The sequence below is a fragment of the Mobula birostris genome, chromosome 5 (assembly GCF_030028105.1).
Source record: "Mobula birostris isolate sMobBir1 chromosome 5, sMobBir1.hap1, whole genome shotgun sequence".
Taxonomy (NCBI): domain Eukaryota; kingdom Metazoa; phylum Chordata; class Chondrichthyes; order Myliobatiformes; family Myliobatidae; genus Mobula; species Mobula birostris.
The window spans coordinates 90,864,443-91,152,800 of NC_092374.1; the positions used below are offsets into that span (position 1 = coordinate 90,864,443).

General features: G+C 46.6%; 3 protein-coding genes across 4 annotated transcripts in view; 2 read left to right on the forward strand and 1 right to left on the reverse strand.

Moving 5' to 3' along the window:
- Positions 1-64,133, forward strand: part of LOC140198376 (uncharacterized) — a 141,538-nt gene extending 77,405 nt beyond the window's left edge. The window contains exons 8-20 of the mRNA XM_072259471.1: positions 2,310-2,384; positions 9,451-10,218; positions 21,332-21,469; positions 31,387-31,508; positions 36,066-36,284; positions 36,376-36,599; positions 43,692-43,820; positions 49,755-49,959; positions 51,173-51,350; positions 54,611-54,742; positions 56,309-56,446; positions 59,811-59,885; positions 62,353-64,133. Coding sequence (XP_072115572.1) covers positions 2,310-2,384; positions 9,451-10,218; positions 21,332-21,469; positions 31,387-31,508; positions 36,066-36,284; positions 36,376-36,599; positions 43,692-43,820; positions 49,755-49,959; positions 51,173-51,350; positions 54,611-54,742; positions 56,309-56,446; positions 59,811-59,885; positions 62,353-63,056 — 3,107 coding nt within the window. The 3' untranslated portion in view covers positions 63,057-64,133. The remainder of the gene's footprint in view (positions 1-2,309; positions 2,385-9,450; positions 10,219-21,331; positions 21,470-31,386; positions 31,509-36,065; positions 36,285-36,375; positions 36,600-43,691; positions 43,821-49,754; positions 49,960-51,172; positions 51,351-54,610; positions 54,743-56,308; positions 56,447-59,810; positions 59,886-62,352) is intronic.
- A 19,470-nt stretch (positions 64,134-83,603) lies between these two features.
- Positions 83,604-208,147, reverse strand: LOC140197867 (arrestin red cell). Of its 2 annotated transcripts, none has more exons than XM_072258410.1 (15): positions 207,879-208,147; positions 113,250-113,280; positions 107,119-107,179; positions 104,378-104,422; positions 102,900-103,096; positions 99,333-99,392; positions 98,752-98,819; positions 98,385-98,520; positions 97,862-97,946; positions 94,866-94,938; positions 91,490-91,627; positions 91,010-91,093; positions 88,007-88,083; positions 87,633-87,687; positions 83,604-86,821 (listed from the first exon to the last, which is right to left on the reverse strand). In XM_072258410.1, exons 1-15 carry the CDS (start codon positions 207,899-207,901, stop codon positions 86,725-86,727), a joined length of 1,230 nt encoding a protein of 409 aa, XP_072114511.1. In that variant the 5' UTR covers positions 207,902-208,147; the 3' UTR covers positions 83,604-86,724. The 2 variants fall into 2 exon arrangements, with proteins under 2 accessions (XP_072114511.1, XP_072114510.1); XM_072258409.1 differs by lacking the exon at positions 207,879-208,147 and adding an exon at positions 171,768-171,899.
- Positions 208,148-233,101: 24,954 nt separating this feature from the next.
- med11 (mediator complex subunit 11) lies at positions 233,102-247,623 on the forward strand. Its single transcript, XM_072258411.1, has 3 exons — positions 233,102-233,267; positions 246,274-246,404; positions 246,897-247,623. Exons 1-3 carry the CDS (start codon positions 233,183-233,185, stop codon positions 247,035-247,037), a joined length of 357 nt encoding a protein of 118 aa, XP_072114512.1. The 5' UTR covers positions 233,102-233,182; the 3' UTR covers positions 247,038-247,623.
- Positions 247,624-288,358: the final 40,735 nt, after the last annotated feature.

Genomic DNA, 288,358 nt, shown 5'->3' on the forward strand with positions numbered 1-288,358 from the left:
ATTCTGTCTTCTTCTGCCTTCTGTTCCAGTCCTGATGAAGGGTCTTGGCTCGAAACATCAGCCATTTATTCCTTTCCATATATTCTGCTCAACTTGCTGTGTCCCTCCAACATTGTGTGTGTGTTACTACTGAGAGATAAATCCCAGGTTTCATTCTTGTTATTGAATGGGGTTTCCTTTTCAAGACAACCCCCTCCCCCCAAAGCACTTGTATGTTCTTCAGCTTCAAATCTGCAAATCATAAGGCAAATCAACTTGTGCAAATCGATATCCCACCAGGACTAGCTCCAACCCTTTGTCATCAGATTTCTGAATGGTCATTGAACCCATGAATACGACCTCACTACTTTTTTTTCTCTTTTTGCACTATTTATTAAATGTATCTTTTTTTTAAATGTAGGAAAGATACTAGCATGGATAAAGTTGTGGCTGACTGCCATGGGCAAAGAGTGGTAATAAAAGGAGCCTTTTGTGGTTGGCTGCCTGTGACTCGTGGTGTTCCATGGGGTCTGTGTCAGGACTGATTCCTTTTACGTTATATGTCAATGATTTGGACGATGGAATTGGTGGCTCTGTTGCAAAGTTTATAGATGATACTATCACCTACCAGTAGGTGGAGGGTTAGGTAGCTTTGAGGAAGTAGAGAGGCTACAGAAGAGAAGGACTTAGACAGATTAGGAGAATGGGCAAAGGCATAGCAGATGAAATACAGTGTTGGGCATTATATGCCCATGCACTTTGGTGGAAGAAATAAAAGAGGAAACTATTTTTGAAATGGAGTGAAAATTCAAAACTCTGAGATGCAAAGGGACTTAGGAGTCCTTGTGCAGGATTCCCTAGAGGATAATTTGCAGGTTGAGTCGGTGGTGAAAAAGCCAAATGCGATATTAACATGCATTTCAAGAGGATGAGAATATAAAAGCAGGAATGTAATGTTGAGACTTTCTAAAGCACTGGTGAGGCCTCACTTGGAGTACTGTGAACAGTTTTGGGCCCCTTATCTTAGAAAGGATGTGCTGAAACTGGAGAGGGTTCAAAGGAGGTTCACAAAAATGATTGCAGTACTGAAGAGCTTCTCACATGAAGAGAGTTTGATGGATCTGGGTATCTGCTCACTGCAATTCAGAAGAAATATGGGTGACCTAATTAAAACCTATTGAATGCTGCAAGGCCTCACTAGAGTGGATGCTTCCAATGGTGGGGGAGTCTAGGACCAGAGGATATAATCTCTGAAAAGAAGCGCATCCTTTTAGAGCAGAGATGAGGAGGAATTTCTTTACCCAGACAGTGGTGGATAGGTAGAATTTGTTGTCAGAGGTGGCTGTGGAGGTCAAGTCTTTACAGATATTTAAGACACAGGTTGATAGATTCTTCATATGAAGGGAAATGGGGAGAAGGCAGCAGATTGGGACTGAGAGGGAAAATGGAATAGCCATGATGAAATGGTGGAGCAGACTTGATGGGCCAAATGGCCTAATTCTGCTCCTCTGACTTATGGTCTCATACGTACCTGAATCTTTGAGTGTGTGCCTGCAGGCTCCTGTACCTCTTCCCTGATGGTAACAATGAGAAGAGGGCATGTCCTGGGTGATGGGGGTCTTTAGTGATGGATGCTGTCTCCTTGCAAATGTCCTGGATACTGCTGAGGCTAGAGCTCCTGATGGAGCTCCCCGAGTTCACATTGTGAGCGGTGCCCGTACGATTGGCATTCCTGGCTGAGATTGCAACTTTCTGCAGCTTTTTCTGATCCTGTGCAGTGGCCCCATACCAGATGGTCATGCAACCAGTTAGAATACTCTTCACAGTACAAATTTGCTAGTCTTTGCTGACGTACCTCATCTCCTCAAACAGCTGATGAAATACAGCGACAGGTGCACCTGCTTTGTAACCGCATCAGTATGTTAGGCACAGGACAAATCCTCAGAAATGCTGACTTCCGGGTACTTGAAACTGCTCACCCTTTCCACTGCTGACCCCCTCGATGAAGACTAGTGTGCCTTCCCTCAACTTCCCCTTCCTGATGTCCACAATCAATTCCTCAGTCTTATTGATACAAGGTTGTTGTTGCAACACCCCTCAACAAGATGATCTATCTTATTAATTTGCCCCCCCCGAGATGAATTTTGTAGGACAGATATCAGAACACAGCAGATGTGAGAATGTTTAAATCCCCATGGGAAGACAGAGGAGACCATGCTGTACGTTGGGCTCAGTGGGAGGGCTGTTTCCCACCAGGAACTTCCAAATGTTTCCTGGCTGACTCTGTTGTAGATGCTGCTGCTTAACACTTTGTGAACTTCTATTGACAGGGGACTTCACCTGTACAGAAGTTGGGATGTGGAAAAATAACAAGACAGGACAAGTCCTCCCGCACTGCTCTGCAGGTAAGAGTTGGGACGGTCAGTGAAAGCTGAGGAAACAAAGCTTATAATCGATCTTACTTGCATGTAGTGGAATGGAGTAGTTTGGTGTTGTGTTAAGGCTGATTTATACTTGTGTGTACGGGCTATGCTGTAGGCCTGATTTATACCTTTGCGTAGTCCTACGCCATAGCGAGCATGCGTAGTTGTGTCTGCGTCACTCTGCAATTCACCACCAAAGCGCTAGTTGGCAGTGGGGTTTCTATGCCACTGTGTTGAGTTTCTTCGTGGGAGACGTGGATGAGGAAATGCATTTCAAATGTTTTCGGATGTCGGCAGGTAGATTTGACGATTTGGTTTCGCATCAGTGTACAGACATGGCGGAGAAAAGCAACCGGAAATGCGTAGGAGGAAATGCGATGCTACCAAGTGGACCAATCACAGTTGTTGCGGTCTGTGTCACCGCGACACGTGAGTTACATTTTTGGGGAGGTGCACGTTACCCTACGGGGTAGGGTACACGATACCTACGGCACATATTTGACGCACAAGCATAAATCAGCCATTAGGAGGAAGTACTGGACTTTCAATGACTAGCGTCAGTGAGTCATAGAGAGAAAGAGAGAGTGCAAAATCAGGTTCTTCGGCCCATCAAGTCCATGCTGACCATCAGCCACTGGTTTACACTCATCTCGTTTGGCACTGGAGAAAGTGCAGAGAAGATTGACCAAAATGGTGGCCACACAAGAAACCGTAGGTGCGGGAGTCTAGAGCAAAACACAAAGGCACACCAGAGGAACTTGGCGAGTCAAGCAGCGTGGAGCAATGGAACAGGGGAACAGGACCTTCCACACAAAACATTTTCACATTGAGCGAGCGAGGGCTTTCCTCTTTGGAGTGAAGGAGGATGAGGAGTGACTTGACCGAGGTGTGCAACACAATAAGAGGCATATATCAAGTGGACAACCAGTCTTTTTTTTTAACCCAGGGCAGAAATGGCTAATACAAGGGGGCTTAACTTTAATGTAATTGGAGAAAAGTATAGGAGCGATGTCAGAGTAAGTTTTTACACACAGTGCGGCGGGTGCATGGAATGCCCTGGTCGTAGAGGCAGATACATTCGAGGCATTTAATAAGCTCTAAGATATGCACATGAATGATAGAAAAATGGAGGGCTACGTAGGAGAGAAGGGCTAGATTGATCTTAGAGTAGGCTAAAAGGACAGCACTGCTGTACTGTGCAAAAGTCTTAGAAATATATACAGTATTGCACTGTGCTGCTGCACAAAAAAAAACAAATTTCATAACATCTCTGAGTGATGATAAACCTGATTCTGATATGTGTCTCTGAAAGTGGGAATGGGATAGGGAGAGGGGAATCATGGTTGGGAAAGGGAGAAAGGAGTGGGGAGGGAGTGGGAAGCACCAGAAAGACAATCTGAAATGATCAATAGACCAATTATTCCGAATCAAGTGACTTGCCTGGTGTCTCAGAGCTGGATGTGTCTGCACACACTCCAGCAAACCACCCCTCCCCACTCCACCCGCCCCGTCACTCCTCCTCTGCCACCTGTCCCACACCCGCGGTGCTCCACCCACACCATTCGCAACATCCTTTGCTCCCGCCTGATTTACAGACTGGATCTTCACTCTGTTGACAATACAGTACTATGCAAAAGACCTGGGCACCTTAGCTATATATATCTGCACAGTACTGTAGAGTACATCGTGGTCTCAAGGGCCTGTACTGTTCAATGTAAGCTGTGCCAAACTATTTCAGCTAATGACACCTAAGCCCTTCTGCCCGTGCAATGTCCATACCCCTCCATTTCCTGTATAGTTATGAACCTACATATCTAGCAGCCTCTAAAATGCCTCCTCCACCACCCATTTGACCAGGGGTTCCCCCTTTTCTATGCCATGGACCCTTACCATTAACTGAGGGGTCCATGGACCTTAGGTTGGGAACCCCTGCATTAGACCATAAGACACAGCAGCAAAATTAAGTCATACGGGCCATTAAGTCTGCTGCACCATTCCATCATGGCTGGTTTTTGTATTCTTCTCAACCCATTCTCCTACCACCTGCTATTAACTTCTGGTACCTTTATTAATCAAGAACCTTTCAACCTCCACTTTACATATACCCAATGACCTGATCTCTACAGCTGTTTCTGGCAATAAGTTCTGCAGATTCATTATCCTCTGGCAGGGCATGCTACAAACTTCTATAATCAATAATATACTGCAACTCAGATAACTTCTTTTCGCTGTGCAGCCATTTCTGCTCTCAGACATCCACCCGAAATGCTGACTCTGCTTTTCCCTTCCTTTGCCTGACACATTGTCCATTTCCATATTCCACAAACTTTTATGCTCAGTTATACTCTCTAACTGCCTCTCATTGTCAGGGTTGCTAACAATGTTGGGGAACAAAGAGACAGAGCCATAGATAGAAAACTACAACACAGGAGCAGGTCCTTCGGCCCATCAAATTCATGCCAAATGATTGGAACCCTCGTCTCATCGACCTACACCCAGACCATTGCCCTCCTGTAATGTTGAATCAGGTTTGCAGGTCTAGCAAGTGAGACAGAAAGCACTGTCTTCGAATAAATATCACAATCATTTATTTAGTAAGCAGTAAAAATTCAACCAAACGTTCATGTTCCCCAAGTTACAGACACTATAAAGCTGAATATTCAATAAACATCTTGGATAAATGCATGAACAGAACATTCTTTCCCATTGGCCATGTACGCCATTTAACTTAAACAGAGGGAGAGAGACAAAGAACCTTCCACTTGAACTCTTTATATACCGGATATTTGAAACTAGACACCAGGCAGCTAACTACTGGAAAACACAAAATAATCTGCAGATGCTGTGATCAAAGCAACACTCACAATATGCTGGAAAAACTCAGCAGGTCGGGCAGCATCAGTGGACACGATGAGCCGACATTCCGGCCCGAAACGTCGACTCATCGTTTCCACTGATGCTGCCCGACCTGCTGAGTTTTTCCAGCATATTGTGAGTGCTAACTAATGGAAAGCAGCTGTAGTTTCCAAGCTAACCAATCATGATGGTAGTGACTCTCAACAGTCAGAATAACATGATCCCACAGGACACCTCCCATCCAACCTTCTCTTAAACATTGAAATTGAGCTTGTATGCACCACTTACACCGGCAGCTCGTTCCACAGTCTCATGACCCTCCTGAGTGAAGAACTTTCACCTTAAACATTTAACCTTTCAACCCATGACATTTAGTAGTCTCAGTGGAAATAGCCTGTTTGCATTTACCCTATCTGTAGCTCTCAATAATTTTGTATACTGTACCTTTATCAAATCTTCCCGCAATCTTCTACATTCCAGGGAATAAATTTCTAACCTATTCAATCTTTCCTTATAACCCAGTTAACCACATTATTATTCAGATTGTTGATATAGATGACATACAACAAAGGATCCAGCTGAAAGCCAATTCTTGCGGCACACCACTAGTCAAAGGCCTCCAGTCTGAGAGGCAACCATCTACTACCACTCTCTGGCTTCTCCCACAAAGCCAACGTCTAATCCAATTTCCTCTCTCAGCTTGAATGCCGAGCAACTGAACCACCTTGACCAATCGTCCTTTCGGGACCTTGTCAAATGCATTGCTAAAGTCCACGGACAGTATCCACTGCCTTGCTTTCATCAACTTTCCTGGCAACTTCCTCAAAAAATTCTAAGCCTAATTAGACATGATCTACCATACACAAAGTCATGCTGACGATCCCTAATTGGTCCAAATCTAACCAAATGCTCATATATTCGATCCTTTCAAATTCCATCTAACAACTTTCCCACTACTGATGTCAGGCTCACCAGCTTATAATTTGCTGGTTTAAAATTAGAGCCTTTCTTAAACAGCAGAACATCAGCTATCCTCCAATCCCCTAGCACCTCTCATGTTGCTAAGGATGATTTAAGTATCTCTGCTAAGGCCCCAGCAGTCTGTGAACTTGCCTCCCACAATATCCAAAAGAGCATCTTATCAGGCCCTAATTTGCCTCAAGACAGCAAACACCTCCTCCTCTGTAACCTGTACATGGTCCATGACCTCGCTGCTGCTTTGCCTTACTTCTATAGACTCTGTGTCTGTTTCCCAAGTAATTTAGATTAGAATAGATTATGAGGACAGAATAAACAAATCCATTTAAGATCTCCCCAACTCTTTTGTCTCCACACATAGTGCTATTCTGATCTTCAAGAGGACCAATTTTGTCCCTTATAATCCATCACCTTGTTTACTAGAGCAACCTCGTGCCTTCTTTTAGCCCTCCTGGTTTCTTTCTGAAGTGTTCTATTGCATTTCCTATACTGCTCAAGTACCTCATTTGTTCCTACCTGCCTATACTTGCTATGCATCTCCTTTTTTTCTTAACCAGGGCCTCAATATCTATTTAAAATCAAGGTTCCCTAAAACTGTTATCCTTGCGTTTTCTTCTCACAGGTACATATAAACATGATCTTGGAGTTCACTCACATACGTCCCTCATTGTTAACGTGCAAGTAGGTAGGGTTGTTAAAAAGGCGTATGGTGTGTTGGCCTTCATTAGTTGGGAGATTGAGTTCAAAAGCTCCAACACAATGTTGCAGGTCTAAAAAAACTCTGGTCGGACCACATTTGGGAGGATTTTGTTCCGTTCTGGTCGCCTCGCTATAGGAAAAACGTGGAAGCTTTAGTGAAAATGTAGAGGAGATTTATCTGGATGCTAGATTAGAAAGTGACACTCATGAGGATAGGTTGAGTGAACTAAGACTTTTTTCTTTGGAGAGAAGAAAGATGAGAGGTGACTTAACAGAGGTGTACACGATGAACTAGAGTGGACAGCTAGATTTCTCCCCCAGGCCGGAAAAGGTTAATATGAGGGGGCATACATTTAAGGTGATTGGAGGAAAGTCTGGGGGAGGAATGTCAAAGGCAGGTTTTCTACACGGAGAGTGCTGGGTGTGTGGAACGTGCTGCTGGGGTGGTGGTAGAGGCTGATGTGTTAGGGCATTTCAGAGGCACATGAATGAAAGGAGAATGTAGGGTTATATGGGAGTGAAGAGTTAGATTAATCTTGGAGTAGGCTAAAGGGTTGGCACAACATTGTGGGCTGAATGGCCTGTAGTATGCTGTACTGTTCTTTGTTCTGTTTTGTATTTCACAGCTTTTGTTCATTTTTTTCTGTTCCTAACATCCTCCACTGCTCCATTGACCAAATAATCTCTGCAATGGAAAAATGCTACTCTCAACCAATCAAATGCTTCCTTTATAGACGTGTCAGGTCAGCACCCTTTATCTAGACCAGGAGTTCCCAACCATGGACCTCTATCATTAACTACATGGCCAAGTGGTTAAGGCATTGGACTAGCGATCTGAAGGTCATGGGTTCCAGCCTCAGCCAAGGCAGCGTGTGTGCCCTTGGGCAAGGCACTTAACCACACAATGCTCCAGTCTACCCAGCTGAGAATGGGTGCCGGCAAAAATGCTGGGGGTTAACCTCGCGATAGACTGGCATCCTATCCGGGGAGGTGGGAGTCTCATACTCGCAGTCGCTTCACGCCACAGAAACCTGTTGGGCCACAAGGCATGTGACAGACTTTAATTTAATCTACCATTAACCAAGGCGTCCGCACGGGTACTCAACGATTGCCCGTTTCCCTCCACAGATGCTGCTCAACTCACTGAGCTCCTCCAGCGTCTTTGTGTGTTGTTCCAAGTTGCCCAGAATGTTTCAGTTCTGAGGGGGAGACTGAAGAGACTGGGTCTGTTCTCCCTGGAGCAGAGAAGGGACCAGATACCAGTGTACAAAGTTATGAGCAGCGCAGGGTAGGTAGTAGGAATCTTATCATCAGAACAGAGGTGTCTCAAACCCGAGGGCAAGAGGGAAGAGGGGATTAGGTTAGAATCTTTTTCACCCAAAGGGGGATTGGGATCTAAGATCTGACTGAGGAAGAGACTGCCATGAGATTTAACAAGTATCTAGATGAGCAGTTGAATGACGAAGGCAAACACAGTGCTGGGAAAGGGATCAGTACAGATGGGGGTTTGTGGGCTGTGGACAGCTGGTATAGAGAGGAGTTGAGGGCAGTATGGATCAGACTCAACAGAAGAGTCAGGCTTGATGGGCCGAGTGGCCTATGCCTGCTCCCAGTTGGTCTGTGCTTGAGTCCCATGGTGTTAATTGAGTAACAGAGAGGCTGAATATTTTACTGCCAACTCAGGAGCTTTGCTGATCTTACTGCTTAGAGGTGCGATGAAGCGAGAACAAGAAAGAAGAGAGGGATAGAGAGAGAAAGAAATAAAGACGGAAAGAAAAAAGAGAGGGCGAGGGAGAAAGAGTCACAGAGAGAGAGAGAGAATGAGAGGCAAGGTGAGGGAGAATAAAGGGAGTGTGTGAGAGAAAGATGGAGGCCCACAGGGAGGAGACAGAGAGACAGCCAGAAAGAATTTGAGAGAAATGGAGAGTGACAGAGAAACAGCCAGAGACAGACGTATAGCAAGAGAGGGGAGAGAGATAAAGAGAGGGAGAAATAGAGAGAAAGAAGAGAAGGAGAGAAGAGAAACAGAGAGAGCAAGCTATGGAGAGAAAAATGAACGAGAGAGGGAAAACAGAGAGTGAGAGAATGAAAGGGGGGTGAGAAAGAGAGAAACGGGCCGAGAGAGGGGGGGAAAGGTGAATGAGAGGGAGAGGAAGAGAAATCTGCGAGGGGCAGGGCTGGAGAAACAGGAAGGGAGAGAGGAATGGTGTGTGACGAAGAGAGAGAAAGAGGGCCACGGAGAGAGAAAGAGAAACGGCTGGAGAGAGGGGCGGCGCGTTTGAAGGAATTAAGAGTGAGAAAGGGGAAGTGAGAGGAAATGTATTTCGGCCCATTAAACCTGTATGGAAATCCTACCGAAACGAGGGAGGGCACGTAAACTCGCAACAGGAGCTCTGTGGGCTGTAGTCCCGGCGCCGGCGCCGCGCCCGAACTGGTGCCTGGGCCAATCTCTCACCGACTGATCTGACCCCTCTCTTCTCCTTTCATCCCCACCACCTTCCCCGCTCTCCTGCAGTGTGCGGTAGACCGAGCAACCCCGTCACGTTCCGGGAGCGGGTGCTGCGGGGCTCCGTGGCGAAGAGGGGCAACTTCCCGTGGCTGGTGCGCTTCGGCGGGGTGCAGGGCGCGGGGGCGCTGCTCTCAGAGCGCTGGGTGCTGACGGCCGCCCATGTCGTGCATGACCTGCGGGAGCACAGTCTATTCGCCGGCTTCACTGACTTGCGGCGGCGGGACCAAGCCCAACGCCTCTCGGCCGACCGGATCTTCATACACCAGGGCTACCAGCAGTCCCTGCTCGATGGCGTCCACAACTACGATAACGACATCGCCTTGGTGCGGCTCCGCTCGCCGGTGACCCTGGGGCCTGACGTCTCCCCCATCTGTCTCCCCGAGAGAGCGCAGTCGGGGCCGCTGCTGAGGCAGATGGGGCTGGTGGCCGGCTGGGGAGTGACGGAAAACAATACGCTGCCTGCCGAGCTGATGTACACCCGGCTCCCGGTGCTGGATCTGGATAGGTGTCGGCAAACAGTGGCCCAGGACCCGGTCACGGTCACCAACAACATGATCTGTGCCGGCGAAGTAGCGGTGGAAGAGGGTGGTGTTGGCTCAGATACATGCCAGGGAGATAGCGGGGGGGCTTTTGTCTTCCCCTTCCCCAAGCCCAGGAACGACCGCTTCTACGTCGGGGGTATTGTGTCTTGGGGTGTCAAGTGCGGCACGGTGGGATTTTACACCAAGGTGGTCAATTACCTGGACTGGATAGAGCAGATTATGGAGAAGAACTAACATCCCGGAAAGGGCTTCAGCCCGATCAAATCAGACAACTGCCCTCTTTGCCCCAGAACAGGCCCTCTTGGAGCTACATATCTAAACCATCAATCGAACCCTTCCCTCATACACAGCAAAACACATCAAAGTTGCTGGTGAACGCAGCAGGCCAGGCAGCATCTCTAGGAAAAGGTACAATCGACGTTTCGGGCCGACACCCTTCGTCAGGACGTAGAAGCGGTCCTGACGAAGGGTCTTGGCCCGAAACGTTGACTGTACCTCTTCCTAGAGATGCTGCCTGGCCTGCTGCGTTCACCAGCAACTTTGATGTGTGTTGCTTGAATTTCCAGCATCTGCAGAATTCCTCGTATCTGCAGATTTCCTCGTGTTTGCCTTATACACAGCTTCCATTTTCTCTTACCCACCAATGTATCTTAACTGCCCCTACCACCAACCTCAACAGTGTGTTCTGCGAACCGACCACTCTCTGAATCAGAATCGAGTTTATTATCACTAAGAAATGTCGTGAAATTTGTTTTGTGGCTGCAGTGTTTCACAGTAGTGTGGTGGTTAGCACCATGCTTTACAGGGCAGGCGACCCAGGTTCAAACCCACATGGCCTGTGAGAGTTTGTACATCCTTCCTGTTTCCCACGGTTCAAAGACCTGTAAGGAGTTTGTGCTCCTGTTTCCTCCCACAGTGATTAAACAGGATTAAATTGGGGGATTGCTGGGCAGAGAACGTCGCACTGTATCCCAATAAATAAATAAATACTGTACAAACAAGCAATAAATAAATCAGTGAGTTCAAATGGTTCGATTTTAATATTAGAGTTCCACCCGTCACCCTGCCTTGGATAGGGTTTCACATGTCTTCACCTACCACCCCACCAGCCTCCACGTCCAGCACATAATTCTCCGAAACTTCCGCCACCTCCAACTGGATCCCACCACCAATCACATCTTTCCCTCCGTCCCTCACCCCCCGACACTCACACTTTCTGCTTTCCGCGACTCCCTTGTCCATTCGTCCCTCCCCATTGATCTCCCTCCTGGCTCTTATCCTTGCAAGTGAAACAGGTGCTACATCTGCCCCTTACATCTCCTCCCCTCACTACCATTCAGGGCCCCAAACAGTCCCTCCAGGGGAGGCGACATTTCACCTGTGAGTCTGTTGGGGTCACATAGTGTGTTCGGTGCTCCCGGTGTGGGCTCCTGTATATCGGTGAGACCCGATGCAGATTCGCCGAGCACCGTACTCCGCCAAAAAAAAAGTGGGATCTCCCAGGGGCCACTCATTTTAATGCCACTTCCCATTCCGATATGTCCGTCTATGGCCTCCTCCACTGTCGTGATGAGGCAACACTTAAGTTGGAGAAACAACACCTGATATTCTGTTTGGGTTGCCTCCAACCTGATAGCATGAATATCGATGTATCAGATTTAGGATAAGGCCACCCCCTCCCTTTCACCATTTCCCATCCCCCTTTCCCTCTCTCACCTTATCTACCTGCCTGCCCATCGCCTCCCTCTGGTGCTCCTCCCTCCTTTTTCTTTCTTCCACGGCCTTCTGTTTCACAATGGGGTGCTGGGAACGGACCCAAACGCAAGACACAGACACCGAAGTACAAGGAACAGAACTTGACAGGGTAGGGACGTGACAGGATTCGGACCAGGAGCAGAGACAAGAATGCAGACTTGGGCTAGGGAAAGCGGGACCAGGACTAGGAACCATAGGCTAGGAGACGAGGCTTTGACTCCAAGCCCGAGACAGGACAAGGACCCAGAACCTGGGTCTTGCCTCGGGCTTGGACCCCAGAACCAGGCAAGAACATGACATGGCTTCAGGACAGGACATGGCGGGGTCTAGAGGCCTCAGCTTGGAGACAGGCTGGGGCCTTTGCTCTTGAGGCTGAGGTCTTGGGTTTTGAGCTTGGCTGCAGGCTGGGGTCTTGGGTCTTGAGCCTGGCTGCAGGCTGGGGTCTTGGGTCTTGAGCCTGGCTGCAGGCTGGGGTCTTGGGTCTTGAGCCTGGCTGCAGGCTGGGGTCTTGGGTCTTGAGCCTGGCTGCAGGCTGGGGTCTTCAGCCTAGTGTTCTTGGAGCTTGGCTTGGGATCCTCGAGGCTAGTGTTCTTGGGAGCTTGGCTTAGGATCCTCGAGGCTTGGGTTCCTGGAGCTTGGCTGCGGGATCCTTGAAGCTTGGGTTCTTGGGGCTTGGCTATGGGATCCTCGAGGCTTGGGTACTTGGAGCTTGGCTGCGGGATCTTTGAGGCTGGCTTGGGTTCTTGGAGCTTGGCTGTGGGATCTTTGAGGCTTGGGTTCTTGGAGCTTGGCTGTGGGATCTTTGAAGCTTGGGTTCTTGGAGCTTGGCTGCGGGATCCTCAAGGCTTGGGTTCTTGGAGCTTGGCTGCGGGATCTTCGTCTTGAAATGCAGAGGCTGGAGCTGAGAGACCGACTGGGAACTGAACATCAACATAGAACCAGGACTTGTCCTTCGAAAAGCAAGAACTCATCGTTAACACAACACCAACATGAGACCGGACAGTACATAGACATAGAGCCAGGACTTATACTAAGGCAAGCCGGGACTCAACTTCTCCACACCAAGGTGGGACAGGACCATCCATTGGGTAACGGCAGAATGGCCAGACAGGGCAACGGCAAAACGGCCTGACTTACCCCATACAGGCAAGGACAAGAAGAGACAAACACCAAAGAATGACAGACAGTTTCATCTCTGCTCGGTGGAAGCTCCGAGTCGCAGTTACAGCCAGCAACCTCCACTGGCTACGGAAACAGCCGGATCCCTACCTAGCTCGGAGTGGCTGGCACCCACTCAGCTGGCCCAGGAAACAGCCAAATCCATACCACAAAGACCACTCCAACAAGTGGCAACAAGGCTCCATGAAGCAGTGGTCCTCCAACCAGGCCTAGAGATCACAAATGGTTTCACTAGCCTTCCAGCAGCAGGTTGCTCTAAGGAAGACTGACAAGACAAACCAGCAGACCACACCCAAACCCAAGGCTACTTAAATTCCAAGCCCAAAGATGGGAATCAAATGCCTATGATTAATTCAACCAAACAAGGGACAGCTGGAAGACCCGGAGTCCTGAGTCCACGGACCGGACCGTGAACCGGAATGCAGACTTCACGGACTGGACCATGACATTCTGTCTCTTTCACCGATCAACTTTCCAGCTCTTAACTTCATCCCTACCCCTCCAGGTTTTACCTATCTTCTGGTGTTTCTCTCTCCCCTCCCACCACCTTTCCTCCAGTCCCGCGGGAGGAACAACCGAAACATCGACTGTACTCTTTTCCACAGATGTTGCCTGGCCTGCTGAGTTCCTCCAGCACTTTGTGTGTGCTGCAGGCTAAGCCTACTGACCATGTTGTCTGGATGCAAGAGTAACAAACCAAAGACCTGAAGGATACCTCAAATGAATCGTCGGGATACAATATGCTTATTTTCAATTACCCACAGAGTCACAGCTGACCAGGAGCCTTGCAGTATGGTACGCGCTTTCATGCTTTTGATTTTTCTGCCCGTTGGGAGAGTGTGAACAGAAAGAATGTCTCAGGTGAGAGGGGTCTTTTCTATATACTCGCTGCTTTACGAAGGCAGTGCGAAGTACAGAGTCCAAGGAGGGGAGACTGTCTTCTGGGACATGAACTCACAGAGACACCAACCGGCCTAGACGGGTCAAATGGCCTTTGGTTCATGAATCCGTGACTCCCCTTCCGACAGGTTGATAGTCATGTGTTCTGGTGAATAACGGACTCCGTGCGGAGATCCTGACTCCAGTTGAGCATTAAAGAGCTGTCACTCTAGCCAGTCCTTTCAGGGTCCAATGCTGTTGGTGATCCAGGTTACTCGGACATCATGGGACTGAGGTTAGTGGCGTTCAGGTGAGTAGTCTAGAGAGGAACCTTTTCCCCATCTCCCCAACTACCCTCAGTGAAGCAGCCAACACAATCAAGGAGCCCCCTCACATGGGACAACACAAATCCCGGTTCCCATCGGGCAGAAGGTTTAAAGGTCTGAAAGCACGACCCGCCAGTTTTTATCCCGCTGTTATAAAACTATTGAATGGTTCTGTTGTGTGATGAGCAACACAGACACTCTCTCACACGCTCCCACCTCCCTCACTCACTCCCCTTCTCTCACTCTCTCACTCAATGTTGCCCCTGATAAAGGATATCTACCTGATACGTCATCTATTCTTTTCACTCCACAGATGCAGCATAACTTGATGAGTTCCTCCAGCATTTTGCGTGTGCTGCTCCCGATTTCCAGCGTCCGCAGTCTCTCTTGCACCTTACAGTCTGCCTGCACCGCACTTTCTCTGCAACTGTTATTCTTTTCCAATGCAATGATGTGATGACGTTTGGCATATTTGATAGGATATTTATTAGTAGGAGTCATAGGATTTGAAGAGAAGGCAAGAAGGTTAGGTTGAGAGGGATAAAATATCAGTATGATGGATCGGCAGAGCAGTCTAACCTTATTCTGCTCCTATGCGGACATGATGTGTGTGGATGGCATGCAAAACATTTTTCTGTACATATGACAACAATGAACCAATTTACCAATTACATTAAATCTCTCACTCCACCTTACCTTCGCCCACACTCATTCATTCCTGTTCTATGACATGAGCGAACATGGTCTTTCCATGACCATGACTGTTTTTGGTAAATTTTTCTACAGAAGTGGTTTGCCATTGTCTTCATTTGGGCAGTGTCTTTCCAAGACTGGTGACCCCAGCCATTATCAATCTTAAGAGATTGTCTGCCTGGCGTCAGTGGTCACATAACCAGGATTGTGGTCTGCACCGGCTGCTCGTACCGGCTCCCATGGCTTCAGATGACCCTGATCCAGGGTGGGGGGGGGCAGGGTGCTGAACTACTGCTACCTCTACTTCTTATTCTTTGCAGCTTGCCAGGTTTCTCTTTCCAGGGGCAGTTTTTCAAGTTGTCCCCAGGTGTGGGCCATCTTGGAGATCCTCCCTCTCTCAGGGATGAGCTCTTTGGAAGTTCTGTTGCATTTCTGTAGCTCTGGGTTTTTATGAGACGGGTATGCCAGGCCCATGCCCAACCCTCCTTTCACAGCCGGGCTTGGGACCAACCATTTACTCTACCCACACCCTTCATATTCCATACACCTCAGTGAAGACATTGGTTCCCACACCACCAGGTTCAGGAACAATTTTTACCCTATAATGATCAGGCTCCTGAACCAGTGTGGATATCTTGACTCACTCCAATACTGAACTGATTCCTATGGACTCACTTTCAAGGACTTTACAACTCATATTCTCTGTATTATTTTTTTCCTTGGATGTGTGCAGTTTGTCTTCTTTTCCACATTGGTTGTTTGTCCATTTCTGTGTGTTATATGATGACATGTACATACTTCAATAATAAATTTACTTCAAAATTTGAACTTAACTTTGAAGTCTCCCCTTGCTTTGTGCTTCAGGGAAAACTACCCACTCTTTCTAATCTTCCTTGAAGCTACAACCTTTCATTCCTGGTAATGATACCTAAATCTCCCCTACACACACTCCAGCCTAATCAAGTCTGTCTTATAATATGTGTACTACAACTGTACACAGGGTCTAACTAGAGCCAAACATAGTTCCATAAAGCCTCTCTGCTCTTGTATTCTGCCAGGCTCAGAACGCGAATTACAAATAGACTCAGAAACAGAATTAGAATCAGAATCCAGATCAGGAACTACCTGAATCACAATCATGTTTGCTATTATTGACAAACCGTATGTCTTGAGATTTGTTGTTTTGTGTCAGCAGTCAAGTGCAATCTATTAAAATGTTGCTCTAAGTTACAGTAAGAAATATATTTTTAAAAGTAGTGCAAAAAGGGAGCAAAATAGTGAGATAGTATTCATGGTTCATTGTCTGCTCAGAAATTGGTGGCGGAGGGGAAGAAGCTGTTCCTAAAACATTGAGAATGGGTCTTCTGGTTCCTGTACCTTCTCCGTGATGGTAATAATGCAAAGAAGGCGAGTCCTGGGTGGTGAGGGTCCTTAACAATGCATGCCGCCTTCTTGAGCAACACACACAAAATGCTGGTGGAACACAGCAGGCCAGGCAGCATCTATATCTTTATCTATATGAAGGGTCTCAATCCAAAACGTTGACTGTACTTCTTCCTATAGATGCTGCCTGGCCTGCTGCATTCCACCAGCATTTCGTGTGTGTGTTGCTTGAATTTCCAGCATCTGCAGATTTTCTCGTGTTTGCGCCTTCTTGAGAATGCCTTTTTGAAGATGTCTTCATTGGTGGAGAGGATAGTGCCCATGATGTAGATGGCTGAGTTTAGAACTCCCTGCAGATTTTTCCAGTACTATGTGGTGGCCCCTCCATACCAGGTGGTGATGTAATTAGCCACAATGCTCACCGTGGTGCATCTGTAGAAAGTTTCTAGAGTCGTTGGTGTCATACCAAGAAATGCATCAAGTTTATCTTTCTTGCCACACTAATGACCTGCCCTTCTTCTTTTAAGGATCTCAGATTTTCACTTCTATGTCCATGTCTTTCTCAGTGCCTTCACTTGGCTGTCAGAGGCTGTTTGAGGCACACTCGATTGGGAGCTCGTCCCCATTACCACCCCTAGTTATAACAACCTTTTCACTTGTAGGTCCACCTCTTCCTCAGTGACTTTATTGTCTTCCCACTTACTAACTCCTTGTGATGAGAGGAAGAAAATCAGAGTTGCAGCTTTATACATGTTTGGTTAGGCCACATGTGGACTACCGTGTGCAGTTCTGGTCATCCAATTATAGGAAGAAAGTGGAGGCTTTGGAGATTTAGGCACAGTGCGTATGCCAATTATGAATTCGCCAACTGTTGTCGGCAGAATTTCAGATGGTGGCGAGGAGGCATACGGAATTGAGATAGATCAAAAACCTTGTCGCAACAACAACCTTGCACTCAACGTCAGTAAGACCAAGGAATTTATTGTGGACCAGGAAGGGCAAATCGAGGGATCATACACCGGTCCTTATCGATGAGCCAGCAGTGGAAAGAGTGAACAGGTTCACTTTCTGGGATGTCAACATCTCTGCAGATCTATCCTGGTCCCAGCATACTGTTGTAATTATAAAGAAGGCCAGCCAGTGGGTATATTTCATTAGGAGATTCGGTATCTCACCAAGGACTCCGGCAGATTTTTACAGATGTCCATTTGGGAGCATTTGGTTGGTTATATCACAGTCTGGTGTGGAGCGGCCAGTGCACAGGATCAGAACTAGCTTCTAAGGGTTGTAAACTTAGCCAGCCTGATCATGGGCGCTAGTCTCCCACCACCATGAACATCTTCAAAAGGCAAAGACCCAAAAATGCGGCATCCATGATCAAGAGTCCTCACCATCTAGGACATACTGTCTTCTCATTACTGCCACCGGAGACCGAAGAAGCACAGTCAATGGTTTAGGATCAGCTCCTTCTCCACTGACTGTGCTTCTTCAGGCTCTGGTGGCTGACAAGAGCAGTCAAATCCAGCATATAAGCCAAAGGGAGAGCATACAATAGAGCAAAAGTTAATGGAAAGCTAGAGGATTGGGAAGCCTTTAAAAACCAACAGAAGGCAAATAAGTCATAAAGCGGGAAAAGATGGAATACAAAAGTAAGCCTGCCAATAGTATTAAAGAGAATACCGAAAGATTCTTCAGATACATAACATGTGAAAGAGAGGCAAGAGTAGATATCCGACCATTGGAAAACAATGCAGGAGAGGTAGTAATGGGGTCAAGGAAATGACGGGTGAACTGAATAAGTATTTTGCACCAATTTTTACCATAGAAGATACTTGCAGTATGCCAGAAGTTCAAGAGTGTCAGGGGACAGAAGTGTGTGTGGAAATTGCCATTACTAGGGAGAAGGTTTTTGGGAACCTGAAAGGTATGAACTAGTTGGTATGCACCACACAGTACTGAAGCAGGTGGCTGAAGAGATTGTGGAGGCATTAGTAATGATATGTCAAATTATTCTGGCATGGTTCTAGGGGAATGGAAAATTGCAAGTGTCGCTCCACTCTTCAAGACAGGAGAGAGGCAGAAGTAACAAAATTATAGGCCAGTTAGTCTGACCTCAGTGGTTGGAGTCAATTGTTGAGGATGTTGTTTTGAGTTATTTGGAGGCACATGACAAAGTACGTTGTAGTCAGTATGGTTTCCTTAAGGGAAAATCTTGCCTGACAAACCTGTTGGAATTCTTTGAAGAAATAGCTAGAGAAAAGAGAATTGTCGGATGTTGTGCACTTGGAATTTTAGAAGGTCTTTGACAAGATGCCACATATGAGGCTGTTTAACACATTAAGAGCCCATACTTTTACAGGAAATGCTAGCATGGGTAGAGCAGTGGCTGATTGTCAGGAGACAAAGAGTGGGAATGAAGGGAAGCTTTTCTGATTGGCTGCCAGTGACTAGTGGTGTTGCACAGAGGTTGGAGCTGGGACCGCTTCTTTTTGCGTTATATATGTCAATGATTTGGATGACAAAATTGGTGGCTTTTTGTCTAGTTTTGCAGATGATACAAAGATAGGTGGAGGGGCAGGTAGTTTTGAGGAAGTAGAGAGGGTACTGGCAGACTTGCGCAGTTTAGGGTAATGGACAAAGAAGTAGCAGATGGAAAACTGTCAGGAAGTGTATGGTCATGCACTTTGGTAGAGGAAATAAAAGCATGGACTGTTTTCTAAATGGAGAGAAAATTCAAAAATATGAGATGCAAAGGAACTTGAGAGTGCTCGTGCAGGATTCGCTGAAGCTGAACTTTTAGTTTGAGTCAGTGGTAAGCAAGGCAAATGAGTTGTTAGCATTCATTTCCAGAGGACTGGAATTGTAATTGTGCAACGGAATAAGGGGAAGCAGTCCAGTTTCAGGGTCCTGGGTGTCAAAGTCTCTTTGATTTGTAATTCATAGTAATTCTATGTCTTTGTACTCTACTGCTGCTGCAAAACAACAAATTTCATGATGAACCTCAATTTCCCAAGTTTAGGAAGGGAAACACTGTTAATTTTCATCCAGCACTGTTCTTGGAAGTAACTGAGTGAAGGTTGAATCTGAGTAAGTTTTAAACTCTGCCCTTGATCAAAATTAAGCATCCCTTCTCAGACAGTTGACACTTGAGTATAGTTACATTTTGTTGCAGCAAAGACTTCAGATGACTGTGCCCATTGCCAGTTAACAATTTGAAAGTTTCACATAGTGGGGAGAGTCACAGACCAGAGAGCTCAACCTCAGAGTACAAGGACACTCCCTTAGAACAGAGATGAGGAGGAATTTAATTAGCCAGCGGGTAGAGAATCCGTGGGAGTTCATTGCCACAGACGGTTGGGGAGGCCATGTCATTGGATAAATGTAAGGCAGTGGTTGATAGGTTCTTGATGATTAAGGGCGTCAAAGGTTACGGGGAAAAGGCAGAAGAATAGGGTTGAGAGGAAAAATAAATCAGCCATGACGGAATGGCAGAGCAAACTTGATATGCTGAATGGCCTAATTCTGTTTTTATGTCTCATGGTCTTTTCAGTCGTGACATGACAAATCTGATTCTGACTCAGAATGTTGCTAAATACAGGCATGGATTGTTTCATCTGCTGTGAAGTGAAGTATTCTGCAGTTGTTGTGAGCTTCCTTAGGATAGAAGGACAGACACTGATAAAGATGACTGGGCCCTGAGCAACTCCTGCGACCGGGACAATTACCTCCAAAAAACCACTAGTGTCTTCCTTTGTGAGAATCAGAATCACTGACATACGTTGTGAAATTTGCTGATTGTGGCAGCAGCATGACATAAAAATTACTATGTTACATTCAGTCATCGAAACAATCAATAAATACATACACATGTACATATGCATGCATTACTAAATGACAATAAAAGAGGGCTGCGTGTCCTCAAAATCTAAAAAAATAGATAAATAAATAAGAAAATGGATCAATAGATGGAGTATAGTATTGGGAAGTAAATAGTCATGCACTTTGGTGGAAGAAATAGAAGTGCAGACTATTTTCCAAATGGAGAGAAATTTCAAAAATTGGAGGTGCAAAGGGATTTGTGAGTCCTTGTGCAGGATTTCCTAAAGGTTAATTTGCAGATTGAGTTGGTGGTAAGGAAGGCAAATGCATTGATTTCAAGAGAATTAGAATATATAAGAAAGAATGTAATGTTGAAGCTTTATAAAGCACAGGTGACGCGTCACTTGTAGTACCGTGAGCAGTTTTGGACCCTTTATCAAAGAAGGAATGTGCTAACATCGGAGAGGGTTCAAACGAGGTTCATGAAAATGAGTCCGGGATTGAGTGGCTTGTCATATGAGGACTGTTTGATGGCTTTGGGCTTGTATTCACTGGAATTCAGAAGAATGAGGGGGGAATCTCATTGAAACCCATCGAATGTTGTAAGGCCTCAGTAGAGTGTATGTAGAGGGAATGTTTCCTGTGGTGAGACAGTCTAAGGCCAGAGGACACAGCCTCAGGATGGAGGGGTGTCTTTAGAACAGAGACAAGGAAGAATTTATTTAGCCAGAGAGTGATGAATCTGTGGAATTCATGGCCACAGGCAACTGTGGAGGTCAAGTCATTGAGTATACTTAAAGCAGAGCTGTGATATATTCTTGATTAGTCAGGGCATGATGGTTACAGGGAGAAAACAGGAGAATGGGGCTGAGAGAGATTAGGAATAGTCATAATGAAATGGCAGAGCAGATTCATGGGCCAAATGGCCTAATTCTATTCCTATATCTCATGGTCTAACAAACAGACAGACATAGATAGATAGATGGACAGTGTGGAAGAGGGATAGTGGGGTAGTGTTCGTGGGTTAATGGACCATTCAGGAATATGTGGAGAGGAAAAAACTGTTGTTAAAAAAACTGAGTGTGGCTCTTCAGGCTCCTGCACCTCTGCCATCTGGAACAACAGAGTGTGATGACGGGAGAAATCAATGGGTCAGGCAGCATCTGCGGAGGGAGATTGATTATCGACATTGAGTATATAGTTAAAGGTCTAAAGACGTGATGGCAAGGGGTGAAGCAAGAGCTGAAATAGGCTGATTGACCTCCAACAACCATTAGCTGATGTTTTGCCTCTCGTTCCTTCTCTCTTCAGCGGTGGATTGCGGCTCTCCACCTGCCATTGAGAACGGACAGTTCACGTACCTCAGTGGGAGTGGTGTCACCTCCTACCAGTCTCTGATACAATACCAGTGCAATGAACCATACTGTGAAATGGACCCAGACAGCCAGCGTAAGTAGCCACTGCATTCCACTCCACGCAAAGCAAACAAGCGTTGAGAATGATCTTTTTCTTTGTAAAGATGAAAGACGGCATATTGATGCAGTGGGTTGAGCTGCTGGCACGCAGCACCGGAGAATAGGGTTTGACCCCAACCTATTTATGCTTGTACATGTGTGTGGAGTTTGCATGCACGCACCCATGTGACAATGTAAGTCCCCCCCCCACCCCCCCAGGTGCTCTGGTTCCCTTCCAATTTCCAATGGCATGCAGGGTCAGTGTGCAAATTAATACCCTCTAGTGTGTGTGGATGAGGGGTAGCAACTGGCCGGGAAGGGGTTGGTGGAGGTTGGAGTTGATGAGAATGTGGGGAGAATCCAATGGGTTTGAGTAAGTGTAAAAGTGGACTTGATAGGGTTTTGTGTTCCACGGTAATGGGTATTGGTTTATTATAAGAACACAAGATTAGAAATAGGAGCTGGAATAGGCTATCTGGCCCATCAAGCCTGCTCCGCCATTCAATAAGATCATGGCTGATCTGGCCACGGACTCATCTCCACCTACCTGCCTTTTCCCCATAACCCTTAATTCCCCTACTATGCAAAAGCCCACCCAACCTTGACTTAGGTATATTTACTGAGGTAGCCTCCACTGCTTCATTGGGCAGAGAATTCCACAGATTCACCACTCTTTAGGAAAAGCAGTTTCTCCTCATCTCCATCCTACGTTTACTCCCCCGAATCTTGAGGCTATGTCCACTAGTTCTAGTCTCACCTACCAGTGGAAAAATTGATCTTGATCTTGAAAAACTGATCGGCCTCTATCTTGTCTATCCCTTCCATAATTTTATATGTTTCTATAAGACCTCCTCTCATCCTTCTGAATTTCAGTGAGTACAGTCCCGGGCGACCCAATCTTTCCTCATAGTCTAACCCCCTCATCTCTGGAATCAACCCAGTAAACATCCTCTGTGCCATCTCCAAAGCCAGTATATCCTTGCTCAAGTAAGCAGAACAGAACTGCACGCAATACTCCAGATGCAGCCTCACCAGTACCCTGTACAGTTGCAGCATAACCTCTCTGCTCTTAAATTCAATCCCTTTAGCAATGAAGGCCAACATCCCATTTGCCTCCTTGATAGCCTGCTGCACCTGCAAACCAACCTTTTATGATCCATGCACAATTACCACACGTGCCAGCTGTGGCATCAGCGCTGGACTTCGGGGCTCCCTTGCACGCTCTCCATCCGTGCCTGGGCTAAGTGTCGTGCTAACAACTCCAACTCGTAAAAAAAAACCTGGAGAGGGATGGGCTCTGCCAGGTTTCAGATGTCCAAGACACGCTATATGATGAGCATACCAAAAAGATCGGTGCAAAATGCTTGTCATGACAGTGCCCCGAGGACTCCACCAGGAGTTAAGGGCACACACACACACACACACACACACACACAACACCAAGATAGAAACATAGAAAACCTATAACACAATACAGGCCCTTCAGCCCACGAAGCTGTGCCAAATGTTCTTACCTTAGAAATTACCTAGGGTTACCCATAGCCCTCTATTTTTCTGAGCTCCATGTACCTGTCCAGGAGTCTCTTAAATGACCCTATCATATCCGCCTCCACCACTGTCGTCAGCAGCCCATCCCACGCACTCACCACTCTCTGCGTAAAAAAACTTACCCCTGACATCTCCTCTGTATCTATTCCCCAGCACCTTAAACCTGTGCCCTCTCATGCTAGCCATTTCAGCCCTGGGGAAAAGCCTCTGACTGTCTGCACGATCAATGCCTCTCATCATCTTATACACCTCAGTCAGGTCATCTCTCACCCTCTGTTGCTCCAAGGAGAAAAGGCCGAGTTCACTCAACCTATTCTCATAAGGCATGCTCCCCAATCCAGGCAACATCCTTGTAAATCTCCTCTGCACCTTTTCTATAGTTTCCACTTCCTTTCTGCAGTGAGGCGACCAGAGCTGGACACAGCACTCCAAGTGTGGCCTAACCAGAGTTTTATAGAGCTGCATCATTACATCGCGACTCTTAAACTCTATCCCTCAACTTATGAAAGCTAACACTCCATAAGCTTTCTTAACTACCCTATCTACCTGTGAGGCAACTTTCAGGGATCTGTGGACATGTACCCCCAGATCCCTCTGCTCCTCCACACTACCAAGTATCCTGCCATTTACTCTGTACTCTGCCTTGGAGTTTGTCCTTCCAAAGTGTGCCACCTCACATTTCTCCGGGTTGAACTCCACCTGCCACTTCTCAGCCCACTCCTGCATCCTATCAATGTCTCTCTGCAATCTTCGACAATCCTCCACACTATCTACAACACCACCAACCTTTGTGTCGTCTGCAAAATTGCCAACCCACCCTTCTACCCTCACATCCAGGTCGTTAATAAAAATCACGAAAAGTAGAGGTCCCAGAACAGATCCCTGTGGGACACCACTAGTCACAACCCTCCAATCCGAATGGACTCCCTCCACCACGACCCTCTCCCTTCTGCAGGCAAGCCAATACTGAATCCACCTAGCCAAACTTCCCTGGATCCCATGCCTTCTGACTTTTTGAATAAGCCTACCATGTGGAACCTTGTCAAATGCCTTACTAAAATCCATATAGATCACATTCACTGCACTACCCTCATCTATATGCCTGGTCATCTCCTCAAAAAACTCTATCAGGCTTGTTAGACATGATCTGCCCTTCACAAAGCCATGCTGACTGTCCCTGATCAGACCATGATTCTCTAAATGCCTATAGATCCTATCTCTAAGAATCTTTTCCAACAGCTTTCCCTCCACAGACGTAGGGCTCACTGGTCTATTATTACCCGGACTATCCCAACTACCTTTTCTGAACAAGGGGACAACATTCGCCACCCTCCAATCCTCCGGTACCATTCCCGTGGACAACTAGGACATAAAGATCCTAGCCAGATGCTCAGAAATCTCTTCCCTCGCCTCGTGGAGCAGCCTGGGGAATATTCCATCAGGCCCCGGGGACTTATCCATCCTAATGTATTTTAACAACTCCAACACCTCCTCTCCCTTAATATCAACATGCTCCAGAACATCAACCTCACTCAGATTGGCCTCACCATCATCAAGTTCCTTCTCATTGGTGAATACCAAAGAGAAGTATTCATTGAGGACCTCGCTCACTTCCACAGCCTCCAGGCACATCTTCCCACCTTTATCTCTAATCGGTCCTACCTTCACTCCTGTCATGCTTTTGTTCTTCACATAATTGAAGAATGCCTTGGGGTTTTCATTTACTCTACTCACCAAGGCCTTCTCATGCCCCCTTCTTGCTCTTCTCAACCCCTTCTTAAATTCATTTCTTGCTACCCTATATTCCTCAATAGGTCCATCTGATCCTTGCATCCTAAACCTCATGTATGCTGCCTTCTTCCACCTGACTAGATTTTCCACCTCACTTGTCACCTACAGTTCCTTCACTCTACCATTCTTTATCTTCCTCACCGGGACAAATTTATCCCTAACATCCTGCAAGAGATCCCTAAATATCGACCACATGTCCATAGTTCATTTCCCTGCAAAAACATCGTCCCAATTCACACCCGCAAATTCTAGCCTTATAGCCTCATAACTTGCCCTTCCCCAATTAAAAATTTTCTTGTCCTTTCTGATTCTATCCTTTTTCATGCTAAAGGCCAGGGAGCGGTGGTCACTGTCCCCCAGATGCTCACCCACTGAGAGATCTATGACCTGACCTGGTTCATTACCTAGTACTAGATCTAGTATGGCATTCCCCCTAGTCGGCCTGACAGCATACTGTAACAGGAATCCGTCCTGGACACACTGAACAATTTCAATTGATTGTAGTAAAAATACACCTGTATCTGGAAGGTCCAACTGCTGGTGAGTCAGTATCCTACCAAAAACTACATCATGAAGACAAAAGAACACTCCAAGCAACTCCACGAAAAGATTATTGAAAAGCTCATCAGGAGATGGATACAAGAAAATTTCCAAGTCACTGAATATCCCCTGGAATACAGTTAAGTCAAACATCCAGAAATGGAAAGAATATGGCATAGCTGTAAATCTGCCTTGAGCAGGCCATCCTCAAAAATTGAGTGGCTGTGCAAGAAGGGGACTAGTGAGGGAGGCCACCAAGAGACCTGTGACAACTCTGGAGGAGTTACAAGCTTCAGTGGCTGAGATGGGAGAGAGTGTGCACACAACAACTGTTGCCCGGCTGCTTCACCAGTTGCAACTTTATGGGAGAGTGGCAAAGAGAAAGCCACTGTTGAAAAAAAGCTCACTTGATACCTCGGCCAGAAGAGTTTGCTAGAAGGCACGTGGGAGATTCTGAAGTCAGCTGAAAGAAGGTTCTAAGGTTTGATGAAACCAAAATTAAGTTTTTTGGCCATCAGTCATCATCCTTACTGTGAAGCATGGTGGTGGCTGCATCATGCTGCGGGGATGTTTCACTGCAGCAGGACCTGGAAGGCTTCTGAAAGTAGAGGGTAAAATGAATGCAGCAAAATACAAGGGAATCCTGGAGGTGGAGGAAATACTGAAGAGAATCATAACTTGGGAGAATTTGTTTTGCAGCAAGACAATGACTCCAAGCATAAAGCCAAAGCTACACAGGAATGGCTTAAAAACAACAAAGTTAATGTCCTGGAGTGGTCAAGTCAAGCTTGCAGACCTCAATCCAATTGAGAATCTGTGACTGGGCATGAAAAGGGCTGTTCACTCATGATCCCCATGCAATCTGACAGACTATCCTTCTTGTAACTTCTACAAATAATTCCAACAGATTCGCCAAGCAAGGGGAAAATCTTACATCCTATTTTATCATGTGCCTCCAAGTACTCTGAAACTTCTTACTTAATAATCGACTCCAACATCTTTCTGACCACTAAGGTCAGACTAACTGGATTCCCTTCTTCTGCCTTTCTCCCCTCATGAAGAATGGAGTAACATTTTCAATGTTCCAGTTCTATGGAACCATGCCAGAATCTATTAATTCTTAAAAGATCACTATTAATGTTCTCACAATATCTTCAGCCACCACTTTCAGAACTCTGGGTTGTAGAACACCTCGTCCAGGTGACTTATCTGCATTCAGAACTTTCAGTTTCCCAAGAACCTTCTCCTGATAGTGACAACTTTGCACACTTCTGCCACCTGACACTCTCGAACTTCCAGCATACTGCTAGTGTCTTCCACAGTGAAGACTGATGCTAAATACCTATTCTATTCTTCCACTGTTTTCTTGTTTCTCCATTACTACATCTCCAACATCATTTTACAGCAAACCAATATCTACTCTTGTCTCTCTTTTACATTTTATATATCTGGAGAAACATTTGGTATCCTCTTTAATATTATTCACCTGCATATCTTCGTGTTCCATCTTTTCCTTTATGACTTTTTAGTTGTCTTCTGCTAGTTTTTTTGAAAGTTTCCCAAGCCTCATACTTTCCACTAATTTTTGTCGTATTATTTGCCTCTCTTTATGTTAGGTTTGACTTCTCTTGTCAACCATTGTCACGTCATCCTGCCTTTAGAAAACTTCTTCTTTGCATCATCCTGTGCCTTCCAAATTTGCTTCCTGAAACTTCACACAATGTTCTCTGCCTTCATCCCTTCCAGTATTCTTTTCCAAACAATTCTGGTCAGCTCCTCTCTCATGGCACTGTACTTCCCTTTACTCCACTGTATTACTGAAGTACCTTACTTTAGCTTCTCCTTCTCAAATTGCAGGGTGACTTCTATCATATTATGATCACTTGTCTCTAAGGGCACTTTCACCTTAAACCTCTAATCAAGTCCATTTCATTGCACAACACCCAGTCCAGAATAGCTGACCCCTAGTGGGCTCAACCATGAGCTGCTCTTAAAAAGCCATCTCATGGGCACTCTAGAATTTCCCTTTTGGGATCCAGCACCAAACTAATTTTCCCACTCTACCTGCATATTGCAATCCCCCATGACTATCTTGTCATTGCCCTTTTTTATGTGCATTTTCTATCCCCTGCTATAATTTGTAGACCACATCTTTACTACTGTTTGGAGGTCTGTATATAACTCCCATCAGGATCATTTTCTCCTTGCAGTTCCTTAGCTCTACCCACAATAATTCTATACCTTCCGATCCTATGTCATCTTTTTCTAATGATTGGATTTCATTTTTTACCAACGGAGCCACCCCATCCCCTCCACCTACCTGCCTATCCTTTCGATACAATGTGCATCCTTGGACGTTAATCTCCCAGCAATAATCTTCTTTTAGCTTCAATTCATTGATGCCCGCAACATCATACCTGCTGATCTGTAACTGTACTACAACTTCATCTACTTGGTTCAGCACCCGGTCCTGAGTTAATTTCACTTGGAGAGAGATACAAACATGGAATTCACTCCAGCGTTCTACCACCAAGTGCACCACTTAATTGCAGGTAATTTGTTCTGAATTCCCAGGGTTGACTGGTAGGCACAAGTAGGCAAAACGCCAGGAGCTCTCAGCAATATCGGTGACATTGAGATCAATTTCCTCTTCGGTTGTTCGCTAATACTCCGTAAGCAAGCTTCTTGTCTCCCTTGCAACAGAGAAGATTTCCTTATTGCCAACAATTTTAATTCCACTATCCATTCCCATTCTGACATGTTGGTTCAAGGGCTCCTCTAATGCCATGAATGTCCTATATTTTCTCCTTTTTCCATTCTCCATCTGGATCTCCTCTTACACCTTCTCTTCTCTTCACCTGGTCATCACATCCCTCTGGTTCCCACCTGCTTCCCTTTCACCCATGATCTACTCTCCTCTCCTATCAGATTCCTTCTCCTTCAGCGATTGAACTCTTCCAGCTTCTCACCTCATCTCCCACCCACCCGACACCTGGCCTCACCTATCACCTGCCCACCTATGCTCCTTACCCCCGCCCCATCTTCTTATTCTCTTGTCTTCTCTCTTCCTTTACAGCCCTGATGAAGGGTATGTGCCTGAAACCTCGGCTGTTTGTTTCTTTCCTCAGACCTGACTTGCTGAGTTCCTCCAACCTTCTGTGTGTGTTTGTAGTGAGAGATAAATTCCAGGTTCCACTCTTGTTATCCAGGTTTCCCTTTAGAGTCATCGCGCAAAGTACCTGTCCAGTGGTGTGTTCCTCAATTACAAATCACAAGGAAAGTCAACTTGTACAAATCAATTCCCATCATTCCCCTCTGCCATCAGATTTGTGAATGGACATTGAACTCATGAGCACTACCTCACTTTTTTTTTCATTTTACACAATTCGTTTAATTTAACTCTACATCCTGCCTGATGGTAGCGATCAGAAGAGGGCATGTCCTGAGTAATGGAATTCCTTAATGATGGATGTTGCTTGTTGAGGCATCACTCCTTGCAAATGTCGTGGGTACTGGTGAGGCCAGTGCTCCTGATGGAGCCGTCTGAGTTCGCATTGTGAGTATGTAGCGGTGCCTGTATCATTAGTGTTCTTGGTTGGGTTTGCAACTTTCTGAAGCCTTTTCTGATCCTGTGCAGTGACCCCTCCTTACCAGATAGTCATGCAACCAGTTAGAATGCTCTTCACGGTACAAATTTGTTAGTCTTTGCTGACGTACCTAATCTCATCAAACTCCTGATGAAATACAGCTACTGCTGTGCCTTACTTATAATTGTTTTAATACGATCCATTAAATCCCCCTGAGAAGACAGAGGAGACTATGGAGTTAAATGATCCTTGGCTGACTACATTGCAAATGCTGCCGCTAACCTCTTTGTCAACTTCTATTGACAGGGGACATCACCTGTACAGAAGTTGGAACATGGAGAAACAACAGGACTGGACAAGTCCTCCCACACTGCTCTCCAGTTGGGAGTTGAGACAATCAGTGTAAACCGGGAAAGCGAAGCTCATGTTTGGTGTTAAATGGGTGTTGAAGAATGGAGCAGTTTGTGGTTGCCTTAGGAGGAATAACTGAGCTTTTAATCACTTGTCAGAGTCAAAGACACATAAAGCACAGAAATAGGCCCTTTGGCCTTTTGAGTCCATTCCAACCATCAGCCATTGGTTTAGACTCGTGTTATTTTGCACTGGCGAAGGTGCAGAGGAGATTCACCAGGGTGGTGGGCAAGCACAAAAAAAACTGCAGATGCAGGAGTCTGGAGCACTGGAGCAACTCAATGAGTCAAACAGCATAGGACCGTACAACATAGGAAGCTTGATTATGTAACTTTCCTTCCACTCTTGTGGAATCTTTTCTTTGTCCTTGATGTCGCAGAACAAGTGTATGTGATATCTACCGGAAGTTTGGGGTTTGCCTTCAAACTCTCTGGTTGTATGCTGTTTGGGTCAGCTGCTTTTCCTTACTTTAGCCTCTTGATTGCCGGAATGGTTTCCTTCTTTGATGACTCAGCACAGAAGACTTCTAAGTCTGATGGTGCTTCTGGAATGAAAGAAGATTCCGCAGGAGGCTCATTGAAATAATGTGCCCAATGTTAGAACAGTTTGTCTTCTTTCGTTAGGACATTTCCGTCTTTATCCGTCACTTGAGTGTTGATCTGGTTGAATTTGCCAGCTAGTTTCATGGTAGCGTCATATAGTTCGTCCATATTCCCATTTGCCAAGGCTTCTTCTGCTAAAGACGCAAGAGCAGTGATATACTCTCTCGAGTCCCTCTTGTTGTTTCTACATACTTTGCTGTGCACATGTCATATTTCCTCTGTGCCTCCGTTTCCTTGTTCCTAGTTCTGCTTCTATTGCATTTTTCCTTTAATGTCTCCCCTTGCTGACTGTTTCCACCACTCCAATCCTTATGCTCTGTAATTGGATCCTCGACTTCCCACTGTAATTGGATCCTCGACTTCCTAACCGGAAGACCACAGTCTGTGCAGATTAGTGATAACATATCCTCTTCACTGACGATCAACACTGGCGCATGTCAGGGGTGTGTGCTTAGTCCACTGCTCTACTCTCTGTATATACATGACTGTGTGGCTAGGCATACAAATTTGCTGACTATACAACCATTGTTGGTAGAATCTCAGGTGGAGATGAGAGGGTGTGAGGGAGAGAGATATGCCAACTAGTGGAATGGTGCTGCAGCAACAACCTGGCACCCAATGTCTGTAAGATGAAAGAGCTGATTGTGGACTTCAGGAAGGGTAAGATGAACATGTACCAATCCTCATAGAGGGATCAGAAGTGGAGAGAGCGAGCAGCTTCAAGTTCCTTGGTGTCAAGATCTCTGAGGATCTAACCTGGTCCCAACATATTGATGTAGTCATAAAGAAGGCAAGACAGTGGCTGTACTTTATTAGGAGTTTGAAGAGATTTGGCACGACAACAAACATGCTCATAAACTTCTATAGTTGTACCGTGGAGAGCATCCTGACAGGCTGCATCACTGTCTGGTATGGAGGGGCTACTGCACAGGACCGAAAGAAGCTGCAGAAGTTTGTAAATCTAGTCAGCTCCATCTTGGGCACTAGCCTACAAAGTACCCAGAACATCTTTAGGAAGCGGTGTCTCAGAAAGGCAGCGTCCATTATTAAAGATCTCCAGCACCCAGGGCATGAACTTTCCTACTGTTACCATCAGGTAGGAGATACAGAAGCCTGAAGGCACACACTCAGCGATTCAGGAACAGCTTCTTCCCCTTTGCCATCTGATTCCTAAATGGACTTTGAAGCTTTGGACACTACCTCATTTTTTTAATATACAGTATTTCTGGTTTTGTACATTTTTTTAATAATCTGTTCAATATATGTAATTGATTTACTTGCTAATTTATTATGTTTTATTTTATTTATTATTTTTTTCCTCTCTCTGCAGGATTATGAATTGCGTTGAACTGCTGCTGCTAAGTTAACAAATTTCACGTCACATGCCGGTGATAATAGACCTGATTCTGATTCTGAAATGTCCTTTTTCCCAGCACTTCATCACAAGTTCCATTTTGACAGCAGTCCATTTGTCTTTGCTATCAAGGTCCTCAAGTGCCTGGAACCTGTTGGAAAGTGTGAAGGCAAATCTCTGAGCTGTTTCTTTATCTTTCAGGTAGCTCACATTGTACTCCAGTCACTGATTGGACAATGTGTAGCTTCTTTTTAAATTCCTTGGTGCTTTGCCGATCAGAAGATGGCAGTCTGACCCTACATCTGCATGACATTTCAGTCTTACATCATGGAGTGATCTTAGGTGGTTGATTGGGTTCTCTGTTACCTTGTTTGGTGATATCCATGTTGCCTTGCATATTTGCAGATGTGGGAATAAGCTTCCTCAAATAACTAGCCTGAAGTTACCACAAGTTTCAACAAATCATTCCCCATTTTCATTCATTTCTAAGACCATGGTTCCCCATCACCTGTTCGTATCCTGCATTGTCCCTGCCTATTTTGGCATTAAAATCTCCCATGACATTGCTCATGTCTTTCTCCTTCCCTCTACTGATGATTCCACTCAGTGCTTAGTAAAACTCATCTTGATCTTCATTAGTGTCTTTTGTTGGCACATAACTCGAGCTGTTATCTTCTAGTGCTTGGTTTTAGAGCAAGCGGTGATGATTTTGGAACTGATGGCTTTCCAAGCGATCATGGCGCTATGTGTTTCTGGTGTCACCATGAAGGTCACATCATCTGAGTGGAGCGTGTTACGTACCCGGTAACTGGGTTGCCAAACCAGCAGAAATGGATCACTCAGCTGGAGTCTGGATTACTAGAACTAAGAAAGTTTTATTAAAGAAACAAGCAACACAGTAATCGAAAGGATAATAAATGCAACAGTTCAGCAATGATAAACACACATGTGCACAGAATTAAGATAACAGCATCAATCAAGCTCTATCGTTGTCTAGGGGTAAATGACCAATTTCAAAGTGACACAAAGTTCAGTCCAATTTAGTAGAGCAGTTCGCAGTAATCGTTGCCATGGCGATGGACAACGTGGGGGGGGGGGAGAGAGAGAGAGAGAACGGGAACGACTGATCATTCAGAAACGGCTTCCACTCACAGACCGGCGATAATTGCTCACAAGCAGCTTTCGGGCGGGTCCTTGGTGATGTCACCTGAGGTCACCAACTGTGACCCCTCCTCCAGATGCGGTCGATCCTCTGCAGTGAACCCGGCACCCAAGCAAGGGCGGACACACACCGAGTTCCCGCTGATCGTACCTTTCCATCCTGTGCGTTGTCCGGTACTTCCCACCGACTCGTGAGAGGCGCACCGCTTCCAGGGTCTCGTTACCTCGGGTGTCGTGTGTGTCCTGCCTTAGCGAACCTGTCCCTTTTTATCCCCCTGCTGGGGTATCACCTGTCCATCACTTCAAACAGTTCAGGGTTCAAAGGGGGAGCCGCTCCAGACAGCTCTCTCTCCCCCGTCCCTTCATTACACATCTCCAAATGCTGTTTCATTGTGTTCCTTATCTCTCTCTTGAAGACAGGTGGCAGACCAACTGCTGATCACACAGGACAGCTAACATCTTATCTATGTGTATTCTCGTCACAAGCGTCATTGCTCTGATGGCCTGAGTAGAGGATGGTTATCCTGTCTGTCAGTCCAGCCTCTCCAGATGATGTCCATCTTGTCTCATTCAGTGCGAGAATTGAGAGTTTGTATCTTCCCATCCCATTTGCTATGGTGATGGATTTTCCTGCTGGTATGTGGTTCTCACATCCCAGGTACCCAAGGTAGATATGGACTTTGGTGACAAAGGAGCTGTCAGCTGTGCAGGATCCTGATGACTTTCCCTGCACTGTCTCATGTTGTCACTCAATGATGAGACTCTTCTCATAATGTCGATGGCATTGTTCATTGTATCCACTGTACAGGCGATTGGCCTATATAGTTTCACCAGAGCTCTGTTGGCCGGCCTTACCCATTTCCACCTCTCACAACGGAGATGTTTGGTTGAACTTTGAGAGGTCCACCATCATGGCTGATTTACTGTGCCTCTCAAAAACATTATTCAGCCTTCTACTCATAACTTCTAATACTCTAATTAAACAAGAACCTATGAACCTCCATTTTAAATATACCCAATGACTTGCCCTCCACAGGTGTCTGTGACAATGAATTCCACAGATTCAGTACCCTTTGGCGGTGCATGCTGCAAACTTGTTATTAATAATAAACACTCCAATTTTAGATAACTTCTCTTTGCTATCCAGCCATTTCTACTATGGGACATTCATCTGTGATACTGATTCTGCTATCCTCCTTTGCCTGACACATTCTCCAATTTCACATTCCACACCCCTTTATGTTCCCTTGTTCACTCTTTAACTGCCGTCTAATTGGCAGAGTTGTTAATAACATGGGGGAACAGAGAGATCTTGGGTCCATGCCCATAGATCCCTCATAGTTACTGTGCAAGTTGATAGGCTTGTTAAGAAGGCATATAGTGTGTTGGCCTTCATTAGTGGGGGCATTGAGTTCAAAAGTCTTAGGGTAATGTTGCAGATCGATAAAACCCAGGTTGGACCATAGTTGGAGAATGTTGTTCATTTCTAGTCACCGTGCTGTAGGAAAGATGTGAAAGCTTCAGTGTAACTGTAGAGGAGATTTATCAGGGTGCTGCTTTGGGTGCCGAGGTGGTGATATGTCTCTTATAAAAGAGGCGTAAGGCTCTCTTTGCCCCTGCTAGCCTGTAGGTCATCCTTCAGCACTGCGTAGCACCTGCTTAGCTCCATGATCTGGATCATGTGAACCCATGGGAGCAGGTGGTGGACGGTCATATGAGCAGCCGGTGTAGATCACAAGTCCTGGTTATGCAACCACTGACACCAGGCAGACCATCTCTAAAGAGTATGATAATGGCTGGGGTCACCCATCTTCTAAAGGCACTGACCAAAAGAAGGCAATGGCAAACCAATTCTGCGGAAAAATTTGCCAAGAACACTCATAGTCATGGAAAGACCATGATGGCCCATGTCATACAATGTGGCGCATAAAGATGATGAAGATAAATTAGAAAGTGTATCTTATGAGGATAGGTTGAGTGAGCTAGGCTTTTGTCTTTGGAGAGAATGAAGGAGGACTTGAAAGAGGAGGGCAAGATGATAAAACATATAGCTAGAACGTTTCAGGTCAGAACTCTTCATCTAGACCAGGAGTTCCCAACCTTGTTTATTCATGGACCCCTATCATTAACCGAGGGGTCTGCAGACCCCAGGTTGGGAACCCCTGATCTAGACTGATGAAGGGTCTTGTCGATTGCCCATTTCCCTCCACAAATGCTGCTTGACCCCCGAGCTCTCCCAGTGTCTTTGTGTGTTGCTCCAGGTTTCCCAGAACATTGACTGGGGTGGAGCGTTTCAGTTCTGAGGGGAGACCAGCGAGGCTGGGTCTGTTCTCCCTGGAGCAGAGAGGGGACCAGGTACCAGTGTACAAAGTTATGAGTGGTATAAGGAAATGAGTGTCATGAGTGGTAGTAGGAAACATCCTGAGACAGAGGTGTCTCAAACCCGAGGGCAAGAGGGCAGAAGGGATTAGATTAGCATTTTTTTCACTCAAAGGGGGATTGGAATCTAGGATCTGTCTGAGGGGCTGGTGGAGGAAGAGACTGCCATAAGATTTAACAAGTATCTGGATGAGCAGTTGAATGACAAAGGCAAACACAGTGCTGGGAAAGGGATCAGTACAGATGGGGGTTTGTGGGCTGTGGACAGCTGGTATAGAGAGGAGTTGAGGACAGTGTGGATCAGACTCAACAGCTTGATGGGCCGAGTGGCCTACGTCTGCTCCCAATTTGATCTGTGCTTGAGTTTGGTGGTGTTAATTGAGTAACAGAGAGTCTGAATATTTCACTGCCAACTCAGGAGCTTTGCTGGTTACTGCGGGGAGGTGGAATGAAGAGAGAACAAGAAAGAAGAGAGAGGAAGAGAGAGAAAGAAAAAGAGAGAGTGACGGAGAAACTGTGTCAAAGAGAGGGAGAGAGAAACTGAGTGTGTGAGGAAGAAAGAGGCTCATGGGAGGTGATAGAGAAACAGCCAGAGAGAGGGAGCGAGTGAAGAAATGGAGAGAGTGAGAGAGGAAGCTGAAAGAGTGAGAGAATGAAAGAGGGGGTGAGAAAGAGAGAGAGAGAGAGAGTGAATGTGAGGAGAGAGAGTTGGGGTGGGGGGGCTTTGCAGAAACGGCGAGAGAAAACATTGTGTGAAGGAAAAAGAGAGAGAGAGAGGACCACAAGGAGGAGACGGTGACAGAGAAACAGCCAGAGACGGGTGTGGAGAGAAAATATTGAAAGAGTTAAGACGGAAAGGAGGAAGTGAGAAGGAAACAGAGAAAAAAACGAAGAGTAGACAGGCCATTCGGCCCTTCAGGCCTGTACCACATCAACTGAAAGAGGGGTGAGGCTGCGGAAGGGCATATGAACTTGCAACAGGAGGTTCGTGATGCAGGCCCAGTGTCGTCACCGGTGTCTGACAATGCGCTGAACGAAGTGGGGCGGAACGCAATGGGTGGGCCGATCACTTACCGACTTCTTTCTCACCCCACTCCTCCTCACCCCCTCCTGCTCAACCCCCTCCCCCAATCACCCCCTCCTCCTCCTCTCCTCCTTCTCCTACCCCTCCCCGCCTCACCCGCTCTCCCCCCCCCCTCCCCCGTCATGTTCCTGCAGCAGGTGCTACGGAGCTCAGTGGCGAGGAGGAACAACTTCCCGTGGCTAGTGCGTTTCCACCAAGTGCACGCCGCGGGGTCGCTGCTTTCGGAGCGCTGGGTGCTGACAGCCGCCAGGGCCGTGCTCAATCTGCGGGAGCTCGGTTTGTCTCAACTGCGGTGGCTAGGCCGGGCCCGACTCCTCTCGGCCGACCGTATCTTTGTGCACCCGGGCTACCAGGCGCGATCGCCGGCAACCAGAACTGCGACAACGACATCGCCTTAGTGCGGCTTAGCTCGCTGGTGACCTTCGGGGGTGACGTCTCCCCGAGAGAGCACAATCGGGGCCAAGGCCGAGGCAGTCGGGGCTGGTGGCCGGCTGGGGAGCGACAGAAAACAATACGCTGCCTGCCGAGCTGATGTACACCCGGCTCCCGGTGCTGGATCTGGAAAAATGCCGGCGATTAGTGGCCCAGCTCCCGGTGACGGTCAGCGACAACTTGACATGCGCCGGCAGTGCCGAAGGGCTGGAGGGGGACGGCGTTGGCTCGGAAACGTGCCAGGGAGCCCGGGGGGGGGGGGGCTTTGGTCTTCCCCTTCCCCAAGCCCAGGAACGACCGCTTCTACGTCGGGGGGTATTGTGTCTTGGGGTGTCAAGTGCGGCACGGTGGGATTTTACACCAAGGTGGTCAATTAAAACACCATACAGAATTGTGTGAGGAATGTCAGGAAGAGGAGTCAGTAGAACATGTAGTTTTGTGTTGCAGGAAGTATGGGATACAGAGAGAGATGATGAGAAATAAGTTAAGGGAGCTGGGGATGCAGGAATTCACATTAAAAGGGTTGCTGGGCATGGGTGAGAGAGCACAAGTCCAGGTTTTTTAGCGTTTTTAAGGGGTACAGGGGTTTTTTATAGAATATGACGAATAAACAGGAATAGGATACTAGGATGGTCAAAGATGGGAGGGTGAAGTGTAGGTTTGTATATATGTGTGTGTGTGTGTGTGTGTGAAAGAGAGAGAGAGAGAGAGATTGGGTGAAGGGATTTAGAATGTATGTCTAGTGCACATTCTGGAGCAGAGGGTGGCGATAATGCACCATTAAGCTGGATGCCAACCCCGTAAAACAAGATACAGACAGACAGATTATGGAGAGGAACTAACATCCCGGAAAGGGCTTCAGCCCGATCAAATCAGACAGCCGCCCTCTCTGCTCCAGAACAGACAACAATACAGCTCCAATGGACCTTTCTTGATGGATGGGTGGGAAAAATAAAGGGCTGGAGAGGAAGGAATCTGATAGGAGAGGAGAGTGGACCATAGGAGAAACGGAACCTGCAAATGACCCGGGAGGGAGGTGATAGGTGGGTGAGATGAGGTAAAAGGCCGGAATGGGAAATAGAAGGTGGGGGAGAAGGATTTTTAACTGGAGGAAGTCGATATTCATGCCATCAGGTTGGAGGCTACCCTGACGATACCTTAGGTTGTGCTGGTTGTTAACGCAAACGACACATTTCACCGTATGTTTCGACATACTTGGGATAAGTAAATTAATACGAATTCTGAAGATAACCTCGGCAGAGGTTACAGAATTGCAGTTCTGTAACAGAGCTGTAATCCTCTTCAGCTTGTTTTTTTCGACCCTCTGTACCTGGCCGTGATGCGATCCGTCAGAACGTACATCTGTAGAAAATCACTAGAGCCTTTGGTGACGCACCAAAAACCTACCTCCGGCATTTCGCACGAATTTTGCTCCATTCACGGCAAAGCGGGATCGGTGCAGTTGGGACAATAACACCTTTAATGTCCCTCGTTCCACTGAATATACCCCTCGCCCACACAATAGGGAGCGTCACTTCGTCACATGCATATGCTGCGCTGCGCCTGTACCTATCAAAACGGAGCCTTTCCCTCCGAAGATATATGAGCAGAAACAGGCTACTTACCGCTGTGGCCACTTTATTAGGTATCCCGAACACCCGCTCGCTAAAGCAAATATCTAATCAGCAAGTCAATGCATGAAAGCGCTGAGATATAGTCAAGAAGTTGAGTTGTTCTTCAGACCAAACAAGTGACTTCGGCCGACGAATAATTGGTTGGTTACAGACGGAGTGGTTTGAGTATCTCAGAAACTACCGATCTGGGACCTTCACGCACAACAGTCTTTAGAATTTACAGAGAATGGTGCGAATAAAGAAAAATCCAGCGAGCGACATTTCTGTGGGTGAAAAGGCCTTGTTAACCATAAGATATAGGAGCAGAAGTAGGCCATTCGGCCCATCGAGTCGTCTCCGCCATTCAATCATGGGCTGATCCAATTCTTCCAGTCATCCCCACTCCCCTGCCTTCTCCCCATACCCTTTGATGCCTTGGCTAATCAAGAACCTATCTATCTCTGCCTTAAATACGCCCAATGATTTGGCCTCCACAGCCGCTCGTGGCAACAAATTCTACAGATTTACCACCCTCTGACTAAAGTAATTTCTCCGCATCTCTGTTCTAAATGGACGTCCTTCAATCCTGAAGTCGTGTCCTCTTGACCTAGACTTCCCTACCATGGGAAATAACTTTGCCATATCTAATCTGTTCAGCCCTTTTAGCATTCGGAATGTTTCTATGAGATTCCCCCCACCCCCCCTTCAATCTCCTCATATGGTAACCCTTTCATTCCTGGAACCATTCTCATGACTCTTCTCTGAACCCTTTCCCACTGTCAGTAAATCCTTTCTAAAATAAGGAGCCCCAAACTGCACACAATACTCCAAGTGTGGTCTCACGAGTGCCTTATAGGATCTCAACACACATCCCTGCTCTTATATTCTATACCTCTAGAAATGAATGCCAACATTGCATTCGCCTTCTTCACAACCAACTCAACCTGGAGGTTAACCTTTAGGGTATCCTGCACAAGGACTCCCAAGTCCCTTTGCATCTCTGTATTTTGAATTCTTTCCCCATCTAAATAATCGTCTGCCCGTTTATTTCTTCCACCAAAGTGCATAACCATACACTTTTTAACATTGTATTTCATTTGCCACTTCTTTGCCCATTCCCCTAAACGATTTAAGTCTCTCTGCAGGCTCTCTGTTTCCTCAATACTACCCGCTCCTCCACCTATCTTTGTATCATTGGTTAATTTAGCCACAAATCTACTAATCCCATAGACCAAATCATTGACATACATCATAAAAAGCAGCGGTCCCAACACTGAGCCCTGTGGAACTCCACTGGTAACTGGCAGCTAGCCAGAATAGGATCCCTTTAGTCCTACTCTGTTTTCTGCCGATCAGCCAATGCTCCACCCGTGCTAGTAACTTCCCTGTGATTCCATGGGCTCTTGTCTTGCTAAGCAGTCTCATGTGTGGCACCTTGTCAAAGGCCTTCTGAAAATCCAAGTACACCACATCCACTGCATCTCCTTTGTCTACCCCGCTTGTAACTTCCTCAAAAATTTGCAGTAGGTTTGTCAGACAGGAGTTTCCATTTAGGAAATGAGAGAGATCCGATGAGGATGGCCAGACTGGTTCAAGATAACAAGGTGACAGTGAATCAAATAACCACGTGTTAAAACAATGTTGTGCAGAAGAGACTCTCTGAATGCACAACACGTTGAACGGTGAAGTGGATGGGCTACAGCAGCAGAAGACCACGAACATACACTGAGTGGCCACTTTATCAGGTAAGGAGGTATATAAGGTACCTAATAAAGTGGCCATGAGGGTACTTGCTCATCCAGATCATGCCTGCACTGACTCCAGACTCTCCAGTCCCTAAATATCCTGGGGCAGATACTCAGTGACCGAGTCTCTATGGAGAATTCCGAGGATTGACCCCCCCTTCCCACCACCACCACCCTTAACTTTGATTGAAGAAAATTGTTCTCATCTCCGTCCCGAGCAGCCCTTTATTTTGAGAATGCGACTCACGATACCAGACATTGTCAGGACCTGTCATAATCTGGATACTCCTCAAATTCTCCTCATATCTGGGGAATACAGTCCCAGTCTCCCCAGCCTTTCCTGAGAGCAAGCCCTCCGTCCCTGAAACACATGAAACGATGCAGCAGCCCCATCGTAACAAGTACTGCACACTGCAGGGTAATTATATCGTAACTCGATATTTCAGCTCTGATCTGTATAAAAGTAATAAGATTTCCTGTTCAAGCAAACGTTCTTGTAATGAAGGCAACGAGATCTAAAAATGGTGCCGTAAATACTTCCCAGGATTAAAGGAGACAGAGAAGTAAATAAAAATAGTGGAAGTCATACTCAGGCAGGGGTTCCCAACTTTTTTATGCCATGGACGAATGCTATTAAGCAAAGTGTGTCAGGGTCCGGTCTGTGAAGTCCGTATTCTGGTTCACGGTCCGGTCCATCGACCCTTGCTCCAAGTTTTCCTGTCTACCCTGTTTCTGTTCTTGTTGAGCTCTAATTGAGGCAACTGATGCTCGTTGGGGCTGGCTGCATAAATACCTTCAGAGACCAGGACGTGGCTGCTGGATTGTTCTTGTCCTTACTCCTTGTATCCCTTCCCCTGCCTTCTGTTTCCTCACCTGAAGCCCTGCCTTGTCTTGCCGGTAACTCTCGCCTTGCCTGAAGTTCTCGTTTCGCCTTGCAATGCCTGAAGCCCTGCCTTGTGTTGTTGGTAACTCTCGCCTCGCCTGAAGTTCTGTCTTGCCTTGCTTTGTCTGAAGCCTTGCCTTGTCCTGCTGTCTTGTCCTGGAGCCACCCTGTACCTAGCTCCCTTCTTGTCCCTTGCCTCCGCCCAGGTAAGCCAGGCCATCTTGCCGTTACCTGTGGTTGATTCTGTCCCTTCCTAACCCTTGCCTCCGTTGGGTAAGCCAGACCGTCTTGCCGTTATCTGGGGTTGGTTCTGTCCCTTCCTGTACCTTGCCTCCGTCGGGTGGTGATTCGCGCCCTGCCCAGGAGGAGCCAAGCCTCGCCTCAAGTCTCCTGCCTCCAGCCTCCAGCCTCCTGCCTCCAGCCTCGCCTCGCCTCCTGCCTCCCGCCTCCTGCCTCCAGCCTCCAGCCTCGCCTCGCCTCAAGTCTCCTGCCTCCAGCCTCGCCTCGCCTCAAGTCTCCTGCCTGCAGCCTCCAGCCTCGCCTCGCCTCGTCTCCTGCCTCCAGCCTCCAGCCTCGCCTCGCCTCCAGCCTCCAGCCTCCTGCCTCCAGCCTCGCCTCGCCTCCTGCCTCCCGCTTCCTGCCTCCAGCCTCCAGCCTCCAGCCTCGCCTCGCCTCAAGTCTCTAGTCTCTAGTCTCCTGCCAAGACTCGCCTCGTCTCTTGCCTAGCCTCAAGCCTGAAGACTCTAGCCTCCTGCCTAGCCTCTAGCCTGAAGACTCCAGCCTCCTGCCTAGCCTCTAGCCTGAAGACTCCAGCCTCCTGCCCAGCCTCTAGCCTGAAGACTCCAGCCTCCTGCCTAGCCTCTAGCCTCTTGTCAAGCCAAGCCAAGTCTCCAGCCTCCTGCCAAGCCTTGCCTCTAATCTCTAGCCTCAAGCCTGAAGACTCCAGCCTCGTCCTGCCTGCCTGCCTGCCAAGCTTCGTCCTTGCCTAGTTCTGGGGTCCGAGCCAGAGGCAAGACCCAGGTATTGGGTCCTTGTCCAGTCTCTGGCTCGGAGTCCAAGCCCGGGCTCCTAGCTCTCTTGTTGAGTCCTGTTCCAGGTTGCTGGTTTTCCTGTCCATGTCCTTGCCATCGCCCTGTATCCTAGTCCTGTCCCTAGTACTTCAGTGTCTGTGTCTTGCACTTGGGTCCGTTCCCAGCCACCTCTGTATGACAAAGTGACAGTGTGGCCCAGGTTGGGAACCCCTGTAAGGCGTTTAAAGACAGTAGTGGAAGCAGAACAAGAATGGCGTGCAAAAGCAGGTCCCCAGAGTGTTAAAGGGAGCAAACAACAAAGGGAGATTTGGGAACTAAGACTCCGGTGGGTTTAATTGGAGAGTGGGGAATGGAGTCCCGGTGAGTTTCAACGGAGTGGTGGACGGGGTTCCGGTAGTTTTAAAGGGAAAATGGGAAACGAAGTCCCGTAAAGGAAGAGTATGAAACGGGGTCCCGGTGGGTTTAAATGTATTGGAAATTGGGGATCCCGATGAGTTTAAAGGCAGTGTGGAAAGCGGAGACTCAGTGACTTCCAAGTGAGGATGAGAAACGGTGAGTTTAAAGAAAGAGTAGGAAACAGGGTCCTGGCGAGTTTAAACGGAGTGTGGGGAAGTTGATCCCGGTGGGTTTAAGGGGAGTGTGGGAAACGGTATCCTGGCGTGTTCAAGGGGAGTGTGCGAATCGGGATCCCGTTGGTTTTAACGGGAACGTGACAAACGGCGTCCCGGAGGGTTTAAAGGGAGAGTAGGAAACGGGGTGCCGCTAAGTTTAAAGGGACAGAGAAAAACGGAGTTCGGGTGAATTTAAAAGGAGAGTGGGAAACGGGGTCCCGGTGGGTTTAAAGGGAGAGTGGGAGACGGGGTTTCAATAGGTTTAAAAGGAGAGTGGGAAACGGGGTCTCTGTAGATTTAAAGGGAGAGTGGGAAACGGGGTCCCGGTGGGTTTAAAGGGAGAGTGGGAAACGAGATCTCGGTGGGTTTAGAGGGAGAGTGGGAAACGGTGTCCCTGTGAGTTTAAAGGAAGAATGGGAAACAGGGTTCCGGTGGGTGGAAAGGAATGTGGGAAACGGAATCTTGCTGTATGGAAAGGGAGTGTGGGAAACGTGGTCCAGTCCCTCGCTGGACCCCCTGCCGTTCGCGTATCGTCCCAACCGCGCAACAGACAACGCCATCGCCACCACCCTCCACCTGGCCCTCTCCCACCTGGACAAAAAAGACACATACGTTCGAATGCTGTTCATAGACTTCACTTCAGCATTCAACACAATCATTCCTCAGCACCTGACTGGAAAGCTGAGCCTACTGGGCCTGAACACCTCCCTCTGCAACTGGATCCTGGACTTCCTGGCGGGGAGACCTCAGTCAGTCCGAATCGGGAGCAGCATCTCCAACACCATCACACTGAGCACGGGAGCCCCCCAGGGCTGTGTGCTCAGTCCACTGCTGTTCACTCTGCTGACCCACGACTGTGCAGTAATACACAGCTCGAGCCACATAGTCAATTTCGCCGATGACACGATCGTGGTGGGTCTCATCAGCAAGAACAATGAGTCAGCATACAGAGAGGAGGTGCAGCGGCTAACGGACTGGTGCAGAGCCAACAACCTGTCTCTGAATGTGAACAAAACAAAAGAGATGCCTGCGGTGTCTAGGCCCAAGAGTATCGGACCAAAGACCACAAGGATGTCCAAGTTGGATCGTTAGGATACAACACGCTCTTTTCCAATTGCCCACAGTATCATGGTTAATCTTGGTTGGGCCTGGTGGCACATGCTTTCAAACTTTGCGTCTTCTGCCCGATGGGAGAGTGGAAACGGAGAGAACGTCTCGGGTGATTTGGGTCTCAGATTATGCTCTCTGCTTTACCGAGGCAGCCGGAAGTATAGACAAGTCCACAGGGGAGACTAGGTTCCGTGACCCGAGGTCTCTGGTGCGCCAGGAACTTGTAGAAAGACAGACCAGCCGAGAAGGGCCAAGTTCTTGAATCCGTCTCTGCCCGCTCTGACAGTCTTCCCTTCCGATAGGTTGGATAGTCACGTGCTCTGGTGAATAAACAGACTGTGCCAAGGTCACGGAATCCGGTTGAACATTAAACAGCCGTCACTCTCGCCAGTCCTTTCAGTGCCCAATGCCGCTGGTGATCTTGGTTACTCGGACATCATGGGACGGAGATTAGTGGCTTTCAGGTGAGTAGTCTCGAGCAGAGCCGTTTCCCATCTCCGGCCCCCCACCCTCATTCTCCCCAACTGTCCTCTGTAAAGCAGCCAACACGATCAAAGAGCCCACCAAACCAGGACCTCGTCTTCCCTCTCCCATCGAACAGAAGGTACAAAGGTCTGAAAGCTTTAATCCCGCTGGTATAGCACTATTGAACTGTTCCGTTGTGTGATAAGGTCTCCTAAACTCATTATGGCGTTGTGCAAAATTCTCTCTCACACACACGTACATTCTCTCTCTCTCTCACACACACACACACACACACACACAGTTCTCTCTCTCTCTTTCTCTCTCGCTCTCTCTCTCTCTCACACACACACAGTTCTCTCTCTCTCTTTCTTTCTCTCTCGCTCTCTCTCTCTCACACACACACACACACAGTTCTCTCTCTCTCTTTCTTTCTCTCTCTCGCTCTCTCTCTCACACACACACACACACACAGTTCTCTCTCTCTCTCTCTCTCTCTCTCTCACACACACACACACACACAGTTCTCTCTCTCTCTTTCTTTCTCTCTCTCTCTCTCTCTATCTCTCTCTCTCTCACACACACACACAAACAAGCAATGTTGCCCCTGATACAGGATCTCGCCCCGATATGTCGTCTATTCTTTTCACTCCACAGACGCACCATAACTTGCTGAGTTCCTCCAGGATTTTGTGTGCGCTGCTCCCGATTTTCAGCATCCACGGTCTCTCTTATGTCTTTATGGTGGTCCTTGCATCTTCCTGTCTGCCTGAACAACACTTGCTCGGTAACCGTAACATTCTGTTGTTTTTTTCCCCTTGTACTGCCTCAATGCACTGATGTAACGACATTGGGTGGCTTTAAAGGGGAGGATTGAATAGGTTCTTGATTAGTAAGGATGTCACCGGTTACGGGGAGAAGGCAGGAGAATGAGGCTGAGAGGGATAATGAATCAGCCATGATGCAATGGCAGAGCAGACAGGCCTAATTCTGCTCCTGTGCCTTATGGTCCGATGGTCATGATCTGTATAGATGGTCTGTAAAACATTGTTTTTTGCTGTACTCCTCCGACCTTGTCTTTGACCACTCTCCCCGTTGGTTATGTACCTTGCCGAACGACGTGGGCGATCATAGTCTTTATGACCATGTTTGCTCTTGGCACTTTTTTCCCCCACAGAAGTGGTTTGCCATTGTCTTCTTCTGGGCAGCATCCAAAATTAAGGATCCGCACAATCCAGGACATGCCCTCTTCTCATTACTACCACCAGGGAGGAGGTACCGGAGCCTGATGAAACACAATCAATATTTCAGTACACATGATTTTTTTTAAAATGTTCTATCGCTGAGCAGCAGTGAACCATCTGATTGGCCCATCAGAGTTCCTTTTTGAGAACTAGTTGACTTGATCAGCATTTCTGATCTGGCTATTGTTCACGATTGCAGTTAATAAAAAATAACAGGTTTTTCCCCTCCGCTATCAGATTTCTGAAAGGCTCACGAACCCATCAAAAATACCTCGATGCTTTCGTTCTCTTTTTGCACTGCTGATATTAAAGTTGAAAGTTCAAACTAAATTTATTATCAAAGTTCATTTATGTCACAGCCTACAATGCTGAGATTCATCTTCTTGTGGGCATACGCATTAAATACATAAGAGAATAATAACCGTAATGCAATAAAGAGAGACTGTGGCAACTTGGGTGTTCAACCAGTGTGTAAAATACAACCATCTGTGCAAATAAAACACGAAATAAATAAATAAATAGATAGATAGATAGATAGATAGATAGATAGATAGATAAATAACTAAATCGATAAACAAGCAATCAATATCGAAAACCTGAGGTGAAGAATCCTTGAAAGTGGGTCTATAGGCTGTGAGAACATTTCTGTGATGGGGCGAGTGAAGTTATCCCCGTCATGTATGTTATTAGAACAATACATTCCATGGCCTATGTCAGTATGTCAGTGAAAATAAACCTGACTGGGATTCTGATTCTGATTTTGAGGGTGTGGAAGAGGTTCGGCAGGATGCTGTCTAGAATAGAGTGTTAGCTATAAAGGGAACTTGGACAACCTCGGTTTGTTTTCTCTGGAATGTCGGAGGCTGAGATGAGACCATAGAGAAGTTTCTAAGACTATGTGAGGCAGAGATTGGGTAGACAGTCAGAATATTTTCCCAATAGTAGAAATCACAAATATTGGAAGAAATGAAAGTTTGGATGGGCACAGTAGCTGAGTGGTTAGCACAACGCTTTACGGTTCCATGGACCCGGGTTCCGTACCCACTGCTGCATGTACGTTCTCCCATGACAGCCTGGCTTCCCCTCAGGTGCTCCGATTTCCCCCCACAATACAAAGTTGATAAGTTAATTGGTCATTGTAAATTGCCCGACGCCGGCCCCCTAGACCTGAGTCGTCGTCGTCGTCGTCGTAGTAGTAGTAGTAGTAAATTGCCCCGTGATTAGGCAAGGGTTAAATTGGGGGGTTGCCAAGCGGCGTGGCTCGTAGCGTCGGAGGGGCCTATTCCGTGCTGTATCTCAATAAAAAAAATAAAATTGAGAGGGAAAACCGCAAGTTTTTTTTTTACACAGAGTGTTGGGCGCCTGGAAGAGGCTAGCAGGGATGATGGTGGAAGCAGATAGAATAGTGGGGTTTAGAGGCTGTTAAACAAGGACGTAAACATGCAGGGAATGGAGGGATATGGGGCATGTACCGGCAGAAGAGATTGCGTTTAATTCAGGATCACGGTCAGCACAGGCATTGAGGGCCTGTTTATGCGATTGATCGTTCTGTGTTGTAAGTTCTAACAAGGGAAGCTGGTTTCCTTGATGGACTGAACAGTGTCCACAATTCTCTTGCAGTCCCGTGCAGAGCAGTTGGCATACCAGGCTCTGATACATTCGGACAGGATGGTTCATCTGTAAAAATTAGCATACATAAAAATCTGTTAAAAGGGTGAGCAATTTCAAGTTGCTGGGCGTTAACATCTCTGGGGATCTACCCTGGGCCCATCATATTGATCCAGTTACAAATAAAGCACAACAGCGGTTTTATTTCATTAGGAGTTTGAGGAAGATTTGGTTATGTCACCAAAGACTGGCAGATTTCTGCAGTTGTATCACAGAGAGCATTCTAACTGGCTGCTTCACCGTCTGGTATGGGGTGACACTGCACAGGATGGTAAGAAGCTTCTGAGAGTTGTGAAATCAATCAGCTCCATCATTAGAAGTAGCCTTCCCAGCATCCAGGACATCTTCAATGAGCGATGCCTCAAACGTCCTAAGACATGGGGTGTAGAATTAAGTGGGAGACCCTCTGGGACTGCGGCAGAGATACACAACTCTAATCGACTGTTCACTCTTTTCCATAAATGCTGTCTGACCTGCTGAGTTCCTCCAGCATTTTGTGTGTGCAGCTCTGGATTTCCAGCATCTGCAGACTTTCTCGTGTTTGTAACACTACCACACTATTTTGTCTCTCTTGTTGCATTATTTATTTAATCTCTCTCTCTCTCTCTGGGGATCTATGGGGATCTACATATATATATATGTGTGGGGGGAATAGGAAGATATATATATATACACGTACTGCACTATAATTTACAGCTTTTATTATTATGTCTTGCAAAGTACTACTGCCGCATAACAACAAATTTCATGACATATGCCAGTGACATGCCTGATTCTCATTCTGATTCTGATTGGTGAGTGTCGTTAAAGACTTGCTGAATTTCCTTACACTCTGGAGGCGATAGAGACATTAGTATGTTTTTGTGTATTCATTCCTACTGGGTTAAATTCGGTTTTCCATATCAGCCCAGTGACAAAGTGGGTAGAGCAGATACCACACAGTTCCAGCCAGTTCAATCCCAAACGTGTGTGTGTGTGTGTGTGTGTGTAATTTGTACGTTCTCTTTGTGACCATGTGGGTTTCCCCTAGATACTCCTCAAAGTTCAAAGTAAAATTTATTATCAGAGTACATACATGTCACTAGAAACAACCCTGAGATTGTTTTTCTGCGGGCTTACTTAGCAAATCTATAGAAGGGTAACTGTAAACAGGATGAATGGACGATGAACTGTGCAACTGCGAAGATAAATAAATAGCAATAAATAACGAGCATGAAAAAACAAGATAAAGAGCCCCTGAAGTGAGACCATCGGTTGCGTGAACACAAGAAGTAGGATGTTCAACAGCCTGACGGTTGAGGGGTAGTACAGTAACCGTTCTTGGTCACGAAGCACGTGTACCTGCTACGCGATGGGAGAAGCGAGAATGTAACACGACCTGGGTGGTGGGGATCTTTGATGACGGATGCTGTTTTCCTGCGGCTGCGTTTCGTGTAGATGCGCTCAACGGCTGGGAGGGTTTTAACCGTGACGGACTGGGCCGAATCCACTACCTTTTGCAGGATTTTCCACTCAAAGACATTGGTGTTCCCGTACCAGACCGTAATGCAGCCAGTCAGCTCACTTTCCACCACACAGCTGTAGAAGTTCGCCAAGGTTTTTGATGACACGCCGAATCTCCGCAGACTCCTGAGGAAGTAGAGTCGCCGTCGTGCTTTTTTTTCGGCAAAATTATATTTAATTGATGGGTCCAGGACAGTATCATGCAGGTATTTAAAGTTACTGACTCTCTCCACCTCTCCACTTCTGCTCCTCCGATGTTTACTGGCTTAAGGAGTTCTCCCTCCTGACATCTACGATCAGTTCCTTGGTCTTATTGACAGGAGTGAGAGGTTGTTATTAGTACACCACTCAGTCAATTTTTCTAATTTCTTTCCTGTATGCTGATTCATCGCTACCTTTGATACGGCCCACAGCAGTGGTGTCATCAGCAAACCTGTATCTGGTGTTGGAGCTGAACTCAGCCACACAGTCATAGGTGTAAAGCGAGTAGAGCAGGGGGCTAAGCACCCATCCCTGTGGTGGTCCCGTGCTGGTGGAGATTGTGGAGGAGATATTCTGTTTTACCAATCCGAACTGACTGGGCTCTACAAGTGAGGAAATCCAGGAGGCGATTGTCTTGTGAGTTTACTGATTAGCTTTGAAGGGATGGTGGCATGGCATGCTGAGCTGTAATCGATAGAATAGCCTGATGCATGCATCTTTGCTGTCAGAATCACAACCAGGTTTATAATCACAGGCATGGTCCAGATGTTCCAGGGTTGTATGAAGAGCCAATGAGATGGCATCTGTCGTAGACCTGGTGCTTCGGATCCAAGTCGCCACTCACACAGGAGCTAATATGCTCCAACCTCTCAAAGTAGCTCATCACTGTGGATAGCCATTGAGGCCGGTTACTATGTTCTTCTTGGGCAACGGTTTGGTTGAAGCCTGTTTGAAGCTGGTGGGTTTCACACCCTGCAGGAACGGGAGGTTGAAGATATCCGTGAATACACCAGCCAGTTGGTGAGCACTGGGCTTCAGTACTCGGCCAGATACTCTGTCCAAACCAGATGCTTTCCTCTGATTCACTCTCTTGACGGCAACCCGCACGTCTTCTTCGGATACTGAGACTAAAGGATTGTTAGGTTGACATGGGGGTGCGCTAAGTTTTCTCCCTGTTCTGGTGGTCAAGACGAGCGTAGAAGGCATTGCGCTCATCTGGAAGCGAAGCTCTGCTATCCCCTATATCGCAAGATCTAACTTTGTAGGAGGTTATGGCATTCAGCCCCTGCCACAGTTGTCGAGCATCCCTCGTTGATTCCAGTCTAGTCCGGAATCTCCACTTCGCCCGCGAGATGGCTTTCCGCATCCCAACAACATACGGGGTCGGTGGATTAATCGACCGCTGTGAAATCTTGGGGGGTGCGGGTGGGAATGCAGTGGAAATGGGATGATGGTCATTACGGCCGGAGGGCCTGTTTCCGCGCTGTATTTCTCTGCACTTGACCACACAGCGGCTCACTCTCCGTCCTCTCCTCCCAGGAACTTCCTGGTGCTGATCGCTCTCTCTCCCGCTGTGTCAGGGTCTGACGACCCGGGGCTGTTTGGTGAGATCCGCCTGCCCAACTACCATCCGGGGGAACGGCTGAGCTGGGAGGTGGCGGTGTCCCCAGGCTTTGGCCTCAGACTCCAGCTGCAACATTACGACTCCGAGCGATCGTCCCCCTGTCGAAAAAACTACGTGGAGGTACTTCCTGGTTCGTTACTTGAGTCTCGGTGGTGGTGGGGTGTCGGAGATTTGAGGGGGAAAATTACACTGAGAGTTTCTGCCTCACCTTCTTCCTCATCGTCCTCTCCTACTCTTCTGCCTCCTCTTCCTCACCATTCCTCGCTCCTCCTATCCTGCCTCAGTTTCCCGACCTTCTCTCAAACTACTGCATCCCATCATCCATTACCCCACCCTCCCTCACCATGCCCCACCCTGCCTCACCCTCCCTACACTACCTCACATTCTCCTAGGCCTCCCCCACCATACATTACTTTCTCCCTCGCTCTCCATTACACCTTCCCCAAGGCCTATCTCACCCTACTTCACCCTCCCTCAGGCTACCTCGCTCACCCCACGCCTCCCCTCCACACCTCCCCCTCCCCCACCCTGCCTCATCCTTCTCCAAGCCTCCCCCTCTCCCAGGCCTCCCTCATCCTACCTCACACTCTCCCACGCCTCCCCCTCACCCAGAACTCCTCCAACCTACATGACCCACCCCCATTCTCCCTTTACCTCTCACCCCTTACCCTCCGCCCTCCGTCTAAACCCTACCCTACTTCTCCGCTCATTCTCAGACTTGGTTGGTTGGCGAATACATGGAAGGAGCTGTCAGTGTGGGTAAATACCAACGCTGGGTATATTGGGTATAGACTGAAAATTACTGGATATACTTACAGCAGAGGTTGATAGATTATCATTCAGGGCGTCAAAGGATACGGGGAGAATGGGGTTGAAAGGGATAGCATAGCGGAACAGACTCGATGGGCTGAAATGGCTAATTCTGCCCCCGTCTTAAAGTCTCAATGGGAATTTATTCAGGTACATGGATGAGAAAGTGGAAGAAGTTGAGGCAGGTACGTTAACAACATTTAAAAGATACCCGGTATCTTACGTATCTTTAAAAAGGCAGGTGGATGGAGAGGAAAGGTTTAGAGCAGGTGTTCCCGACCTTTTTCATGCCATGGACCGGTACTACAGAGTGGTTTACAGAGATATGGGGCAATGTAGGCAAATCCGACTGAGCCTATCTAGGGATCTTGAACGACACGGACGAAAGGGACTGTTCCTGAGACAAATTACACCGCTCCAGACGGAGGCAGGTGGCTTCAGCACGGCAGGTTAGCCTAGGGAAAGCGGGGAATGGGTTGGGTGCTCTGGAAGTCACTGCCCATGTTCCACTCTCCTTCGGCAGGTATATGCAGACAGGGAGCGCTTGGGCAGGTTCTGCGGGAACACGACGTCGAGCCGCTTCCACCGGCCATTCCCGAGCGCGTCCACCGCCGACCAGCACACCGTTTGTCTCCGAGTACGCAGCCACTCCGCCAATCGGGAGAGCCGGCGCGGATTCTCCGTCTCTTACGAAGCCGTGGGTAAGTGCCGACGGGAGCGGGAGAGTGATATATCTCCCTCGCCGTGGCCGTGAACAAGTCACACGGAGGCCGGAGACTGGGCGACCGTGCACCAGTCTACGCTGGAGGTTCGGTGCTGGAGAGAGTTAAATTTCTGTGTGTCAACAGATCGAATGACCTGTTCTGCCCCCAGCACATACTCTCAGTGGCCATTTTATTAGGTACACCCCTACTTCCGCTCAGGGATGAAAATATCTTATCAGCCACCCCCTGTACCTAATAAAGTGGCCACTGTGTGTACGTTCGTGGGCTTCTGCAATTGTAGCCCACCCACTTCAAGGTTCGATGTGTTGTACATATAGAGATGCTCTTCTGCACTCCACTGTTGTAACGTGTGGTTTTCTGAGTTATTGGCATCTTCCTGTCAGCTTGAACTATTCTGACCATTCTCCGCTGACCTCTCATTAACAAGTCATTTTCATCCACAGGACTGCCACTCACTGGATGATTATTGTTTGTCGTACCTTTTTCTGTAAACTCTAGAGACTGTTGTGCGTGAAAATCCTTGAAGAGCAGCAGTTCCCATGGTAGTCAAACCACCCCATGTCATAGTCCAGTCCGTGAAATCCGCATTCCGGTTCACAGTCCGGTCCATGGATCCGTATTCCAGGTTTTCCTGTTTTCCCTTGTCCTGTTGTGTGCCTTAATTGAGGCGCATGATTCTGTTTTTGGGCTGGCTACATAAATAGCTCCTGGGTTCAGCTTCATTTGCTGGACTGTTCCTTTCACCTTCCTCCTGAAGCCCTGCCTGCAACCTCTGCCTGAAGCCTTGCCTGCAACTTCTGCCTGAAGCCTTGGCCTGAAGACTTGCCTGCAATCTCGCCAGCGTCCTGGCCTGTATCACTGTCAGGTTCTACCACCGGAGCAAGACCTGAGCCTTGCTGCGTCTAGATAAGGAACTGTCTACGGTTGTTTTGAACGGTCTCTGTGTCCACACCTTCGCTAGGTAGGTCCGGCCGTTTGCCGCTACCTGGTGTTGGGAACTGTGTCGTCATGTTCAGCATTCGGTGAAGAGCCCTGGCCCCAAGTCCTGTTCCAAAGGAGGGGTCCCGGCTCTGAGCTCCATGTCCCTGTCTTCCTGTATCTCAAGTCCAAGGCTCAGTGTTCCTGTGCTCTACACCAAAGCACTGTGTTCCTGTCCTCCCCAAGATCAAGGTTCTGTGTTCTGCATTCCTGTCGTCCTAAGTCCAAGGTTCCGAGGTTCCTGTCGTCCCAAATCCAAGGCTCGGCTGTTCCTAAGAACCAAGTCAAGGCTTCGTGTTCTCGTCCTGTCCATGTGCCTCTTTCTGTCCATGTGCTTCGTACTGTGCTGGAGTTCCCTCGTCCTGTACTGGAGTTCCCTCGTCTTGCCCAGCAGTCTCTCGTTCTGTCCTGTAGCCTCGCCTAGTCCTGTCTCCCACAACGACGTCATGTCTTCGCCTAGTTCCGGAGTCCAAGCCCGAGTCAACACCCAAATCTTGGTCCTTGTCCAGTCTCTGGCTTGGAGTTCGAACCCAAGCCTCGTCATGTCCTCGCCTCGAAGTACCCAAGCCTCGTCATGTCCTCGCCTCGAAGTACCCAAACCATGAAGAACCTAAGCCATGTCCAGTCCTGAAGCCACGTCATGTCTTCGCCTAGTTCCGGGGTCCAAGCCCGAGTCAGGACCCAGGTTTTGGGTCCTTCTCCAGTCTCCGGCTCGGAGTCCAAGCCCAGGCTCCTAGTTTCCAGTTCCTAGTCCTGGTCCTGCTTGCCTAGCCAATGTCCTAGCCCAAGTCTGTGTTCTTGCCATGATGCTCTAGTCAAATCCTGTTCCTAGTACTTCAGTGTTCGGGTCTACTCCCAGTCGCACCCCACGTATGACACCCCGTCTGGCACCAACAATCATTCCACAGCCCAAATCACTTCAATCGTGTTTCTTCCCATTCTGATGTTTGGTCTGAACAACAACAGTGTGGCCATACTCCTCTGACCCCTCTCATTAACAAGTTGCTTCCTCCCACAGAACTGACGCTCACTGGATGTTTTTTTGTGTGTTCTTCACACCATTATTTGTCACTGAACGCCCAAACGTCAACCCTTGAAATGGATGGGCTACTGAAACGGAAGATAGGAGGTACCCAATAAAGTGGTCATTGGGTGTAATTTGCTTTTAGAAGCTCCCATTGTTTGCCAAGAAAGCAACTTTTTATGTTATTTTTTCTGTCAAACAATCCACATAAGAAGAATACTTCATCATCTTCCCATGATTTCAAGAAATGGGATGAGATCTCACTGGAATGTGTAAAATTCTCCAAGAGCACAGAATGGTGGATTCTAAGAGGTGGTTTCTTCTAGCCTGAAAGACTATAACTTAGGAGTTGCCATGCGAGCTGAGATGAGGTCAATTTCTTCAGAGAAGTTCACGTGGGGTAGATACAGGGTGAATGCATACATCAAAAACCGAGAGTATATGTTTAAGGTGAGGGAAGATAGACAGGAATGAGAGGGGCAACGGTTTCATTCAGAGGATAATCAGCATATGACTTCAATTTTAGTATGTCCCTATCACTAGTAAAACCAGCATCTATTGTTGATCCTCAACTGATCTTGCGAAGGTGGTGCAGAAACATCTTCTTGAATTTAAGACAAAAGGATCACCTGCCACCTCCATCTTGTACCACTATCAATACTTGTTCCCTCCATTTTGTCCCACATCAATACTTGGCCTCTAAATCTCGTCCCACCAACAATATTTGAACCTTCCATGTTGAGGCACGGTAGTGTAGTGGTTAGCACAACGCGTTACAGTGCAGCCGACCCGGGTTCAATTCCCGCCGCTGCCTGTAAGGACTTCCTATATTCTCCCCGTTAACACCTGGGTTTCTTCCAGTTTCCTCACTGTAAATTATCCCGTGATTAGACCAAGGTTAAATCAGGGGATTGCTAGGCAGCGCGCCTTGAAGGGCGGGAAGGACCTGTTTTCCACGCTGTAACTCAATAAATAGATAAATAAAATCAATACTTGTCACCTTCATTTTAATCCACTAAAAATATTTGGCCATCCATCTTGTCTCACCATCAATACTTGACCCCTTCATGTTGTCTCACCATTAATGCCAGAGGTCATCTCTTCTCGGCTGGCTCCCTGTTGCCGTCAGCTTTCTGTGCTTCCTCCGTGATCCTCGATGGATGGAATCGAGGGTCAGTGTCTGTCCCGAATGTGCAGCTTCTGTGTCTCACATCCCAGTGCCTCCTGTTCTCAGATATCGATGAGTGCGGTGACCGCTGGGAAGGACAGGCTGCCTGTCAGCACTTCTGCCACAATTACATCGGAGGCTACCGCTGTTATTGCCGCCAAGGATATAGTCTCCACGGTGACGGGAAAACCTGCCAAGGTGATAAGCCCTGAGTTCTGGGGTGGGGTGCGGGGGTGGTGAGAATGTGGGTCTCAGTGAAGGATAATGGGAATTTCGTGATGATTGGACAGCGATGTCCCTTATTACTGGGATGGGCCATTCCGACAATCCTCTGCTTACTACAAGAGTCCTCACTGTAACAGGAGTTCCCGACTCCCGTCGCGAGGCCGCATTTAACGTTGAAGGGAAAGTGTTGCTACAGCACGTCTAGGGAGATTTCCAGAGTTTAGACCACGTTCACGTGCACTCTAACGCACACGCACACACGCACTCTCTCTCTCTCTCTCTCTCACACTCACACACTCACACACACACACACACACACACGCACGCGCGCACGCAGACACAGTGACACACTGATATACGCACAAAATCACACGCAGACAGATACACGAACATACACTTGCGCATACACACAGTGATACACTATGTACCGGCACAGAATCAATCTCTCAAACAGATACACTCATACACTCTGATGCGCGCACAAGACACAGGCATGCTCATACACACACGCAGAGCGCTGGAGGAACTCAGCAAGCCAGGCAGCATCTGTGGAAAAGAGTACGCAGTCGACGTTTCGGGCCGAGACCCTCCTTCAGGACTGGAAAAAAGGAGAATTCGGAGCAAGAAGGTGAGGGGAGGGAAGGAAGAAGTACAAGGTGGTAGGTGATAGGTGAAATCAGGAGAGAAGGAGGGTTGAAATAAAGTGCTGGGAAGCTGTTTGGTGAAAAGGAGCTGGCAAAGGGGGGAATGTGATAGGAGAGGATAGAAGACCATGGATGAAAGGGAAGGGTGAGGAGCACCAGAGGAGGTGAAGAGCAGATAAGGAGTTAAGGTGATAGAGGGAAATAGGAATGGGGAATGGTGAAGGAGAGGGGGAGCAATTACGGGAAGATCGAGAAATCAATGTTGAGCACTCATACATACACTCACAATCACAGACACACACACACACACACACACACACACACACACAGACACACACAGACACACACACACACACACACACACACACACACACACACACACACACACTCACAATCACAGACACACAGACACACACACACACACACAGAGACACACACACACACACACACACACACAGACACACACAGACACACACACACACACACACAGACACACACACACACACACACACAATCACAGACACACAGACACACACACACACACAGACACACACACACTCACAATCACAGACACACAGACACACAGACACACACACACACACACACACACACACACACACACACACACACATACACACACACACAGACACACACACACGCACGTACACACATTCACACACACACTCACACACACACACACACACACACACACACACACACACACACGTACACACATTCACACACACACACACACACACACACACACACACACATGAAACCATACATCCAGTAGAACTAAAACACACGCACACATACGGTCACCAGGAGGACTTTGCTCAGTTTGTAAAACGCCGTCCCTTCGCCGAACTGATATCACTCATTGCTTCCCCTGCAGTCACACAATGTGGAGTCCCCGAGGACATTGAGAACGGCAGCTATGAATACCTGGACGATGAAGCTGGGACCCGGACTGGCTCCGTCATCAGCTACAGATGCCGCCAAACCTATTATACAATGGTGGGCGGTGCCGATGGTGAGACACTGGACGTCGAGAGGAACATGCGGACGCTGTTCATTTGTGGTGCACTAGGGGGAGGGGGTGGTCAGTGGACGGAGGACAGATGGTGGTGGGGGGGTGTACGAGGAGCTGAAGGGGCTGGACTGCGCTCAGCAAAAACGTGGGAACTCATAGAATAAACACAGGCTCAAGAACACATACACAAACGTAAGGAACACACAAACACAGAATCACGGGCCACAAGCACATGGGTACAAGAATGCATGCAGACACTGACAGGAACACACGAACACAGGAACATACATACATACATGAACGCATACAGACATAGGAACACGTACGTACTCAGTGGAGACACTGAGGGAAAGACACACACAAAAGACACTCAGAGGAACACACGTGAAGAGACAGGAGAGTGTAGAAGCACAGACACATACACAATGTAGACTTCCAGATATGTGCACCGGTATACGCACACTTGAACTCATCGTGCAGAACACATGTACACACACACACACATCCGCAGGAGTGTGTATCCCAGTATATGCCTGCAAGTCTACAGGTTGTGTCTCTGTATGTGTGTACTCTGCGATACAGATAAATGCACACGCACACACAAAACATAAGATTGCTGGAATACACAGACACTGTGAAAGCTTACAGACAGAGTACATCTGGAAACACCAGTACACATATACGATAGCTCATAAATGAAAATTTGTGCCTTCAGGAATGTGTTGCACGCCCCCTCTCTGAGATACCGACATGCACACGCACACACACGCACCCTCGCAGTCTTTCATACACATACACAATCCTAAATTTCCTCACCCAAGCACTCCAGCACTCAAACTGTCCATAGTCACATTTCCCGCACAATTCGTCATACTCTCCCACATACAAATACCCTCAAGCTCGCGTACACACACACACACACACACACACAAATAATAAACCTCCTCATACGAACACTCCGTCACATAACCCCACCACACACATTCTCGGACACACAACTTCGAGGAAGTAACAAGCAGAGTGGGCAAAGGAGAGGCAGTTGACGTCATTTACTTGGATTTTCAGAAGGCGTTTGATAAGGTGCCACACATGAGGCTGTTTAACAAGATAAAATCCTGTGGTGTTACATGAAAGATACCGGCATGGGTAGCGGAACGGCTGACAGGCAGGAAGCAGGGAGTACGAATAAAGGGGGCCATATTTGGTTGGCTGCCAGAGACTACTGCTGTTCCTCAGGGGTCAGTATAAGGACCACTGCTTTTCACATTGTTTTTCAATTATTTAGATAATAGAATTGATGGTTTTGTGGCAAAGTTTTCGGATGATACGAAGATAAGTGGAAGGGTAGGTAGTGCTGAGGAAGCAATGAGATTGCAGCAGGACTTAGACAGATTGGAAGAATAGGCAAAAAAACGTGGCAGACGGAATACGGAGTTGTGAAATATATGATAACGCATTTTTGTAAAAGGAATAATAGTGTGGTCTATTATCTAAATGGGGAAAAGGTTCAAACATCAGAGCTGCAGAGGGACTTAGGAGTCCTCGTGCAAGACTCCCTGAAAGTTAATTTACAGGTTAAGTCTGTAGGAAAGAAGGCAAATCTTAAGTTGGCATTAATTTCAAGGGGAATAGAATATAAAAGCAAGGAAATAATGCTGACCCTTAATAAGACACTAGTCAGGCCGCACTTGCAGTATTGTCGACAGTTTTGGGCTCCATATCTTAGAAAGGATGTGTTGTCATTGGAGTCAGTCCAGAGGAGGTTCGTGAGGATGATTCCAGGAATGAAGGGGTTAATATATGAGGAGCGTTTGGCAGCTTTCAGCCTGTACTCATTGGGATTTAGCAGAATGCGTGGGGATCTCGTTGAAATCTACCGAATGTTGAAAGCACTAGATAGGGCAGATATGGAGAGGATGTTTCTTATGCAAACACGAGGAAACCTGCAGATGCGGGAATTTCAAGCAACACACATAAAAGTTACTGGTGAACGCAGCAGGCCAGGCAGCATCTCTACGAAGAGGTACAGTCGACGTTTCGGGCCGAGACCCTTCGTCAGGACTAATTGAAGGAAAAGCTAGTAAGAGGTTTGAAAGTGGGAGGGGGAGGGGGAGATCCAAAATGATAGGAGAAGACAGGAGGGTGAGGGATGGAGCCAAGAGCTGGACAGTTGATTGGCAAAAGGGATATGAGAGGATCATGGGACAGGAGGCTCAGGGAGAAGAAAAAGCCTCTCTCACTATACTTTTTCTCCCTGTCCCTTTCACTATACATTCCTTTTCTCTCTCTCTCCTTTTTCTCCCTCTGTCCCTCTCACTATACCCCTTGCCCATCCTTTGGGCTTTTCCCCCCTCCCCCTATTTCTTCCTAGGCCTCCTGTCCCATGATCCTCTCATATCCCTTTTGCCAATCACCTGTCCAGCTCTTGGCTCTAGCCCTCCCCCTCCTGTCTTCTCCTATCATTTCGGATCTCCCCCTCCCTCTCCCACTTTCAAATCTCTTACTATCTTTTCTTCCAGTTTGTCCTGACGAAGGGTCTCGCCCCGAAACGTCGACTGTACCTCTTCCTAGAGATACTGCCTGGCCTGCTGCGTTCACCAGCAACTTTTATGTGTGTTGGATGTTTTTTATGGTAGGGGAATGGTAGAAGGAACACCATCAAAATTGAGGGGCAACCCTTTAGAACAGAGGTAGGAAGGATTTTGTTTTTAGCCAAAGAGTAGTAAATCTGTGGAATGCTCTGCCACAGACTGCGGTGGATTTCAAGTCTGTGCATATATTTAAGGCGGATGCTGATAGTTTCCTGATCGGTCGGGGCATCAAAAGATACGGCGCGAAAGCAGGTGTATGGGGTTGAGTGGAATCCGGGATCAGCCATGATGGAATGGCGGAGCAGACTCGATGGGGTGAGTGGCCTAATTCTGCTACTAAGCCTTATGGTCTGATGGTCTAACTCCTCACACTCACACACACTGACTCACATACACTCACGCGCACTCGCGCGCGCACACACGCACAGACACAATCATAAATTTCCTCACTCAAACTATCCATAGCCACGCTCCCACTCAATCCCTCACACTCTCCCACACACAAGAATCATAAACTTCCTCACACGTCCCGTCACACAATCGCTCCATACACACATTGGCACACAACCACGAACTCTCCCTCACACCATACAGTACCGCCACGTGCACACAAAAAAAATCACAAAACCTCCACCGCACGCACGCACAAAATTATAAACACGCCTGAGATCGCGCAAAACCGCCACGTGTGTGCTTTCACACACACGCGCACCCGCGCCACTTTAGATGGTTTTGACTCTTTCTTTCCCTGATTTAACCTCCTTGTTGCACAGGGACATACTCCTGCCGAGACAATGGGAAGTGGGAGAATAGTGTGGTGGGAGAAACCCTCCCAAGTTGTAAACCAGGTGAGTGAACATCGCGTCCACATTCTTGGGATGACTAGTGTGGTTTAGGAGACCCTCCCAAGATGCAAATTAGTGGAATGAGCAACTACTCCACAACTGTAGCAAATCACTGGCATCTACCCACATTCCCAGACGGCCACTCTCAAAGTTCAAAGTACATTTATTATCAAATTATGTATGCAGTATACAACCCTGAGATTCGTCTTCCCGCAGACAGCTATGAAACAAAGAAACACCATGGAATCCGTTCAAAGAAAGCACCAAACACCCAACGCGAGAAAGAACGAATCCACAATCGGCAAAAAAACAAGCGAAAAACACTGAATATAAAACGCCAAACCCGCATCCCACTGCTGTATTCCTGACAATTCTCAGTCATTAACCACTGAGAATTAAGCCAGGAACTTGTAGCTGACGCTATAGTCTCAGGCCAGCTAGAAAACCATTAGCCTGTTCTGACCCAGGTAAGAAACACGTGGTTACGGTGAGCTACATGTTCATAAGTTAACTGCGTATGCCATGGTATTTTTAATCCTTTGATGTGGATTTCGTGGTTGTAATTAGTTTGTAATAGTATTAATTTTTCTAAAGATTTTCGTTTCACTTTTTAAAAAATTGGGGTGGTTATCAGGAATATTCAGAACCCCTAGAACAATTGACAGATGGCTAAGCTGTAGCTCGCGTTTAATGGTTTCCTCTGTGGTTATACGAATAAAGAAGCTTAGACTGCCAGTGTGACCTGGATTTTCTGAGAGACCTTTAGGGTGTGCAGAGTCATGGGTCAGAATGGGGGGTTAGACCCAGTGCCCAACTGATGCAGCTCTACAGTGGGATCCCTGAGCGATGAGGCTGAGCAGTACAGCACCCAGTCTGGGACAAAGTCCGACTAATTGGGAGATGGAGGAGACTGCGTCAGTCAAGGGATATGAATGGGAAGAGTTATATATCAGGCATCCAACTCTCACTGAGGGCGGGAAACAATTGGTGAATGAACAACTTAAGGAATTGGTAACATCAGCATCAATCCTCATATTGATTCAGATTCAGGTCCATTTATCTATCACATGTACATCTAACATACTGTTGACCAATCACCAACTAATCTAAGTTAGGAAACTCACTACACAACTCTTAATTGATCAAAACTCGCACTTCATTGTCTATGCACAAACAACAACGTAAATAAGTTGATCATGGAGCAACAGTTTAAAACATGAATTCTTCTGTTCCCTCTGTACCAATACTCACTCAGACTACTTCTCCAATTTCTAGCACTGCTACAGAGTATCTCACGTTGGCCAAACATTTGATCCTTTTTTTCTCCCAACCCCTGGCATAGGATTCTTCCTTGTGATAGTTAGTCTCTGGCGTTCTCGCCGTTTCACGTTCAAACCCCCCTGCTCCTTCCTTATCAGTTCAAATGCTGTGTTTCACCAGTCATCTGACTGACCGGTGTCAGATTCCCATTGGATGTAGTCCAAGGGCTACACAACTTCATACCTTAGGTGGCTTCTTTTGTTCTATTCAACTGTGGTTCAAACCAGTCAAACTAGGCTGCGTTACTGAGAATACTCAGTAACTTGCCAAACTTGCCATTGTACACAGTAAACAGCTTATCTAAGAGTGATCTCAGGTTTATCAGATCAATAGCAGAAACTCCTTGTGCCCAAGTTCAATTGCTCTGATTAGATTATCCCAGAGCAGGAATCAGTTCATCAAGTAATTCACAAAATGGGGGACTGCAAAGACAGTCTCACACAAAATGGCCGCCTCCATCTCCTATACATGGCAAGCACAAAGACATCTGTTTCTTTCTACTTCCACTGTCCTTGACCAATCTGAGTTCAATATTCCAAATGCACCACCGCCAATGTCTTATACAACTGCAACAGAGCCCCTGGAGGGGAGGCTGTGATTTGCTGAGCTGTGTCCACAACTCTCTGTAGTTTCCTGTGGTCACGGGCAGAGCAATTGCCGTACCGAACCATTATGTGGTGAAGCCCATCGGGGACATCTCAGCGTTCCTCGGCCTTCTGAGGAAGTAGAGGAGCTGGTGGGTTTTCTTCGCTGTGGTGTCAATGTAGATGGAGCCGGACACACTGCTGTTAACCTCCGTCAGTCTGCGCACTAAGTGTGGAAGGTGCGATGTTACTTTGCAATTCTACAAGACATTGGTGAGGGTGCATTTGGAATATTGTGTTCTGTAATAGTCACCCTGCTATAAGAGAGACGATTTCAGAGGATGTTGCGAGGAACTATTACCGAGAGAGGTTGAATGAGTTTGGAGCTTATTCAATCGATTCTAGGAGAATGGGGGTGACCTTATTCAGGTGCATAGAATCATGAGGAGCACGCGAATACTGGAAAGGACTCGATGTGCTAAATGGCCTAATCCTGCTGCTATGTCTTATGCTCTTAATCTGCCTTTACTTCTTCTCTGACTGTTGTTTTCCTTCTTGGCCCCAAGTCTGCGGAAAACCACAACAACCGCCGGTGTTGATACAGCGGATCTTCGGTGGGGCTCCTGCCCGGGACGGGAACTTCCCCTGGCAAGTGTACTTCGAGAACCGGGTGTGCGGCGGGGCGCTTCTGTCCGATGCCTGGGTACTAACCAGCGCCTCCTGTGTGGAAGGCGAGCTCAGGCCGCAGATGTTCGCCGGGGCAACGGACCGGAACTCGGCGGCCGGCTGGACGGCACTGGAAGGGATGGAGGTCCACGTCCACCCCGGCTACGCTCAATCGCCTGTCGGCCACGACATCGCACTGGTGAGGCTGCAGGAGACGGCGAGAATGGGCCCGACCATGTCTCCTATCTGCCTACCCCGGGACGAGGTGGAGGTTGGAACTGTGGGCCTGGTCTCCGGCTTCGGGGAGACGGAGCACTTCTCTCAGAGCGAGGTGCTGATGTTCGCCCCGGTGCCGGTGGTGGAGCGGAATAATTGCCAGGCGCCCATCCCACTCACCCCAACCGTGATTTGCGCCGGGACCGGGGGAGGAGCAGATGCGTGCACGGGTGACGGAGGAGGATCCCTCGTCTTCAAGGACCCCTTGCACCACGACACCTACTTCACCGCGGGCGTCGTCTCCTGGGGTCAGAAGTGCGGGGAGTACGGGGTCTACACTAGCGTCAGGAATCACCTGGAGTGGATCGAGAATATTATGGGACCCTAGTATTACTAGGAGCCACTACATCTCCAGCATTGTTTTCCCGCGCTGCAATATCTAGTCTCGCCTCTCTTTGACAGTTTAGGTATCGAGAAGAAACTTCTCGGATTTTGTCAACTATTATTGGCTAGCTTACTTTAGTATTCCAGTTGCCTTCTTAATGTCTTTTTTAGTTTTCCAATCAATTCTGGCCAGCTACTCTCTCATGCCTCTGTAATTCCCATAGCTCCATTGTAATACTGATACATGTGACTTTAGCTTCTCCTTCTCAAATTTCAGGGTGAATTAAATCATATCATAGAAACATAGAAACATAGAAAATAGGTGCAGGAGTAGGCCATTCGGCCCTTCGAGCCTGCACCGCCATTTATTATGATCATGGCTGATCATCCAACTCAGAACCCGGCCCCAGCCTTCCCTCCATACCCCCTGATCCCCGTAGCCACAAGGGCCATATCTAACTCCCTCTTAAATATAGCCAATGAACTGGCCTCAACTGCTTCCTGTAGTAGAGAATTCCACAGATTCACCACTCTCTGTGTGAAGAAGTTTTTCCTAATCTCGGTCCTAAAAGGCTTCCCCTTTATCCTCAAACTGTGACCCCTCATTCTGGACTTCCCCAACATCGGGAACAATCTTCCTGCATCTAGCCTGTCCAATCCCTTTAGGATTTTATATGGTTCAATCAGATCCCCCCTCAATCTTCAAAATTCCAACGAGTACAAGCCCAGTTCATCCAGTCTTTCTTCATATGAAAGTCCTGCCATCCCAGGAATCAATCTGGTGAACCTTCTTTGTACTCCCTCTATGGCAAGGATGTCTTTCCTCAGATTAGGGGACCAAAACTGCACACAATACTCCAGGTGTGGTCTCACCAAGGCCTTGTACAACTGCAGAAGTACCTCCCTGCTCCTGTACTCGAATCCTCTTGCTATAAATGTCAGCATACCATTCGCCTTTTTCACTGCTTGCTGTACCTGCATGCCCACTTTCAATGACTGGTGTATAATGACACCCAGGTCTCGTTGCACCTCCCCTTTTCCTAATCGGCCACCATTCAGATAATAATCTGTTTTCCTATTTTTGCCACCAAAGTGGATAACTTCACATTTATCCACATTAAATTGCATCTGCCATGAATTTGCCCACTCACCCAACCTATCCAAGTCACTCTGCATCCTCTTAGCATCCTCCTCACAGCTAACACTGCCACCCAGCTTCGTGTCATCCGCAAACTTGGAGATGCTGCATTTAATTCCCTCATCCAAGTCATTAATATATATTGTAAACAACTGGGGTCCCAGCACTGAGCCTTGCGGTACCCCACTAGTCACCGCCTGCCATTCTGAAAAGGTCTCGTTTATTCCCACTCTTTGCTTCCTGTCTGCTAACCAATTCTCTATCCACATCAATACCTTACCCCCAATACCGTGTGCTTTAAGTTTGCACACTAATCTCCTGTGTGGGACCTTGTCAAAAGCCTTTTGAAAATCCAAATATACCACATCCACTGGTTCTCCCCTATCCACTCTACTAGTTACATCCTCAAAAAATTCTATGAGATTCGTCAGACATGATTTTCCTTTCACAAATCCATGCTGACTTTGTCCGATGATTTCACCGCTTTCCAAGTGTGCTGTTATCACATCTTTGATAACTGACTCCAGCAGTTTCCCCACCACCGACGTTAGGCTAACCGGTCTATAATTCCCCGGTTTTTCTCTCCCTCCTTTTTTAAAAAGTGGAGTTACATTAGCCACCCTCCAATCCTCAGGAACTAGTCCAGAATCTAACGAGTTTTGAAAAATTATCACTAATGCATCCACCATTTCTTGGGCTACTTCCTTAAGCACTCTGGGATGCAGACCATCTGGCCCTGGGGATTTATCTGCCTTCAATCCCTTCAATTTACCTAACACCACTTCCCTACTAACATGTATTTCGCTCAGTTCCTCCATCTCACTGGACCCTCTGTCCCCTACTATTTCTGGAAGATTATTCATGTCCTCCTTAGTGAAGACAGAACCAAAGTAATTATTCAATTGGTCTGCCATGTCCTTGCTCCCCATAATCAATTCACCTATTTCTGTCTGTAGGGGACCTACATTTGTCTTTACCAGTCTTTTCCTTTTTACATATCTATAAAAGCTTTTACAGTCAATTTTTATGTTCCCTGCCAGTTTTCTCTCATAATCTTTTTTCCCCTTCCTAATTAAGCCCTTTGTCCTCCTCTGCTGAACTCTGAATTTCTCCCCGTCCTCAGGTGAGCCACTTTTTCTGGCCAATTTGTATGCTTCTTCTTTGGAATTGATACTATCCTTAATTTCTCTTGTCAGCCACGGGTGCACTACCTTCCTTGATTTATTCTTTTGCCAAACTGGGATGAACAATTGTTGTAGTTCATCCATGCAATCTTTAAATGCTTTCCTTTGCATATCCACCGTCAATCCTTTAAGTGTCATTTGCCAGTCTATCTTAGCTAATTCACGTCTCATACCTTCAAAGTTACCCCTCTTTAAGTTCAGAACCTTTGTTTCTGAATTAACTATGTCACTCTCCATTTTAATGAAGAATTCCACCATATTATGGTCACTCTTACCCAAGGGGCCTCTCACGACAAGATTGCTAATTAACCCTTCCTCATTGCTCAAAACCCAGTCCAGAATAGCCTGCTCTCTAGTTGGTTCCTCGACATGTGGGTTCAAAAAACCATCCCGCATACATTCCAAGAAATCCTCTTCCTCAGCACCTTTACCAATTTGGTTCACCCAATCTACATGTAGATTGAAGTCACCCATTATAACTGCTGTTCCTTTATTGCACACATTTCTAATTTCCTGTTTAATACCATCTCCGACCTCACTACTACTGTTAGGTGGCCTGTACACAACTCCCACCAGCGTTTTCTGCCCCTTAGTGTTATGCAGCTCTACCCATATCGATTCCACATCTTCCCGGCTTATGTCCTTCCTTTCTATTGCATTAATCTCCTCTTTAACCAGCAACACCACCCCACCTCCTTTTCTTTCATGTCTATCCCTCCTGAATATTGAATATCCCTGAACGTTGAGCTCCCATCCTTGGTCACCCTGGAGCCATGTCTCTGTGATCCCAACTATATCATAATCATTAATAACAATCTGCACTTTCAATTCATCCACCTTGTTACGAATGCTCCTTGCATTGACACACAAAGCCTTCAGGCGCTCTTTTACAACTCTCTTAGCCCTTATACAATTATGTTGAAAAGTGGCCCTTTTTGATGCTTGCCCTGGATTTGTCGGCCTGCCACTTTTACTTTTCTCCTTACTACTTTTTGCTTCTACCCTCACTTTACACCCCTCTGTCTCTCTGCACTGGTTTCCATCCCCCTGTTGTGAACTAACCTCCTCTCGTCTAGCCTCTTTAATTTGATTCCCACCCCCCAACCATTCTAGTTTAAAGTCACCTCAGTAGCCCTCGCTAATCTCCCTGCCAGGATATTGGTCCCCCTAGGATTCAAGTGCAACCCGTCCTTTTTGTACAGGTCACGCCTGCGCCAAAAGAGGTCCCAATGATCCAAAAACTTGAATCCCTGCCCCCTGCTCCAATCCCTCAGCCACGCATTTATCCTCCACCTCATCGCATTCCTACTCTCACTGTCGCGTGGCACAGGCAGTAATCCCGAGATTACTACCTTTGCGGTCCTTTTTCTCAACTCCCTTCCTAGCTCCCTGTATTCTCCTTTCAGGACCTCATCCCTTTTCCTACCTATGTCATTGGTACCTATATGTACCACGACCTCTGGCTCCTCACCTTCCCATTTCAGGATATCTTGAACACGATCAGAAATATCCCGGACCCTGGCACCAGGGAGGCAAACTACCATCCGGGTCTCTGGACTGCGTCCACAGAATCGCCTATCTGACCCCCTTACTATCGAGTCCCCTATCACAACTGCCCTCCTCTTCTTTGCCCTACCCTTCTGAGCTACAGGGCCAGACTCTGTGCCGGAGGCACGGCCACTGTCGCTTCCCCCGGGTAAGCTGTCCCCCCCCCAACAGTACTCAAACAGGAGTACCTATTGTTAAGGGGCACAGCCACCGGGGTACTCTCTATTACCTGACTCTTCCCCTTCCCCCTCCTAACCGTGACCCACTTGTCTGCCTCCTGTGGCCCCGGTGTGACCACCTGCCTGTAACTCCTCTCTATCACCTCCTCACTCTCTCTGACCAGATGAAGGTCATCGAGCTTATGATCACTATTATGATCACTTCCCCCAGGGTTCTTTTACCTTAAACTCTCCAATCGATTGAATTGAATTGACTTTATTACTTATATCCTTCACATACACAAGGAGTAAAAATCTTTATGTGACATCTGCGTCTACACGTGCAATTTGTAGTAATTTGTAATAAATAGTATGTACAACAGGAAGCCAATATAGCACAGAAATACAATTGTATCAGCGTGAATTAATCAGTCTGATGGCTTGGTGGAAGAAGCTGTCCCAGAGCTTGTTGTCCTGGCTTTTATGCTGCGATACCTTTTTCCCGGATGGCAGCAGCTGGAGCAGTTTGTGGTTGGGGTGACTTGGGTCCCCAATGATCCTTCGGGCCCTTTTGACACACCTTTCTTGGTAAATGTCCTGAATCATGGGAAGTTCATATCCACAGATGTACTGGGCTGTCTGCACCACTCTCTGCAGAGTCCTGCGATTAAGGGAGGTACAGTTCCCATACCAGGCAGTGATACAGCCAGGGAGGATGCTCTCAACTGTGCCCCTGTAGAAAGTCCTTAGGGTTTGGGTTCTCACATCAAAATTCTTCAAGCATCTGAGGTGAAAGAGGTGCTGTTTTGCCTTTTTCACTACACACCCAGTATGTACAGACCACGTGAGATCCTTGGTGATGTTTATGCCGAGGAACTTAAAGCTCTTCACCCTCTCAACCCCAGATCCACTGATGTCAATAGGGGTTAGCCCGTCTCCATTCCTCCTGTAGCCCACAACCAGCTCCTTTGTTTTTGCGACATTGAGGGAGAGGTTCTTTTCTTGACACCACTGTGGCAGGGTGATGACTTCTTCTCTGTAGGCCGTCTCGTTATTACTTGAGATTAGGCCAATCAGTGTAGCGTCGTCAGCACATTTAATTAGCAGATTGGAGCTGTGGGTGACGACACAGTCGAGGGTATACAGAGAGTGAAGAAAGGGGTCAGATGGGCAGGGGTGAGGGAGCCTACTCTTACCACTGAATTCTAGTTCATTGCAAAACACCCAGTCCAGAATAGCAGATCCTCCACTAGACTCAACCACGAGCTGCTCTAAAAAGCCACCTCACAGGCAGTCTAGAATCTTCCCCTCCTGTAATTCAGCAAAAACATGATTTTCCCTAATCTACCTGCGTATTGAATCTCTAATGTCTATTGCAACATCGCCCCTTTGGAATGCATTTTCTATCTCACGTAGTAATTTGTCGCCCACGTCCTTACTACTGTTTGGGGGTTCTGTATACAACTCCCATCAGGGTCTTTCTATCCTTGCAGTTCCTTAGTTCTATCCACAATGATTCAATCCCTATGTCACCTCTGTCATAAGGGGGTGTTGGTGGCAGACCCAAACGCAAGACAGAGACACTGCAGTTCCAGCAACAGGACTAGGTTTGGCAAGAAAGCAAGGGGCGTGGGGAAGAAAGGACGCTGGACATTGACACCGGCCTTGGACGAGACTACGATGCAGGGCCTGGGCTAGGATATGGACAAGAAATACGGAACCCGGACCAGGAACTAGGACCAAGGAGCCTGGACTATGGACACGGGACTCCAGAACTAGAGCCTGGACAAGGACCCGGAACCTGGGTCTTGGTTGGGACTAGGAACCTAGGTCCTGACTCGGAACTGGAATCTGGGTTTAGGCTAGGACAAGACGTGGCTACAGGACAGGATGTGAGACTCCTGGACAGGACGAGGGATCTCCAGCACAAGGCTGGGCGAGGTACTCCCGGGCTGGGCAAGGCACGTGGACAGGACGAGACACATGGACAAGACAAGAACACGAAGCCTTGACTTGGTCTTGGCAGACAGGAACCTCAGAGCCTTGGACTTGGAACTCAGGAACCGCGGAGCCTTGGTCTTGAGCACAGGAAACGCGGAGCCTTGGACCTGAGCATGTGTTGATGGCGGACCCAAATGCAGGACACAGACACTGAAGTACTAGGAACAGGACTAGGTTTGTCAAGAAAGCAAGGGAAGAAACGACGCTGGACATTGACACAGGCCCTGGACGAGACTAGGATTCAGGACTTGGGCAAGAAACACGGGACCCAGATGAGGAACCCGGAACAAGGAACTTGGACTAGAAACTCTGAACTCTCGAACCAGAGCCTGGGCAAGGACTCAGAACCTGGGTCTTGGAACCTGGGTCTTCACTCGGAACCGGAACCAGGATCTAGGCAAGGACTTGGGACTAGGATCTTGGCAAGGACAGGATGACGTACTCCAGCACAGGACGAGGCATCTCCAGCACCGGGCTGGATGAAGCACCCCTGGGCTGGGCCAGGACACGAAGTTCAGATTTGAATAGGGCTTTGACATGGAGCCTGGACTTGGTCTTGGAACACAGGAACTCAGAGCCTTGGACGTGGACGCGGACTGGACACTCAGAGCCTTGGACGTGGATGTTGGCTGGACGCTCAGAGCCTTGGAAGTGGAATGGATGCTCAGAGCCTTAGACTTGAGCACAGGAACACAGATCACAGAGCCGGGACCCCTCCTTGGGGACAGGAAATGGTGCCGGGACGCATACACGGAACACAGAGCCAGGACCCCTCCTTGGGAACAGGACCGAGGGCCGGGACTCTTCTTTGACACGGACACTAAACACAGGGATACAAAATGACAGTTCCAAACTCAACGATAGGTAGTTCCTTATCTTGGTGTGGCAAGGCTCCGGTCTCACTCCGATGGTTGAACTAGACGGCGATACAGGTGAGAACGCAGATGAGGTTGCAGACGAAGGTAGCAGGCGAAACTAGCAGGCGAAGGTAACAGACGAAGGTTAGTGCGGAAGTAACTGTTGAGATAAACTGCCAAAGTAACTGCCAGGGATTCAGATGGGGAGGGGAAGGGAACAGTCCAGAAGGGAGTCCTTGGTTTGAGAGGTAGTTATGTGCCAGCCCAAAACGAGAATCAGATGCCTCAATTAAGGCATCCAATGGAACAAGGGAAAACAGGAAAACCCGGAACAAGGATGATGGACCAGACCGTGAACCAGAATGTGGATTTTACGGACCGGATCATGACATGATGAAATGAATGGCGGAGCAAGCTCGATGGGCCAAATGGCCTAATTTGAGGAGGAAAGGAAGGGGAGAGGGACAGTGAGAGAGAGAGGGGACGGGGAGAGGGAGGGGGAAATTTTCCAAAATCAGAGGGATCTAAAACTAGCGTTACAGGAGACTGCAGGTGCTGAATTTGAAGCACCGCCCAGTCTGCAGGAGGGAGGCAGAGAGACCTGAAATTCCATGCCACCAGGGTCAAGAACAGCTATTTCCCTTCAATCCTTTGGGGCTTGCTCCAAGCGGCAGAACCCTAATCACCACAGTTTAAGGCCAGCTGGATCACTTTGAACTAACGTAGATATTCTAATTGCTCTCTTTTGTAAGATTTCTGTGCAATTTATGTTTTTCGCGAGAGTGCCCGTGATGCCGCTGCCGTTTTACATCGTACATGTACTTGTGCACCTGAAAATAAACTCGAGTTTTATCTTTGAACTCAGCATTGCCTACATCTTGGAGTCACAGCCACGAGAAAATGCGTAGATGTTGGAAATCCAAAGCAACACATACAAAATGCTGGAGGATCTCAGCGGGCCAGGTGGCATCTGTGGAGAGGAATGAACAGTCAATGCTTAGGGCCGAGATCCGTCATCAGGACTGGGGAGGCGGGGGGTGGAGATGAGAAGTCAGAGCAAGAAGGCGGAGGAAGAAGTACAAGTGATAGGTGAAACCGGGAGAGGAGGAGGGGGAGGTAAAGAGGTGAAAGATTTAAAGGGAGAGGGGGAATGTGATAGGAGAATACAGAAGACCATGGAAGGAAGGGAAGAAGGTAGAGCACCAGAGGGAGGTGACGGGTAGATAAGGAGATAAGGCGAAAGGGGAAAACAAGAAAGGGGAATGAAGTGGGGGGGGGGGCAATTGCCAGAAGTTAGAGAAACCGACGTTCATGCCATGAGGAACCCAAACTGAATATAAGGCGTTGCTCCTCCAGTCTGAGTGTGGCCTCATCGCGACAGTACAGGGAGCCATGGAATGACACGTCGGAATGGGAATGCGAATCGGACGTACAATTGAAATGGGTGGCCACTAAGCGATCACGCTTTTTTTTCTGGCGAAGCTGTCTCCCAATCTACGTCGGGTCTCACCGACGTACAGGAGGCCACAGGGGAGCAGCAGATACAGGAGATGACCATAGCAGACTCACGAGTGACGTGTCGCCTCACCTGGAAGGACTGTTTAGGGCCCTGGATGGCAGTGAGGGAGGAGGTGTGGCATTTGTTCAGCTTGTAAGGATAAGCGCCAGCAGGCAGATCAGTGGGGAAGGAGGAGTGGACGAGGGAGTCGCATAGGGAACGATCCCTGCGCAAAGTAGAAAGTGTGCGTGGGGGAGGGGGTGTTCTGGGTGGTGGGATCCCGCTAGAGATGGCGGAGTTTTCGGGGAATTATACGGTGGGCGCGGAGGCTGGCGGGGTGAGGATAAGAAGAATCCTATCCCCGGAGTGGCGGTGGGAGGATGGGGGAGGGCAGACATGCACAAAATGGAAGAGGTGCGGGTGGGGGCAAAGTTGATGGTGGAGGAAAGAAAGAAAGCCCCTTTTTTGAAAGAGGACATCTCATTAGTTCTGGAATGAAAAGATTCATCCTGAGAGCGGTTGTGGTGGAGACGGAGAAACTGAGATTGATAAGCTTTCGGTTTCAAAGTCAAGTGCCAGGTCAACCAAAGTTGATTTTCTTTCATGCTCTGAGTGAGAAAGTCTTGCGTTTGGTGTCACACAGCTCTTGTCGCGTCCATGGAGGTTGTCTCATCCCATGTTGCACCTCAATAGAAAAAAGCCTCTATCTCTCACATAGGAAAGGCCTGTGACATTTTGCGCATGATCGCCCGTAACGGCTGCGACGTCACCAATTCCGGAAGTGAGCTCCCAGCTTCACAGCTGGTTAATGGGAGTCTTTCTGTTCCGCGTTGGATGAGAGAAAGTTTGGGCTGCCTAGGCTGGAGAGCGGGGAAGAGAGGGGGAGGGGCGAGTGGGGAGGGTGAGAGGGAGGAAGGAGGATGGGGAGAACGTAGAGGGAGGGGCAGCGTGGAGGAGAGCGGGAAGGGCGGAAGGGAAGGAGAGGGGTGGGAGGAGGAGAGAGTGGGGAGGGAGGGTAGAAGAGAGGGTGGAAAGTGGGAGAGAGTGGGGTAGCTGTGAGAAGGGGGAGAAAGGGGAGGGGATGGAGGCGGTGAGTTGGTGAGGAAACGGGTGGGTAGGTTGAGTGGTGGTGGAGGGGAAGGGGAGGAGGGCGAAGTGATGGGGAGAGAGGGAGATTGAGGAAAGAGGGAGAGAGGGTGAGATGGGGAGGGGAGGGGGGAAGAAAGAGGGGAAGGGGCGAGAGAGGGGGCGAGTGCAGAGGGCGGGAGAGAAGAGGAGGGGATGGAGAGGGGACGGAGGAACAGATGGAGAGCGGGAAGAGGTAGAGGAGGATGGATGCTGAGAGGGGAAAAGTGGAGAGAGTGGGAAAGGGAGGAGGATATTGGGAAGAGGGGTGAGGGGGCGAGGGGAAGGGAGAGGAGAGAGAAAGGGGAGGAAGAGGGGGAAGAAAACGAGTGTGTGTGAAAGACAGAGACAGAGAGGTCGATATACAGGAGACCACACTGGGAGCATCGAAGACAGTAGATGACCCCAACAGATTCACAGGTGAAATCTCGCCTCACCTGGACGGACTGTTTGCGATGCAAAATGGTGTTGAGGGAGGAGGTGTACGGCAGGTGTGGCACTTGTAAGGATAGGTACCAGGAGAGAGAACAGTGGGGTGGGACGAGTGTGTGCGATCCCTGCGGAAAGCAGAAAGTGCGGGGGGCGGTGCTGGGGGAGAGGGAGAGAGTCGGAGATAGTGCTCTGTGTTGGGATCCCGTTGGAGATGGTGGAAGTTACGGGAAATTATATGCTGGACGCGGAGTGAGAGAGAGAGGGGAAACATAGAAACATAGAAAACCTACAGCACAGTACAGGCCCTTCGGCCCACAAAGCTGTGCCGAATATGTCCTTACCTTAGAACTACCTAGGTTTACCCATAGCTCTCTATTTCTCTAAGCTCCATGTATCCATCCAGGAGTCTCTTAAAAGACCCGATCGTTTCCGCCTCCACCACCGTTGCCGGCAGCCCATTCCACGCACTCACCATTCTCTCCGTCAAAAACTTACCCCTGACATCTCCCCTGTACTAACTTCCAAGAACCTTAAAACTTTGCCCTCTCGTGCTAGCCATTTCAGCCCGGAAGAAAATTCTCTGACTATACACACGATTAATGCCTCATTATCCTCTACAACTCTATCAAGTCACCTCTCATCCTCCGTCGCTCCAAGAATAAAAAGCCGAGTTCACTCAACCTATTCTCGTAAGGGATGCTCCCTAATCCAGGCAACATCCTTGTAAATCTCCTTGCACCCTTACTATGGTTTCCACGTCCTTCCTGTAGTGAGGCAACCAGAACTGTGCAGAGTACTCCAAGTGGGGTCTGACCAGGGTCCTATATAGCTGCAACATTACCTCTCAGCTCCTAAACTCAATCCCACAGTTGATGAAGGCCAATGCACCATATGCTTTCTTAACAACAGAGTCAACCTGCACTGCAGCTTTGAGTATCCTATGGACTCGGACACCAAGATGCTTCTGATCCTCCACACTGCCAAGAGTCTTACCATTAATGCTATATTCTGCCATCATATTTGACCTACCAAAATGAACCACCTCACACTTTATCTGGGTTGAACTCCATCTGCCACTTCTCAGCCCAGTTTTGCATCCTATCGACGTCCCGCTGTAACCTCTGACAACCCTCCACACTATTCACAACACCCTCAATCTTTCTGTCATCAGCAGATTTACTAACCCATTCCTCCACTTCCTCATCCAGGTCATTTATAAAAATCACAAAGAGTTGGGGTCCCAGAACAGATCCCTGAGGCTCACCACTGGTCACCAACCTCCATGCAGAACATGACCCGTCTACAACCACTCTTTGCCTTCTGTGGGCAAGCCAGTTCTGGATCCACAAGAATGTCCTCTTGGATCCCATGCCTCCTTACTTTCTCAATAAGCCTTGCATGGAGTACCTTGTCAAATGCCTTGCTGAAATCCATATACACTACATCTACGGGCTCTGCCTTCATCAATGTGTTTAGTCAAATCCTGAAAAAATTCAATCAGGCTCTTAAGGCACGACCCACCTTTGACAAAGCCATGCTGACTATTCCTAATCATATTATGCCTCTCCAAATGTTCATAAATCCTGCCTCTCAGGATCTTCTCCATCAACTTACTAACCACTGAAGTAAGACTCACTGGCCTATAATTTCGTGGGCTATCCCTACTCCCTTTCTTGAATAAGGGAACAACATCTGCAACCCTCCAATCCTCTGGAACCTCTCTCGTCCTCATTGATAATGCAAAGATCATCGCCAGAGGCTCAGCAATCTCCTCCCTTGCTTCCCACAGTAGCCTAGAGTATATCTCGTCCGGTCCTGGTGAATTATCCAACTTGATGCTTTCCAAAAGCTCCAGCACATCCTCTTGCTTAATATCTACATGCTCAAGCTTTTCAGTCCGCTGCAATTCATCCCTACAATCGACAAGATCATTTTCCATAGTGAATACTGAAGCAAAGTATTCATTAAGTACCTCTGCTATCTCCTCCGGTTCCATACACACTTTTCCACTGTCACACCTGATTGGTCCTATTCTCTCACGTCTTATCCTCTCGCTCCTCACATACTTGTAGAATGCCTTGGGGTTTTCCTTAATCCTGTCCACAAAGGCCTTCTCATGGCCCCTTCTGCCTCTCCTAATTTCATTCTTAAACTCCTTCCTGCAAGCCTTATAATCTTCTAGATCTCTGTCATTACCTAGTTTTTTGAACCTTTCGTAAGCTCCTCTTTTCTTCTTAACTAGATTTACAACAGCCTTTGTACACCACGGTTCCTGAACCCTACCCTGTCTCATTGGAACGTGCCTAGGCAGAACTCCACGCAAATATCCCCTGAACATTTGCCACATTTCTTCCGTACGTTTCCCTGAGAACATCTGTTTCCAATTTATGCTTCCAAGTTCCTACCTGAAAGCCTCATACTTCCCCTTACTCCAATTAAACACTTCCTAACTTGTCTGTTCCTATCCCCTCCAATGCTATGGTAAAAGAGATAGAATTGTGATCACTGTCACTGACACCTGACCAGGTTCATTTCCCAATACCAGATCAAGTACAGCCTCTCCTCTTGTTGGCTTATCTACATATTGTGTCAAGAAACCTTCCTGAACATACCTAACAAACTCCACCCCATCTAAACCCCTCATTCTTGGACGATGCCCATCAATATTCGGGAAATTAAAATCTCCCACCACAACAACCCTGTTATTATTACTCCTTTCCAGAATCTGTCTCCCTATCTGCTCCTCGATGTCCCTGTTACTATTGGATGGTCTATAAAAAACACCCAGTAGAGTTATTGACTCCTTCCTGTTCCTAACTTCCACCCACCACCTATTCCGAAGACAACCCCTCCATGACTTCCTCCTTTTCTACAGCCGTGACACTATCCCTGATCAACAGTGTCACGCCCCCATCTCTTTCGCCTCCCTCCCTGTCCATTCTGAAACATCTAAACCTGGCTCTCTAAGTAACCATTCCTGCCCCTGCGCCGTCCAAGTCTCTGTAATGGCCACAACATCATAGCTCCAAGTGCTGATCCACGCTCTAAGCTCATCGGTTTTATTCATAATACTCCTCGCATACACATAGACACATCTCAAACCATTGGTCTGAGTGCGTCCCTTCTCTATCACCTGCCTATCCTGCCTTTCGCACTGTCTCCAGGAAAGGGAGAGGGTGGAGGAAGAAGAGGAGGGGAGAGGCAGCGAGAGGCGAGAGTGCGTGTGCTTGGTGTTGCGACCCCGTTGGAGATGGCGGTAGCTACGGAGAATTATGTGCTGGACACGAAGGCTCGTAGGTGAGGACAAGAGGAGTCCTATCCCTGGTGGAGCGGCGGGAGAATAGTGTGAAGAGTGCTCTGCGTGAGAAAGTCTTGCGTTTGGTGTCACTCAGCTCTTGTCGCGTCCGTGGAGGCTGTCGCATCCCACGTTGCACCTCGATAGAAAAAAGCCTCTATCTCTCACAAAGGAAAGGCGGGACCTGTGACATTTCGTACTTGCTCCTCCGTAATGGCTGCATGTGAATGGGACACCTTCTGCCCCAAATTGGATTATTGGACTACCATGGGGAGAGCGAGAGAGCGGAGAGGGGGCAAGGGGGAACAGGAGGTAGAGGTAGGGGGAGAGCGGGGAGGGGTGAACGAGAGGGGGATGAGGAGGTGGATGAGATGGGAAACGAAGGGATGGACGAGAGGGAGGGGAGGGAGAGGGTGGAGAGGAAGAGGCGGGAGGGGAGGGGGGAGAGGAGGGAGGAGGAGAGGGGGATGAGAGGTAGAGGAGGGGAAGAGGGGGAAGGCGAAGTGGGAAAGAGGGGGAGTGAAGGGAATGGGAGGGGAGAGCAGGGAAAGAGTGGGCGGGAGGGGGGAAGGGAGAGAGCGGGGAGGAGGAAGGAGGGGGAGAGGTGAGGAAGGGAGAGGGTTTGAAGAGGGGTAAGGAGTTAGAGGGGGGAAGAGAGGATCGGTGTGTATGTGTGTGTGTGTGTGGGTGAGAGTGATAGAGAGAGACTGATAGAATAAGAATGAGAATCAGCTTTATTATCACCGGCATGTTGGGACCAGGTTGGGTCCTCAGAGCTCTTGACACCCATGAACTTGAAACTAACTGCTTACTCTCTCCACTTCTGATCCCTCTATGAGGATTGGTATGTGTTCCTTCATCTTACCCTTCGTGAAGTCTGCAATCAGCTCTTTCGTCTTACTGACATTGAGTGCCAGGTTGTTGCTATGGCACCATTCCACTAGTTGGTGTATCTCACTCCTGTACGCCCTCTCGTCACCACCTGAGATTCTACCAAAAATGGCTGTATCGTCAACAAATTTATAGATGGTATTTGAGCTACGCCTAAACACAGAGTCATGGGTATAGAGAGAGTAGAGCAGTGGGCTAAGCACACACCTCTGAGGTGCGCCAGTGTTGATCGTCAGCGAGGAGGAGATGTTATCAGCAATCCGCACAGATTGTGGTTAGGAATTGCAGAGGGAGATACAGAGGCCCAGGTTCTGTAACTTCTGTGGGGATGACGGTGTTAAGTGCTGAGCTCTAGTTCATGAGCAGCATCCTGACATCGGTGTCTGTGTTGTCCAGCTGGTCTGAGGCCATTGAATTTGTGTCTGCCGTTGACCTGTTGTGGCGATAGACAAATCACCGGGAGAGGGGTGGGGAGAGATAGGGAGGGAGAGAGAGCGGGGAAGGGGAGAGAGGGAGTGGGAGAGTGTAGAGAGAGCGGGGAGGGGTGAGGAGGGGAAGAGGGGGAGGAAGGGGGAGACGGGGCAGAAGAGAGTGAGAGAGTAGAAGAAAGATAGGGGGAAGAGAGAGGGAGAGAGTGGGAGAAGGAGGGGAGATGATGTGCGTGTGTGTGTGTGTGAGAGAGAGAGAGAGAGAGACCGAGACCGATATACAGGAGACCTCAGCGGGAGCACCAGATACCGATACGCGGGTGCAATGTTGGCTCGCCTGGAAGGACGGTTTGGGTCTCAGGGTGGGAGGGAGGGAGGAGGTGTGGGGGCAGGTGTGGCATTTGTTCCGCATGTAACGATAAATACCAGGAGAGAGGTTTGTGGGGAAGGACGAGTGGACAAGGGAGCTATCCATGCGGAAAGCAGAAATTGTGGGTGGGGGAGGAAAAGATGTGCTTGGTCCTGGGATCCTGTTGGAGATGGTGGAAGTTACGGAAAATTAAATGCTTGGCGGGTGGTAGGTGAGGATAAGAGGAATCCTATCCCTGGGGTGGCGGCGGGAGGATGGGGGAGGGCAGACATGCACGAAATGCAAGAGATGCGGGTGAGGGCAACGTTGATGGTGGAGGGAAAGAAAGAAAGCCCCCTTTTTGAAAGAGGACATCTCATTCGTTCTGGAATGAAAAGATGCATTCTGAAAGCGGTTGTGGTGGAGACGGAGGAACTGACAGATTGATAAGCTTTCGGTTTCAAAGTCAAGTGCCAGGTCAACCAAAATTGATTTTCTTTCTTGTTCTGCGTGAGGAAGTCTTGCGTTTGTTGTCACACAGCTCTTGTCGTGTCCATGGAAGTTGTCTCATCCCATATTGCACCTCGATAGAAAAAAGCCTCTATTTCTCACTTAGGAAAGGCGGGGCCTGTGACATTTTGTACATGATCGCCCGTAACGGCTGCAAGGCAAAGATTTGTAGACGGGTCATATTCTGCATGGAAGTCGGTGACCGGTGCTGTGTCTCGGGGATCTGTTCTGGGACCCCTACTCTTCGTGATCTTTATAAATGATCTGGATGAGGTTGTGGAGGGATAGATTAGTAAATTTGCTGAAGACACAAAGGTTAGGAGTGTTGTGGATAGTGCGGAGGGCTGTCAGAGGTAACAGCGGGACATTGATAGGATGCAAAACTGGGCTGAGAAGTGGCAGATGGAGTTCAACCCAGATAAGTGTGAGGTGGTTCATTTTGGTAGGTCAAATATGATGGCAGAATATAGTATTAATGGTAAGACTCTTGGCAATGTGGAGTATCAGAGGGATCTTAGGGTCCGAGTCCATAGGACACTCAAAGCTGCTGCGCAGGTTGACTCTGTTGTTAAGAAAGCATATGGTGCATTGGCCTTCATCAACTGTGGGATTGAGTTTAAGAGCCAAGAGGTAATGTTACAGCTTTATAGGACCCTGGCAGACCCCACTTGGAGTACTGTGCTCAGTTCTGGTCACCTCACTACAGGAAGGATGGAAACTATAGAAAGGGTGCAGAGGAGATTTACAAGGATGTTGCCTGGATTGGGGAGCATGCCTTATGAGAATAGGTTGAGTGAACTCGGCCTTTTCTCCTCGGAGCGGCGGAGGATGAGAGGTGACTTGATAGAGGTGATGATGAGAAGCATTGATTGTGTGGATAGTCAGACGCTCTTTCCCAGGGCTGAAATGGCTAACACGAAAGGACACAGGTTTAAGGTGCTTGGAAGTAAGTACAGAGATGTCAGGGGTAAGTTGTTCACGCAGAGTGGTGAGCGCATGGAATGGGCTGCCGGCAGTGGAGGCGGAGGCGTTTACCGTAGGGTCTTTTAAGAGACTCCTGGATAGGTACATGGAGCTGAGAAAAATAGAGGGGTATGGGTAACCCTAGAAAATGTCAATGTCACCAATCCCAGAAGTGACCTCAAAGCAGCCGACATATTCACAGTTTGTTATGGGGCACTTCCTGTCCCACGTTGGATTATGGAAAGTTTGGGCTGCCATTGTGGGGGGCGGGGAGGAGGAGAGGGGAGAGGAGAGGGGGAGAGAAAAAATACAGTAGATGACGACGCCAACAGGTTCAGAGGTGAAGTATCGCATCACCTGGAAGGACTGTTTGCGGTCCTGAATGGTAGCGAGGGAGGAGGTGTGGCACTTGTTCAGCACATAAGGATAAGTACTAGAAGGGAGATCAGTGGGTAGGAAGGAGCGGAGAATGGAACAAAGCAGAAAGTGTTTGTAGCGGAGGCTTGTGGGGTGGTAGGTGAGGATAAGAGAAATACTATCCCTAGTGTGGCGGCAGGAAGATGGGGTGATGCAGACAGGCACGAAATGGAAGAGATGCAGGTGAGGGCAACATTGATGGTGGCGGAAGGAAATTCCCCCCCCCCTTTTTTTTGGAAGAAGGACATCTTATTATCTCATTAGTTATTAATTCTGGAGTGAAAAGATTCATCCTGACAGCGGATATGGTGGAGACGGAGGAATTGAGAGATTGATAAGTTCTCGGCTTCAAAGCCAAGTGGCCTGCCAACTAAAGTCGATTTTCTTTCTTGCTCTGCATGAGAAAGTCTAGCAATTGGTGCCGCTTAGCTCTCGTCACATCCATGGTGGTTGTCTCATCCCATGTTGCACCTCGGTGAAAAAAAGGCCTCTATCTCTCACATAGGAAAGGCGGGGCCTGTGATATTTTGTTCATGCTGCTCCGTATTGGCTGCGGCACCTATCCCGGAAGTGACCTCAGAGCAGCCGCCAGCTTCAGACTTTTTGTCCCGCGTTGATGATGGAAAGTTTGGTCTGCCGTGGCTGGAGCAAAGAGGGAGGGGAGGGGAGGGGAGGGAGGGGGGAGGAGGGGAGGGGAGGGAGGGGGGAGGAGGGGAGGGGAGGGAGGGGGGAGGAGGGGAGGGGAGGGAGGGGGGAGGAGGGGAGGGGAGGGGAGGGAGGAGGGGAGGGGAGGGGAGGGAGGAGGGGAGGGGAGGGAGGGGGGAGGAGGGGAGGGGAGGGAGGGGGGAGGAGGGGAGGGGAGGGAGGAGGGGGGAGGAGGGGAGGGGAGGGAGGAGGGGGGAGGAGGGGAGTGGAGGGAGGAGGGGAGGGGAGGGAGGGGGGAGGAGGGGAGGGGGGAGGAGGGGGGAGGGGGAGGGGAGAGGAGGGGGGAGGGGAGGGGAGGGGGGGAGGGGAGGGAGAAAGGGGGCGCGAGAGGGGCAAGGGTAGAGTAGAGAGATGCGGAGGGAGGGAGGGAGGGAGGGAGGGGGGAGAGAGGACAGGAGTGATGGGAAAAGAGGGAGAGACACGAAGGGGGAGATGGGGGAAGCGGGATGGAGGAGGCAAGAGAGGAGTGTGTGCGAGAGGTGGGGAGATGAAGCTGGGACAAGAGAGTGAGTGTGTGTGCCAGAGAAAGAATTGAATTGACTATTTCTAACATCCTTCACGTACACGAGGATTAAAATTTTTGTTATGTCTCCGTCTGAACGTGCAAATTATTCATTTGTAATAAATAGTATATACAGTAAGAAATAACAGGAGTCAATATAGCTCAGAAGTATAATTGTGTAGGCGTGAATTAATCACGCAGGTGGCCTGGTGGAAGAAGCTGTCCCGGAGCCTGTAGGCCCTGGCTTTTATGCTGCTATACCGTTTCCCGGATGGCAGCAGCTGGAACAGTTGGTGGTTAGGGTGACTCGGGGCACCAATGATCCTACCTTCCTTTTTTACATACCTTTCTCACATACCTTTCTCTGTAAATGTCTTGAATAGTGGGAAGTTCGTATCCACAGATGCGCTGGGCTGTCCGCACCACTCTCTGCAGAGTCCTGCGATTGAGGGAAGTACAGTTCCCTTAGCAGGCAGTGATGCAGCCAGTCAGGATGCTGTTGTGCCTTTTTCACCACCCAGCTGGTATGTACAGACCACGTGAGATCCTCGGTGATGTGGATGCCGAGGAAGTTAAAGTTGTTGATCCTCTCAAGCCCAGATCCATTAATGTCAATAGGGGTTGTTAGCCTGTCTCCATTCCTCTTGTAGTCAACAACCAGCTCCTTTGTTTTCGCGACATTGAGGGGGAGTTTTTTTGGACACCACTGCCGTCAGTCAGGGTGATGACGTCATCTCTGTAGATTGTCTTGTTATTATTTAAGGCCTATCAATGTAGCATTATCTGCAAATTTAATTAGCAGATTGGAGCTGTGGGTGGCGACACAGTCATTGGTTTACCAAGATTAAAGGAGAGGGTTTAGGACACAGCCCTGGGTGGGGCTCCTGTGTTGAGGGTCAGAGGTGAAGGAGCCCACTCTTAATACGTATGGGTGATCTGACAGGAAGTCCAAGATCCAGCTGCACAAGGCAGGGAGAAGGCTGAGGTCTCCGAGCTTCTTGTCAGATCATGTCTAACAAGCCCGATAGAATTCTTTGAGGAAGTAACCAGGCATAAAGATGAGGGTAGTGCAGTGGATGTGATCTACATGGATTTTAGTAAGGCATTTGACAAGGTTCCACACAGTAGGCTTATTCAGAAGGTCAGAAGGCATGGGATCCAGGGAAGTTTGGCCAGGTGGATTCAGAATTGGCTTGTCTGCAGAAGGCAGAGGGTGGTGGTGGAGGGAGTCCATTCAGATTGGAGGATTGTAACTAGTGGTGTCCCATAAGGATCTGTTCTGGGACCTCTACTTTTTGTGATTTTTATTAACGACCTGGATGTGGAGGTAGAAGGGTGAGTTGGCAAGTGTGCAGACGACACAAAGGTTGGTGGTGTTGTAGATAGTGTAGAGGATTGTCAAAGATTGCAGAGAGACATTGATAGGATGCAGAAGTGGGCTGAGAAGTGGCAGATGGAGTTCAACCCAGAGAAGTGTGAGGTGGTACACTTTGGAAGGACAAACTCCAAGGCAGAGTACAAAGTAAATGGCTGGATACTTGGAAGTGTGGAGGAGCAGAGGGATCTCGGGGTACATGTCCACAGATCCCTGAAAGTTGCCTCACAGGTGGATAGGGTATTTAAGAAAGCTTATGGGGTGTTAGCTTCCATAAGTCGAGGGATAGAGTTTAAGAGTCGTGATGTAATAATGCAGCTCCATAAAACTCTGGTTAGGCCACACTTGGAGTACTGTGTCCAGTTCTGGTCACCTCACTATAGGAAGGATGTGGAAGCATTGGAAAGGGTACAGAGGAGATTTACCAGGATGCTGCCTGGTTTAGAAAGTGTGCATTATGATCAGAGATTAAGGAAGCTAGGGCTTTACTCTTTGGAGAGGAGGAGGATGAGAGGAGACATGATAGAGGTGTACAAGATGATAAGAGGAATAGATAGAGTGGATAGCCAGCGCCTCTTCCCCAGGGTACCACTGCTTAACACAGGAGGACATGGCTTTAAGGTAAGGGGGATATTAGAGGAAAGTTTTTTACTCAGAGTGGTTGGTGTGTGGAATGCACTGCCTGAGTCAGTGGTGGAGGCAGATACACTAGTGAAATTTAAGAGACTGCTAGACAGGTATATGGAAGAATTTAAGGTGGGGGGATTATATGTGTGGCAGGGTTTAAGGGTCGGCACAACATTGTGGGCCAAAAGGCCTGTACTGTGCTGTACTGTTCTATGTTTTAGTCGAGCCTGGAGGGAATTATGGTGTTGAATGCTGAACTGTAGTTCAAGAACAGCATTCTCACATAAGTGTCCCTCCTCTCCCCATATGTGCAAGGACGGTGTGTAGAGCTGTGGCTATTGTGAGACAGTGAAGTGGGCAGAGACCCAGACACACACGTGGGGAAAAGTAGACATGGATAATTCAATATGTAAATATCTCACTGCGGGGGTATTTACTTACTCAGCAACTATGTTTGACAGGCTTTTCAGGAGGGCCTATGGTTGTAAAACGAGACAAATAGATGCAATTGTCTTGACAATGGAAATAAATCGAAGTGGTCTAACATCTGCAGTAATGCACCAGTTTAATAATAAATGGATTGGAGTTTCAAACAATTTTTCTGTCGGACACATTAAACATGGATAGGAATGCAACACATCTTGCCCTGATTGTAATGCCCACAACAACCCTGAAGATACAATATAGATGTTGGCAAAGAACAACAGGCAGACAATTCATTTATATTTAAGCTCAAAGTATACAAAGAAATAAGAGTTCAGCAAACAAGCTCATTTTCTGGATCTCTGTCCTCTTGCAGTAAGTTTGAATTCTTCACCTGTGAGTAGTCTTTGTTTTATGACGTGGTTAAGTCACAGGACACAGTATTTGCAGGTCACATTCTCCTTCACCCTCTCTGCTTCCATTCTCATGGGAGAGGGCGCAGGAAGTGGTGGAGGTTGCGTTGAGTGACGGGGCAATTACAATGTGCACTTCAGCAGAAGCCAGAGAAGTGAATGATTTGGATAAAAACCAGGCACTTTTAATCCATGGCTTTATCTAGTCCACAATTTAACTCTCTCGCTGTCCAGCTCACTCATCCCGGCTCCCTCCAGTACTCTGCCAGTCTTTTGCACAGACTGAGACACCCGTACCTCTTGTTCCTCTCAAACAGCCAGCAGAGCTCCCCCCCTCCTCCCATCTCCCTCGCACGGGGCGTCCGCCTGCTCTTTGGGTTCGACGCTCGTGCTGGTGACCAGCCAGGTGCAGGTGGACTCCTGATGGAGCGACACTCACACTCCGTGGCGAAGGGGCAGCTTCCTCCTCCAATCCCACTCTCCGAACCGCTGCCCCAACTGGCTCGAACCCCCTCAAGACTCGAAGATCAAGCCCGGAATGACAGAGTGTAGTGCAGGGGTGGTGCCCCACCGTCAGGGGCTAAACTGTCATTGACTATCCTACAGCATATGGGGGGGGGGGGAGAGAAGGGGGGGATGTTTATGGGATCTTGCAATGGCAAAAGCCCAGCATTGGCAGTGATGGCATCAAGCAAGGACTCACTGTTGGGTAGACCTGCAGCCTCGTAGGTCCCAATTGTGTGAGTGAGTGAGAGTGTGTGTGTGTGTGTGTGTGTGTGTGTGTGTGTGTGTGTGTGTGTGTGTGTGTGTGTGTGTGTGTGTGCGCGCGCGCGCGCGAGAGAGAGAGAGAGAGAGAGAGAGAAAGAAAAAAAAAAAAGAGAATATCTCTCTGTGTGGGTGTTTATGGTTTACACATTCTCCCTGTGACCATGTGGGTCGCCCCAGGCACTCCAGTTCCCTCCCACATCACCACAACATACCGGGTAGGTGGGTTAATTGGCGAGTTAGCCCTGGGTGTGTTGGTAAAATGGTTGGTGGTGCGACATGGATGGGAATATGCTAGTTTACAGGGAGTTAAATGGGGGAAAGGGATTGATGGGAGAGCTGGAACAGACCATGCCAATGAAGAGTCTCGACCTGAAACTTTCCCAGTCCATTTCCCTCCATGGCCCCTGCCTGACCCACTGAGTTCCTCCAGCAATCTGCCTTTTGGCTTTTGCACTAGAATAGTCACAATGGACTGAATGGCCTGCTAGACGAGGAGTAATATTAAACACTGTTTCCCAATAACGTACTGAACAATGTTCTCTCCTGAGCAGGAAGGTGCGAACTCCCACTGTTCTCTCCCAGTGGAGGAATCCTCTTCCCGGAACCCTAGCACAGGGCTCTGATACTACACTGGAGATTTGAAATCAATGGAGGCAACTCAAGAGAGCACCACGCTGTACGAGGGGTTGTGAGGAGGGAGCAGTGCCACTGTGGGAGGGGTTGTGAGGGAGAAGAGGGTGAGGGTTGGTGAGGAGGAGGATGGGGAGGGAGAGGAGGGGGTGGAGGAGAGAGCAGAGGAGGGGGAGTGAGAGAAGGGAGGGTGGGTCAGAGAGGAGAGGGGAGAAGGATGGGGTTGATGGGAGATGGGAGGGATGGAGGCGAGCAAGGAGGGAGGGCCACTCTCAGCCTAAATACCAGCACTGCCACCAGGGTGCAGGAGCGAGCTGCCCTCAGCAACCCCGGCAGGGAAGGCCTGCAAAACTGACCTCACACATCCCATATCTTCCCAAACCTCCCCCACTGGTTGACAATGCCCACCATCACCAGCCTCAAGCAGACTATGTTCCTCGGAGCCCCCAAAGCAACCCACCACCTAGTCCAATAGCCACATGAGCACCATGTGCATCCGTGACCAGTGACAGATGTGCGGGGGCTCGATTGATTCAGTGCTGTCTGTTGTGAGTGGGGAGGGGCAGTGTGTTAACTGGAAAGGGGGGCATTACATCATTACCTCAGGATCCAGATTGCACATCTCCATCTGCAAACTGCGGGAAAACGTGCTTCCCCCACCCCCAAAACAACAAAAAATATACTCAGCGCAAGGCAAAATATTTGGCTGCTTTCTCTCCTGTCCTTTCTCTGGGAGCACGAAGGGGTTACGTAAAGAATCCCACAAGTACAAAACATACACACACACTCACACCCCCACACCCAGTGCACAGTCTTCATACAGTGGACATCTATCCAAATATTCCACAGAACAGATGCACAATATTTGGTTCTCGTTTGAGCAAAAAATTAGTAAGACAGCAATAGTAATGTGGCACACGCTGTTAAAACATCAGAATCTTGCCCGATCAGGGCTTGGGGGTGGGGTGGCAGGTAGGAGAGAGTGTGAGTGTGTGTGCGCGAGATTGAGAGTGTGTGTGCACGCGTGAGTGTATGCATAAGAATGCGAATGTGCACAACTGTGCACACTTTTCAACATGTGCGTGCATGGGGTGCACCTGTGTGAACGGGAGCGTGCATGTGTTGTGTGTGTGAGTGCGCAGGTGTGCACCTGAGTGTGAGTACGTGAGTGCGTGCGCAAGTGCTTGGTACAGTGTAAAGTCTACAAACATTCTAAGAACAAACACCTCCCCCACAGACGCACAAACAATGAAGGATTTCAGCGACACGGCGCCTGGCAAAGACGAGCTCGCTCGCGCCGAAGCGGGAGGTTTTGGTGGGGCGGGAGGAGAGGGGCACAGAGGGGGGTATTTAGGGGTTGCCTTTCACCCCTCTTCCACACCCTCTTACCACCCACCTCTCTCTTTCCCACCACCCTACCCCTCGGTTTCCCGCTTTAGCAGAAATGATCGTCATCATCCTTGTCATCTTTCAGTCCTTTCAGGCGCAGGCGGGCAAAGTCCTCGAACACAATGTCATCGTCTTGGTTAAAGCTGCAAAGGCAGAGGGAGCGAGTTAGGTGTGTCCTGTCTCCAGGCAACCAGGAAATTAATCAATCACATCGCCTATGCTTTGGCCGCAGTTTTGAGTACAGTTTTGGTCGCACCGCTACAGGACAGATGTGGAGGCTTTGGAGAGGAGGCAGAAGGTGCCGCTCATATGATAATCCTTTCAATCCCAGAATCATTTTCATGAATCTCCTCTGAAGTCTCTGCAATGTCAGCACATCTCATCTTAGATAAGGGCCGAAAACTGCTCACAGTACTCCAAGTGAGGGCTCACCAGTGCTTTATAAAGCCTCAGCATTACATTCTTGCTTTTATACTTAGACACACGAACAAGCTGGGAATGGAGGAAAATGGACCTTATGCAGGTAGTAAGGATCGAGTTTTAACTTGGCGTTGTGGTCAGCAGCAATACTGTGGGCTGAAGGGCCTGTTCCTGTGCTGTACTGTGTTCCATGATCAGCGGGGAAGAGACTGGTTTGTGTGATGGTCCGTATTCTACGTCCTAATGTGAGAGACAAAATTCCGAGGGAGAGCCAGCTGTCATTTCCCCAGGGCAGAAATGGCTCATACGAGAGGGGATAATTTTACGGTGGTTGCAGGAAAGTCAGAGGTGCGTTCTTTTTGTTTTGTTTACGCAGAGAGTGGTGGGTGTGTGGAACACCCTGTCAGGGGTGGTGAAAGATCTAGATACATTAGGGGCATTTAAGAAACTCTTAGATGGGCACATGGATGCTGGAAAAATAGGGGAGGGGGAGGGGTCGCTACTGGGACGCACAGAAATAAGTTGTTGACTTACTTGGTTTCGAACTCGATGAGGTTTGTGTCAACAGGGGGTTCAATCTCAGGTTGAACTGGAAAAGATACAGTTAATCAGTCCAGCACAGCATTCCCTTCCTGCCGCCAGACCCTTCCCACCGCCCCTCCCGCAGCGTGGTGCTCCCTTCCTCACCAACCTTTGTGTTTCATAGTGTTTGTGTTTGTTCCCGCAAACACTTGCATGGACTGCGTGTGCACGCCCAGGAGTGGGCTTCCATCCAGTATCTACCCCGCCACCGCGCCCAGCCTCTCCAACCCCGGCTGGATTCACCCTTTTGCCTGAGGAAGCTGAGGGAGGAGGGGCCCGTGTTTGTGCAGGTTTAGGGGTGGGAGGGAGTGTTGCTGACCCCTTACCTGACTGTGGCTTGGCGACAGGCTGTTCGATGGGTTTGGGGTGCATCAACACGAATGGCAACTCCACTGACACGTCCCTGGAACGGCAGCGACGGGAAGACAGATCAGCGCAGAATCTCGCCATGGCTCTCCCCTGATATCCACCCCTCCCTCCAGCTCCCCTGGGACTTACCAGGCAGAACCTTTCGATGGATTTCCCCTCTCTAACTTCCCTTTGGTTCACTTGTTATGTGCATGATGTGGTTTCCCATGACCATGATTGTTCTGGGCAAATTTCCTTTCTACAGAAGTGGTTTGCCATTGGTTTCTTCTGGGCAGTGTCTTTACAAGATCTCAGCCATTATCAACACTCTTCAGAGTTGGTCTGCCTGGTGTCAGTGGTCGCATAACCAGGATGGTGATATACACCGGTTGCTCGTGCGACCATCCACCACCTGCTCCCATGGATTCACGTGACCCTGATCGGGGACTGGGGAGGTGCTACACCTCGCCCAAGCGTGAGCTGCAGGCTAGCAGAGGGAGGGAGCGGCTTACACCTCCTTTGGTAGAGACGTATCTCCACCCCACCATCCCTTGGGCAGTCTTCTTGCTTGCCAAGTCTAAGGGGATGTTGATAGATCCCTTAGCCTAGCAGGGGTGGGCTATTCCCGGTCCGAATCAGAGGTGTTGGGGTAGAGATGGTCGAGGGTTACCGACAATCCATCCTGCTCACTGTCCTACGACCAAGCTCAACAGTGCCTCAGGAGGCTGAGGGAGTTCAGTGTGACCCCGACTACCGTGGGGGCGACCCACTAGCGCAGCGGTTAACACAACGCTTTACCACAAGGGCAAGCCAGCTTCAATTCCCGACGCTGCCTGTAAGGAGTTTGTACGTTCTCCCCGTGGCTGCATGGGTTTCCTCCGGGTGCTCCGGTTTCCTCCCGCAGTCCGAAGACATGCCGGCTGGTCATAGTAAACTGGGCTAGGATTAAATAGACGGGTTGCTGGGTGGCCTACTCTGTGCTGGATGGTAATCATAAATAAATAACCCTCACCAATGTTCATCGATGCACCACAGAGTACATCCAACCTGCTCTGCACGTCACCGCCAGAAGGTGCAGAGTTGTGGGCATACCTCAACACAATAGGGAAACCAGCATCCTCCCATGGACTCTGGCCACTTGTCCGGCTGCCTCGGTGAAAGCAGGCAACATAATCATTCTCCCTCCTTCCCTCTTCCATCAGGCAGAAGATAGAGAAGCTAGAGCATGTGTACCACCAGGCTCAGAGATAAATTCTCACCCACTATTATTAGACTTTCAAAAGGAGCTTTTGTACAATAAAGATTAACCACTGATGTCCAAATCTATCTCCTCATAGCCTTGTACCCCTGGTCAGCCTGCAGTGCACCCTCTCTGCAACTCAGTAGTCCCCAACCACCGGGCCGCAAAGCAAGCGCCACCGGGCCACGAGGAAACGATACGAGTCAGCTGCACCTTTCCTCATTCCTGGACTTATTTCCTGGCATAATTTACATATTACTATTTAATTATTTATGGTGTAACTGTAACGAACACCAATTTCCCCTGGGATCAATAAAGTATGACTATGACAATCCCTGTCACGCCCACTGTGGAGTTTGAATGCATGCAAGGTCATTACCCGCGCATCATCCATGTCAGCGCAGGAAGGAAATCGACTCCTTGAGCTTGCGAATGACGACGGGCTGAAAAGTATGTTTGACATAAGATCTCTGCCAGCATTCTGGATCAAAGTCAAGCTAAATATCCTGAGATAGCCACGAAAGCACTGAAAACATTGCTTACATTTCCAACATATCTCTGCGATGAACACAACGAAAACTAAATTGCGGAATACACTGGACATAAGGAACCTCCTTCGAGTATCGCTGTCTCCCATCACCCCTCGATAGGACCGTCTTGTTGCAGGGAAACAAGCCCAGGGCTCCCACTGATTCAGCGATACTGGTGTATTGCAATGATTTTATATTTTCATACGAGGAAAATGTGCGCTGTGTGTTTAAGTAACGTTTGGATATTAAAATGTTATGATCCTATTGACTTATATAACCATATAACAATTACAGCACGGAAACAGGTGATCTCTGCCCTTCTAGTCTGTGACGAACGCTACTCTCACCTAGTCCCACCGACCTGCACTCAGGCCATAACCCTCCATTCCTTTCCTGTCCATATAGCTGTCCAATTTTTCTTTAAATGGTAATATCGAACCTGCCTCTACCAGTCCCACTGGAAGTTCGTTCAACACTTCAAGCGCCCCTGTCCTCCCCTGATAATTGACTTATCACTATATTCATGCGAGGAAAATATGCGCTGTGTGTTTAATATTAAATTCGTCAGATAAACCCTTTTAGAAACGAAATTGAGTGTATTAGCCACTTATCACCTATATTGCGTTGGTGATTAACATCCCCCCCACCCCCCAGGCAGACTCGCCAAAAACGATTTGTAGAAAAAAAATCAGCACGTACACGCATGTGCACTGGTGCCCGCGCAAGGCTTCATGGTCACTGTAGTCTTTCTCGGGGTAAACAACGTATTTGACTGCTACTCTTGTCCATTGGCAACCCTACCACCACCACCACCCACCCCCCCCCACCTCAGTCGGCTGGTCCGCAAGAATATTGTCAATATGAAACCGGTCCACAATGCGAGAAAAGTTGGGGACCCCTGCTGTAACTGTAAAACTTTATCCTGCTTTCTGTTGTGCAACCTCGATGTCTCAACAAATGGAATTATCTGTCTCACAAATCAAACTTCTCGTCCACGGGACGATAAGAAACCAATGATCAACTCTACGAGGAGTACTAAGCACCACAGCTTCTCCGGCTCTGTGTGCAGACAGGGGGCTGGGAGAGGGCAAACAGGTCCGAGGGGGGGTAGGGGGTCAGAGGTCAGAGGGCAAAGGAACTCTGGAAGTGGTGCGGGGGCAGAGGAGAGCGTGGCCGGGAAGCAAGGCGCGCAGGCAGTGGGGGCAGCTTACCCGCCACGGGACACCACCAGCTTCACCTTCACCCGGTACGAGACGAGGATTCCCAAGACTTCTTTGTTGGCTCCTTCCTTCACTCTGGAGGGGAGGGAAAGACAGAGAGGGTCAGAGATGAGGTGGTGGGAGCGGGGGAGAAAGAGGGCGAGTGACAGAAAGGGAGGAGGAGGGTGAAGGGTGTGGAAGAGGAGGTGAGAGGAGGACGGGGGCATGGAAGGAGGGGGTGAGGGGGAAGTGGAAGCAGGAATGAATAAGGGGGAACAGGATGAGGAAAGGAAAAAAGGGGGATGGGAGTAGGGCACATGTGGTGAGGAGGGAAGGAAGTTGGGTGGAGAGGGGGTTAAGGTGCTGGGGAGGGAGGAGTAAGTGTGGATGGAGTGGGAGGGCAAGGTGTGAATGGGGGAGGGGGAGAGAGAGGATGGGGAAGGAGGAAGGGGACCTCAGGCTCCCTGGCTGGGGCCCCACCCCATTTCTCACATGGTGCTGGAGGCCAGATTTGTGTCCTCGTGCTTGAGCTTGCCATCCAGCGCGAGGCCACGCTTCTCACGGTTGTGGTCGAGGAGGGGCACCAACGTGTAGACCTTGCAGAAGGTGGAGCTCGCTGACACCTGGTCCCTGTAGGGGGAGAGAAAACGGCACTCTACTAACAGCGGGTTGGGGGCTGGTCGCTGAACCTCACAGGAGACCAACAAACAGCAGCAACCATGTAGAATGACCGTGCACTATAATAAAACCAGCACAGGCGGGGACACAAGGCTTGACCTGGGAGGTGATGTAGAGCCGATAAATTGGAAATCCCACTAATAGATCTGTAGTTTGCCTCCCCGAATCCCATTATCTTTTGTACATCGGTTGCTTGTCTGTCTTTGTGTGTAGTTTTTCATTGATTCTATTGTATTTCTTTGTTCTACTATGAATGCCTGCAAGAAAATGAATATCGGTATGGTGATATATACAGTACTGTGCAAAAATAGTAGGAAATATAGTCAGTGTGCCTAAGGCCTAATGGCAGAGTGCAAACCCACGATCGGCTCCATTCTCGACCAACTTGCCGATTAAAGTGTTGAGCAAGATTGAAATCAACGAGGTCACGACAGGAAGGTGAGCGAGTGTTCAGCGCTGTCTCCCTTTGTTTGACCGGTCTCTCTCTCCCTCTCTCACTGTTGCTGCAGCCTTGGGTCTCGGGTAAGATTTGATTGTTGTGGTCTCTGGATTGGACTCATTCTTGGAGGACCCTACAGTTCATGTTGTGATATGTTTCTGACTATTTCTTTTATTGCTGTTTTGTGGGATTTTGATTGGGACGGACTGGTTCTGCGGCTGCAGTCAAGAAAAACGAAACTGAGCATTATTAGATTGCTTCAAGGACTGTGGTTTGATGTTTCATATTGTGTGCGCTACTCACTCAGTTTGTTTTTTGTCTGTGTTGGGTATTTGATGCTTCATTTTCTTTGATCGGGTTCCATGGTGTCTCTTTGTTTTGCGGCTGCCTATGGGAGGAGGAATCTCACGGTTGTTATATCCCGCCACTGCCTGTACGAATCTGTACGCTCTTCCCATGACTGCGGGGGTTTCCTCCGGGTGCTCCGGTTTCCTCCTACAGTCCAAGGACCTACCGGTTGGTAGGTTAATTAAGTCATTGTAAATTGTCCCTTGATTAGACTAGGATTAAATCTGACAATAAATTTACTTTGAACTTTAATTAAGCTGGAAGCAGCGATTCGCCAAGACGCTGGCAAGAACACACTTGGGGTACTGTGTTCATTTTTGATCGGCCTACTTTAGGAAAGATGCCATTAAGCTGGAAAGAGGGAAGAGGAGATTCACAAGAATGTTGCTGGGCGTCCTGTCCCTAATAAAGTGGCCACAGAGTGTATACGGCCCATGGTACAAACACTACGGTTTATAGATGCTCCGCAGTCTCTGCCCTTGCACATGAAGGTTACTCCATATGCCTTGTGTACCTAATACAGTGGCCACTGAGTGTCGATTTACCATAGGATTCCAAGCACATCTACTCAGAACAGGAACCCTCGTGTGATCTACACAGTGCTTATAAAAAGTATTCTCCCATCCTTGGAAGTTTTCATGTTTTATTGTTTTATAACATTGGATTACAATGGATTTAATTTGGCTTTTTTTTTGACACGGATCAGCAGAAAAAGAACTCTTCCATGTCAAAGTGAAAACAGATCTGTACAAAGTGATCGAAATTAATTACAAATCTAAAACACAAAATAATTGATTGCATAATTAATTATTTTCACATCATCACCTTCAAGTCAGTATTTAGTAGATGCACCTTTGGCAGCACTTACAGCCTTGATTCTGTGTGGATAGGTCTTTATCAGCTTTGCACATCTGGACACTGCAATTTTTCCCCATTCTTCTTTACAAAACTGCTCAAGCTCTGTCAGATTGCATGGGGATCATGAGTGAACAGCCCTTTTCAAGTCCAGAAATAAATTTTCAATTGGATGTGGGTCTGGACTCTGACTTGGCCACTCCAGGACATTAACTTTGCTGTTTTTAAGCTATTTCTGTGTATCTTTGGCTTTACGCTTGGGGTCATTGCCTTGCTAGAAAATCTTCTCCCAAGTCGCAGTTCTCTTGCAGACTGCATCAGGTTTTCCTCTGGGATTTCCCTGCATGTCGCTGCATTCATTTTATCCTCTACCTTCACAAGCCTTCCAGGGCCAGCTGCAGTGAAGCATCCCCACAGCATGATGCAGCCACCACCATGCTTCACGGTAGGGATGGTGTGCTTTTGATGATGTGTGCTGTTGGCTTATGCCAAACGTAGCATTTAGTCTGATGGTTAAAAAGCTCAATTTTGGTTTCATCAGACCATTGAACCTTCTTCCAGCTGACTTCAAAGTCTCCCACGTGCCTTCTGGCAAACTCTAGCTGAGATACCATGTGAGTTTTTTTCCTCAACAGTGGCTTTCTCTTTGCCACTCTCCCATAACCCGGGCAACTGTTATTGTATGCACAGTCTCTCCCATCTCAGCCACTGAAGCTTGTAACTCCTCCAGAGTTGTTAGAGGTCTCTTGGTGGCCTCCGTCACTAGTCCCCTTCTTGCACAGTTACTCAGTTTTTGAGGATGACCTGCACTAGGCTGATTTACAGCTGTGCCATATTCTTTCCATTTCTTGACGATTGACCTAACTGTACTCCAAGGGATATTCAGTGACTTGGAAATTTTCTTGTATCCATCTCCTGACACGTGATTTTCAAAAACATTTTTCACAGAGTTGCTTGGACTGTTCTTTTGTCTTCATGGTGTAGTTTTTGGTAGGATACTGACTCACCAGCAGTTGGACCTTCCAGATACAGGTTTATTTTTACAACAGTCAATTGAAACACCTTAACTGCACACAGGTGTACAAAAACAGATCTCGATGCAACTAATAATGTGACTTCAAAAACCAATTGGCTGCACCAGTGATGATTTGATGTGTCATTTTAAGGGGGGGGGGGAGTTGAATACTTATGCAATCAATTATTTTGTGCTTTATATTTATAATTAATTTAGATAAATTTATACAGATCTGTTTTCAGTTTGACATGAAAGAGTCTTTCTGTTGATCAGTGTCAAAAAAGCCAAATTAAATCCACTGTGATTCAAGGTTGTAAATATAGGCAGTGTATGTTACTGTCCATCTTGGAAGTGGACCTCTTAACTCTGAAGCAGGAGGGAGAACTTGGCGATAACTTCACGCACTGCATTCACAAGGATGGCTGGGGTCATCCCTGGCAATGGAGGGGGTGGAAGGGGAGGTGAGAACGAGTGAGGAGGGGAGGATGGGTTGAAAACCAACAGCGAGGGAGGGAGCTTTGCTCGATACTCACTCAGCCTCCAGCTGGGCCACCGGACACTTGTACTGGGCTGTGCTGAACAAACAGATGTCTGCATACTGCCGCACTGTTGGGAGAGAAGTTCCAAAGAGTTAAACCAGGGCCGCATCATAGGGATCTCGTCTGAGCGAGATATGGTCTGTACAAAAGGGATGGGTCGCACCTGAACCTGAGGGGGAGCAACATTCTTGCAGGCAGGTTTGTTAGAGCTGTTGGGGAGGGTTTAAACTAATTTGGCGGGGGGTGGAAATCAATGTGAAGGAACTCAGGATAGGACAGATGGTGAAAGAGCAAAGATAGCAAGCAGTAGGCTGTCAGGAAGGGCAGGCAGATGACAGGAGAAAATTGCAGTGGGTATCAGCGCATTCGGGATGCAAAAGCAAAAAGGGTAGCAAATACAGTACTCAAAGTGTTATATCTCAGTTCACGGAGTATAAGAAATAAGGTGGATGATATTATTGTGCTTTTACAGATTGTCAGGTATGATGTTGTGGCCATCACTGAATCATGGCTGAAGGATGGTTGTAGTTGGGAGCTGAACGTCCAAGGTTACACATTGTATCAGAGGGATAGGAAGGTCGGCAGAGGGGGTGACGTGGCTCTACTGGTAAAGAATGGCATCAAATCAGTAGAAAGATGTGACATAGGATTGGAAGATGTTGAATCCTTGAGGGTTGAGTGAAGAAACTGCAAAAGTAAAAGGACCTTATATATAGGGCTCCAAATAGTATCCGGGATGTGAATTACAGAATATAATGGGAATTAGAAAAGACATTTCAAAAGGGCAATGTTATGGTAGTCATGGGAGATTTCAACATGCAGATAGACTGGGAGACTCAAGTTGGCAATGGATCTCAAGAGAGTGAGTTTGTTGAGTGCCTAAGAGATGGCTTTTTAGAGCAGTTTGTTGTTGAGCCTACTAGATCAGCTATACTGTATTGGGTGTTATGTAATGAACTGCAGGCGATTAGGGAGCTGAAGGTACAAGAACCCTTAGGAACCAGTGATCACAATATGATTGAGTTCAACTTGAAATTTGATAGGGAGAAAGTAAAGTCTGATGTAGCAGTATTTCAGTGGAGTAAGGGAGATTACAGTGGTATGAGAGAGGAGTTAGCCAAAAGTAAATTGGAAGGAGGTGCTGGCAGGGATGACAGCAGAGCAGCAATGGCGTGTGTTTCTGGGGAAAAATGAGGAAGGTGCAGGACGCATGTATTCTAAAAACAAAGAAATACTCAAATGGGAAAACAGTACAACTGTGGCTGACAAGGGAAGTGAAAGCTAATGTAAAAGCAAAAAAGAGAGGGCACACAACAAAAAATTAGTGGGAAGACAGAGGTTTGAGAAGCTTTTAAAACCCTACAGAGAACAACTAAAAGAATCATTAGGAAGGAAAAGATGAAATATGAAAGCAAGCTAGCAAACAATATCAAAGTGGATAGTAAAAGCTTTTTCAAGTATGTAAAAAATAAAAAAGATGAGAGTGGATATAGAACCACTAGAAAATGAGGCCAGAGAAATAATAACGGCAACAAGGAGATGGTAGATGAACTAAATGAGTATTTTGCATCAGTCTTCACTGTGGAAGACACTAGCAGTGTGCCAGATGTTGAAGGGTGTGAGGGAAGAGAAGTGAGTCCAGTTATGATTACAAAGGAGAAGGTGCTCAAAAAGCTGAAAGTTACCCAAGGGGACATAAGTTACCAGACCAGATGAACTACACCCTAGGGTTCTGAAAGAGGTAGCATTTAGAGATTTTGCTCCATAATCTCTATTGTCGGTACAACTACTCTGCCCAACCACAAGAAACTGCCGAGAGTTGTGGACACAGCTCAGCACATCACAGGTACCAGTCTCCTGTCCATGGACTCTGCCACACTTCTCACTGTCCCACTACAATGGCCAGCAGAATCAAAGGCCCACCCTGGTCACTCCCTCTTTGTTCTGTAGAAGAGTATCGGCAGGTACCCAATAAGATGCAAGATCATGAAAAGATAGTGTGGTGTCATGGGTCCACTTTGTCCTACTAGTAAACTGTTTAACTATTACAGCAGGGTAGAAGTGGTACATGCTTTCAGGGTTTTGTAAATTCTGCCTGAAGAAAGGGGGAGAAGAGAGTAGGTCAGGGTGATTGGGGTCGTTGATCATGACTACTTTACTGAGACAGCAGGAAGTGCAGACAGTCTGTGGAGGAGAGGTTGGTTCCTATGATGTTCTGAACTGTGTCTACAACTCTGTGTGTGGTTGCTTGAACTGGGAAACTCAGTGTTGGTACTCCCCTTGTTTACTCCCCTCCACCAATGCTGCCCGACTTGCCGAGTTCCTCCAGAACTTTGTCTGTGTAGCTCAACACCTTCCACGTTACGATCCACCGTACCAACACTGAGTCTCCCAGTTCAAGCAACCACACACAGAGTTGTGGACACTTTATTCTACATTGCGATTGTTTTACCTTGTCCTAGCTCAGTGCACTGTGTAATGATCTGATCTGAATGAACACTATGCAAGACAAGATTTTCACTCTACCTCAGATGTGTCAAAAATACACCTATTCTAATTTCAGTAGCCCACAACTACCTCCAAAACCTAATGAAGTGGCCACCGAGTGCATGTTTGTCATCTTCTAGTCCATCCCTTAACCAGAGTTGTATAAAGCTGTAACATAACTTAGTCTCCTGAACACAATGCAATACTGAACACCTTCTTTACCACCCATCAACCTGCTTGGCCACTTCCTCAGAGCTGTGGACTTGGACCCCAAGTTTTATTTGCATGTCCCAATCCTTAATATCCCGAAATCTCTTCAACCTGCATTTCGATTGAACCCAGTGATCGAGCCTCCAGTGAAGAGAATTCCAATAATTCCCCATCCCTGAGTAAAGGAACTTCTCTCCACCTTAGTCCAGAACACCCAACATCAGGAATGAGGCATCAGAACGCAAAGAGGGCTGTTCATCCCTCAGGAGGGAGCTGCTCAAGGAGGTACTCACCCGAGATCTTGATCTTCTTCACCGTTTTAGTGGAGTTGTTGGTTACGTGGACGTTGACGCTGATTGGCTCCCCGTGGTAGTACAACTGCAGGGGAGGGTGCAACACGGGTAAAGAAACAGTCATCACAGACCATGTTATCGGAGCAGAATTAGACTATTTGGCCCATCAGCACCTCCCTCCTCTCCCCCCACTTCCCCCATCCCTGCTTCCCTCTCTCCCTCTCTCCCCCTCCTCCATTTCTGGCATTTTCACACCCTCAATTTCTTTTTCTCTCTCACTCTCCCCATCTCTGCCTCTCTTTCTACTTCACTTCCCATCTCTTGTTCTTTCCTCTCTGCCTCGCTCTACCCCTTTCTCTGCATTCCTTCATCTCCCTTCCTGTTTCTCTCCCCACCTCTCCCTCCCCCCCTTCATTTGCCCCACTCCCTCCCTCTCAGTCTCCATTTGTCCCCTCATTCCACCCCATCTGTGCTTCTTTCTTTATCACTGCCCCCCTCCCTCTCTCCCTCACCCCGGACCGACCTCTTTATCCAGCGAAGCCTCCAGGTGGAGGGACCTGTCAGACATCAAGAAGTTCCTGGTAGTCTCTGCCATGGGCTGGGGTCCGGGCTTCTCCGGGGCGTACTGCACCTTCCGGATCACCAGCCGCACGGAATTCCTGTACAGATATAAGCAGATACATTATCAGGTTGCTGAGGGAGGAAGCTCCTTCCCCACTCCCCTGCCGCAGTGCAGCCCCCCCCCCCCACCGCGGCGGGGCGAGACACACGCACGCGTGCAGACACACACACACACACACACACACGCACAACCAGGGATCAGGATCAAATGCACTGCATCGCCGTGCTGCCTAATCTCCCAAAAGATTATTTTTGACAAACGAGTCTACCTCTTGTGAATCTTCTCCTCCATGGTTTTCGAGCAGAAGGCCCGGATTTCAAAATCTACACCACAGGCCTGGGGTAGAAAGGGAGAGGGGGCAAGGAGGGAGGAAAGGAAGGGGGACGTTATGTTTTGAAACTGCAAAATATTAAACGAATTCAAAGGAAAACACGGAGTTTGAAACGTGGACTAACTTGAGGTGCGCACGTATCACATGGTAATGTCATGACACGAGCAATTTACATATTTTAGAAAATAAACTAAACTAGAATGCTTAATCAATTATATTTACAAGATTACTTAAATAATATAGAAATATTAAATACACAACATGGGGGAGGGAGGAAAGAAGAGGGGAAGGGAAGCGTAAGCTTAAGTGTGGGGAAAATTGTAGAGGGAGGGAGGGAGGGAGGGAGAGAGGAATGGAGGCCCAAAGAGAGTGGGAGACAAAGAGAAGGGAAGAGAAAGCCGGGTGGGGGTCACGGAGGGAGGATGGGGGAAGGTGAGGGCAGGTTAAGGGGAGACACGTGCATTACTCGATGTTTTAGCATCTGAATCTGTGCTAGGGGATGGTGAGGGTGTTCCTACCTTGCCAGTGTCTTCCGGCCCTGGCTGTAGTGTAACTGAGCATGGCAGGTTCTGTGGCAGCTGTGGAGACACGAGGGGCGTTGAAAAGGGGAGCAGAGGTGTTTACACTCAGTTTCTAGCATCCCCCCTCCCGCTGCCCACTTCACCATGTGCTTCGCCCCACCAACGTCCCCGCAGAGACCCCCTTGCCCTCCCTACAACCACCCACACACATACACATGTATGCCTCAACCTGGCCCCTACCACCTGCCCTACTTCTCTCGGCAAATAAAAAACACAGCACACCCACTCTTCCCTAACCAGAGCACTCCGTCGCTCTGCATTCACCTGCTGCCCCTCCGCCACAAACTCCCCCTCAGACCCGACCCCATCTACAGCAGCCTTCACTCTCTTAACCCCTCATCTTCCCCATCTAATTCCCCCTCAATAAAAGCCCCACGACACATGACATAATACAGCACAGAAACAGGCCATTCAGCCCAACTTCTCCATGCAGACCGAGATCCCATCTGAGCTGGCCCCATTTGCCCAATATCCCCCAACCAGTGGTTCCCAAACAGGTTTCATGGACCCCTTGCTTAATGGCATTGGTCCATGGAATAAGAAAAGGTTGTGATCCCTTGATCTAAACCTTTCCCAACCATGTACCCATCTGAACGTCTTTGAAATGTTAATGAACCTTCCTCAGTCACTTCCTCTGGCATACCTCCTTGCAGATACGCATCATCCTCTGGCTGAAAAAGTTACCCCCTCAGGACCTCTATAAATCTTTCCCCTCCCACCTAAATTCTCTGGTGGTGTTCAGGGTTTCCTTCATCATGTCAGTAGCTTCCTCCCGGTTTTCACTACGGTCAGTCATGCAAGTCCAGGGTGGAGACTCAGGAATACTGTCACACTCAGACGTTGGAGGATTCTTCATTGCTGTTTCTGTAAAAGTTTTGTTTGACCAGTCAGGGTTGTTAACCCTGAGCTGAACCCCTGAACTTGGGAGGACCGGTGGACCACTCAGTCTGGCCTCTACCCTTTGACCTGTTCACATGGGTGACCCTACCAAGAGCCAAAGCATAAAGCCCTGACTCCAGCAAACATCGCTCTCTAGGTCATTGAGGCACGCAAGCCTCCAAACCCTACAAGGCTGTGGTCCTCATGTTGTGTGCAAATTATCTTCCCCCAAAAATCTATTTTTTTTATTTGAAGATTTTTAATCCTTTTAACAAAGTTTTAAAAATAGGTTTCTTTAAAATATTCGTGATATTTCAATGCTACCCCTAACCAAACGCATACATTCTAAGTTAGAGCTCTATATACATTTAATTTGTTACAAACCATGCTTTACCCTTTCATATGAAAATACATGCTCGTCTGTAGAGAGTTGAGTGCACCAAATTCCTGCGAGGTCAGATCACAGGTGACCTCACCTGGTCCCTTAATATCACCTCCCTGAACAAGGCGGCACAGCAGCGCCTCCACTTCCTGAGGAGACTGAGGAAAGGGAGCCACCCTCAACCATCTTAACCACCATTGAAAACATCCCAACAAGATGCATCTCCATCTGGTATGGGAGCAGTCGATTATCAGACCTGAAGTCCCTATAAAGGACTGTAAGAATGACCAAGAGGATCACAGGGGTCTGCCTACCATCCATCGGGGACATTTATAAGGACCACTGTGAACACAGGGTCACTAGTTTTATTAAGGATCCCACCCATCCAACCAGCATCCTCTTTGACTTTCTACCATCAGGCTGGAGACTCTGATGCATAAAAACAGCAACGGTCAAGATGAAAAACACCTCGGGCCATTAGGCTTCTGAACTCCCTGTTGCATCGTGTTCAAAGTGTTACCAGATAGTCTGTTCTGTGTCTTGCAATATTTAATTTATCCACTTTATGTATGCGTACTTCATTTGTACATTTTATCCTTACTTTCCCAAGTCATTATGTGTTTATGTGTGCTCTGAATACTGCTGAGCTTTACACTGTCGTCTGGAGAATCACTGTCTCGTTTGACGGTATACATGTATTATAGTTAAATGATAACGGACCCCTTGCTTAATGGCATTCGTTCATGGCTTTAAAAAAAAGTTTCCCATCCAAGTATCTTTTAAATGTTGTTAATGTATCTGCCTCAAACACTTCCATTGGGAGTTTGTTTCATATATGGACCATCCTCTGGGTGAAATTACCCCTCAGGTTCCTGTTAAATCTCTAATCCCCTTTCCCCTTAAACCTATGCCCTGTAGTTCTCGATTCCCCAACCCTGGGAAAAAGACTGAGAGCATTCTTTCTAGTCCTGAGGAAGGGTCCCGGCCTGAAACGCCAACTGCTTATTCACTTCCACAGATGCTGCCTGACCTGCTGAGTTCCTCCAGCATTTTGTGAGCATTGTTCTGGATTTCCAACATCTGCAGAACCCGTGTTTATGAGGGAATTCTTTCTATCTATGGTTCTATAACATCTACCTATGTCCTGGGGACGTTCTTCCCACAGTCCAAAGATGAACAGTTTATAGGTTAATTGGTCATTGTAAATTGTCCCACAATTTAAGCTCGGGTTAAATCAAGGGTTGCTGGGCGGTGCAGCTTGAAAGATCAGAAAGGCTGTAGCTCAATAAATAAACACGAGTTACTCACACAGAATACTGGAGGAACTCAGCAGGGCAGGCAGCATCCATGGAGGAGAATGAATGTATGATAAGATGGACTCTTGGCCTCACAATCTACCTCGTTATAATCTTGCACTTTATCGTTTACCTGCACTGCACTTTCCCTGTAGCTTTTACACTTTATTCTGCATTCTGTTTTTGATTTACCTGGTTCTGTCTCGATGCACCGCGTAATGACAGCGTAATAACACTATCGGAGAAGTGCTGCCAGGATAATCAAGGACACGACCCACCCAGCCAACACACTTTTCATCCCTCTTCCCTCTGGGAGAAGGCTCAGGAGCTTGAAGACTCATACGGCCAGATTTGGGAACAGCTTTTTTCCAACTGTGGTGAGACTGCTGAATGGATCCTGACCCGGATCTGGGCCGTACCCTCCAAATATCCGGACCTGCCTTTCGGTTTTTTTTGCATTACCTTACTTTCCATTTTCTATTTATGATTTATAATTTAAATTTTTAATATTTACTATTTTTACTATTTTTAATATTTAATATTTGTACTCCAGGGAGCGGGAAGCACAGAATCAAATATCGCTGTGATGATTGTACGTTCTAGAATCAATTGTTTGGCGACAATAAAGTACAAGCATGAAGTATATATAAAGTATGATTTCATTGGTATGAACAGTATGCAAGACAATATGTGACAAAAACAAAACTATTTCAATTCATTATTTTGTATACCCCTATAAGGTGACCCTACATTCTCCCACATCCCAAGGAATAAAGTCCTAGCTTGCCAAACCATTCCCTATAACTCACTCTCGAATGCAGGCAACCTCCTTATAAACCGTCAGTAGCTCCCCACCCCAGCAGATCCTTGCCCTACACACAAAGCCCCCATTTAAGCTCTGGTCCAGAGGTACCTCTCTCCCTCCCTTACCACCGGCCCTGGACTCACCGTGAAGAAGAAGGGGAATGCGTTCTCGCCCAGTTTCTTCACCAGCCGCTCCTGGAGGCGGGTCAGGGGCTTTTTCTCCTCGGGCAGGGGTGGAAAGGCCTGGAACGTGGCAATGAATAGGTCCTTCCTGAAGGAGAGGCCAAGCACGTCCAGGTCCTCGCGTCCATAGCGGAAGGCGCAGGTCAGCGTGACGAAGACTGCGGCGAAACAGTGCAGGTGTCGGTTACCGGGAACCAGCATAGTGTTACTGATCACTAATGTGGCAAGACAGCATGGGTACTGCTTACCAGTAACTAGTATGGGAAAACAACACAGATTACCAGTCACTGGTAACTAGCAAGGCAAATCAGCATGAGTGCTGGTTATTGGTAACTAGCATAGTTACAAGTTACCAGCATGGTAAAATAGCATGGGTATTTGTTACCCATAATCAGCACAAGCTCTGGTTACCTGGAACCAGCACAGGTGACTGGTAACCAGCATGGTGAAAGAACATGGGCATTGGGTATTAGATACTGGTAACTAGCTAGCACTGGCCAGGTCAAGTAAACAATGCTATTGATTGTTGGTAACCAAAACAAACCCTTTAAATCACTAATTAGTACAAATCAGAGACAAATGGGATGGGAATCCATTGTTGATAACCAGCACCAGTTACCAGTAACCAAGCACTATCCAATAGTAATGCCATCAGTTGTGGTTACTGGGAACCAGCGGGGCAGACAGAATGGGCTTTGTTATTGGTAACTAGCATGGGCTACCAGTAACTGGCCCTGGTCCCTAACAACATGGATAGGTTACTGGTAACCAACAACCAGTTAAGAGGGACCAGAACTGGCAATCATAAGGGGAATTGGTTATTAATATCTGGCCCGCATAGGGTTACTAATACCTGGCCAGCATTGGTTACTGGTAATAGGTATTGGTTGCCAGTAACCAGCCCATAGGATGCAGGGATTAGCAGAGGGCAGCCTCACAGAGATGGTGGAGGTGGCCAGTGCAAAGGGAGTTTGGGGTGCGTTGTTTCAGGGTGAAAGGATCACCCACTGGACAGAGACGAGCAGGAATTTCTTCCTAAGTGGTTGGGAATACCTAGGATTCTCTTCAGCTTAAATCTATGGAGATGGAGATTGAGAGAGGATCCAAGATTGGCCAATCCATTTTTTTTTTGTCAAATGGGGAGGTAAAACGCAGAGGTTAAGGGCCAAAGGGAAACAAGCAGGAAGTTGTGACTGAGTCTATAGATCAGGGGCAGCAGGCTTTGAGGGCCAGAGCTCACCATCCCACCTTCACAGTGCAACAGTGCAGTGGGGGGGGGGTGGACCGCGCATGGGGGGGGGGGGAGCGGACTGTGCTGGGGTGGGGGCGGGGCGGTGGCTGGGAGACTGGACCGTGCATTGGGGGGGGGGGGGGGGGTGGACCATGCACATGAGCCAGATTCCCCACAACCTACGGACGACCCCAATGCCTGTACTCACCTCGCCTCTCCTTCAGGTATTCAGGGTCAACCAGGACAACTCCATCTGGAAGAGGGAATAGGAGCAGAGGTTAGCGTGTGTGGAGGGGATTAAAATAAACGTCAGTCTTGATCCTTGTTGAATCTGAGGCCATGCTGGCCATTGAATCTCTGCTAGCTCACCTCCACTTTTCCGTATAACCACTCTCTATAACCACTTTTCCCTATAACCAACCATTGCTCCAAGTAGAAAATTTCACAAGGCCTGAACACTACGTGGCAATTTAAACGTGTTTTTTTGTAATATGCATACTATGGATATTTAAAATGAAAAATTACATACCTTTGATTTTATTTATTAATTGTAGGGTTTCATAGAATACAGTACAACACAGAAAACCTTTCACCTTTCATAAACATTTTCTTCTCTGCCTTTATTCCAGCTGCAAGGCAATGAAGGCTATGTGCGTGGGGGCATTTCAGTTACTGCATAGCTGTGTACCTGCACAGCTCAGAAGGAACAGTGCCTGTAACCCATTTGTGAAGATTCCACCCCTCACGCTCACCCCAGGCTAATAATTAACCCACCGACCCCACAAGCTATTGGGATATGGGGCAGAAACCTAATGCGGTCACAGGGAGAGCTCCAAATGCACAAAATGCTGGAGGTTGGGATTGAACCCAGGTCTCTGTGAACTTGAAGGTAGAAGCGCTACCTGCTTTGCTAATGCGCCACTGTTTGACTGCCTCCCGATTAAGTTCCCTAGTTCTTGACTCTTTCCCCCATCTGGGAAAGTCCCTCTTCCCAGTTTATCCCAATTACAACTTCAAATCCAGTGAATTCTGGTAGTTGAGGCTAGAACTAGAGGACATAGCCTCAAGTTTTAAGGGATGGAGAAGAGAAACTGCTTTTTCTCTGAGAGCAGTGAATCCATGGAAGACTCCAGAGAATGGAATGTGGCCTTAAATGCTGGAGGGATTGAATTTAAGAGCAACTGTACAGGATTTGGAATTTGTTGCCACAGGTGGCTGTGGAGGCCCAATCTTTGGGCATACTTAAGGTAGAGGTTGGTAGATTCTTCATTGCTCAGGGCATGAAGGGACAGGGAGAAGGCAGGAGATTGGGGCTGAGGGGGAAAAGGATCAGCCATGATGAAATGGCGGTGCAAACTCCATGGCCCAAATGGCCTATATTCTGCTCCCATATCTGTGAGGCCACACACAGTTCTGGTCTCATTATTTGTAGGAAGATGCACTTGGCTTTGGAGTTGGTGCTGAGGAGGTTCACCAGGCTGATTCCTGAGATGAAGGGTTAGTCAATGAGGGGAGATTGAGTCATCTGAAACTGTACTTGCTGGAATTCAGAAGAATGATCTTATGAACACATATAAAAGTATGAGCTGGAAAGTTGTTTCCACCAGTAGGTGAGACTAGAACTTGGGAGCATATCCTCAATATTGATGGAGTAGATTTAGGACAGAAATGAGGAGAAAACGTTTCTCCCAGAGAATACTGGATCTGTGGAAATCTCTGCTCAGGCTACCTCAACAGTTATAGTTAAGGCACAGTTAGATAGGCATTACAAGGGAATGAAGGGTTCTGGGGAAAAGGCAAAGTTGCCTCCATAGCCACATCAACCGTGATCTTATTGATAGGTGGAGCAGGATCAATGGGCTGGATGGTCTCCTGCTCCTATTTCTTATGTTTATATTGATCCCTTTCAATGTCTCCCAAGGAAGTAGGTACAGAGGAGATGTCAGGGGCAAGTTTTTCTGTTTTTTTTTTTACGTAGAGAGTGGCGAGTGCGTGGAATGGGCTGCTGGCGATGGTGGTGGAGGCGGATACGATAGGGTCTTTTAAGAGACTCCTGGATAGGTACATGGAGCTTAGGAAAATAGAGGGCTATGAGAAAGCCTAGGTAAAGTAAGTACAAGTTCAGCACAGCATTGTGGGCTGAAGGAACTGTATTATGCTGCAGGTTTTCTATGTTTCTATGAAAATAATCCCAGCTTCTTCAACTGGTTCAAACATTCCTCAAAGTTACACGGCAGAGGAACAGACCCTTCTGCCCACTAAATCTGTTAGAGCATATTCTGGAGTTTAGCAAATATTAATTTCAACAGCAACCAGTCTTCAGATCTGAAGGTGGATTGCAGAGTGAATTTGAAATGCAGCTCTGAACAATGGTGTTCTTCGAGCTGCAGACTGGAGTTGGTTGGAAACCCTTTCACCTGAGATGTCTATATATGCATGAATGCAACCAGAGAGGCAATGATGATTAACATTCAATCTGGAGTGTCTGGAGTGTTGATGTGAAGATTTAGCTTTTTGAAAAAGATATACAACTTAAATGAAGCATTGTCAAACCAAAGTATTGAAGTAAACAATATCATTGTAACTATTGAAACTTTATAACTATTGATCCTAAGGGTATAACAATGTGACATACTTTCTCAAACATGGTGCCCATTCATTTTGCTCAATAAAGACTTCTATATCCACCAGCTCAGTGTCTCTCCAGTGACTTTGTTCACAGTCTCAGTAATGTCTATACTAGCCATGAAGTACCAATAATAAACCCCATTGACTGGCCATAGTCTGCAGAATCAGCAGAACCATGGTAAAAAATCTTTCATGCACCCCCTCCCAAACACTTCCTATTTTCCCACAGCTGTTGTCTGCCTTCAACAAGCAAACCCAACCCACCCAGACCCCCCACCCCCCTGGAACAGAACGAGAACCTGGAGACTCGCTGACACTCACCTACGGGATCCACGTGCTCAAGGTGGTCGATGAAATCTCGCTTCCCGAGGTAAACCGTTAACTGGAGGGTTAAGAAGATGGAGGACAGGTAAAGCCAGATGGTTCATGTTGTTCCTTACTCTGGTATGCTTGCCTCACTCCCCAGTCGCACACAGTGTACCAGAGTGAGATAATAACACACCTGCCCTCTTGCCTCTTCCCTTCCCCACCACCAACATCCCAAGGGTCACCACAGAGCAGAAACTCACTGGTTAGGCTCTGGATTCAAGATATTCCCCCCCCACACCCCCGTCAGGTTGTGTGAGGCTAGAGCTAGGGGTCATAGGTTCAGGGTGAAAGGTGAATACTCAAGGGGAACCCAAGGGGAAATTCCTTCAGTGTGGAATGAGATGCCAGTGGAAGTGGTAGGTGCAAGTTCAATTAAAGGTGAAGATCATCGAAACACACATTGAAATGCATCGTTTGCATCAAATCAAATGTGCTGGGGGCAGTCTGCAAGTGTCGCCACATTCCTCATGCTAACAGAGCATGCCCGCAAGTTGTTAACCCTAAACATACGTCTTTGGAATGTGGGAGGAAACTGGAGCACCTGGAAGAAACCCACATGATCACGGGAGAATGTACAAACTCCTCACAGACAGAAGTGGGAATCGCACCCAGAGCTGGCATTGGAATAGCGTTACACTAAGCACTACACCTAATTGTAGTGTTTAAGATAGGTTTGGATAGAGACATGGACAGGAGGGGTTTGGAGAGTTATAGTCTGAATGCAGGTAGGTGAGACCAGGCAGAAGATCGGGTCAGCACAGACTAGATGGGCCTCAAGGCCTGCTCCTGTACTGCAGCACTACATGACTCAAAGTTACCTCAAGAGGTCTTTTAGTCCACACTGATCATCAACTACCCACTCTTGTGGAGGGAGATTACCTACAGGGGATATCAGTGGGGTAACGGGAGCCAGGAAGGATTCAGTAGGCCAAATGGTCTCTTTTTCTGTTGTACGGAGACATCTAGTAGTTCCATTGAGGTGTCACCCTTTTCTACCAGGCTTTTGTTTAAAAAAAAGTCTAAATTGTCACATTTTACAAAGCATTTAAACAAATACTTAAATAGGCGAGCAGAGCAGGGTATGGTTCTAACGCAGGAAACTGGGATGAGTATTGGCAGGCTAAGAGGACCAGGATGGGCACAATGGGCCAAAAGGTCAGTATCAATAGTGGACGCCTTCATTAGTTCAATTCCCCAGTTGTTAGTGTAGAGTCTATCCCATGTCTGTGGTGGGGGAGAAATTGACTCGGGATGCACCTCCCAGTCTCTGTAACCCCCTCCGGCCCCCACACTCCTTCCTCTGTAACACCCTCTGGCCCCTACACACCTCCCTGTCTCTGTAACCCCCTCCAATCCCTACACCCCTCCCTGTCTCTGTAACCCCTCCATCTCCTACACCCCTCCCTGTCTCTGTAACCCCCTCCATCCCCTACACCCCTCCCTGTCTCTGTAACCCCTCCATCCCCTCCCTGCCTCTGTAACCCCCTCCATCCCCTACATCCCTCCCTGTCTCTGTACCCCCTCCATCCCCTACACCTCTCCCTGTCTCTGTAAACCCCTCCATCCCCTACACCCCTCCCGGTCTCTGTAACCCCTCCATCCCCTACACCCCTCCCTGCCTCTGTAACCCCCTCCATCCCCTACATCCCTCCCTGCCTCTGTAACCCCCTCCATCCCCTACACCCCTCCCTGTCTCTGTAACCCCTCCATCCCCTACACCCCTCCCTGTCTCTGTAACCCCCTCCAATCCCTACACCCCTCCCTGTCTCTGTAACTCCCTCCATCCCCTACACCCCTCCCTGTCTCTGTAACACTCTCCATCCCCTACACCACTCCGTCTCTGTAACCCCCTCCATCCCCTACACCCCTCCCTGTCTCTGTAACCCCTCCAATCCCTACACTCATCTGTCTCTGGAAACCCCTCTCACTCCTACACTCATCTCCATCTTATCCTCTTTTATCCTCTTCCCTGATTCTGGAACCATCTCCACCAGCCACAAATATTTTAATTTGACTTCCTGGACCCATTTTATTGAGGGAAACATTCCACACTATACCCTCCCCTGTAGAGCTTTGCCATACGACTCAGCCCCCTGCTCTAGACTCCCTGGATTCCCAGCATCTGCAGAACTCTGTGTTTATGATCTCCCTCTGCTCATGGTCAGACAGACAGCTGAACTGTCAGGCTGGGATATCACACCTCAGCACATCAGGAAGTAGCTGAGTGATAACAGCCTCGCTGATAAAGGGGCTGATTGCAAAGTGTTAGCAAGTAAGAGCCCAGCGCTTTGGTTTTACTGAAGGGTTCAGGATGTTGAAGTGACTGATTATTTGAGGAGAACGAGCCCACAGATAACTGCTGCCAAAATCCACACTGATACCAAAAAGTAAACAATCAGGTTGCAGCCAGGATCAACTCTTGACAGAGGAAACACAACCAAAGCTAAAAGCAAATGAGTCCACACACACTGGAGATCTAGCAATGGAAATTCCTCTGTTAATGCCAAGACACCGACACGTGCACACAAGCATGTAAACACACACAGTAAGAAATGCACGAGTGGACAGATATGCACGTGCACACACACAAAACCAAACACATGCACGTGCGCACATACACACATACCTAAACTAGACACACACAAACACCCACTCACACGCAAATGAGGCAGGAGATGTATCCTGGAGTTGGAGGACAGTGTGTGCGCGTGGGGGGTGGGGGTGTCTGGGGGGTTGTTGTTTTGTTGTTTGCTGTGTCCTGTGTTGTTATACTGAACACTGTGGGCATGCCATGTTGGCATCAGAATGTGTGGCAACTCTTGCCGGCTGCCCCCTGCACACCCTCGGCTATGTTGGTTGTTAACACGACCGACGCACTTCACTGCATGTTTCAATATACACGTGACAAATAAATCTGAAGCTGATTTCAGATACTTAGAATCAAAAACCAGCCCACAGGATCTCACACACACATGCAGAATTGCGCGCGCACGCGCACACACACACACAAAGCCAAACCTGTCCACCTGTCTCCCGCTCTAAACCCCCTTTAGAGAGCCAGCCTTTTGAACACCCCTTTCCTATTTCTACCCCAGACGCTGCTCATCCCGCTGAGCTCCACCGGCAGACCACTTGTCACCCTGCTGAGCGAGTTTCCTCCAGTCTCCTTGTGTATCCAGTTGTGAGAAATCCCTCTGGTCTTCGCAGTCGGAGGCACTGGGCATTTCATCTCCAGGGGGAGATGAACCTTTTGAATTCTCTTCCCAGCGGGCTCCATCGCTGAGGATATTCCAGTATTTATTTCTGGATATTGCCCAGAAAGGATATGGGGACAGTGCAGGAGAACAGCATTAAGAATATAGGGCACAGAAGCAGAATTAGGCCATTCGGCCCATCTTGGCTGATTTATTACCCCCCTCGTTCTCCGGCCTTCTCCCCGTAATCTTTGACATCCTGACTAATCAAGGACTTACCAACCTCTGCTTTAAGCGTACCCAATGATGGCCTCCACAGCCGTTTGTGGCAGAGATTCACCAATCTCTGTCCTAAAGGGCTATCCTTTTAACCTGATCCTAAACTCCCCCATTATAAGAAACATCTTCTCCACATCAACTTTACATCATTCATTACATGCTGTGTCGCATGATGTGAACGATCATGACCACAATTGTTCTTGGCAAATGGTTTGCCATTGCCTTCTGGGCAGTGTCTTTGCCAGACAGGTGACCCCAGCCATTATCAATACTCTTCAGGGATCGTCTGCCTGGTGTTAGTGGTCACATAACCAGGACTTGTGATATGCACCGGCTTCTCATATGACCATCCACCACCTGCTCCCATGGTCACATGACCCTGATCGCATAGGTTGGGGCGGGGGGGCACAGGGAAGGTTAAGCAGGTGCTACACCTTACCCAAGGGTAACCTGCAGGCTAGCGGAGGGAACAAGTGCCTTCCACCTCCTTTGGTAGAGGGAAATACTGCATGTATTAATAATAAACAAATTTAATCATATACTGTGACACACATCCTGGTGTCCAAGAGAGAGAGAGACAGAGAGAGAGACTGAGAAAGAGAGACAGAGAGAGAGACAGAGACAGAGAGAGAGAGAGAGAGAGAGAGACACACACACACACCCCCTACCTTCCTCTCTGCCCATCTGGATCCACCTCTCACCTATCGGACCCTACCTCACCCGTCCCTCATTCTGCATTGCTTCCTCTCCCCTCTCAGTCCTGATGCAGGAACCCAGCCAGAAACAGCAACATCCCTCCAGAGTCACTGTGTGACCCGCTGAGCTCTCCCAGCAGTCGGCTTTCTCTCCGCGCCTGGTGCATTACATCCCTAAACCATCCAATCATCAAACTCCTAGCTGTTGGTGGGATCTTGCTGTGCAACAACGGGCTGCCGTATTAACTACAACAACTTCATCCTTTTGGGGACGTGAAAGTGGATAAATTAATTTACAGTAAACAACACACACAAAATGCTGGTGGAAAGGGTGACACAACACTTCACAGTACCAGTGACCTGGGTTCAATTCCCACCACAGCCCATAAGGAGTTTGTATGTTCTCCCTGTGACCGCGTGAGTTTCCTCCTGGTGCTCCCGTTTCCTCCCACAGTCCGAAGACGTACCAGTTGGTAAATTGCTCTGTGGTTAGGGTTGGATTAAGTTGGGGGTTGTTGGGCAGTGGGGCTCGAAGGGATGGAAGGCCCTACCCCCTGCAGTATCTCAATAAATACATTAAACTCAGCAGGTCGGGCAGCATCCGTAGGGGGAGATGAACAATCAACATTCAGTCTGAGACCCTTCGTCGGGGTGGGGAGGGGGGGGCAGGGTACAAGACCAGGTGAGGGGGAAGGTGCATAGGTGAGGGAGGGGAGATGAGGTGAGAAGGTGGGATCTAACAGATGGAAGAGGCAGAGGGAGGATTTTTCCCCCATGGACCATGGGGGAAAAGGGAAGGAGAGGGCGCACCAAAGGGAGGTGACAGACAAGTCATGAGGGTGGGGTGAGGAGGAGGGGTGAGAGGGTGACCAGAATACGAAATGGAAGAAGAGTGAAGAAATGGGGAGTGACTTACTGGTGATTAAAGGAATCAATTCATGCCACCAGGTTGGAGGCTACGCAGACAGAATATGAGGTAGTGTTCCTTCAACCTGATTGTGCCTCATTGTGGCAGTAGGAGGCCATGGACCGACATTTTGGTGTGCGAAGGGGAAGTTGACCTGAAATGGGCCTTTTGCGTCAGAGTGAAGATACTCACAATCTGCCTTGGAACTCACCAACGTAGAGGAGACCAGCAGGCTCACAGGTCAGAGTCGATCAGAACTTGAATCAGGTTTAATATCACTGGCATGTGTCATGCGTCATGCTATTGGACTTTATGGCAGCAGTACGTAATACGTAATGATAGGAGAAAACTGTGAATTAATGTATACACATTGTGTAAAATAGAAATAAAAAAGTAGTGAGGTAGTGTTCGTGGGTTCAATGACCATTCAGAAATCTAATGGCAGAGAGGAAGAAGCTGTTCCTGAATCGCTGAGTGTGTGCCTTCAGGCTCCTGTACCTCCTCCCTGATGGTAACAATGAGAACAAGGCATGGCCTGGGAGGTGGGGGTCCTTGATAGTGGATTCCGCCTTATTAAGGCACCGCTCCTTGAAGATGGCCTGGATGCTGGGCAGGCTAGTGCCCATGATGGATATGACTAGATCACAACTTTCTGCAGCTTATTTCGGTTGGGTGCAGTAGACCCCCACACACAGCACCCCCCATATCAGTCAGTGATGCAGCTAATCAGAAGCTTTATCTGACCTGGGGCCCCGAGTGGTGGTGAGGGAGGGGCAGTGGTAGCACTTGCCCCAGTCACTGGGATAGGTGCTAGGAGGGAAGAGACGAGTGGACAAGGGAGTCATGGACACAGTGATCCCTTTGGAAAGTGGCGGAGGTGGGAGCGGAGGGAAGCGTGCCTGGTGGTGAGATCCCACCGTGGAAGTTCCGGAGAACGATGTGCTGGCGACATTATACGAATATTATCTGTGTTCTGATGCAGATGGATATGAAACAAAAATCTCTCACCTTACAGTTCGGACTGGACTTCTTAAATACCCTGAAAGAGAGAAAGGGACGTGTTAGTGTGCATAAATTTTACAGTCACAACATACAACTGTGTGATACCAATCTGCAGCTTGGAGATTCTCATTTAATCCTCCTCCCCAAAGCCCCCACCCCCCCCGTCCACCGATCATAAACTGCAGAGAGTTTGGATACAGCTCAGGATATCACAAAAACAAGCCTCACCTCCATTAAATCTTGTCTACACTTCCCGCTGGCTCAGTGAAGCAGCCACAAAGACCCCTCCCTCTGTACAAAAACCTGAAAGCATGTACCATCAGGTTCAAAGACATCTTCTACCCTGCTTTTGTAGGACTACTGGAAGGTCCCCTAGTATCAGGGCTGGATTTAGTGGGGCCAGGGCCCCTGGGCTGGAGGCCCTGATGGGCCCCTGCCGACACCGTAAAATGCCGCTGTACCAAGCAAAAGAAGGCAAGAACAAGAGCAAAGGTCGTACTGGTCTAAATATCAAAGCTGTGGACCAAGACACTGGTTTAGTACAATTCGTAGGCTATAAACTTACAGGCCTTAAGAGGAAGGACAGAAAGTAATGCAGATTCTTAGTTTGAAGGACAGCATCTAAAGCACTCAAAAATTGACCGAGGCTTAGTTGGCTTAGTAAAGTTATGAAAGAGACGAAGTATGATGTACCCAGTCTTAAATCTTTATTTAGCTGTTGCTGCACATACCCTAGGCCTTATTTCTCAAACTATGCCAAAGCATTTTTATCTAGGTATTTTTCTCAACCGTGTGTTCTGAGAAAGTAAAATGGAAATGGGAGACAAAAAGGCCAAGGGAGATGGCACTATGACAAACTAGGAAACTTGACAATACTCCAATAATCTAGCACATACTAACCTATTGCTGCACTGTGTGGCTTGCAGAGTAAAGACCACTTATTACTTACCAAGTTTGTAAACAGACAACTATTAGCCTATTGCCACAAAAACAGGAACAGCACTGACACACAAGCCTAGATATTTACAAAGTCAGATGCTTGTTTTTCAGAACTAAAGCCTAGTTATTCTGGATTTCTTCACACCAAAGTCCTTGATCAGATCACTAAAATCCAGTTTCCGAACAAGTTCATTTTCGAGTGACATCAGAGTAAGACGACTCAGCCTGTCCTGTCCCATTGTAGATCTGAGCCTATGTAGTTGCCGTTATCAGGCCTACTAAATATGTCACTGGAGCCTCGGATAGCCAGTCCCCTCTCGACCAAAAACTTGACAACCACCAACACTGTTCTCAATACGTCGGTCCAGTAGACACTCTGACTCGAACTGTTTTTGCAGTTCTGTATCTATCCTTCCGCTGTCAAACGCTAGTGTAACATAGGTCAGTATCGTTTTCCTGTGGTGTTCGCTATTTTCATGCTCTACGTGCTCAGCGGCATGTTTCCAGTCGCTAAAGCCAGTTTCGAAGATGGGCTGGCAGGTACCATCACTGAAGATGCGGCATGGAAAACAAAACACACAGCTGGTGGAAGGGGAATATAAGAGCCATTGCCTTGATATGTACTCACCTTTTACGAGCTTGCGTTTAAAGTGAAATTTGGAGAAAAAAAGTCTCTGCTCTTTGTATACTCGTTCCAAAGCTTTGATATCCACATCCTTATTCTGGCAGGACTCTGGCCCATTCCTAGCCCAGTACACTCAGACTGAATCATCTAACGTTTCCTTTCCCCAGCGAGCAGGATCAGTGCTGTAAGGATCCTCAGTAGCGGTAACGTTAACAGTAATGGCGGCCCGACTTGGTTGTTCGGAGGCCTCTGTGGTCGGGAATCCCAAGGTCATGCTCTCTGCCTCTTCAGTGTTAGCTGCTGACTGTGGCAAGGACGGTGGTCCTGTGCTAACGCTGGTGCTAGCTGTTGAACAAGTCTCCATTTGTCCACCGGTCTCAGACTGCGACAAGAGCCATGGTACTGCTGCATCATCGAGAACAGGTTTACTAAATTCTGTCAATTTCAGTGTCTTTTTTTAATGCTTCTTTCTCACGGTCCTCTTTTCCTTGTTTCTTTTTTCTTTTCTGTGCTCCACCCTCGTATTTTTTTTGTCCGCCATGATGATAGCTACCTATTTTGGGCCCCTCTGCAGCTCTGGCCCCTGGGCTGCAGCCCAGCCTAGTCCTGCCTAAAGTCCGGCCCTGCCTAGTATGATGAAATGGTCCCTTGTGCTCACAATCTACCTCGTTATAAACTTGCATCTGAAGACTAATTTATACTTGTGCGCCAAATGTATGCCATAGGTACCGCGTACCCTACCCCCTAGGGTGACGTGCACCTCCCCAAAAATGTAACTCACGCGTCGTGGCGACGCAGACCGCAACAACTGTGATTGGTCCGCTTGGTAGCATCGCATTTCCTCCTACGCATTTACGGTTGCTTTTCTCCGCCATGTCTGTACACTGATGTGAAATAAATGGTTGGAGACGATGAACCAAATCGTCAAATCTACCTGCCGACATCTGAAAATATTTGAAATGCATTTCCTCATCCACGTCTCCCACAAAGAAACTCAACAGTGGCATAGAAACCCCACTGCCAACTAGCGTTTTGGCGGTGAATTGCAGAGCGACACAGACACAACCACGCATGCTCGCTACGGCGTAGAGCTACAGAAGGTATAAATCAGGCCTACGGCGTAGCCCGTACACACAAGTATAAATCAGCCTTTACTGTCTGCCTGCACCTCACTTTCTCTGTAGCAGTAACATGACACTCAGTGGCCACTTTATTACTCTTGAGTGTACGTCTGTCGTCTTCCGCTGCTGTCCATACACTTCCAGGTCCGATGTGTTGTGCATTCAGGACTGCTCTCCTGCACACCACCGCTGTAATGCATGGTTGTTTGAGTTACCGGCGCCTTCCTGTCAGCTTGAACCAGTCTGGGCATTCCCCCCTCACCTCTCTCATTGACAAGGCGTTTTCACCCACTGGATGTTTTTTTTTCACACCATTCTCTAAGCTCTAGAGACCATTGTGTGTGAAAATCCCAGGAAATCAGCAGTTTCTCAGAGACACAAACCACTGCATCTGACACCAACAGTCATTCTGATCACAATTCTTCCCCATTCTGACGTTTGATCTGAACAACAACTGAACCTCCTGACCATGTTCTACGCATTAAGTTGCTGCCACATGATTGACTGATTAGATATTTGCATTAACACACAGATGTACCTAATAAAGTGGCCACTGAGTGTGTATTCTGCATTCTGTTAATGTTTTTCCCCTTATAGTAAGGCTTATACTATCTCAAAGTACTGATGTATTTGAAACTCACCTGTATGGACGACTTACAAAGCTACATTTTTTACTTAACTCATTACATGTGACAATAATAAGCCAGTTCTAGGCTGTTGGACGGTTGAGAGGCCAGGATTTAGAGTCCTGCACTCTTGATCAAAGGCAGGAGATATGAAACCTCATCCAGATGGTCAACATTGCAAAATATTTCCCTCAGAGATTGCTGGAGGGTGGCGGGGACAGTGTCCAAACGGGGAGACGGTCATCCTCAAAGAGTGAAACCTTGCTGACACCACGTTGCTGAACCAGGGTTGGTCTTGTTCCACCAGCAGACCAGACCCATCAGAGGTCATGATGCAGTGCTGTAGAGGGATCCCCAATGTCAAATTGGACCCCATGAATTCTTGTGTTACCCACTCAGACATGGGGGTGAGAAGCTCTCCTTCTGATCACTGCCCATTGTCCTGGCAAATCAAGAGACCAAGGCATGGGAGCAGAATTCAGCCTGAGACTGCAGAGGGTAGTGGACACAGCTCAGCACATCATAGGAACCATCCTCCTCTCTAGGGACACTGTCTACACAAAGTACGTACACAATATACAACCCTGAGATTCCTCTTTCTTACACGCTGCTACATAACAAAAAACCCGATAGAAGTATTGAAGCATTAAAAATTGAAGACCATCAAGCACCCAATGTGCAGGGAAAAAAATCAAGTAATGCTAACAATAAAAGTAAGCAAATAACATTCAGAACTGTAGCTCATGGAAGTAAGTTCACAGCTACAAAGCCAGTCACAGGCAATCCAGGAGCCCATTAGCTGCAGGCCAGAGCCTCAGTTCAGTACAGAGATGAGTAAACCTTGAGGAGCAGCGAGCTGAACTGGCCCGTCTCTCACCTCCAGCCCTGACACCCTGACCTTTCCAATCTGGCCCAGTGCTTAAGCCATCCAAACCGCCAGTGGCTCCTTGCTCTCAGACCCGGGCTCTGCCACCTCGATTCAGTCTATACCCGACCTTTCCAATTCAGCCTGGCGATCGAGTCGCTCAAGGACACTGGAACAGACCTCTGATATGATAAGATGGATTCTTGGCCTCAGAATCCGCATCATAATGATCTTGCAATCTTGTCTACCTGCACTGCACCTTCTCTGTAGCCGTTACACTTTATTCTGCGTTGATATTGTTTTACCTTGTTCCATCTCAATGCACTGTGTAATGATCTGAGAGTATGCAAGACAAACTCAGTACACATGACAACAATAAACCAATTCCAATACTAAGTAATGGGGGGAGGTGGTGGAGGGAGGGATAGATAAATAAATGAATAAGGTTGAAGAACAGCTACTTCCCTTCAACCATTCGGTTCTTGAACCAACCAGCACAACCACAATCTCCACCTCAGAACAGCAACCCTATGAACATAATGCAGTGCAATGGACTTTTGTTGGAGTTGTTTTTGTTCTTGTAAAAGTTGTATTTAACATGTGCTTTATCTGTGAATGCTGCTTATCCGATGCCATGCTCCTGTGTTGCTGCGGTCATTATGTTTTTCATTGCACCTGTGCATACATGGACTTGTAGAGATGACAATAAACTCCACATTGACTTTGAACTCCTTGGATCACAATTTGTCAAACTCCAGCCTCTACCTGCTGGAAGAGCTGTGTTTTGTGACTGCAAAACATTAAACGAATGCAAAGGAACACACAGCAGTCTGAAATGCAAGTCTAACTTCGGCTTACTTCAAGCAAGGCACACAGGTATCACGTGGTAACATGATGCTATATACAATTCACATATAATCCATAGTAAGTTATTTTGATTAAACATCTTTGTACATTCAATTATACATCTCTTAGGCACGTATGTGCCTAAGGCTTTTACACAATTTGTCAACGTGGAGTGGAGAGTGAGTTTGTAAATCTGGAAGGAGCAAAGGATGTTGGGAGTGATGAGGGCAGAGCGCTGTGGGAGGGGTGTGGGACAGGTAGCAGAGGAGTGCCAGGGGCAGGGGTGACGTGGGTGCAGACACACCCAGCCCTGAGACTCCAGGCAAGGTCATTTGATTCCAAACAATTGGTTACTGATCATTACAGAATGTCTCTCTGGTTCTTCCCTCTGCCTTCCCCTTTTCCCAACCATGATTCCCCTCTCCCTGCCCCCTTCCCACTCTCAGTCCACAACAGAGACCCGTTATCAGAATCAGGTTTATCATCACTCATGTATGTCATGAAATTTGTAGGGTTTTTTGCAGCAGTACAGTGCAGTACATAAATTTACTACAGTCTTGTGCAAAGGCCTTGGGTACCCTAGATATATACATGGGCCAAAGACTTTTGCACAAAACTGTAACTTGCAGACACATAAAGTAATATTACCACAGATAAATTAACAAATAATGTGTATTTCTGACACAAGTCAAAGATTAAGCAGTATACCCTATATCTATAGAAATATGCCAGAATCTTTGGTGACATACTAAATCTCCTGAGACTTCTGATGAAGTTAAGCCACTATAGAGCCCTCTTCATGATTGCATCAATGTGTTGGGCCTAGGATCGATCTTCAGAGATGCTGATAGGCGGGAACGTGAAAACTGCTCACCACTTCCATCGCCGATCCATCAATAAGGACTGGTGCACGTTCCTCTGACTTGCGCTTCCTGAAGTCCACCACAATCCATTCATCTTGCTGACATGGAGTGCGAGGACGAGGACGCCCTTGTGATACCACTCAACCAGCCTTTCCTTCTGACTCCCTTGTCACCATCTGAGATACGGCGGTGGCGTCATCAGCAGATTTATAGATGGCGTTTGCGCAGCGACTGGCCACACAGTCATGAATGAGTCGAGGGAGTAGATCAGTAGGCTAACCACGCGTACTTGAGGTGCGCCCGTGCTGATTGTCAGCAAGGAGGAGACGTTGGCTATGGGGTTCCCGTACACAGACTCAAAAGAACAGGTGAAATAGAACTTTCCAGCTCTATCCAACAGCAAATTGACTTTAAGCAGCAGGATCTACTGCCGGCAAACTTACATCACTGCTAGGTTAATGGTACTTCGAGTCACTGACCTGTTTCAGCTCAAGCTGTTATACCTGCCATTGCTTTCATCAACACAGTCATGAATTTTAAGTAATTGGGCTGAAGGAGAAAGGCTTCTGTTGGGAATGTAATCCATTAAACAAACAGCATTCTAATTGCACATAAAGACTTCCCTGCATCATTGTCCAGTTACAGCGTGAATATCCAAAAGCAAGGCAGCCCATTTAGCCCTCAGAAAGCAGTATCCCCTCTCTCAGAATATGCCGCATCTTTCCTCTCAATTCTGAGCAAGTACACCACGTTGTAGGCCCTTCAGCCCATAATGATGTGCTGACCTCAATGCACTCCAAGTTCAATCTAACCCTTCCCTTCCTCATATTCCTCCATTTTTCTTTCACCCATGTGCCTATCTAAGAGTCTCAAAAATGCCCCTAATGTATCTGCCTCTACCTCCTCTCCTGGTGGCACGTTACATGCATTCACTGCTCTGTGTGTAAACAAAAACTACCTCTGACATTCCCCCCACCCCGCCAAATACTTTCCTCTAATCACCTTAACATTTTGCTGCCTTCGCATGAGCCATTTCCACCCGGGGAAAATGTCTCTGGCTGTCTGCTCAATGTATGTCCCTTATCATCTTGTACATCTCTATCAAGTCACCTCTCATCCTCCTTCACTCCAAAGAGGAAAGCCCCAGCCCACCCAAACTTTCCTCATAAGACGAGTTCTCTAACCCAGGTAGTTTCCTGGTAAATTTCTTCTCCACCCTCCCGAAAGTTGCAACATCCTTCCTATAACGAGGTGACCAGAACTGAACATAATATTCCAAGTGTGATCTAACCAGAGTTTTATAGAGCTACAACATTACCTCACAGCTCTTGAACTCAATCAGCTGACTAATGAAAGCCATCACACCATACACCTTCTTAACCACTCTATCAATTCACGTGCCAACTATGAACAACCTTTGGATATGGACCCCAAGATCTCTCTGTTCCTCCACACTGTTAAGGACCCCACCATTAACCCTGTACTCTGCCTGTAAATTTGACCTTCCAAAGTGTACCACTTCACACTTTTCTGGATTGAACTCCATCTGCCGTTTCTCAGCCCAGCTCTGCATCCTGTCAATGACCTGCCGTAACCTACAACAACCATCTACACTGTCTACAACACCACCAACCTTTGCGTCATCTGCAAACATTCTAACCCACCCTTCCACTTCCACATCCAAGTCATTTACATAAGTCACAAAGAGCAGGGGTCCAAGAATTGATCCCTGGGGAACACCACTGGTCACTGAACTCCAGGCAGAATATGCTCCATCTACTACCACCCTTTGTCTTCTGTGGGCAAGCCAAATCTGAATCCATGCAGTCAAGTTTCCCTGGAACCCATGCCTCTTGACTTTCTGAATACTGTATGCCTACCATGAGGAACCTTGCCAAATTCCTTACTAAAACCCACATACACCACATCCACCGCTCTACTTTCAATTTATTTTATCACTTCCTCCAAAAATTCCATCAGGTTTGTTCATCACTTTCCCAGACTGGGCAGTACCTGCTACTTCTCAACTCAGCTCTGCATCCTATCAATGTCCCGTTGCAACCTTGAACAAACAGAAGGTCTGAGAACTTCTCCTTACTGAGCAGCGATGTGTGTCTTTCATCCTGGCTGCAAGGGTGAAGTTCCACTATGCTTACACACGTCCTGCAAAGTGCCAAGGGGCACGACACAGCCTCCAGTTTCTTCTTCCTCATTTACAAAGAGGAACTCGGGCAAAAACACACCGAGGATGTGCTGACACTGGAGAGGATTCGAAGGAGGTTCACAATAATTATCCTAGGATTGAAAGACTTAAACTATGAGGAGCATTTGGTGGCTCACAGGACTTCAGAAGAGTGAGGGAGTATCTCTTTGAAACCTATCGAATGTTAAAAAGCCTTGACACAGAAGATGTGGAGAGGATGGTGGGAGAGTCTATGGCCAGAGGACACAACCTCAGAGAAGAGGGACACCCATTTAGAACAGAAATAAGGAGCCATTTCTTTAGCCAGAGAGTGGTGAATCTGTGGAATTCATTACCACTGCTGGCTGTGGAGGCCAGATCATTGAGTATATTTAAGGCAGAGGTTGATAGGTTCTTGATTAGTCAGGGCATGAAGTGATACAGGGAGAAGGGACAAAATTGGGGCTGAGAAGGAAATTAATCAGTCATGTACGGCAGAGCAAACTCGATGGGACACAAAGCCTAATTCTGCTCCAATATCTTATGGTCTAACATTGCAATGGAAAGGATGAGCAGCCTTAAGTTCCTGGGAGACAACATCTCAGAGGACCTACCCACACCCAGCATATGAAGGCAACATGCCAGCAAACCACACACAAAATGTTGGCAAGGTCAGGCAGCACCTATGGAAGGGAGTAAACGCTCGACATTTTGGGCAGAGATCCTTCATCAAGACCGGAAGGAAGGGGGCAGAAGCCAGAATAAGGTGGAGGTATGGGAGAAGTACAAGGTGCTAAGTAGGAGTACAATCTATTACCTACCAGCTTGTATTCCTTTCCCCTCCTCAAACCATCTTATTCTCGTGTCTGTCCCCTCCTTTCCATTCCTGATGAAGAGTGACACCCGAAACGACGACTGTTTACAGCGGCCACACCCCCGGTACACTGTTTCGTCAGGCAAGCTAAACCAGGTGAGGGTAGCCGGTGGGCCTCATACCCCAGTGAGAAAGGGTCACACCTGCCTGAGCCTCTGGTGGACTGGGCGGATGAGATCTACAGTGAGCTCCTACCGCCAGGAATGTGGTACAGCAACGCTCCGTGGAGAGCGAAGAGCATGACCAGGTACAGAGGATGTCAAGGTCATCCACTGCAACCAAGATCCTAGTTTGTGACGCTTGCTCGTACCACTGGGTCCGGACTTCTGAGGTCAAGAGAGAGGAACTGCCCCAGTGCAATGGGTTCTCCGCTTTAAAAACTCTCCCGCACAGGTTTCCTGTCATCATCTGACACGGTGGACAACCAGCACCTCGATGCACTGTGTAATGATCAGATCTGTATGAGCAGTATGCAAGACAAGCAGTTCACTGTATCTCAGTACCTATGACCATAATAAACCGATTGCAATTCATTTTCAGCTCAAGAGGCTGAAGCATCTGTTCTTTTCATTGTTCCCCTTTGCCGTGTGGCGTTTGAGGCACAAAGCAGGGCAAGTAAAAGGCATGTATACATTGAAATAGAAAGCTGATTAAACATAATTCAGTGAAACCAAACTGTCCTCTGCCTTCGCTACAGTCTGGTTCCTAGAGGGGTTGGTTGGTTGCAGTCTGCGGGAGACCAGCAGAGGGCGCTGGGTTTAAACTACAAGCGATTCTGCAGCAGCTGGATATCCAGAGCACTGCACAAGCACAAAATGCTGGAAGAGCTCAGCAGGTCAGGCACCTATGGAAGGGGAGACAGACACAGACAGAGGCATTTAAGTTTTTCTTCCAGATGCCAAAACATCCGTGTTCATAGTTTTCCAAATCAAATTGTAAAGAAAAAGCAACACACATAAAAGTTGCTGGTGAACGCAGCAGGCCAGGAAGCATTTATAGGAAGAGGTACAGTCGATGTTTCGGGCCGAGACCCTTCATCAGGACACGGCCCAAAATGTCGACTGCACCCCTTCCTATAGGTGCTGCCTGGCCTGCTGCGTTCACCAGCAACTTTGATGCGTGTTGCTTGAAATTCCAGCATCTGCAGATTTCCTTGTGGTTGTAGCAAGAAACACACTGCTTAATAGCAGTTTCACTTACTGAAATTTGCCCTTATAGAGTTTACAAAACTCCTACCAAAAAATCTGACATACAGAACAAAAAAAATTATCTATGAAATTTATGTGAAAGAAAGCAAACAATTAAGCACAAAATTTACTTTTTATGAACTTACATTTCTGATACAGGCAAAGTTTATACTGGATGGTGGGGTGGAGATCCGTCTCTACCAAAGGAGGTGTAAGATGCTCCTTCCCTCCGCTAGCCTGCAGGTCACCCTTGGGTGAGGTGCAGCACCTGCTTAGCCCCCCCCACCCCAATCAGGGTCATGTGAATCCATGGGAGCAGGTGGCGGATGGTCGTACGAGCATCCAGTGCGCAGCACAAGTCCTGGTTATGTGACCACTGACACCAGGTAGACAATCTCTGAAGAGTATTGATAATAGCTGGGGTCACCCGTCTTGTAAAGATGTTGCCCAGAAGGCAATGGCAACCCATTTATGTAGAAAAATTTTCCAGGGACAACTATGCTGATCAATGAATCTCTTAAATGCCCCTAACGTATCTGCCTTGACCACCACCCTCTGACATTCCACCTATACTTTCCTCCAGTCACCTTAAACATATGGTCACCATATGAGGAACGTCCGGCAGCTCTTGGGCTGTATTCCCTGAAGTTCAGGAGAACTGGGGGGGGGGGGGGAGGAGTGGGATCTCATAGAAACATTCTGAACGTTAAAAGGCCTGAACAGATTAGATATGGCAAAGTTGTTTCCCATGGTAGGGGATTCTAGGACAAGAGGGCACGACTTCAGGACTGAAGAATGTCCTTTTAGAACTGAGATGTGGAGAAATTACTGTTGCCACGAGCGGCTGTGGAGGCCAAGTCATTGGGCATATTTAAGGCAGAGATAGATAGGTTTTTGATTAGCCAGGGTATCAAAGGATAGAGGGTGAAGGCAGGGGAGTGGGGATGACTGAATGGTGGAGCAGACTTGATGGGCTGAATGGCCTACTTCTGCTCCTATATCTTAGTCTTAAAATTGTACTCACTAGTATCAGCCATCTCCGCCCTGACTGCCCACTTGATCTATGCCTCTTATCATCTTGTACTCCTCTATTAATTCACCTGTCCTTCACTCCAAAGAGAAAAACCCTAACTCGCTCAACCTTTCCTCACAGGAAATTCTCTCTAATCCAGGCAGTACCCTTAACCTTGCTCAACTTTTGTGGGAAGTCAGACTCCTGTAGAGTAGGGGTGGCCTGCAGAATGTCAAACAACATTGCAGACAGTTTTCCCTCTGCAACCTAAAACGAGATCAATTCTAACTTCTCCCAGATCAAGGGTCTCCCCCTGAAACGTTATCTCTGCTTCCCTCCCCGCAGATGCTGCCTGACCTGCTGAGTGTTTCCGGGATTACCTTCGTTGGTTTCGGAGTCACAGCGTCCCAGGTCAGCCCAAGGAGGCTGCTGACTGCATCAACCCTTCTCCCCAACAACAGTAAAATTGGCACAATTAACAACATCCCCCCCTCCACCCACATGAAAATTCACTTTGAGGATAAGCATGGGAAAGACAAGAATGAGGTCGGTTTGCCAATATTTCCATCTCCAAGAAAAACATCGAATCAGAAACACAAGACCAAGGTCATGGACGAAGATTTTTTGATATCCGAAGACAATTCTGTGCTATAAAATACATGCCCGAGGCGATGGCAGGGCTCTTGATGCGTCAGTGATACTCGGCTGGTGAAGGATTGTCTGCTCCACTGGGCCTTCTGAGGAAGGAAGGGGATCTGACAGGACAACAGGGAGAGTGCAAGGTGCAGGGAGTTACAGTGTGAACACAGGCCATTTGGCCCATCAAGTCCACACTAACCAAAATCAGTTTACCATTGTCACGCTTTCTAAGTTACACAGAAAATATTCGCTCTGGGTGCCATGGGTATAGAACACTTACTGACTTATTACAAGGGGCAACAATAGCAGAATGCAGAATAAAGTGTTATAGTTGCAGAGAAAGGGCAGTGCAGACAGACAATGTGGAAGGACCACGATGAGGTAACTTGCAAAGTCGCAAGATCCATTTATTAGGTAAATTTATTATGATTATGAAAATGCGTAAAATGCCACCATTTACAACCCTGAGATTCATTTACTTGTAGGCACTGATAGTAGTACAGAGGAATACAATAGAAGCAATGAAAAACTACACACAGAGATTGACAAACAACCAATGCACAAAAGACAAATGTGGAAATAAATACAATAAACAAACAAATGATACCAAGACATGAGTATCGAGATACAACCTTGCAGCTCTTTGACCTGCGCTGCCCAGGAAACGATTTAATCCTAGCCTAATCACAATTAACCTAGGCAACCGGAGCACCCAGAGGAAACCCACGCGGTCACAGGGGAGAATGGACAGAGTCCTTACAGGTAGCGGTGGTAACTAAACCGGGGTCGCTGGCACGGTAAAGCACTGTGCTAACCACGACCCTACCGTGCTGCCCATTTTGTAGAGTCATTGAAAGTGAGTGAGTCTTTTGGTTGTGCAATCAGTTCAGAGTTGAGGTGAGAAGTTATCCAGAAGATACGACAGCCTAGAAGCACCTACCACTCGGCTCAAGGACAGCTTCCATCCTCTTGTTATTAGACTATTGAATGGACCCCAAATAATAAAACAGAGCTCCTGATCACCCAGACTGTCTCATCATGGTCCTTGCTCCTTATTTGTCTATCTGAACTGCATTTTCTTTGTAAGTGTAACACGTTATTCTGCACGCTTCCTTCTTACTGTCTTGATGGACGTATTTATTTACTCAAAGACAACGACAGACCCTTCCAGTCCAATGAGCCGCGCTGCCCAGCAAACCACCTATTTAACCCTCGCCTAATCACAGGTCAATTTACAATGACCAATTAACCTGCCAGCCAGTACATCTTTGGACTGTGGAGGAAGACTGGACCCCTCCCTGCCCCCCCCAAGAGAAAAGCCATGCACTCATGGGAACAATGTACAATTTCCCTACAGCCAGGATCAGAAATGAACTCTGAACCCCGACACTTGGTGCCCCTCCTTCTTCCCTTTCTTCCATGGTCCACTCTCCCCTCCTATCAGATTCCTTTCTCTCCAGCCCGTGACGTTTCCCACCCACCTGGCTTCACCCATCACCTGCTAGCTAGATCTCTTTCCCTTCACCGCTCTCCCCCCCCACCCCGACCTTTTTGTTTTGCCATCTCCCCCCCACCCCCACTTCCTTTCCGGTCCCGAAGGAGACGTCGGCTGTTTATTCATTCCCATAGCTGCTGCCTGACCTGCTGAACTCCTCCAGCATTTTGTGTGTGTGTCGCTCTGGATTTCCAGCATCCGCAGAATCCCTTGTGACTATAAATAAAGCTAATCTCTTTAAAAATAAAACTCATCCTTTGCCCAGAGGACAAGTGGTTGGGAAGGGAGAACTTTGTCCTGGGAAACCCAGATGCAGGAATATACATCACTTGTTGGTGGTCACCTCTACCACACTGGAACCTGAGGACATTCAGGGATAATTCCGGATGCTCTTGAATCCACCCAGATGTAAGACTAAATCCCTCCACAGCAGTCCAAACCCGAATCCATGTGGAATGTCTGGGATCGTTTTTCCATCTGAGCTGGTTGGGATATCATGGCAGTGCAGTGGTTATGTTACCATGGCTAACATTCTAAAGTTAAAATTCCACCAAGGAAGGTGGTGATTAAAACCTTAAAATGGAATTTATGCTCACAACGGGTGACCAGCTGGTCTCCATGGCAACAGCCAGGAGAATGACCAAATCACATCCAGTGATGGGAAATCTGTTGCCTTTACTAATCTTGGCCTACAGGCAATTCCAGACCTTGTACCAATGCAGATGCTCTTAAACTGCCTCTCATTCCCAGGGCCATAACTGCTGGCAAGGGTAGCGTGGCAGTGCAGTAGCAAGTTACCAGACTAATGTTCTTAAGTTCAAGCCCCAACAAGGAAGGTGATGATTTAAAACTATTTGGAATTTAAGTTCAAGAATGGAATTTGGGGGGGCGGAGGGGGAGAGACACCATTTGGTCTCCACGGCAAAGGCAACAAGAAGAACCCAATCCCGTTCACTGATGGGAAATGCATTGTCTTTACTGATCTCGGCCTACAATAATTCCAGCCTGTATTGATGTAGATGCCTTTAAACTATTTCCCATTTCCCAACTCAAATAGGGCAATCAATTCTAATAAGTAACCTGTGTAAATACATCTACTGATGCTTCTGGACACATCTTCAGTGATGCTCCTGGAATCATCGGATGTTTCAGGTCTTTCAACATCATACAACCTCCTCCAGGTGACCCTGCTGGGGCTGATCAGACCCCAGCTTGTCTCCAGATGGCTAGCTACTTATGACTCCATGGCTCCCCTCTTTTGAACCACAGCCATCTTGAGGCCCTCTCTGCCGCATCGGTGGTACTGCGGATGGCTCTCCTCTTCCTCTCTCCCTCGATGCCCAAAATGCTGAAGGCTCTAACTAAGGAACAGGCTAGGAATCCCCTACAACCAACCTCCACTGGGAGACACTTCGCTCTCCATCCAGCCTGCTGACAGTTGCTGACCAGTCCTGCGTACTGGGAAAGCTTCCTTTCAAAGGCCTCCTCCGAGCTATCTTATCATGTGACTGTCAGCTCCAGCAGCACCACTTGCTTAGTAGACTCAGACACTAGGACAATGTCTGGTCACAGGGTGGTGGCTGCGATATGGTTGGGGAACTTCAGCTGCCCTTCGAGGTCCACCAACAGCTGCCAGTCCCTTGCAGAGGTCAGGATGCCTGCAGATGTTCTTTTGGCAGGTATTGGCTGCTCCCCAGCTCTGACAAAGGCAATGGTCTGCTTGGAGGGTCGGGACCGCTTCGCCCACTCAACTCCTGCGCTGACAGCTTCAGCGATGGTCTTCAGGACCTGATCATGCCTCCACCTGTACCGTCCCTCACCAAGTGCCCTTGCGCAGCCGCTGAGGATGTGCTCCAGGGTTCCTCACTTGGAGCACAGTGGGCACGCAGATGACATTCCAGAGACAAAAATTAGTACAAACTTCCAGAGGAAAACTATGACCACCTTTTGATGGGGGTGGGGGACATGTGGCTCTCAATAAACAACCCCCTACTGTCAAGAACCTCTGAAGGGTGAAGGATACACAGGAGACCAGAGACAACTTTGCTCTGTACCATAGAGGCAGAAATGAGGGCCCTGAACCACACCTGGAGCACAATAGAGAAGATAGCAAAGGACGGACAGAGCTGGAGGACCTTCATTGCTGCCCTAAACGCCAGCGGTGTAACAGGTATTTGATGATGACGATGGCGACGACCATCAGGAAATTATCTTTTTAATTTCACCTCCAAGAAGAAATCAGTCCTTTCCGGGACTCCAGTGCACAGACAGAATCACAAGAGGCTGCAGAGAGTGGTGGGACTCAGTGAGTTTCATTAAGGGTAGTTCTCCCCACCAGAAGACATCGACAAGCGGTGATGCCTCAGGAAGGCGACGTCCATTATCAGGGACCCCCACCGTCAGGGCAATGTCTTCTCCCCATTGCTGCCACTAGGTACAGCAGTCTGAAGACCCACACCTCAGGGTTCAATGCCTCCACCCCCACTGTCTTCAGGTTCGTGAACCCAGATGAAAAACCTTACCATGATGTCGGAGTATGTTTCGTTCTCCCTTTCTCTGATTGCATTAAAGAGATCTTATCTTAAAGATTAGCCTTATTTCCTCACGAGAAAACATCAAAACAGACTTCTCTATGGTGGTTGCGTCATGAAGGTTGTGTCATGACCACAGTCCAAAGGTGTGCTGGGAGCAGCCCACAGGTATCACCGTCCTGTAGGAGGCCCACAACTCAGCAACCTTAACCCACGTGTCTTTGGACTGTGGGAGCAAACTAGAGCACCCCAGAGGAAACCCAGGTGGTCACGGGGAGGATGTACAAACTCCTTACAGACAGCGACGGGAATTGACCCCTAATCATACAGCTGATGCGGCAAACATTACGTCAGCAGTTACGTTACCATGCCACCCAGCGTTCTGCTTATTTTGACATGTCCCTCAACCAAATGACAACTTGGTGTAATAAATGACAATTACAGTCATCTATTGAGATGTTCCCACAACCAATGATCTCACTTTAAGGACTCTTTATCTTGTCATTTCATGTTCTCATTATTTATTGCTATTTATTTATATTTGCATTTTCACAGTTTGTTGTCTTCTGCACTCTGGTTGATCTTTCAATGATCCAGTTTATAGCTACTATTCTATATACTTGCTAAGTATGCTCACAGGGAAATGAATCTCAGGGTTGTATACTCTGACAATAAGTTTTGCTTTGAACTTTGTATAATTTATTTTAATTCAACTCTATGTCAACATGTTTGTAATGCTCGGTTCCTTATGATTGTTATAGTCGGGGGTGGGGGGGGGGGTGGTGATGGGGACAAGCTCCCACTACCTATTAACTGCTCCCAGTGGTCTGCACCTCAAATAGCCTCTGACAACCACGTCCAGCTCCTGGCATTCACATGTGGTTGATCTACCAACCCCAACGGAACCATTTCTATTGACAGGAGAAGGGGCAAAGTCAGCTGACTGGCCTTAAGAACAGTGGCTTCTTCTGGCTGATGAGGCTCGTGGTTGGCAACTCTTCGAGGAGAAAGAAAATTGAAGGCTTTGAACTCAAGGCTTTGGGAGTAAGCCCCGAAGGGAAAAATCTGGAGTTAGAGTGCTTAAGGCAATCCTACATTTTGATCAATGCTGACCGTTGACTCCTGTGAAGCAGCTGGTGCCAAACTCGTCTCTGCCATTCCTTTGGGTTCATCAGATACATGGGTGGGGGGTTTGCTACACAGGCAACAGCTTGCTCTCCATATTGTTCTGCCAAAGTGTGTGTATCTAGAATGCAACATCCGTGGTCGACCCTGACCAACGGAGGCGAAGAGAGCTCTGCTGCTTCAAAAAGCTAATGTTTTGTGACAGTTTTGGGCCAAAACATCAACTATTTACTCTCTTCCAGATGCTGCCTGGCCCGCTGAGTACCTCCAGCATTGTGTGCAGACCTATTAGAGGATGAATGGATACAGACTGTGCACAGGCAAGAGGAGTTAGTTATCACTGGTTCAATTAACTTGGCACAACGTGGTAGGCTGTATGGCCTGTTCCTGTATTGCTCTATTCTACATTGTATTTTGTGAGGCACTGTAATGCTCCCGAGTGTGTGGATGAGGGGTAGGATCTGGGAAGATGAAGAGTTGTTGGAATTGAGAGAGACACAAAGCTACAAAGTTGAAAATAGGTTTGTTCTCAAACTATGTCTATGTCCCTCCAAGAGGACCACAACCTCCTCGTGGTTTGGAGGCTTGCATGCCTCGGTGACCCAGTGAGCTATGTGGTCCTGAATCAGGGTGTTATGCTTTGACCTGTTTGGCATGGGTGACTCTGTCAGGAATCAAAGAGTGGTCCACCGGTCCACCAGGTTCAGGGTTTCAGCTCAGGGCCAACAACTCTGACCGCTAAAACAAAGTTGTTACGAAAATAGCAACGGACAATCCTTCTACATCTGAGTGTGATGGTATGGACAGACAAGATGGAGGATCTTCTTTGCTGCCCTCACCACCAGCAGCATAATGGGCAGTAAGTAAATATGTCTTTCTCACTATACACTACCTTGGAACACACACAAAATGCTGGAGGAACTCTGCAGGCCAGGCAGCATACATGGGAAAAAAAGCAGAGTCAACATTTTGGGCCCAGACTTTTCAGCAGGACTAGAGAGAAAAAGATGAATAGATTTAAAAGGTGGTGGAGGGGAAGAGAGAAAGACAAGGTGACAGGTGAAACCAGGAGGGGGAGAGATGAAGTAAAGAGCTGGGAAGTTGGTGAAAGAGACACGGGGGGATTCAGATAGGAGGAAACAGAAGAGCATGGAATAAAGAAAAGGGTGGAGGAGCTCTGGAGGCAAGGAGATAAGGTGAGAGGGGAAAATGGGGATGGGGAATGGTGCGGGGGAACATTACCAGAAGTTCAAGAAACTGATTTCATGCCATCGGGTTGGAGGCTAACCAGACAGAATATAAGGTGTAGTTCTTCCAGCTGGAGTGCAGCCTCATCATGACAGTACAGGAAGCCATGGATGGACATATCGGAATGGGTATGGGAAGTGGAATTAGTGTGTGGCCACTGGGAGATTCTTCTTCTTCTGGCAAATGGAGCACAGGTGCTCGGCGAAACGGTCTCCTAATGTACATTGGGTCTCATCGATATGCAGAAGGCCACACTGGGAGCACCGAGCACAGTAGGTGACCCTGACAGACTCACCTGGAAGGACTGTTTGGGGCCCTGAATGGTAGTGAGGGAGGAAGTGTAGGGACAGGTGCAGCACTTGTTCCACTTGCAAGGAGGTGTGCCAGAAGGGAGATCAGTGGGGAGGGACGAATAGACAAGGGAGTAGCATAGGGAGCGATCCCTGTGGAAAGCAGAAAGTGGGAGGGGGAGGAGATGTGCTTGGTGGTGGGACCTACTGCCTTGAGATTCATTTTCTTGCAGGCATTCACAGTAGAACAAAGAAATACAATAGAATCAATGCAAATCTACGTGTAAAGACTGACAAGATATCCAAACAAATAATAATACTAAATAAATAAATCCTACTGAGAACTTGAGTTGTACACTGTCTGAAAGTGAGCCCCTACGTTGGGGAATCAGTTTAGTGTAGAGGTGAGTGAAGTTATCCACTCTGTTTCAGGAGCCTGACGGTTGTAAGGGAATAACTGTTCCTGAACTTGCTGGTGTGGGACCCAAGGCTCCTGTAACTCCTTCCCAATGCAGGAGCCTTAGGAGATAAAGAAAGGGGTTAAGTAAGGTACAGAGTAACTCCGTGTGTTGGGAAAGATTTCTTCGGGCGAAATTCCTCTTTTGAGGTTACAAGAAAGCATCTACATACTGTGGCCACTTTATTAGGTACACTTATACACCTGCTCGTTAATGCAAATATCTGATCAGCCAATCACGAGGCAGCAACTCAATGCATAAAAGCATGCGAACATGGTCAAGAGCTGCATTTGCTTTTCAGACCAAACGTCAGAATGGGGAAGAAACGTGACCTAAGTGACTCTGACCGTGGAACGACTGCCCGCAACAAACGGGGTGGTTCAAGTTTGTCAGAAACTGCTGACCTCCTGTGATTCTTCCCACACAGTCTTTGGAGTTCACAGAAAACAGGAGGTACAAAATAAAGGGGCCACTGACTGCAAGTAAGGCAGAAATAAACTGAAGTTACTATTGGCAAATTCCTTTTTCTAGGTTACCAGGAAGCATCTATTTCTGCAGAGATTATGACATCTTTGCTTTGAGATGTTGATTTCCGGATATGTTTACTGAACAGCAGTAGTTACAGGGTCTTTAGAGGAAGCGAGAAGTTACACAACCGATTTTCCTTCTGCATTTTCTGTTGAAATGTTTTGCAATGTTATTTTGTTTTCTTAAAAAAGTGCCCTGACATTTTCATAGGACTGTTTGTTCCCTACACACAAATGGTTAACCCATAATTTGTCTTTCACCCGCCTAGCTCATATTTCTTGTGTACAATGCAAAAATCTTTCCTCCAGATCAAAGCAAAAATGGGTGCGTTAGTAAGTTTGTAGACGATATGATTGGTGGTGATGTGGACATCGTAAAATAGTGGTCCCCAGCTTCCGGGCTGTAGACTGATATGGGGCCACGAAGAATGCAGCAGTGCAGCGGTAGCCGGAACACACCCAGCACATCTTTCAGAAAAAAGCCAAAATAAACAAGCTAATTAATTAGGTGCAGCCTGGCACGTAAATGTCGGCCCAGATCAGGTGATTGTCGTTCCAGCTACCGCTGCACCTCTGCATTCTTCGCGGCCTAGTATCGGTCCGCTGCCCGGAGGTTGGGGATCACTGTCATAGAAGACTGACAAAGGACACTCACAAAATGCTGGAGGAACTCAGCACATCATGCTCGGAGGAGAATAAACAAGCAATGTTTTGGGCCAAAACCCTTCTTCAGGACTCAGGGTCATGGATCTCTACCTGAATTGTTAACTGTTTAGTCCCCTGCATGGATGCCCCCTGACTTGCTGAGTTCCTCTAGCATTTTGTGAGTGTTACTCAGGATTCCCAGCATCTTGTCCCTTGTGTTTATAACAAAAGATACAGTCGGATCAGGTGCAGATATGGGCAAAGAAATAACAGAATTGTCCTCCCCACATTGAGCACATTGACAAGGAGATTGTCACAAGAAAGCAACATCCATCATGAAGGGCCCACAACCATCCAGGCCATCCGATGGACTTACTTTCAAGGACTCTACAACTCATGTTCTCATTATTATATATCCCTTTGCACTTTGGCTGTTTGTCAGTCTTTGGTTCTATTGTATTTCTGCGTTTTCCTATAAACGCATGCAAGAAAAATTAATCCCAAGGTAGCATGCATGCTTTGACAATAAAATTACTTTGACTTTGAGATGGAGTTTAACACAGCCAAATGTGAAACGTTGTACTTTGGGAGTTCAACTGTCAAGAAACAGTATACTGTTAACAGCAAGAACCTTAACAGTGTTAGTGAGCAGAGGAATCTTGGAGTGCAAGTCCTTAGCTCCCTGAAAGTGGCTGCAAAGGTTGATAGGGTGGTTTAAAAGACGTATGGTATGCTTGCCTTCCTTCATTGAGTACAAGAGTCGGGATGTGATGTTGCATCTTTATAAATAGGCCATATCTGGAGGGTTACATTCGTGTCTGGTCAGCCCATTACAGGAAGGATACTGAGGTTTTGGAGAGGTTGAAGAAGAGCTTCACTAGGATGCTGTTTGGATTAGAGGGCAAGAACTACAAGGAGAGGTTGCACAAACTTGGGGTGTTCTCTCTGAAACAGCAGAAACTGAGAGGAGATCTAACAGAACAGGGGTCCCCATCCTTTTTTATGCCATGAACCCTTACCAGCAACAGGGAGGTCAGAGGGATCCCAGGTTGGGAGCCCGTTATAAGACTGGGAGAGCCATAGATAGGTTAGACAATCAGTATCTTTTTCCCCAGAAGTGAAATGTCCAATACTAGAGGGTGTGAGAAGGGAAAGATGAAAGAAAATGTTTTTAAACAGCGAGAGTGGTGGCTGTCTGGAACGGGCTGCCAGAGGTGGTGTTGGAGGCAGATATAGTACTGTGCAAATGTCTTCGGCACACATGTATAAAACTAGGGAGCTGAAGACTTTATTAGTCTTAGTACTGTATTTGTCAACGTGGAGTGGAGAGAGAGTTTGTAAATCTGACAGGAGCACAGGATGCTGGGTATGGCGAGGGTGCAGTGCTGTGTGGGGGGGGGTGCGGGATAGGTGGCAGAGAAGGAGTGCCAGGGGTGGGGTGGAGTCAATTTCGAGGGATAAGGTCATAGTCAGAGCATGACAGCACAGAAACAGGCCCTTCAGCCCATCCACCCTATGCTGACCTGTTTTCCAATCACCTACCCGCAAGCGGGAGGAGAAGATGGTGACGCGACGCAGTTCGCAGCGGCCACTCCGGTGGTGATGTCTGTTATTTGTCAAGCAGGGTGCCGTGCACAATCCTGATTTGATGGAGACGGACGTGAGAGCACGGAGGAACATCTGGTGAAACTTCTGAAATGCCCGTTTCGCTGCTGCTGCTACTGTGTGATCCAAAATCTCCAGAGGGGAAGGCCCGAGTCCTCAGCTTTGCTTGTTGCTTGGCGGCTGGGGTGGGGTCAAAGCACTCGGCAGAGGTGGTGCTCAATGCTCAGTGTCAGAGGGCTGGTCAGAGGCCCGAAATTTTCGGATGGACTCAGAGTCCGCTGCGGTCGGGTGCTTCCAATGGTGCAGCATTGGCAAGTTTGCGGCGCTTGGAGGTTCACGGCAGGGAGAGTTTCTGCCGTGAACCTCCAAGCGCCGCAAACTTGCCAATGCTGCCTGCGTGAGATGATGGGGCTATCGGGACTTGAGACTTTTTTTTTACCGTGTCCATGATCTGCTCTTTATCAAATTACGGTATTGCTTTGCACTGTTATAACTATATGTTATAATTATGTGGTTTTGTCAGTCTCAGTCTTGGTTTGTCCGTGTTTCTGTGATCTCTCTCTGAAGGAACATTGTAGCATTTCTAAATGACAATAAACGAGGACTGAGTGTCCTCATAATCCATATAAAAATAAATAAATAAATGGTGTCAGGCTCACTGGCCTGTAATTTCCTGGCTTATTCTCAAGAGCCCTTCTTGAACGATAATCAACACTGGCTGTCCTTAGTCCATTTGTCCCTAAAGACATTTTAAATACCTCTGCCAGGGCCCCTGACATTTCATTATTCTCCTGTAAGGTCTGAGGGGACACCTCGTTAGGCCCTGAGGATTTAACAAACCTCATTCACCTCAGAACAGCAAGCAACCTCCTCTGTCGTAACCCAGATACAATCCGTGATCTCACTTCTATAGTCCAAGAGTACTGCAGCACAGAATCAGGCCCTTCGGTTCATCTAGTCTGTGCCAGCTACCTAGTCTCATCTACCTGCACCGTTTACGCGATCTATTCTCTTTTCTTGCACATCTGATGGTCTTGTTATGTGTTTTTCTTTTGGGGGGGGGGGCCACTGAGCCGGTTCCATGGTAATTTTGTTTAGTGGCTGTCTGCAAGCAGAGTCTGAAGGTTGAATACCATATACATACTTTGAACTATGATCTATAGCTGAGGGTTATAACATTGAGTCATAGAACATTACAGTGCAGAAACATGCCTGTCGGCCACTTGCTTAATCTATATCCCAAGCAAGTACAAATGAAAAATATTAAATTAAGATCTCTTTTGGCTCCAGGCATAGATGACCATGTTGACATCCAAGGGGACCAATATTGTCCTTTGCTATCCCTTTGCTCTTAATAGATTTATAAAAGCCCTTAGGATTCTCCCTCACCTTGTCTACTAGATCAAGCTCAGGTCTTCTCTTAGCCCTCTTGACTCCTCTCTACAATGTTCAAAGTAGATTTATTATCAATGTATACAAACTTTATACAACCGTGAGATTTGTCTCCTTACAGGCAACCAGAAAACTAAGAAACCCAATAAAACTCATTAAAAAGACCATCAGACACACTGCAACTGATTTAGTGTTCAGTCCGTTGTAGGCCACAGCCTCAGTTCAGCGCAGAGACGAGTAACCCTCACTGAATAGAGAGCTGAACTGGGCCATCCCTCACCTCTGGCCCTGACACCCTGACCTTTTCAATCTGGCCCGACACTTAAAGCATATCCCAGTCTGAGAGCAAGGAATGGCCTGAGATTTGGATCAATTAAGGTGTTCTTGTATTTCCTATGCTCCGCCAGCACCTCATTTGATCCTAACTGCCTCCTTCTTCTTAACCAGAATATGGACCATGAGCAGGCAGATCGGATTCAGCCTAACATAAACATGAGAGATTCTGCAGACGCTGGAAATCCAGAGCAACGCACACAAAACGCAGGAGGATCTCAGCAGGTCGGGCAGCTTCTATGGAAATGGATTAACACTCGACATTTCAGGCTGAAACCTTTCTTCACGACTGGAAAGGAAGGGGGAAAGACACCAGAAAAACGAGGTGGGGGGTGGGGAGATAGGGAAGGAGGATATCTAGAAGGTGATCGGTGAAGCCAGGTGGGTGGGAAAGATAAAGGGCCGGAGAGAAAGGAATCTGATAGGAGAGGAGGGTGGAATACAAGTCCCTGCCTCCTCCTTCCCCTTCTCCTATAGCCCACAGGGGATTAGGAGGGGGCAGAGGGAGTGTGAGAGAGAATGAAAGAGAGACAGAGAGACAAAACAATTTTTACAAGCTTGACTGTGTGTGACGGGTATAACAGAGCGGCTTCCTCCCATGTCCCTGTGCCAATGCTTATGCCGGACTCAATGACACTGAAGAGAAATACCTCTGGGAAATGAACGTTACTGAGTGCTGTTGTAAACCCTTTGGGATCTGTGATTACCCATGGGGACTACACATCAACTGAAAAGTCTCCTCGTCACTGCCGGCTCTGTCAGTAATTATTTATTCACTCCACTTTCCGATTACCGCTCTTCGCCTGCCAACACGTCCCCCGCCTTCGGTTATGGTTTAGTATGGCAGTGTTGGAACATGTACAGCTAAAACTATACGACTGTCAACAACCCACTCTGCCACTAGCTCTGTGCAGACCATCAATACCCGTTAAGCCCACTCTCCCCCCACTCTGGTTTATGGGATCAGGGATGACACTGAAACCCTTGGAACATTGAAAGGTCTATGTACAGTCCTTCCTCTCACTTCTGCCCCCGAAACTTTCGAACTTCTAGCATTCTGCTGGTGTTTTCCATAGTGAAGAGTGAGAAAAATTATTTATAACTTCCTCCACCAAAGCCGGACCACTGTAAGGTTGATAGGTTCTTGATTAGTCAGGGTGTCAAAGGTTGTGGGGAGAAGTCAGGAGAGTGGGATTGAGGAGGGAAAAAAAATCAACCATGATCTAATGACAGAGCAGACTAGATGGGTTAAATGTCCTAATTTGTTCCTCTGTACTTGGACCCATATCTGTTTCAAACAATAAGACACAGAGGTCCAGAGAAATAAAAAACATTCACTTAAGAAGTGGCCAGGACAAACTAAATGAGTCAAGTTTAGCAAGCTAAAGAAAACAAACCAAACAACATCATGGCTATTTAGAACAAAGAAAGTAGAAAGCACAGCACAGGAACAGGCCCTTGGCCTACAGTGTGGAGCCAAATCAGCTTAAAAAAAACAAATCAAAAACATCCATATACTAATAATCTCTCCTACCTACACCATGTCCATATCCCTCCATCTTCCTCACATCCATGTGCCTATCCAAACATCTCTTCAAAAGCCCCTAACGCATTTGCCTCTACCACCATACCAGGCAGTGCATTCCAGGCATCCACCACTCTGAGTAAAAAACTTACCCCTCCTATGTCCTTTGAACCTACCCCCCCTCACCGTCAACGCATGCCCTCTGGTATTGGACATTTCTACCCTGGGAAACAGATACTCCCTGTCCACTCTATCGATGCCTCTCATAACCTTATAAACCTCTATCAGATCTCCCCTCAGCCTCAAGCACTCCAGAGAAAAGTTTATCCAGCCTCTTGTGATAGCACATGCCCTCTAAAGCTGGTAAACCTCTTCTGCACCCTCTCCAAAGCTTCAACATCCTTCCTATAGTGGGGGAACCAGAACTGTATTTAATTCTGCAGATGTAGCCGAAACAGTGTTTTGAGAGAGCAATACCTGCATCTTTACTCTGTGGCTGCCAACGTATCCATAGATTGAAGTCCATACGGTGACCACTTTGCTTCGTGAAGCAGAACTGTCTCTGACCAAAACCATCTCTCACTCTCTCAAGAGGTCTGAGTGTCTTGCCAGACCACAAACATTTTGCAGTCACGTCTAAACCCAGGGTGTGTTTGGAAGTGATAAACGCTTAAGTCCAGTAGAGTGGGGTTTATTTTTAAATTTATTGCTTCACATAACTCAAGATGATAAATTATCCGGGTCAGAGGGCGATGGAGAGCATCACAGTTTTACATGCACTGGATGAACGGTCCTGCGCCCAGCATGTGGATGTAATCACAAGGAAGACATGCCAGCATCTTTCTCAGGAGGTTCGTCTCACTATCGAACAAATTTTTACAAATTTTATTTCATTTATTTAAAGATCCAGCACAGTTACAGGGCCTTCCGGCCCAATGAGACTGCACCATCCAGTTACAAGCATGTGACCAATTAGCCTACTAACCTGCATGCCTTTGGGATGTGAGAGGAAACCACAGCACTTGGAGGAAATCCACATAGTCACAGTGAACAAACAAACTCCTGACAGGTAGCGGTGGGAATTGAACTTGGGTTACTGGAGGCCTCCATTGGTCAGGGTCAACCATGGACACTGCATCCTAGCCGTCTAGATACACGAGCCAGGGCAGTGCAATATGGGGAGCAAGCCGTTGCCTATATAGGAAGCTCCCCCTCTTCACGCAATGGCAGAGACTGACACAGTTTGGCACCAGCAGTGTTGCAGGAGTTGCCAGTCAGTGTTGAACTCAATGTAGGACTGCCTTGGGGACTGCAGCTCCGGATCTCCCCCCCCCACAGGGTTTACTCCCCAAGTGTTCCCCATGGGTGGGTAAGGCCGCAAGGAAGCAGAGGTGTGAGATCAGAGTTTTCCTTCTGCTAGATAAGCTGCCACCCACAGATGATGAACTCCATCTGTCCAAAGCAACTGGTTTTAAGGCACCAGTAACCTGCCTTTGCCCTTTCTCCTGGTTCCTTAAGGTTGTTTTAGCTGGTGGGGACAAGCTCCCACTACCGATTAAATGCTCCCAATAGTGAGTGCCTCAAATAGACCCTGACAACCAAGTCCAGCTCCTGGCCTTCACATCTGGCTTAGCTACTAAGCCTGATGGAATTACTTCTACAGACAGGAGAAAGTGTGCTGTAATAACATCGCACGGTGGGAGGCATCCTGACAGCTTGCACCATGGCTTGGCACGACAACTTGTACATGCAGGAATGCAAGAAAGCTGCAGTGAGTAGTGGATTCACCCCAAAACATCACAGGCACATCGCTCCCCACCAACGGCAGGACCTACAGGAGAAGCTCTCTCAAGACAGCAACATCCACCACCAGGTTCAGGAGCAGCTACTTCCCTCAACCATTCAGCTGTTGAACCAACTGGCACAACCCAAATCACCACTTCTGTACAGCAACACTTTAAACACAAGAGATTCTGCAGCCACTGGAAAAAGAAAGAGGGACGGGGGGAGAGAAGGGGGAGAGAGGGGGGAGAGGGGGGAGAGAGGGGGGAGACACACACACACACACACACAGGCTGGAGGAACTCAGCAGGAACTCCTTCTCATTTAGAAGGTAGATCAGTGCAGTACAAGTCCTTCAGCCCATGATCATGTGCCAACATTTTAACCTCCTAATCTAAGCCTTCCCTCCCACATAGTCGTCCATTTCTCTATCATCCATGTGCCAATCTAAGAGTTTCTTAAATGCCCCTCCACCAACACGCCTGGCAGAGGCTTCCATGCACCCACTACTCTCTGTACAGAACTTACCACTGACAACCCCCTGTACTTTCCTCCAATTACCTTCAAATTATCCCCGCCCCCTCCGCGCCCCCGCCATGTATGAGCCATTTCAGCCCCAGGGAAAAAGTCCCTGGCTGCCCATTCGATCTGTACTTCTCATCTTGTACACCTCTACCAAGCCACCTCTCATCCTCCTCTGCCCTAGTTTGCTCAACAAATCCTCATGTGACGTGCTGCCCGATCCAGGCGACGCACCAAGTACATCATCAAGGACGACCACCACCCTGACCATTCCCTCTTCTCCCTTCGTTCTCTTGTGTGAAGATACAGGAGCTTAGCTTTAAAGCCCGGATGTCCAAACTCAAGACCAGCTTCTTCCCCTCTGTTGTCGGACCCCAGGACCCATCACTTCCTTCACATCACGTTCCTGGCTGTGATGTCTCCGAACCCTACCACTTCCTTTACCGCCACTTTAGGCCTCATTTGCACCAATTCACATTTCACTACAATCTCTATGCTGTTTTACGCTCGTTATACAGAGCATCACAAATAAAGAATTTCAATCCACATTGCTTATTTGTGGCCCATTTAGGGTAGCAGTGAAGCTCCTCCATCACTGGTGGCGTTCAGGGCTTCCTTCATCATGTCAGTAGCTTCCTCTTATTTTTCCACTGCAAGTCCCAAATGGAGGCTCAGGAATACAGATGTAGAAGGTCTTTTCGTTGCTGTTTCCATAACTATTTTGTTTTACCAGTCAGGGTTGTTAACCCTGAGCTGAACTCCCGAACCTGGAGGACCGGTGGACCACTCTTAGTCTGGCCTCTACCCTTTGACCTGTTTGGCATGGGTGACCCTACCAAGAGCCAAAGCGCAAGGCCCTGACTCCAGCCAAAATAGCTCTGTGTCACTGAGGCACGCAAGCCTCCAAATCCTACGACAAGGTTGTGGTTTTTTTGGAAGATTGTACATTGGTCTACAAGATTAGCCCAAACATGGTGCTCCACAAAGGTTCATCCTCAGCCACGCGATCACAGGAAGAACATACAAACTTCTTACAGACAGTGCTGGGAATCAAACTTTGTGTATGTTGCTCCTTTTCTATGGAGCGAAGCAGGATGAGAGGAGACTTGATAGAAGTGTACAAGGTGACAAGAGGCATAAATTGAGTGGGTACCTTATGCTATGTCCACACTAGACTGGATAAATCCGTAACCGAAGCTTTTTCTCTTCATTTTGACCCTCCATCCATATTAAAACGGCATTTTCCTTCCCCGAAAACGGACCTTTTCAGAAACGCTTTCCAGAGTGAATAAATCCGAAAACTCCTAATATCCGGTGTAGTGTGTACTGGGTAACTGGCTATTTTAAAACCGCTGTCATGATGTGCGGGAACATATGGTAGCGGCAGCGCGGCATTTCATTGTTTTCTTGAACCCGGCCTCCAACACCACAACAATATCTGACAATAGATGTGTAACAGCCTGGTGTAACATTGGATGGAAATACAAGATAACACTGATGCAGACATGTTTTATACATTTAACAAGGTGCTTTATCAATGTATTGCTTGTGTAAGCATTCAATAGATGCAATTGTCACTTTTGCCCAGTAACTCGTTTTATTGCACGTTAAATACAGCAAAATAATACACAAAGACATGACAAAAGTAAAGGCAAACAAATGAGGTATTAGCAAATTTCACTTTCGCCCAGTAACAAGCCTTATTGCATTTAGTTGTAGCTGTCGTCCCTTTCATCGGTGAAGAGACTATGGCTGTAGGAAATGTTTCTGGACAAACGCGCACCAAGTCTTTCATTTGGCAATTTCCTTATACAGTTTCCTCTTCGCTTGTTTTATGTGTGTCCTGCGCATACCCAGTAGGAGGAGATTCGCTCAAGTATCTGTTTTAATGTGGACAGAGGTATTTTCAAAAAAGCCTAGTGTGGACGCCTGTCGTTTTTACGCAAAATCAGCATTTTCAAAATTATCTGGTCTAGTATGGATGTTATCTTACTCTACTCCTTGTACAATGATTGACTGTGTGGCCAGATCTGTTCCAACTCCACCTATAAGTTTACACACAATGCCCCTCAATCATCAGGCTCTTGAACAAAAGGAGATAACTACACTCATTAAAGGACCTTTTATCATGCCCGGTACTTACTGCTATTATCTGCAGTTGCACAGTTTATAGTTCCTGATATTTAAAGTTTACAGATCCTGTTTACAGTTACTGTTCTATAGATTTGCCAAGTATGTCCGCAGAAAAAGAATCTCAGGGTTGTACGTGGTGATGTGTATGTATCCTGATAATAAACTTTACTTTGAACTTTGAGCCACTGTAGTGGGGCCATATCTCAAATAACATTGAGTCGCAGTACAGGAAGGAGATAGAGCGCCTAGAAACATGGTGTCATGACTACAAGCTCTCCCTCAAAGTAAATTTTATTATCAAATTTTATGTCATCATATACAACCCTGAGATGTTTTTTCCCTGTAAGCATACGCAGCAAATCCATTGAATAGTAACTATAACAGGATCAATGAAAGATCAACCAGAGTGCAGAAAACAAACTGTGCAAATGCAAATATAAATAAATAACAATAGTGAGAGCATGAAATAGCAAGATAGAGAGTCCTTAAAGTGAGATCATTAGTTGTGGGAACATCTCAATGGATGGGCAAATGAGTGTAGTTATCCCCTTTGTTAAACAGCCTGATGGTTGAGGATTAGCAACTGTTCTTGAATCTCAGGGCTCTTGTACCTTCTACTTGATGGCAACAGTGCAAAGAGAGCATGGCCTGGGTGGAGAGGATCTCTGATGAATGATGTTGCTTTCCTACAACATTTCATGTAGATGTCAATGAAACAAAAGAGGTGGCCATTGACCTCAGAAAGAAGGGTGGTGCACTTGATCCTGTATACTTCAACAGTGTTGAGGTTGAGAACTTCAAATGCCTCGGAGTAAACATTACCGACAGCCTGTCCTGGTCCATCCACATTGATGTCATGGGCAAAAAGCTCACCAGTGCCTCTGCTTCCACAGGAGGCTAAAGAAATCCACCGTCCCCATCGACTCTTACCAAATTTTAACCAAAGTTCAAATTAAATTTCATTATCAAAGTACATGTATGTCACCATACACAACCCTGAGATTCATTTTCTTGCAGGCATACTCAACAAATCTATAGGATAATAACCATAACAGAATCAATGAAAGACCACCTAGGATTCAAAGTACATTTATTGTCAAGGTGTGTATGTAGTATACAGCCCTGAGATTCATCTTCCCATGGACAGCCACGAAACAAAGAAACACCATGGAACCTGCTCAAAGCAATACACCAAATCCTGCCACCCCACCACATGCAAAAAAAAAACAGAATGAGCAAACGGCAACAAGGACATCAACCCCCCCCCCATGAAAACTAGGATGCTCAACCAGAGTGCAGAAGACAACGAATGGTGAAAATACAAAAAATAATAGTAATACGCAATAACAATAATCATAACTTAGAAGACATTCTGTCCTGACGCATCACAGCTTGGTGAGGCATTTGCTCTGCACGTGACCATGAGAAACTACAGAGCGTTGTGGGCACAGCTCAGTCACATCACAGAAGCCAGCTGCACCCTGCTCCCACCCGTGGATGGAGAGAGACAGAGAGACAGAAAACTCATCCATGCCAAAAGTGTTGCCCAGCGACTAGTCCCTGGCCTCGTTTGACCCACAGCTCTCTGAATCTCTCCTGTCCACTTCTTAAAATGATGTACAGGTCTCTACCTCCACCAGGGCCTCAACAAGAGGGGGCAGGACACTTCAGAGACAGTGCTGATGAAATCATTTCAGTTTTTTAAAGATTCAAAGTACATTATCAAATTATGTATGCAGTATACAACCCTGAGATTTGTCTTCCAACAGACAGCCACAAAACAAAGAACCAAAATGGAATCTGTTCCAAGAAGACAACAAATACCCAACATGTAAAAAAAGGAACAAATTACACAAATGGGAAAAAATGAGTGAAAAACACACAGAATATAAAACATCGAAACACAGAGTCATTGAAACAGTCCAGTAATGTTCAGCTGTATTGTTTATTGAAAACCTAAAAGAGTTCAGATACTCGCTAGGACAGTCAGCATCACTGGAGAGAGAAAGGGAAATAGAGTTAATGTGCTAGGTCAAAGATCCTTCATCAGGACTTGTCCTGCTACATTAACCTTGTATTTACAAACGTTTGTATTTTCTCTCTGCATAGATGCTGCCTGACCTGCTGAATATTTGCACCATTGTACTGGAATTGGGTTATTATTGTCGCATGTACAGAGACACAGTGAAAAACTTGTCTTGCATACTGTTTATACAGATCTGATTATTACACAGTGCATTGAGGTAGAACAAGTTAAACAACACTGTAGATCTAAAGCATAAAAGCTACAGAGAAGGTACAGTGCCAGTAAACAATAAAGTGCAAGATCTTAATGATCTGGTTTTTAAATTTCAGATTAAATTATATTAGCTTTAATAGCCACATATACATCAGAACATTCAGCATGGTCCCTCAGAGAGGCATCATCAGTAGCACAACACTTTACAGCACAGGCAACACGGGTTCAATTCCCGCCGCTGTCTGTAAGGAATTTGTACGTTCTCCCCATAACCATATGGGTTTTTTCCGGCTGCTGCTGTTTCATCCCACAGTCCAAAGACGCATGGGTTGGTCGGTCATCGGTCACTGTAAATTGTCCCATGATTAGGCTAGATTTAAATCAGGGGATTGCTGGGCAACATGACCAGAAGGGTCTATTCTGCACGGTATCTCCATAAGTAACTCCAGTGGAACGCGCCTTTTGTGGCGGTGAGTGACCAACACAGTCCAAGGATGGGCTGAGGCAGTCCATAACAGTCGCCACACTTCTGGTGCCAACATAGCACGCCCACAACTTATGACGCACAACCCCTTGGTCTTTGGAATGTGGAAGGGAACCAGAGCACCTGAAGGAAACTCGGGCAGTCAAGGGGAGAACATACAGACAGCTGCGGGAATTGAAGCGTGGTCGCTGGTGCTGTAAAGCGTTGAGCCAACAGCTACGGTACCATTCCATGCCAGCAGATGCAGACTTTGATCGCTATATCCAGTGTTTGATCCTCATTCTCCTTTCGGGGCCACCCAGGAGAGCTCAAATAGGCAGAAGGTGGGTGGGGGCGGGTCTTTTGATTCCATTGGCTGCTTTACCAAGGCAGCGAGATGTGTTGGCAAGCTTAGGATGATGAGACGAAAGGTGTAAAGGGGACCAAAGAAGCAAGTTTTTCTTTAAAAAACAGAATATAGGGAACAAGCTGCCCGAGGACAGTTAAGCTCCACTCAACGTCAGCAAGACCAAAGAGCTGATTGTGGACTTCAGAAAGAGTAGGATGAGGGAACACACACCAGTCCTCAGAGGATTCAGAAGTGGAGAGAGTGAGCAATTTCCAGTTCCTGGGTGCCAGTATCTCTGAGAATCCATCCTGGACCCAACATATTGGTGCAGCTACAAAGGCAGCACAACAATGACTATTTCATTCAGGGTTTGAGGAGATTTGGTATGTCACCAAAGACACTCGCAAATTTCTACCGCAGAGAGCATTTTAACTGGCTGCATCACTGTCTAGTGTGTGTGTGGGGGGGGTTGCGGGTGTTACTGCACTGGATCGAAATAATCTGCAGAGAGTTGTAAACTGAATCAGCTCCATCATGAGGACGAGCTTCCATTTTGTCCAGGACATCTTCAAAGAGTGAACTCACGACCATCACCCTTTTTTTTTATTTCTGGTTTTCGCACTATTTTTAATTTAAATATATATGTTACCCATACCAGATGGTGATGCAGCCAGTTGGAATGCTCTCCATGGTATATTGTAGAAATTTGTGAGAAGGTACCATCAGGGGCGAGGTACAGAAGCCTGAAGACACACACTCAACAATTCAGCAACAGCTTCTTCCCCTCTGCCATACAAATTCTGAATGGACATTGAAACCATGAACACTACCTCACTACTTTTTTCTTAATTTCTACTTTTGCACTACTTATTTAATTTAACTATATATATTTTTACTGTAATTCACATTTTTTCTATCACACATTGCATTGTACTGCTGATGCAAAGTCAACAAATTTCACGAGATAAGCCGGTGATATTAAACCCGATTCTGATTTTGAAGAGGGAGGGGTGAGTATAATTACAGCACTTGGGTAGCTATATTTGCCGAGTGCAGGAAGATGGGACTGGTGTACACAGGCATCTCGTCCAGTACGGATGAGTTTCTGTGCTGTGTGATTGCGGTGATCCTGAAAGCCCTCGATAGGATGGGTGTGAGAGAATCTAGAATGGAGGGCAGAATGTTTGTGGGGGGTGGGGGGGTAAGAGGTCACTATACAAAAAAAATAAGCACAAGGGGAAGCTGATCTACGACAGACACAAAATTTTCTCCCAGTCGGCAGTGAGTTACAGAGCAACACACAGATACAGGCCGTTTGGCCCGACCACGGTGCCCAGTCAGCAAGTCCCAATTTCCTGCATTCGGCCGATATCTCTCCAAGCCCCACCCCTCCACACACCCGTTCGAGTGCTCTTAAATGACACTGCTATATCTGCCTCAACCACTTCCTCTGACAGCTTATTATCAGACTCTCGACTTTCTGCACTAAGCAGCAGCCCCTCAGCGTCCACTTACTTACTGGTACAACACAGAGTAGACCATCCGGCCCTTCGAGCCACGCCTCCCAGCAATCCCCTGATTTATTCCCACCCCTATCACGGGACAATTTACAATGATCAATTAACCTACCAACCAGTACATCTTTGGACTGTGGAAGGAAACCGGAGCACCCGGAAGAAACCCACGCGGTCACGGGGAGAACGTACAAACTCCTTACAGACAGCGACGGGAATTGAACCAGTGTCTCATAGTTCTGTAAAGCGTTGTGCTAACCATTCCTCTACCTTGCCGCCCCAATTGTTCCACTCTCACCCTAGATCAGTGTCCTGTAGTCTTAAGACTCCTGAACCTGGGGAAAAGATAGTTACCATCTGCCTCATCGGTCTCTCATAAAGTTCAACATTTCTGTACGGTCATCCCTTCTTCTCCCGTGGTGCAAGGAATAATGACCAATCTCCAGCGATACCTCAAGCCCTCCAGTTCTAGAAGTGGCACAGTAGTGTAGTGGTTAGTTCAACACTTTACTGTACAGGCAATCCGGTTCAATTCCCACCGCTGTCTGTAAGGAGTTTGCAGGTTATCCCTGTGACCTCATGGGTTTCCTCCAACAGTACAAAAGCATGCTGGTTGGTAGGTTAATTGGTCATTGTAAATTGCCCCGTGACTGGGCTCGGATTAAATCGGAGGATTGCTGGGCAAGGTGGTTCAAAGGACTGGAAGGGTCCTTTCCATGCTGTATCTCAATCAATATATAGATCTTCTGTTCGGTTTCTAGTTTAACCACAGCTTTCTGTTAACACAGTATAACAAGTGAGGTTTCTCCAGTGACTCATACGACTGCAACATATAATCAGTGGCCACTTTATGAGGTATACCTGCTCGTTGAAGCAATAACTAATCAGACAATCATGTGTCAGCAACTCAATCCATAAAAGCATGCAGACATGGTCAAGAGGTTCAGTTGTTGTTCAGAACAAACATCAGAATGGGGAAGAAATGTGACACTGACTGCGGAATGACTGTTAGTTTGAGTATCTCAGAAACTGCTGATCTCCTGGGATGTTCAAACACAACGATCTCTAAAGTTCACAGAGAATTGTGCAAAAAAACAAATTCTGTGAGCAGCAATTCTGCGGCCAAAAATGCCTTGTTAATGAGAGCGGTCAGAAGAGAATGGCCAGACTGGTTCAGACTGACAAGAAGGCAACAGTAACTCAAATAACCATGCATTACAACTGTGGTGTGCAGAAGAGCATCTCTGAATGCACAGCCTGTTGAACCTTGAAGTGGATGGGCTGCAGCAGCAGAAGACCATGAGCATATAATGCACTGGCCACTATATTAGGTACAGGAGTTACCTGATTTTAGGGTGTTTTTGGGGGTTAGCACATATAGCAAATAACTTCAGCCACCAATCTTCAAATCTACATTAAATTTAAAATGCAGCTCTGAACAATAGGTTCCTAAAAGCTGTGAATCATAGTTAATGGAGAAACCAGACAATGCTGATTTAAATTTATTATTTGGATGTCATTTGGGTGTCTGAAGCGCGAACACTGCAGGGGGAGGTGTGAAGGTGTGTATAGTTCAAAGGAAGTGGGTCAAACCAGTACAAAGGGGGTAAGATTGAGGCTACATCCACACTACGCCAGATAATTTTGAAAACACCAGTTTTGAGTAAAAATGACAGGTGTACACACTAAGCATTTTTCAAAATATCTGTCCACACTAACACGGCTCTTTGTGATATTTTCCCAAAATTCTCTGGACTCTAGGCAGGTCCTGGCAGATCGGAAGACAGCAAATGTCATGCCACTGTTCAAAAAAGGATGTAGGCAAAAGGCAGGTAACTGTAGGCCAGTTAGTTTAACGTTTGTAGTTGGGAAAATGCTTGAAGCTATCATTAAAGAAGAAATAGTGAGGCATCTGGAAAGAAATAAATCCATCAGAAAGACACAGCATGGATTCAGAAACACAAAATAATCTGCAGATGCTGGGGTCAAAGCAACACTCACAACATGCTGGAGGAACTCAGCAGGTCAGGCAGCATCCGTGGAAAAGATCGGTCGACGTTTCGGGCTGGAACCCTTCGTCAGGGTTCAGCCAAGGCAGGTCCTGTTTGACAAACTTACTGAAGTTCTTTGGGGATATAATGAGCGCAGTGGATAGAGGGGAACAGATGGACATTATTTACTTGGTTTTCCAGAAGGCATTCGATAAGGTGCCACATAAGACTTATCCATATGGGTGCATAGAGTTGGGGGTGATGTATTAGCATGGATAGAGGATTGGTTAACTAATAGAGAGCAGAGAGTTGGGATACATGGGTGTTACTCTGGTTGGCAATCAGTGGTGCGCGGTGTGCCGCAGGGGTCAGTGCTGGGCCTGCAACTGTTCACAATATACATTAACGATCTGGAAGAGGGGACCGAGTGTAGTGTATCTAAGTTTGCTGATGATACTAAATTGAGTGGAAAAGAAAATTGTGCAGAAGATACGGAGAGTCTACAGAGAGATATAGATAGGTTAAGTGAGTTAGCAAGGGTCTGGCAGATGGAGTACCATGTTGGTAAATGCGGGGTCATCCATTTTGGAAGGAAATTGAAAGAGAAAATTATTATTTAATCCTTACATACTGTTCGGGTCAAATTTGACCTGTTTTGACATTTGACAGCAGTAAAAACACCCTAAATGCCTTTTTTTTTAAAGCTGGAATTTGATGACTTTTCCTGAAGTGACCCAAAATGCGCAAAAATGAAAATATTTTAAAATTTTATACTTTTGTACAGGTGCTACAAATTTTTGTACATTGAGTCTGTTCCAGGTCAAATTTGACCGTATCTATTGCAATGGATTTTAGATCTCCAAAACATTAATTAAGGATTAATCACCCATTTATTAATGTCAGATAGGCTATTTATACATTCTAAATAGATCTGTGGTTCAAAATTTGGTCTAGACACTTGTTTTGAGGGGATTCTTGGGCCGGGTCAAAATTGACCATAATGTGAAGGTTGCCTGGGTTAAATAGTATAAAATTGCAGCGTGCTGCTGTGCAGAGGGATTTGGGAGTGCTTGTCCATGAATCACAAAAGGTTGGTTTGCAGGTGCAGCAGGCTATCAAGAAGGCAAATGGAATGTTGGCCTTCATTGCTAGTGGGATTTAATTTATACTTTATACTTTATTGTCACCAAACAATTGGTACTAGAATGTACAATCATCACAGCGATATTTGATTTTGCGCTTCCCGCTCCTTGGATTTCAATCATAATAAACACTAAAAATTTAAATTATAAATCATAAATAGAAAATAGAAAAATGGAAAGTAAGGCAGCCCAAAAAAAATGAGAGGCAGGTCCGGATATTTGGAGGGTACAGCCCAGATCCGGGTCAGGATCCGTTCAGCAGTCTTACCACAGTTGGGAAAAAAAGAGCAGGGAGGTTATGCTGCAACTGTACAGGGTACTGGTGAGACTACACCTGGAGTACTGTGTGCAGTTCTGGTCTCCTTACTTGAGGAAGGATGTACTGGCTTTGGAGGTGGTGCAGAGGAGGTTCACCAGGTTGATTCCAGAGATGAGGGGGTTAGACTATGAGGGGAGATTGAGTCACCTGGGACTGTCCTCGCTGGAATTCAGAAGAAAGAGGGGAAATCTTAAAGAAACAAAATTATGAAAGGCATAGATAAGATAGAGGCAAGAAAGTTGTTTCCACTGGCAGGTGAGACTAGAACTAGGAGACATAGCCTCAAGATTCAGGGGAGTAGCTTTAGAATGGAAATGAGGAGGAACTGCTTTTCCCAGAGAGTGGTGAATCTGTGGAATTCTCTGCCCAAAGAAGCAGTGGAGGCTACCTCATTAAATATATTTAAGACAAGGGTGAATAGATTTTTGCATAGTAAGGCAATTAAGGGTTATGGGTAAAAGGCAGGTAGGTATAGATGAGTCTATGGCCAGATAAGCCATGATCTTATTGAATAGTGGAGCAGGCACGACAGGTCAGATGGCCGACTCCTGCTCCTATTTCTAATGAACCATTGTGGATGCATTGTAAATACGCAATTGCCTTTTGACCTTTAGCATATAAAAATGTCATGTTGGTCAAGGAGGCCATTTTCCTCTGAAAACTTTCACAATATGATGCCTGCTGTGTCTTATTCTTGTTGAATAAAAAGACTGCTTCATATCCAGTGACTTCGTTCTCGCAACAACATTTGGTGCTGATAAAATGCCCACTGCATGTACCTATACGTAATTGTTCTGAGAAATTTTCAATGGTTCCATTTGCCTCAACTTTGCTGGAAATTTCTCAAGTTCAGAAGTGAGTCACATCATTTGGATTGGGCTATTTGATTGGTTAATTGTTACCTGTTGGAATTTCAATAGAATTTAAGGTAATCAGTAGTCTTGCTTAAGAAGACCACACCACCTTTGTCTTCTCTTTTCACTTGCTGCTTTTAGACCATAAAACTATAAGATATAGGAGCAGAAATAGGTCATGAGGTCTTCTCCACCATGGCTGATTTATTATCCCTCTCAACCCCATTCTCCTGCCTTCTCCCCATAGCCTTTAACAGCCTTACTAATCTCGAACCCATCAACCTTGTTGGCCTCCACAGCTGTCTGTGAAAATGAATTCCAGATTTACCACTCTGGCAAAAGAAATTCCTCCTCATCTCTGTTCTAAAGGGATGTTCTTCTGTTCAGAGGCTGTGCCCTCCAGTTCTAGATTTCCCCACCATAGGAAATATCCTCCCCACATCCAATCTCTCAATACCAGGGATTTCCCATCCTTTCTTATCAGTAATCAAGGGGTCTATGGACCCCAGGTTGAAAACCCTTGGCCTAGGCCTTTCAACATTTAATACTTTTCAATGGGATGCCCCCTCATTCTTCTAAACTCCAGTGAGTACAGGCCAGCAATATCAAATGCTCCTCACAAGTTAACCCTTTCATTGCTAGAATTGGTCACATGAACTTGTTCTGGACCTTCTCCAACGCCAGCACATCTTTTCTTCGATAAGGTGCCCAAAACTGCTCACAGTACACCAAGTGCGGTCTGACCAAAGCCTTATAAAGCCTCAACATTACATCCTTGCTTTGATATTCTAGTCCTCTCGAAATGAGTGCTAACATTGCATGTGCCTTTCTTACCACTGACTCCCTGCCTTGCCCTTTCTTCTCTCATTTTTCATTCTCCCTTCTTACGCTCTCTCCCTTTGCCTTCTTCATCCTTATAACACTTGATGAAATGACCACAAGCAACAAGTTCTATGGGTCATTCTTGACTTCCAAAGAAGCTTCAGGATATGAAACACCGTGTTTGTAGGGTTGTTCGCCAATCCTGGAGGTCAGACTCGCAAACGTTTCATCACCGGTCGAGGTGACGTTATCAGTGCGCAAATTGAAGGTGGCTTCTACCAAACGTTTATTTTGGTCCGACTTGTCATTCTGATCCGTTGGCTTTTGAGCTGGTCGCTGGTCTCTGCTGGGTCCCGGCAAATATAAACGCGAGCACTCGGCCAAAACAGCACTCAGTTGCACACTGGTGACAAAACGTTTGCTACAGAACCTCCAGGCTCGGCAAAGAACCCGAGAAACAAGCAGCCAACCTGAGCTACCAATCTTCGCTTTCTTTTCAAAGAATCCCTCAGACTCTTTTGACCTTCTCAGCATCTCTCAGACTCTTTGTAGTCATTGGAATACACTTTCCCAAAGTGGCAGAAGCAGTCTGGTCACATGCTCAAGACAGGGGTAGATCAGTTCTTGGTGAGCGACATGAGTGGAAGGTTAACCGGCATGGCCAGGAAGGAGCAGTCATGGTGAAATTAGCTACTATCTTGTTAACTCAGGGAGCAGGATAGAGGAGGTGAATCATCTCTTGTCGTTTGCAATTTCAACATTAGGTAAAACAATGGATTGCACCATGGTCTGGTACAGCAATCTGAATTCACAGAAACCCACAAAGCATGTGACGTATTGGGTGGACTCTGCCCAGTACATCACGAGTACATCCCTCCCCACCATTGGTGGTATCCACAAGGTGGCAGCACCCATTATTAAAGAACGGGCCACGCCATCTTCTCACAGCTACTATCAGGCAGGAGGTACAAAAACCTGAAGTTGCACACCAGGTTCAGGAACAGCTACTTCCCTTCAACCATTTGGTTTTTGAAACAACCTGCAAAACCCAAGTCACAACGTCAGTATAGCAACGCTACGACCTCTTTCAACTAAAGCAGGCTTTGTTTTGCTCCATTTGTGTTCTTTCTTGCAATTTATGTTGTCCTTCTATTTCTCTTGTGAATATTGCGTATCTGATGCTATGTGCCTGCGACGCTGCTGCAGGTCTGTTTAACGTTGCACCTGTGCATACATGGACTTGTGCAGACAACAAGAAACCCAGCTTGGACTTTGGGGGCAGCCGAGGCAGGGTTGTCAGTTATGTGAGCCTATCAGTCATTCCTTTGGGACACAAACATGGAAGTGGGAGCTGGAGAAGAGAATTCGACCACTGGGGTCTATTTTGCCGCAAGTCCGCAAGGCACAGGAGCAGAATTAGTTCATTCATCCCTTTGGGTCTACTTCTCCCTTCCAGCATGGCTGATTTATTATCCTTCTCAACTCCATTCTCCTGCCTTCTCCCCGTAACCTTTGACACCCTGACTAATTAAGAACCTACCAACCTCCACCTTAAATATACTCAATTACTTGGCCTGCATGGCCACCTGTGGCAACAAATTCCACAGATTCACCACCCTCTGGCTAAAGTAATTCCTCATCTCTGTTGAGGCTGTGCCCTCTGGTCCTAGACTCCCCGTCTCCCCCCCCCCACTGTAGGAAACATCCTCCCCAAATCCACTTTATCTAGGCCTTTCAACATTAAATGTGTTTCAATGAGATCCTAATTCTACTGAACTCCAGTGAGTACAGGTCCAGAGCCATCAAATTTTTCTTATATCTTAACCCTACCATTCCTGGGATCATTCTTGTGAACCTCCTCCCAACCCTATGCACTGCCAGCACATCTTTTCTTTGATAAGGGGCCCAAAATTGCTCACAATACTCCAAGTGTAGTCTGACTAATGCCTTCTAAAGCCTCAGTATTACATCCTTGCTTTTATATTCTAGTCCTCTGAAAAATGAATACTAACATTGCATTCGCCTTCCTTACCAGCGACTCAACCTGGAGTTAACCTTTATACTTCTGATTTTTGAATTTTCTTCCCATTTAGTAAATAGTCCACACCTCTAGTCCTCCTTCCAAAGTGCATGACCATACACTTCCCTACACTATATTCCATCTGCCACTTATTTGCACATTCCCCCAGTCTAAATTCTTCAGTAGTCTCTCTGCTTCATCAACATCACCTTCCCCTCCACCTATCTTTGTATTGTCTGCAAACTTGACCACAATTCCATCATCTAAATCATTGACATATAACATAAGTGGTGCCAACACAGACCCCCCCCTCCAAACACATCATTAGTCACTGGCAGCCAACCAGAAAAGGTCCCTTGTTTCCCCATTTTTTCTTCCTGCGTCAATCTTCTGTCCATGCCATCCATATTGCATCTTTGCTATAATACTATGGGTTCGTACCTTGTTGAGCAACCTTATGTGCGGCACCTTGTCATAGGCCTTCTGAAGATCTCAGTAAACAACATCCACTGTCCATCCTGCTTGTTACTTCCTCAAAGAATTGCCGAAGATTTGTCAGGCAAGATCTTCCCCTTCAGAAAACCATGCTGACTTTGGTCTGTTTTATCCTGTGCCTCCAAGTACGCCAAAATCTCATCCTTAATAATAGACTTTAACATCTTTCCAACCACTCAAGGCTGGCTAACTGGCCTTTCTTCTGCCTCCATCCCATCTTAAACAGTGAAGTAACATTTGCAATATTTCAGTCCTCTGGAACCATTTTAGAATCTAGTGATTCTTGAAAGATTACTAGTGCCTCCACAATCTCTTTCAGAATGCTAGTGTGTAGTCCATCTGGTCCAGGTGACTTACCTACCTTCAGATTTTTCGGCTTCTCCTTATTAACAGTAAGGGCACTCACTTCTTTACTAATGCTTCCATCTTCAGTTACCTCTTTCAGAAGCCATGTCATCCAGGTGACTTTTCAGTTTCCAAGTACCTTCTCCTCATTAATAGGGACAGCAGTCACTTCTTCCTCCTGACACTCTCATGTTTCTGGCTTCCACAGTGAAGAGTGACACAAAATACATTAAGCTCCTCTGCTATTTTTTTTGTCCCCCATTACTGCCTCTTCAGCATCAATTTCCAGCAGTCTGATATCGACTCTCATCTCCCTTTTTCTTTTTACACTTTATATATCTAAAGAAACTTTTTGTACCAAAGAAACTTGTATATTATTGGTTTGTTTACCTTCATGTTTCATCATTATGGCTTTTTAGTTGCCTTCTGTTGGCTTTTAAAAGCTTCTCAATCCTCTAACTTCTCACTAATTTTTGCTATATCATAGGTTTCTATATATACATTTAACATGCATCCTCTTTGGCTTTTATGCTGTCCTTGACTTCCTTTGTCAGCCACAGTTGCCTCATCCTCCCTTCAGAGTACTACTTCATCTTTGGGGAGCATCTTTCCTCCACCTTTCTAAACCTTCCCCAGAAACAACAGCCATTGTTGTTCTGCCATCAGCCCTGCTACTGTTCCGTTCCAACCAATTTTGGTTAGCTCCTCGCTCATGCCTCTGTAGTTCCCTTTCCTCCACTGTAATACTGAGAAATCTGATTTTATCTTCTCCTTCTCAGATTAAAGGGTAAATTCTATCATATTATGATCATTCTGTCTGAAGGGTTCCTTTACCTTGAGCTTCCTAATCAAATCTGGGTCATTACACAACAACCAATCCACATAGGATCAACACAAGCTGCTCTAAAAAGCATTCTACAAGTTCCCTCTCTTGGGATCCAGCACCAACCTGATTTTCTCAATCTACCTACAGGTTGAAATCCCCCATAACTATCACAACATTGTCCTTTTTACATGCCTTGTCTTTCTCCATTTCCTGGCTACTGTCTGGAGGACTATAAATAACTTCCTTTTACCCTTTTATCTACAAAGCGTCTTTTTACCCTTGCGGTGTCTTAACTCTACCCACAGGATTCAACATCTCCCGGTCCTATTTCTATTTCACCTCTTTCTAAAGATTTGATTTCACACTTTGCCAACAAAGCCGCCTGACCCCCTCTGCCCACCCACCTGCCCTTTCAATACAACATGTATCTGTGGATGTTGAGCTGCCAACTACGATCTTCTTTCAGCCACGATTCAGCGATGCCCACACCAACAAACCTGCCAATCTCTAACTGCACTACAAGATCATTGACTTTATTTTGTATACTTCCATTTGATATACTCACCAGCAGATTTCCCTGTTTCCAGCTTTGAAAGCCTTCCTGAAGACACACACTCAAAGTTTTCAGGACTGCTTTTTCCCCTCTGCCATCAGATTTCTGAGTGGACATTGAACCCATGAACACTACCTCACTATTTTTGCTCTCTTTTTGCACTACTTAATTTTCTTTAGTATACAGTGGATTACAGTTAACTGGGCCATCGGTTAACAGTTGCAACCACTTATTTGGGACAACTCTAAGAAGAAAAACTAATCACGAAAATAGCAGGATTCTCTTGATTTATTTGGGCAGAGAGAGCACGTTTACCCCATTTCCCACTTGGATCTGCGTTGGCAGGGACCAATTGCAGACAGAGATATACACGCACACACGCAGAGTGGAGGTGAGGCAGGACAACCTTAGTCTGTATTGAAGCGTGGGGAAGCAGTTAAATACGAGGCCAGTTAAGAGTCAAACCCCCAGGAAACCAAACTCCACCTCTTTGTAGCAACCACAGACAAAGCTAATCTCAGGGTCCCAGGTTCGATCCGGAGCTCTGGCACTACGTGTGTGCCCGCACCTATATCTATGGATGTACACACATGAACAGACATGTGCCCACATGAATTTCTTCTGAATGCTCGTTCCCTCCCACACCCCTATGATGTGCCAAGTCAGTGGGTCAATTGGCTGTCCTAAATCATGCACTCCCCCCCGCCGCCTCCACCTAGTGTGTGAGGTGTAGAATCTGAAGGAAGGTATTGGAGATGATGGAAACTGGGGAGGATAAAGTGGAATTAGTCTCCATTCATTGTTCTAACTCCAACGGACATGAAGCAAGCACCAAGATACTACAAATGCCGGAAATCAGCAAGCCAAGCAGCATCTGTAAAAGGGAAGGCACAGAGTTTCTACCCAAACCCCCTACCTGCACCTGCTCAGCCCTCTAGAGCAATTATATTCCCCCAAAAACTATTATATCTATTTATTGGCATACAGCACAGAATTGGCCTTTCTGGCCCTTCGAGCCACGATGCCAAGCAATAACCCGATTTAATCCTTGCCCAATCACGGGACAATTTACAATCAATTAATCTATCAATTGGTATGTCTTTGGACTGTGGGAGGAAACTAGAGCATCAGGAGGGAACCCACAGAGTCACGGAGAGAACGTACAAACTCCTTACAGGCAGTAGCAGAAACTGAACCCGGGTCGCCCATACTGTAAAGCACTGTGCTGAGCATAATGCTATCATGCTGCCATGATTGTCATTCCAATGGATACAAGCCTAACTTGTCCAGCCTTTTGTCAAATGACAAGCTAGTTACTCATTGCAGGTATTAGTGTAAGCAGGGGGATCTCATTGAAACCGATCGAATATTAAAAGGCCTAGATAGAGTGGATGCTTAGAGAATGTTTCCAGGAGCAAAGGGCACACCCTCAGAACAGAAAGACGTTGCTTTGGAACAGAAATGAAAAGGAATTTCTTTAGCCAGAGAACACGTGGAATTCTTTGTCACAGATGTTTGTGGAGACCAGATCATTAGGTATACTAGGGACTCCAGTTAATTGGGACACATCAGGACCCGTACATTTTGGACCAATTAAGCGGTTGCCCCAATTAGCTAAAGATTCATGGAAATTGTTAAAGAGGTGTATAAAAAAAGACAAATTACCATTTAATGGAGTAACTAGTTATGGATTCAAGTGAATTACAGAATAAATTAGAACACTATCAATACTGCTACAGTACAATAAAACTGTATTAGTTCATCATGGTTATCAACAGAGAAATGTACGCAATGAACAAAATCAGTGTAGACACCTAGTGCAGATAATGGACTACTTTCGTACAATGCTATCAGTGATTGCAATCTTCAAACCTTCATTTTCATTGTAACATTCAAGATGATCGCTGACACCTTCAAATTCTCCCTAGCTCCTAACCTGAAATAATATAATTGTTTCATATTTTTTTTTACTCCCGGCCGTTTCTGGCATCTCCAAGCCTGAATCCTTGAAACCACAGACAGCAAAACAGTTCTGAATCGTCTTACTGCTTATTTCTCACCAACTATCACTGCTTTTTGAATACAAACACATGCAAAAGACATTATTTAAAAACTTTTCTCTCCAAGCACAGTGTAGTATATTTAATAGCCGCAAAAGCACACGTGACTGACACGAATTAAGAACTGCTCAGCAGTAATCTCCTGGCCCAGTTCTCCTGGCATCGTGTCCCAAATAAACAGGGATCCTGGCTATTTTCTCAATTGGTTTTTGTTCATTAAGAGTTGTCTCAAATAAGTGGCTGCCCCGATTAACATGAATGCACTGTCCTTAAAGCACTGGTTAATCCGCTTCTGATTAGTAAGGGTATCTAAGGATACTGGGGAGAAAGCAGGAGAATAGGATTGAGAGGGAAAATGAATCAGCCGCAATCAGATGACAGAGCAGACACAATGTGCTGAATGGCCGAACTCTGTTCCTAAATCTTATGGGTTATACCTCCTCTGATCTATTTCAAACACACCCAAAATGCTGCAGGAATTCAACAGGTCAAGCAGAGTCTAGAGGGACATCGATAATTGACGTTTCAGGCTGAGACCCTTCATCAGGGCTGAACTATTTCCAATTTCTTCCTTAACCATTGAAATCTGGGCATTGAGTACAAGAAATGGCATGCTGGTGTTGGGGGGGGTCTGAATTACGCTGTGCTCAGTTCAAGATACAACTTAATGTCAGAGAAATGTATAGAATATAACTTCTGAAATGCTCTTTCTTCGCAACCATCTACTAAAACAGAAGAGTGCCCCAAAGAATGTTCGACAGTTAAATGTTAGAACCCCAAAGTTCCCCCCAGCTCCCCTCAATCCTACACGTAACCAGCAGCAAGCAACAATCCCCCCTCCTCCCACTGGCTAAAGGAAAGCATCGGCACTGCCACCGAGCACTCAAGCGTGAGCAAAACAATAGCAGAGACACAGACTTGCAGCTACCCCAAAGCCCTTACGTTTCACCCAGCATACAACATACCACAGGTTTTCTCTCTCCCTAATAAGGGAGAAAGAGCTGTCTCCATCTTCTAGTCAGCAGGAAAGATATCAACACCATTGAAAGAGTGCAGGGAAAATTTATAAGGATGCTGCAGGGACTCCCCGACCTGAGTCAGGAAAGATTGAATAGGCTAGGATTTTATTCACTGGAGTGTAGGAGAGGGAGGGGAGATTTTAAATCAAGGTACAACAAATGAGAAACACAAGAAAATCTGATACTGAAAATCCAGAGCAACACACAGGAAATGCTGGAACAACTCGGCAGGCCAGACATCATCTATGGAAATGAATAAACAGTCAACATTTCGGGCCAAAACCCTTCCTAAAGATTGCATAGAGGTATACAAAGTTATGCAGGGTATAAATAGGATAAGTGGATGCAGGACCTTTACCCGCAAGTTGGGTGGGAGTCAAAGGTTCAGGGTGAAAGGTGAAATATTTAAGAGGAAACATGAGGGAGAAATTCTTCACTCAGCGTGTGGAGCAAGTTGCCAGCGGAGGTGCTGGATGCAGGTTTGATTTCAACATTTAAGAGAAGTTTGGATAGGTACGAGGATGACAGGGGTATGGGTCCAGGTACAGGTTGACGGGACTGGGCAGATTGAGTTAGCATGGATTAGATAGTCCAAAGGGCCTGTTTCTGTGAGGTAGTGCTTTACGACTTTTGCTGACATACTCATTGTTGGTGAAAATGAATCTCAGGGTAGCATCTGGTGTGATATATGAACTTCGATAATCAATTTACTTTGAATTTTGAACTACTGAATCTTCTCAAATTCATATTGACTTAGAGCTGGGTCGTACCTTCTTTCCAGGGAGATCCAAGGAAACTACTTAAGACCCTTGGGAATCCTGGGCCCTGAAGTGGCAGAGGAATGTTGCGGTTGAAAGACAGAAAAACCCAGTGCAAATACAGCCATCCTCTCCGTCACCAATTAGCCTCAGGTGCCACCGTGGGACTGAGAGGATCAGGGCAGAAACCATTCTCCTACACCCCAATCCCAGGAGATAGGCAGGAAACGCCGTGAACGGGCAATGCAGGGCTTTTCATTTACCTTCAAAGGAAGTTTATTATCAAAGTGCGTTACCATATTCTACCTTGAAATTCAATTCCTTCCATGTATTTAACAGGCAAATAGAATTTTACTAAAATTAAAAATGATCACACAAAGACTGATTAACAACCAATGTGAAAAAGACTAATTCTGTAAGTAAAAAAAATAATTCTGAGAACATGAGTTGTAAAGAGTCCTTAAAAGCGAGTCCGTGGGCTTTACAGTCAGTTCAGGGTTGAGGTAAGTGAAGTTATCTACACCAGCTCAGGAGCCTGATGGTTTAAGGATAATAACTGCTCCTGAACCTGGTGATGTGGGACTGAATTCTCCTGTTCCTCCTTCCTGAGAAGAAAACGTGTCCTGGATGCTGAGGTCTCTTGATAATGCATGCAATTTTCCCACATCCTTGTAGACTTGCTCATTAACGGGGAGGGCTCGGCCCGTGATAAACTGGGCTCCGTCCACAAGCCTGACAGTCCGGTTTGGCCATAAGCACAAGAGGTTCAGCAGAGCAACACATAAGCAGTTGATATCTTGGGCCAAGATCAGAATCCTGATGAAGGGTCAAAATGTTGACTGTTTATTATTTCCTTAGATGCTCTCTGACCTGCTGAGTTTCTCCAGGATTTTGTATGCCCAGTTAGGCCCATTGTTTCTGCCTGCTCCTGCCTCACTCGTGTTCATATCTCTCCACTCCATTTTATCCCCCCCTTGCCACCTGCATCAATGACACTTCACGTGCTCTCAATCACTTCCAGTTCCCTGCCCTGACGACCTCATTTTCACCATGGATGTCCAATTTCTACACACTTCTATCCCCATCAGAAGGCCTTAAACGTCTCCACTTCTTTCCATAGAACAGACAGAACCAGATCTGCTCCACCACCATGCCTTTTACACTCAACAATTTGGCTAACCCCCACTTTCTCCAACTCAGGGTGTAGCCATGGGTACATGGCACCACTATCTGTAGACTTTTCCCAGACATCCCACCTCTCCCGGAAGATCCAGGAGTCTCCCCGCATATCGATAGTGGCTCCCTGACGCCCGGAAATTAGATACAATATCCCGGAAATAGATTTTTTTGAGAGGGAGAGCAAGCATCCTGATTGGTCTTTCTTCGTGCTAAGAGTGGTTCCCAACCACCGGGCCGTCAGGAAGCAATATGATTTGACGATAGGAGTCATTTGCACCTTTCCTCATTCCCTGTCGCGTACTGTTGAACTTGAACGCACGTGAGGTCATTACGCATGCGTCATCCATGTCAGCGCGGGGAAGATGATCAACTCCTTGAGCTTGTAAATGATGGCGGGCTGAAAAGTTTGTTTGACATAACATCTCCGCCAGCATTCTGGATCAAAGTCAAGGCTAAATATCCTGACAACACACATCAAAGTTGCTGGTGAACGCAGCAGGCCAGGCAGCATCTCTAGGAAGAGGTGCTGTCAACGTGTCAGGACGAAGGGTCTCGGCCTGAAACGTCGACTGCACCTCTTCTTACAGATGCTGCCTGGCCTGCTGCGTTCACCAGCAACTTTGATGTGTGTTGCTTGAATTTCCAGCATCTGCCAGAATTCCTGTTTGCTAAATATCCTGAGATAGCCACGGAAGCACTGAAAACGTTCCTTCCATTTCCAACTTATCTCTGCAATGAATGCAACGAAAACTAAATTGTGGAATAGACTGGACATAAGGAACCCCGTTCACCTATCGCTGTCTCCCGTCAGCCTTCGATGGGACCGTCCTGTTGCAGGAAAACAAGCCCAGGGCTCCCACTGATTCAGTGATTATTGGTGTGTTGCAATGATTTTATATGTTCATACGGGGAAAATATGTGCTGTGTGTTTAATATCCAAACGTTACTTAAAATGTTATGATGCTCTTGACTTATCACCTATATTCGGTCGTGATTAACAGCACCCCCCCCCCCCCCGCCACCCCCTGTCGGCCGGTTCCGCAAGAATATTGTCAATATTAAACCGGTCTGCAGTGCAAAAAATGTTGGGGACCTCTCCTAAGTAGATCTATCAGTTTTTTACAGTCGACCTCAAAAATAATGACATTATTTTACTGTTTGCAATAGTGACTTTTCTATTGCCCATGGTGGGTTAAAATGTAAAAGACATGTTGAGGTGAGTTTAACAGGTGTCATTACAGCATAGCTAACGTTATTTAAACTAGCTGGCTAGCTGCAAAGGAGCGACGCTATTGATGTCCTACGTGATGAGGCCGAACTCCCTGTAGACTTGCTTAAAGTTGTAATAGAATAGACATAATATAATATAAGCACATATTTTAATGTCATATTTGCTGCATATACCCAATTTGGTTTACAGATTAAACAAAAATCACTAAACAAAGTATTACATACACCCTTGGAGGTTGACGGGCGGCGGGGTGGGGGGTGCTGCCTCCCTGAAATGGTGGTAATACCTCCCTGAAATGAGTTTTTGCAGGGTGGGATGTCTGCTTTTCCATCCCTGGGCATTAGTGTTTCCATACCAGGCCATGATGGATACACAGTTAGGAGACTGTCGACCGTGCATCTGTAGAAATTAGTCTAAGCTTCCGGAGCACATGCTGTCCACAACCTCAAGTCCATATCACCACCACGCAGCGCCTCAGAGTCTCTGGCAGGCCTTTGCCTACACGGTTGCCCTGGCGATAAGAGGAGAACAAATCGGATTGCAGCTGAAACCAACCCTCCAATCAGAGAGGGTCATAGTTTAACGTCTCAGCGGAGGGATGGGGCCCACTGGACAGCGCAGGACTCTTTCGGCACCGAGAGCCGTAAGGCTTCGCATCCTACCCTGGGGTCTTGATAGCCCGACTCCGACCATCAGGCTTTGCGTCTGGAGGTTTAGTCACTCCCCTTAGGGGGCCAGTCCTGACTCTGTACTGGCCGAGAGCTTTGGCCTTCACAGGGACTCAGCAGTGCCTTTCCCCCAGGCCAGACAGAAAGAACAAAGCCTGCCCTGTGGTCAGAGTGTTCTTATCACAAAGTGGAACCCCATCTCACAGGGCTGAGTAACACTCCAAGGCAGACGCAGTGCCAGCCCCACACATCAAAGTTGCTGGTGAACGCAGCAGGCCAGGCAGCATCTGTAGGAAGAGGTGCAGTCGATGTTTCAGGCCGAGACCCTTCGTCAGGACTAACTGAAGGAAGAGTGAGTAAGGGATTTGAAAGTGGGAGGGGGAGGGGGAGATCCAAAATGATAGGAGAAGACAGGAGGGGGAGGGATGGAGCCAAGAGCTGGGCAGGTGATTGGCAAAAGGGATATGAGAGGATCATGGGACAGGAGGTCCGGGAAGAAAGACAAGGGGGGGGGTGGGGGGAGGACCCAGAGGATGGGCAAGAGGTATATTCAGAGGGACAGAGGGAGAAAAAGGAGAGTGAGAGAAAGAATGTGTGCATAAAAATAAGTAACAGATGGGGTACGAGGGGGAGGTGGGGCCTTAGCGGAAGTTAGAGAAGTCGATGTTCATGCCATCAGGTTGGAGGCTACCCAGACGGAATATAAGGTGTTGTTCCTCCAACCTGAGTGTGGCTTCATCTTTACAGTAGAGGAGGCCGTGGATAGACATGTCAGAATGGGAATGGGATGTGGAATTAAAATGTGTGGCCACTGGGAGATCCTGCTTTCTCTGGCGGACAGAGCATAGATGTTCAGCAAAGCGGTCTCCCAGTCTGCGTCGGGTCTCGCCAATATATAAAAGGCCACATCGGGAGCACCAGACGCAGTATATCACCCCAGTCGACTCACAGGTGAAGTGTTGCCTCACCTGGAAGGACTGTTTGGTGCCCTGAATGGTGGTAAGGGAGGAAGTGTAAGGGCATGTGTAGCACTTGTTCCGCTTACACGGATAAGTGCCAGGAGGGAGATCAGTGGGGAGGGATGGGGGGGACGAATGGACAAGGGAGTTGTGTAGGGAGCGATCCCTGCGGAATGCGGGTGGGGGGGGGAGGGAAAGATGTGCTTAGTGGTGGGATCCCGTTGGAGGTGGCGGAAGTTATGGAGAATAATATGTTGGACCCGGAGGCTGGTGGGGTGGTAGGTGAGGACCAGGGGAACCCTATTCCTAGTGGGGTGGCGGGAGGTTGGAGTGAGAGCAGATGTACGTGAAATGGGGGAAATGTGTTTAAGAGCAGAGTTGATAGTGGAGGAAGGGAAGCCCCTTTCTTTAAAAAAGGAAGACATCTCCCTCGTCCTAGAATGAAAAGCCTCATCCTGAGAGCAGATGCGGCGGAGACGGAGGAATTGCGAGAAGGGGATGGCGTTTTTGCAAGAGACAGGGTGAGAAGAGGAATAGTCCAGATAGCTGTGAGAGTCAGTAGGCTTATAGTAGACATCAGTGGATAAGCTGTCTCCAGAGACAGAAAGATCTAGAAAGGGGAGGGAGGTGTCGGAAATACCTACCTCACCTACCACCCCACCAGCCTCCGGGTCCAATATATTATTCTCCGTAACTTCCACCACCTCCAACGGGATCCCACCACTAAGCACATCTTTCCCTCCCCCCCTCTCTCTGCATTCCGCAGGGATCGCTTCCTACGCGACTCCCTTGTCCATTCGTACCCCCCGTCCCTCCCCACTGATCTCCCTCCTGGCACTTATCCGTGTAAGCAGAACAAGTGCTACACATGCCCTTACACTTCCTCCCTTAGCACCATTCAGGGCCCCAAACAGTCCTTCCAGGTGAGGCAACACTTCACCTGTGAGTCGACTGGGGTGATATACTGCGTCCGGTGCTCCCGATGTGGCCTTTTAAATATTGGCGAGACCCGACGCAGACTGGGAGACCGCTTTGCTGAACATCTACGCTCTGTCCGCCAGAGAAAGCAGGATCTCCCAGTGGCCACACATTTTAATTCCACATCCCATTCCCATTCTGACATGTCTATCCACGGTCTCCTCTACTGTAAAGATGAAGCCACACTCAGGTTGAAGGAACAACACCTTATATTCCGTCTGGGTAGCCTTCAACCTGATGGCATGAACATCGACTTCTCTAACTTCCGCTAAGGCCCCACCTCCCCCTCGTACCCCATCTGTTACTTATTTTTATGCACACATTCTTTCTCTCACTCTCCTTTTTCTCCCTCTGTCCCTCTGAATATACCTCTTGCCCATCCTCTGGGTCTCCCCCCCCCCCCCTGTCTTTCTTCCCGGACCTCCTGTCCCATGATCCTCTCGTATCCCCTTTTGCCTATCACCTGTCCAGCTCTTGGTTCCATCCCCCCCCCCCCCCTGTCTTCTCCTATCATTTTGGATCTCCCCCTCCCCCTCTCAAATCCCTTACTCACTCTTCCTTCAGTTAGTCCTGACGAAGGGTCTCGGCCTGAAACGTCGACTGCACCTCTTCCTAGAGATGCTGCCTGGCCTGCTGCGTTCACCAGCAACTTTGATGTGTGTTGCTTGAATTTCCAGCATCTGCAGAATTCCTGTTGCAGTGCCAGCCCTCACCCCTTCCTTCCTCCCGAGATAACTGGCTGTCAGAAGGCTGTGTCTGCAACCTTCCCATATGGCAGATCTGGCAGTCAAACAGAGCAGGGCTTGCACAGAGAATGGCGGGACCCTAGGGAGTGTTGTGGAACAGAGGGACATGATATCTGATTTGCTAAAAGTGCCGTCATAGGTAGACAGGACAGCTAGGAAGGTTTGCCACACTGGCCTTCATTGTTCAGGGCACTGAGTGCAGAACCTGGGACATTATGTGCAGTTGTACAATATGTTAGTGAGAACGTGCTTTGAGTATTGTGTACCCTTCAGGTCACATGATCAGAATCAGGTTTACTATCATAGGCATACGTCTTGAAATGCATTGTTACTCAGCAGAACATTGCAATACATAATAAAAACTAAATTACAGTAAGTACATATTTTTAAAAGTTACATTAAATTCGTGTAAAAGCAGAAATAAAAAAAGTAGTAGGTAGTGTTCAACGTCCATTCAGAAATCAGATGGCAGAGGGGAAGAAGCTGTTCCTGAATTGTTGAGTGTGTGCCTTCAGGCTCCTGTACCTCCTCCCTGATGGTAGCAATGAGAACAAACCATGACCTGGGTGATGGGGTCCTTAATGATGAATACTGCCCGTCTGGGGCATTGTTCCTTGAAGGTGCCCTGGCTGCTGGGGAGGTGAGTGCGCATGATGGAGCTGAGCTGACTGAGTTTCTCAACTTTCTGCAGCTTACTTCGACCCTGTGCAGCAGCCCCCCATGCCCTCCCCCATACGTTAGAGAAAAGATTTTATTAAGCTGGAACAAAAGTGAGGAAGATTTACATGAATGTTGGCAGGTCTAAAGGGCTTGACTTTAGGGAGAAGTTGGGCAGGATAGAACCTCATTCCTTTACAAGAGAAAATCTGCAGATGTGTGTTGCTCGAACCTCATTCCTTGCAATGTTGGTGAATTCCAAGGGTGTATGTAGTCACTAGAGGAAGAGACGGGGTGAATGGACACTTAATCATTGATAGAAAGCTTAGTAACATGGTGTCATGTCAACATTCTCCTCAAAGCCAGATAAAGAGTTGGCCATTGACATTGGGAGAAGTAATGCACAGTACTGCATTTTCTCAATGTGGAGTGTAGGGAGAGTTTGTAAGTCTGGCAGAAGCAAAGGATGCTGGGAACGGTGAGTGTGGAGCGCCACAGGAGGGGTATGGGACAGATGGCAGAGGAGTGCCAGAAGTGGGAGGGGGGGTCCAGACACACCCAGCCCTGAGACACCAGGCAGGTAATTTGGTTCCAAACAACTGGTTTATTGATCATTACAGGATGTCTCTCTGGTGCTTTCTTCTCCCTTCCCCCTCAGTCCACAATAGAGACCCATATCAGGTTTGCCATCATTCACAAGTCATAAAATTTGTTTTTTTTTGTGTATGGAAGCAGTACAGTGCAGTACATAAAATTACCACAGTACTATGCAAAGGATTTGGGCACTCTAGTTATGGATATGTGCCCAAGACTTTTGCACAGTACTGCACCTCAATGGTATTGAGTTTGAGGGAGTTAAGAGCTTCAAGATCCTGAGTATGAACACCACTATTAACTTGTCCCAGTTGAAACCACATCGATGTCACGGCCAAGAAAATTCACCACTGCCTCTACTTCCTCAGGAGGTGAAAGAAATTTGGCATATCCCCATCAACCCTTACTGACTTTTAATTGATGCATTATGGAAACTATTGTGCCTGGATGCGTGACAGCTTTATACAGCAACTGCCCTTGGGTGACTGCAAGAAACCACGGAGGATTGTGGACACGGCGTAGCGCATCATGAAAACTAACCACACAGAGGAATGTGCCATTTGCAGCAGCACCCAACGCAGCCCAAGGATTGTGCTGGGGTTGGGGGTTGCAGCCACAAGTGTCGCCATGCTTCTGGTGTCAACTCAGCATGCCCATAACTAACCCGTATATCTTTGTGATGTGGCAGGAAACTAGAGCACCTGGGGGAAACCCACACATCCTCCATGTACATGGGCACGAAAGCTTTAGAACATTACAGGCCAAACAGTAGCGTAGTGGTCAGCATAACGCTCTGCAGTACCAGCGACCAGGGTTCAATTCCCACACTTGTCTGTAAGTAGATTGTACGTTCGCCCTGTGACCACGGGGGTTTCCTCCCACAGTCCAAATATGTACTGGTTGGCAGGTTAATTGGTCATTATAAACTGTCCCGCCAATTATAAAGTGTTGGCGCATGGCCAAGTGGTTAAGGCGCCGGTCTAGTGATCTGAAGGTCACTAGTTCGAGCCTCAGCTGAGGCAGCGTGTTGTGTCCTTGAGCAAGGCACTTAACCACACATCGCTCTGCGACGACACCGGGGCCAAGCTGTATCCGCCCTAGTGCCCTTCCCTTGGACAACATCGGTCGCATGGAGAGAGGAGACTTGCAGCATGGGCAACTGCCAGTCTTCCATACAACCTTGCCCAGGCCTGCACTCTGGAAACCTTCCAAGGTGCAAATCCATGGTCTCACGAGACTAACGGATGCCTATTATTATAAACTGTCCCATGATTAGACTAGGATTAAATTGGGGGATTGCCGTGTGATGCGGCTCGAAGCACCAAGAGGACCTATTCCACGCTGCACCTCAATCAAACAATAAGGCCACTTGGCTTATCGAGTCTGCTCTGCCATTCAATCACGGCATCAATGTGTCTACAGTGACCTGGTGAGATCAGGACAGTGGGGTGGGCCCCCTCACAAGTCACCTGCCCTGGACAGCTCTCTTGAACAACACATACTGTAATGCAAGAGACAGCATTTATCATCTCCTTAGGATCTCTGCAACATTCGCTTGCTAAACTGCTTAAAGAGATAAGCTTCAAATGAGATAAGCAAGCGTCAAGTCATCGCACTTCATCATAGACTGGTAAATAGTACTCTGACAAATACAGCTACAGCCATCGCTTTCTTGAGCCAATTTGCACGACACCTAACCCTACCTCAGCAGAACATGTGGACACGCACTTCTCTTGTCATAACAAAATTGGCATTTTTGTCCATAACAAAATGGAACCTGTATTGTACCAGAATGCTAGTCATGTTCAATTCAATTTTAATCACCCAACCATACATGAATACAGCCAAGCATCACACACAGCACAAGGTCCACACAAGAGAGCAACCGCAAATGCGATCACAATCACACAATAATCCCCAAACTTGTGGCATCAGCTGATCGAACACTGCGGGGGGGGGGGAGCGGGGAGCACCATCTGCAGCCTGTTTCCTGCGTCACACTATCCCCGACACTCCCCCACCAACACTTACAGAATATCAGTAAAGTACAGTAACACAGTATACATATACAGTGCCTATAAAAAGTATTCAACCCCCGCCGCCTGGAAGTTTACATGTTTTATTGTTTTACAACATTGAATCACAAGGGATTTAATTTGGCAGACACGAGGAAATCTGCAGATGCTGGAAATTCAACAAACATACACTCAAAATGCTGGTGAACGCAGCAGGCCAGGCAGCATCTACAGGAAGAGGTACAGTCGACGTTTCGGGCCGAGACCCTTTGTCAGGACTAACTGAAAGAAGAGATAGTAAGAGATTTGAAAGTGGGAGGGAGTGGGGGAGATCCGAAATTATAGGAGAAGACAGGAGGGGGAGGGATGAGCTAAGAGCTGGACAGGTGATTGGCAAAAGGCCACTGGTGTAGCCCATCCACTTCAAACTTTGATGTGGTATGCATTCAGAGATGCTCTTCTGAATATCAGTATTGTAACATGTGGTTATTTGAGTTACTGCCACCTTCCTGTCAGCTTGAACCAGTCTGGCCATTCTCCTCTGACCTCTCTCATTATCAAAGCTCTTTACTCACAGAATTACTGCCCACTGAATGTTATTGGTTTTTTGCACTGTTCTCTATAAACTCTAGAGATTACTGAGCATGAAATTCCAAGGAGATCAGCAGTTTCTGAGATACTCAAAGCACCCTATCTGGCTTATTTAGATCAAATTTATTCCCCATTCTGATACTGGACTGAACCTCGTGACCATGTCTGCATGCTTTTATGCATTGAGTTGCTGCCACATGATTGGCTGTTAAGATATTTGCATTAACAAAGTTTACCGGTCTACCTAATGAAGTGGCCCGAGTGTACACTGAGTTGCCACTACAGTTAGGTATTTCATTGTACCTGTACCTTGCTGTACCTGTGCACGTCACACAAAAGACTCAATATGACAAATTGCTTTGGCTGATATGCCATAACAAACCATCCTTGGCAGAAACGGAGACAAAGACAATACGATGGGTAAAGAAGTCCATTTACAAAAAGTGAAGCGTGTTAAAACGATAAACGATGAAGCGGGAAGCAAATCAACTTCTGAACACGCAGATAGACTCGTGTCCATAGACCCACTCAACATTATTTAAGGGCAACACACACAAAATGCTGGAGGAACTCAGCAGGTCAAGCAGCGTCCATGGAGGAGAATGAACAGTTGATATTTCGGGCTGAGACACTTCACATCTTGACCTGAAACATCCACCGTTTATTCCCGTCCGTAGATGCTGAACGCGATGCCAAATTGGAAATAAAACTCTTCTGCGTACACATGGCCCATTGCAGTATTCCCTGCCGAACCGCCTCTTAGACCCACCTACTGTACCTGCTCCCACCATCATCCCTGGCACCTAAACCCACACAGACGTCTTCTATTTTCTAGTTGGGCCAGAGCACAGGAGATCCTTCTGCCATAGAGTTCATGCTGCCCATCAACAACCCACGCTGGGAAAAATAAATCGGAGTTCATGGCCTGTTCAGAAATCTGACAGTGGAGGTGAGAAGCTGTTCCTACAACACTGAGTACAGGTTCCAGTCAGGCTCCTGTACCTCCTCCCTGATGGTAATAACAAGAGGGCACACATTTTAGACCGGGGTTCCCAACCCTCTGTTAGGGGTCCATGACATAAGAGAGGTTGGGAACCCTGATTTAAGCTGAGGGGGGCAAGTCCTCTGCTGTTTCCTTCCCCCACCTTATTTCACCCCCCCCCCAAAGGACTCAGGTTGACAGAGAGGAGCACGGTCCAGGGCAGGAGTGGAAAATGGAACAAAGTCCACCCTGCCACCGCACAATCGGAACAGTGAGATAGAAGCATCATCTAGTGGAAAATAAGACTTGAGAGCAGAATTAGGTCACTCACCACATCAGGTCTGCTCTGCTATTCTATCATGGCTGAATTATTTTCCCTCTCAATCCCATTTCTCCCCGTAACCTTATTAATCAAGAACGAATCAACCTTCGCTTTAAATACACCCAGTAACTCAGCCTCCACATTGATCTGTGGCAACAAGTTCTTCTACAGATTCACCACTCTCTGGTTAAATAAATCAGTCCTCACCTCTGTTCTAAACAGACATCCTTCAATGCTGAAGCTCAGCCCTCCGGTCCCAGACTAAGGGTCCGGTACAAATCTGAAGCCCCTCCACAACCCGACATTATGGGCCCCACTGCACCAAGGAGAACATTTGTATTGTGAGGCCTAATGCTCAGCCTGTGGTTCTCATGCTGAGCGAGGCTCAAACTCAGCGCATGAGACCACAAACTCTGAAAATTTAAAACACAAAAGCAACATACTTCCTGTGGTTGGGTTGCGCGCCAGAGGCATGCCCTCGGAGGTCTTCACTCAGAAGATCAGACATGCTTCTCCCACCGCTCCAGGCTCCCTCGCCAAGCAGGTGGTCCCCACCTCAAAGCCCAGACACCAGGAACGGCGCTCACGCTGCACGGGTTGTCGGGTAGTGTCGGGCAGTGATCGTATCCAGACACACAGGAAATGCTCTCGAGATCTGATCAGCAAGCTAATCTGATTTGCATCTCAAGGCAGGCGAGAGGTGTGGATAGGTGTGGACATGGAAAGTTAATTATCACTGGGTGCAGGGCAGGACAGAGTCAGAAACTCTGCCCCTCAAACCATTTAACAAAACCAATCTTGCCTTGGAATCAGGGACAGACTCTTGACCTCACAATCTAACTCGTCATGGCCTTGGATTTTGTTTATTTATTGAGATACAGTGCAGATCAGGCCCTTCCAGCCCTCTGAGCAACCCCACGATCTAATCCTAACCTAATCACTGGACCGTTTACAATGACCAATTAACGTCTTTGGACTGTAGAAGGAAACCAGAGCACCCGGAGGAAACCCACACAGCCCCAGGAACTGTAAGGCATTGCGCGAACCCCTATGCTACCGTGCCACCCTGTCCGCCTGTACTGATCAGTTTCAGATGCTTTTGCCATTTTACCACACATAAGCTGAGACTTGCATCATTCGCGTTAACAACAAACCTACCAAAGGACGTGCTGGTATGGGGGCGGGGGAGGGGTGCAGCTTGCCAGTGGTGCCACACATTCATGCCCACAATGCTTGGCAGGACAACACAGAACACAACAAGCAACACTGAAAACACGCCCTGTTCCTTACACACATACGTGGACACGGACACACGCACAGACAGACACACGGACAATCCACCAAGCTCCAGCCTTCTGCACTTTCACTGTAACTGGAACACTTTATTCTGCATTGTTATTACTTTCCCTTTGTACTACCGCGATGTACTGATGCGAAGAAATGATCTACGTGCATGCAAGGAAGCTTTTCACTGTACATATGAGAATGCCAAAACACTTTACACGACACAGCTTTGAATAGAATCGGCGACCTCACCTCTTGTCTCTCTGGGTAACTGTACCAGAACTGTTACATGTACCAAGATACAGTGATTAGCTTTGTCTGTCCATAAGATACTGGAGCAGAATTAGGCCATTCAGCTCACTGAGTCTGTTCCACTGGATAACCCTCCATATTTCGCTCACCCATTTGCCTAAGAATCCCTTAAATGTCCCCAACGTCTCAGCCTCCACCACCACCCCGGCGGTACATTCCATACTCCCATCTCTGTGTAAAAAGAGTTCTGTGAGACCCACTCTCAATCCAGGTTGAGATTCTGCCCTCCGGTTTTGCGGCAGATTTTTTGACTCAGTATTGACCACCGTCTTGCCTCCACAGATGCTACCTGATCTGCTGAGGTCCTGCAGGCAAGAGTTAAGCCCCAACAAGAGTTAGACTCAGAAGTGACAAGATTCACCAGTTTACCTTACATGTCTAAATCTTGCAGCAGGTATTGATACAAGAGTTGATTAGCAGACTTGCTTAACCAGAGGGCAGGGACTGGTGGCTGTGTTACAGAAAGATCTGCCTGTTGTTATAATTGTCAAACTAGAACAGTAAATAGGATATTAACGTATTTAAAAAGGCAATTCAGAGTTGTGGACAGAGCTCAGTACATCACAGAAACTATCCTCCCATTCCATAGACTCACTGTACACTTCTCACTGCCTCGGTGAAACAGTCAATAAAATCAAAGACCCCAACCACTCCAGATATTCTCCCTTCATCCCCCCTCCTACCAGGCAGAAGATACAAACCTGAAAGTATGGACCAGTAAACTCAAGGACAGCTTCTACCTGACTGTCAGACCATAAACATAGCAACAAATTTCAGCCATTTGGCAATCAAGTCTGCTGCACCATTCAGTTGTGGCTCACGGATTTTCCCTTTCAACCTCATTCTCTTGCCTTCTCCCTGTAATCATTGAGGCCCTTACTAATCAAGAACTTATCTGTTTTCAATGCGACTCACCCGCACCCCCCCCCACCACCCAGCCCCATTCTTCTAAACTCCAGTGAGTACAGGCCCAGAGCCATCAAAACACTCCTCACACATTAATCCCTTCATTCACAGGATCGCCTTCATGAACCTCCTCTCGACCCTCTCCAATGCCAGCACATGCTTTTCTCAGATAAGGGGCCCAAAAAAACTGCTCACAGGACTTCAAGTGCTGTCTGACCAATGCCTCAGACCGTCAAACAGCTCCCCAGATGGACTCCTGACTCCACTCAATCTCCACATCGGCCATCAGCAAACTGGGAGCTCCTTAATCCCTACTGCGCTTCCAACCATCACTCCTCGAGCGATCACGCTCCTCCATGTACCAAACATCCCAGAGACCAGTTCCCCACAAATGGACTCCCACCTCTGTAGCCAGATGAACAAGGAGCATCAAGTACAATCTTCTGATGCCCCCACTGTGATCCAGTCTTAACATGATTATACTAGACCTACACCAGGAAAATCAGACTTATGTTTACCTTTTAGTCTTCTACTCAAAACCAAAGAAATGTGCAGTCTTAACAATGGGAAAAATTGCTTATCCTGTTGTTTAACAAGTGCACATCCAAAACACACATCAGCATGGGGGTCAACCTCACTGGCCAGCGACACGATACTCCAGACAGACTGACCTCAGACAGCGCTGGATCATGGAGCACGTGAAGGCTCCGCAAGGCAAGAGTCAGGATGACAAACTGATTGAGACCACGCAGCCAGAATCAGCAGTTACCCAGGTTGAACAGCCTTTGGAAGCCTAACCCTTTTACACAGCCTTCCTGATCAAACCTGGGACGCAAGGTCACCATTATCAAGGCATGACGAAGATGCGAACTAAGATGAAGATGCAAACGAAGTATTCCAGGGCGACACTTACTATTGGACAGTTATTTCACTAATTCTCAAGAATTATTGGCCCTGAGCACAGCTTTAATTGGTTATTAACTTCTGAAATAGGTATACTGAATTCTGGTTAATTGGGACATATCGGGACTCATACATTTTGGCCTAAATTAAGAGTTTATCCCAATTATTCAATAGTTAAAAAAATAAGAAAGACAAATTACCTTTGAACTAAGTAACAAATTATACATTTAAACAAAACAAGGATTAAATCATAACATAAAATTATAAAACTACTACAGTACTATAAAACTATTAGTTCCTAATAGTCATCGATTGAGGAAATCAACCAGTATACTTTTGTTCATCCATGTTCTTCTGATTGACTGAAAATGAACAAAATCAGTGCCATCACCTAGTGCAGATAATGAACTGTATTCTCACAATGCTTTCAATGATTGCATCCTCCAAATCTTTATTTTCATTGTAACATTCAAGATAATTGATGATACCTTCAATTTCTTCGTAGTTCCTAACATGAAGTTGTGAAATTGCTTCATTTTCACTCACGGCCATTTCCAGCATCTCAGAGCCTGTATGCCTGAAATCGCAATGAGCCAAACAGTTCTGAATTGTCTTACTGCTTATTTCTTGTCAACTATCAGTGACAAAATTCGCTGCTTTTAGTGACACCACTTAAAATCTGTTCGTTCTAAGTATGGTAATGTCTTAACAACCACACAGGTGTGTGTGATTGACGTTAGTTAGAAACTATTCGGCAAGACACCTGTCCCAATTAAACAATGGGAATCTCAGCTATTTCTGATTACTTTTTGTTCTTTAAGAGTTGTCCCATGCAAGTGGCTCACAAAATGCTGGAGGAACTCAGCAAACTAGGCAGCATCTACTGAAAAAAAAGTACAGTAGACGTTTCAGGCCGAGACATCAAGAATAGATGGAAGACATCTATTCTTCCATAGATGTCCATAAGACCATAAGACAAAGGAGCAGAAGTCGGCCATTCGCCCCATTGAGTCTGCTGTGCCATTTTATCATGAGCTGATCCATTCTCCCACCTAGTCCTAATCCCCCGCCTTCTCACCGTAACCTTTGATGCCCTGGCTACTCAGATACCTATCAATTTCTGCCTTAAATACACCCAATGACTTGGCCTCCATTGCCACCTGTGGCAACAAATTCCATAGATTCACCACCCTCTGGCTAAAAAACTTTCTTCACATCTCTGTTCTGAATGGGCACCCTTCAATCCTTAAGTCATGCCCTCTCGTACTAGACTCCCCCATCATGGGAAACAACTTTGCCACATCCACTCTGTCCATGCCTTTCAACATTCGAAATGTTTCTATGACGTCCCCCCTCATTCTTCTAAACTCCAAGGAATACAGTCCAAGAGCAAACAAACGTTCCTCATATGTTAACCCTCTCATTCGTGGAATCATTCTAGTGAATCTTCTCTGTACCCTCTCCAATGTCAGCACATCCTTTCTTAAATAAGGAGACCAAAACTGCCCACAGTACTCCAAGTGAGGTCTCACCAGCGCCTTATAGAGCCTCAACATCACATCCCTGCTCCTATACTCTATTCCTCTAGAAATGAATGCCAACATTGCATTCGCCTTCTTCACCACCAACTCAGCCTGGAGGTTAACCTTAAGGGTACCTCTCCCCATTTAAATAATAGTCTGCCCGTTTATTTCTTCTGCCAAAGTGCATAACCATACACTTTCCAACATTGTATTTCATTTGCCACTTCTTTGCCCATTCTTCCAATCTATCCAAGTCTCTCTGCAGACTCTTGTTTCCTCAGCACTACTGGCCCCTCCACCCATCTTTGTATCATCAGCAAACTTAGCCACAAAGCCATCTATTCCATAATCCAAATCGTTGATGTACAACGTAAAAAGAAGTGGCCTCAACACAGACCCCTGTGGAACACCACTGGTAACCGGCAGCCAACCAGAATAAGATCCCTTTATTCCCACTCTCTGTTTCCTGCCAATCAGCCAACGTATGTAACTTTCCTGTAATTCCATGGGCTCTTATCTTGTTAAGATGTGTGGCATCTTGTCAAAGGCCTTCTGAAAATCCAAATATACAATATCCACTGCATCTCCCTTGTCTAGCCTACTTGTAATTCCCTCAAAAATTTGTAATAGGTTCGTCAGGCAGGATTTTCCTTTAAGGAATCCATGCTGAGTTCTGCCTATCTTGTCATATGCCTCCAGGTATTCAGTAACCTCATCCTTGACAATCGACTCCAACAACTTCCCAACCACCGATGTCAAGCTAACAGGTCTATAATTTCCTTTTTGCTTCCTTGTCTCCTTCTTAAATAGCGGAGTGACATTTGCAATCTTCCAGTCCTCCGGAACCATGCCAGAATCTTTTGAAAGATCATCGCTAATGCCTTCGCAATCTCCCCAGCTACTTCCTTCAGAACACGAGGGTGCATTCAATCTGATCCGGGAGATCTATCTACCTTTAGACTATTCAGCTTCCTGAGTACTTTCTCCGTTGTAATTGTGACTGCGCACACTTCTCTTCCTTGCCATCCTTGAGTGTCCAGCATACTGCTGTCTTCCTCAGTGAAGACTGATGCAAAATACTCGTTCAGTTCCTCCGCCATCTCCTTATCTCCCATTACAATTTCTCCAGCGTCATTTTCTATCGGTCCTATATCTACTCTCACCTGTCTTTTACTCTTTATATACTTGAAAAAACTTTTAGTATCCTCTTTGATATTATTTGCTAGCTTCCTTTCATAGTTAATCTTTTCGCTCTTAATGACCTTCTTAGTTTCCTTTTGTAAGCTTTTAAAAACTTCCCAATTCTGTCTTCCCACTAATTTTTGCTTCCTTGTATGCCCTTTCCTTTGCTTTAACTTTGGCTTTGACTTCTCTTGTCAGCCACGGTTGCATCCTTTTTCCATTCGAAAATTTCTTCTTTTTTGGAATATACCTGTTTTGCACCTTCCTCACTTCTCGCATAAACTCCAGCCACTGCTGCTCTGCCGTTCTTCCCGCCAGTGTCCCTTTCCAGTCAACTTTGGCCAGTTCCTCTCTCATGCCACTGTAATTTCCTTTACTTCACTGAAATACCAACACATCAGATTTCAGCTTCTCTTTTTCAAATTTCACAGTGAACTCAATCATGTTATGATCACTACCTCCTAAGGGTTCCTTCACCTCAATCTCTCTAATCACCTCCGGTTCATTACACAATACCCAATCCAGTATAGCCGATCCCCTAGTGGGCTCAACAACAAGCTGTTCTAAAAAGCCATCTTGCAGCAATTCTACAAATTCTCTCTCTTGCGATCCAGTGCCGACCTGATTTTCCCAATCCACTCGCATGTTAAAATCCCCCACAATTATCATAACACTGCCCTTCTGACAAGCCTTTTCTATTTCCAGTTGTAATTTGTAGTCCACATCCCTGCAACTGTTTGGAGGCCTATAAATAACTGCCATCAGGGTCCTTTTACCCCTGTGATCCTATATCACCTCTTTCTAATGATTTAATATCATTTCTTACCAATAAAGCCACGCCTCCCCCTCTGCCTACCTTCCTATTCTTCTGATACACCGTGTATCCTTGGACATTCAGCTCCCAGAGACATGCATCCTTTAGCCACGTCTCAGTGATGGCCACAATATCATACCTGCCAATCTGTAGCTGTACGACAAGATCATCCACCTTATTCCTTATGCTGCGTGCATTTAAGTACAACACCTCAAGACCAGTATTTGGTACTTTTCGCTTCAATTTCACTGCAATTTTATTGCACTGCATCTCATCCTGATGGCTACAAATTTGCCCCATCACCTGCCTGTCTTTCCTGCTCACTATCTTAGATTTATTTTTGTTTTCCCCTTCCTCCGCTCTGTCATTCCGGTTCCCATCCCCCTGTCAAATTAGTTTAAACCCTCCCTAACAGCTCTATTAAACCTTCCCACCAGGATATTGGTCCCCTTCGGGTTCAGGTGTAACCTGTCCTTTTTGAACAGGTCATACTTCCCCCAGAAGAGATCCCAATTATCCAAGAATCTGAAGCCCTGCCCCCTACACCAGTCTCTCAGCCACGCATTCATCTGCCTGATCCTACTATTCTTGCCCTCACTAGCACGTGGCACAGGTAGCAATCCTGAGATTACTACCCTGGAGGTCCTGCTTCTCAGTTTCCTTCCTAACTCCCAGAAATCTCTCTTTAGGATCTCCTCCTTTGTCCTATCTATGTCATTGGTACCAACATGTACCAAGACAACTGGCTGCTCACCCTCTCCCTTCAGAATATTCTGGACCCGATCCGAGACATCCCGTACCCTGGCACCTGGGAGGCAACACACCATGCGGGTATCTCTATCAGGCTCACAGAATCTCCTGCCAAAGGGTCTCAGACCGAAATGTAAACTATACTTTTCTTCCCCCCATAGATGGCCCGCTGAGTTCCTCCAGCATATTGTGTGCGTTGCTTAGATTCCCAGCATCTGCAGATTTTCTCATTTGTGACCAAATAAGTGGCTGCCCTGACTGACTGACAGCCCAATTAACCAGAATCCACTGTATGCTGTTTGGTACTTAAATTGGTATTGGTTTATTATTGTCATATGTAGCAAGTTACAGTGAAAAGCATATCTTGCATACTGTCCATACAGATCAGATCATTACACAGTGCATTGGGGTAGAACAAGGTAAAACAATCTGCAGATGCTGGAAATTCAAGCAACACACACAAAATGTTGGTGAACGCAGCAGGCCAGGCAGCATCTATAGGAAGAAGTACAGTCGACGTTTCGGGTCGAGACCCTTCGTCAGGACTAACTGAAAAAAAGAGATAGTAAGAGATTTGAAAGTGGAAGGGGGAGGGGGAAACCTGAAAGGATAGGAGAAGACAGGAGGGGGAGGGATAAAGCCAAGAGCTGGAAAATTGAATGGCAAAAGGGATACAAGGCTGGAGAAGGGAGAGGATCATAGGATGGAAGGCCTTGGAAGAAAGGAAGGGGGAGCGAAACACCAGAGGAAGATGGAGAATGGGCAAGGAGTTATTCTGAGAGGGAAAGAGGGATAGATAGATAGATAGATAGATAGATAAGGGATGGGTAAAAAAGAGAGGAGGGGCATTAATGGAAGTTAGAGAAATCAATGTTCATGCCATCAGGTTGGAGGCTACCCAGATGTTGTTCCTCCAACCTGAGTGTGGCTTCATCTCGACAGTAGAGGAGGCCATGGATAGACATATCAGAATGGGAATGGGACGTGGAATTAAAATGTGTAGCGATTTCTGCAGGGAGCGCTCATGGAGTGAGGTCATCTCTCTGGTTTCGCTCCATTCCCATTATCCTTTTTAACCTATGATCTCCTTGATCTAATCAACTTTAAGTACACCAGAAGACTTACCTTATCTCTCTGAATTATCGATTAATTGACTTCCTTTTGTTAATCGCAACTTTTGAGCTTAAAGAAATGAGTACGAGATCTAAAACCAAAGATGGGAAAGACGCTGATGGGAACGGAGGAAAGAAGAAAGGTGACTCTAAACCAACGGAATTAACTTACGAAGTTATGGTGAAGTGTTTGGAGGAAATGATTGAGCAGCATCGGATAAAATTATCTGAAAGTTTAACTGCTCAATTTGAACAACATCGTCAAAGCCTTAATGAAGATTTAAAATCAATCACGGAATCTTTGAAATTCCTGAATGCTGATGTTCAAAAACACGATGCAAAAATTTCTGAGCTGGGTACTAAATCTCAGAAGACGGATACAAAAGTTGAGATCTTAGAGAAGAATCTAGCTTCAACTACTAAACAGCTCCAACAACTTAAATCCAAAGTTATTGATCTTGAGAATCGATCGAGAAGACAAAATTTACGTTTAATTGGCCTACCCGAGGATGTTGAGGTTGGAGATCCTGTAATATTCTTTGCTAAACTTTTAAAGGATTCGTTCGGTTCAGTTTTTCCCAACGATCCTCCATTACTTGATCGCGCCCATCGTATACCGTGGGTAAAGTCGGCAGCGGCTGTTTCCAAACCCAGACCAGTTATTCTTTGTTTCCATTATGTTAATGTTAAAGAACAACTTCTCCAGATCGCTCGTTGACAAGGGATGATCAAGTATCACCAGCATTCCTTCAGAATAGTTCAAGACTATAGTCCTGAAGTGATGAAGGAACGACTAACTTTTAAACCTTTAATGTCGGAATGCTATCAAAAAAATCTCAAACCGGCACTACTGTATCCTGCACGACTCAGAATCTCTCTTCCCGATGGAAATCGTCGTCTTTTCCACTCTACAACTGCCGCTCGGAGCTTTTTGGATGATAATTTCCCATTTGATACAGACACCCTCTCTTAATCTGTGTCGGGTGCTTCCAGCACCAATTTTTTTTCTCTCTGGTGTTTTTCTTCAAAATAAACCTTCTACTACTGTGCGATGAAGGTTTTTTATAAGTTTAAGATTTTTGTTCTTTGTTTATTACTATCGTGATTATTCTATAACTTATATAGAATATTTATCTTCTGTGAATAACATCACTTTCCCTTAGTTAACCTTTTGTTTTAATCTATCCTTTTTTGTTATTACTAATGATCCGATCCGACGGTCATTTGTAGTTATATGCTTCCTATTTTTGATTTTCGCATAATTAAAATGGCGACTTGTCTTTCTTTTTCTATAATTTTTATTTTTTTTTTTCGGGACGCCATGTTCTTATGCTTCTTCTTCCCATAATCCATTTTTCTTATTTTGGAAGCTTTTTTTTATTTACTCGTTTATAATTAACTAATTATATGCACTGATACTGGTTTCTTTTATTTTATATATTTTAGTAATTTTTACTATGGAGACTAATTTACAATACTGTTTATTTTTCACATATTAGACTTTGGGAGGTCACTTATCTAACATATATTTTTGGAGTTGCCCCCTGCAGAAATGGGGTTAAAGTTAGTATTAGTTAGCGCTTTCTTCAGCCTTCTCTGGCTCAGTTCGGGTTTCTACTTGGGGTTGGGGGAGGGGTGGTCTTTTTCTTTTTTAATTTTTTCTATTGGGCTGATTCAGAACTACAAAGACGTCCCCAGTGTCGGGATTTCCGGTTCCTCTCTAATCATGTATTCCTCTTCCGATTTCATGAGCTCACATTATGGTTAACCTCTTACTCACCAAAGGGTTAATTTTTAGTTATGGCTCATTCTATTAATTTTGTCTCTTGGAATACAAATGGTTTAAACCATCCAATAAAATGGAAAAAGATTTTCAAAATATTCCAAAGACTGAATGCTCATATTATCTTTGCTCAAGAGACTCATGTAAGGAAAGAGGACAGTCAACGCTTCTTTAAGTTTTGGAAAGAGCAACAATACCACTCAAATGCTCAAGCCAAAATTAAAGGCGTTTCAATTTTTATTGATCCCTCAATTACATTCATTCATCAAGACATCATTTCAGATCCTAATGGCAGATTTCTGTTAATTACGGGGCTACTTTTTAATAAAAAGGTCGCTATGGTTAATGTTTATGCTCCGAATGTGGATTATCCTGAATTCTTTAAACATTTACTTACTTCCCTTCCTAATTTAAACGAGTATATGTTGATAATGGGCGGTGATTTTAATTTATGTTTGAATCCCATGTTGGATAGATCCACAAGTAGTCCGGCTTTACCGAATAAGTCGGCTACTATTATCAACTCTTTTATGTTGGATGCTGGGATTTCAGAAATTTGGACATCCAAATGATAAGGAATTCACCTTTTTTTCACACGTTCACTGTTCTTTTCCCCGAATTATTTCCTGATTGACTCTCGTTTGATTCCATATGTAGTTGATTGTAATTATGACATTATTGCTATTTCAGATCATGCTCCATTGAAACTTTCCATCAAGTTAATGGATACCTTTTGTACTACCAGACAATGGCGATTTAACCCTATTTTGCTTCAAGATCAGGACTTTGTCAAATTTATAAAGGAGTAGATTGATTTCTTCTTTTCAACTAATACTACAGATGAAGTTTCCAACGGAACTGTTTGGGACACCTTTAAAGCTTATATCCGTGGTCAGATTATTTCCTATTCGGCCGGTTTGAAAAGACGTATTAACAATGAAATATTTCTACTGGTTGATAAAATTAAAGAAGTTGATAAAAAATATGCTATTTCTCCAAGCAAGGAGCTGTACAAACAGAGTTGAACTCCAATTGGAACATAGCTTATTATTAACATCCTTGATCGAAAATCAATTAATGAGAACTAGAAGTGATTTTTATATTCATAGTGATAAATCGGGTAAATTACTGGCTAACCAATTGAAATTTGATTCGGTTAAACGTCAAATTACTAAGATCCGCAAACAGGATGATACTTTCACAGTTGATCATGTTGGGATAAACCAAACCTTTCAAGAATTTTATACCTCTTTATATCATTCTGATTTTCCTCATGATTTTAATTTCATGCATGATTTTTTAAGTAAATTGAGTTTTCCGAAACTATCTCCCGAAGATTGCCTATCATTAGAAACTTCAATTTCAGAGGAAGAAATAATAACTGCAATCTCATCATTAAATTCCGGTAAAGTACCCGGTCCCGATGGGTTTACAGTGGAATTTTTAAAATTTTTTTCCTCCATTCTTTCTTCTAAGTTGTCTAGAATATTTAAGGAAGCAATTAGTTTAGGTAAATTACCACAATCGTTTTATGAAGCCTCTACTTCCTTAATTCTTAAAAAGAATAAAGATCCTATGGATTGTGCATCTTACAGACCGATATCTCTTCTGAATGTAGATTCAAAAATTTTTTCAAAAATTCTAGCTACTAGACTGGAGAAGGTGTTACCTCAAATTATTTCCATGGATCAAACCGGATTTATTAAAAATCGCTATTCATCTTTTAATATTAGGAGGTTAATGAATATTGTTTATACCCCCTCACTTACTACCCCGGAATGTATTATCTCATTAGATGCTGAGAAAGCCTTTGACAGAGTTGAATGGCCTTATTTATTTAATGTTCTTGAGAAATTTAATTTTAATTTGACATTTATATCTTGGATTAAATTGTTATATTACTCCCCGGTAGCCTTGGTCTGTACAAATAATTATAGATCTCCTTTTTTTCATCTTTTTCGCTGTACTAGGCAAGGTTGCCCTCTTAGTCCTTTGCTATTCAACATTGCTCTTGAACTTTTAGCAATTGCTATCCGTGACTCGCCAAATATTGTTGGTATTACCCGTGGGAATGAAATACATAAACTATCATTATATGCAGATGATTTGTTGTTATATATCTCTAACCCGGAGAAGTCAATTCCTGCTATCTTAGATCTGTTAGCTCAATTTAGTAACTTTTCTGGTTACAAATTGAATCTTAGTAAGAGTGAATTATTCCCTTTAAATAAGCATGTACCTATTTATGGACGTTTACCATTTAAATTGGTTAATGATTCATTTATATACTTAGAAATAACAATTACCAAAAAATATAAAGATTTATTTAAAGCTAATTTTTTACCTTTAATTGATCAGATTAAACTTTTATTTACCAAATGGTCCCCAATCTCTTTGTCTTTGATTGGTCGGATTAATGCTATTAAGATGATTATTTTGCCTAAATTTTTGTATATATTTCAATCGGTTCCAATTTTTATCCCAAAATCTTTTTTTGATAACGTAGATTCAAAAATTTCCTCATATATTTGGCAGAATAAAAATCCTAGGTTAGGTAAAAGATATTTACAGAAATCCAAGAAGGAGGGGGGACTTGCCCTCCCAAATTTTAGATTCTATTATTGGGCAATTAATATTCGATATTTAAAATTTTGGCTACAAGATTTGGACGCATCTTTAAACCCTCATTGGGTAAATCTTGAATCTAATTCATTACAAGGGTTTTCCTTGGGTTCGGTTTTAGGAACTTTACTTCCTTTTACTTCTTTTAAATCACATAAACAAATGAATAACCCAATAGTTAAACATACTTTACGTATATGGTTTCAATTCTGAAGATTTTTTGGGTTTAATCAATTCATTCTAGCAAGTCCCATTATATCAAATTTTCTTTTTCAACCTTCCATGATGGATCAAGCTTACTTTGATTGGAAAACCAAAGGTATAATATCTTTTTGCGATTTATTCTTGGATAACTGTTTTATGTCTTTTGATCAACTCTCTAATAAATATAACTTACCCAGATCTCACTTTTTTAGATATTTACAGATTAGAAACTTTTTAATTACTGTCTCTCCTAATTTTCCACACCCATATCCAATGGACACTTTGGAAAAAATCTTAGATTTAAATCTTTCTCAGAAAGGTGTAATAGCAATTGTATATAATATAATCATGAATTTATGTCCTGATGCCTCTAATAAAATTAAAACTGACTGGGAAAGAGAACTTGAGATTAATATACCGACTGAAAAATGGGAAAAAATTCTTCAGTTGGTGAATTCATCTTCTGTATGTGCTAAGCATAGGTTGATAGTTTAAAGTAGTTCACAGGGCTCATATGTCCAAAGATAAACTATCTCATTATTACTCTTATATTAATCCAATATGTGACAGATGCCAGTCTGAGATTGCTTCTCTAACTCACATGTTTTGGTCATGTCCCTTGTTGGAGAAATATTGGAAAGATATTTTTGATATTATTTCAACGGTCCTAAATATAGACTTACAACCTCATCCAATTACTGCTATCTTTGGACTACCAATGATAGACTCAAATAATTTAACCTCTTCATCACGAAGGATGATTGCATTTCTTACTTTAATAGCTAGAAGGTCCATTTTGTTGAATTGGAAAGAGATCAACCCTCCTACAGTATTTCATTGGTTTTCACAAACTATGGTGTGTCTGAATTTGGAGAAAATTAGAAGTGCAGTTTATGACCCTTCTATTAAGTTTGAAAAAATTTGGAGGCCATTTATTCAGCATTTTCATTTGATGTAATTTGATCATTTCCAAACTGGTTTTATTTCTCTGTACTGTTGTTGGAGGGGAATGGAATCGTCGACGCTGAGGTTTTCTTCTTTTCCATTTTTAAGTTGTTAGTTTTGCCCAAGTCTTTTAGTTTAGTTTAGTTGTTTTTTTTTCTTTTGGGATGGGTTTTTTTTTTTCTCTTTTTTTGTCTTTTTTCTTTTTTTTGCTTTATATTATCCGTGATCAGTTCTACATCTATGGGAGTTTTGGTAATTTCCACTATTTGGTTTTGCAATTACTCTTTTTTTTAAATGTAACAATACATCTCATATTATCTGTATTATTGCTATGTTTTGTTTCTATATTTTGAAATTAATAAAAAGATTGAAAAAGAAAGAAAGAAAATGTGTAGCCACTGGGGGATCCTGCTTCCTCTGGCAGACAAAGCATAGGTGTTCAGCGAAGCGGTCTCCCAGTCTGCATCGGGTCTCACCAATATATAGAAGGCCACACCGGGAGCACCGAACGCAGTATATCGCCCTAGCCGACTCACAGGTGAAGTGTCGCCTCACCTGGAAGGTCTGTCTGGGGCCCTGAATGGTGGTAAGGGAGGGAAGTGTAAGGGCAGGTGTAGCATTTGTTCCGCTTGCAAGGATAAGTGCCAGGAGGGAGATCAGTGGGAAGGGTTGGGGGGGGGGGGGGGAATGAATAGACAAGGGAGTCGCGTAGGGAGCAATCCCTGCACAAAGCAGAAAGTGGGGGGGGGGGGGCGAGGGAAAGATGTGCTCGGTGGTGGGATCCCATCGGAGACGGCAGAAGTTACAGAGAATATGTTGGACACAGAGGCTGGTGGGGTGGTAGGTGAGGATAAGGGGAACCCTATTCCTAGTGGGGTGGCAGGAGGATGGGGTGAGAGCAGATGTGCATGAAATGGGAGAGATCTGTTTGAGGGCAGAGTTGATGGTGGAGGAAGGGAAGCCCTTTTCTCTAAAAAGGAAGACATCTCCTTCGTCCTGGAATGAGAAGTGCTCCCCTCTTTCAATTCCTCCATCTCCGCTGCATCTACTCTCAGAATGAGGCTTTTCATCCCAGGATGAAGGAGATGTCTTCCTTTTTAAAGAAAGGGGCTCTTGTCCCTCCTTCCTGATGGAAGCAGTGAGAACAGAGCATGGCCTGGATGGTGGGGATCCGCGACGATGGATGCTGATTTCTTGTGGCAGTGCTCCTTGTGCTCAATGGTGGGGGGCTTTGCCCATAATGGACCGGACTGTATCTGTCCCTCAGCATTGGTGTTTCCATACTAGACTGTGATGTAACCAGTCAGGATGCCCTCCACTGAGCACCTACAGATGTTTATCAAAGTTTTAGGTAACATGTCAAATCTACACAAACTTCTAATAAAGTTAGAATACGCCCATAATATTACATCTCTTTCCCACTAAGGTTTCTGTACCCTCCTTATACAAAATTAACAGTGTGGACATTTTACACAAGGGTAGGATATACGGTGGAGGCAATTTGGACTGGTTGAATCACCACCTGGTACGGAGGGCCCAGTGCTCAGGAAAACAAGAGGCTCACAGACTCAACCAACTCTGGCATGTGCACAACCCTCCCCACCATCAAGGATGCCTCTGAAAGCTGGGATCCAACACTGCAGACCCACACCATCTGGGGACACACCCTCTCCTCATTACTACCATCGGGAACGGTACCGGACCCCATCCTGGGACACACCCTCTCCTCATTACTACCATCGGGAACGGTACCGGACCCCATCCTGGGACACACCCTCTCCTCATTACTACCATCGGGAACGGTACCGGACCCCATCCTGGGACACACCCTCTCCTCATTACTACCATCGGGGAGGTGGTACCAGAGCCTGAAGTCCCAGGAGCCTGAAGATTCAGGAACAGCTTCTTCCCCACCTCCATGAGATTTGTGAATGGTCCAAGAACACTGGCACACACTTACTGTAACTTAACTACGGACCAGAATCGTCAGGGACGGCTGCCAATTTGGCCATTACCTTGTCTCTCTTCTAACCCCTGGGAGGATTTTTATTTTGAGATACAGCACAGCAACAAGCCGTTCCAGCCCAAAGAGCCCACACCGCCCAATTACACCCACGCGGCTATTTAACCTGCTGACCCGTACGTCTTTGGACTGTGGTAGGCACCCAGAGTGCCTGGATGAAATCCACGTGGTCAAACCCAAGCTCCTTAAAGACAGCGGTGGAACTGAACATGGCTTGCAGATGCTGTAACAGCATTACACTAAACACTATGCCCAATTTCATTTTGTAATACATTGTCATTTCATGCATGTGCACTGCACTTCCGCAACAAAATACACTTCATGTCATGTAGTTGACAATAAATCTGATTGGCTCAGACTCACCTGGGGAACACATTCAGTGGCCACTTTTTTTTTGGGGGGCACACCTGCTCGTTAATGCAGATATCTCATCAGCTAATCATGTGGCAGCAGCTCAATGTATAAAAGCATGCAGACCCGCTCGTAGCCATCCTTGGAGCAACAAGCTCCCTATCTTCAGCCAATATGTATGAAAAAGCAGCTGTATTGTTTAGTATGGTGATTGCTAAGAAGTTAATCCTGCAAATGTGGAAAATGGACTCTGTGCCTACGTACGAACTGTGGCTGAGAGAACTGGCAAATACTTTACATTTGGAGAGACTGAGACTATGTAATGAGGACAGAGAGGACATCTTTGAAAGGATATGGGGCCCTGTATTGGACTTTCTTATGGGGTGAGGACTGAGGTTTTTTGGTGTGGTGCACCTTTGCTGTAGATGCTTACTTTTGCCTTTATATTTTTCTCCCTTTTGCTGCTCAATATTTAATTTGATTTTGTTAAGGTTGTGGTTTTTGTGGATGTGCTGTATTTTTTTTGTTTGTTTGTAATAAATAAAAAATAAATTTTAAAAAAAGCACGCAGACATGGTCAAGAGGTTCAGTTGTTGTCCAGACCAAACATCAGAATGGGGAAGAAATGTGATCTAAATGACTTTGACTGTGGAATGATTGTTGGTGCCAGGGAAGGTGATTTGAGTAATCTCTGAAACAGCAATCTTCTGGGATTTTCACACACAACAGCCTCTAGTCTTTACAGAGAATGATGCAAAAAAAAAAAAATAAAATGCAGGGCGGGGCAGTTCTGTGCCGAAAACACCTTCATGAAGGGGGTCAGAGGAGAATGGCCAGAGTGGTTCAAGCTGTCAGGAAAGTGAAAGTAATTCAAATAACAGTGTTGTGCAGAAGAGCATCTGAATGCACAACACATCAAACCTTGAAGTGGATAGGCTACGGCAGCAGAAGGCCTCATCGAGCTCCACTCCTGTATCTAATAAAGTGACCACTGGGTACAGATCTCCCAAAAGCACAGCAATGTCTCAGTGGTGATCTGAGAGACTGTCGTGCTTAGGTCTCTGGAGCTCTGAAGTGTTTAAGCAAGTTCCTCAGACTCTCTGCAGTCATGTTGAATTTAGTGACCGTTCCACCACCACCGCCCCCACCCATCGCTGTGGTCATCAGCAATGTGAGCAATGCACAAAAGGGAGCAGACGAAGCTGGAGCCAATTATTTAGCAAGCACAGAGTCGGGTTGTGGAAACTGGACAAACTGCCAGAGGACAGAACAGTCATCCAGTGGCATAAATTTGAATCCCACAATGACAGCTGGAAAATTTAAAGTTTAGTATTTTAATAAACACAGGAAATTTTGGAAGAGGCAAACATGACCACAATACTACAAGGATGCTGTAAAATCCCATCTGATTCACTAATGTTCTTAAGGGGAAGAAATATGCCCATATGAGGGAGGGACAGAGGGGCGTGCACCTCATGGTGATTTCATGGGTTTCCCCGAGTGCCCCATTTACCTCCCACATCCCAATGATGTGCGGAGCGGGATCAGTGGGTTAGTTGCGCACTGCGAATTATCCCCGTGCGTGTGGATGAGGGATAGAATCTGGGAGGGGACGAGTGAAGCAGAATGGCTAAGGGGAAAAAAATGAGTGAAAAAAATGAGTGAGGGAGTGTGAATGCTCCATGGACCAGCATAGATTTCATGGGCTGAATGGCCTAATTCTGCTCCTGTACCTTATGGTCCACGGCACAGGCAAGTATGATTGTGTACTTGACTTCAAACCCACCAGTGGCAGATTGACTTTTAAACATGCCAAGTGCACTAGGGGATCGTCAATGGCCACATCCCAATTTCGAACAGAAATGAATACATGGAGTAGCCAATGGCGGAACCAGAGTTGTAGCAGGACAGTGGTGGAAATCATCTCCACTGGCCTTCGCAATGTTTTAAAATCTATCCAGACCTGGGAAGGTCGTAAAGGGAGCTTCCAACACATTGTGCTTCAGAAATTAGACCACCGAATGCAGGAGCCGAAGTTGTATTACACATTGCTGACACCAGATTTGGAGTATTGGGTGCAAATCTGCTCAACCAACTACAGGAAAGATATTAATAGGTTTGAAAGAGGGCACAGGAAACTTGCAAGGGACTTGAGAAGCCAAGTCATTGGGAAAGGTTGAATTGGTTAGGACTTTATTCCTGGGAGCGCAGGAGAATGATGGGAGATCTCATAGAAGGTATACTCCTTATAATTTTGTATCTATAAAACTGTATCAGTCTCTGCCGTTCCCTTAGGGTTATCAGATGCGTGGAGAGGGGGAGCTTGCTACATGGGCAACAGTTTGCTGTCCATATTGTACTGCCCTGGCTGTGTATCTAGACAGCTGGGACCTTATATCCATTATTGAGCCTGACCAGCAGAGGCCTCATCATCATAGGCAGGGTGAAAATAAACAGGCTTTTCACCTCCCCACCCCCCTTAGGTTTGGTGAGAGTAGAAGTAGAGGTGATAAGTTAAGGGGAAAAAGGTAAAATATTTGGGGGAACGTCATTCAGAGTGTGGTGCAAGAGTGGAGGAAGCTGCTGATGTAAGTGGTGGATGTGGGTTCATTTGCAATAAATGGCTTATAGACGTGTACAAGATGATAAGAGGCACAGACAGAGTGGACAGCCAGACACTTCTTCACAGGGCAGAAACAGCTAATACAAGGGGGCATTATTTTATGTAATCATAGAGGAATAACTCAGAGATAGTTTTTTTTAATATATAAAGGTAAATGCAGATACATTAGGGACATTTAAGAAACTCTTTGAGAGACACATGGATGAAGGGTAGGGCACTAAAGAGTGAGGTAGAGCAGAGAGGTCAGGAAATGCAGCCCCAGAATTCATTGAAAGTGGACGCACAGGTAGAGAGTGTTGTAAAGAAAGCTGCTTGCACATTGGCCTTCAGAAATCTAAGTACTGAGTACAGGAGACGAGGTGTTACATTGAAGTTGTGCAAGACGTCAGTGAGACCTAATTTGGAGTATTGTGTGCAGTTTCAGACACCTACCTACAGGAAAGATGTCAACAAGCTTGAAAGAGTACAGAGAGGGTTTACAAGGCTGTTGCCGGGACTGGAGGACCTGAGTTATAAGGAAAGATTGAACAGATTAGGATTTTTATTCCTTGGAACATTGAAGATAGCATACAATAGCATAATGGTTAGCACAACACTTTACAGTGTTGGCAACACTGGTTCAATTCCCACTGCCGCCTGTAAGGAGTTTGTACGTCCTCCTTGTGACCGTGTCGGTTTGCTCCGGGTGCTTCAATTTTCTCCCAAAGGTTGGGAGGTTAATTGGTCATTGTAAATTGTCCGTGATTAGGCCAAGATTAAATCGGGGGATTGCTGGACGGCAAGGCTCGAAGGGCAAGAAGGCCTATTCCGCTCTGCATCTCAATAAATAATGAAAGATTGAGAGATTTGATAGAAGTATACAAAATTATGAGGGGGTATAAATAGGGAAAATCCAAGCAAGCTTTTTCCAATGAGGTTGGGTGAGACAACAACTAGAGGTCATGGGTTAAGGGTGAAAGGTGAATAGTTTAAGGGAAACATGAGAGGAAACTTCCTCACTTAGAATTGAGAGAGTGTAGAATGAGCTGCCAGAGCCAGCAGTGCATGAGTGCTCGATTTCAACATTTAAGAGGTTTGGATAGGTACGTGGATAGTAGGGGTATGGAGGGCTATGGTCCCTGTGCAGGTCCATGGGAGTGGGCAGTTTAAATGCTTCACACAGACGAGATGGACTGATAGGCCTGTTTCCATGCTGTACTTTTCTATAACTCCAAACCAAGACTGACAAGCAACCAATGTGAAAAAGAACACAAACTGAACTCATACAAATAAATAATACTGAGAACACGAGATGTAGAATCCTTGGAAGTGTCTGTTTTCAGAACAGCTTCTTCCCCGCCATCAGGCTGCTGAGTGGTCCATGAACCCACGAACACTCCCTCACTATTCCTCTTTCTGCACTGTGTGCGTATTTCAGGAGCTATAGATATGTCTTTGCACTGGACTGCGACTGCAACACAATCAATTTCACATCAACTGCCAGAGATAATAAATCTGATTCAGATATTTCTAGACAGTGAACCATTCCCCCTTGGCAACAGAATTTCAGTCAGAGTTTATTCAGCAACACACCCAAATCTCAGAATTTCCAACAACAGATATGAACAGCAAATCTCAAGATTGCCAAGTGAATCTATAGGTATGGTAGTGTAGCACCAGTGACACTGGCTCAGTTCCCACTACTGCCTGTACATTCTCCCAGTAATCCTCTGGGTTTCCTCCAGATGTTCTGGTTTCCTCCCAGATTCCAAAGATGTCCCAGTTAGCAGTGTCTTTACAAGCTGCGTGAGCCCAGCCTTATCAATACTCTTCAGAGATTGTCTGCCTGGCATCAGTGGTCGCATAACCAGGACACAGCCCAGAAGGCAGCAAAGGCAAACCACTTCCATAGAAAAATTTGCCAAGACCATGATTGTACACGTCACACTCCACGGCACATAACAAATGAACTAGTTAGCTGGTTAATTGGTCACATGGGTGTAATTGTCGGTGCGGGCTCCTTGGGACAGAATGATAAAAATCCCTTGCATCTCCAACTGAAGTCATTCAAACAGGTAGGGCTTAGCACAGGGCAGCAGAGCCCCTCACCATGACATTGCGCCAAAGATGAGCTCAATGTTACGCGTACATTGAAATCATCAACCACAGCCCGAGGATTGTGCTGGGAATAGCCCACAGGTGTCACCATTCTTATGGCAACAGAGTAATATGACCACAACTCACAAACCCTAACCGATGCGTCTTTGGATTGTGGGAGGAAATCCACATGGCCAAGGGAAGAGGTACAAACTCCTTACAGGCAGCAGTGAGAATCGAACCCGGGTCACTGGCGTTATGAAGCGTTTTGCTGACCGCTAAGCTACTGTGCTGCCCCTAATTGGGTAGCATGGTAGAGCAGTGGCTAGCACAACATTTTACAGTACCAGTGACCCGGGATCGATTCCCACAGTCCAAGGATATACCGGTAGGTAGTCATTGGAAATTGCCCCATGATTAGGCCAGGGTTGCTGGCGGCGCCAAAGGCCAGAGGGGCCTACTCCATGGTGTCTCTTAATAAATAAAAAATAATTAATTAACCTCGTACTGCATAACCAAACTAATCCCTTTTGTTACATTTTGTAACTTCAAAACATTAATTCAGGGGAAGACATGCAAGTCCAAAATGTGAGTCTAACTTCGTTCTTTACTTTAAGTGAGGCGCACACATATCATGTGATGTATGCAATTCATGTATTTATACACAGAGCCACGATTAATTATTTAAACGAAGAATGCTTAATCAACCAATATGTATATACACAAGATTACTCAAATATTGCTTAAGTATTAAATACACAACACCTTTCACTGTTGATCAGAGATAGTGTCACAGCTGCAGAAAAGGAGGAAGTCATGGAGGGGTTGTCTACAGAGTCTCTGTGGGTGGAAGTTAGGAACAGGAATGGGTCAATAACTCTACTGGGTGTTTTTTTTTTTATAGACCACCCAATAGTAACAGGGTCATCAAGCAGCAGATAGACAGATCCTAGAAAGGTGTAATAATAACAGGGCTGTTGTGGTGGGAGATTTTAACTTCCCAAAGATCAATTGGCATGTTCCGAGAGCGAGGGGGTCAGATGAGGTGGAGCTTGTTAGGTGTGTTCCAAAAGGTTTCTTGACACAATATATAGCTAAGCCTACAAGAGGAGAGGCTGTACTTGATCTGGTATTGGGAAATGAACCTGGTCAGGTATCAGATCTCTCAGTGGGAGAGCATTTTGGAGATAGTGATCACAATTCTATCTCCTTTACTATAGCATTGGAGAGGGATAGGAACAGACAAGTTAGGAAAGCGTTTAATTGGAGTAAGGGGAAATACGAGGCTATCAGACAGGAATTTGGAAGCATAAATTGGGAACAGAAGTTCTCAAGGAAATGTACAGAAGAAATGTGGCAAATATTCAGGGGATACTTGCGTGGGGTTCTGCATACGTACATTCCAAAGAGACAGGGAAAGGATGGTAGGATACAGGAACCGTGGTGTACAAAGGCTGTTGAAGATCTAGTCAAGAAGAAAAGCTTACTAAAGATTTTTTAAAAACGAGGTAATGATAGAGATCTAGAAGGTTATAAGGCAAGCAGGTAGGAGTTTAAAAAAGAAATTAGGAGAGCCAGAAGGGGCCATGAGAAGGCCTTGGCGGACAGGATTAAGGAAAATCCCAAGGCATTCTACAAGTATGTGAAGAGCAAGAGGATAAGACATGAGAGAATAGGACCAATCAAGTGTGACAGTGGAAAAGTGTGATGGAACCAGGAGATAGCAGAGGTACTTAATGATTACTTTACTTCAGTATTCACTATGGAAAGGGATCCTGGATATTGTAGGAATGTCTTACAGCGGACTGAAAAGCTTCAGCATGTAGATACCAAGGAAGGGGCTGTGCTGGAGCTTTTGGAAAGCATCAAGTTGGATAAGTCACCAGGACCAGACAAGATACACCCCAGGCTACTGTGGGAGACAAGGGAAGAGATTGCAGAGCTTCTGGCGATGATCTTTGCATCATCAATGGGGACAGGAGAGGTTCCGGAAGATTGGAGGGTTGCGGATGTTGTTCCCTTATTCAAGAAAGGGAGTAGAGATAGTCCAGGAAATTATAGACCAGTTTACTTTACTTCAGTGGTTGGTAAGTTGATGGAGAAGATCCTGAGAGGCAGGATTTATGAACATTTAGAGGGGTATAACATGATTAGGAATAGTCAGCATGGCTTTGTCAAAGGCAGGTTGTGCCTTATGAGCCTGACTGAATTTTTCGAGGAAGCGACTAAACACATTGATGAAGGTAGAGCAATAGGTGTAGTGTATATAGATTTCAGCAAGGCATTTGACAAGTTACTCCATGCAAGGCTTATTGAGAAAGTAAGGAGGCATGGGATCCAAGGGGACATTGCTTTGTGGATCCAGAACTAACTTGCCAAAAGGTTGGTGACCAGTGGTGTGCCTCAGGGATCTGTTCTGGGACCCCAACTCTTTGTGATTTTTATAAATGACCTGGCTGAGGAAGTGGAGGGATGGGTTAGGAAATTTGCTGATGACACAAAAGCTGGGGGTATTGTGGATAGTGTGGAGGGCAGTCAGAGGTTACAGAGGAACATTGATAGGATGCAAAACTGGGCTGAGAAGTGGCAGATGGAGTTCAACCCAGATAAGTGTGAAGTGGTTCATTTTGGTAGGTCAAATATGATGGCAGAATATAGTATTAATGGTAAGACTCTTGGAAGTGTGGAGGATCAGAGGGATCTTGGGGTCCGAGTTCACAGGCCACTCAAAGCTGCTGTGCAGGTTGACTCTGTGGTTAAGAAAGCAGAGAGTTAATGTTGCAGCTATATAGGACCCTGGTCAGACCCCACTTGGAGTACTGTGCTCAGTTCTGGTCACCTCACTGCAGGAAGGATGTGGAAACCATAGAAAAGGTGCAGATGAGATTTACAAGGATGTTGCCTGGATTGGGGAGCATGTCTTATGAGAATAGGTTGAGTGAACTCGGCCTTTTCTCCTTGGAGCGACAGAGGATGAGAGCTGACCTGATAGAGATGTATAAGATGATGAGAGGCATTGATCATGTGGATAGTCAGAGGATTTTTCCCTGGGCTGAAATGGCTAGCACGGTTTTAAGGTGCTTGGAAGTAGGTACAGAAGAGATGTCAGAGGGTAAGTTGTTTTGTTTTAAAAACGCAGAGAGTGGCGAGTGCGTGGAATGGGCTGCCGGTGACGGTGGTGGAGGCAAATACGATAGGGACTCCAGGATAGGTACATGGAGCTTAGAAAAATAGAGGGCTGTGGGTAGCTCTAGGTAATTTCTAAAGTAAGTACATGTTCAGCACAGCATTGTGGGCCAAAGGGCCAGTATTGTGCTGTAGTTTTTCTATGTTTCACCTAGACCATATCCCACCACTTTCAGTACATTCATGTCTGTCTGAGAGCCTGCCTATTCAAGAGGCTAATAAATACCTCCGTAGTGTCTGCCTCCACCACCAACTCTGGCAGCCTGTTCTAGACACCTTGCTCACGTTCCCTTGAGTTCAAAACTGCCCCGCACATCTCCGTTGAACTTCGCCATCTCTCACCTGAGCTGCTGACACGAACGACACGGCGCGAAATCAAAATGGACTAAACTTCACTGACCATTTACGGAATGCAGGTCCAAGTGATCCCAACACCGAGACCCAGGATCAGAGCCGGGGCTCAAGCGCAGCCAGGAAGAGCCTCCGGGCAGATGCTCAATGGTGGAGTGCGGGGCTGCTGTGGGAGGGGCTCGGCTGCACAGGGCAATCAGATGGGGGTGGGGAAGCAGCACATAGCGGGGGAACATGAAAATTCCCACTTTACCAGCCTGCCTCAGGAGCCTCCATCTCCCCTTTTCACCCCTCCCCAGAAGAGGGATTCACCACACTCTTTCTGTCCCTCCCAAGGGGGATATGCCTAGTTCCCGTTCCATCCCTCCCCAGGAGGGGGATTCACTGGCATCCTTCAGTCCCTCCCCAAGGGGATTCATCCATCCTTCCTTTTTGCCCACCCCAAGAGGGATTCACCTACTCCCACGTTTCTCATCTGTCCACAGAAAGGGGAATCAGTCCTCTCTCCCCCCCCCCTTTAACTTTCCTCGCCAGAAAGGGATTTCTTCACCCTGCTCTTTCTTGCCCCTCCCAGAAGGGAATTAATTCCCTTTGCTCCCTGAAAGGGAATCCACTTTTCCCTGCTCCCGGAAGGGAATTCACCCCCTCACCTCTGCTCCCAGATTCATCCCCTCCTTTGCCCTCAACCACATCTGCACAGAGGAAGGGGTCACTCCCCGACCCACTCCTGGTCACCGAGTCCAGATCTCCGGGCTCTGGGGCATCCACACTGGCTCATGGTGTTTACTGTATCCTGCAGTTATTCTCTTCTTGTGTACGGTGTAAATAAAAAAGTAAAGTCTTCAGATTTCACTCACTGCTCACCAGGGCGACCAGAATTCAGGAACCTGCACCAAGACATGGGTCACACCACGTGGGATCAGGGCGGGGATCGGGTGGTGGACTCAATTCTCCAGTGGGAGCCCAGTCTCAGACAGCAGTGCCTAACCAAGACAGTGGTGAGTGCCGTCTCCCCCGCCCTCATCCTTCTTTCTTAGGCAGCAAACTGTCTCCACACGTCTCTCATGAACAGAGATTCTGCAGATGCTGGAAATCCAGAGCAATGCACACAAAAATGCTGGAAGAACTCAAAGTCAAGCAGCATCTGTGGAAGGGAATAAGCAGTCGACGTTTCTGGCCAAGACCTTTCATCAGGACTGGAAAGGAAGGTGGGTGGGCCGGGGGATGTGGAAGAAGCCAGAGAGAGGTGGTGGTGTAGGGGAAGGAGTACTAACTGGCAGGTGATAGGCAAGAGCAGGTGGTCAGACCTGTATTGCATGGTCCACCGTTCTCTCCCATCAGATTCCTCCTCCTTTACCATTATCTCCTCTCCCTCTCCTGTACTCCTTCCCCTCCACCCACATTCTGGCTTTTGTCCCCTTAACCAGTCAGGACGAAGGGTCTCAGCCCAAAGCATCAATTCCTCTCCATATAACAGTATCTCCATTCTTATCTTGGATGTATTTTTATTCCCTGTTATGCCTCCATGGTCCCCGTGGACACCACGTTCTCTTTTTCCCCTCAGGAAATCCGGACACTGTCTGTCAGTGGGAAGAGTAGGCAGGAGGGTGTCTGTTATACATTGGTTAACGTACAGGGCAAAGTTTCTGTCCAGTGTCAAGACAAATGGATTCCAGCATCTGCTACATACTTTAAATAGAAGAATACAGCACAGGAACAGGTACTCTGGCCCACAATGTTGTGCCCAACCAAGTAGATTAGCAATCAAAGGACCAACTAGACCAACCTCTTCTGCCTACATCATGTCCACATCCCTCCATTTCCCTCATATCCATGTGCTTATCCAAACATCTCTTAAAAATCCCTAATGTATTTGCCACTACCACCATCCCAGGCACCCACCACCGTGTAATTAAATAAAAACTTGCCCCTCACATCTCCTTTGAACTTCTCCCCTCTCACCTTAAATCAGGGTTCCAAACTATTTTTAATGCTGTGGACCCCAACTATTAACTGAAGGGTCCATGTACCTCAGGTTGGGAAACCCTGCCTTCAATACATGGCCTCTTGTGTTTGACATTTCAATCCTGGAATAAGGACGCCATCTGCCCCTCATAATCTAAAAACCTCTATCAGATCTACCATCAGCCTCTGCCACTGCAGAGGAAACAATCCAAGTTTGCCCTACCTCCCATTATAGCATATGCCCTCTAATCCAGACAGCATACCGATAAACCTCTTCTACACCCTCTTCAAAGCCTGCAATAGGGTGACCAGAACTGTATACGATATTCCAGATATAGCCTGACTAGAACTTCCAGTAACGCAGTACCCTAGAGATTTAGATTGTATTTAATTAGCAGATTCTCTGAACCATTAAGCTGCTGGCTGCAATCTCTGGACCATTGGACACGATTCCAATTGACACACAAGCACTATTATTTACCTTGTTATTTTAAAACACGTTACCCAGTTATCCAAATTGAGAGCACAGTAGTGTGGCGGCTAATGGAACGCTCTACAGTGCCAGTGACTGGGGCTCAATTCCTACTGACGTCTGTAAGGATTTTGTGTGTCCTCCCCATGACCACGTAGGTTTCCCCCACATGCTCCGGTTTCCTCCCACAGTCCAAAGATGTACCGGTTAGGGTCAATGTTATGCTGACGCAGGGACACTAGTGCGCTGACCCCTTGGAACACGTTGGTCGTTGAGGTAAACAACACATTTCGTAGTACATTTGGATGCCATCATCATGAGCCATGTTATGACATAGATGATCATGGTGACCCTGATTGTTCTTGGCAACTTTTATTTCGAAAGAAGTGGTTTGCGATTGCCTTCTTCTGGGCAGTGTCTTTACAAGATGGTGACCACCAGCCATTATCAATACTCTTCAGAGATTGTCTGCCTGGCGTCCGTGGTCACATACCCAGGACTTGTGATGTGTACCAGCTGTTCCCATGGGTTCACGTGACCCTGATCCGGGGGGGGGGGGGGCACACGGGGGTGGGGGGGGGGGGGAAGACTGTGCTAAGCAAGTGCAGGCTGGCAGAGGGAGGAAGTGCCTCACACCTCTTTTAGTAGAGACACATCTCCACCCTGCCACCCTCCCAGGGTAGGAATGTCAAATACTAGAGAACACATATTTAAGGTGGGGGGGGTGGGAAATGTTCAAAGGAGATGTGCAGGGCAAGTTTATTTGTCTACAAAATGCGGAGAGTGGTGGGTGCAGGGAACGTGCCTGCAGGGGTAGTGACAGAAGCAGATACGACTATGGCATTTAAGACGCTGTTACATGGGCGCAGGAGGATGCAGTGAATGGAGTATTCTTGCAGGAGGGAAGGGCTAGCTTGAGCTTGAAGTCAGGCAGCATAACATTCTGCGCTGAAAGGCCTGCACTGTGCTGCAAAATTCAACACACAGGCAGAAGGGAGTTAGTTTAATTCTGCATTGTCTTCAGTACCGACATTGTGGGCGAAGAGCTTCTTCCTGTGATATTCCGCTCTATGTTCTGTGGTGAACCCTGACCTTCTCGGCACACCCAGCCAACTGTCAAGGTCTGTCGGAGTAGCCCGGCTGGTGTAGTTTGGAGATGGTGCACACTGCAGCCACTGTGATGGAGGGAGGGAGGGAGTGAGTGTTTGGGGAGGGTGGATGGGGTGTTTTGCCCTGGACGGTGTCAGGATTCTTGAGAGTTGTTGGAGGCACACTCACCCAGGCAGGTGGAAAGTGGCCTGTCACACACCTGACCAGCTCCTTGTAGATGGTCTCAGTTTGATGTGCTGTACGTACATCGAACAGTACAACATAGGAACGGGTCCACAACGACTGTGTCAAACACGACGCCATATTAAAATAATTCTGCACATGATCCAAACTCCTCCGCTCCCCAGATTTTCACGTGTATCCAACAGCCTCTTAAACACCTCGCTCGTATCTGCCTCCACCGTCACCCCGGCAGCCCGTTCCAGGCACTATTAGTGTGCAAAGAAAACTTGTCCTGCACATCTCCTTTAAACTTTCCCCACTCACCTTAAGTGTATCCCCTCTTCTTGTTACAACCGTCATGGAGGAGTACAGGAGCCTGAAGACCCGCACTCAAAGTTCAAAGTAAATTTATTATCAAAGTACGTACACGTCACTGTACACAACCCTGAGATTCATTTTCTTGCAGGCATTCACAGTACATACAAGAGCCACAATAGAATCGATGAAAAACCGCACCCAACAGGATTAGACGACAACCAATATGCAATAAAAGCAAACTGCAAATACAAAAAGAAAAAATAATAATAAATAACTTGTATAGTGGGATGGAGATACGTCTCTACCAAAGGGGGTGTAAAGTGTTCCTTCCCTCCACTAGCCTGCAGGTCACCCTTGGGGAAGGTGTAGCACTTGCTCAGCCCCTGATCAGAGTCACGCGAAGCCATGGGAGCGGGTGGTGTATAGTCATATGAGCAGCTGGTGTATATCACAAGTCCTGGTTATGTGACCACTGACACCAGGCAGACAGTCTCTGAGGAGTACTAATAATGTCTGCGGGTCACCCTTCTTTCAAGGACACTGCCCTGAAAAGGGCAACGGCAATCCACTTCTGTGGAAAAGTTTGCCAAGAACAATCATGGTCATGAGACCATGATCACCCACATCATACAACAGGGCACACGATGACTCCTTGAATAGATAATTAAGCAACAAATATCAAGAACACGAGATGAAGAGTCCGAAACAGCGAGTCCAGTTCAGTGGACAGCTTCTTCCCCTCCATCATCGACATTCTTAACAGTCCATGGAAACTACTTTGTATTCCTTTTTTTTTAGGACTACTTGTGTACCTTTGTCATTTATATCTTCACACTTCAGCTGCAAATCAGATTTCAGGTCATCTCAGATAGTGGAACTATCACAGATTCTGATTTGTGTTTGACATTTCTACTGCGTGGGAACAAAGATTCTGCCTGTCTACTCTAAGCCCTTCAATCTGATCAATCTCTGTAAGGACTGCGTGTCTTCATAATCTAATCTAAGGCCTCATCTCAGCCTCTGCCACCCCCACAGAAAGGGTAAAAAAAAACAAGTTAATCAAACCTCTCCTTTTAGCTCATACCCTTTAATCTAGGCAGCATCCTGGTCAACCTCTCCTGCACCCTCTCCACCCTTCCTGTAATGGTGCGACCAGAACTGCACACAAGTCTCCAAGTGCAGCCCACCAAGGTTTCGTCATAACGCTCTCTAATCCAGGAAGCATCCTGGTGAACCTCTTCTGCACCCTCTCTAACACCTCCACATCCTTCCTGTAATGGGGCAACCAGAAATGCACACGATATCCCAAGTGTGGCCGAACCGAAGTTTGATATATTAAGTATTTAATTTTATAGCTCTCTCGACCCAATGCAGATCAACCAACAGAGCAGACTCTTGAAAAAAAATTGTACCAGTCGGTGGTTCTAATTGCAAAGCAACATTTTTTCACTTCTCAGACAATACCTCAACCAACCCATCCTCAATATTTCAGCTCCACAAGAAAGACCAGGTTCTATGTTTGATGTGGGAATGAACATCTAAATGGGTCAGTAACCCAGAGATACCCAGGGTAATGGCAGGAGGTAGGAAAGTTTGTCGTGAAAGAGGCTGTAGAGCAGGGATTCCCAGCCAGTATCTACCAACCCCTTGCTTAATGGTATTGGTCCATGGCATAAAAATGTTGGGAGTGAGTCCACTTGTGGAGGATTTGATGCTAAATAAGTGGGCCAAGATCTGGAATTACAAATTTGGGGGTGGAGGGAGGGAATTTAAGCACAGACTTCTCCAAACTTAGGTAATTACAAAGCAGGCACATCAGAAGCTCCACTTCATTAGAAATTTGAGGAGATTTGGTCTGGCACCAGAGACTAGCAGATTTCTACAGGTGTGCTGTGGAGTGCATACTGACTGGTTGCATCACTGTCTGGTATGGAGGTGCCAAAGCACAGGATCGCAAGAAGCTGAAGAGGGCTGTAGACCCAGCCAGCTCCATCACAGGCACAAACCTCCCGCCCCCCCCCCCCCCGTCCCCCACCATGAACATCTTCAGGGGGAGGCTGCGTCCATCACTACATCACTAAGGACTCTCACCATCCAAGACAAGTTCTCTTCTCATTACTACCATCAGTGAGGCGGCCCAGGAGCCCGAGGACGCACACTCAACATTTCAAAAGATAAGATTAGCTTTATTTGTTACATGTACATTGATACATAACAGTGAGACTCATCTCAGGTTTGCACTTAGAAAATAAAACAAAATAACTTTGAATTGTCTCTGTTTCGGGTTGAAACCCTTCACCAGAACCAAATATCAGAACTGCATTGTTTATTGATAGATTGATTAGGTATAGAGAGTTAGTTATTCTGAGATATAGGGAAGCTGGTCAGACCTCATCTGAAGTACTGTCAACAGAAGTAGTCTCCTTATTTCAGAAGGTTAAAGGAAGTGGTTTGAGAAAGATTTATCAGACTGATACCAGTGATTAGTCAGTTGCCTTCTGCTTGTTTTACAAGAGGCGCCATTTTGTCTATTGAATCTATGCTGGCCCTCAAGATAATCCCACCAATCCTACTCTCCCAGTTATTTCCCTATAATCTACTCCTTCTCACATGCCAATTAACTCTTCCCACATATTCTCCACAAGGCACAAGAGCAGATTTGGACCATTTGTCTGTTGCACCATTCCATCATGGCTGATTTAGTTTCCCTCTCAATCACATTCTCCTGCCTTCTCCTTGGACACCCTGACTAACCAAGAGCCGAATCAACCTCTGCTTTAAATATACCCAGTGACTTGGTTTCCGCAGCCATCTGTGGCCATGAATTCCACAGATTCACCATCCCCTGGGTAAAGAAAGTGTTCTGAAGGGGCATTCTTGTATTCTGAGGCTGTGTCCCCGGTCCTAAACTCCCCCCCTCCCACTATAGGAAATAGCTTCTCCTTGTCCACTCTATCTAGGCTTTTCAATATTTGGTAGGTTTCAGTGAGACTCTCCCCCCCATCCCCATCCCATTCTTCTAAACTCCAGCAAGAACAGGCCCAGAGCCATCAAATGCTCCTCATACATTAACCCTATAGTCCCCAGGATCATTTGGCTGTGCATCCTGTGGACCATCTCCAAAGCCAGCGCATTCTTTCTTGGATATGGGATGCAGAATTGCTCACAATACTCCATAAGCAGTCTGCCTAATACCTTATGAAGCCCCAGCATTTTCACCAACAGCTTGTCCTGATCCTACCACGTAGATGACGTGGCCAAGAAAGCTAAGTAACACTTCCATTTCAAAAGTTTAAAGTAAATTTATTATCAAAGTACGTATGTCACCATATATAACCCTGAAATTCGTCATGGGGAGTATTGCTTACAGATCTGATCACCCCACTATAGGGAGGATGTTGAGGTTTTGGAGAGGGTACAGAAGAGGTTTACCAGGATGGGTTGTTTTCTCTTGAGCACCGGAGGCTGAGAGGAGATGTGATAAGAGGTTTATAAGATGCATAGATACACTAGACAGAATTTGTTTCCCCAGCGTTGAAATGTCTAATCAGAGGGCATGTACTGAAGGTGAGAGGGGGTAGGTTCAAAGGGGATGCAATGGCAAGTTTTTTTTAAAATAAATTCTCAGAGGTGGATGCCTGGTATGGCAGTAGAAGCAAATATATTAGAGACTTTTAAGAGATATTTGGATAGGCACATGGACATGAGGCTGATGTTGGGATATGGACACGTGTGGATTGGAAGGATGAGTGGGTATTTTTGACTTGCTTTTTAGCTTATTTAATCGTGGACCGAATGGCCTGTTCCTGTGCTGTACTCTTCTGTCTCCTATGATAAAGGAATATAGCCTGTCCCCAATAACTTGTACCAGTTCTTTTACAGGTGCGCCACAGGGAGCATCCTAACCCGAGGTATCACAGCTTGGTATGGAAACAGCTCTGCCCGATGTTGCAAGAAATTACCAAGAGCCGTGGGCACAGCCCAGCACGTCACAGAATTGAACCCGCATCTCTTCCCAGTTACACTTGCAGTAAAATAGATGCAAATACAAAGCTTAAACTACAGAGAAATGGGCTAGCAGCTTCCAAATGGGCTGAGCAGCCCAATGCCTCCCCAAACACACACTTGCATTGAACGTATAGGTAGAGACTGCCCTCTCCTGTCTTTCCCAGGACACACAACAGGTGTCGAAGCAGTCCACAACACCAAACCATAGATTGTCAGTACAGCCAGCAGCACTGAAGTCATATACACACAGTTAAAGAGGAAGTTCACCTCAGTTCCACAACCAGCTGACTCCCAGAACAATTTTGCAAGAGCAAACTGTATATGATATCAGATCCTTTTACAAAACCAACTCAACCAACACCACCCCCCAACCATCCTCACAGCAAAGCACAGTTCACACCATAGGGTTCAGAAAAAAAAAACTTGTGGCTTGAAATAACAGCTCCCTGCAAACTGTCACAATATAAATAACCGTGTCAGCAACTTTGGGCTTAAAGAGGAAATTACAAGAGCAAGAGGTAGTAGAAAAGAACAAAGAGCACACTGCACAGAGGGAAGGTTGGAGAGAGGGCAGGGGTAAGTTCACTGAGATGTTGCCTGGACTGGAGGACTATAGTTACGGGGAGAGGTTGGAGAGGCTGGGCTTGGTTTTCCTGCAGTGGATGCTGAAGGGTGATCTGATAGATTTACAAAATTATAATAATCACAGAAAGATAGTCTGAACATTTATTAGAATGAGCATTGAGTAGATAGTCTGAGTATTTTTTCCAGTGATGGAGGTAGAATAGAGTTTTATTTATTGGGCTCCAATGTGGAATAGACCCGTCAGGCCCTGTGAGCCATTCCGCCCAGCAACCCCCTGATTTAACCCGAGCCTAATCACAGGACGACTTACAAGGACCAGTTAACCTACCGACCAGCACGTGTTTGGACTGTGGGAGGAAACTGGAGCACCCGAAGAAAACCAACGTGGTCACAGGGTGGGAGCATACAGGCAGCGGCAGGAATTAAACCGCAGTCGCGGGTACTTTTAAGCGTTGTGTTACCATGCCGAACCGAGGGGGCACGCAAGGAGAAAAGATTTTTGGTATCTACACAACAAAGTGGTTGAGATCTGGAACATGGTGCCAGAGGAGATGGTGGAAAAAGATACCAATGTGCTTAAGAGGCCTTTGGACAGATATCTGTGTGGGCAAAGCATTGAAGGAAACTGTCCTAATGCAGGCAAATACAATCATTGTAGATGGGATAATGCCTCTACTTCCTCAGGAGGCTGAAGAAATTCAGCATGTCCCCAAAGCTGACCTATTTTTAAATGGTTGCACCACAGAAAGCATCCTATCTGGATGCACCTTGGCCCAGTGCAGCAACTGCTCTGAACTTGACCACAAGAAACTATGGAGAGTTGTGGACACAGCTCAGCACGTCAAATCTGCCTCCCCTCCATGGACTGTCTACGCGTCTCTCTGCCTCAGTAAAGTAGCCAGCAGAATCAGAGACCCCACCCACCCCAGACATTCTCTCTTCTCCCCTCTCCCATCAGGCAAAAGATACAAAAGCCTGGAAGCACCCACCACCAGGCCCGAGGGCAGCTTCCACCCTGCTGTTATCAGACTCGTGAACAGACCTGTTTACAACATGGTGGACTCCTGACCTCACAACCTACCTCGTTATGATCCTGGACTTTATCGTTGACCTGCACTGCACTTTCTCTGTGGCTGGTACACTTTATTCTGCACTTTTATTATTTTACCTTGTTCTACCGCAATACACTGTAATGATGTGATCTACATGAACAGTATGCAAGGCAAGCTTTTCACTGTGACAATAATAAACCCAATACAAGGAGACTGGGAAGGCTGGAGCTCCAATTCCAATAAAGAACCGGTCAGCATGGACCTACTGGGCCAAAGGTCCTGTTTCCATGGTGACAACTCCTTGACTCTCTCAACACATTCCAGATCAAGTCCTGGGTCCATAGGTCCTCCAGGACGTGGTTCATCTCAATCAGCTGTCTCCCTCAACCCATTCCACCTCCCCACCCCTCACCCGGCAGCTTGATACCATGGGGGGGGGGGTGGCGAAGTGGATGATCCCGCAGACTTGGGTGTGATGCTGACTGGGGTGGCACGGCCGAGGGGGAAGGAAGGGAAAATGCTCGGGCAGCGAAGTTGCAGATGAGGATAGACTGGTGGAGGAATCAGGTCGAGCTTGCTGAGGTATGCATGAGTGACGGCCAGGCAGAGGGGCAACAGAAAACCTTCAGGCAGCATCATCGCTGTTGAACTAAGGAAAACCACATGCCAGCAGGCCCTGTTTCCAAAACGATGGGCCTAATTCCAGTCATCAGATTGGAAATGGAATTGGTTTACATGGGCAGCACAGTAGCGTAGTGGTTACCACAGCGCTATACAGTACCAGCGACACAGGTTCAATTTCCACCGCTGCCTGCAAGGAGTTTGTACGTTCTTCCTGTGACCACCACCACCTCCCCCAGCTGCTCCAGTTTCCTCCCACAGTCCAAAGATGTACCAGTTGATAGGTTAATTGGTCATAGTAAATTGCCCTGTGACAAGGCTGGGATTAAACTGGCGGATTGCTGTGAGGTGTGGCTGTAAAGGCAGGCCTATTCCACACACTATCAAAAGTAAGTTACTGTCATCTGTACAAGGATACGCTGAAAAGCTTTGCTTGCACACTCTGTATACAGTACAATTTATTACAAGGGAAAATAATAACGGATGAAGTGAAACAGTTAGTGTAGTGCAGGTCAACAATAAGGTGCAAGACCATAACAAGGTAGATCGTGAGGTCAAGAGTCCACCCTATTGTACTGGAAACCTTTAAATAGTCTGAAACAGCGGGGACAGAAGCTGTCCTTGAGCCCAGTGCTTTCGGGATTTCGTATCTTCTGCCCGATGGGAGGAGGGAGAAAAGAGAATGTCCAGGTGGGTAGGGTCGAGGGGAGGATGGGGCTTTTGGTATTGGAAGAGGTAATTGTCCTGATGGAGGTTAATGGAGCACCTTGACGGCGTGGACAAGAAGAACCCATCTCTCTGCGATAAGGGCTAATAACCTGGGCGGTGAGAATTTCTAACAGTTAGTAGCTTGATTATTCAGGAATACGGGTGATTGGGTTCTTTAGCTCGCAGCCCGCAGAAGAGGTGGGTGCAGACGCAGCCATTATTATTTTCAAGAAAGTATTTTAGCCCACGGAGTCGTGGGGCATGGAGTAAGTGGGATTTATTACCCTGTTTTCAGCCGAACATCTGGAGGACGCAGAGGCCCGAGACTCCATCCGGAAAGCTCAGCCACAAAACCTCTACCAATGTACAGCGCTGGCCGCAAAGGTGAAGCCCGAGGGGTCTGACAGAGTGCGTCCTTTCACTCAGGACTGGGAGGAGGGAAAACGGGGGAGAAGAACTGAGAGGCTTCTCAGAGATAGGGAGAGCGGGTAGGAAGGAGAAGGTGGCGTGCAGTATGCCTTTAAATAAAGTGGTAGGCCTTCGGAGAAGGAGGTAAAATTTTTAAAGGGGCTGGGGCAAGAAAATGGAGAAGAATGTACCCACCTCGTGCCGGATTTGTCCCCCATGATGCCACCAAAGAATCAAGGTGTTTCTTCCCGGGTGCTGAAGGAGAGAGGTTTAGACCCCCCGTTGTAGGGCGAGGCGCCCCCAAGGAAGCAGCCGCTTAGCCGGCCCCAGACGGAGATTCCCTATCGCGCCGTTACAATGTATCCAATCAGCCGGGGGAAACCCCCCCTCTCAGCTCGCGCCGCTACAATGTTTCCAGCCGCCCGCTCGAGCCGCCGACGAATGGAGGGACGCCGCACGCCCCGCCCAACCGCGGGCCCGATTGACAGCCCATCTGGCCAACCGCGGCCTCGAGGGGTGGGTGCAGCGAGAGAGAGTTGGAGGGGCGGCGCCCCGCTTGCGTCACGTGGGTGCCCGGGGAGCTCTCCTGACGTCATTCCTCTCCATGCCCCTGTCCCAAGTCTTAAGCGAAGGAACTTAAAACGGGGAGGAGAAAGGGGGTGGTTGAGGCGACAGGTGAAGAGCCCACGTGGGAGTCAATGCGTTCATTCAGGAACTCTTTAAGGAGGCAATTCGTTGGACTTAATTGTAAATAGTATATTGTAATAATATAGGGCCATGGGAAAAGTGCATATTGTTTGCAAAGGCTCAGAATTATTATCACCGATATATGTAGTGAAATTTGTTGTTTTGCGGCAATAGTACAGTGCTATAATGTTACAATAAGACATATATAACTAAGTTGTGTAGAAATAGAGCAAAAAGAGAGGTACTGTTCATGTTCCATGCAGAAATCTGATGGCAGAATGGACAAAGCCGTTCCTAAAACATTGAATGTGTGTCTTCAGACTCCTATACTTCCTCCCTGATGGTAGCAACGAGAAGAGAGCAGGTCCTCAGTGTTGATGACCCTTCATGATGTATGCCGCCTTCTGGAGCCATCTCCTGTTGAAGGTGTGATCGATAGAGGGAAGGCTAGTGGCCAATGATGGAGCTGGCTGAGTTTACAAATTTCTGCTGGTTGTTCAGAGCCTGGGCAGTGCTTGCCCTCACCCATATCAGATGGTGATGCTCTTCATGTGTCTTTGCTGACATACCAAATCTCCTCGAAATCCAACGAGACAGTTCAATATAGGTTAACCAGATGGATTCCTGGGAATGGAGTTTTTTTATCCTATATGCTGAGATATCTATACTCTCCTGCATTCAGGTAAAAAATCTTATTGAAATGCACAAATCAGATTCAGAGATAGAGATAGAGACCAAAGGGCTGGGTTATGGACTGTAGTTTTGATGGACTCTGGATCAAGGTCTCTTTTGGGGGGCTTTTACTGGTGGGGGGTGATGTGTCAGTGCTTCTATATGTGGGGGAGGAGGATGGTCGATGCTTGTGTGAAAGGAGGGGGAATAGGTTTTGGGGCTTTGATATTTATATCATTCATTCTTTGGAGTTTCTTGTTTTGTGGATGGCTGTGAAGAGTAAGAATTACAGGTTGTATATTGTATACATTCTCTGATACTGAAATTAGCCTCTGAAAGGTCTTGGCCCAAAACATCGACTGTACCCAATGTCCTGGCCAACAAAGGGCATCATGCCAAAAACATTCACCACTCTGTCTACCTGTGTTTCCACATTCAGGGAACTATATACCCTTACTTTTCAGTGTCTCTCTTCTACAACACTCTCTATGGCACCAGCATCTCCTACACAAGCCCTGCCCTGGTCTAATTCAGTAAAATGGAATACTTCACACTAAATTCTATCCACCAGTTATTGACTCACCTTTACAGTTCATCTAGTCAGAGAGAGTCATAGAAAGCAGGGAAACAGGCCCTTTGGCCTGTCAAGTTCTGCTATCCCATCCACAAAAGCAGCAATTCCCGGTGGCCAACTATTGTGATTCCAATCCACATTCCCATTCCGACCTGTCGCTCCATGGCTTCCTGTACTGCCGTGATGAAGCCACACACAGGGTGGAGAAGCAACACTTCATATTCTGTCTGGGTAGCCTCCAACCTGACGGCATGAGTACTGATTTCTCCAATTTCTCATAATTTCACCCACCCCACCCCCCTTCATTCTTCAATTCTGCACTCTTGTCTCTCCTCTTACCTCATCTCCTGACATGCCTAACACCTCCCCTGTTGCCCCTGCACCTTCCCTTTCCCCCACGGTCCACTCTCCTCTCCAGTCAAAGGCCTCCTTCTCCAGCCCTTTACCTTGTCTACCTATCGCCTCTCAGCTTCTCACTTCATCGCCTCTACCCCACCCACCTGACTTCACCTATCACCTTCCAGCTTGTACTCCTCCCCCCACCCCACCTTCTTTCTCGAGCTTCTCCCTCTTCCTTTACAGTGCTGGAAAAGGGTCTCGGCCCAAAATGTCGACTGTTTATTCATTTCCATATATGCTGCCCAACTTTCTGAGTTCCTCCAGCATCTTGAGTGTGCGGCCACGTAGAGGAGGAGGTTAAGTTAATCTTACAGGAGGTTTGGGGCAGCACGGAAGCGTAATAGTTAGCAGGCTCACTGCCGGTAAAGAGTTTGTATGTGACCATGAACATTCTCCCCGTGACTGCATGGGTTTGCTCCGGGTGCTTCTGGTTTACACCCAGGATGTACCGGTTGGTAGTTTAATAATTGAGCATAGTAAATTGTCCTGTGATTAGGCTAGGGTTAAATCGGGGGATTGCTGGGCAGAGTGGATCCCAATCCACTAATGTGTAGACTGTAGTTCCTTCTGGCTAACACTTTGAAGATGGCTGGGCCTCCCATGTAACTTGAGGCTGCTGAGTGAGCCTCAAATCGGCTGTGGATCAAGGGGTGTGACCCATGGACCAATGCCTCTGGGATAGAAGCCAGGGTCTGCTCAACCCTGGCTGAGTCACCTGGGCAAGAGTGTCGAATGTTGAAAGACCGGAAACCCCCAATGACCCCAGGTTACATCACTGCTGATGCCTTCCAGCACAACCTAGGATGTATTCAGCATCATGTGCACTTGGATGACAATGAGCTGAACTAGAATTTGAACTTGCGGGTTGGGGAATGCAGAACTAGGAATAATAGGTTTAAGGTGAGAGGGAAGAGATTGAATAGGAAACTGAAGGGCAACTTTCCCACCCAGACCAGGGGTTCCCAACCTTTTTATTCCATGGAGCCTTACGCTTAACTGGGAGGTCTATGGACCTCAAGTAGGGGAACCCCAACCCAGAGAGTGGTGAGTAAGTAGAAGTATCTGAGGTTAACATTTAAAATACCATGGGACAGCTACATGGATCGGAAAGGTTTAGAGGGATACAAGCATGAGAAGATCTGCCGATGCTGGAAATCCAAAGCAACACACACAAGATGCTGGAGGATCTCAAGCAGGTCAGGTAGCATCCATGGAAAGGAATAAACAGTCGACATTTTGGGCCGAGACCCTTCAGCAGGACTGTTTAGAGGGATACGGGTCAAGTATGGGCATATGGGACAAGCCTAGATGGGAACATTAATTGGTACAGATGAGCTGGGCCAAATGTTTGTATTTGTCCAGTCTTCTTTTGCACATTGTGTTTTCTTTCATTGACCCTATTGTATTTCTTTGTCCTATTGCAAAGCAAATCTCAGGATAGTATATGGTGACATATATGTACCTAGATAATAAATTTCCTTTGAACTTTGAATGGTTCCCATGCAGTGATTATAATTAGTACCGGATTATCTGAGGTTTACTGTATATATTATCAATCCCTAAAATCAGCCATGAAAATTGAAAATTAAAATCAACTCCACCCATTTTCCACACAGACAGAATGTGACCAATTGCTCCAATTACAATGTTTTAAGGATCAAGTTGAGTGGGGTGTAGAGAGGGTGTTGTGTGATGTGTGGTGATGGTGCTGAGTGGGGTGTACAGAAGATGTGTGGGGTGTAGAGAGGGTGTTGTGTGGGGTGTACAGAGGATGTTGTGTGAGGTGTAGGGAGGGAGTTTTATGAGTGTAGAGAGGGTGTTGTAGGGAAGATAAGATTTTGTGTGGGGTGTAGAGAGGGTGTTGTGGGGTGTAGAGAGGGTGTTGTGTGGGTTGAAGGGACAAAGAGGGTGTTGTGTGGGGTGAAGGGAAGGTGTTGTAGGGACAGAGAAGGTATTTTCTGGTGTGTCCAGGGGGTGTTGTGTGGGTTGTAGGGACAAAGAGGGGGTTGTGAGGACAGAGAGGGTATTGTGCTGTGTTTTGTGATGTGGACAGAGATGGTGGTATGTAAGGTGTAGCGCGGTTGTTCAGGGACAGCCTGTATGGCATGACGGTAAGAAGGTGGATATGCAAGAAGTGGTGTTAGAAATTGCAACCACCCCCATCCACCGCCTCCCGCCAGTTGCCTGTGATGCCATCACCAACACTGACACACTCCTGGGGCTCCGTGCGTACAACAGACTGGACGGGGAGGGGGCGGGTTGCGGGGCATGTAACTGGGGACTCGGCCAGCCGGCTGCCCCGAAGCATCGATTATATTATTTTAACCGTAGTGTGGAGGGAGGGGGTGTTGCCGAATACAACAGCCAGCCCCCCCCCGCCCCCCTGCCCAGTGCAGCCCGGCAACGCGGCGCTGCCTGGGAGTGCAAGGCGGTGCTGGCGCCGTTGCTCGGAGTTCCTCATCACGACCCGCCGCTCAGATAATTCTGCATCCAACTCCCAGGCACCCGGTCTGGGGGCAAATGCGTATTTCCAAAACTGAACTGCTGAGGGTTTCTTACCGGAGCTCAGAGAAGTTATCTACATCTGCAAAGCCTCCCGCTCTACATAGCTAAAAATCCTTCTGTAAAAACGTTTTTAAAAACTTAAATCTAAGGACACCGACAGCTGCTAATGTGTGTGTGTGTGTGTGTGTGTGTGTGTGAGAGAGAGAGAGAGAGAGAGAGAGAGAGAGAGAGGGTGGCAGAGAGGAGAGAGAGATGAATAGATGGGAGTCATAAGCAAGAGATTCTGCAGATGCTGAATATCTTGAGCAACACACAGAAAATGCTGGAGGAACTCAGCAGGTCACTATGGAGGTGAATAAACAGTCGACGTTTCCGGCTGAGACCCCACATGAGAAATGGAAAGGAAGGGGGAAGAACCCAGAATGAAAGGAGGGAGAGGGGTAAGAGTACAAACTGGCAGGTGATGGGTGAGACCAGATGAGTGAGAAGCTGGTTTACAATATATTAAAAAAACAGTTTGAAGTGTTTACAGTGCAGTGCAGTGCAGTGACGGGGTTAATAGATAGAGGGGGATGGGGAGGATGTTAACCGGAATGGTTGATCAGATTAACTGCCAGGGTGAAGAAACTTTCAAGGGAGTGTGAAGCAACGCAGAACTCTGCTGTGGATGATCCCAAGCTCGACTGTGAACATAGGAGGGTTGGATATGGAATTAGCAATCCCATTCCATAAAAAATCCAACACCAACAGAGGTTCCAAAGAGCTCATAGAAACATAGAAAACCTGCAGTACAATACAGACCCTTCGGCCCACGAAACTGTGCCGATCTTGTCCATACCTGAGAAATTACTCATAGCCCTCTATTTTTCTAAGCTCCGTGTACCTATCCAGGAGTCTCTTAAAAGACCCTATCATATCCACCTCCACCACCAACGCCAGCAGCCCATTCCATGCACTCACCACTCTCTGCGTAAAAACTTACCCCTAACAGCTCCTCTGTACCTACTTCCAAGCACCTTAGAACTATGCCCTCCCGTGCTAGCCATATCAGCCTTGGGAAAAAGCCTCAGACTATCCACACAATCAATGCCTCTCATCATCTTATACACCTCTATCAGGGCACCTCTCATCCTCTGTCGCTCCAAGGAGAAAAGGCCAAGTTCACTCAACCTATTCTCATAAGGCATGCTCCCCAATCCAGGCAACATCCTTGTAAATCTCCCCTGCACCCTTTCTATCGTTTCCACATCCTTCCTATAGTGAGGTGACCAGAATTGAGCAGAGTACTCCAAGTGGGGTCTCACCAGGATCCTATATGGCTGTAACATTAACCCTTGGCTCCTAAACTCAATCCCATGATTGATGAAGGCCAATGCATCGTATGCCTTCTTAACCACAGAGTCAACCTGCACAGCGGCTTTGAATGTCCTATGGACTCGGACCCCAAGATCCCTCTAATCCTCCACACTGCCAAGAGTCTTACCATTAATACTATATTCTGCCATCATATTTGACCTACAAAATGAACCACCTCACACTTATCTGGGTTGAACTCCATCTGCCACTTCTCAGCCCAGTTTTGCATCCTATCAATGTCCTGCTGTAACCTCTGACTGCCCTCCACACTATCCACAATACCCCCAACCTTTGTATAACCAGCAAATTTATTAACCCATCCCTCCATTTCCTTATCCAGGTCATCAATAAAGATCACGAAGAGTCCCAGAACAGACCCATGAGGCACACCACTGGTCACCAACCTCCACGCAGAATATGACTCATCTATAACCACTCTTTGCCTTCTGAACACACCTAACAAAATCCACCCCACCTAAACCCCTTGCTATAGGGAGATGCCAATCAATATTTGGGAAATTAAAATCTCCCACCATGACAACCCTGTTATTATTACACCGTTCCAGAATCAGTCTCCTTATCTGCTCCTTGATGTCCCTGTTACTATTGGATGGTCTATAAAAATCACCCAGTATAGTTATTGACCCCTTCCTGTTCCTAACTTCCACCTAAAGAGACTCTGTAGACAATCCCTCCACGTCTTCCCCCTTTCCTGCAGCCGTGACACTATCCCTGATCAACAGTGCCACGCCCCCACCTCTTTTGCCTCCCTCCCTGTCCTTTTTGAAACATCTAAAGCCTGGCCCTCGAAGTAACCATTCCTGACCCTGAGCCATCCAAGTCTCTATAATGGCTACAACGTCATAGCTCCAAATACTGATCCACACTCTGAGCTCATCTGCTTTGTTCATAATACACCTTGCATTAAAATAGACAAATCTCAAACCATCAGTCTGAGCACATCCCTTCCCTATTACCTGCCTATCCTCCCTCTCGCACTGTCTCCAAGCTTTCTCTATTTGTGAGCCAACTGCCTCTTCCTCTGTCTCTTCAGTTTGGTTCGCACCCTCCAGCAATCCTAGTTTAAACTCTCCTCAATAGCCTTAGCAAACCTCCCCACCAGGATATTGGTCCCTCTGGGATTCAAGTGCAAACTGTCCTTTTTGTACAGGTCACTCCTGCCCCAAAAGAGGTCCTAATGATCCAGAAATCTGAATCCCTGCCCCTGCTCCAATCTCTCAGCCACGCGTTTATCCTCCACCTCATTCTATCCCTATACTCACTGTCACGAGGGACAGGCAGTAACCCAAGATGACTACCTTTGTGGTCCTGCTTCTCGACTTCCTTCCTAACTACCTGCAGTCTGCTTTCAGGACCTCCTCCCTTTTCCTGCCTATGTTGTTGGTACCAATATGTACCACGACCTCTGGCTGTTCTCCTTCCCACTTCAGGATATCGTGAATGCGATAAGAAACATCCCGGACCCTGGCACCTGGGAGGCAAACGACCATCTGTGCTTCTTTCCTGCATCCACAGAATTGCCTGTCTGACCCCCTAACTATAGAGATCCCCTATCACTGCTGCCATCCTCTTCCTTTCCCTACCCTTCTGGGCCACTGGGCCAGCCTCTGTGCCAGAGGCGTGACCACTATTGCTTCCCTCAGGTAGGCTGTCTCCCCCAACAGTACTCAAACAGGTGTACTTATTGTTAAGGGGGACAGCCACTGGGGTACTCTCTATCATCTGCCTCTTGCCCTTCCCTCTCCTGACTGTTACCCACTTACCTGTCTCCCAAGTCCCCGATGTGACTACCTGCCTATAGCTCCTCTCTATCACCTCCTCGCTGTCCTTGACTAGACAAAGGTCATCAAGCTGCATTTCCAATTCCCTAACACAATCCCTAAGGAGCTGCAGCTCATCCCTGGAAGAGGAAGGACACACCAAGAGGATGGGCTACACCTGGGTCAATCTGAGAGACTGGCCCAGGACAGAGGACTCTGACAAGCTGCTGTTGTTGACTTATGCCTCGGTAGGGGTGTTGAGCTTAAGAAAGTGCTGGAGGAACTCAGCAGGCCAGTTGGCAACTATGGAGAGGAATAAAGAACCCATGACTTGAAAAGCCATGATTCCCCATGTCACACGACACAGCACATAATGATGATGATGACTTCTGATATGGCCACGGGACATGACAATGACCAGGGAATAGTCATAGACTTGGCAGGATGTTGCCAAGTTATTTATTGCACTTTAGTTTTGCAGTACTGGACAACCAGAGGGTACTATGACAAGAAGGTGTCCTAGTCACCTGGCCAATGTTCCCACTGTGGCCTGAATGGCAGCTACGAAACCGGAGGCATCCTGAATCCTGAGGTTAGTGCGAGACAGTTACAGTTCTGCAGACTGGTGCCACCTGTAAGGAGTCTGTGCATTCTCCCCACGACCCATGTGGGTCTCCTCCGGGTGTTCCGGTGTCTTCCCAGCATCCAAAGACGTACCAGTTAGGTTAATTGTAGATTGTCTTGTGATTGGGCTGGGGGGGGGGGGTGCGGCTCATTGGGCTGGAAGAACCTGTTCTGCGCTGTATTCCTTAAATAAAATACAAGTATGTGCATTCCAGGTCCTTCCTGGGATACCTATTTAGTCTTTAATTTGAAGAGAAAATCTTGTACTTTGTCAGAGTTCAGGAGTGTGGAATAAACCCAGGCCCCAATGTTGACCCATACTCAATGTTTTGGGAACCTTTTCTTCCCCTCACCATCAGATTTCAGATTGGACAATGAACCAACCCATGAACACAATTTCACTATTTTTGCACACTTTCTACACTACTTGCTTAATAGCCTCTAAGCCTGGCGGAACTGTTTCTACTGACAGGAGAAGGGGCGAAGGCAGGTCCTGGTGCCTTAAAACCAGTGCTTCGGGTAGATGGAGCTCGTCAGCCTGGGAAGACAGTCCATCGGAGAGGGAAAACTCTGATTTCAAACCACCGCTGCCTTGTGGCCATACCCACTCATGGGAAAGGCTTCGGGAGTAAACCCTGAGGACAAATCCGGAGCTGAGAATCCCTAAGGCAGTCTGGCGTTGCCTTCAACCTCGTTCTGGCAACTCCTGCGACATCACTGGTGCCAAGCTGTATCAGCCTCTACCCCTCCCTTGGACAACATCGGTGTCATGGAGAGGGGAGACTTGCAGCTTGGGCAACTGCCGGTCTTCCATACAGCCTTACCCAGGCCTGTGCCCTGGAAAGACTTTCCAAATGCAGATCTATGGTCTCGTGAGACTAACGGATGCCACCACCACTTAAATTTATAGATATATATAATTCTTATTTTAATTTATAGTGTATTTTGTGTATTGCACTGTACTGCTGCCATAAAATTTCATGACATACATTCAGAGGCTACCTGTACCTAATAAAGTGGCCTCTGAGTGTGTGTTTGTGGTCTTCTGCTGCTGTAGCCCACCCATCCACTCCAAGGTTCGACATGTTATGCATTTAGCCATGCTCTTCTGCACAGCACTACTGTAACATGTGGTTATTTGAGTTACTGTCGCCTTCCTGTCAGCTTGAACCTCTTTGGCTATTCTCTTCTGACCTGTCTCATTAACAAGGCATTTCACCTACAGAACTGCTGCTCACTGGATGTTTTTTTTTGCTGTTCACGCTATTCTCTGTAAACTCTTGAGACTGTTGTGTGTGAAGATCCCAGGAGATCAGCACTTTCAGAGATTCTCAAACCACCCTGTCTGGCAGCAACAATTATTCCACAGTCAATGTCACATTTCTTCCCCATTCTGATGTTTGCTCTGAACAACAACTAGACCTCTTGACCATGTCTGTATGCTTTGATGCATTGAGTTGCTGGCACACAATTGGCTGATTAGATGTTTGCATTAATGAGCAGGTGCACAGGTGTACCTAATAAAGTGTCTGCTGAGTATATGTCAGTGATGGTAAACCTAATTTTGATTTTCACAGTGAATGGTAGGGCCCTGGAATGTGCTGGGGAACAGAGGGTGTTTGGAGTACAAGTACACTTACCTGCGAGGCAGGGTAGTGAAGAAGGCTTTCAGGAAGCTGGCCTTCATTAGTCTAACACTGACTATCAAACAGTGCACAATCTGCCAGAGGAACTCACCAGCTTGAACAGCATCTGTGAGAGGAAAGAAATCACCGACTTTTCGGATCAGGACTGAGAGTGGAGAGGTGATAAAGCATCCGCGCTCGGGGTCACAGCAAGGAAGGGGTTAATTCAGTCAGGGTTATGGAAGCAGCAGCGATGAGTGTGAGAGAGTTTAACCCATCTTAAATGTCAGCCAATTCCCAGGTCTGGGCTTGCCTTGTGAAGGAGATTGAGGAGATTGCAGCTAACACAGAAGTGGTGTGAAAAATTATTCCAGTGGTAACTTCCAAAGAATTCCAAGTGACACAACATTTCAAAGTCCTTAATCCCTTATATGAACTTGAAAGAGGACATTCACCCTATCAAATCCATGCAGCTCTCTGAGCAGTCCTCTTCCCTATGAATCTTTCCATCTATGTATACTCTCTCAGCAGAACACCTCCTGCATTCTGTTGCTGAGCTGGAAACACTAGGGTAGATTAGAGTGACTATTTAACTCACCAGTATAGCTTTGGACTGCGGGAGGAAACTGGAACACCCGGAGGAAACCCACACAGTCACAGAGAGAGCGTACAAACTACACACACACACACACACACACACACACACAAAATTCCTCCTCATCTCTGTTCTAAAGAGGTGCCCTTCTTTTCTGAGCTTGAGACTCTCCCACTATCAGAAATAACTTCTCCACATCCACTCTTTCCAAGTCTTTCAACATCCAATAGGTTTCAATGTGACCTCCCATCCTCTGCCTTAAGGTACATTGGACAGTAAAAACATTGTGTCTCCACTGAAGCATTTGACTGATGAAATGCTTAATGACAAGAATGAGTTTTATCAACAAGGATCGCAGGAGAAATGAGGCACAGTGACCTGCAATATTTGGTCAGTCGGTTCATCGATAAAAGTCTCTTGACAATGGTCACACTGCTCTGAGTGACAGTGTTACTTTACAGCTCCACAACCATCGTCTCCCTGCTACCTAACTAATTGGGACAGTATATAGACATCTGATGCATGATCTGATCAGCACCCTTTAATCCATCAAAGCCCTGTGGAAGGCAGGTGTGTGTGTGTGTGTGTGAGAGAGAGAGAGAGAGAAAGAGAGAAGAGAAAGGAGACAGATAGAGATAGAGAGAGAGGGAAAGAGAAACAGGCATAGCGAGACAGAGAAAAGGAGAGAGCAAGGAGAGAGAGAGCAGAGAGATAGAGAAGGAAAGAGAGAGAGGAGAGAAGCAGACATAGAGTGAGAGACTGAGAGACAGAGGGAGAGAGACAGATGGGGGGAGAGATAGAGAGAGAAGCTCCAACGACGTGTGGGGTTGGTGGATTTGTTGACCACTGTGAGTTGCGGCGTGTGGGTGAGTGGTAAGATCAGGGGTGGGGGTGGAGATGACGGGGAGAATGAAGTGGGGTTAGTTTAGGATTGGTGCCAACAGTTGCAGTCAAGGTTGAGTTTATTGTCATCTTCAGAAGTCCAAGTATAATGGAAAACACAGGTGCAATGAAAAACATAATTACAGCAGACACGCAGGAACATGGTATCAGATAAGCAAGATTACAAACAATGTCTGCAGGAAAAAACACAATTAGAACAAAAAAAACCAAAGTCCATTTCAGTACGAAATGGTCCAGGTGGTCATAGTACCACGATACTGAAAGGTGATCGTGGCTGTGCTGGCTGGTCCAAGAACTGGATGGTTGAAGGGAAGTAGCTTCTGGACCTCCTGCCCGACAGTAGCTGCAAGATGGTGCCGGGGAGGACTGGATGGTGGGGATCTTTAATGATAGGTGGTGTCTCTTGAAGCAGAGCCCCTTGTAGATACAGATGATGGTGGGGAGGGGAGAGGGTGTCGGTGATTTATTTATCTATCTGGTGATACACTGCGGGGTAGACCCTTTGAGCCCATCGAGTCACGCCACCCCAGCAACCCCCATCAACGCTGATTTAACCCTAACCTAATCACGGGATAATTTACAATGACCAACTTACCTACCCACTAAGTCTTTGGACTGTGGGAGGAAACTGGAGCACCTGGGGGAAACCCACACACTCCACAGGGAGGAAGTATGGACTCGTACCAGATGACCCTGGAATTGAACTCTGAACTCCAGTGCCCTGAGCTGTGGTGTGATGTATCGGGCTGAGTCCATTATTCTCTGCCGCTTCTTATGTTCCTGTACATTCAAATTGCCGTGCCAGGCCGTGATACAACCAGTGACTAGCATACTCTGGTACAACATTCAGCATTGGGTCCTGTGTAGTTTCTGACAGGACTTTTTCGGATTGGGCCAGTTGCTTCATTTTAGTGCATCGTGCTCAAAGTGGTCAAGGTGTTTCTAAACCTCAGTATTAGGGTTGTGTCGATTGGTTCAGGAACTAAATGGTTGAAGGGAACTAGCTGTTCTTGAACCTGGTGGTGGGGACTTCAGGCTTCTGTAGCTTCTGACCAATGGCAGCCACAAGAAGATGGCCTGGCCCGGATGGTGAGGCTCTTTGATGATGGATGTTGCCTTCTTGAGATGGTGGGGAGGGATGTGCCCGTGATGTATTGGCCCGAGTCCACGGCTCCCTGCAGCTTCTTACGTTCCTGCGTATTCAAGTTGCCATACCAGACCCTAATGCAACCGGTCAGGGTACGTTCAACAACAGAAGATTGTCTGAGTGTTCAGTTTGTAGTCAAACCTTCCTCACCCTGATTTTCCAGAGGAACTGTTTCCAAATCCTATAACTGTCAGAAATGCTCCATAAAGTTGGCCTCTGTCAGCTGAACGTTTCTGTCAACCTCTGCCTGTACGTGGTCGTCATGACACACTAACTCTGGTGGGAGCCAATCAAGCAGAGGTATGTCCTTGCATCATAGGTTCCTGTTTATTTTGTTGAATTTTGGTGTCACTTGGCAGTGAGGTGGTCAGTTTGGTTTGGGGAGGGTCATCAAAAAGTCCAACTGTGCCAGTGATTTGTGGGCTGTTGGTGTGGGTGACGGCTAGACTGTTGGTCTGGGCAAGGGCTGGACGTAGGGGAGGACTGTTGGTCTGGCTGAGGGCTGGACGTAGGGGAGGACTGTTAGTCTGGGTGAGGGTTGGATGTAGGGGAGGACTGTTGGTCTGGGCGAGGTCTGGACGTAGGGGAGGGCTGTTGGTCTGGGCGAGGTCTGGACGTAGGGGAGGGCTGTTGGTCTGGGCGAGGTCTGGACGTAGGGGAGGGTTGTTGGTCTGGGTGAGGTCTGGACGTAGAGGAGGGCTGGATGTAGAGGAGGGCTGTTGGTCTGGCTGAGGGCTGGGCATAGGGGAGGGCTGGACATAGGGGCAGTCTGGACAAAGGGGAGGGTTGTTGGTCTGGCTGAGGGCTGGACGTAGAGGAGGGCTGTTGGTCTGGCTGAGGGCTGGACATAGAGGAGGGTTGTTGGTCTGGCTGAGGGCTGGACGTAGAGGAGGGCTGTTGGTCTGGCTGAGGGCTGGACGTAGAGGAGGGCTGTTGGTCTGGCTGAGGGCTGGACGTAGAGGAGGGCTGTTGGTCTGGCTGAGGGCTGGACGTAGAGGAGGGCTGTTGGTCTGGCTGAGGGCTGGACGTAGAGGAGGGCTGTTGGTCTGGCTGAGGGCTGGACGTAGAGGAGGGCTGTTGGTCTGGCTGAGGGCTGGACGTAGAGGAGGGCTGTTGGTCTGGCTGAGGGCTGGACGTAGAGCAGGGTTGTTGGTCTGGCTGAGGGCTGGGCATAGGGGAGGGCTGGACGTAGGGGAGGGCTGTTGGTCTGGGCGAAGTCTGGACGTAGGGGAGGGCTGTTGGTCTGGGCGAGGTCTGGACGTAGGGGAGGGCTGTTGGTCTGGGCGAGGTCTGGATGTAGGGGAGGGCTGTTGGTCTGGGCGAGGTCTGGACGTAGGGGAGGGTTGTTGGTCTGGGCGAGGGCTGGGCATAGGGGAGGGCTGGATGTAGGGGACGGCTGGACATAGAGGAGGGCTGTTGGTCTGGCTGAGGGCTGGGCATAGGGGAGGGCTGGACGTAGGGGCAGCCTGGATATAGGGGAGGGTTGTTGGTCTGGCTGAGGGCTGGACGTAGGGGAGGGCTGGACTGCTTTGCGTGTTGGGTGGGATGTCCCCAAAGGAATTAAGCACACTATTGACTTCCATTCCGATATTCCAGTCTGGAAGCCAGGCTGGGAATTTCAGGATACTGCCTGAGAGTCCAGCATCACTAAGGATCCTTAATATCCGGGACAAGACTGCTTCCTGTTGCTAGCATCATGGAGGAGGTACCGGAGCCTGAAGACACACTCTCAGTGTCTTAGGAACATCTTCTTCCCCTCCACCGTCAGATTTCTGAATGGAGACCGAACCTATCGACACTACCCCAATATTCCATTTCCTTTGTACTGTTTTTTCGTAATTTATAGCAACCTTATATATTTACACTGTACTGCAGCCACTGATTCCATGTCACCTATGCTCAGTCGCCACTCTATTCGGCCCTGGAGGTGCACTGAGTGTATGTTTGTGGTTTTCTGCTGCTGTAGCTAATCCACTTCGAGGTTCGATGTGCTGTGTGCTCAGAGGTGCTCTTCTGCACACCGCTGTCGCAACGCCTAGTTATCTGAGTTACTGTTGCCTTCCTGTCAGCTTGAACCAGCTTGTCAGCCATCCTCCTCTGACCTCTCTTGTTAACAAAGTGTTTTCACCCACTGAACTGCTGCTCGCTGGATGTTTTTTCTTCTTCCTCGCACCGTTCTCTGTGAACTTTAGAGACTGTTGTGCGTGAATATCCCAGGAGATCAGCAGTTTCTGAAATACTCAAACCACCCTGTCTGGCGACAACAGTCATTTCATGGTCAATGTCACATTTCTTCCCCAGTCTGATGTTTGGTCTGAACAACAACTGAACCTCTTGACCATGTCTGCGTGCTTTCATGCATTGAGTTGCTGCCACATGATGGGCTGATTAGATATTTGCATTAATGAGCCACTGGTAAAGCACCACCGAGTGCAGAGTGATCTGATTGCAATACCTGAGTATTATCCTGGGAGAGGTGAGGTGGCCAGGGAATGGTCACTATTCTGATGGCTGCTGTCAAGGTGCCTGTGACCTCCGGAAGCACTGTGCAATTCCGTAAAGATCTGTGTGTGGAAGAGAAACCCTGGTGAACAGATGGGCAAAGCCAGGCTCTGCGTGGGTCTGTCGGGGATGTTGAAGAGATTATTTAACACAAACTTCTCCCCAGTTCCCTCACTCCCACTCCCCTCAAATCCCCCCACACCCACCATCCCTGCATGCTCCAGTGTTGGGAACCTTTGCTCTGGGACATGTACCTGATCGCAGCCGATTATCAGGCCCACTTCTGGGCCCTGGTTTCACCATCACTCCCAACCCTGGCCCCGGCCTTTGGCTGCATATCCCCTCCTATATATTCACCCCTCACCCCCGGTGTACCCCTATACTCACACATACCTCTCTCTCTCACACACACAACCCTTCTTGTAGGTATTCCCCTACACACACACACACACACACAAGCACACACACAGACACCTTCTTGTAGAACTGGTAGAAACACCCCTCAGCACTGGTAAACCTCTACACGCACACATACACACACACACCTTTCTCTCTCTCTCTCTCACAAACCCTTCTTGTAGGAACACCCCTCAGCCACAGGTAAACCCCTACACACACACAGACCTCTCTCTCTCACTCACACACACACACACACACACACACACACACCCTCCTGTAGGTACACCCCTCAGCACAGAAGCACAGATACACTGAGGTGCGTGCGCGTGCACACACACACACACCATCCTGTAGGGTACACCCCTCAGCACAGGTAAACCCCTATGCACACACCCTTCCTGTGTGTGTGTGTGTGTGTGTGTGTGTGTGTGTGTGTGTGTGTGTGTGTGTGGAAGTTGTATGTGTGTGTCTAGGAGAAGTGTGTGTATTTATGTGTGGGAAATGTGTGTGAGGAGGTGGTGTGTGTGGCTCTATGTGTATGAGCCACACATAGTATGTGTATGTGTATGAGTGTGACTGAGGAAGGGGTGTGTGTGAGTGTGTGTGTGTGTGTGTGTGTGTGTGTGTGTGTGTGTGTGTGTAAGGAGGTTCCATTTTCCCCTCTCCTTTCTCACAAGAAATGGGTGTGAGGGAACTGTGGTGAAGCTCCAGTGGCCAGGGCTGTCCCTGGAGCAGGGGGCAAGAGACCCAGGCTTCACACAGGCGGCTCAGCATGCTGATGCTGAACTGCCCCTCAAGACACATATTTCTCTGGAAGTCAAACCCTGTCAAATAAAGGCTAAAAATACATCAAGTATTTGTTTTTTTTCTATATAGTCGTTGCCATGACGTCAACGGGCTGCGGGTGAGCATAGAGGCAGCTTGTTTACAATGACAAGAGGGTCAAAAGTTGTACAACATGATAAGATTAGTGCACAATTTCAGAGTGAAGGCACTCCTGTGTAGCAGCAATCATGATAAGACAGAATTTTACATTCAGTTAAAGCCAAGACTTAGTATAACGTCAATCTTAAACGTTAGCTAAAGTGTGCTGGAAAATCAGTCGTTCCAAACGCACTGACAGACCTTGAAGGGAGGGGTGGGTCTTAGAGAAACTTTTTAAAAAAATTTCAAAAGTAAACCAATGAAAAAATATACAAGAAATACAGAAAATACGGTGCAAGACTTTACATTCAAATTGTCACTCAGTCTATTGACATCCCTGCAGGGTGGCAGAGGGGTTTCTCCAGGATACTGCCTGGTTTAGAGGGTATTAATGATGAGAGGGTGGACAAACATGTTTTCTCTGGAGTGGCAGAGGCTGAGGGGAGACCTGAAAAAGGATTACACTCAGTGGCCACATTATTACAAACCTCATGTGGGCATGTGGCCAAGTGGTTAAGGCATTCGTCTAGTGACCTGGATGTCGCCAGTCCGAGCCTTGGCTGAGGCGGCCTGTTGTATCCTTGAGCAAGGCACTTAACCACACATTGATCTATGTCTGTGTGAGGAGTGGCACGCCAGACAGTCTTTCGTTGAGCCTTGTAAGGCATGAAAGTGCCCAACGCTGGCCTCTTAGGCCTGAGTCGACGATCCCTCCCTCCCTCCCTCCCCTCCCCTCCGTGCCAGGTTCATGGTCTTCTGCTGCTGTAGCCCATCCACTTCAAAGTCTGACGTGTTGTGCATTCACAGATGCTCCTTTAATGTGTGGTTATTTGAGTTACTGTCACCTTCCTGTCAGCTTGAACCAGTCTGGCCGTTCTCCTCTGACCGCTCTCATTAATAAGGTGTTTCCACCAACAGAATTGCCACTCACTGGATGCTTTCTGTTTTTCCACACCATTCTCTGTAAACGCTGTAAAATCTCTGTGAAAATCTCAGCAGATGCATAGATTTCGAGATACTCAAACTACCCTCTCCGGCACCAACAATCATTCCACGGTCAAAATCACTGAGATGAACATTTCTTCCCCCATTCTGGTGTTTGGTTGGAACAATAACTCGACCTTTCGACCATGTCTGCATGCTTTTATGCATTCAGTTGCTGCATAAGCTTGAGTTTTCTTTTTTTTTGTATTTGCACAGTTCATTGTCGTTTACACACCGGTTGTACGTCCGTCCTGTTGGGCATGGTCTTTCATTGATTCTATAGTGATTCTTTGATTTATCACTTATCCCTCCCCCCACCAAAGAAAAACAGTAGCGTAGCAGTTAGCACAACGCCTTACAATACCCGCAGCCCAGGTTCAATTCCTGCCGCTGCCTGTCAGGAGTTTGTACGTTCTCCTTCTCTGGCTAAAGAAATTCTGCCTCATCTCCATTATAAAACAACATCCCCTCTAGTCTGAGGCCGTGTCTTAGGCTCTCCATAGAAAACATCTGTAGGGAACATCCTCTCCACATCCACTCTGTGAAGGCCTTTCACCATTCAATAAGGTCACCCTTCATTCTTCTGAATTCTAGTGAATTTAGGTCCAGAGCCATCAAATGCTCTTATTATGACAAGCCATTCAACCCTGGAATCATTTCTGTGAACTTCCTTTGAACCGTCTAGTTTCAGAACATCCTTTCTAAGACAAGGGTCCTAAGCCTGCTCACAATACTCCAAGTGAGGCCTCACCTGTGCTTTATAAAGCTGCAATATTGCATCCTTGCTTTTATATTCGGGAGGAGAAGATGGCGGTGCAACGCAGCTCGCAGTGGCCACTCCGCTGGTGATGTCTGTTATCTGTCAAGTAGGGTGCCGTGCACAATCCTGATTTGATAGAGACAGATGTGAGAGCACGGAGGAACATCTGGTGAAACTTTTGAAATGCCTGCTTCGCTGCCGCTGCTACTGTGTGATCCAGAGTCTCCAGAGGGGAAGGCCCTGAGACCTCGGCAGAAGGGGCGGGGTCGAAGCGCTCGGCAGAGATGGTGCTCGGTGCTCGGTGTCGGAGGCTGGAAGTTTTTGGATGGACTCAGAGTCGGCTGCGATCAAGTGCTTCCAATGCATTGGCAAGTTTGCGGCGCTTGGAGGTTCATGGCAGGGAGAGTTTCTCCCTTCTATCGTCTGCGTGAGATGATGGGGCTATCAGGACTTTAGACTTTTTTTTTACGGTGCCCATGGTCTGCTCTTTATCAAATTACGGTATTGCTTTGCACTGTTGTAGCTATATGTTATAATTATGTGGTTTTGTCAGTTTTAGTCTTGGTTTGTCTTGTGTTTCTGTGATATCTTTCTGGAGGAAAATTGTATCATTTTTTAATGCATGCATTTCTAAATGACAATAAATGAGGACTGAGTGTCCTCATAATCTAATCTAATCTAATCTTCTAGTCCTCTTGAAATGAATGCTAGCATTGCATTTGCCTTCCTCACCGCTGACTGAACATTTAGGGAATCCTGTACAAGGACTCTCAAATCCCATTGTGCCTCAGATTTTTTTGTATTTTCTCTCCATTTAGAAAGTAGTCAACCCTTTCATTTCTTCTACCAGAATGCGTGACCATACACTGTATTCCATCTGCCATTTTCTCGCCCATTCTCCTAATCTTTCTGTAGCCTCTCTACTTGCTGTTGCTTTGGATTTGCAGCATGTGCAGAATCTTATGATAAGCATGCCACACCCCTTCTTTCAATCCCCATTGACCTGTGCAGCCTGTTTCAGGGAGGTGTGAGCTGATAATCGCTCTGCACATCAACAGCGTTTCGGGTCCAGTCCAGTCATCGACAGTAAACTTCCCCCTTTACCCTTTTCATCTCCATCTCTCCCCTACCATCCTGTGCAAAGGTCTCAGGCACAGACAGTATATATAGCTAGTACCTTTGCACAGCACTGTATTGATTTTATGTATTGCACTGTACTGCTGCCGCAAAAAGCAAACAAATTTCATGACTGATGTGAGTGATGATAAACCTGATTCTGATAAGGGTCTATTGTGGACTGGGAGTGGGAAGGGGGCAGGGAGAGGGGAATCACAGGTGGGAAAAGGGAGAAGGGAGAGAGGAGCACCAGAGAGACATCCTGTAATGATCAATAAACCAATTGTTTGGAACCGAATGACTTTGCCTGATGTCTCAGGGCTGGGTGTGTCTGCACCCATCCCTGGCACTCCTTCACCCTGGCACTCCTTCTCTGCCACCAGTCCCACACCCCTCCCATGGCGCTCCACCCTCACCATCCCCAACATCCTTTGCTCCCGCCAGATTTACAAACTCGCTCTCTGCTCCACGTTGACAAATATACAGTATGGTGCAGAAGCCTTAGTCACCCTTGCTAAATATATGTACCTAAGACTTTCGCACAGTCCTGTATCATCTGCCAGCTTGTGCACTTTCACCCCCCCCCCATTTTTATTCTGGCTCCTGCCACCTTCCTTTCCAGTTCTGATGAAGGGAGGGTCTCGGCCCAAAACTTTGACTGTTTATTCCCCTCCATAGATGCTGCCTGTCCTGCTGAGTTCCTCTGGCAAAAGGTAGTGGGTACAGCCCAGTCCTTTGCGAGCCACCACGAGTACATCTACATGAAGTGTTGTCACAGTAAAGTTGCATCCATCGTCAGGGACCTCCAGCACCCAGGCTGTGCTGGCTTCTTGCTGCTGCCATCAGGAGGAGGGTACAGGAGCCTCAGGACTCGCACCACCAGGTTCAGCAACAGTTACTACCCCTCAACCATCAGGATCTTGAACCAAAGGACACTCAACTTCACTCGCTCCATCACAGAATTATTCCCACAACCTATGGGCTCAGTTTCCAGGGCTCGTTGTCAATGTTTATTGGTTATTAATTAATTATTATTATTTCTTTCTTCTTGCATTTTCACAGTTTGTAGTCTTTTGCACATCAGTTAAAAGCTCATTGGGCTCATTGATTCTGTTATGGTTATTATTCCATAAATTTATTGAGTATGCCCATGAGAAAATGAATCTCAGGGTTGTATATGGTGACATATATACACTTTGATAATAAATTTACTTTGAACTTTTGAAAAGGAGTTTGAGGTGGGAGAGAAGGGAGTGAGTGAGAGATGGAGGCTGGGAGAGCGAGACTGTGGGAGGGACTGAAAGAAGCAGTGAGGGATGAAGAGACGGATAGAGGGAAGGACAGAGGGATGGAGACACAAACGGAGGGAGAGACAGTGGGAGGGAGGAAGTGGAAGGGAAAGCAGTGGGACAGAGAATGAGTGAATGACGGGGGAGAGGGAGGTAAAGAAGGACGGAGGGAGCAACAGAGGGAGTGAGAAAGAGAGGGAGTGAAGGAGACAGGGAGGGAAAGAGGAAGGGAGGAAAATAGTAGGAGAGACGGAGGGAGAGAAGGACGGGACGCAACGCCCAGCGATAATGTACAACAGCAGCTTGATGCGGACGGGACAGACAGCCGCTTCTCTCCGATGTGTCAGTCAAATGTCGGGGGCGGGGCTCCGCTGCTGCGCGGGGGACCGTCTACAAATGTGAGCCTCTGACAGAAGGTAGAAAGATCAGAGTTTCGATAATCCAAAGACAACACCCCTCTCTAATATATAAAAAACAATTACTGAAACGGTAATATCCAGCGGGGTGGGCTCAAAAATAATTCACTTTCCATCTGGTGAGCGACGTTTTCATGGCGCATCACTTTGTGCCGTGTCGTATGACATGGGCGAACGTGGTCTTTCCATCACCGTAATTGTTCTTGGCAAATCTTTCTACAGAAGTGGTTTGCCATTGCCTTCTGGGCAGTATCTTTACAAGACGGGTGACCCCAGCCATTATCAATACCTTTCAGAGATTGTCTGCCTGGTGTCAGTGGTCCCATAACCAGGACTTGTGATATGCACCGGCTGCTCATACGACCATCCACCACCTGCTCCCATGGATTCACGTGACCCTGATTCGGGGATGGTGGGCTAAGCAGGTGCTGCACCTTGCCCAAGGATGACCTGCGGGCTAGGTGGGTCTACAACTAGAGGTCATGAATTAAGGGTGAAAGGTGAAATGTTTAACGGGAACATGAGGAGAAGCGTCTTCCCTCAGTGGGTTGTGAGAGTGATGGACCAACTGCCAGTGCAAGTGGTAGTTGCAATTTTGATTTCAATGTTTAAGAGAAGTTTGGATAGGTACATGGATGGATAGGCATGAAGGGCTATGGTCCTGGTGAAAGACAATGGGTTGAGTCACTTTTAATGGTTTGGAATAGACTAGATGGGCCAAAGAGCCTGTTTCTGTGCTTTATCTCTCTCTGACACTATACCTGAAATCTAGACCAACAGGTAAGATGCTGGAGGAATTCAGTAGGTCCACCCTACCACTCTAACCATAGAATACATTTTCTTTAAGATCTAAACCGTGGGAGGGGTGGCGCTGAGGGACCTCTGTATTTGCTTGAGACATTAAATTAAGTCATCTACTGTCAGAGCATGTAAAAGATTGTGAAGCCGCTGTTTGCAAATTAGTAAGGGTGTTGTCCCTGTTATAGTGAGTGTCCCTTATCAGCACTTAGGCAAGTTTGAACGCTCAGCTTGTTATCACTTTGCATACTGTGACACTTGTTTTTGTAAATGTGAGCTGTGTTTCTTACGTCAAACCTTGGCTACAATTCAGAAGTGTATATGTCTTGTTAGGGAAGTGAAAGGCGCCTGCAGAATATGACTGTCCCCGCTGACAATCTAAAGTCATAAAGGAAGATTTTAAAAAAATCTTCTGTCCAGCAGACAGGGGAAAAATCTTTTAAAACATTCAGCAAAGCAGAGCCATGAATGAAGGCTAACTCATGGGGAGAATTCTGTGTGACTTTTATTATTAATGTAAAAAGAAGTGGTTCCAAAACAGATCCCTGTGGAACACCACAAGTCACCGGCAGCCAAAGATTCCTTTATAAAGGCAACTCCCTTTATTCCCACTCTTTGTCACCTATCAATCAGCCTACGTTCTGTCCATGCTAGTATCTTTCCTGTAATACCATGGGCTCTTAATTTGTTAAGCAGTCTCATTTGTGTTTGTGGCACCTTGTCAAAGGCCTTCTGAAAATCCAAGTACACAACATCAACCAATTCTCCTTTGTCTATCCTACTTGTTACTTCTTCAAAGAATTCCAACTGATTTGTCAGGCAAGATTTTTCCTTAAGGAAACCACGTGGACTTTGGTCTATTCTATCATGTGCCTCCAAGTACCTCATAACCATATCCTTAATGATCAATTCCAACATCTTCCCAACCACTGAGGTCAGACTAACTGGCCTATAATTTTCTTTCTTCTGTCTCTCTCCCTTCTTGAAGAGTGGAGTGACATTTGCAATTTTCCAATCTTTCGGAACCATTCCAGAATCTAGAGATTCTTGAAAGGTCATTACTAATGTCTTGACAATCTCTTCAGCTACCTCTTTCAGAATCCTAGGGTGTAGACCATCTGGTCCAGGAGACTTATCTACCTTCAGACCTTTCAGTTTCCCTAGGACCTTCTCTCTAGTCATGGTAACTTCACACACTGGATGACCCCTGACATCTGGAACTTCCACCATACTACGAGTATTACCCACAGTGAAGACTGATGCAAAATACTTATTCAGTTCATCCACCATTTCCTTGTCCCCCATTACTACCACTCCAGCATTGTTTCCCAGTGTTTCAATACTCACTCTAACCTGTCCTTTACACCTCAAGTATCTTAAGAAACTGTTGGTACCCTCTTTAATATTATTGGCTAGCTTACTTTCATATTCAGTCTTTTCCTTCTTAAAGACTTTTTTTTGTTTCCATGTTTCTATTAGTTACATTCTCCCTCTACTGGTTACATTATAGTTGTCAGTCACACTATTTCGATTGATTACATTGTAGCCACCAGTTACACGGTTTCTACTGGTTACATTCTCCATGTTACACTGTTCCTCTTGGTTACATTGCAGCTGCAAGTTACATTGTTTCTATTCGTTACATTCTCCCTGTCAGCTACACTGTTTCTATTGGTTACATTCTCCCTGTCAGTTACACTGTTCCTCTTGGTTACATTGTAGCTGCAAGTTACACTGTTTCAATAGTTTTGGTCACTTACCTACAGGAAAGATATTAATAAGATTAAAAGGAACACAGAGACGGTTTCCAGGGATATTGCCAGGGCTTGAGGACCTGAGTTATATTTATTTGCTTATTGAGATGTTGCACAGAGCAGGCCCTGGATGCCGTGCCACCCAACAACCCCTGATTTAACTGTAACCTAGACATGGGACAATCTACAACAACCAATTAACCTACCAACCAGTATGTCTTTGGACTGTGGGAGGAAACTGGAGCACCGGGAGGAAACCCACACGGTCACAGGGAGAACGTACAAACTCCTTACAAGCAGCAGCAGGAATTGAATCTGGGTCACTGGTGCTGTGAAGTCTTGTGCTAACCACTATGCTACTGGAAAGGTTATAGGGAGAGGTTGAACAGGTTCAAACTTTATTCCCTGGAGTCTTGGAAAATGAGAGGAGATTTGATAGAGGAATACAAAATTATGATGGGTATAGATAGGATAAATACAAGCAGGCTTTTTTCACTGATGTTGGCTGAGACTATCTTCACTCTGAGGGTGTTAGTGTGGAAGGAACTGCCAGTGGAAGTGGTGGGCAGGGGTTCGAATGCAACATTTAAGAGAAGCTGGCATAAGTATATCAATACGTACATGAAATCACGAGGGATCAATTACTGAGGTCAGGGTCCACTTGAATCTGGATGTTGCCTGTAGGTCAAACCCATATCTGGTGAGTCCTGGGGTGACATCAAAAGTTAGAGGCCTGGTGTTTGTGAATCTGAGAGTCTGAGGACAAGAACTAGAGACACAGGGGCAGCTTTGTGCTGGAGTTGGATGTGTGTGTGTGTGAATATATGTCTCTGTGTGAGTGTGTGTGTGAGAGAGTGGATAGGTGGGGAAGAGGTGGGAAAGACGATGCTTTATTGATGCTGTCTTTTCTTACGTCGTCTTGTCTTGCGTGATTCTGCTTAACACAGTGGACATGCTACGTTGATGCTAGAACACGTGGGCTGACTCCAGTTGTGTTGGTTGTTAACACAAATTACATATTTCACTGCACATTTTGATGTGTATGTGATTAAATAAATCTGAATGAGAGGGGTATGAAGGGCTTATAGTTCAGGCGTGCTTCAGTGGGACTAGCAGAATAACAGTTCGGGACACACTTAGATGGGTTGAGAGACCCATTACTGTGCTGCAGGGTACACTGACCCTATGATATATGACTGTGGCATCTCTCATTCCCTCTCCTCTCCCCAATCACTCAATCTCTCTCCCTACTCTCTCTTTTCTCACTTTCTCTTTTCCTTCTCTCTGACTCCCTTTTTCTCTCGCTCTTCTCTGTCTGTCTCACTCTTTCTCTGTCTCTTCTCTCCATCTCACTCATTCCCTCTCCTATTCCTCACTTATTCTCTCTCTCTCTCTGTCTGTTTGACTCTTTCTCTCTACCCTCCCTGCCTGCCTCTCCGTTCTGTCCATCTCCTCTGCGCATTCCCTCTCTCCGTCTGTGCCGCGACCTCCCGCCAGGGGAGGCGCTGTTCCAGGGTCCGCCGCCGCAGCTCCCACATCCTCTCTCTCTCTCCCCGTCGGACTCTGGGCTTCCCGCCCGGGGGAGGCGCTGTTCTGGGAGCTGCCGCCACCCTCACGTTCCCCTCCCTCGCCCCGTCTCCGCTGTGACCCGGAAGACCGAGCAATAGCGGGCTCTCCCCCCGAGCCAAGATGGGCACGTACGGGCCGGCCAACGAGAAACTCCGCAACCTGGAGGAGGTCGAGAAGGAGATCGCGCTCATCCTTCAGAGTGCAGGTGGGAATGGCGGTGGGGGTGAGGAGAAGGATGGGGAGGGGGGAGAGAGGGCGATAGGGGAAGGGGCATGAGGGGAGTGGGAAGGGGGATGAGGGTGGGGGGGATGGGCGGAGGAGAGGTGGATGAGGGGAGCGGGTTGGGGGAGAGCGGCGAGGAGGGGAAGGGGTGAGGGGGAGGTGGATGAGAGGAATGGGATGGGGGTGAGGGGAATGGTGAAGGGGTGGGGGGAAGGGGAGAGGGACGAGGAGGGGAACGGGGTGAGGGGGAAGGGGGAAAGGGGCGAGGAGGGGAGGGGGAGACAGGGGGAGGGGAGGAGAGGGAGGTGGACGAGAAAGGGTGGTCTCACTCGGAAGAATGAGGGGTGACCTCATTGAAACCTATCAAATGGTGAAAAGCTTTTATAAAGTAAATGTGGAGAGGATACTTCCTATGGTGGGAGAATTAAATCCACAGCTGCAGATTAGAGGGGCGTCCTTTGGAATGGAGAGGAGGAGAAATTTCATTAGCTGGAGAGTAGTGAATCTGTGGAATTCTTTGCCACTGGTGGTTATGGAGGCCAAGTCTGTAAACATATTTAAGGCAGAGGTTGATAGATTCTTGATTGATCAGGGCATGAAGGGATACAGGGAGAAGGCAGGAGAATGGGGCTGAGAGGAAAATTGGATCAGCCATGATGAAATGACAGATCAGACCGATGGGCCAAAAGGCCTAATTCTGCTCCTACATCTTATGAATAGAAAGAGAGAGGCTGTGAGATCCTATCGGGGATAAATAGAAGAAACTGATTTGTGGACCTCACTCAGATGAAAATCTCTGCGGGTAACCTTGTGACCCTGAGACAAACAGTTCAAAAGGAAACGAATTATGCCTAACATTTGGTTAATAAGTTGTTTAAGACAAACATCTGTTATTTTCTGTCAGAAAATCCCATTGGGAAAAGTGGTCTTTGACCAGGTAAAGAACTCCAAAAATATACACTCAGCGACAACTTATTAGGATATACAGTACCTGATAATGTGGTGTGGCCTTCCACTGCTGTAGGATGCTCTTCTGCACACCACTGTTGTAACATGTGTGGTTATCTGAGTTACTGTCACCCTCCTGTCAGCTTGAGTCATTCTGGCCATTCTTCTCTGACCTCTCTCATTACCAAGGCATTTTGGCCCACAGAACTGCCACTCACTGGATTTTTTTCTGTTTTTTGCACCATTCTCTGTAAACTCCAGACATTGTTGTGTGTGAAAATCCCAGGAGGAGCAGTTTTTGAGATGCTCAGACCACCCTGTCTGGCACCAGCAGTCAGTCACTTAGATCACATTTCTTTGGGCTGAAAAACAAATGAACCTCTTTTTCTTCTGATGGCGGTTGGCAGGCTAACATAAGGTGCAGTACTGCAACTTACTGAATAAAGAGGCAGGAGGTATACTGTCTATACCCCCACCCCCACCCCAAAATAACCTCGAATAGTACTTTTCATGAAGTCAAACACCCATTTATATACCTTACAATGGCAGCATGCTAACAGACTGCTGACTTACTGCCCATTATGCCGCCGGTGTTTCGGGCAGCAATGGAGGTTCTCCATCTCCGGTGATGTTCGGGTGTTCCTTCATGTCAGTAGCTTCCTCTTGGTTTTCACTCCTGTCAGTCAGGCAAGTCCCGGGTGGAGACTCGGGAATACCGTCACCTCAGATGTAGAAGGATCCTTCACTGCTGTTTCCATAACAAATTTGTTTGACCAGTCAGGGTTGTTCGCCCTGAACTGAACCCCCGAACCTGGAGGACCGGTGGACCACTCTTAGTCTGGCCTCTACCCTTTGACCTGTTTGGCATGGGTGACCCTACCAAGAACCAATGCATAAACCCTGACTCCAGGCAACATTGCCCTGTGGGTCATTGAGGCACGCAAGCCTCCAAACCACAACAAGGTCGTGGGCCTCTTGGAGGATCCTAACGGACTATCCATGTTAAACTGTGTCTGTCCCAAAGATCTCGATTTAGCATTTCAAGGCTAAAATGAAAGCAACCATCTCAGACCTGAAGACTGATATTTTGTTAGATAATCTTTTTTTAATAGTGATCCAAAACTTGGGAGCATAAACAGAAACAGCTGAATGACCTGTCACTGGGTCTTTTCAACCATCTGTATAGAAATGTAAGAATCCATAATATCTGCATTGCATATATTGCTGAACATCCTGTGCCACTGATAACTAATCACTCATCTCGATCTTTTCCTGATGGCCCAAATCAACTACAGGCAAAGGGAGAAACCATGGAGGGGTGATAGAAAGGGGTACACTGGGGCCATTATCGACATTAAGCAACCCAAAATTTTGTGCCCTTTCAGTTCCCATCCACTCAAGGCTGAAGACCTTACGAATACAAGCACTCTACTAATGTTGCCAGTATTGGATGACCAACTTCATGTCCTCTTATAATAACCCCAAAAAAATCATTGCTAGCTGTAACCTGTGTCGATGCAAAGTTACTTTGCCCATTTCTACCATTCATGATGAAATTGGGGGGTGGTTTAATCGCCCAATAACATAATCTCAATGCTTGAGCTTTGTCTGGGGCTTTCAGACTGCTGGTGAGGCTGACCCATAAGCAACACGTCCATAACCAAAGACAGATCCCATTAAAGCAATATATATTTGTTTAAGTGACCTACTGCTCACAGCCCAGTCACACCTAACTAAGCACCTGAACACGTTAAGGGTTTTTTTTGCACTTCCCTAGAATTTTATTTACTTGCACTTTCTGTGTTAGTCCTGTGTCCATTCACATATGTGGAAACTTTACCACTGACTCTTGTAGAAGAGATTTATTGTGTAACGAAAGCAATTATGAGTGTAATGTTCCTCTTAGAAAAACAAATGAATCTTTGCAAACAGATTTGCCCGCATTAGGATTGTTACCTTCAATGCTTTGACTACACAGGTATCTGTCTGAAGGTTTTTTTTAATCACAATGACTATTTTTTTCAACCATCTCCTCTGGCAACGCATTCTAGATCTCAACCACTCTATGTAAAACCAAAATCCTTTTCTTCTTATTCACCTGTTCGGGGTGTCAAGGTGGCGTAGTGGTTAGCTCAACGTTTTACAGTACTGGTGACCCGGGTTCAATTCCTGCCGCTGCCTGTAAAGAATTTATATATTCTTCCTGTGACCGCATGGGTTTGCTTCGGGTGCACCGGTTTCCTCCTACAGTCCAAAGACGTACCAGTTGATTGGTTAAATGGTTATTGTAAATTGTCCTGTGATTGGGCCAGGGTTGAATCAGGGAGATGCTAGGTGGCAGGGTTCGAAGGTCCAGAAGGGCGTATTCTGTGCTATAGCTCAATAACTAAATAATTATAAATAAATAAAATTTAACCCCCTCCCCACTGACACCCCCATTCATCTACTTCATTAATATCTGCCTGCGGTTTCCTAACATAGAATTTATATTCCTGCCTGCCTTCCATGCTGCACCATCATCAATATATAATGATTTGGAAATGTCTGAGTCAACATTTGAGAAAGTATTAATCATAGCATTAAAAAGGAGTGGGCCACACACACTCCCCTGTGGAGTCTAATTCTCCTTAGAAAATGTTGTTCCAACTCTAACGTATCCTCCTATCATGTAAAGAGTCTTGAATCCACTTGAACGTTCTACCACTTATTCCCATCTTTTCTATTTTAAGCAACAATCTTTGTGTCCATAACAATATCACAAGCTTTCTCCGTAGCAGAGAAAACTGCAACCATTGGTTCTTTACTAACTTGGGCATTACGAATATCAGATTCCAATCTTAGCACTAAGCCCATGGTCATCCTCCCTTTACGAAATCCAGCTTGATATGCAACTAATTTTCCACTGCTTTCCACAAAGGAAGAAAGCCTTGCTATAATCATTCGTTCTATTATGTTGCATACATTTGAAGTTAGCAAAATAGGTCTATGCCTGAAAGGATCTGATTAATCCTTACCAGGTTTCAATATAGGGATAACAACTGCTAATTTCCAAGAAGGAGGAAGTCACCCTTCAACCCATATAGTATTAAAAGAATTTGAAAACCAAGACAAGTTTGAAATCCGATAACCATGTTAACATACTTCAACTCAAATCATCTTTCCCAGGTGATGTCTGACCAGCACTATTAACAAAGTTCAAACAATGCAAATTCAACATCCAAGCAGGAACTGAAACATTTTTTTTCCTTAGCAATTTGAGGATTGCTTGCCAAAATGGTTTCTCTATAAAACCTCTCTTCTTTCCTTAAATTGGCCAAACTATGTACACTGATGTATTTTTGCTAATAATTCTTTTTCAGAGACAGTAACTGCAACTTGCTTTCCACCATACAATGCATCAAGTTTTCTAATTCCCCCACACCCCTCTATTTTCCATATGAAACCCCAAACTTCCCCTATCTGGGTCTCTTTCCCAGTGCTATCACAGTAGGTTCTCCAAGACACTTCCTTTGCTGTTCTCACTACTTTTCTAACTATAGCTTGTGCTCTTTTATATTGAATGAAAGACGAATAGGAGAAACACTGCCCAACTTGCCTAAAAGCTTTATACCCCTCCATCACTTCTCTTCTATATTTATCCATCCACCAGGGAACTGCTCCCCTTTTATTATCTCCCAGCGATCTGGGAATTCATTCCTCAGCTATTGAGTTGAGTACAGAGCACAAGGTATCTCAATATCCTCTAAAACCAAATGATGAGGAAATCTACTTCCATATAAATGATCAAGTGCATAGCAATTTACTTTTTAAAATCCCATCTGGGGATATAAGAACCTTTCCTTTGATACACATCTATTTCCATTGTACAGATAATGGGGAAATTATGGCTACTCACTGTTGTATCATTATATGTTTCACAGTAACACACACTTGCTCTATCCTCAGATGCCAGCATAAAATCTATAGCAGAAACAGTGTTTGTTAAATAGATTTATCCTTGTTCTCTAACAAACCAATCAACTTTCTTCCAGAAAGTCTTCCACCAGCGTCACTACAACCCCACGTAGTTCTACGAGCATTAGAATCCCCTCATCATAGTTTTCCCATTCCCACCCGCACTTTCCAATACATCAGATGTTATCCTTTCAAAGTAATTTTATAATCAGAGTACATATATGTCACCACATACAACCTTGAGATTCATTTTCCTGTGGCCATACTCAGCAAATCTATAGAATAGTAACTATAACAGGATCAATTAAAGATCAGCCAGAGTGCAGAAGACAACAAACTGTGCAAATGCAAGTATACATAAATAACAATAAATAACAAGAACATGAGATAAAGAGTCATTAAAGTGAGATCATTGGTTGTGGGAATATTTCAATGGATGGGTAAGTGAGTACAGTCACCCCTTTTATTCAAGAACCTGATGGTTGAAGGGTAGTAACTTTTCACGAGTCATAACAATTATTAGCTGTAATTTACTATTTTTTCCCAAGTTACAACCACAATTGACTGATAAACAGCCCCAATCTCCAAAACTCTATGTGTCATCCCACTTTTAACAAAGGCAATCACTGTTCCTCCATTGCCCAGTTCCATCACTACTTATTTCAACATAATCTTGTCTCTTAAAACTTAGACAAGATTTCGGCCAGGTTTCCTGTACACACATAACATCAAGTTTATTTGGTAAATCTTCAGTAAATTTCTTAAGCTCTTCACCATTAGCTAACAGGCTTCTAGTATTGCATAGATTAGAAAAAAAAATTAGCAAACCCCTTTTGGGGTCTGAACATTATTTACTCCTCCACGGTTTTCTGATATACAGGACACTGCATATGCAGAACTATATTCTGCTTCACAGTTGCTACATTTTAGGTTAACGTGTTTTCTACAATTACCATAATCATGTTCATCACGTCTACAACACTTGCACGCGGCTGCTACAGTACATGGCCAAACCCCTGCCACTGAAAACATCTCAGAGACTCAACCAATATTACTCGTATAACCTAAATTAACCCTACCCAGCAACTCTCTTTGTGTCAAATTTAATCCAAAATTGAATAAATTTTAGAATAATTCCAATTACCTGGAAGGTAGCAGGTGTATAGAGAAGAAAGAGGAGGAAGAGAAAAAGGGGGGCGGGGGGGGGTCACTGTTGGCAACTTCACTAAAGGAGAATTGCAGAGTGTGTACTGTGCCCGATGCACCCCCTCCCCCCACCGTCCCCGTCCCCACCCCATCCTTGGTGCAGCGCATTGAGGAATGTGAATGTGGTCACAGAACAAAAATAGCTGAAGTCAGCGTGGTTTCCTTTATGGAAAATCTTGCCTTACAAATCTGTTGGAATTCTTTGAGGAAATAACAGGGAAGCTAGACAAAGGGGAGTCAGTGGGTGTTGTTTACCTGGCTTTCGACAAGGTGCTGCACATGAGGCTGCTAAAGACAAGAGCCCTTGTTAGTTCTTCAAAGAATTCCGACAGACTTGTCAGGAAGGGTACTAGCATGGATCGAAGACTGGCTGATAGGCAGGCGGAGGGGCCGTTTCTGACTGGCTACAGGGGTCGGTGATGCGACCGCTTCTTTTCACGTTACATGCCGGTGATCCGGATGATGGAATGAAAGTTTGTGGACGATACTGTTACGTACCCCGTAACTGGGTTGCCAAAGCAGCAGAAATGGACCACTCAGTTGGAGTCTGGATTACTGGAACTAAGCAAGTTTTATTAAAGAAATAAGCAACACGGTACTCTAATAGTAAGGATATAAATGCAACAGGTTAGCACTGAATAAACACACATGTACACAGAACTAGGATAATAGGGTCAATCAGCTCTATCGCAGTCTAGGGGTAAAACGTTCAATCTCAAGTGACAGAGTTCAGTTTAGTTCAGTTCGCAGTAATCGCCGTCGTGCCGTTGGGGAGAGAGAGAGCTAATGCTGATATTCAAATTGGATTCAACAGACCTTTGATATTCCTCGCAGTTAGCTTTCAGGCGAGCCCTTTGTAATGTCTTCTGAGGTCACCGACTGTGACCCCTCCGTTCCAGATACGATCGTTCCTCTGCGGTGAACCCGGCACCCAGGCAAGGGCGGACACACACACTGGGTTCCCGCTGACCGTATCTTTCCACCCTGTGCGTCTATGGCTGGTCCCGCGACCAGTCCTCCAAAACTCCCACTGACTTGTGGGGGGCACACCGGTTCCAGGGTCTCGTTACCTCGTGTTGTCGTGTGTGGTGTCTTAGCCAACCTGCCCCTTTTTATCCCCCTGCTGGGGTATCGCCTGTCCATCACACTTCAAACAGTTCAGGGTTCAAAAGGAGCCGGTCTTGACAATACTCAGACCGGTGTCTCTTTCCGTTAAACTCTCTCCTCTCTTCATTAACATTTCCAAATACTGCTCCATTGTCTTACTTATCTCTCTCTCCTGAAGACAGGTGGCAGATCAACTGATGATCCCACTGGTGCTAGCACAGGACAGTTAACATCTTAGTCTATGTGTACTTTTGTAACCCTCTTTCATCACACCCATCCCCTTTAAGGATTTTTACCGGGGTAAAAATTATAAGCATGAATACATTATTAGATACACACAAATATACATCTTCATCAGCTATTTGGCTAATACAGAGAATTTTAAGTTGTCAACACCTTGACAGACAGTCAGCAATCACATTTTCTGTTCCTTTTATATGTGTTATTTTAATAATCCTCTCAAGCCAGGCTCCAACTTAGCAGACTTCATAGTGGCCGAAAACACTGATGAATTGTGACCAGTGTAACCTCTCATTGGGTTTCATCCCGGACCACGACAACAAGGGTCGTCCCATCCCGACTTAGATTTCTTTTGCAAGGGCTTAGTAGGAGGGGGAGGGGTAGTACCCGCAAAGTTATTGCAAAACTTCCTACAGTACCCCACCATCTCCAAGAGCCTTCTGAGGGCCCTCTTGTCTGTCGGGGTTGGGATGTCAGAGATAGCCCGCACCTTACCTTGCATCGCTGCCAGCTGCTCCTGTGTTATCACAATTCCCAAATAAGTGACCTTCGCGTGGCTGAACTCATTTTTTTCAAGGTTCACTATCAAGCTGGCTTCAGACAGCCGTATTACATCGCCAATATACACTTCTGTGTTCTTTAGCCCTTTCGTCACTGAATTACTCATTCTATAGGGGTGTTGCTCAGTCGGCTGACCTAGCGTGACAAGCACCACCCAACGTCTCAGTTCTTTGCATCGCCTCGGGACAATCAAACACACGTGTGCGAGCCGTTTAATTAGCTCTCCTAAAGGGTCGCTTTGTTCGGGGATTAAGGGAGAGACCTTATCAGCAGAGCTGGCCAAAACAATAGTCTTCTCCCATCTGGTCGGTACCATACTCATCTTTTCAAAATGGATTTTCCCCTTATCAGGTGGCACCCTAGCTTCATTGATTTCCGCGCTAACACCGACTAGGTTTGTTAGCATATCAAAAGCCTGTGACCATCTCAGTTCGCGTCTGCAATAATCAATAACATCCTTCCTCCTGTGCAGCCAGAAAAACTCTCTCATGGCTCCGCCGACTGTTTCCTTCAGCACCTCAAAATGTCCACCGAGGGGTACCTTGTGGGCCAGGTTAAAAATCTCATCCCCATAACTCTTTTGCACCACCCCCCATTCCTCATCTGCGGTACTTGGTCTCCCTTCCTTCCTTAGCACCTCCCCCTTCACACCATAATTCACTGGCTCCCTTCCTAATTCTGTTTCACAGAGAGCTGTTTCCTCGTCTCGCTCCTGTGCCTGTATAAAGTCCTTCTTTTCTAATGATAAATCTACCTTAATTTCCCCACTTCCTCCTGTTTCATTACGCTCCTTCTTTTCACCTTCTACCCCCTCCTCGTACAAGGCTGGTAGAAACGTCTCAGCAGTCTCTCTGAACATACAGCGAGTCACTGCGCAAACAGGATGAACTTGTGAGTCCATGGGCGGGGCCTTAATGCTGGCAGGCTGAACTGTCAATCTCACTGCTGGGTACACCTCCCCGCCAGCGAGGTCATTACCGAGTAAGGTTTCCACGCCTTTCATCGGTAATTCGAGCCTCACCCTGAACGTGACCCGTCCAGAGACCAAGTCGCTTTTTAGGTGTATCTGGTGCAAAGGGACTGCTTCTGTCCCTTCCCCAGTACCTTTGACCTCTACCTCCCCAGTCTGGGTCTCTGAACTAAACTCTAACACACTCTTCAATATCAATGACTGACACGCTCCCGTGTCTCTCCAGATCCGTACTGGAACTAGGTTTAACCCCTCCTTCACCGACACCAATCCGGCCGAGATAAACCTCTCGCGCCCTTCCTGAACTTTGCTAGCCCCCTCCTCTCCTAGCGGTTTGTTTACCAACTCAATACAGCCAGTCGGAAACGCCGCCTTTCCTTTTCCCGTCTCCTTCTTTAGGGCAAAGCACCTGGACGCAAAGTGTCCGGCTTTCCCACAATTATGACATACGACCCCAGGAGACTTCCTACCAGACTGCTCCCGGTCTACCTTATCCTTCTCACTAGTCCCTGGCTTATTTTCTGACTTTTCTGGCGGACTCTCCCCGCCATCCTGACTACCCTTCTGGTAGCCTTTACTCGGGGCAAACTTCATTTTATGCGTCAACGCGTACTCATCCGCTAACTTGGCAGTTGCGGCTAACGTGGCTGCCTCTTTCTCATCTAGGTAGGGTCTCATACCTTCAGGGACACAACCTTTAAACTGCTCAATCAGGATCAGCTCTAGCAGTCTGTCATAATCCCCATTTACCCCCTTCGAGGCGCACCAACGCTCACAATATGTCTGCATCTCACGGGCAAACTCTAAATACGTGCGGTCCCACTGTTTCCTCGCATTCTGGAACCTCTGCTGGTATGCCTCCGGGACCAACTCATAAATCCTGAGGATGGCCTCTTTCACCACCTCATACCTCTGAGCATCATCCGCGGACAAAGCCGAGTAAATTTGTTGGGCTTTTCCTTTAAGTACACTGTGAAGCAAAACAGCCCACTTATCCCTCGGCCAGTCCTGACTTGCAGCAACTTTTTCGAAATGGAGAAAGTACCAATCCACACCGGTATCGTCAAATGGGGGAACCAGCCCAACCTCCTGGGTCGCCCTGAACCCTCCACCTTGGTTCGGCATGGGCCCCTGCTCTGCCCTTATCTTTAACCCCTCCAGCTCGAATTCCCTTTCCCTCTGTTTCTCTCTCTCTTGCCGTTCTAACTGTTTCTCTTTGTGTTCTAGCTGCCGTACCCGGAACTCGTGCTCGAGTCTCAGTTTTTCAAGCTGCACCTGTACTGCGTCTCCACCAGGTTTTCCAATAGATATCACCTCCAGTTCCCCTTGGGGAAACACACCTTTAGATACATAGTGCTCTACGATAGCTCTGTGTATCTCCTCTCTCCTCATTGTCGACTTCCCCTTAACAAGATTCAACCGTTTGGCCACAGCTGCCAATTCCGCTTTCTTGGCATCCTCTAATGCCTCCAAGGTCGGCGCCTTTAGAAATTCCTCAGCCTCCATTTCTACTGTTTGCCTTTTCTTTCTTTCGGGAATTTTAACCCAATCAATTTACTCTGTCCCAAATTTAGCGTTCAAAATCGTGGACAAGAACCCCACTTATGTTACGTACCCTGTAACTGGGTTGCTAAACCAGCAGAAATGGATCACTCAGTTGGAGTCTGGATTACTGGAACTAAGAAAGTTTTATTAAAGAAATAAGCAACACAGTACTCTAATAGTAAGGATATAAATGCAACAGGTTAGCAATGAATAAACACACATGTACACAGAACTAGGATAATAGGATCAATCAAGCTCTATCGCAGTCTAGGGGTAAGATGATCAATCACAAGTGACAGAGTTCAGTTTAGTTCAGTTCGCAGTAATCGCTGTCGTGCCGTTGGAGAGAGAGAGAGCGAATGCTGATATTCAAATCGGATTCAACAGACCTTTGATATTCCTCGCAGTTAGCTTTCGGGCGAGCCCTTTGTAATGTCTTCTGAGGTCACCAACTGTGACCCCTCCGTTCCAGATACGGTCGTTCCTCTGCGGTGAACCCGGCACCCAGGCAAGGGTGGACACACACACCAGGTTCCAGCCGACTGAATCTTTCCATCCTGTGCGTCTATGGCTGGTCCCACGACCAGTCCACCAAAAACTCCCACTGACTTGTGGGGGGCACACCGCTTCCAGGGTCTCGTTACCTCGTGGTGTCGTGTGTGGTGTCTTAGCCAACCTGCCCCTTTTTATCCCCCTGCTGGGATATCGCCTGTCCATCACACTTCAAACAGTTCAGGGTTCAAAAGGAGCCGGTCTTGACAATATTCAGTCCGGTGTCTCTTTCCGTTAAACTCTCTCGTCTCTTCATTAACATTTCCAAATGCTGCTCCATTGTCTTACTTATCTCTCTCTCTCCTGAAGACAGGTGGCAGATCAACTGTTGATCCCACTGGTGCCAGCACAGGACAGTTAACATCTTAGTCTATGTGTACTTTTGTAACCCTCTTTCGTCACAATACGAAGATAGGTGTGGGGCAGTAGAAGGGCTTGGACATACGAGGGCAATGCGTGAAGAAGTGGCAGATGGAATACGCTGTGTCAGAGAGTGTATGATCACACACTTTGATAGAAGAGATAAGGACATGAATTATTGTCCTAATGGGGAAATCAGAGGTACCACAGGACTTGGGAGTCCTTGTGCAATATTAGCTTTCATTTTGAGAGAACTAGGATACAAAAGCAAAAATACAATGCTGAGGCTTTTTCAGGCATTGGTGAGACTGCATTTGGAGTAGTCTGAACAGTTTTACATGGATCAGTACAGTATAGGCACAGGCTCTTCAGCACTCAGTATTCAGCCCAGCCAAATTAATGATCCAAAGGCCTATTAAATGAGTCCCCTATGCCTACACAATGTCCATATCCCTTCATTTTCCTCACATTCGTGTGCCTGTCGAGATGTCTCTTAAATGTCCCTATTATATCTGCCTGTACGAGGGCCCCTTATCCTAGAAAGGATGCGCTGGCAGTGGAGAGGGTCCAGAGGAGGTTCACAAGAATGATCCTGGGAATGAAAGGGTTAACATAATGAGGAGGGTTTGATGGCTCCGGGCCTGTACTCACTGGAGAGTGGAAGGATGAGCTGGAGGGGAGGGGGGGATATCCCATTGAAACCTATTCAGTATTGAAAGGCCTTGAGTGAATGTGAAGAGGATGTTTCCATGCGTGGGGGAGTCTAGGACCAGAGGCACAACTTCTGATTGGAAGGACGTCCCTTTAGAAAAGAGATGAGGAGTTTATTTAGCTAGACAGTGGTGAATCTGTGGAATTCATTGCCACAGTCGGGTGTGGAAGCCTAGTCATTGGATGTATTTAAAGCAGGGGTTGATATGTTCTTGATTAGTATGGACACCAAAGGTTACAGGGAGAAGGCAGGATGATGGGATTGAGAGGGAAAGTAAATCAGCCATGATGCAATGGGAGCAGGCTCGATGGACCGAATGGCCCAGTTCAGCTCCTCGGTCTTATGGGGTGATTCTGAGTGAAGAGAGAAGATAAGGGGGTTTCTGGGTGAGAGAGATGAGTGTTTCTGAGTGGGAAGGAGATAAGGGGCTTCTGGGTGAAGGCGGTAGATGATGGGGAGATAGGATTCTGGGTGAAGGGGAAGATGGGGGTAATTCTAGGTGGGGAGAAAGATGGGGGCAGTTTCTGAATGGGAATGAGAGGCTGATTTACAGCGGATTTCTGAGGTGGGGGGCTGGGGAGAGTTTCTGGGTGGCAGGAGTGTGAGGGTTTATCAGTGGGAAGGAGGGTGGTTCCTAATGGGAGAATGGAGGTGTTTCTGGGTGGGTGAGGGTGTGGGGTGATCCTGAGTGGGAGGGAATCCCCTGGGTGTAGGTGATGGAGGGAGAAGCTTCCTCCTTGTTTTGGCTCTCATACCCTCCATCTCCCGCACATCTACCAATAGCGCTCTGACCTGCCCTGCCTTTCTCCCCCTCCTGCCCACCCACACTGTCAGCCAGCGCCATCCTGGAGATGTCAAAGGAGAAGGTGACGGAGAGGACGCTGGACCGACACGCCACCCAGTTCACTACCTCCGTCCAACGGGTGGAGATGGAGCTCTCCAGCCAGATCCGCTACCTCACCCAGGTGAGTCCTGTACTCCCCAGCACCTCCCCTCCCATCCCCAACCCCCACCCTCCCGGTCCAGTACATTGGGGGGAGGGTGCTGTCGTACCACGTTAACAAACAGCAGAGAAACCTCGTCACGTGTAACTTGCCAGCAGACCTTTCTGAGTTGTGACAGGTGCTGTCTAAACTCTTTTTTCCCCCTCTCCCCTTCACCTCTTCACCGTCATCTATGAATCTATATCTTCCCCCCATCTCTCCCACCCTCTCTCCCCCATGCCCCCTCTCCCTCTCCTCTCTCCCCCACTGTGTTGTGTGTGTGTGTGTGTCTCCCTTTGTCACTCTTGCATATTCACCCTCTGTCTGTTCCCATCTCCGTTTCTCTGTTCCTCTCCTCCTGATTCCCCCTCTCTGCTGTCTCCCTTGTTCTGTCTGTACATCTCTCCATTTCCCCCTGATTTCTCTGATTCGCCCTCTCCTCCCCCACCCCGAATCCCGACTCTCCTTGCCCAGGTCGCCACAGGACAGCCTCACGAAGGTTCCAGTTACTCGGCACGGAAGGATGCTCAGATGGCAGTGAACCGTGTGGAGTACACCCACCTCAAGGTGCGAGACCTGGCCCGGACCTGCGACCAGATGCTGGAGCACCCGTGACCCTTGGCCGTGGGCCGAGTCCGTCCTGTCCATCTGTACGCCCCGCCCTCCAGGGACCTGTAACACGGCCGGGCGCCTCTGTGTGTTCGCCGGACACGGCCTGGCTCACGATCCGGTTACAGTCCGTCCGCCTCTGCCACTCGGTCTGTTTAACGCTGAACCAAATGGAGGGTCTCTGGATGTGAACGTGGGAGAAGGAGGGGGTGACAGCATGGGGCGCTCCAGGCAGGACGGGGGACAGAACAGGGTCCTGATCCATAATGACTGAGGGGTCTCTTGTACCATGTGAACTCCTGCTGAACACCGCCCTCCTGCCTTCCTCACTACCTCCTCCCTTCCCTCCCCCACTGCTCACCCTCCCTTACCCTGTCTCTCCCCTACCCTTACTCCTCACTCTCCCACCCTCCCATCATTTCTCCCAACTCCCCCACCTCCCCTTCCCCTCACCTTTGCCCTTTTCCCCTCCCCACTCTTTTCCCTCAGCACTTCCCTCACTCCTACTCAACCCCTCAAATTTCCACAGAAATTCTCATCTCCCCTGCCCTCCTCACATCTCATCAACCCCTGCACCCTCCCCACCCTCCCCTCCCTCCCCTCCCTGTTCCATCACTTGCACTGATGCTGGAATTGGAGTCGCTGTGGTTGAAGCGGGTGCAGTAAAGAGGTGTTTGGGTGCATTGGGGAATAGTTAGGATGCAGAGTGATGGATGGATGCTGGCTGCTGGGGAAGGGGAGGGTGATGCTGGATGCTGTGAGGTGTGTGTGGATGCAGGGTACTGTGGGGAGTGTTTGAGAGGAATGGGTGTGAGGGGACGGTAATAGGTACTGGTGTGGGAGGGAGTGGCTACTAGGGGTGGGGGATGGTGGTGTTTACTGGGTAAAGGAGCTGGGTGTTGGGGGTGGGAGAGTGCAGTATGTGTGGGGAATTGAGATGGGGGGTGCTGGGGAAGGGGGATGGGTGCAGGTTGCTGCTTTGACGGGGAACATCTCCACGTACACTCTCTCCCATTGTTGTGAGCTGTGATCAGTGTATTGGGCGTCTCTTGGTCCCGCGTTGTATTTCTGTGTCTGCAGGGGTCAATCCCCCTGAAATAAATGGAAAGCAGTGGACCTCTTGTGCAAGTCCCTGGTAGTTCTATGGTCCTTTCCCCCTTCCCGGGAAGGGGAGGTCACACCAGCTCATTATCACTGACCACCAACACACACCCCGCATCGGGCTTCTTATCTACGTCTCAGATTGGGACACTACATGAACAGAATCTCTCCAGCAGCGCTGGTGGGTACCTCGAAAGAGTTGTTTAATTCAGCCTAGTAGTAGCATTCTTAGGTGTGGTGATATTGATCCAGAGGTTCTTCGGAAGTCAAGGTGAGGCATAAAACTTGGTGATTACGACTGCTTTATGAGTGTCACAAGAACAAAGAATGCAGAAAGAAAAAGAAAGCTTAGTCTTCAAGTCAAGTCAAGTTTGTTGTAATTTAACTATATACATCTATACAACATATATTTCCATGAAATGTATATGAGAATGGTTCTCCGAACCAGGTTGTAAAATACAGTGGTACACATAACATGCAATAAGGTAATCACAATAACTTATGAAGGTAACACGAAACTTTAGACTGGAGATAAGAACATTCCATAACAAACTATGAAACAACTGGATTCAAGTGGCAAGACGCCTGTTGCAGAAAAACAGAGAAACTTCTCGGAAAATACGCAATCAGCTAGACTACAGTTACTAGAAAATTCACGGAATAATTACATTTTTTTTTCTATTGAGATACAGTGGGGAATCGGCCCTTCGAGCCCCGCCACCCAGCGACCCCCGATTTAATCGGATCCTAACCATGGGACCATTTACAATGACCAATTAACCTACCAACTGGTAGGTCTTTGGACTGTGGGAGGAAACCGGAGCACCCGGAGGAAACCTGAGTGGTCACAGGGAAAACAAGCAAACTCCTTACTGATGGTGGCAGGAATTGAACTTGGGTCACCAGTGTTGCGCTAACCACTACACTATGTGGGCGATTATATAAAAATAGTAAGTAAGCTTACGAAAGTTAAACTACAGGGTTATTACTGGAAGAATTTAAATTATATGTGCTATTCCAACAGTGCCCACTGGGGAGCACTTCAAGTGAGATCTCAATCATCAGAATCAGGTTTATTATCGTTGACATACAGTTGCAAGAAAAAGCTTGTGAACCTTTTGCATTTACTTGGGGTTCTCCATTAATTACTCATAAAATGTGGTCGGACCTTCATCTAAGTCACAATAACAGACAAACACAACCTGCCTAAATTAATAACACACAAACAATTGTACTTTTTGTCAATACTGAGTACTCCACTTAAACAATTACAGTCCAGGTTTAAAAAAGTATGCGAACCTCTGGTGTGATGCCTTTTACAAAAGCTATTTGGGGTCGGGTGTCCAGTCAATGAGATGAGATTGGAGGTGTTGGTTGTAGAGGTCCCCTGCCCTATTAAAAAAAAGACACACAAAGTCAGGTTACTGACAGAGCCTGCTCTTCTCAAGAAAGGTCTGTTTATGTGCACCATGTCTCAATCAAAACAGCTTTCAGAGGACCTTAGAAGAAGATTTGTGGAGACACATGAAGCTGGAAAACACTGCAAAAGCATTTCTAAAGACCTGAGTGTTAATCAGTCCACAGTAAGAAAAATCGTCTACAAATGGAGATAATTCAGTACTGCTGCTACTCTCCCTAGGAGTGGGCATCTAAGAGCACAACGTCAATGCTGAAGGAGGTGTAAAAGAAGCCAAGGGTAACAGTAAAAAGGCTGAAGAAATATCTGGAACTTTAGCTAAATTCTCTGTTCACGTGTCCACTACTGAACAAGAATGGTGTTCATGGAAGGACACCACTGAGGAAACCAAAAGAAACATTGCTGTGTGTCTCAAGTTTCCACTTGGATGTTCCACAACACTTCTGGGACAATGTTCTGTGGACAGATGAGACAAAAGTTGAACTTGGCAGAAATGCAGACTGCTGTGTTTGGAAGAAAGAGGGCAGATAACACCAAAACCCCATCCTAACAAGCATGGTGGATGGAATATGATAATATGGGGCTCCTTTGCTGTCTCAGGGCCTGAACAGCTTGTAATCATTGAGGGAAGAATGAATTCCTGTTACAACTGACAGACACACTGCTCCAAACAAGGGAAACAGGCCTGCAGCACCTTAAATTATCAAATGTCCAGCAGAAGCATCCAAGACAGTCACTCATTGTTGCACTGCATGCTGCTTTCATGCACCAACTCCAAAGCCTTCGAGTAGCAGGCAACAACACGGTCTGCACGCAGGTCAGCTCCTCCAGGCCCTCTCCGGCCCGTCCGCTGACTTCTGCTCCTCCGACCAGACTGCTGACTTCTCCTCAAGCCTGACCAAAAGCTTCTCCTTCTCCGGCCCGTCCGCTGGCTTCTACTTCTCTGAACCAACTGCTGACTGAAGTTAATAACCAACTGTTGATGTGCAGAAAGAATCTTGGGGTCTAATTCCATAGCTCCCTGAGAGTGGCTGTGCAGGACGAAGGGGTGGTATTGAGATACTGAGTTCAAAACTCAGGAAGTTATATTGCAGCTTTATAAAACTCTAGTTATGTCACATCTGGAGTATTGCATTCCGTTATAGTTGCCCCATTATAGAAAGGAGGTTGATTAAAGCTTTGGAGGGGGTGCAGAAGAGATTTATCAGGATGCTGCCTGGATTAGAGGGTATGAGCTATGAGGAGAGACCGGAGAAATTTGGAATGGCGGAGAGACCTGATAGAAGTTTATAATCTCTTGAGGGGCATAGATACACAGCCAATATCTTATTCCCAGGGTCGAAATTTCTAATAATTCATTGAAAGTCAGTGGGAATAAGTTCAAACAGAGGTGTGGGGTAAGTTCTTTTTCCATGGAGGAGGTTCCTGCTGCAGTGGCATTCTGAGCACTAGATGGCGCTGCTGTACCACTGAGTGCCCAACAGTGCAGTGGTGCAATTTGAACCAAGTGTGTGCGCGTGTTGTGGAGTCTGTACGTTCTTTCTGTGACCACATAAGGTTCCCTCTCACATCTCAAAGGTGTATGGGGTTGGTTTCTTAATTGCCCTCCCCCAGTTGTGTGGACAAGGGGTGGAATTGGCGTGGGGCTCGTGTGGAGTGATGTGAATGTGGGGAGAATGAAATGAGGTCAGTTGTAACTGGGTTAATGGTCTAAATGCTGTAGGTCTCTCTTTTCCCCTTTACCTCTCCCTTGTCCCTTCCTTTCTTCATCAACGTCTTTGGATCTGTGTCTCATGCTTTCTCATCCCTCTCATCCTCTCTCTCACTGTCTGTCTCCCTGCATCATTCTTGCCCACACTTCACCCTGTAATTCTTACCCCCAGCTTTGTCTCTGTCTCTCTCCCTCTCCCCACTCTCCTTCATTTCTTCTTCACATGTCCCTCTCCCCTTTTCTCTCCCTGCCTCCCCCCTCTCTCCCTTTCTCCCTCAGTCCCTCTCTACCTTTTTATTTCTCTCTTTCCCTGTCCCTCTCTCTTTCCCTGTCCCTCTCTCTTTCCCTGTCCCTCTCTCTTTCCCTGTCCCTCTCTCTTTCCCTGTCCCTCTCTCTTTCCCTGTCCCCCTCTTTCCCTGTCCCCCTCTTTCCCTGTCCCTCTCTCTTTCCCTGTCCCTCTCTCTTTCCCTGTCCCTCTCTTCCCCCGTCCCTCTCTTCCCCCCATCCCTCTCTTCCCCTGCCCCCTCCCTCTCTCTCTCTCTCCATCAGACCCTCTCTCTCTCCCTCTGTCCGTCTCTTCCTGTGTGTGTGTGTGTGTGTGTGTGGGGGGGGGGGGCCTTTGCAGGTTCTCCCTGTGACTGCATGTGTTTTCCCACATCTCAATGATACGCAAGATCTGTCACCTGGTGTATTAGTGTGGAAATTGCACAATATGGGGCTGGGTAAACACAAACAAGTTGGTTACCTCACAAGATGTTGACACCCAGGAACGTAAAGTCACTCATCCTTTGCACTGCTGACCCCTCAGTGAGGACTGGGTGACATATTCAGCAAGGAAGCACTCACATAAGCAATTCCACAGTTCAGTGTGGGACACTCCTGCAGCTTGACTAATGTTCAGAGTTCAGAATCGCCTAGGTAGACTCATATTCCATTTCCATCGTCTCCAACCTGATGTCATGAGCATTGATTGGTTGTCTGGTCTGGTGGGGGGGGGGTGGGCTGCTACTGTAAAGGATGGAAATAAGCTGCGGAGAGTTGTAAACTTAGTCAGCTCCAGCATGAGCACTAGCCTCTGGTATTCAGGACATCTTCAAGGATCAAAGCCTCAAAAAGGTGCCATTTATCAATGAGTACCTCACCACCCAGGATATGTCTCGTTCTCCTTGCTACCATCAGGGAGGAGGTACAGAAGCCTGAAAGCGCACACTCAATGATTCAGGAACAGCTTCTTCCCCTCTGCCATCTGATTTCTGAATGGTAACTGAACCTGTGAACACTACCTCACTACTTTTTTAGTTCCATTTTTGCACTACTTAGTTAATTTAACTACTTTATATATATGTACTTAAATTTTTTTTTTCTCTATTATTATGTATTGCATTGTACTGTTGCCACAAAGACAGCAAATTTCAGGACATATGCTGGTGATATTAAATCTGATTCTGATTCTAACTTCCAGTAATTCTACCCCTTTGCCACCTCCCTCTTCCCTATTTCCATTTCCCATTCTGGCTACCCTGTCATGCTCTGTCTGCTCCTCAACTGCCCTTCACTTTTCTTCCTCCTTCTCTTTCCAATGGACGATGGAATCTCTATTATCAGATTTCTTCTTCAGTCCTCTACCTCTTCCACCTATCACCTCCCAGTTTCATTGCACCTTCCCACTCCCCCCCTCACCTGGTCTCACCTACCACCAGTTAGCTTTTACTCCTTCCCCTCCCCACACCTCCTTATTCTAGCATCTGCCCCCTTCCTTTCCAGTCCTGATGAAGGGTCTCAGTCCAAAACGTTGACTGTTTATTCCTCTCCATGGATGCTGCCTGACCTGTTGAGTTCCTCCAGCATTTTGCGTGTATTGCTCTGGATAACCAGCATCTGCAGAATCCCTTGTGTACTTTGTACGTCCCTGTAGAACACTCTTCCACAGGTAGTGGTTGAGGCAGATACATTAGGGGCATTTAAGAAACTCTTAGAGAAGCACATGGATGATAGAAAAATTGAGGGCCATGTGGGAGGTAAAGGTTAGCTCAAGTGTTTTCCCAACTTTTTTTTAATGCTACAGACCTCTACCATTAACTGAGGAGTCTGTGAACCCCAGGGTGAGATTGACTTTTGAGTAGGCTAAAAGGTCAGCGCAGTTATAGGTCTAAGGACCTGTACTGTGCTGTACAGTTCTATGTTATGACCTTCTAAACATATACTTTCCTCCACTCTTGAACCAAGGTACTTACTGCCTGTTTAGCCACTGGTGTTTAGGGCAGCAATGAAGGTCCTCCATCTCTGGTGATGTTCCACCTTCCTTCATCCTGTCAGTAGCCTCCTCTTGGTTTTCACTAGTGTCAGTTATGCAAGTCCCAGGTGGGGACTCAGTAATACAATTGGGCACAGATGTAGAAGGATTCTTCATTGCTGTTTGACCACTCAGTCTGGCCTCTACCCTTTGACCTGTTTGGCTTGGGTGACCCTACCAAGAGCCAAAGCACAAGACCCTGACTCCAACCAACATAGCTCTCCGAGTCATTGAGGTACGCAAGCCTCCAAACCCTACGACAAGGATTTTCTTGGAGGTTGAATTGAAGTGCACAACGCTAACCCTACCCCAGCAACAGAACACTATGGACCATCTCAAGCACTACCATGGACTTGTCTGTGTTTTAATTTTGCAATAATGTATTGTTTTGCACATTCTTTTCAATCTTCACTGGATGAGAGAAGTTGGCTTAGGGTCTAAATTGTCATTTTTCTTCTAAATAAATTCATTTATGCTTGCTTATACAGTGTTTACAGTATATAGTCACCTGCTTGTAAATGTACAAAGTTTCAGCAATTTCTAGTTCAAATGATTTTGTATTTTTTTCTCGTTTCTTTGCCTGCAGCCTGTGTCACACCAGCATAAATCAAGCTGTCCTCATTATTTCATAGGCTGTTCTTATTGAAAGAACTTCCTTGTCTATTTATGTTGTGCGAGTTCTCAGCATAAAACTTGACCACAAAACAAGGTTTTAAAAATTTTGTTCTTTGTTCTTGCTTTCCGCTTTACAAGTTGATTACAGTTAGATTATAAGACCATAAGATATAGGAGCAGAATGCCCATTAAGTCTGCTCTGCCATTGCATCATGGCTAATTCCGTTTCCCCCTCAGCCTCATTCTCCTGCCTTTTCCCTGTATCCCTTCATGCCCTGACTAATCATGAATCTAGCAACCTCTGCCTTAAGTATACCCAATGACTTGGCCTCCATAGTCACCTGTGGGAATGAACTCCACAGATTCACCACTCTCTGGCTAAAGAAGTTCCTTCTCATCTCCATTCCAAATGGACGTCTTTTTATTCTGAGGCTGTGTCCTCTGATCTTAGACTCCCCCACCACAGGAAACTTAGTCTCCATATCCACTCTGTTGAGACCTTTCAACATTCGATAGGTTTCAATGAAATCCCTCCTCATTCTTCAGAATTCCAGTGAGTACAGGCCCAGAGCCATCAAACACTTATCTTATGATAGGCCTTTCCACTCCAGAATAATTTTTGTGAATCTCCTTTGAACCCTCTCCAATGTCAGCACATCATTTCTTAGATAAGGGGCCCACTACTGCTCACAATACCCCAAGTGAGGCCTCACCATCCTTGCTTTTATATTTTAGTCCTCTTGAAATGAATGCTAACATTGCATCTGCCTCCCTCACCAGAATCAGAATCAGGACTATTATCACTGGCACGAGTCATGAAATTTGTAAAATTTAGCAGCAGCAGTTCAATGCAATACATAAAAAAGTAAAGCAATTACAATTAGTATATATATTTATACTAAGTAGGTGAATAGTGGATGAACAGAAATAATATATATATATTTTTAAAATGTGAGGTAGTGTTCATGGGTTCAAAGGAACACTCACAACACACTGGAGGAACTCAGCAGATCGGGCAGCATCCGTGGAAACAATCAGTCAACGTTTCTGGCCAGAACCCTATTTGTGTTCATGGGTTCAAAGTCCATTTAGGAATTGGATGGCAGAGGGGAAGAAGCTGTTCCTGAATCACTGAGCCTGTGCCTTCAGGTGGTGATGGGTAGGTGAAGAGTATGCCAATGCTAACACACAAGAGGGTGTGGATAATAGTGAGTACATCCTGGTCCAACATGGGGACTGCCTTCCCCATTATGGGCAGCATCTACAGGAGGAACTGCCTCAAGAGGATGAGAGCCATCATTACCCAGGCTGTCCCATCATCTCACAGCTCCCATCGAGGAGGTACAGACACCTGAAGTCCCACACCACCAGCTCAGGAACTTCCTTTCAACCATTTGGTTCTTGAACAACCCTAACCCTACCTCAGAAACAGAATGCTACATTTAAGAAGATCATAAAATGGTTCAGCACAGTAGAAGCCCTTCAGCCTACAATGCAGCGCTGACCTTTTAATCAACTCCAAAGTCAAACTGACTCTTTCCTTCCCATAGCCCTCCGTTTTTCTTTCATTCAAGAACAACCAATTTAATTTAGAACTGTGGACTTGTTTACATTGTAAACACATGCTGACACCTACCACCCCTTCCACTCCTCCCACCTCCTTTGTCTGATTTCTGCCCCCTTCCTTTCCAGTCCTGAAGCAGAGTCTCAGCCCAAAACATCAACTGTTAATCCCTCTCCATAGATTCTGCCTGACCTGCAGAGTTCCTCCAATATTTTGTGCGTGTTACTCTAGATTTCCAGCATCTCCAGAATCTTGTGTTTATTAATTATGCATATTTTATTCCATCATCATCATCATCAGGTGCCATGCCCAGTTTGAGCTTTGACTGCCATGGCCCACACACTGCTGTTTCAGGTCAAGTGGATCAATTCATTGGTATTCATTTCCAGTTCTCTGGCTGCTGTCTCCATCATCATTTGTCTTTGTCTTCCTCTTGCTTTCTTCCCTTCAATCTTTCCCATGATTACTGTGCATTCTACCTCCTCTTTCCTAATCACATGTCCGAAGTTACGTTGCCCTTTGCATGATCTCATACATTATTTCTCTTTTTGTGTTTGCTCTGTTCATGACATCCTCATTACATATTCATTTCATCCATGATATTCTTCGCATCCTCCTCAAAAACCACATTTCTGCTGCTACAATTCGTTTCCACATGTTACTAGATATTGTCCAACATTCTGAGCCATATAACATAACTGGATAAACGTAACATTTCAGTACTCTGAGGCGGGTTGTCGTGCCTAGTTTAGTGTTGGTCAGTATATTCTTCATTCTCGTAAAGGTGTCTTTTGCCATCCCTATTCTTCTTTTGATATCCATGTCGCACCTGCCATCTGATGTCACCCAGCTTCCTAAGTAGCAAAAGTTCTGTACTTGTTTTATGTTTTCCCTGTTTATTCTCAGCCTGCAGATAGGATTCTCCTTCTTTTTGGATATCACCATACATTCTGTCTTTTTGCAATTGATAGATAGACCCCATTTTTGCACTTTCATCAACAATTATATCAATCAAGTTTTGTAGTTCTTCCTCCGTACTTGCAATTAACACAGTGTCATCCACATATCTGAAATTATTGAAATTTTATTCCATACCCATCCTTTAACCTCTAACTTTATTAGCTTTTTTATTTATACATAATTCTTTGTTTTTAGGAAATTTTTACTCTTTACAATTGCTGAATCTTGCTGCATGCCCAACCTCGACCAACACATCACAGCAAATTCCTAATATATTTGAAGATTCAAAGTACATCTATTATTGAAATATGTATACAGTATGCACCCTGGATATCGGTCTTTCCCAGAGACAGCCACAAAACAAAGGAAAACCATGGAACCCGTTCAAAGAAAAACCCATAAAAACACGTTAAAATTGTGGAAATGGCAAACCTTCGAAATGGAAAACACCCAAACCACAAAGACATCAAAACAGTGCTGGAATGTTCAGGTCCGCTCAGTTTCATTTCGACTGAGTGCTGTGTCCGTTATTGACTGCGGGCCGCAGTGCTTGTCCACCCCAATCGAAATCACACAAAATAGCAACAGAGAAAAGCAGCAACCAGAAACCATCATAATGTGAACTAGCGTCTAATCCACAAATCGCGTTGATTAAGCCTTGCCCAAGAACTATTTAAATATATATGACAAATTCAGTAAGTTGAACTGAATTTTGTGTTGCTTGCACTAATATATTGGTTGACACCATCTTCACAGTCTTGTCTCGTTTACTTTTATATGGTGTCTATGCTGACAGTCACTGTACTAAAGTATGAGGTACATGTAGGGTTCATGACATACAGTATGTGAGTGATGATAAACCCGATTCTGATATGGGTCTCTATTGTGGACTGAGGGGGGAGGGAGAGGGGAATCATGGTTGGGAAAAAGGAAAAGGAAGATGGGAGGGAGTGGGAAGCACTGGAGAGACATTCCATAGTGATCAATAAACTAATTGTTGGGAATTTAATGACCTTGCCCGGCATCTCAGGGTTGGGTGTGTCTGCACCCTTGCCACCAACCTGGCACTCCTTCTCTACCACCTGTCGCACACTCCTCCTGCACCACAGCATGCTCATCAGTCCTTACATCCTTTGATCCCGCCAGATTTACAAACTCACTCTCAGCTCCACATTGACGAATACAGTACTGTGCAAAAGTCTTAGGCACCCTAGTTATATATCTGTGCAATTTTCACAATGCTGTATATATTTTGGTCATATTCTCTGAGGGTTATCACCCCGACATGGTGGAGAGCCTTGTGAGTTCCTGAGATCCCTAGCGTGATGCACGGTAATGTACGTATCTGTGATGCTGCTGCATTGTACCTCACCGTACCTGTGCACTCGACAATTGACTTCTCCGAGCCACTGTCACGTCCACTGGGTTTATAACAATGAATGGAAGACACGTTGCTGACTGAAACTTCTCTGAAATGTCCCAAGGTTGATTTGAGGGTGGAACTCTCACATCCAGCGGAAATTGTGGATGCGGATTCGATTCCAGAGTTTGGATAGGTACATGGATGGGAGGGATGAGGAAGGCTATGGCCCGGGAGCAGGTTGATGGGACCAGGTAGGATGATAGTTTGGTATGGACTAGATGACCTTGTTTCTGTGCTGTAGTGTTACACATCTGAACTTTGGCAAGTCTTGTGTGAAAATAATTTTGGAAATCCACCATGGCATCCATCACAACGAGTACATTTTTATTGCTGCTTTAGGTGTAGCTACATTGAAATAGCACTCCAGTCATTTACCAAGACAGATCCTTGAAGCTCGTTGCATGGGAAATACATCTTCAAAGCCAAGTCCAGGAGTATGGCTCACTGAACAAACCCTCAGTGGCCACTTTATTAGGTCCACCAGTAAACCTGCTCATTATTGCAAATATTTAATCAGCCAATTATTTGGTAGTAACTCAATGTATTAAAGCATGCAGACAAGGTCAAGAGGTTCAGTTGTTGTTCAGGCCACCCATCAGAACGGGGAAGAAATGTGATCTAAGTGACTTTGACCGTGGAATGATTGCTTGTGCCAGGTGGAATGAGTATCTCAAAAACTGCTGATATTTTGAGATATTCAAGCATGGTAGTCTCTAGTACTGTGTGAAAAGCAAAAAAGCAAAAGTGAGAAGCAGTTCTGGATGAAAACACCTTGTTAATGAAAGAGGTCAGGCGAGAACGGCCAGACTGCTTCAGCGTGGGAAATGGGGTCAGGGTGAGTTTAAAGGGAGAGTGGGAAATGGGGTCAGGGTGAGTTTAAAGGGAGAGTGGGAAATGGGGTCAGGGTGAGTTTAAAGGGAGAGTGGGAAATGGGGTCAGGGTGAGTTTAAAGGGAGAGTGGGAAATGGGGTCCCGGTGAGTTTAAAGAGAGAGTAAGAAACGGGGTCCTGATGAGTTTAAAAGGAGAGTGGGAAACGGGGTCCCGGTGAGTTTAAAGGGAGAGTGGGAAACGGGGTCTCTGTGAGTTTAAAGGGAGAGTGGGAATTGGGGTCTCTGTGGGTTTAAAGGGAGAGTGGGAAATGGAGTCCCGGTGGGTTTAAAGGGGGAGTGGGAAACGGGGTCTCTGTGGGTTTAAAGGGAGAGTGGGAAACTGGGTCTCTGTGGGTTTAAAGGGAGAGTGGGAATTGGAGTCTCTGTGGGTTTAAAGGGAGAGTGGGAAATGGAGTCCCGGTGGGTTTAAAGGGGGAGTGGGAAACGGGGTCTCTGTGGGTTTAGAGGGAGAGTGGGAAACGGGGTCTCTGTGGGTTTAAAGGGAGAGTGGGAAACAGGGTCCCGGTGGGTTTAGAGGGAGAGTGGGAAACGGGGTCTCTGTGGGTTTAAAGGGAGAGTGGGAAACGGGGTCTCTGTGAGTTTAAAGGGGGAGTGGGAAATGGGGTCTCTATGGGTTTAAAGGGAGAGTGGGAAACGGGGTCCTGGTGAGATTAAGGGGAGAGTGGGAAACGGGATCCTGGTGTGTTTAAAGGGAGAGTGGGAAACGGGATCGGGGTGCATTTAAAGGGAGAGTGGGAAACGGGGTCTCTGTGGGTTTAGAGGGAGAGTGGGAAATGGGGTCTCTGTGGGTTTAAAGGGAGAGTGGGAAACGGGGTCTCTGTGGGTTTAAAAGGAGAGTGGGAAATGGGGTCCCGGCGAGTTGAATGGAGGTCCAAATATTACAAATGTGATCTGAGTGACTGGCTGTGGAATGATTGTTGGTGCCAGATCGGATTGACTTTCCATTTTCCTTTTTGTCTTTATGATTTATAATTTAAATTTTTAATATTTACTATTGATTTGTACTCCAGGGAGCCGGAAGCGCAGAATCAAATATCGCTGTGATGATTGTACGTTCTAGTATAAGTTGTTTGGCAACAATAAAGTCTAAGGTATCTCAGACACTGTTAACCTGGGATTTTCACACACAGCAGTCCCTAGAATTTGCAGAGAATGGTGTGAAAAACATTCAGAGAGCGGCTACTGTGGATGAAAATGCTTTTAAACAAGGAAGGTCACAGGACAATGGTCAGATTAAGCAGACAGTATGCAATACTAACTCAAATATTCACACTTTACAATGGTGATGTGCAGAAGAGCATCTCAAAATGCAAGACATGTCGAACCTTGAAGTGGATGGATGGGCAACAACAGCAGAAGTCCATGAATGTAGACTCAATGGCTACCTTGTTAGTTTCAGGAGCTACATAATGCAGGGGCCACTGAGTATTAGTGTTGTTATACATGCACAGGTGGCAAAATACCAGAATCCAACAGTCGAAATTGTTCGGAGATGCACTCGCCAGAAGAGGAAGCCGTGGTCAATAATATTTAAACATGCATTTTCCACGGCAGCAGATATTGTCTGTCTTGCAGTCTCTGGTTTTTCGACAGGGAGAGCCTGTTGGGGGAGAGAAACAGCACTGTGTGATAGTACTTGTTAGGTTCAAGGTTACAGTCACGGGCAGAGCAGTTGCTGTACCAAGCTGTGATACATCCGGAGAGGATGTTTTCTGAGGCACATCAATAAAAATAGCTGAAGGTTAAAGTGAGGAAGTGGAGGCCCTGGTGAGCTTTCCTGGCAGTCGCATCTCAGTGTTTGAGGTTGTTGGTAATGTGTCACAGAGTGACAGAAAACTACAGCACAGAAGTGTGCGGTTCTGCTCACCTACCTACAGGAGAGTTGTTAATAAGATTGGGAGAGTGCAGAGAAAGTTTACAAGGGTGGTGCTGGGTCTGCAGGATCTGAGTTGTAAGGAAAAACTGAATAGGTTAGGACTGTATTCCTTGGAATGCAGAAGATTGAGAGGAGTTTTGATAGATGTTTGAGTGGTATAGATAGGGTAAATTGAAGCAGGCTTTTCTCAACTGAGGTTATGTGGGCCTACAACTGGAGGTCATGAGACGGGGTGAAAGGTGTAAAGGTTAAGGGGAACATAAAGGGAAACGTCTTCATTCAGATGGTGGTGAGAGTGGGGAGCGAGCTACCAGTGCAAGTGGCGGATGTGATTTTGATTTCATTGTTTAAGAGAAGCCTGAATAGGTATCTGGATGACAAGGAATGGAGGGCTATGGTCCCGGTGCTGGTCAATGGTTCGGCGCGGACTAGACAGGCTGAAGGCGCTGTATTTTTTATGGCTCTGTGACTCAAGGGTAGAGCAGCATCTGTGGGGAAAGGAATTCGGCTCCCGCTGTAGGCTTCTGACAACGATAAGGTGTGCTAGTGCCTCTACTTCAGTAGTAGGTTTGGCATGTCATCGAAGGCTCTGAGAAACCTCTACAGATGTACAGTTGTAAGCATTCTGACTGGGTACGTTGAGTCCCGGCATGGGAATTCCAGCACAGGATCACAAGGGGCTACAGAGAGTGGTGGGACTCACAGTTCCATCCCGGGTAAAGCTCTCCCCACCATCATGGAGCTCTACAAGTGACGATGTCTCAGGAAGGAGACATCCCTCATCAGGGATCTCACTATCCGGGCCATGCCCTCTTCCCAGTGCTGCCATCAGGGGGGAGCAACAGGAGCCTGAAGACCCATGCCTGAAGGTTCAACAGCAACTTCTTCCACATTGCCGCCAGGTTCACGGGCCAACTTGAAAAACCCTAACACTATCATGTTTCCCTCACCGTACATTATGTATTTTTGTTTATTGTGCTGTGTAAATTATGTATAATCTAAGTTTATTTGAACTTGCGTTTGCCACATTTGTAACGTACTGTGCCACTGCCATAAGAAAGGAAAGCTGTTTAATGACATTTATACCTTGGGCATGTCGAGCCTAGCTATATGTGTCACGTGTACATCAAGATATATAGTGAAATATGTCACTTTGCGTCAACGACCCCCACAGTCTGAAGATGTGTTGGGGGAAGACTGCTAGTGTCGCCATGCTTCTGGCACCAAAGTAGCATGCCCACAACTAGCTAACCCTAACTTGTACGTCGTTGTTGTGTGGGAGGAAGCTGGAGCACTCAGAGGAGCAAGAATGTACAAACTCCTTACAGACGGTGACACGAATTAAACCCCAATCTTCCAATTGCTGGTGCTACACAGCACCACGCTAACTGCTGTGCTACTCTGTAACATCCCCATGACAATAAACTTGAATTATCCTGATTTAAGTGGGAGTGAACAAGTTGGATGGACCATCCCCACCCACGTCCCGTGATCTGATCATCATCAGAGCGGTTCACTCCTCGAGAGCATCATCCCTTTAGTGACAAGTGAGAGCTTAATCAGGCGCTCACACAATTTCAAACATAGGAAAATCCGTGGGTGCAAGAGGAACAAGCACCACATCTGCCCCTACACCTCATCCCTCACCACCACTCAGGGCCCCAAGCAGTCCTGCCAAGTGAGGTGACACTTCACCTGTCAGTCTATTGGGGTCATCTATTGTTGCCGGTGCTCCTGGTGTGGTCCCCTGTATATCGGTGAGACCCGATGTAGATTGGGAGACCCTTTTTCCAAGCACTTTTGATCCATCATCCAGAAAAGCGGATCTCCTGGTAGCCACCCATTACAATTCCACTTCCCATTCCCATTCTGCCCATGGTCTCCTCTACTGCCACGATGAGGCCACACTCAGGTTAAAGGGGCAACACCTTATATTGTGTCTGGGTAGCCTCTAACCTGATGGCGTGAACATCGATTTCTTCAACTTCTGGTAATTGCCTCACCTTCACTATTCCCCATTCCCGTTTCTCTCTCTCTCCTTATCTCCTTACCTGCCCATCACCTCCCCCTGGTGCTCCTCCTCATTCCTTTTCTTCCATGGTCTTCTATCCTGTCCTATCAAATTCCCCTTCCTCCAGCCCTTTATCTCTTTCACCAATCAACCCCAGCTCTTTACTTCTCCCCAACCCCGATTTGCCTATCACCTACCACCTTGTACTTCTTTTCTGCCTCCCCTCACCTACTTACTCTGACCTCATCTTATTTTTTCCAGTCCTGATGAAGGGTCTCGGCCTGAAATGTCGACTGTTTATTCCTTTCCATAGATGCCGTCTGGCCTGCTGAGTTCCTCCAGTATTTTGTATGTGTTGCCGTTTGCACAACTTGTATACACATTAATGCATTGGGAGCTGAGTTTATAAGGCGGTGGGAGAGGGTTGTGAGATCTATGCCTGATGAGTGCAGGGGCAGTGTGAAAGAGATAAGTAGACACCAGAGTTGAGTTTGCTGTAGCGCTACTGATTGGGGTTATGAGACCAGAGAGCCCAAGTAACTTATCTCCTCTATGTTAATTAACAGGAGAATTAATAACACACTGTTGGAAGCATAATTTCCACCGACACGTACAAGAAAGCACACCAATGCCTCCAGTTTCCCCTGTTTACCGTCACCCACTTTTAATGATGCACCATCGAAAGCAGCCAATCTGAATGCAGATGGTTTGGTATGGATACTGCTGGTCACAAAACCACAGGAAACAGCAGAGTTGTGGACTGTGGTAAACGAGAGCGATGCCTCCAACTTTGCGCTGGCTGCTACCCTCAACCAGGCAGGAAGACCAGTGGCGTTCTTCTCCCGTACCCTTCAAGGCCCTGAAATTCGGCACTCTGCGGTAGAGAAAGAGGCCCAGGCCATAGTGGAATCTATAAAGCACTGGAGGCACTATCTTGCCGGCAAAAGGTTCACCCTGCTAACTGACCAGCGCTTGGTCGCGTTCATGTTTAATAATCAGCAGCGGAGCAAAATCAAAAATGATAAAATTCTGAGGTGGAGAATCGAACTCTCCACCTACAACTATGACATCATGTACAGGCCTGGGAAGCTCAACGAGCCCTCCGATGCCCTATCCCGGGGAACATGTGCCAGCGTGCAGATCGACCGGCTATACGCCCTACATGTAGATCTTTGCCACCCGGGAGTCACCCAGCTTTTCCACTTCGTGAAAGCCCGGAACCTGCCTTACTCCCTTGAGGAGATCAGGATGATGACCAGGGACTGCCAAGTCTGCGCAGAGTGCAAACCGCACTTCTACCGACCCGAAAAGGCACAACTCATCAAGGCCACCCGCCCCTTTGAGCGACTGAGTGTTGACTTTAAGGGCCCCCTTCCCTCCACCAACCGCAATGTGTACTTTCTTAACGTAATTGACGAGTACTCGTGGTTCCCCTTCACCATCCCCTGCCCCGACACCACTATCACGTCAGTTATAAAAGCCCTGCGCAAGCTCTTCACTCTGTTTGGATACCCATGCTATATCCACAGTGACAGAGGGTCCTCGTTTATGAGTGACGAGCTGCGCCAATATCTACTGGCTAGGGGAATTGCAACCAGTAGGACCACGAGCTATAATCCCCGGGGGAATGGACAGGTGGAGAAGGAGAATGGCACAGTGTGGAAAGCCACACTCTTAGCTCTCAGATCAAAGGGACTGCCGGTCTCCCGCTGGCAGGAGGTCCTTCCCGAGGCACTCCACTCCATCCGCTCTCTGTTATGCACAGCCACCAATGCCACCCCTCATGAGCGGCTCTTTCCTTTTCCCAGAAAATCAACCACTGGAACCACCCTACCAACTTGGCTGACGTCCCCGGGGCCAGTGCTGCTTCGGAAACATGCCAGGAGCAATAAATACTCCCCGATGGTCGAGAGGGTTCACTTACTTCATGCGAACCCCCAGTACGCCTACGTGGTTTTACCTGATGGGCGGGAGGACACGGTCTCCATCCGCGACCTGGCGCCCGCAGGAGCTCCGAGCCCCTACCCTGAACACTCCGTGGTGACTATTGACCCCGTACCCACCAATGTATGTACCTACGAGACACCATGCACTCCAAACCCTATACAGACACCACACGACACTCCCATACCGGGCGCGACGCACACGCACAAGGGATTACCGACGCCTAACGTGCTGGCACCTGAAGTCAGGCCGGAGCCAGCACAACCGCCATCGCCGGTGCAATCACCGCCGGTGCTACGTAGATCACAGCGACGGACTCAACCGCCTGATAGACTTAGCCTGTAAATATACTTCTTGTAAATATTTTCAGTCACTTCACCCCGCGGGACTCTTTTTAAAAAAAGGAGGGGTGAATGTGGTAAACCATGTATATATGTTGTAACTCGGTTACCTGTCTGGACACACCCCTCTGCTGACTGCCCCTGTGGCTCCTCCCACAGAATTCTGTATAAAGGTGTTCGCCTTGCCCCTCCCCCTCAGTCCAGGGGCAGACACTCACTGTGGAGGTCGTATTGTACAGCGAATAAAAGCCTTTCAGTATTTTACCAAACCTCAGTCTTTTGGAGTAATTGAAGGTGCTTCATGGACACAGCTCAGTACCTCACTCCACGGACTCTGTCTATACTTCTTGCTGCCTCAGCAAAGCAGCCAGCCAAATCCAAAACCCCACTCACTGGACATTCTCTCTTCTCCTCTCTCCCACTGGGTACAAGGTACAAAACACCTTTTACCCAACTGTTGTAGCACTATTGAATGAACCTCTTGTACAATAAGATGGGCTATGGAATTCACAATCGACCTCATTATGATCTTGCACCTTACTGTCTACCTGCACCGCACCTTCTCTGAAGATCTTACACTTTATTCTGCATTGTTATTCTTTTACCTTCTTCTACCTCAATGCACTGTGTAATGATTTGATCTGTATGCAAGGTAAGCTTTTCACTGTATCTGTATGTATTCATGTTCATTTATTTATTGAGATACAGTACACTTTGGCCTTTCGAGCCACTTCACCTAGCAATACCCCGATTTTGAGCCTATTCGCGGGACAATTTGCAATGACCAAATTAACCTATCAACCGGTACGTCTTTGGACTGTGGGAGGAAACTAGAGCACCCTGAGGAAACCCACACGGTCACGGGGAGAACGTACAAACTCCTTACAGGCAGCGACGGGAATTGAACCCCGGGTCACTGGTACTGTAAACTGTTGTGCTAACCACTACACTGCTGTGCTGCTCCCAATAACAAATAGTTTGTGATAATAACAAACCCATAACCAACACCAATTTTGATTCTGGCTTTTTCCCCCTTCCTTTCCAATCTTGATTAAGGGCCTCTGTCTAGAATGTCGACTGTTTACAGTGTTCCCCTCCATAGATACTGCCTGACCTGCTGAGATCTTCCAGCGTTTTATATGTGTTCTCCCAATACACGTATGGGTGTAAGAGACCAGCTGTTAATGTTAAGCTGTTAGATGATAAGACTGCAGGTACTCTGTTATAACAGAGAGCCCTTCAGCATGAAGCCAAACCACGGCAGGTTGGGAGATGGGTATCCCCACACTTCCCTCACACTGAATGTGTTCGTCATTCAAACCCACAGAAATGAAACCAATAATAAAATTAAACAGCTGAGAGCTGAAATATTTATCCTTACCAGAGTCAGAATCTGTGGAGTAAAACAGAACAGAGTTAAGTACGTTGGGAATCCAGGGAACCACATGATGAAGTGTTTCTATTTCTTCTGAGTGACTCTGACACATCAGAGCACACAATTCATTCGGGGAAACTGAGAACTCAGAACATTAGTCGCACTATGCTCAAACTTGATTTCGGAATTGTTTGCATGGAGGCTTAACAATATCTTTCCACGCAACTGCTCCATTATCTGCTCTGGAATTGTGGTTTCTATCCCCCTGAAACTCGAGTTTAATGCCCGCCACCTTACACTGAACAGCACTAGTAAACATTCCTGTAAGGATATTAGTTCCCCTCCAGTTCAGGTGCGAAACATCCTGTCTGTACGTACCCCACCTTCCCTGGAAGAGAGCCCAACAATCCAAAAATCTGAAGCTCTCCCTCCTGCACCAGCTCCTTACCGACATATTTGAACTGTATAATCTTCCTATTTCTGGCTGCACTAGCATGGGTAGCAGTCCTGAGATCACAACCTTGGAGGTCCTGCCCTTGAACTTAGCACCTAACTCCCTGAACTCACTTTGCAGCACCTTATCACCCTTCCTACCCATGTCATTGGTACCGACATGGACCACGTCCTCTGCCTGTCCAGCTTTCCATTTCAGAATGCTGTGGACTCAATCCAAGATGCCCATGACCCTGGAACCTGGGAGGCAACATCCCACTGGGAATCTCGTTCCCATCCACAGATCTTCCTGTCTCTTCCCCTAACCAATGAATCGTCTGTCGCCACAGCTCGCCTCTTCTCCCTCCTTCCCTTCTGAGCCACAGAGCCAGATTCATTGCCAGAGAGACCTGACCACTGTGACTTTCCTTTGCTTGGCTATCCTTCCCATAAGTGGTACACCTGTTCGTAAGAAGCTGCATCGGGATACACTTCTTGCAGGTGTAATTGTCAGGGACACTGGAGGTCTCCCTGCTTTTCTACATCCCATAAGAGGAGCATTCCACTGTTCTGCCAGGCATCCCCACTGCTCTAACTGTGCAATATGAGAGAAAGAAAGAGAGCGTAAATGGTTCTCTAAATCCGGCTGCCTATTAGGTGGTCTATAATATAATCCAGTAACATGGTCATCCCTTTTTTATTTCTCAATTCCACTGTAGATGAGCTCTCCAGTCTGTCCTGTCTAAGCCCTGCCATGACATTTTCCCTGACTAGTAATGCCACCCTTCCCCCTTTAACCTCTCCTGCTCTATCACGTCTAAACCAATGGTACCCCAGAACTCTGAGCAGCTAGCTCTGTGACCAAGTCTCACTGATGGCTACAATGTCATAATTCCAGGTGCAGATCCGCACCAGATAAGAAAGAAATAAAGAAAAATTGAATGAAAGATCTACCTGCAGTCGTTGCCTCTCCTTGCTGAAGCCTCTTTGAGCCAAAGCCTGAACTCCCCACTCTAACACTAGCCCACTCACAGAATGGCAGCTCCCCCAATGGCTGGTCTTCTTAAACCTAAATTCCCTTTTATTGGAACTTGCCAAGTGGCTAATTACACACACTCCAAAGTCTCCTAGTGATGTGTGCACACAAAATGTCCTTACTGCCCCCACTCATTTCTTCTGAAATCTCTCTCTCGTTACTACACTTCAACATCTCCTAATGATGTTCAGCACAGAGAATGAAATGGGGTTGAAGTCACATATAGACCGGACTGGCTATGGACAGAAGATTTACACTCCTGAAGTGCATTTGTAAACCAGGATCATTTTTAACCACAATCGGTGGGTGTGTGTGACCATCATGACAGAGGTTAGCTGGTGATTTTCCAAGTTCCAGATCAATAACAGAGTATAAACTTCTCAGGTTCCTGGGTGGAACCTTAACTCGAGTCTCTGAAATGTTGGCCCGATATGTGTGCTACCAGTCTGGTAACTGGGCCATGGCACCTCCACTGTTACTGGGCAGGAAGAACCCATCATGAACTCATGGAGAGGAGTGGATGGTCTGGGCGGCAAAGGAGTTTTGTGACTGGTTAGGTGGGAGGAGATATCAGACCTTGCTCCCTTTATCATCATCAACGTAATGTGCCATGTTGTATGACATGGGAGATCATGGTCCTCCCTAGACAATGATTGTTCTTGGCAAATTTTTCTACAGAAATAGTTTGCCATTGCCTCCTTCTGGGCAGTGTCTTTACAAGAAGGGTGACCCCAGCCACTATCAATACTCTTCAGAGATGATCTGCCTGGCATCAGTGGTCACATAACCAGGACTTGTGATATGCACCGGCTGCTCGTACGACCATCCACCGCCTGCTTCCATGGCTCCACATGACCCTGACTGGGGAGGGGGAAGTCCTAAGCAGATTCTACACCTTTCCCAAGGGTGGCCTGCAGGCTATTCCTTCTATAAACTTCCTAAAATTTATCAAATTATGAAATATGATTCCTACTCACCTCCTTTATTCTGATTTTGGTATCCCACTGTGAAACAAACAAAACAGGGTTGACAATGTCTAGAAACTGCAAGAAGTTTACAAAATCAGCTGGCGAACTTCTTCCACTTCTCATCAAAGCACACAGTTCTTGTGGGGAAGCTGAGAGATCTCGCGTGGGTCTTTGTGGTTGGGATAGACCCAAGAAGGTGGCTAAAGGAATGCCCGATCTGGTCAAACAGCAATGGAGGTTTTGAGTGGAGTTTTGTGAACCATTACAGAGAGATATGGAGATTTAATTTTCTTGACTTTACTCATTTGTGACAAGACCAGTATTTATTGCCCCATTCTTAATTGCCCTGTGAAGGTTGTGTTGAACTCTACTCTTGGGCAGTTACTTTGGTCAATTTAAGTCTAAAATATGGGAGGGATTGGTGTCATATATAGACTGGACCAGCTTATGGATGGAAGATTGACACCCCTGAAGGGCAATTGCAAACCTGGAGGGTTCTTATCACAACCTGCTGGTATGTGGCCATCATTACTGAGGTTAGCTTGTGTTTTTCCAAGTTTTAGATCAGGAATTTCTCAGGATCCCTGGTGGGACCTTAACACAAGTCTCTGTGCTAGCCTGGCCTCTGCATTACTGGTCCGGTAACTGAGCCACAGTGCCATGTGTGTGCTAAAAATGTGGTAACATTTGCAGGCTGCTTGGCTCAATCTTTGATTGATTTGGCTCAAACAACTCATTTGACTATATTCTTTGATATATCTTTATTATTATGTGCTGTGTCATACTGCACTGTGGGGGTGGGAGGGAATCATGGTCTTTTGACTATCATTGTTCTTGGAAAATCTTTCTACAGAAGTGGTTTACCATTGCCTTCTTCTGGGCAGTGACTTTACAAGATGGGTAACTCCAGTCTTTATCAAGACTCCTCAGAGATTGTCTGTCTGGTGTCAGTGGTAGCAGAACTAGATCTTGTGATATGTACTGGCTGCTCGTATGACTTCACATGACCCTTATCTATTCTCTAATCACCACCAAGTTAACCTTGCAGATTAGTCAAACCATTATCAACATGGGGACATGGGCAGGAGTTGATGGTCTGGGGACTGAAGGGCTTTGTGTCTGATTAGAGGGGTGTAGTCATTACCAAGACTGTGCTCCCCTTGAAAAAACCTTTCCGAATGAAACGTATTACGAGGAGATATCATCTTGGAACTGAAATAGTTACCGTATCCATAGTTAGTACTGTAACCTGCAGAACAAAAAGACCAGGATTAATGATGCTGAAAATCCACCAGAAATACACACTCAGCCATTGAGTTGCACTTTATGAGGTGCACCAGCTTGTTAATGAGAATACCGAATCAGCCAATCATGTGGCTGCAACTTAATGCATAAAAGCATGCAGGCATGGTCAAGAGGTTCAGTTGTTCAGAATGGGGAAGAAATGCGATCTAGGTAACTTTGACTGTAGAATGATTGTTGGTGCCAGACACAGGGTTTGAGCATCTGAGAAACTGCTGATCTTCTAGTTACTGTATTTATTTATTGGGCTTTTCTGGCCCTTTGAGCCAGAAAGCCCAGCAATCGTCTAATTTAACCCTAGCCTAATCACAGGACAATTTATGATGAGCAATTAACCTACCAACTGGTACATCTTTGGACTGTGGGAGGAAACCAGGGAACCTGGAAGAAACCCACATGATCATGGAGAAAACGTACAATCTTCTGACAGGCAATGGCAGGAGTTGAACCTGGGTCACCTGTACTGTAAAGCGTTGTGCTAACCATTACGCTACTGTGCTGCCCTGCAGTTTTAATGCACAACGGTCTCTAGAGTTTACAGAGGATGGTGCGAGAAACAAAAACCATCCAGTGAGCAACATTTCTGTGGGCAAAAATGCCTTGTTAGTGAAAGCGGTCGAAGGAGAATGGCCAGTCTGGTTCAAGTTAACAGAAGGTGACTGTAACTCAAATAACCATGCATTACAATAATGGTGTGCAGAAGAGCATCTCTGAATGCACAACATGTCTAACCTGGAAGCGGATGGGCTAGAGCAGCAGAAGATCACAAATGTGCATCAGTGGTCACTTTGTTAGGTACAGGAGTTACGTAATAAAGTGGCCAGTAAGCGTATTTCCGACTTTCCTCCCGGACTGTGACTCCTAAAAGCACACAACTCATTTGGAGAAACCGACAGATATCCATGGATCATTGCGGATGGGTTGGACCTAACTGCAGTTACATAGTGGGCTGACCGGTTATGGATGGATGTTTCCTACTCTTGAGGTGTGTCAATAAAGCAAGAGGGTTTTAATAAAATTGGTGGAGTATGTGGTCATCAATATTGATGTTAGATAGTGTTTTTCCAAATGTCTTAGAAAATGGGCATAAACTCCACAGGTACCTTGGTGGGAAGTAAATTTGAGTGTCTGGATTGCTAGTCTGGTCTCTGGATTATTGGCCTGATAACTGAAGCACAGTACCACCACTGTAACTGGGCAGGAAGATCAAACCACCATCACCTAGGAGCCATGGACAGGAGTTGGTGGTTTGGACAGTGAACAGATCTTGTGTCAGGACTCCTCACTTGGATTACTGAGATTAGACTGACAATTGGTGGAGGGCAAGTTCCAGTGAGGATATTGTGATTCCATAAGGGGATATGGATAGATTGAGTGAGGGGGCATACATATGGCAAATAGAGTTTAATGTAGCAAAGTGCAAGGTCATGCACTTTGGTAAAAGAAACTAATAGGTGGATTTTTATGCAATAGGAGGGAGCTGAAAATGAGTGAAGTTCATTGGGATCTTGTTGTTCCTGTACATGAAACACAGAAATGTAATGCACAAGTGCAGCTAAGGCATGTGGCAAGTCATTATTTATTGCAGAGGATTTGAAGTTCAGGTGGTTTTGTATCGAGTGTTGGTGAGGTCACTCCTGGAGTATTGAGTAGGGAAGGATTTAGTGATATTATATGCTGTCCAGGTGACATTCACTAAGCTAACTGCTCAGATGAGAGGGTTGCCCCATCAAGAGGTTTTATACATCCAGTGGCCACTTTATTAGGTACACCTGCAACTATCTAATCAGTCAATCATGTGGCAGCAAGTTAATGCAGAAAAAAACACACACGCAGACAACGTCAAGAATTGTTACTGTTCAGACCAAACATCAGAGTGGAGAAGAAACGTGATCGAAGTGATCTTGACCGTGATGATCTGAGTATTTGTGAAACTGCTGATCTCCTGAGATTTTCATACACAACTGTCTCTAGAGTTTACAGAGAATGGTGGGAAAAACCAGAAAAAAGCATCCAGTGAGGGGCAGTTCTATGAGTGAAGCCATCTTGTTAATGGGAGAGGCTGGACAGGTTCGAGCTGACACAAAGGCGACAGTAACTCAAATAGCTGCGTGATACAACAGTGGTGTGCAAAGAGCATCGCTGAGAGCACAACACGTTGAACCTTGAGGTGAACGGGTTACAGCAGCAAAACATACACTCAGGGGCCACTTTATTAGGTATAAGAGGTATCTAGTCAAGTGGCTACTGAATGTAGAGTCTTCGGAGGTTAGAAGAACGAGAGGTGACCATATCGAAACCTGTGCGATTCTAAGTAGATCGGACAAGGCAGGTGGTGTGGAGAGCTTTTCATTTTGAAATGATTTCCAATGAATTAAATGAACTAAAGCATCATCTACACATACCTTCATCCAACTTGCTTTCACTTCCCCCTGTGAAACAAATGTAACAGGGTTAATGATTTGAGAATTTACTGGAAATTTACAAAACCAATTAACTAATCATGTTTCTCCTGAATCATAAGAGTACACAGCACTTACAGGGAAGCTGAGGGATCTCCGGTGGTCCTCTGTGGGTGGGTTGGACCCAACAGGTAGGTTAAAGTGGCGTTTGAGCTAGTCCAACAACACCAGATGTTCTGCCAAGCATTGTGGAAGGATAAATGTGGATCCGAAGTTCTAGCTTTTTTTGATATATTCATTCATCTCGATCTGGACATTGCTGACAAGACCAGCATTTATTGCCCATCTCTGATTGACCTGTGAAAGTCGTATAGAGCTCTACTCTTTGGTGGTTACTTCAGCCACTTCAACAGTCAGCAATATCAGTCAAAGAGTCATAGAGTCAGAAGGTTAAAGAACAGTACAGCACAGAAACAGGCCCTTCAGCCCATCTAGTCCATGCCAAACTATTACTCAACTTAGTCCCTTTGACACGCACCTGGATCATAGCCCTCCATATCTCTCCCATTCATGCACCTATCCAAATTTCTCTTAAATGTTGAAATTGAAACAGAATCCACCATTTCCACTGGCAGCTTGATCCACACTCTCGCCACCCTCTGAGTGAACGTTCTCCCTCATGTTCCCCTTAAACAATTTCAGCAATGACCTCTAGTCTTGAGTCACCCAACATCAGTAGAAAAAGTCTGCTTGCATTTACCCTATCTGTACCCCTCATAATTTTGTATTCCTCTATCAAATCTCCCCTCATTCACCTGCACTCCAGGGAATAAAGTCCGAACCTACCTCATGTCCTGACAACATCCTTGTATATTTCTCTGCACTCTTTCAATTTTATTCATGTCTTTCCTGTTGGTTGGTGACCAAAATGGCACACAATACTGAAAATTAGGCCTTACCAACACTTTATACCAGAAATCCTGATACATATTGGCACTAATGACATAGGTAGGAGAAGCAAGGGGGTCCTGAAGAGAGAGCTTAGATCAACAATATGGGATGAGACTGGAGTCACATATAGACTGGACTGGTTATCATTGGAAGATTTCTGCCTCTGGAAGGTATTTAAGTCAAGGCTATTGTCCTTTAACTATATACATGTATATGTTTAAACATAACACCATAAGATATAGGAGCAGAAGTAGGTCATTCGGCCCATTGAATCTGCTCCGCCATTCAATCATGGGCTGATCCAATTCTTCCAGTCATCTCCACTCCCCTGCCTTCTCCCCATACCCTTTGATGCCCTGGCTAATCAAGAACCTATCTATCTCTGCCTTAAATGCACCCAATGACTTGGCCTCCACAGCCGCTCGTGGCAACAAATTCCACAGGTTTATCACCCTCTGACTAAAGTAATTTCTCCACATCTCTGTCCTTCAATCCTAAAGTTGTGCCCCCTTGTCTTAGACTCCCCTACCATGAGAAATAACTTTGCTATATCTAATCTGTTCAGGCCTTTAAACAAGACAACATTTCTCCGGACCAGGGTGTAAATCAGAGTAGGACACATAACACACATGTAGCACACAATAGCTTATGAAAGTAAGGATAAAATCTACAAATGAATTACACATAAATAAACAAAGTCAAGTGAATAAATTAAGTATTGTAGGGTACGAATGCAATGCAGCAGGGAGTTCATAAGCCTAACGGCCTGGGGGAGAAACTGTTTCCTGTCCTGACTGTTCTTGTCTTTATGCATTGTAGTCTCCTGCCTGATGGTAGAAAGTCAAAGAGAATGCTGGATGGATGAGTGGAATCCTTGATAATACTAAGGGCCCCGTGTACACAGCACTCCTGATAAATGTCCCCGATGGATGGTAGGGAGACCCCTATGATCCTTTGTAGGGACTTCCAGTCCAGTACTCTGCTGCTTCCATACCGGATGGAGATGCAACTTGTCAGGAGGTCCTCAGTGGTGCTCCTGTAAAATTCAATTAAGGCAGTCACGAGGAAGGGGGGCAGTTTACTTCACTTGCCTCAGTCTCCTTAGGAATGGGAGGTGCTGCTGTGCTTTCTTGTTTAGGGAAGTGATATTAAGGAACCAAGTGAGGTAATCTGTGATGGAAACTCCCAGAAAATTGGAGTGTTTTTACCATATTGGAGTGTGTTGACAATACCTCGAGGAGGTAAAATCCATCATCAAAAATCCCCACCATCTGAACCATGCCATCATCTCGAAGCTACTGTCAGACTGGAGGTACAGAAGCCTGAGCTCCCACAACACCAGGTTCCGGAACAGTCATTTCCCTTCAACCATTCACTTCTCGGACTGACCTGCACAACCTTAATCACTGCTGAAGTATAGAAACAACTTAACCACTTTGAACTACAAATAACTTCATAGCTCTCATTGCTGTCCTTGTATAATTTTGGAAAACTCTGTTTAACTTGTGTATTTCTTGTGAATGGATCTGTGCTGGTACAAGTTTTCCATTACATCTGTCCTTAAGCCCAGTGGTGCATATGACCACAAACCCGACTTGTACAGTCATCAGTTCAAAGTTCCAGATCAGTAACTGAGTATAAACGCCACCAATTCCCCAGAGGGACGCAAACTTGTGTCGCTGGATTGCAGGACCGCCCTCTGCATTACTGGTGCGGTAACTAAACCACAGCACCACCACTGTAAACAACAGGAATTCTGCAGATGCTGGAAATTCAAGCAACACACATCAAATGCAGCAGGCCAGGCAGCATCTCTAGGAAGAGGTACAGTCGACGTTTCAGGCTGAGACCCTTCGTCAGGACTAACTGAAGGAAGAGCTAGTAAGAGATTTGAAAGTGGGAGGGGGAGATCCAAAATGATAGGAGAAGACAGGAGGGGGAGGGATGGAGCCAAGAGCTGGACAGGTGATTGGCAAAGGGGATACGAGAGGATCATGGGACAGGAGGCCCAGGGAGAAGGAAAAGGGGGAGGGGGAAGCCCAGAGGATGGGCAAGGCGTATAGTGAGAGGGACAGAGGGAGAAACAGGAGAGAGAGAAAAAGAATGTGTGTATATAAATAAATAATGGATGTGGTACGAGGGGGAGGTGGGGCATTAGCGGAAGTTGGAGAAGTCAATGTCCATGCCATCAGGTTGGAGGCTACCCAGACGGAATATAAGGTGTTGTTCCTCCAACCTGAGTGTGGCTTCATCTTTACAGTAGAGGAGGCCGTGGATAGACATGTCAGAATGGGAATGGGATGTGGAATTAAAATGTGTGGCCGCTGGGAGATCCTGCTTTCTCTGGCGGACAGAGCGTAGCCACCACTGTAACTGGGCAGCATTGGACCCGTCAGTGACGGACTTGGTAGTGAAGTGATTTTGTGTCTGGTTAGGGAGGATGAGTCATCGCTCAGACCACAGACTGTGGTCCCATGCACAAGATGTTTAAAATGTTATCAGGTTATTGCTGATTGCCCTGTGAAGGTGGTGTTCGGCTCTATTGTGGTCAACTGCATGTTTCTGTAATTATGTCTTGAGTCTAGAATTGTGTGGGTGTATCTTACTGATACCTTTATGTGCTTGCTATCTTCTATGTGCTGTGTGACCGCTGGTACCATGTATTGTACCTTGGCCCCAGGGTAACGCTATCTCATTTGGCTGTATTCATGTGTGGCTGCATGTCAATTAAACTTGAACTGAATTGATTGAATTATGATATTCAGCAAAATCGGAACTGCAATAGTTACCATAACTGTGGCCAGGACCATAACCTGCAGGACAAACAGAACAGGGTTAACTATGTCCAGGATCGACAAGATCAGACAGTGAAGTATTTGTGTTTCTCCTGAGAGACTCTAACTCATCAAAGCACTCAGCTCACATGGGAAAGCCGAGAGATCTCCCGTGGGTCTCTGTGGTTGGTTCGATCCGACAGAGTGGGTTAAAGTGATGCCTGATCTGATGAAACAACAGCGGACATTCTGCCGGTCTTTGTGGAAGGTTAAGCATTGATCCGGAGATGTAATTCCCTTTGAATTATCCATTTATCCAGATGTGGGAATTGGTGGGAAGACCAGTATTCACTGCCCGTCGCTGATTGCTCTGTGAAGCTCTACTCTTGCATGAATACTGAGGCCACAGCAAGAGTCAACAATGTGGGAAGGGATTGGAGTCACATGTAGGCTGGACCAGTTAGGGATAGAAGATTTAAAGCCCCTCTTTACTAAGGTTAGCTGGTGTTTTTCCAAAATCCTGACTAATAATAGAAGATAAACCACAGGTTCCCGAGTGGTACATTTGGAATGTTAGCTCGGTCTCTACGTTACTAGTCCAGTAACTGAGCTGCAGCATCACCACTGTAATAGGGCAGGAAAGTCCCACCACAGTCACTGTGGACCTATGGACAAGAGTCAGTTGTCTGGGCAGTGAAGAGGTCTTGTGTCTGGTTTGAGGAGCGGACTCCTCTCTCAGACTACAGACTGTGATCCCCTGTACAAAACCTTTCAAAATTGATCAGTTCACGGAATCAATCAAAGTCTGAAATAAATCATTTACCATCACCATAACCAGGACCATAACCTGTGGGAAGAAACAAACAGGGTTAACGATTTCCTGAATTTGCTCATTATCCACAATATCAGCTGGTAAAGTATATCTATTTCTCTGGATTGTCCTTGACTTTCAGAGCACACAGCTCATCCATGGAAGCTCAGAGATCTCCTCTGGGTGTCTGTGTTGAGCCCAACACATAGGTTGATGTGATGCCAGATCTGGTAAGCAATGCAAGTTTTATTAAGCTTTGTAGAATGTTGAACATGGATCCTAATATCTAACTTGAGTGGGAAGATCCTACAAAAAGTAGCGAATATGGCCCAGTCCATCATGGGTAAAGCCCTCCCCACCTTTGAGCTCATCCACATGAGATGCTGTCACAGGAAAGCCGCATCATCATGAACCCCCACCATTTAGTTCATGCTCCCTCCTTGCTGCTACCATTAGGAAGAAGGTACAGGAGCCGTAGGACTCACACCACCAGGTTCAGGAAGAGTTACTACCCCTCAACCATCAGGCTCTTGAACCAGAGGAGAGAACTTCACTTGGCCCATCACTGAAATGTCCCCACAACCTATGGACTCACTTTCAAGGAGTCTTCATCTCAAGTTCTCAATAGTTATCACTTACTTTTTTTATTATTATTATTTTGTTCTTTTTGTATTTGCAGTTTGTTGTCTTCTTCACTCGGGTTGACCGTCCAAGTTGGGCGGTCTTGCATTGATTCTATTATGGTTACTTTTCAATAGATTTCTTGAATATGCCCACAAGAAAATGAATCTCTGTGTTGAACAATGTTGTTTGATAATATATTTACTTTGAACTTTTAATTCCTTTTGACCTATTTAGTTATCCAGGTGGGGAATTGGTGGGAGGACCAGCACTTACTGCCCATCACTGGTTGCCCTGTGAAGGTGATGTTGTGCTCTCCTCCTAGATGGTTACTTGGGCTACTTTAAGAGTCAACAATATAAGATGGGATTGGGGTCACCTGTAGACCAGACCAGTTATGGGTGGAAGATCTGCACCCTATTTTTACTAAGGTTAGCTGGTGTTTCTCCAAACTCTCTACAGGTTCCCTGGTGGGACCTTAACTCAACCCCCTGGATTGTTAGTCTGGTCTCTGTATTACTGGTCTTGTAACTGAGCCACAGCACCACCACTGTAACAGGGCAGGACACCACAGACCCTTGGATAGGAGTGGGTGGTCTGGGCAGTAAAGTGTTCTTTGTCTCTGGTAGAGGGGAAGAGCCTTTGCACACACTACAGACTGTGGGTGCCCACTCCGAATGTCTTTCAATTTCATAAAATTATGTTATGAAGCAATCGCCGAACTGAACTATTTACCATAACCTGTTGGACAAAGAGAACAGGGTTAAATATATATATATATATCCATCCAGAATCCACTTATTATTCACAAACTCAGCAAGTAAAGTATTTCTACTTCCCCAGAGGGACCCTGACTCATCTAGGGAAGCAGAGGGATCTCCTGTGGGTGTCCATGGAGAGGTAGGAGCTAAAAGGTGGCATAAAGTGATGCCTGATCTGGTCCAACAGTACTGGAGATTCTGCTTAGCTTTTGAAAGGTTTCATGGATGCACAGAGATCTAATTTCCTTTGATTTATTAATTTATCTTGATCCGAGGCGTTGCCACTCAGACTACAAACACTCTGCTCCTCTACAGAATGCCTGAAACTTATCACATTATCAAATGAAATATGACTCATTCAAAGAACTTAAGTACCTACCATACGTGTTGCCATATCCATATCTCTCTGTGGAATAAACAGAATAGGGTTAACGAGGCCGAGAATCTGCTGAAAATCCGCAACATCAGCCAGTGAAGTATTTCTGTTTCTCCTGAGTGACCCTGATGCATCAAAGCACACAACACATCTGGAGAAGCTGAGAGATCTCCTGTGAGTCTCTGTGGTGGGGTTGGACCCAGCAGGTAGGTAAAAGTAATGTCTCATCTGGACCACAACAATGGGAATTCTGCTGAGTCTTGTGGAACCTTGCAATGAGGTACTTGGAGATCAATCCATCATGGGCAAAGCCTTCCCTACCATGACGCAGGGCATTGTCACAGGAAATCAGTGTCCATCACCAAGGTCCCCCACCACCCAGGTCATGCTCTCTTATTGCTGATGCCATCAGGAAGAAGGTACAGGAGCCTCAGGACTCTCACCACCAGGTTCAGTAACAGTTACTACTTGTCTGCCATCAGGCTCTTGAACCAAAGGGGATAACTTCACTCAACTTCACTTGACCATCACTGAACTGTTCCCACAACCTACAGACTCCCTTTCAAGGACTCTTCATCTCATGTTCTCAATATCTATTGCTTATTTATTTACAATCAGTATTTCTTTTTTTTTGTATTTGCAAAGTTTGTTGTCATTTCACTTCAGGTTGTTGGGTGCAGTCTTTCATCGATTCTATTATGGTTGTTGGATTTATTGAGTATGCCTGCAAGAAAACAAATCTCTCGTTTGTGTATGGTGATACATATGTACTTTGATAATAAATTTACTTTGAACTTTGAACTAATTTTCTTCAATTTATCCATTTATCAAGATCTGGGCATTGGCGACAAGTCCAGCATTTCTTGTCCATCCCATCCCTAAATTGCTCTGTGAAAGTGGTGTTAAGCTCTGCTCTCGGCTGGTTACAAGCCACTTAAGAGTCAACAATGTGATATTGGTCTGGCATCACCTATAGACTGGACAGACTATTGATGGAAGATTTCCAGCTCTGAAAGCCAGTTGTGAACCTGGAGACTTTTTGTTTTACAACCAGAGATGGATAAACTCTTCTCGGGCTTCCAGCCGGGTACAACTATCCATTATAACTGACATTTCGATGACAAACTCTGCCATCTTCTTCAGGGATGATGCCTGGGCATGTCTGTCTGTCTGTATCTTGTTTTACGGCGGTTGGCATCCAGCTTAATGGTGCATTACCGCCACCCTCTGCTCCAGAATGTGCACTATACATTACATTCTAAATCCCTTCACCCAATCACACACACACACACACACACAAACCTACACTTCACCCTCCCATCTTTGACCATCCTAGTATCCTATTCCTGTTTATTCGTTATATTCTATAAAAAACCCCTGTACCCCTTAAAGAAGCTAAAAATACCCAGACGTGCTCTCTCACCCATGCCCAGCAACCTTTTTAATGTGAATTCCTGCATCCCCAACTCCCTTAATTTATTTCTCATCATCTCTCTCTGTATCCCATACTTCCTGCAACACAAAACTACATGTTCTACTGACTCCTCTTCCTGACATTCCTCACACAATCCTGTCTGGTGTTTCCCTATCATTTTCAATGTTTTGTTTAATGCACAATGCCCAATGCCCCAGCCTTAACCTAGTCCACACAATTTCCTCTCTTCTGTTTCCATTACCTACCCTAGTAACTGCAACACTCTTTTGTATTTGATATAAATGCCTCCCTTTCCCCTCCCTGTCCCATCTTTCTTGCCACATTCGGTTGACTTTTTCCCAGATTACACACTTAACCTCTGCTTTACTGATACTAATGTGCATTTCCACATTTTCTTTCTTTAACGCCCTCTTTGCCAACTCATCCACCCTCTCATTCCCCTTCACCCCTACATGTGCTGGAACCCATAGAAATTTTACCTGACCTCCCTGCTTTGCAATTCTTGTAACTAACTGAAGGACTTCATAAAGTACATCTTGCCAACTGTTTGTGTGAAAAGACCTTAAACTTGCTAGAACTGAGGATGAATCTGAACATATCAATGCTTTGGCTTGTCTGGCTTTCTGCACCCATTGCAACGCAACCAACACTGCCAGCATCTCCACTGTAAACACCCCTAACTTATTAGATGTTCTTCTGCTGATTCCAATTTCTTTTGCTGGTATTACCACCCCAAACCCTGTCACTCCTGTTTCAGGTTCCTTCGCACCATCCGTATAAATGTGAGTATAATCATTATACTTTTCCATCACATGACAGTTAAATGCATTTACCAAATCTGTTTTATATCTTTCTTTCCTCTTTACCTCTAACAAATGCCAGTCTATGTCAGGCCATACAAGCTTCCATGGAGCTACAACCGGATAAACTACTGAAGGACTTATCCTCAGATCAAATACTCCACATTCTTTCGCGATATCATTCCCTACCCAACTAAAGGTATCCCTCTGAAACTTCCCATTTTCCCAGCACTCCTGCAACACGCCTTTAGTAGGGTGAGAATCATTGTGCCCCTGCAAGTTAGCCCAGTAGTTTGCCATCAGTTGCATCCTTCTTAGTTCCAAAGGCATTATTCCCATTTCTACCTGTAGAGCTGACACTGGTGACGTTTTAAAAGCCCCACTGCACACTCTCAAGGCCTGAGCCTGAATCACATCCAGTTTCCTTATAAGAGACCTAGCTGCTGATCCATATACTATATTTCCATAATCCAATACAGATCTTACTAAAGCCACATACATTCTCTTCAAAGCTGAACAACTTGCTCCCCATTCCCTACCAGTCAAACATCTCATCACATTTATTACTTTTTTACATTTCTCCTCAACTTTCCTGATATGGTTTGCCCATGTTAATCGTGAATCAAATATAACTCCCAGAAATTTAAATGATGCAACCCTTTCTAATTCAACCCCATACATCCTTAACTTCTTCCCTACCTCAACCCTTTTCCTGGTAAAAAATACAGTTTGAGTTTTATCCACTGAAAATCTACATCCCCAATCATAACCCCACTCCACCACTTCATCAATTGCTTCTTGTAGTTTCCTGATTATATAGTCCATGTTCCTGCCTCTTTTCCACAAGGCCCCATCATCCGCAAACAGTGACCTACCTATATCCACCGGTACCTTTGTGAAGACATCATTGATCATAATGATGAAAAGTAACGGGCTAATCACACTACCTTGAGGTGTGCCATTTTCCACTATGTACTGTTTTGATAATTCTGATCCAATCCGAACTTGAATTTTTCTACCAAACAAAAAATCTTTAATCCAATTAAAAACTCTCCCACCAACCCCCATCTTGTGCAGTTTAATTAATAATCCTTCCTTCCACATCATATCATAGGCTTTTTCAATGTCAAAGAACACTGCCACTACTGACTCTCTATTTGCCTGGGCCTTCCTTATTTCAGTCTCTAACATAATCACTGAGTCCATGGAATTCCTTCCCTTTCTAAAACCACTCTGATAACTTGCCAGCATTCCCCTTTTCTCAAGCTCATATGATAACCTTTCTGTTATCATCCTTTCCATTATCTTACATATACTTGATGTTAATGCAATTGGTCTGTAGCTAGTGGGTTTTGACAGATCCTTGCCAGGCTTCCTTATTGGAATTACTACTGCTTCTTTCCATGCATTTGGTAATCTTCCCTCCTCCCACACTCTGTTATAAAAATGCAGCAACTTCAAGAGCACTCCTTCTCCTAGATTTTTTAGCATCACAGAGCATATCAGATCTTTCCCTGGGGAGGTTGGTCTCGATCTCTTTATTGCTCTCACCATTTCTGCTAATGTAAATGGATCATCAATTATATCATCTGTTCCTTCCCTCCTGCTTAACACACCTGGATGTTGGCTCATTATTCTTTCCCTTCTTCTTCTCCCTTCTTCAGACAAATTTTCTGAACTGTGTATCAGTACAAATGACTTGGCCATGACCTTAGCCTTATCCCTACTGGAGACTGCAGTTTCCTCCTCAGATATCATTACTGGATATTCCCATTCCCTTCTATCTCCTCCCATCCTCTTAATCATTTCCCATATCTCTCCCACAGGTGTTGTTCTTCCTACCTTGTCGCAAAAACTCCTCCAACTTGCCCTTTTAGCTTGACGTATAGTTCTTCTCACCACTGCCTGTGCTTTCTTTTATTGAACCAAATGCTGCATATTATGGGTTCTTTTAACTAGCCTGAATGCTCTATTTCTGTTTTTTACAGCCTGACAACATTCCTCTGTCCACCATGGTACCAATTTCCTATTCATCCTATTTTTACTCCTAGGTATAGATCCTTCTGCTGCCATGATAATTGCTGAAGTCACCTGACTGTTTAATTCATCTACATTTCCAGAAATATCAATCTTTGTCAACCCTTCTTCACTCAACTTCTGGAACTTACCCCAATCAGCTTTTTCAAACACCCACTTTGGGGTTCCGCCACCTGATCTTACTTCAGCTCTTTCACCCACTGAACACAAAACTGGGTAGTGATCACTGCCTACTGTTGAAGCAGTCCAAACTCCCCAGTTACTAATGCCAGCCAAGGTATTAGACACTAACGTAATATCTAACACTGACTCAGTTCCTGTTGTTATATCTATCCTTGTGCCGCTACCATCATTCATACACACCAAATCCCTTTCTTCCATCAAATCTTCAATTACCTTTCCATTTGGATCTGTAATCTGATCCCCCCATATTGTGCTATGAGCATTGAAATCTGCACACCACACTACTTTATGTCTGTTTTGTCCTTGTATCTTTAATAGGCTGTCCAAATCCAACCTTTTACATGGATTGTAGTAGTTAATTATAACCACTCCCTCCCCTCTCTCCCACACTTCCACCACTATGTATTCCTGATCATCTCCTTTTTCCAGTACCCTATATGGTATACCTTGCTTGATTAACATAGCACAACCCCCTCCTCCCCCTAGATTTCTATCTTTCCTTATCATTGTATACCCATATACCACAAAGTCTAAAGTTGGTTTCAACCAAGTTTCCTGAATACACACTACATCTGGTTTTACAACCCTTTCTTTAATAAAGTGCTTGAATTCCTGGCTATTGGCCAGTAAGCTCCTTGCATTCCATTGTAAAAGAATCACCATAATTAGCATTAACCAACACATGACACTTCCTGGCTTGACTGATTACTGAGGTTCTCCCTCACTTCCTTCCATGTCAGTCCTCCTAACCCTAAATGGTTTACTGCTGCTTTTACCACCAGCTGAATTTTGTCACTTTTTGACTTTACCTCAGCAATACTATTAATCACTCCTGCAATGAATGTTACTAGAGCCTTTTTGTCTACATAAATCCTGTCATTTGTTCTTTGTTGCATCTCTCGTATCCCTATTGCTTCCTGTTCATTAGGAACATTATTCTGTTCTCTTGACATTCTTACAGCTTCTGCATAAGTGATCTTTCTTTTCACTCTTATTTCTTGAATTTTAGTCTCCCGTCTCACAACCTCACACCCACTATATGCAACATTATGAGCTCCTCCACAATTGCAGCATTTTGGTTGAACTCCTGTTCTGCACTTTCCATATTCATGATCACCCCCACATCTAGCACATCTCCTCTGCCTTTTAGTTTTTAGCCACGTGTCCAAACCTTTGACAGTCATAGCACCTCAGTGGCTTTGGCACATACACCCTTACTGGGTAACTCATGAAACCCAGGAACACCTTCCTTGGCACTCTTTCTTCTTCAAATTCAATCAATACTGATTCACTTTCCCTTTTCACTCCCTCCTTTGTTGTTTTCAGTCTTTGAACATTCATTACTTTCCCTCCTTTGATATTCCTCTTTATCTCCTCCATATTTATACTCATTGGTATCCCCGTGATCACTCCTTTACAACCACTGTTTTGTGCTCCCACCCTCCCAGTGTATTCCACCTTGCATTTTCCTATCTCTTTTAGCTTCAATGCTTTCTCAAGTTGTTCCTCATTCGCACATCTTACCAATAAGTTGCCATCATTAAGGACTTTTGCAAATACGATCTCCCCTATCTTATTTGTCAGAGTTGTTGTTAGCACAAACGGGTTAATTTTCTTCATGTGTCCCTGAGCCTTCTCATTAAACCTAATTATGACAACACCTCCTCTCTGAGCTTGTTCATCTTCCTCACTTTCAGAGCTTTCACCACTATCATTTCTTATTCTTTTATTTCCTTTGTCTTGGTTTTTATTCATCCGACCCCTCACTACCTCCTCATTCCCTTTATTTCTCCCTTCACAATAATCCACCTCTCCCCAGCTTGCAACGTTCTGCTACCGCTGATTCCTCCTGGTAACCCAAACGGTTACATCTCTTGTGCTCCTTGATGCCGATTTCCACCGTGCGTCCCGCCCGGCCGATATACGCCGTTCCGCATTCACAGGGAATCCTGTAAACGCCAGCTGACCTGAATCCCAGGTCATCTTTGACCCGCTTAAACTGTGTCTTGAGCTTCCTTATGGGTTTGTGGTATTAATCCGGTATTTCTTCAAGATGCTGGCGATCCTTCCAGGAACCATGAGAATATAGGGAAGTCAGGAGGAAGCGACGGGATCCTACTTGTGTTAGGTTCTCCGGTTTTTCAATCTGCCCTTTTAAGGACCCGATTGATTTCATTCACCTTGTAGGAACGCCGTGCGTAATTGATAGATAGATAGATAGATAGATAGATATATTTGATTTCCCCAGGGAGACTCTCTGGGTCCGAAAGTGTTTTCGCACGGTTAGTCAAAGTAGAAAGAACCGTTCTACGTTGGGAGGCGTGGTGGGGGCCTGCTACTGTTAAACCCTTCATCTCGGAGCACGGGAGGTTTGGGTTACCTGGAGATATCGGCGGGAGCAGAACACTGCATTCACAATGAGCATAGGATTGACTTCGATGGCACAAATCTAATGGTTTTTGGGTCTGCGTGGTGTAAGGGGAAATCGTCTTTTATGTTAGACATTTAAATGAAACTAGAGGAAAATAATTTTAACAAAGTCGAAGATCTCGCTCCAAGTAAGAACTGGAGTTCGATTGTAAACAAGCTGGGAGAACGGAAACCTGATTGGATAAGGACTAACCAATCAGGAAGGACGGACTGCGGGTATATAAATACTACTGGACTAGAATATGCCCAGGCATCATCCCTGATGAAGATGGCAGAGTTTGTCATTGAAACGTCGGTTATAATCGATAGTTGAACCCGGCTGGAAGCCCGAAAAGAGTTTAGAGTTTATTTGTAATATGGGGAAACCACTAGATTACTTTTTCACAATTGGAGATGTTTGTGAGATCTCCAATCTGAAGTGAGCTGGTGCCTTTCCAAGTTCAAGATCAGTAACTCTGAGTATAAATTCCACAGATTCCGTGGTGGGACCTTAACTCAAGTCTCCGGATTGTTAGCCTGGCCTCCGCATTACTGGTCTGGTAACTGAGCCACCCCACCAACACGACAGGGCAGGAGGGGCTGTCATATTCACCATGAACCCATGGACAAGAATAGCTGGTCTGGGTAATGTGTCTGACTAGAGGGGAGGAACCTTTGCCCAAACGACAGACCGTGGTCCTCTGCACAAAGCCTTCCAAAATTTATCAGATTACGATATGAAGCAAAGCCTGAACTGATATGTTCATCATAACCGTAGCCAGTACTGTAACCTGTGAGATAAGCAGAACAGGGTTAACAATATCTAGAATTCACTCATAATCCACAAAATCATCCAATGAAGTGCCAGGGTCAAGGATGTCTCTGATCGCTTGCATGACATTCTGAAGTGGGAGGGTGATCAACCAGATGTCGTGGTGCACATCGGTACCAATGACATAGCAAGGAAGAGTGAAGAGGTCCTGGACAGTGAGTATAGAGAGCTTGGTAGGAAGTTGAAAAGCAGGACCTCAAGGGTGGTAATCTCAGGATTGCTACCTGTGCTACGTGCCAGTGAGGGTAAGAATAGGATGCTCTGGAGGATGAACAAGTGGCTGAGGAACTGGTGTAGGGGGCAAGGTTTCAGATTTCAGGATCATTGGGACCTCTTCTGGGGCAGGTGGGACCTGTACATGAGAGACGGTTACACTTGAACTACAGTGGGACCAATATCCTTTCAGGGAGGTTTGTTAGTGCTATTGGGGAGGCTTTAAACTAGATTTGCAGGGGGATGGGAACCAGAGTGCCAGAGCTGACAGTGTGGCTGGGGTGAAAATAAATGATGTTAAAAGTTCAAGCAAATCTGCTAATAGAAAGGACTGGCAGCTTAATATTCCAGGGTTCCGATGTTTTAGATGTGATCGAGGCAGAGGAATGAAGGGTGGGGGAGTAGCTTGTTAGGGAAAATATTACAGCAGTGCTCAGGCAGGACAGATTAGAGGCCTTGTCTACTGAGTCCTTATGAGTGGAGCTGAGAAACAGGAAAGGTATGGCCACATTAGTGGGATTGTATTACAGACCACCCAATAGTCAACGAGAATTGGAAGAGCGAATCTGCAGAGAGATAGCAGGCAACTGCAGAAAACATAAAGTTGTGGTGGTAGGGGATTTTAATTTTCCATATATTTCCATATATATTGGGACTCCCACACTGTTAGGGGTCTAGATGGTTTAGAGTTTGTAAAATGTGTTCAGGAAAGTTTTCTAAATCAATATATAGAGGGACCAACTAGAGGGGATGCAATATTGGATATCCTGTTGGGAAACGAGTTAGGACAAGCGACGGAAGTCTGTGTAGGGGAGCAACTTGGTTCCAGTGATCATAACACTATTAGTTTCAACTTGATCATGGATAAGGATAGATCGGGTCCTAGGGTTGGGGTTCTGAACTGGAAGAAGGCCTAATTTGAAGAAATGAGCAAGGATCTAAAAAACGTGGATTGGGACAGGTTGTTCTCTGGCAAAGATGTGACCGGTAGGTGGGAAGCCTTCAAAGGAGAAATTTTGAGAGTGCAGAGTTTGTATGTTCCTGTCAGGACTAAAGGCAAAGCGAATAGGAATAAGGAACCTTGGTTCTCAAGGGGTATTGCAACTCTGATAAAGAAGAAGAGGGAGTTGTATGACATGTATAGGAAACAGGGAGTAAATAAGGTGCTTGAGGAGTATAAGAAGTGCAAGAAAATACTTAAGAAAGAAATCAGGAGGGCAAAAAGAAGACATGAGGTTGCCTTGGCAGTCAAAGTGAAGGATAATCCAAAGAGCTTTTACAGGTATATTAAGAGCAAAAGGATTGTAAGGGATAAAATTGGTCCTCTTGAAGATCAGAGTGGTCGGCTATGTGTGGAACCAAAAGAGATGGGGGAGATCTTAAATAGGTTTTTTGCGTCTGTATTTACTAAGGAAACTGGCATGAAGTCTATGGAATTAAGGGAAACAGGTAGTGAGATCAT

Coding starts and splice junctions, on each gene's coding strand:
- LOC140197867 (XM_072258409.1), bottom strand. CDS start 171,832: ATGTCTGATCTTCTGAGTGAAGACCTCCGAGGGCATGCCTCTGGCGCG. Junction 107,180..113,249: donor AGTCCAGTCCGAACTGTAAG/GTGAGAGATTTT, acceptor TTAACCCTCCAG/TTAACGGTTTACCTCGGGAA. Junction 97,947..98,384: donor AGGCTTCGCTGGATAAAGAG/GTCGGTCCGGGG, acceptor CCTCCCCTGCAG/TTGTACTACCACGGGGAGCC.
- med11 (XM_072258411.1), top strand. CDS start 233,183: ATGGGCACGTACGGGCCGGCCAACGAGAAACTCCGCAACCTGGAGGAG. Junction 233,268..246,273: donor GCTCATCCTTCAGAGTGCAG/GTGGGAATGGCG, acceptor CCACACTGTCAG/CCAGCGCCATCCTGGAGATG. Junction 246,405..246,896: donor AGATCCGCTACCTCACCCAG/GTGAGTCCTGTA, acceptor CTCCTTGCCCAG/GTCGCCACAGGACAGCCTCA.